We start from the raw sequence: 285,283 nt of genomic DNA on the forward strand, positions 1-285,283 counted from the left end.
ACAGGAACATTGTCCCTGTCCTAACCAGCTCACTTATCCTCTGACTTCATCCTTTTTTTCTCAAATGGCTTCTCCTTTTCTCTGGGAACTCTGTTTTGTACTAGGGCCTCATTTACTGATAGGTCATCAAGTATATAGAAGAATGGATGCTCGGGTGTTTTCCTGCTAAAAATAAACAGGGGCACCTGGGTGGCTCAGCGGTTGAGCGTCTGCCTTTGGCTCAGGTCATGATCCCGGGGTCCTGGGAATCCCACATTGGGCTTCCCATAGGGAGCCTGCTTCTCCCTTTGCCTATGTCTCTGTCTCTCTCTCTCTGTGTGTCTCTCATGAATAAGTAAGTAAAAATCTTAAAAAAAAAAAAAAGAAAGAAACGAAAACACTTAATTGGGCTTTTGCATGCCAGAGCCTTGGGTGCAAACAAAGTGAATGAGGGTTCCACATGAGAACTCCGAAGATACATGTGAAAGAATCCCCCTGACAAATTTCAGGCCCCATTTGGAGAGCGCACAGAAGGACTAGCCATCCAGCACTCTGAGCCTACCCCTGGACATCATAAATGACCATGGGGCGTCCGAGGCACGTAAAAGGATAGAGATTGCCCCCGGATGTCACGGCACAGAGAAGCCTCCTCCATGAGCAGCACCTACCTGCCCACAAATCGCTAGATATCAGTTTGTGCCCATGACTATGGTTGAGCTACCTAAAATATTCTTTCAGTGCTAGTCCAGCAGAGGGGGAGGGTCAGGTGGAGGGTGCAGCTCAGTGTGGCTATTCCTGCCGGCCTGACTTTCTGGTGTCCTAGGGTATTAGGCCACTCTCTCAGTCACTCTAGGACAGGTCACCAAGGGACTCCTTGGTTAGGGGACAGAGAGCTGGTATGCAGGCATGCCGTCATAGGCATCTCTCTATGACAGGTACAGGGAAAAGTACCAGTTTCGTGAGATGAGAAATAGGCCATCCTTGAGGAGACTCTTCTGGACCATGTACTGCAAAATTGGGTAATTTCCCCTTGTAAAACTCTTCTAGTGTTTTTTCCTGGGTTAAAAACTATGGGTTCTTCAAGGCAAGGTAAAATAAGGTGTGACCTTTGCAGAATGACCTCCAAGGCATAGTATTTTGGACCATATGCCAGGCACCCATCTGTAGCCTAGGAATCTCTGACATATCCTGCATAGGATGGCACCTTGGAGTTGAGGGGAACTGGATTTTTGGGTAATGGATCTTCTCTCTTTTTCAGTTCCCAAAGACTCTCCCGTGGGGTGCCTTTTAATGCACTGGAAACAATTTGGATCCCAAAACTTAGGAAAGGACTGAGCTCCTGTAACACTGCATGGCTTCAGTGGGATCTATCAGATCTCTTTGGCAGGAAATAGGGTAAATGAATCTAAGGTAGTTTCAGGGGATCCCTGGGTGCCTCAGTGGTTTGGTGCCTGCCTTCGGCCCAGGGAGTGATCCTGGAGTTCCCAGATCGAGTCCCATGTCAGGCTCTTTGCTTGGAATCTGCTTCTCCTTCTGCCTGTGTCCCTGCCTCTCTCTATCTGTCTCTCTCTCTCTCTCTCTCTCTCTCTCTCTCATGAATGAATAAAATCTGAAGAAAAAAAAAAGCCGTAGTTTCATTGCTTTCCACCAGAACCTTGACATGAGGGCCTATGGCAGAATGTGTTTGCCCAAACATGTCTTCTAATAAATTCCCTCCTAACAGATTGGATTGATAATTATCTAAGTTGACCTTAGAATAACCTCAGAATAAACTCAGGTTGCTGGAGGAAACACAGGCCCTCCCTAGCAAAGGGAGTGCTAACTCTCTCTCACACTGTTCCTTCTCCTAGTACATGTGGGGCTTCCCTCTCATTTCCTAGGTTAGTGACTATAATTGGAATTAGCTGTCTCTGCTTAGTCTCTCTGAGGACGGGGACTTTACGGAATATTCTCCCTTTGTTTTGGACAGATTCCCTGTCTTCCCTGGCCTGCCTGACACGGACTGCCTAATTCCACTTTGGTGGAAAAACAAATGAACACAAACGTGCATCTGCTCATCTGTTGGAGCTGACAGGCTTTAGGACTGGGAATGTTGTTTTTCTGCCTCTGGGCAGCACCCTGCCTCTTCTGCTTCCCCACCTCCTCTTCCTGTTTCTGTACAACCTTAGGTGTGGCCTGTGGACACTGCTCACTCCAGATTTCCCCACCATTTCTCCCGGTGGTACAAATGGACAGTGGGAAACAAACTGATTGACTTCTACAGGGAATCCAGGTAGAGTATAATTTACTATTTAAACTAATTTCAGCTTTTGGTTTAATTAAAATAAGAAGGTCTTTATCTTTTTAAAAGAATTTATTTATCTATTCATGAGCGAGAAAGAGAGAGAGAGGCAGAGGCAGACTCCCCTCTGAGCAGGGAGCCTGAAGCGGAACTCCATCCCAGGACCTTGGGATCTGACCCCGGAATCATGACCTGAGTGGAAAGCAGATACTCAACCAGTGAGCCACCCAGGTGCCCCTAAACATGTCTTTTTTTTAAAAAAAAATTATTATTATTTTTTAAACATGTCTTAAACATGTCTTAAAGGCATCAACATTAGATGTGAAACTTGTGTTCTACCAAGATTTACTGAGGGTCCAATAAGCTCATGATCCCTGTGGCAGTTGGTGAGCAAACAGATAACTTACAATGATGGTGAATTATCTGTCTCAAAGTTTTCATGGGTAATTGCTAAGACAGCTTTCAAAGTCTTTGGTGACCTGAAACTTAGAAGTTTTGCTCAGATGATAAATTGGGATTGAAATCATTGGAAGGTCTAGGTTTTCTCCAAACAGGATAAAGTACTAGAGCATTGATTACCAGATGTAGGCTTGTGCTTTTGACTTCTTACTGCAAAAATACCCACAAAACAAAAACAACAACAACAACAACAAAAAATAACCCCAAATATTTGAATCTGCTTGTAAACATACCTTGTGCTTAAGGGACTCATAAATTTTCCCTCTAAAGAGTTTTGGTGTAACCGTTCATATTTGGTTGCTACGTAGTTTGCACTAAGAGTTAAAATTCTGCTAAGTGTAATGAAGACTTTCAGAAAGAAGGGAAACAACTCTGCATGTAGAAAAGTAGGAGATACATAAGCAAGATGTAAGGAATGGGAAAATATTTTTGTTAAAGGTAAAAGAAGGCGATTTTGTCCTAAATAAGACAGGTTGTTTGAAAAGAAATGACTTGGACTGAACCTGAATGTGAAGGAAAGTTGTGGAAGGTTTATGAAGGGAAATTTTAGGGAAAATATTTGATATGTGGTCGGATGGACTAAGATTAAAATGAATGGATTCTAAAGGTACACCGGTAGAAGATTGAAATTATGCTTTCTCTCTGTTCAAAAGACAAAGTTTTCTTAAATTGTTGGTCTAGTCTTGATAAAAATGTTAAAAAAAAAGTTGTTTTTCTTTATCTATCCAGGAAATCCAGTTTCTATATTTTGTCTTTTCAGGTCTTTGATTACTTAGTTAAAGCTTCTCATTATTGAAAGACCTAAGTTTTGCTAACAATTGTCTGACCCTACATATTTGCCTTCGGAATCTTAAGGTCATTTCGGCCAAATAAATAATTAAGTTTTGGCTTTTTATAATGAACTATAATCCTACTTAGACCCGTTCTTTATAACTTTCTGACGTTTTTGTTTTAATATTTTATATATTTATTCATGAGACACACAAAGAGAGGCAGAGACATAGACAGAGGGATAAGCAGGCACCCCACAGGGAGCCCGATGTCATAGTTGGTTCTCAACCACTGATCACCCAGGTGCCCCATCTGAGGCTTTTAACAAACTTCTCCAAGATTTAAATGATAAATGAAGCAGTTTTGACCAATTAGGCTTGTTTATATGGTTATGTTAAGGTATGTGGGAAGCACCAACAAACAAATAATGATAAGCCCTAGGTTGTATTGTCTGGGTAAATGTAATAACTATTGTTGAGGGCAGCCCAGGTGGCTCAGTGGTTTAGCCCTGCCTTCAGCCCAGGGCCTGATCCTGGAGTCTTGGGATCGAGTCCCCCGTCGGGCTCCCTTCATGGAGCCTGCTTCTCCCTCTGCCTGTGTCTCTGCCTCTCTCTCTCTCTGTGTGTCTCTCATGAATTAAAAAAAAACAAACAATTTTTGAGATGATATGCAATTCCTAAAGTTTTAATTTGTTTTGGTAATAAGGTCATCACTTAATATTCTAAGAATTAAAATGTTATATGTCTCAAGAATAACTAAATTTCCTTGCCAGCTATATTGTCACCTCCCATCAGCTCTTTAGCTGTGCCCATTTTTAAATCTTTTCATCATTCATAGTTGTCCTTATTCTCTTATAAAATGAGTTTTGTCTTCAAGAAGATTCATAAAAAAGACTTTTAGGACAAATACAGATGTTTGATATCTTTAATTTTAAACTAAAATGGGTGAGAATTTCCAAAACCAACTAAACGCTGCATTTAAACTGAACAAGAATTAGTAACATGGGACCAAATGAACAAAGAAAATGATTACAGTTTTGGAACTCTTGTTTAAAACATTGCTGATCCTCTGATGTTTGGTCTTTCAGATAAAAAAAAAACCTCTCTCTGAAGAAACTATGACTTTTACAGAAATGTAATAGTGTAACATTTGTAAACCAACGGAAGCATTTAACTTTTCTCTCTACCTGAACCCTCTGAAATTCAAAAGGTCTCAGTAAGTATTCTTTCTTCCATGGCATTATAGTCATTTGCATAATTTCAATAAGAATCTATTCTCCTCCTAACAGGACACCATTGGAAACATTGGTTATTTTACCAAGGCTTTGACTAGAATGCCATATTTGAGAGAGACTTGGATAGATTCAGATCTGACCAAATAGCTCTAGGACTGAGGTTGACTTTATGAAATGTGGAGCCCTAAAGCACCTTGAAACTGTTGGCCTGATACCTCACATATAAAGCTCCCAGCAGGGACGCCTGGGTGGCTCTGCAGTTGAGTGTCTGCCATCTGCTCAGGGGTGTGATCCTGGGGTGCGGGGATTGAGTTTCACTCTGGGCTCCCTGCATGGAGCCTGCTTCTCTCTCTGCCTGTGTCTCTGCCTCTCTCTCTCTCTCTCTCTATCATAAATAAATAAAAATTAAAAAAAAATGGAGTTCCCAGCAGCCTCCACCATGTGAGTAAAGAATGTCACTTCCTGGCAGGTGCAGGAAACTCAGGATACTTTGGGGACCTGGTGAAGAGGAACCTACCCACATCTACAGGTATTGCAGGCATGTCTGATGGCAAGGACTTGGCTTGGCTTCCGGCCGTGAGTGGCTACTACAAGTTCCACCTAGAGATTCCTTATAAAAACTTTCAGCAAAGCAGATTTTAATTCTTTTTTAATTTTTATTTATTTATGATAGTCACAGAGAGAGAGAGGCAGAGACATAGGCAGAGGGAGAAGCAGGCTCCATGCACCGGGAGCCCGATGTGGGATTCGATCCTGGGTCTCCAGGATCGCGCCCTGGGCCAAAGGCAGGCGCCAAACCGCTGCGCCACGCAGGGATCCCAGCAAAGCAGATTTTAAAAGAGCTATATGGCCAGTTGCTATTCTTGCTGAGCTCATTTAAATAATTGAAACAAGGAGGTTAAAATTGGACTTGCTTTGCAAACAAATCAGTCTCAAGTTGGCTATCTCTAAAAAGTTGGGTTATTATAGGAGAAATTATGTTTCAGTAACCCACCTTTGTGGATGTTAAATCTTAGTTCAGATCGTCTTTAAAAGTGGTTTGCCAGGAGGGGCAAATAATAAATAAATAAAATCTTTAGGGGGAGGGCAAGATGGCGGAAGAGTAGTGTCCCCAAATCACCTGTCCCCACCAAATTACCTAGATAACCTTCAAATCATCCTGAAAATCTATGAATTCGGCCTGAGATTTAAAGAGAGAACAGCTGGAACGCTACAGTGAGAAGAGTTCACACTTCTATCAAGGTAGGAAGACGGGGAAAAAAGAAATAAAGAAACAAAAGGCCTCCAAGGGGGAGGGGCCCGCGAGGAGCCGGGCTAAGGCTGGGGCGAGTGTCCCCAGGACAGGAGAGCCCCGCCTGGAGAAGCAGGAGCTGCACCAATCTTCCCGGCTGGAAAGGGGCCCGCAGGTTGTTAGAGCAGGACCCCAGGAGGGCGGGGATGCCCTTGGGCTCCCTGGGACACTAACAGACACCTGCGCGCCCAGGAGAGTGCGCCGAGCTCCCTAAGGGCTGCAGCGCGCACGCATTGACCCGGGAGCAGCTCGGAAGGGCTCGGGAGGCGGCTCTGCGCGGAGGGGGCTGCGCTGCCCTGGGGGCAGCTTGGTGGGGCTCGGGCGGCGGCTCCGCGGAGGCAGCTGCGCCACGGGGGAGCACGAAACCAACAGCGCAGGTCCCCGAGCGCATGGCGCCGGGACACAGCCCAGGATCCGGCCTCCCCCCAGGGCAGGCAGAGGCCGGGAGGGCCCAGGACAGCAAGGACGCTCCTGCCGGGAGCTGAGCAGATCAGCGGCCCCGCCCCGGAGCATCCAGGCCCCTGCAGACGGAGAGCCCTGTAGTTACTGTGGGAGCTGACTCCAGGGCTCCAGAGCTGGCTGCTGCCACTGTGCTTGTTCCTCCTGGAGCCTCAAGGGGTAAACAACCCCCACTGAGCCCTGCACCAGGCAGGGGGCAGAGCAGCTCCCCCAAGTGCTAACACCTGAAAATCAGCACAACAGGGCCCTCCCCCAGAAGACCGGCTAGAAGGACAAGTTCCAGGGGAAATCAAGGGACTTAAAGTATACAGAAACAGAAGATACTCCCGTGTTTTTTGTGTTTTTTTTTTCTTTTTGATTTCTGATTGCTTCCCCCACCCTTTTTTTCCCTTTCTTTTTCTTTCTCTTTTTCTTCTCTTTTTTCCTTTTTTTCTTCCTTTTTCCCTTTTTCTTTTTCTCTTTTCTTTCCTTCTTTCTCTCCTCTCTTTTTCTCCTTTTCCCAATACAACTTGTTTTTGGCCACTCTGAACTGAGCAAAATGACTAGAAGGAAAACCTCACCTCAAAAAAAGATTCAGAAACAGTCCTCTCTCCCACAGAGTTACAAAATCTGGATTACAATTCAATGTCAGAAAGCCAATTCAGAAGCACTATTATACAGCTACTGGTGGCTCTAGAAAAAAGCATAAAGGACTCAAGAGACTTCATGACTGCAGAATTTAGATCCAATCAGGCAGAAATTAAAAATCAATTGAATGAGATGCAATCCAAACTAGAAGTCTTAATGACGAGGGTTAACGAGGTGGAAGAAAGAATGAGTGACATAGAAGACAAGTTAATGGCAAAGAGGGAAACTGAGGAAAAAAGAGACAAACAATTAAAAGACCATGAAGACATATTAAGTGAAATAAACGACAGCCTGAGGAAGAAAAACCTACGTTTAATTGGGGTTCCCGAGGGCGCTGAAAGGGACAGAGGGCCAGAATATGTATTTGAACAAATCCTAGCTGAAAACTTTCCAAATCTGGGAAGGGAAACAGGCATTCAGATCCAGGACATAGAGAGATCCCGCCCTAAAAACAATAAAAACCGTTCAACACCTCGACATTTAATAGTGAAGCTTGCAAATTCCAAAGATAAAGAGAAGATCCTTAAAGCAGCAAAAGACAAGAAGTCCCTGACTTTCATGGGGAGGAATATTAGGGTAACAGCAGACCTCTCCACAGAGACGTGGCAGGCCAGAAAAGGCTGGCAGGATATATTCAGGGTCCTAAATGAGAAGAACATGCAACCAAGAATACTTTATCCAGCAAGGCTCTCATTCAAAATGGAAGGAGAGATAAAGAACTTCCAAGACAGGCAGGAACTGAAAGAATATGTCACCACCAAACCAGCTCTGCAAGAACTTTTAAGGGGGACTCTTAAAATTCCCCTTTAAGAAGAAGTTCAGTGGAACAATCCACAAAAACAAGGACTGAATAGATATCATGATGACACTAAACTCATATCTGTCAGTAGTAACTCTGAACATGAACGGGCTTAATGACCCCATCAAAAGGCGCAGGGTTTCAGACTGGATAAAAAAGCAGGACCCATCTATTTGCTGTCTACAAGAGACTCATTTTAGACAGAAGGACACCTATAACCTGAAAATAAAAGGTTGGAGAACCATTTACCATTCAAATGGTCCTCAAAAGAAAGCAGGGGTAGCTATCCTTATATCAGATAAACTAAAATTTACCCCGAAGACTGTAGTGAGAGATGAAGAGGGACACTATATCATACTTAAAGGATCTATCCAACAAGAGGACTTAACAATCCTCAATATATATGCCCCGAATGTGGGAGCTGCCAAATATTTAAACCAATTAATAACCAAAGTGAAGAAATACTTAGATAATAATACACTTATACTTAGTGACTTCAATCTAGCTCTTTCTACCCTCGATAGGTCTTCTAAGCACAACATCTCCAAAGAAACGAGAGCTTTAAATGATACACTGGACCAGATGGATTTCACAGATATCTACAGAACTTTACATCCAAACTCAACTGAATATACATTCTTCTCAAGTGCACATGGAACTTTCTCCAGAATAGACCACATACTGGGTCACAAACCGTGTCTGAACCGATACCAAAAGATTGGGATCGTCCCCTGCATATTCTCAGACCATAATGCCCTGAAATTAGAACTAAATCACGACAAGAAGTTTGGAAGGACCTCAAACACGTGGAGGTTAAGGACCATCCTGATAAAAGATGAAAGGGTCAACCAGGAAATTAAGGAAGAATTAAAAAGATTCATGGAAACTAATGAGAATGAAGATACAACCGTTCAAAATCTTTGGGATGCAGCAAAAGCAGTCCTAAAGGGGAAATACATTGCAATACAAGCATCCATTCAAAAACTGGAAAGAACTCAAATACAAAAGCTAAACTTACACATAAAGGAGCTAGAGAAAAAACAGCAGATAGATCCTACACCCAGCAGAAGAAGAGAGTTAATTAAGATTCAAGCAGAACTCAACAAAATCAAGACCAGAAGTACTGTGGAACAGATCAACAAAACTAGGAGTTGGTTCTTTGAAAGAATTAATAAGATAGATAAACCATTAGCCAGCCTTATTAAAAAGAAGAGAGAGAAGACTCAAATTAATAAAATCATGAATGAGAAAGGAGAGATCACTACCAACACCAAGGAAATACAAACGATTTTAAAAACATATTATGAACAGCTATACACCAATAAATTAGGCAATCTAGAAGAAATGGACACATTCCTGGAAAGCCACAAACTACCAAAACTGGAACAGGAAGAAATAGAAAACCTGAACAGGCCAATAACCAGGGAGGAAATTGAAGCAGTCATCAAAAACCTCCCAAGACACAAGAGTCCAAGGCCAGATGGGTTCCCAGGGGAATTCTATCAAACGTTTAAAGAAGAAATCATACCTATTCTACTAAAGCTGTTTGGAAAGATAGAAAGGGATGGGATACTTCCAACCTCATTCTATGAGGCCAGCATCACCTTAATTCCAAAACCAGACAAAGACCCCACCAAAAAGGAGAATTACAGACCAATATCCCTGATGAACATGGATGCAAAAATTCTCAACAAGGTACTAGCCAATAAGATCCAACAGTACATTAAGAAAATTATTCAGCATGACCAAGTAGGATTTATCCCCGGGACACAAGGCTGGTTCAACACTCGTAAAACAATCAATGTGATTCATCGTATCAGCAAGAGAGAAACCAAGAACCATATGATCCTCTCATTAGATGCAGAGAAAGCATTTGACAAAATACAGCATCCATTCCTGATCAAAACTCTTCAGAGTGTAGGGATAGAGGGAACATTCCTCAACATCTTTTTTTTTTTATTTATGATAGTCACACACACAGAGAGAGAGAGGCAGAGACACAGGCAGAGGGAGAAGCAGGCTCCATGCACCGGGAGCCTGATGTGGGATTCGATCCAGGGTCTCCAGGATCGCGCCCTGGGCCAAAGGCAGGCGCCAAACCGCTGCGCCACCCAGGGATCCCATTTCTCAACATCTTAAAAGACATTGCTGCTTAAAAGCCCACAACAAATATCATTCTCAATGGAGAAGCACTGGGAGCCTTTTCCCTAAGATCAGGAACAAGACAGGGATGTCCACTCTCACCACTGCTATTCAACATAGTATTGGAAGTCCTAGCCTCAGCAATCAGACAACAAAAAGACATTAAAGGCATTCAAATTGGCAAAGAAGAAGTCAAACTCTCCCTCTTCACCAATGACATGATACTCTATATAGAAAACCCAAAAGCCTCCACCCCAAGATTGCTAGAACTCATACAGCAGTTTGATAGCGTGGCAGGATACAAAATCAATGCCCAGAAATCAATGGCATTTCTATACACTAACAATGAGACTGAAGAAAGAGAAATTAAGGAGTCAATCCCATTTACCCAAAAGCATAAGATACCTAGGAATAAACCTAACCAAAGAGGTAAAGGATCTAACCCTAAAAACTACAGAACACTTCTGAAAGAAATTGAGGAAAACACAAAGAGATGGAAAAATATTCCATGCTCATGGATTGGCAGAATTAATATTGTGAAAATGTCAGTGTTACCCAGGACAATTTACACGTTTAATGCAATCCTTATCAAAATACCATGGACTTTCTTCAGAGAGTTAGAACAAATTATTTTAAGATTTGTGTGGAATCAGAAAAGACCCCAAATAGCCAGGGGAATTTTAAAAAAGAAAACCATATCTGGGGGCATCACAATGCCAGATTTCAGGTTGTACTACAAAGCTGTGGTCATCAAGACAGTGTGGTACTGGCACAAAAACAGACACATAGATCAATGGAACAGAATAGAGAATCCAGAAGTGGACCCTGAACTTTATGGTCAACTAATATTCGACAAAGGAGGAAAGACGATCCACTGGAAGAAAGACAGTCTCTTCAATAAATGGTGCTGGGAAAATTGGACATCCACATGCAGAAGAATGAAACTAGACCATTCTCTTACACCATACACAAAGATAAACTCAAAATGTATGAAAGATCTAAATGTGAGACAAGATTCCATCAAAATCCTAGAGGAGAACACAGGCAACACCCTTTTTGAACTCGGCCACAGTAACTTCTTGCAAGATACATCCATGAAGGCAAAGGAAACAAAAGCAAAAATGAACTCTTGGGACTTCATCAAGATAAGAAGCTTTTGCACAAAAAAGGATACAGTCAACAAAACTAAAAGACAACCTACAGAATGGGAGAAGATATTTGCAAATGACAAATCAGATAAAGGGCTAGTTTCCAAGATCTATAAAGAACTTATTAAACTTAACACAAAAGAAACAAACAATCCAATCATGAAATGGGCAAAAGACATGAAGAGAAATCTCACAGAGGAAGACATAGACATGGACAACATGCACATGAGAAAATGCTCCACATCTCTTGCCATCAGGGAAATACAAATCAAAACCACAATGAGATACCACCTCACACCAGTGAGAATGGGGAAAATTAACAAGACAGGAAACCACAAATGTTGGAGAGGATGCGGAGAAAAGGGAACCCTCTTACACTGTTGGTGGGAATGTGAACTGGTGCAGCCACTCTGGAAAACTGTGTGGAGGTTCCTCAAAGAGTTAAAAATAGACCTGCCCTACGACCCAGCAATTGCACTGTTGGGGATTTACCCCAAAGATACAGATGCAATGAAACGCCGGGACACCTGCACCCCGATGTTTCTAGCAGCAATGTCCACAATAGCCAAACTGTGGAAGGAGCCTCAGTGTCCATCGAAAGATGAATGGATAAAGAAGATGTGGTTTATGTATACAATGGAATATTCCTCAGCCATTAGAAATGACAAATACCCACCATTTGCTTCAACGTGGATGGAACTGGAGGCCATTATGTTGAGTGAAGTAAGTCAATCGGAGAAGAACAAACAGTGTATGTTCTTATTCATTTGGGGAATATAAATAATAGTGTAAGGGAGTATAAGGGAAGGGAGAAGAAATGTGTGGGAAATATCAGAAAGGGAGACAGAACATAAAGACTCCTAACTCTGGGAAACGAACTAGGGGTGGTGGAAGAGGAGGAGGGCGGGGGGTGGGGGTGAATGGGTGACGGACACTGAGGGGGGCACTTGACGGGATGAGCACTGGGTGTTATTCTGTATATTGGTAAATTGAACACCAATAAAAAATTAATTTATTAAAAAAAGTGGTTTGCCTAAACTAGACAACTTGAGGTAAACTTCAGAGTAATTGACACAATAGCTTTGGCTGCCTCTTTGGTGGGACTCTGGGTTACCCTAAGACTACAACACAAAATAAGCAAAACAGTATGTTTACTCAGCAGAACTCTAAATGATACTTCCCAGGCACTAGCTGTACTTAACCAAAAATTAAGGGAAGGCAGAGAGGGACTTTCTGAAACCACCTTTGATTAGCCACTATTGATTATCTACAATTGCTACCTCCTCATTTAGGATTCAAGGAGTTTCCTCACGTGTGTTATTTTAATATTGCAGATAACTCTCACAAAGTGTCCCAATTGATAGGGGACATTCTGGAACAATTAAATAAGATCAAGATAGCCACTGATCCATTTAATGGAATTGGTAATTGAGGATCTTACCTAAGAGATGTGATCACAATCTGGAGCTTGACATTCATTTTATGCTTGTTCTTTTTCATGTGCTGATGCAAGTATCATCTGCTGCCCATCATTACCTCCTGCTCCCCCCCACCCCGGAGCGATACCTAAGCCCCCCCCATAGATTCTAAATTTTTTTTTTTATTTATTTATGATAGTCACACAGAGAGAGAGAGAGAGAGGCAGAGACATAGGCAGAGGGAGAAGCAGGCTCCACGCACCGGGAGCCCGACGTGGGATTCGATCCCGGGTCTCCAGGATCGCGCCCTGGGCCAGAGGCAGGCGCCAAACCGCTGCGCCACCCAGGGATCCCCCCCCCATAGATTCTAACTACCATACAGCATGCTACCTCATTTCAATGGGCAGCACCCAGAGTGGTCCTGTCTCATACCTTAATGGCAGTTAGGATTATTAAACCAGGGGGAGGAATGAGTAAGGAAAGGGTTAAGGTACAAGCAGGGAGAGATAGGGGGCCTCTGACTAGGCTCTGAAACTATTCCTGGCAGGCAGAAGCCCTAAGCCAGAGTGAACAGTAGATAAGGGAATGGAGCAGACCATCTGACCCCGGAAGGTTAGGGAGTAGGTTTCATTGGCGGTTACATTATAATCATAAATGGCAGTTACATTGTAAATGACCACACCTCAAGAAGGAAGTCTCTATGAGCATTATCAGTAGCCCTTGCTCAATACGAGGAAAGCCAGAAGCTTCCTGTCAAGTTTTCAATAAAAGACTGACCCTAAAAATCCTCGGTGGCAAGCCATTTGGGACCACTCTCACTCTAGAGAGCATTTTCTTTCTTTTCTGCTTTCACTTTCACTTAATAAACGTCCACTTGACTTCACCCTTTTGTGTCCACAAGATTCATTCTTGGGCTCCCTGAGGTAAGACCTCTGCAATTCTGCATTTTTTTCTATTGTAATGAAGCACGCCGTTATAAGATGATGAACTTAATCAATACGTGTTGTGTATGTTCTGACATGCTCCCCGGGCCTGCCGCTCCCCATCTCTCTCCCTCTCCTCGGGCCTCCCTAGTCCTTGAGACACAGCAATGTTGAAATTGGGCTAATTAATACCCCAACAACGGCCTCTCAATATTCAAGCAAAAGAAGAGTCAAAAGTCTTATCAGTTACAATGGAAGGCTACAAGTGATGATGCTTAATGGGGAAGGCAAGTTGAAAACTGACATAGGCCAAAAACCAAACTTCTTGTGCAAGTTAGCCAAGTTATGACTGCAATGGAAAGTTCTCGAAGGAAAGGAAAAGTGCTACTCCAATGAACACACAGATGACAAGAAAGCAAAGCAAACTTATTGCTGATGTGGAGAAAATTTAATGGTCTGGAAGGAGGAGCAACTCAGCCACAACATTCCCTGGAGCCAAAGCCTCACCCAGAGCAAGGTCCTGACTCTCCTTATTCTCTGAAGGCAGAGAGAGGTGTGGACACTACAGAGGACACATTCGAACCTCACAGAAGTTGGTTTGTGAGGTTTAAGACACAAAGCCAACTCCATACCTTATAAATTGCAAGGCGGTGTGGACTAAGTGAAACTGTTCTTCTTTCCCATTTGGTATGTATTTTTCTTTTTTTTTTTTTAATTTTTTTATTTAAAAAAAATAATTTTTTTAAATTTATTTATGATAGTTACACACACACACAGAGAGAGAGAGACAGAGAGAGACAGAGACACAGGCAGAGGGAGAAGCAGGCTCCATGCACTGGGAGCCGGACGTGGGATTCGATCACGGGTCTCCAGGATCGCGCCCTGGGCCAAAGGCAGGCACCAAACCGCTGCGCCACCCAGGATCCCGCGGTATGTTTTTTTCTCCAGTAGTTTGTCCCACTGTGTTGCTGCAAATTCCTTTGTGGATTCCAAAGGCCTCCCAGAGCTGTTTCTGTTTATGGGTAGCTGTGTAATTGTTGATTTTCATTAGTGGGATGGGGGCTGGGGTCTCCTCTACCGCCATCTTGGTGATCTCACTTCTCTGATCTAGGAGCTATCTCTAGTTCTAGGAGCTATTCTCTATCTTTTGTATCTGCACATAGAGGGTTAGATATGAAATAAAGCAGCATTTAAGGTTTATAATCTTTCTTGCTTTCTCTCCAAAGTGCCAGCATTACTGGAAACAATTCTACCGATGTATTTCTTTTGAACTGGACAATGAATAATTTTGTATATCCCGGAAAGATATAACACTAACTTGTATCTTCAGGTTTTTCCAACTCATTTGAATACAATTTCCTTCTTTTTCTGTTCTCAGTGTTAATAGAGGTGTAGTGGAGAGACAAACACACTGGCTGTTATCATGGAAAGAGATACATTAAAGAAAGAGATGCACAGATGCACAAGATGCCATCTGACACGGTGAGAGTATATCTATTAAGCCTTTGAGGGCTCTTGATGGTTTTGAATCTTCTATATCTCATTATTGTTCCATGAAATACTGAGTACTATGGCCTGCTTTCTGTCTTTCTTTTTTCTTTCTTTCTTTCTTTCTTTCTTTCTTTCTTTCTTTCTTTCTTAAAAGATTTTATTTATTTATTCATGAGAGACACGAAGAGAGAGGCAGAGACATAGGCAGAGGGAGAAGCAGGCTCCCCGCAGGGAGCCCTCTTTTTTTTTTTTTTTTTTTTTAGTGAAAAGTCTCAGCTTACATTTTTTTAAAAAAGACTTTTTTTTTTTTTTATGAGAGAGAGAGAGATAGCAGGAGCCAGGGTGAAGGGCAGAGGGAGAATGAGAAGCAGACACCATGATGAGCAGGGAACCCAGTGAGGGGCTGGATCTCAGGACCTTGAGATCACAACCTGAGCTGAAGACAGATACTTAACTGAGTACCCAGGCACTCCGCTGCTCACAATTTTATTTATTCACTCTTCTCATCATACTTGAAGTGGGAAACCTGCCTAAAGGCACCAAGATGTATTACTTAGACTTCTTGTCTCCATTGTCAGGTAATAAAACCTTGCCTCTGACCACAATACCTTCAGACCTGAGCACAAGCGACTATGTGGGTGTTCCTCCAACTCTTTCCCGAATGCCATGGACATGCTTTTGACCATCTGATGGCATCAGTCAAACTCACTAAGCTGTATCCATGAGTGCTTCAGCTGCTCCTCATCAGCTGCTTTCCAGTGGGTCATGTCTTATCTGTGACCAATTAATGCACATTTTTGCAGAGTCATAGAACTTGCAGTAATAAATCAGTTGGACCAAAGATTCAGCTACTATGGCATATGTAATATCCCCAAATGCTAGGGAATTTGGAGGGTCACTGAAGTGAGTTATTTTCTTTGGGAGCCTAATGTTTTCTAGCTTGGGGACTAAGTAATATTACTCTTCTATAATTAATCATCACAAGGATTTGTGTCATATCCTTATTTAAAAGTTAGAAAACGGATATTTACCTCAGAGAGTGAAGCAACAATTTTGACATGAATGGAAGTTCTAAGAAATGGCAGTGGGGATCCCTGGGTGGCGCAGCGGTTTGGCGCCTGCCTTTGGCCCAGGGCATGATCCTGGAGACCCGGGATCGAATCCCACGTCGGGCTCCCGGTGTATGGAGCCTGCTTCTCCCTCTGCCTATGTCTCTGCCTCTCTCTCTCTCACTGTGTGCCTATCATAAATAAATAAAACAAAAAAAATTAAAAAAAAAAAAAAAAAGAAATGGCAGTGCCAACCTGTGGATTCCTGTCTCTTTGGTCTCCGGAGTCAGGACAGACTCACCCTAAATAGATATTGCTTTTGAGGAAGTATAATTCATGCAGTGTCGTGCAACTTTATAAAAGTTTCCTCCTTTTTTAGGGCCTTTGAAGGATAGCAGTAGAGTAAGGAATTTTCTACAACCCCCATGTTACTGGTACACAATATTGTTATACAAGTTATATGCGAGTCTATAGTGAGTCTTCCCAGGTATTACATATAAATTGATGAACATGAAGGGTTAAGAATCAAATGTTGCATGACTCCTGAGGTGAGATCACTGCTGAGTGGAGAAGGAGAACAGTTAATACAGTGAAATAAGTGGATTTCAGGGTGGACATCAGAGATTGCATCTCTGAAGATGGAGCATCTGATTTGTTACTTCCACTACATCACAGTGAAGAGACCATCCTACCATCAAGTTCCTCACACAGAATACAATGACAACTCCCTTGTGTTTTCCCAGGCCGGGTGAGTGTACCTGTGATGCAAGCACAGTGGACCAGCCCTCAGAGAGCACCAAGCTGTCAAATGAAAGCGTGAAGTCCCCGCCCTCTTCTCAGGACACAGACTATGATGACATTAACATGTAAGGGATACTATATTTGGGAGTGGGGAGGGGGAGAAGATTTTGTACTTGTCCTTCTATCTCATAGAGATTCATGAAAAGCAAAGACATTTATATTATTTGCTTAAGTGCCCACACATTCTTTCTTTTTTGTCACTATAATTTTTTATTTGAGATAGTTTAAGACTCATGGGAGGTAGCAACAAATGTACAAAAGGAGCAAAAATGAACACTCAACCCAGATTCTCCAAATGATAATACCCTTTATAAAAATAGTCATTGTCAAAACCAGGAAGTTGACATTGACCCAGTACTATTAACTCGGATTACAAACTTTGTTTCAAGGCAATATTTGACAGCCTGGAAAATGTTGCTGACAAGCACAAGAAATCTGTCCTGCTTTATCTATCCACCCCTTCTCAACGCAATGTTTCCACATAGGGGGCCATGGCTAGTAGTACTCCATGAACCACTTTATTTGGTTGAACCAATGCCACATACTCCAGTGCCAGTCTCTGTTCAACTGGACTGTAGCAGATGATTAAGGTCAGGGCTATCAAGAGAAATCTTGCCACAATAGGCATATTTCATATCCGGGTGTCTAATATGGAAACCATTGGCTCTTTGTGGTGTTTGGCCACTTGAAATATGGCTAGTTCAAGTGAGGAGCTGATTTTCTACCTTACTTACTTGAAATTTAAGTTTAAATAGGCACACGTGGCTAGTGGCTATCATATTAGACAGTGTAAGTCTTGGCCCAAGGACACTCCCTGCTCCTAACCCCATCTTGATCCCAGACAGCCAAGGGAGACCAGAGCCCAGCTCTCCAATATGAAGAAGAAATCACCTAGTATAGGGGTTTCCTGTTCCATACCTGGATGAGGATCTCCCGTGGAAGAAAATAAGCCTGATATCCATCGTCTCCTTCCCCCCTAGTATTCTCACATGTCCATCACCGTGAGGAAGCAGGAGGTAGAAGAGGAGCATTAGTACTGCGTGGATTCTTACAGCACATACATAATCTCCAGTGATGTTCCAGAATTTCAATCGATCACAATAGGTCCCATTCTCTTGGCACCAGTGATGGGTGAAGGCTGAATATAAGCTAGGAATCTTCTCTTCTTCCTAAGTACTCAATAAGGTCACTTAGGCCCACAGCCTAATGCGAAACAAAACCTTCCAGGAAATACCAGGTGTAGAGAATCAACTGATTCTGCTTCCTGGACATGGAGAGAGCAATGTTGAGTGGGACACAGAGATAGAGTTAAATCCATTGTAATGAAGGGGGAGATGGAGTCAAGGGCTTGAGAGAAGATTCTCCTAAAGACAAAGCATGGGGTCTAGGGCTTTTAACATAAAGTCATGTGGAGAGATTGTCCTGCCACCAGACCTCCATGCTATATACATAACACAACTTTTGTTTTGTTTCCCAGACAGTATTTTGGTGTAAAATTAAGCGTTATTGGTGATGAGATACCTCCGGAAGTGCTTTCTAAAAATAAATTTTCAGAGAACCTAAGTCTGCTTCACACTGGTGTTGCACGTCAGTTTCGTAAGGACTTTTATTCCAAGTAAGTGGAGTGATTACTTGGGGAAAGGTGATGGTAGTAGTGGATTCTGTTCCTGGATATCACAGGGGCACATGAGAATCAGGGAGGTTGGGGTAATTTACATAGGAATCGGGGAGAATGAACGAGCTTATCCAGTCTTACCAACAAATTCAGAAATTTCTGAATGAGGCAGGTACCTCTTCTTTCAGGAAGGTGTCTTTTTTTTTTTTTAGATTTTATTTATTCATGAGAGAGAGAGAGAGAGAGCGAGAGCAGAGACACAGGCACAGGGAGAAGCAGACTCCGTGCAGGGAGCCCAGAATGGGACTCGGACCCGGCCCTCCAGGATCACTCCCTGGGCCAAAGGCAGAGCTAATACGCTGAGCCACACGGGCTGCCTTTTTTTTTTCCTTCAGGAAGGTGTCTTGATAAACTATACACAAACAGGCAGTAACTGATGCAAAGACCAATGTGTCATTGCTTGAGTTGGGAACCAATGCAAATAACCAACTAGGTGCTCTGGGAAACTGGCTGCTGATGAGGCTGAAGGATGGAATGAGGTCCCTGACATGGTGTGCTGGGGAGTGTTCAACACCAGCCTCCCCAGGGGAGAGGGGAGAGCCTTTACTTACAGTATTTGCCAATTTCCATGGGGTGACTACTTCCATTATGGTGTATTTCAAAGTACCAACATGATGTTCCTTAATACAGAGTTGGAAATAGTTGTGCAGTAGCCTGTTATTATATAGTATTTTCCCTACACAGATGACATAATTGTAGATAACTTTAAGAGAGCAGAGGTATAGAGGTGCCTGGCAGGCTCAGTCAGGGAAGCATGCAACTTTTGATCTTGGCACCCTGAGTTCAAGCCCTGGTTGAGTGTAGAGATTAAAAAGAAAAAATATATGTACTTTAAAAAAAAAAGCACTGAGTATAGTATGATGTAGTAAAATGATTACAAAGGAATGTTTCAGCATTTATTACCTTTGTCAGTGATATCGTCTATCTATCTATCATCTATCTAATTATTTAATTAAAAGATTTATTTTTATTTATTCATTGAGAGACATAGAGAGAGAGGCAGAGACATAGAAGAGAGAGAAGCAGGCCCAATGCAGGAAGCCTAATGTAGGACTCGATCCTGGGGCCCCAGGATCACGCTCTGAACCAAAGGACGAGGCTCAACAACTGAGCCACCCGGGCGTCCCAATATAGTCTATTTAAATGAAAATTGTATATGATTTAATTTTTACTAATAGCCATGTTTAACAACCTACCCACAAAATTCCTGGAAAATTTAACATTCAGATACCATGACCTGGGATGAACTGACTCCCACTCACCAGTGACTTCCTTTTTTTTTTTTAATTTTTTTTTAATTTTTTATTTACTTATGATAGTCACAGAGAGAGAGAGAGGCAGAGACACAGGCAGAGGGAGTAGCAGGCTCCATGCACCGGGAGCCCGACGTGGGATTCGATCCCGGGTCTCCAGGACCGCGCCCTAGGCCAAATGCAGGCGCCAAACCGCTGCGCCACCCAGGGATCCCTCACCAGTGACTTCCTCCTAAGTTCCACCCTCAGTCACCACTGGACCCCAGAGTGCACAAGCACCACAAGAAAACAGAAGGCTATGTATTTGCCCTCAGCTTGGCATGGGCCTAACATAATCCATGGCTGATTTTGTAGCCTCAGACAGCAGCAAGACTCCGGAGGGCAGGTCAAGGTTCTCTCACATGGCTTGCCCAAAACCCTTTGAGAAAAGAGCCACAGATTCTTTCTTTGAACTCCACCTCTCCAAATGTGTATTCTTTTTAGCCTTAGTCTATGTATCTATTTCTCTGTGAAAATTCCTCTCATGTTCAAGTGAATAGACATATCAAGGAATATGAGGAATCCAGGGATCAAGGATTACATACGTACAGCAAGAAATCAAGAGAATCTCAGCAAATGTAAATGAAACTAGACATTTCATGATGCAATGGCAGCAATCATGCAATAACTACTGTACCCACAGAAATCAGTGCCTTTGTTCCTCTTTCATCACCCCCCTTCTGTGTTTGGGGAATTTTTAAAGCTTCCAAGGTGCAGTCAGTTTGGTCACCACTACTCTGGGGGCATGTATTGCACCCTTGAGTCAATTGCTAATTCAGTACTTTTATTCCAACAGTCATAGGACACCAAGGAGTGAGTGAGTGAATGAGTGAGTGAGTTATTATTTATTTATTTATTTATTTATTTATTTATTTATTTATTTATTTATTTAACCAAATGACCCCAAAGGTTTATTTGACTAAATTCTATTTCATACATAAGCATGACAGCCTCCTCTATTAGACTTCAGCAGTTAAGAAAAAAACAAAACAAAACAAAACCAAAAAACCAAGCAGCCTCATCCAGAAAAGTGCAAATGCCAAGGGTGAGGTCATCTATAGTGTTACTGCAAGATAAATACACATTTTTTAAAGCCCGCTCTCCTTCTGGCCATATCAACTTTCAATTCCAACCACTAAATATAGATAAATTTTCCAAAAGTCATTTCTTATCTTCTCTAAGATTTTTAAAGCCATCATCATTCACCTCTGTTCGATTTTCCTGAATCACTTTAAGTAGGTCATCTGTAGAGTCTCCCTGAATGATGATTTCATCTTCTTGTGTTACTCAGGCACCACAGAATTTTTTATCTAAAAAAATTTTATCTAAAAATTTTATCTAAAAAATTTTATCTAAAAAATAAAAGATATTTAAATAAATAAAATCTAAAAACATTTTGTTAAACAGAAACAGTTTAACCAAATATTTTTAGATTTTATTTATTTAAATATCTGTTTCTGTTTAACAAAATGTTTTTAGATTTTATTTATTTAAATATCTTTTATTTTTTCAACATGCTGTTACAGGGGATCCCTGGGTGGCGCAGCAGTTTAGCGCCTGCCTTTGGCCCAGGGCGCGATCCTGGACCCGGGATCGAGTCCCACGTCGGGCTCCCGGTGCATGGAGCCTGCTTCTCTGCCTGTGTCTCTGCCCCTCTCTCTCTCTCTCTGTGTGACTATTATAAATAAATAAAAATTAAAAAAAAATTTAACATGCTGTTACATATCTTTTCCCTCCTGGGATGTTGGCAATCCTCACGTTTTGTGTCCCATGTCTTTTTTTTTTCTTTATTTGACACTTTCTACCTCTTCTCCTTCTCCTTCTCCTGAATTTCTTCTCTTCTCCTTCCCCACTGTGCCCTGACCCTCACTTATCCAGCTTCTTGTTTCCATGATTTTCTCCAGTAAGTTTTGGAAACTCATTTAGAACATTCTTCTCTAAGCACTGTGGACACTTAGCAACATTGGGCACATATATTCACAGGGCTCTGTTGGTAATGAACAGTCCCACAGTAAAGGACTCAGAATGGGTAACATGCCTCTAACCTGCCCATGGGTATAGCCCCCCAGATCTTCTTTACCGTCATGCCCACTGGATTCAGAAAAAATAGCAGTCATCTCACAAAAACCGAGATGGTTACAGAACCCCTGTCGTCTCCTCTCCTCCACTACTGCCAGGTGAAATAACAAATGCCCAATCAGAGCCATTTAAACAAAAGAAGTTAGGTATGAGCACTTTGGATACTAGTATAATAGGAGAAGAGGCAGAATGGTCAAGACACTTTTGCCTGGAGAGATCCTCTCTTAGTTCTACTCTCCGTATCCAAGTCATCTCTTTTTTGAGAGTCTAATAGAACTGTTGCTGAGGACATTCTGTGACGATGGAAATGTTCTGGGTGCCTGGGTGGCTTAGTGGTTAAGCGTCCACCTTCATGCCCAGGACATGATCCTGGAGTCCTGAGATCGAGTCGCACATCGGGCTCCCTGCATGGAGTCTGCTTCTCCCTTGGTCTCTGCCAATCTCTCTCTCTCTGTGTCGCTCATGAATAAATAAATAAAATCTTAAAAAAAAAAAAGTAGGGATCCCTGGGTCGCGCAGCGGTTTGGCGCTTGCCTTTGGCCCAGGCCGCGATCCTGGAGACCCGGGAACGAATCCCACGTCAGGCTCCCGGTGCATGGAACCTGCTTCTCCCTCTGCCTGTGTCTCTGCCTCTCTCTCTCTCTCACTGTGTGACTATCATAAATAAATAAAAATTAAAAAAAAAAAAGGAAATGTTCTAGCCTGTGTTAGCCAATATGGTAGCCATTTGCCACAAGTAGGTATTAAGTACTTGAAATGTGGATGGTATAGCTGAGAGCTCAATTTTAATTTAATATCATTGAATTTAATTTAATTGAACGTTTAAATGACCCTTTCTGGATCGTAGCCTTTGTGGCAAAACAGCTCTAGTTTGTAATCACACCCTCCTCATTTCTTTTGGTGAACTGATAATTTTTTTAAAGAGTTTATTAAGATTTCATTAAGATTTTAAATAATCTCCACACCTGGTGTGGGGCTCAAACTCATGACCCAGGATCAAGAGCCATATGCTCCATTGATTGTCAGGCACCCCTTGTGAAATGATTTCTAATATTTTTCTTATTTTTCACACTCCAGGGCCCAAGCTGCCATGAAATGGATAGCCCGGAAATTGCCACTGACAGAAGGATCAGGTAATTGTCTAATATAGAGATGAAGCCAGGCACGTGTGTATTGGGTTGATAGAAATGTCCTGTGGATTTACATGGAGAAGACAATTTGAAGTCCTTTGTGGTGATGACAATCAAAGCAATTTTCTTCAATCAAAAGCAATTTTTCTTATCTGTAACACCATCCTCGCTACAACTTAAATGGGAATATGAGTTGGCTGTAACCTCGGATACTGTATCTGGAATAGACTCCGTATTCCAAACACTCGATTACGGACATTAAACACATTGTCTTCTTATTCTCCATGGAAACTCTATGAGTGGATCATAGAGCCTCTATTTCAAAGACAAAGAAAGGAACCCAAGGGGTGAGAAATCTCCAGTCACTAGGTGAGGTGTGGCAGCATTGGTTTGTGTTTGGGTTCATTTCAAAGGGCCTGCTATCTTTTACCCTAATCCACGCTAAGACTTCAAAAACTGAACAATGTATGATCTTTTGTGACATTTATACTCTGAATGGCTTTGGGCTAGGAAACATTCCTATTGGTAAGCGTGTACTAGGGCTGGCCTAGCAAACTAGCCAGTCTAGGGGACTTAAACAACAGAAGGTAATTTTCTCATAGTTCTGGAGGCTAGAAGTCACAGCTCACCTGCTGACACATTCAGTCTCTGGTGAAGGTTGTCTTCCTGGCTTGTAAGTGGCCACCTTCTCTTGGGGTTCACATGGCCTTTCCTCTATGTATCAAGAAAGAGAGTGAGATAGAAAGATTGGTCTCTCTTCCTCTTCATGTAAAGGACACCAGGACACCAGTCCTATTGGATTAAGAGTTCTTTCTTATTACATCTGTTCACCATTAGAACTCTTTTATAGACTCCATTTTCAAAATCAGCACCTAGACCAGCCCAAAATTTATCACCATTGGTTGGAAAACTTTACCCAACATGACTGTCCTACATCCTGTCAATACTTGCTCCACCTCTCTGTGCTCATTGATGGAAACTTTCCCACAATATGTCGAAGCCATGTGAGGTTCAGGAAAACCAGGGCACTGAATTGGCTGTATCTTGATGCTCAGTCCAGCTCCTGAGGAACCAGGGACATGGTGACAGGGTAACCTCATCTGTACTCACATTAGTAGCTGACGTTGGGAACGTCAGCTTTGGTTTTCTAGAGGAACCAAAATTCAGAGCAGTTCTATAAGGTCAGGTAGCATTAGTCTCTCCATCTTACACAGGAGGAAAAAGACTCAGAGAGTTTAGGTGACTGTTTGAGACTTTTCATTGTTCCTGTACAAAATCCCAACTCTCTGTGAATAGAGATTCCATCCTTTATAATTCTTGATAAACCGTAAACCAATTTTGTCAGAGCATAGTATATCAGAGACTTCTATTGTCCAAGATACAGATATTTGTTCTACGCCAATCATCTTCTCCCAGAGCGTGGGAGGTGCGAATGGAATCCAGCAGCGCATGTGTAGAGGGTCTCCAAGCAGTGCTGGGAAGCCTTCCCAGTTGGTGGTAGAACCGCTCAGGGAACCAGGGGATAGTCTGGGGTGCCTCCAGTTGGATGGTGGTGAACACTACAGTCAACCGGTGTGCTTTTGTGTCTTCAGCTTTTAGGGACTTGCCTTCCTTCACCAGCATCAGATATCAGCTGCTCCTTGGGTCCACTGTAGAAATTTAGCTGCTGTGGTGCCTGGCTGAGGCAAATATCGCCCCCAACCAAAGCTGTCCATCTGGGCTTCCTTCTTAAATGTGGGAGTGCAGTTTCGGTAACAACAAAGAACATTCTCATGCCTTCCACTTCTGGATTCAAAGATCAAAGTGCCCTGTTCTTGCCACACTTCCTTCTCTCTGACATCTAGATTGCGAACAGGACATGTGCCATTGAACCTCCAGGGCTCCTTCAGATCAGGCCTTTTCTAAGAGTCTGCATTTGACACATGCAATGTTTCTTTTTCAGAAGATACTAGCTTAGGAGTGGAGACAGTAGTGCCCATCCAGGCTGCTCAACTGTCTGCTGGGGTTGAACCAGTATGTAAAAGTTATCAGTTCCTGGGGCCTGAAGGAAATGTGGATATTGAGTTGATTGATAAGTCTGCAAACAGATACAGGTAAGAATGGGAGACGCTAATTGTTTCAAAGAATTCTACTCTAAAGGAAGTAAATGCTGTGTGATATTTACTCGTATACACCTACATGATAGGAAACATGATCCATCCCTCAAGACATCTGAAATTTTGTCAGTGTTCTCTGTATTCTATGCAGTGAGTTGGTATTTTAATTTCAACATATGTAGAATACAGAGAAACTGGGGCCCAGAAAACCTAATGAAGTCCCCAGAGGTTCCTACAGTTGTGAAAATCACAGATGGGTCTTGAACCTGGCTCCACCCAAACACCACATCTCTCTGCACTTGTGTTCTTTCAATCAAAGTTCTGGGGTTAACCAGCATGACTATCACTCTGGCTCTTTTCAGCGCCCACTTTCCTGTGGCTGGCTTCTATCTGTGGCCAGCGGTAGGCCTTGGCTTCTTGGTGACAGCAGCAGTGACTGTGAAGATTGCTTTTGATTCTTGGAATCAACGCCTGGGCCTGGTGTTACAGCACCAGGAGCAGTGGATGGCGGCAGGGCCTTTGTTTGAGATCTCTGTGGAGCCTGAGGGGGTCATTGCTGAAATCCACCTCCCCCACATCATCTCCCTCCCAGGTAAAGAGGGACGAGGGGAGGCAGTGGGCCAGTGGGAACGTTATCTGATGGGCTTTGTGATTGTCCTACAGCAAATGAGGTCGATGTCTCTTGGTTCCAAGTCGCCCATTTTAAGGATGAAGGAATGGTCCTAGAACCGCCAAGCCGAGTGGAGCCTTTCTATGCCGTGTTGGAAAACCCCAGCTTCTCTCTGATGGGGATCCTGCTGAGATTCGCCAGTGGGACAGGTGTTTCTGTCCCCATCACGTCCTTGACATTGATCTATTATCACTTCCACCCTGAAGATATTAAATTTCACTTGTACCTCATCCCCAGTGACCCCTTGTTAACGAAGGTAAGGCTGGAGAAGATGTGAGAATTACATGGCAGTTTCTCACCTTGGACCTTCCAACTCTGTATTAAACAGAAAAGTGAAGGCACAGCTTTCACTGATAGAAGCATGAATCACCCTCCCTGAGGTCATCCTGTAGGTGCTGCCTCTTGAGCCATGTGCAAGGATCTGCAATAGGAATTCTGTTCTTCTGAAAATGGAGCTGCCTTCTCTGGGTTTTACAGAGAAGGAAAATACGAGATGAGACTTATGGGGACTGGCAGAGAGTAATGCAGAGATTTCACTGTAGAATTTCAAAGTAATAGGATCTAATTTAAATACCCTCCCCAAACATACACGATACATGCACACCCCTCTGAAGTCCTTTCCCTGTGCAGTAGTATCTCCCTCCAGCACATTTGTGATAGGCTCAGAGTCCCCCAACCATTCCTGGGTTAGTGCTGAAGCAGATACACCGGTCTTTGTCGCTGGAGAGCTACTGCTTTCCCACATAAAGTATCACTTCTGTCCCTGCACCTTTGATCGAGAGGTTCCAGGGGAAGGTTCATTTGATTCTCTAACAATTGGTTTATCCTCCTTCAGCCCCAAGAGAGACAGATGCTTGCCTGGTGGTCATTAGGGTTGTGAGTAACTGTGGGTATTTAAAATACAAGAGAAAATATTTTAATCTGGATGCTAGAGATGACCATTCCTGGGCTATGCAGGAAAGGAAAACTAGAAAAACCAAAACAAAGTCTTAAATGACTCTTTTTTCTATTTTGGACACACCCTAGTTCCCAGGCTGGCCATTTTCCTCCCTTGCCCCCAAATCTCATAGGATCACTTGCTCTACTTTATTGTTGAGTAGAAACAATGAGATGGAATGACCTCATTTTCCTATCATCACTTTGTAGATGTAATTCTGTACTGGCTTCACTACCCCCAACTCTGTCGTGGGCAGTGGGCAGAGATTAGCCTGCCCACTACTTCTTAGAGGCTAGGGTCTGAGACTCTCCTGGATCCCATTCCCTCTGGCCTTCCTGGGAAGATGCTTCACCAGGAAGGATCTGCCGTCAGTCACCTCCTCCATCAGTGTCTCCTACCCTGGCGTCCCATTCCATGAGCAACCCCAGATTGACCATAGCTACCATATTAGAGAAATGTTTTCCTTCACCTCTGAATGTCCATTTCTCTCTTCTGCTACTTGGCAAATGGGTCATCAGCTTTATGGGCCCCCCGGTCTGGACATTCCTCAGTGCTCACTCTGCCCTCAGATGCTTCTTGCTGGGTTACTGTATCTCTATTCCCTCAGATGATTCTGTTCAAAGTCTCCATTGGATGATTCTTCCGTGAAGTCTGGTAGCATGTGTGATGTTGGCCTCACCCATCCTTGGAAAGAGTCCTGTCTAGAAGTCCTTCATACCCTATTTCCCCAATCTCCATATTAACTGTTATGGTCCCTCTTCCATGGCTTCCACAAGACAGTTGCTCTGAAACCTCTCACCTCCTGGACTCACTGATGGTCTTAGTGACTCTTCTGGATCCTGTCACCAAATTCCATGGAAGAGGAAGATTCCTAAATCTGTATCGCTGTCCTGGACCCTCCAGAGCTTTGGGAACTGCCTGACTTAATGTGTCCACTTGAGTGTCCAGGAGAATACCTAGCCTCGTGTATTACTTCCTTTCTTCCCCCAAAACTGCCCTGCTCTTTCAACTCTCTTCCCATAGGGGATATCCAACCAAGTTCCACTAAGTCACTCAAACCCACATCTAGAGTTTGTCTTCAATCCCTGTGTTTCATTTTCTTTCCTCCTCCAGTGTATCCTCCATATCAATGACTTCTACAAAAGAAAAAAAATCAATGGGTTTTACTGTCGTAATATTGCATGAAATTTTATTGGAGCTTGCAATCTGTAGAGCAAGAGACAATAAGTGTGGAGGTGCGTGAGTTCAGCTCTCTGCTTTCAGGAGTCACTTTCATAATGTCACTGGAGCCAGTTTCCTTTCCTTATCACCACCAGCAGTGGTGGCCCCCTCCTTCACGGACTTCTGCTGGAAATAGGACTCAGGCCTTCAGACTTAACTCACTGATTCCGTTTTTGTCTATCTGACTTTTTATCTGCCAACAGAGAGATCTCGTACAAACATAAATATCCCAACACTTCTTGGCCAAGACTCTTCTCCAAATCCTTATTACACTTTGAACATAAACCAAGTCATCTCTCTGCCCGTAGTGTCATCTGGCCCAAGCTATAATCATTGTGTCTATTTATTTCTTTCCATTGGTCTCATGAATCTCTTTATTTACTTATTGTCTGTTTCTTTGTAAATTATAAATAACCTCTCAATCACAGGTTAGTTAAAAGCACAATGTAAGGCCTACTATAGACATTCATGAAATGTTGACAGAAGGAAAGAAATGTGGTCTGTCTTCCTCTATACAGAGGGGAAGAAAAGAGGGCAAACCTTTTCTTCATTTGAAAACCCAAGACAATTTGAAAATGCCACTTTTGCCCTGAGAATGTTCCCTGTTTACATCAGGAGCAGCACAATCCTATGTATTAGCCACTAGCCATGCTTGGCTGCTGAGTCCTTCAATTTAGAGATGCTACAAAATTCAATTATGCAATAAACCTTTTTTAAAGCCACTAAAATTTTGAAGACAGAGTATGAAGAAAAATGCACATGTTATTTAAATAGTATATTGATTACATGTTTAAAGTAATATATGTGGGGTTATATGAAACGTATCATAAATATATTACTAACAGTATTTTCATCAGCTTCCTTTTGCTTTTTTAAAAAATGTGGCTCTTTGAAAAGTTGAAATTACACTTGGGGCCTGTGTTATATCTGTCTCAACGTGGTGCTCCAGGAAAATCCATTGCTCCAGTCAACAAATATTTATTCTGTGCATCACCTATTCCAAGCAGTAATTTAGGGGCTGGGGATGCCTCAGTGGACAAAACAGACAAAAGCAGGACAACCAAAGATTATTTGGAAGATGGAAATGTTTGTGCTACAAGAAAAATATATGTGCCTATGACAAGTGCTATTAAAAAAAAAAGGCAGGTAAAGGGAATGACCTTCAATCCATAAAACAAACTAAGTACAGGTGTATGTCCCACTATCTGCAGAAATCTGCTCTTAATGATAACCGTCAATTTTTAAAAAAGATTTTATTTATTTATTCATGAGAGACACAGAGAAAAAGACGGAGACACAAGCAGAGCCAAAAGCAGGCTCCATGCAGGGAGCCCGACGTGGGACTCAATCTTAGGTCTCCAGGACCACACCCCGGGGTGAAGGCAGCACTAAACCGCTGAGCCACCGGGGCTGCCCATAACCGTGACTTAAAAAAAAAAAAAGATTTATTTATTTATTCATGAGAGGCACACACAGAGAGAGGCAGAGACATAGGCAGAGGGAGAAAGAAGCAGGCTCCTCACAGGGAGCCCAATGTAAGACCCGATCCCGGATCCCAGGATCATGCCCCAAGATGAAGGCAGATACTCAACTGCTGGACAAACAAGGAGTACCCCCTGCCCCACGTTTTTCTTTTTTCTTTTTTTTTTAGATTTATCTATTTATTCAAGAGAAACACACACACACACACAGAGGTAGAGACATAGGATAACCCGTCAATATTATAGTGATGTATTTGGTTATTTTAGTTCCAATCTCTTATTACCATAATTTCTTTTAAATGTGTCTACTCATTTAAAATACTTTTTAAAAAGATTTCTAGAAAGTAACCTCTACCCTAACCTGGGGCTCGATTTCAACACTCTGAGATGGAGTGACATGCTCTACTGACTGACCCTGCCAGGCACCCCTAAAATAATTCTTCATCAGAGATGGCATGGCACATTGCTGTCTTTCCCCCTTCCTTTTCTTTTATTCCTGTGGAGCTGTTACTCTTTACTAGAATGTGTGTAGTGACTCCTTGAGAGCCCATTGCCTCCCTCCCCTGCCTCTGCCCCACTGGAGTTTCATTCCCTTCCTGATACAATTTGAAAATTTTCTTCAGGTCCAATTCGTGTATCAGCATTGGACATCCTTCCCTTTAAACGGATATATGGATTTCTTTTTTTAAATTTTTTATTTATTTATGATAGTTATACAGAATGACAGAGAGAGGCAGAGACATAGGCAGAGGGAGAAGCAGGCTCCATGCACCGGGAGCCCGACATGGAATTTGATCCTGGGTCTCAGGATCGCGCCCTGGGCCAAAGGCAGGCGCTAAACAACTGCGCCACCCAGGGATCCCTATGGATTTCTTTTAACATGAATCAAATAGGCAGATAAATGTATTGCTCCCTAATTTTCACAGTACACACACCTTGTATACAGCACACAGATCGAGAAGTGGAACATCACCAGCTTCTCCTTCCCCTTCCTGCCTCCTCATCACTACCCACCAAGAGCATTTACTAACTGGACACTTACACTGTAATTGATTTTGATAGTGATCCTTGCTCGTTTATTCCGTAAAGTCTCTATTGAGCTGTCGCTGAGACTCTCAAATGCTGTTATTATTTTGTTGTTTCAGTTCTATTCTGTGTGTTTGGAGGCTCCTCGAATAGTTCCAAAGGCTCCTCTGCTCTGTTTCTGGGCCTCTCTGGTGATGTCACAGCTGTATTGGTGCACAGGTAGTAGAGCATTTCATGGGGGCAGCAGCCTTCTGATGCAGGAAAGTCGTCTATACCCTCATCCCTCATAGATCCAGCTGCAGACTGGGTGGTGCCCTGCCAGGGCAAACAGAAAGAATTGTCTTTGTCTGCAGCTTTGAGGAGCACTCAGACAAATCCTGCCGCATTATAGGAAGAATGATCAATCTATACAGAGATTTGTGATGAAAAGAATTGTCTTGGGAGGAGGCACCTGGACGGCTCAGTTGTTTAAGCTTATGACTTTTCATTTTGGCTTAGGTCATGATCTCAAGGTCACGAGATGGAGCCACCAAGTCAGGCTCTGCTGAATGTAGAGACTGCTTAAGATTCTCTCTCCATTTAACACCCACCCCCCCGAAAAAAAATATAAATCCCTTGGCTCTGAGATAACCACCAGTAAAATTTTATTAATACATCCCTCCATGGGGCACCTGTATGACTTAGTCAGAGGAGCTTGCAACTTTGAGTCTCAGGATTATGAGTTTGAACCACCTATTGGGTGTAGAGATTTCTTAAAAATAAAATCATAAGAGAACTATATCTCCTCATGCACAGAGGCATAAATCTTTACATCATTTGAATCATATCATACATGCTACTTAATACCACATATGGAGGACTTTGTGTGCCACTACCTTTGCTTTATTACTTTTAGCTTTGTCCTCTGATTTGCTTCTGCTTCTTCCTCAGGCAATAGATGATGAAGAAGCTAAGTTTCATGGTGTGCGTCTGCAGACCTCACCCCCAGTGGACCCCCTGAATTTTGGTTCCCGTTATATCGTGTCCAGTAATGCTCATCTGGAGATAATACCTGAGGTTGGTAGAATTGAATCTAACTCAGATTTACCTCAGGCTTCAAAATGTTATGTTCTTCGGAAAACAATGGAAGACTAATGCAGGGTCAGTAGCTCCGGTGATTATTCTCTGAACCACACCCTGATAAAAGCTTGGCTACCTTTCCTTTCAGGGATAATACTATTTCTGAAAATTGTAACCTTAAAAGCTGTTGACCATCCTCCCTCTTTTCACCCTCAACCAGCTATGAGGCTGTGTAGGAAACGATCATAATTCAGTGGCCAGTTCACTGTTGGCAAACAGGCCTTTCTACACCCCCCCCCCAATGCTGTAATTCAAGTGGTGTGTTTCCTCTAGGAGTTGAAATTATCCTACAGGAGTCCTGGAGAAATCCAGATATTCTCCAAAGTCTATGCTGGGAGGATGAAGGAACCAATCATACTTGAAATTACTGAAAAAAGACACAAGACTTTGGTCTGGCGCACTTTGGTGAGGCCAGGTAGGTGCCAATATGAGTCTAAAATTTGGGGGGGGGGAATCATGCACCTCTCTCCCCTTGGTTGTAGTGAAGTATGTCAGAGGAGAAGGTCTGTGTATGGTCCCAACTACAGTTTAGAGTCAGTGTTGCATTGAAAAAAGTTTTGGCAGTGGTCTTGTGTGCCTGGGATAGAGGTGGCTGTTGGAGTTGACAATTGGAACCTCTCATTGGAGATGTTGCACAGGAGATGCTAATCATAAGAATCAGAAGGTGCATAAAGTTGGTTTAATCCTATCTTTTGGGCAATTTTATACTTGTTGACATAAATGGAGACTAAGCAGCTGTTGAAGGAGGAAGGTCACAAAATTTCTCAGAACTTTAAACAACAGCAGGACTTTTATTTTATTTTTTTCACTTCTTTTTTTTAATAAGAAATTCATTTTTTATTGGTGTTCAATTTGCCAACATACAGGAAAACACCCAGTGCTCATCCCGTCCAGTGCCCCCCTCAGTGCCCGTCACCCATTCACCCCCATCCCCCGCCCTCCTCCCCTTCCACCACCCCTAGTTCATTTGCCAGAGTTAGGAGTCTTTATGTTCTGTCTCCCTTTCTGATATTTCCTACCCGTTTCTTCTCCCTTCCCTTCTATTCCCTTTCACTATTATTTATATTCCCCAAATGAATGAGAACATATAATGTTTGCCCTTCTCCGACTGACTTATTTCACTCAGCATATTACCCTCCAGTTCCAACCACGTTGAAGCAAATGGTGGGTATTTTTCACTTCTAATGGCTGAGTAATATTCCATTGTATACATAAACCACATACCATTCTATCTTCTATATCCATTCATCTTTCGATGGACACCGAGGCTCCTTCCACAGTTTGGCTATTGTGGACATTGCTGCTATAAACATCGGGGTGCAGGAGTCCCGGCGTTTAATTGCATCTGTATCTTTGCGGTAAATCCCCAACAATGCAATTGAACAGCACGACTTTTAGAAAGAAAACATAAGACCATGTTGAAGGCTTAATGATAAACACAGTTTAGTTATTTTCCCAAATGGTTGCTCCAGTCAGCAAATGTCCCACCGACTTACAAGTGTGTTCAACTTACAAGTTCTGAACTATCAAGAATTTCAGTGTTCTAGAGTTTAAAAAATATCCACACTTATTGATCAAATGTACTCACTCAATGATGGCATTTCGAGTCAAAAATACATTTACCTAGAGGATAATGACGAACAGTATGATCATTTTTACCGTACCTTTCGCATTTCCTCACATTAACTTCTAAATAGAAACAGAAATAGAAAGGAAAAATGAGTTCCCTCCCTGAATGCATTTCCTTAATAAGCAGCGAGTGATCTTCTACTTAATTGGGTGCCATTGGTATATGATGTTTCAATGGAATCTTCAAGTTAGGAAGTGGAGCTAAATTACTTTAGTGGGTTACATCAAAGACCAGAGAAACTACAGGGTTGCCTGAATGGCTCAGTCAGAAGAACGTGTGACTCTTGATCTCGGGGTTCTGAGTTTGAGCCCCATGTTGGCTGTAGAGATTACTAAATGAATAAAACAAGAACAAACCACTTACAAAAAAGAAAAAAACACCTAGATGAAGGTATATGGTTCATTTCATTCTCCAACTTCTCCTCCTTTCCTAGTGGATCTCCAGTTTCATTCTGCAGCAGCCCCTCCTCCTCTCTCAGGTGAGTGCAATGCTTCCACCAAAAGTCAAAAGGATGTGTCTGATTTCAGGAGGTGTTTGAGTGGTGTGATGTGGCTCAATGAGAGATCATACCTTCTCTTCATTTACAAAGACCCAGTGGTGTCCTAGACAAAGAAGGAGCCTGAGCCACTTCAGGAACAAACTCGTGAGGGGGTGTAATATGCAGACTCTGAGCATGCAACCAGTCTTATTGGGGAACACACATTGCATCTGATGAACTATAGGTGAAAGTAGTTTGATATGGCTGGACATGAAACTTTAGAGGGAGGGAGGCCCCATGAGACCAGAGAGGCAGGCAAGAAACAGACGTTGAAAGCATAAGGATGATGGTTGAAATCTTTTGGACATTAAGCTGAAGGCACGGGGACTTTTGCAGGGTAGGTAGCAATGCATTCACTTTTCTCAAGAGTGTGGATGAATGTTGGCAGTGAACGGACAGGAAGTGGGAACCGGGTTATGAGGCTGCTGTAAAAATCAAGAACAGGGATTAGCTGGGCATTGGTTAAGGTTCCTGGAGTTGGTAGGTAGCAGCGAAAGAAATGATTCAAAGTAAGGAGTCAAGGGGCACCTGGCTGCTGGCTCTGTTGGAAGAACTTGTGATTCCTGATCTTGAGGTTGTGAGTTCAAGCCCATGCTCGGAGTAGAGATTACTAAAAAAGTAAAATAATAAAGCCTTTTTAACATAAGTAAATAAAATAAGGAATAAAGATCAAGGGACTCCCTTCTGCCTTCCATGTTGTTGGCTTTGACTGTCAGGCTCCACGTAGTAAAAGTGACAGTCCTCCTATCTCAAAACAGATCATCCAGGAGGAGAAAGATAGCATCTCCTGATGCCCCTCAGTGAAGAGAAGACTCCTCCTCAGGTGTCACATTGGCTTGAAATGGCAATAGACCCATTTCCTGGCCAGCTAGTGGTGGTGTCAGGAGGTCCAGAGAGGCAGACTAGCTAAAGAAAATCAGGCCCCACACCTGGAGTCGCAGTTGGGTTCCAACCCAACCACAGATCTTGGTTAAGCATGAGCTAAGGATGATTTCACAAAGAAAATGAAAAGGATTTATGCAGGTTGTGAGTGTATGGCACCAGCAAAAGGTCTCTACCCTTCCTATTATGCAAGCTCTTGAGCAAGAGATATCTGTCACCCGGTGTCACAAGATAAAGCTGAGCCTGGTTTTCTCTCTCTAGAAGACCCTTCAGAAGCTGCTGCCAGCCCACACCTTTGCCAGCCAAATCTCCATTCTGGCCACCATGCACTGTGAAGCATGACGTCTCTTTTCCTCTTTTCCTTTTTGGCCTGGTGGCATCTTGTATTTCTTACAAGATCCTACTCCTTCAGATCTTCTTTTGATACTAACTCTTCTGTGAAGACTTTGCTTCAAAGTCTAGTCATCCTATCTTTTCTGACCCAAAGGCTTTGGTTGCATTTTTCCCTCATGAAATCAGGGTAATTAAAAGGATCATGATGACAAATGCAACTTACTGACTGCCTGTAGCATGCCAAATATTCAGGTATGTATATTTGTGCTTTATATACCCCATTTCTGTCTATCCCTGTGAATAATCTTTGACTTGCTCCCCCACAGAATCATGGAGGAGGTATGGAGCTAACATGGCAATGGCTGTTACTTCACACACCTCGCACTCATGGGGTTTCTATTCCAGCAGGTGGAAACAACAAAGCTGATTTCACTGTGCTTATCAAAATAACAGTGGTGGATGTGTTCCAAAGGAATTTTAGGGGGATTTAGGAAAGAATAATACACAGGCTCAGATCGAACATTGAATGAGTTAAAATGTTTCAGAGTGCATCCTAGAGAGGGGAAAGAAGGTGAAGTTTATGTCCAGTTAAGAAGATTGAGTATAAGTTGTTAACCATTGGGTAAGATGACCACAACCAATGCAGTGAGACTAGGTTAAGATGAGAATCTTTCTGAAAACAGAAAACTCATTATTCCAATCGAGGAATCATCGAATGTACAGTTACAATGACTTTTCAGTATAAGCACCAAGACTTCAGAGAAATCAGATCATTAAATTAAACTGTTTGGTTATAAGAGCAGATGACTGAACATTAACGATCTGTGCCATTGTGTTAAGAACGAAAGTTCTAATTGCGTAAGTTATAAGTAGGAAGCATTCATACTTTTAGCTTCTTAAGTGGCTTAGTAGGTTCAGCATCCAACTCTTGATTTTGGCTCAGGTCATGATCTCAGGGTCACGAAATGGAGCCCTTAGTTGGGCTCTAAGCAGGGCATGGAGCCTGCTTAAGGTTCTCTTTCTCCCTCTGCCCTCCTCCCCCTGCTGGAGCTCTCTCTCTCTCTCTCAAAAAAAAAAAAAAGGCTAAAGCAGTCATGGTTGTAGTGAATGAACTGAGAAACAAGAAAGTGATGTGATTTGGCCAAGGTCACACAGGTATTATATATGGAAACCAGCATGAACCCTGAGTCAGCGTGATGCAAAATACCTTCTTCTCTCCAGTGATCCTGGTTCCTTCTGTGTTGCATTTAGCCACTTACATCTCTTTCTATACACTTTTTAAGAAGACCCCTGAGGGTGCGGAGCTAGTCTAGACCACCTGCACCTCCGGTATCATGCATATCAATGTATGACCTTGAAGATTGTTAGAAGATGAGTAGATGAGTGTACAGCAAGATAGAGCCTCTCTAGGATTCCAATGAAAACTGGAAAGTGATGAAGGAGAGGCGCTCCAAGCTGGGAGGGAGGAGATGGGGTGGGATTGAAGTAGAGAAATCATTGAGTTTCCCTAAATTCATAGTCCCCTGAAAATGGACTGGGAATCCTGAAGATGTGCATTTAAGGTCTGTCCAGGCAACATGCAAAAGAGAATGAACACTATCTCCACAGAGAATTATGTCTCTAAGGCCATCTGGGTGGCCCAGTTAGTTAAGCATCTGGCTCCTGATCTCAGTTCTGGGTTTGATCTCAGGGTCATGTGTTCAAGCCCTGAGTTAGGCTTCACACTAGGCATGGAGCTTACTTCAGGGAAAAATGAAAAAGGAAATATGTCTTATGTCTTATGGAGTTTGTGAACTCCATAAGAGTGCTATCCCTTCCTGAGTCTGCAAATCTTCCTTCTGCCCAGGTAAGGCCTTTCTGAAGGAGCACCGCCGGCAGCTGCAAGCCAGGCTGGGAGACCTGAATGGAGTACTGGATGACCTTCAGGACAGTGAGGTCTTCACCGAGGAAGAGAAGGAGCTGGTGCAGCAGTGCCCTACACAGCAGCGGAGGAATGAGACCCTGCTGAGGATGGTGGAGAAGAAAGGGCACCAGGCCCTGGGGATCCTCTTCCAAAGCCTTCATAGAAGAGATCCTTACCTGATGTCCTACCTCAGCCAGCAGAGTTTACAACAGTGACTCAGGTAGATACTCACAAAGAGAGAATCCAGTGTTCTCCACTGAAAATGAACAAACAGGGGTGCTTGGGTAGTTCAGTGTATTAAGCATCTGACTCTTGATTTCAGGTCAGGTGTTGATCTCAGGGTCATGATGTTGAGCCCTGCACTGGGCTCAGTGCACAGCTTGGAGTCTGCTTGAGATCCTCTCCCTCTGCCCCTCCTCCCATTCACACACACACTCTCTCTCTCAAATGATTGAATAAATCTTTTTTAAAAAGGAAAGAAAATGGATAGACAAACATGTGATCATTTAGCTCAGTGTCCAAGACAAAAGGGGTCAAAGTTACACCTATCCATCACACAGATTTTATTGAGGACTGATCTGTAACTTGGCAATATCTATTACTGTATCCTAATATAATTTAAGATTTTTTATGTTATTTAAATCCCTTCAATTAACCTATAATATATTTTTGGTTTCAGAGGTTGAGTTCAGGATTAATCAGTCTTATATAACACCTAGCACTTATCTTGTCCCCTCCTTAATGTCCATCACCCAGTTACCCCATCCCCCACCCTTTCTCCCTTCCAGCAACCCTTAGTTTGTTTCCTATGATGGATAGAGAATTTGTTAAGTTTAAAATGGGTGTTGAGAGTGCACCTGGGTGGCTCAGTTGAGTAATACCTGAATCTTCGTTTCAGCTCAGGTCATGATCTCTGGGAGTGGGATGGAGCCCCACGTTGGGCTTGCCTCCTGGTGCAGAATCTGCTTGAGAATGTCTCTCATAGAGCATGCAATGCTTGACCCTGAGGTTATGATTTTGAGTCCCACGTTGAGCTCTGAACTTACTTTAAAAACAACAAAAAAGGTTTATTAAAAAAAGTGTGTCCTAAAAATTTCAGGTCATCATAAACAAATAGAGAATGAGATTATTATCAATGCCAGGAAAGAAAGAAAAAAAGGGAACAAGAAAACATTCTCGATCAAACTTAAAGTAAGAAAGGTTAAAGAAAGAATCCTAAAATAAGAAGGCAAAATAGAAATCACAAAATATATGGTAGAAAGAAATCACAATATAACAGTAGTGACACACACATTATATTGTTCGATTAATATACAGTCTGGACGTTTCCTAGTCTGATAGTCCTTGACAATCAGGTTGGGAAAAATAAAGGTTTTATTTTGTTTACCGCTATGAAGGAAAGCACATGGCTAAAAACATGTATTATTTTGAAATAAAAGGAAAATTCTATTTTATTTATTTTTATATTTAAAGATTTTATTTATTTATTTGAGAGAGAGAGAGAGAGAATGAGCAGTGGGAGGGAGAGGGAGAAGGACAAGTAGACTCCCCACTGAACAGGGAACCCATTGTGGGGCTCAATGCCAGAATTTAGGGATTATGACCTGAGCTGAAGGCAGATGATTATGTTCTACATGTCTTTCAAATAAACTTTAAAGTTGTCATAAACCAAATTGGCACTTGAGAAAATATGATGAAAATCTAAACACAGTATACAATAAAATGCTTTATACTTAAAATAACTTGTATATCAGCTTGCAGTTTTCATCTGTAAGCAAAGCATGGTGATAATCAACATATTATTATTACCGCTTAAAGAAATCAAAACTAAAGCTGCTGAGAGGGATCCCTGGGTGGTGCAGCGGTTTGGCGCCTGCCTTTGGCCCGGGGGGCGAACCTGGAGACCCGGGATCGAATCCCACGTCGGGCTCCCGGTGCATGGAGCCTGCTTCTCCCTCTGCCTGTGTCTCTGTCTCTCTCTCTCTCTCTCTGTGACTATTATAAATAAATAAAAATTAAAAAAAATAAATCTTTTGAGAGCAAAGTAAGATATGTGTTAAGGCACCTGGCTGGCTTAGTTTGTAGAGCCCTTGACTCTAGATCACATGGTTATTAGTTCGAGTTCCCAACTGGGAACAGAGATTCCTTAAATGTAATTTTAAACACGGGGGTGGGGGGGGGGCAAGATGGCGGAGGTGTAGGGTCCCCAAGTCACCTGTCCCCACCAACTTACCTGATTACTTTCAAATCATCCTGAACCCCTATGAATTCGACCTGAGATTTAAAGGAGAGAACAACTGGAACGCTACAGAGAGAAGAGTTTGTGCTTCTAACAAGGTAGGAAGATGGAAAAAAAATAAAGTAAAAAAGAATCCAGTGGGTGAGGGGCCCCCACTAGGAGCCGGGCTAAGGTGGGAGGAGGGGGGCAGCGGCGAGAGCCTCCAGGACAGGAATGCACAGTCCTGGAGAAGTAGGAACTTTAAAAATCCGCACCGGATTCTTCTCGGAGGGAAAGGCACTTAGCGGGGAACTCAGGCAGGAGGGGCAGAGGAGCCTCCAGGTTGCCGGGGTTACTAACAGAGGAAGTACGCCTGGGGGAGAGCACACCCGCACCACTGACCCAGCTCGGTAAAGGGCTGGAGCAATGCCCGGTGGGGCCTCGGGAGAAGCTCAGGCGGTGGCTCCAGGGGAGGGGGCTGCGTCCTGCTGCTTTGGGGAGGTGCGCCCCGGGAGCACAATTCTAGCAGCACAGGCCCTAGATCCCGGCGCCGTGGACCGCCCAGATCCTGCGTTCCCTCGGGACAGGCAGAGGTGGGGAGGACGCAGGACAGTGAGGACTCTCCTGCTGCCCAGTGCCCCTAAGCTATGCAGATCAGCGCCCCCCACCCCCGGGAGCATCCAGGGCAGTGCAGACTGGGAGACTGCGGTAGTTACTGCGGGAACTGACTCTAGAGCTGGAGAGCTGGCCGCGGCCAGTGTTGTTGTTGCTCCTGGTGTCACCCTGTGCCTGGGATGGAGTGGGGCTGCCAGGGAACAGGGGCCTCACAGGATAAACAGCTCCTACTGAGCCATGCACCTGGCAGGGGGCAGGGCAGCGCCCCCAGGTGCACACACGTGAGAACCAGCACAGCAGACCCTCCCCCAGAAGATCAGTTGGAAGGACAGGGGAAGAGCAAGTTCTTCACCGAGCAGCGCTGGAAAGCTCCAGGGGAAGTCGAGGGATTTACGGTATATAGAACCAGAGGATACCCCTCCTTGTTTTCTTGTTTTGTTTTTTCTTTTTTTTTCTTCCTTTTTCCAGTACAACTCATTTTTAGCCATTCTGCACTGAGCAAAATGACTAGAAAGAACTCACCACAAAAGAGGGAATCAGAAACAGTACTCTCTGCAGCAGAGAATTGGATTGTTGGAATTTGGATTACAATTCAATGTCAGAAAACCAATTCAGAAGCACAATTATAAAGATACTGGTGGCTCTGGAAAAGAAGCATAAAGGATTCAAGAGACTTCATGACTGCAGAATGTAGATCTAATTAGGCTGAAATTTAAAATCAATTACATAAGATGCAATCCAAACTGGAGGTCCTAACGACAAGGATTAATGAGGTAGAAGAAAGAGTGAGTGACATGAAAGACAAGTTGATGGCAAGGAAAGAAGCTGAGGAAAAAAAGAAAAAACAATTAAAAGACCATGAGGAAAGGTTAAGGGAAATCAATGACAGCCTCAGAAGGAAAAATCTACATTTAATTGGGGTTCCAGAGGGCGCCAAAAGGGACAGGACCAGAAAGCATATTTGAACAAATCATAGCTGAGAACTTCCCTAACTTGGGGAGGGGAACAGCCATTCAGATCCAGAGGATAGAGAGATCCCCCCCTAAAATCAATAAAAACCGTTCCACACCTCGATATTTAATAGTGAAACTTGCAAATTCCAAAGATAAAGAGGAAATCCTTAAAGCAGCAAGAGACAAAAGATCCCTGACTTACATGGGGAGAAATATTAGATTAACAGCAGACCTCTCCACAGAGACCTGGCAGGCCAGAAAGTGCTGGCAGGATATATTCAGGGTCCTAAATGAGAAGAACATGCAACCAAGAATACTCTATCCAGCAAGGCTCTCATTCAAAACAAGGAGAGATAAAGAGCGTCCAAGACAGGCAGAAACTGAAAGAATATGTCACCACCAAACCAGCTCTGCAAGAAATATTAAGGGGGACTCTGTAAAAGAAAGAGGAAGCCCAAAGAAATAAGTCAAAAAAACAAGGGACTGAATAGGTATTATGAAGACACTAAATTCATATCTTTCAATAGTTAACTCTGAACGTGAATGGGTTTAATGATCCCATCAAAAGACGCAGGGTTTCAGACTGGATAAAAAAGCAAGTCCCATCTATTTGCTGTCTACAAGAGACTCATTTTAGACCTAAGGACACCTACAGCCTGAAAATGAAAGGTTGGAGGACCATTTACTATTCAAATGGTTCTCAAAAGAAAGCAGGGGTAGCAGTCCTCATATCAGATAACTTAAAGTTTATCCCAAAGACTGTAGTAAGAGATGAAGAGGGACACTATATCATACTTAAAGGATCTATCCAACAAGAGGACCTATCAATCATGAATATTTATGCCCCTAATGTTGGAGCTGCCAAGTATATCAATCAAATAATAACCAAAGTAAAAACATACTTAGATAATAATACACTTATACTGGGAATCTTCAACATGGCACTTTCTGCAAATGACAGATCTTCTAAGCACAACATCTCCAAAGAAACAAGAGCTTTAAATGATTCACTGGACCAGATGGATTTCACATGCATTTACAGAACTTTACATCCAAACGCAAATGAATACACATTCTTCTCAAGTGCACATGCAACCACATACTGGGTCACAAATCAGGCCTTCTAAAGAGTTTTTTTAATTTTTTTTTTAATTTTTATTTTTTTCACAAATCAGGTCTTAACCGATAGCAAAAGACTGGGATTGTCCCCTGCGTATTTTCAGTCCATAATACATTGAAACTTGAACTCAATCACAAGAAGAAATTTGGAAGAAATTCAAACATGTGGAGGTTAAAGACCATCCTGCTAGAAGATGAAAGGGTCAACCAGGAAATTAGAGAAGAATTAAGAAGATTCATAGAAAGTAATGAGAATGAAGATACAACCGTTCCAAATCTTTGGGATACAGCAAGAGCAGTCCCGAGAGGGAAATACATCGCAATACAAGCATCCCTCAAAAAACTGGGAAAAACTCAAATACACAAGCTAACCTTGCACCTAAAGGAACTGGAGAAGGAACAGCAAATAAAACCTGCACCCAGCAGAAGAAGAGAGCTAATAAAGATTCAAGTAGAACTCAATGAAATAGAGACCAGAAGAACTGCAGAACAGATCAACAAAACCAGGAGTTGGTTCTTTGAAAGAATTAATAAGATAGATAAACCATTAGCCAGCCTTATTAAAAACAAAAGAGAAAAGACTCTAATTAATAAAATCACGAATGAAAAAGGAGAGATCACAACCAATATTAAGGAATGCAAACGATTTTAAAAACATATTATGAGCAGCTATACACCAATAAATTAGGCAATCTAGAAGAAATGGAAGCATTTCTGGAAAACCACAAAACTACCAAAACTGGAACAGGAAGAAATAGAAAACCTGAACAGGCCAATAACCAGGGAGGAAATTGAAGCAGTCATCAAAAACCTCCCAAGACACAAAAGTCCAGGGCCAGATGGCTTCCCAGGGGAAGTCTATCAAACGTTTAAAGAAGAAACAATACCTATTCTACTAAAGCTGTTCCGAAAGATAGAAAGGGATGGGATAATTCCAACCTCATTCTACGAGGCCAGCATCGCCTTAATTCCAAAACCAAAGACCTCACTAAAAAGGAGAATTATAGGGAGGAGGGGCAAGATGGCGGAAGAGTAGGGTCCCCAAATCACCTGTCCCCACCAAATTACCTAGATAACCTTCAAACCATCCTGAAAATCTACGAATTCGGCCTGAGATTTAAAGAGAGACCAGCTGGAATGCTACAGTGAGAGGAGTTCACGCTTCTATCAAGGTAGGAAGACGGGGGGAAAAAGAAATAAAGAAACAAAAGGCCTCCGAGGGGGAGGGGCCCCGGAGGAGCCGGGCTGAGGCCGGGGCGAGTGTCCCCAGGACAGGAGAGCCCCGTCCCGGAGGAGCAGGAGCTGCACCAACCTTCCCGGACGGGCGGAAAGGGGCTCGCAGGGAGTTGGAGCAGGACCCAGGAGGGCGGGGATGCCCTCGGGCTCCCGGGGACACTAACAGACACCTGCGAGCGCAGGAGAGTGCTCCGAGCTCCCTAAGGGCTGCAGCTCGCACCGGAGCAGTTCGGAGGGGCTCGGGAGCGGCTCCAGGGAGGGAGCTGCGGGGCGGGAGCGCAAATCCAACAACGCAGGCCCGGCACAGGGCGCCGGGACACAGCCCAGGATCCGGCCTCCCCGGGACAGGCAGAGGCCGGGAGGGCCCAGGACAGCAAGGACGCTCCAGCCCCGAACTGAGCAGATCAGCGGCCCCGCCCCGGAGCCTCCAGGCCCCGCAGATGGAAAGCCGAGAGCCCCGAGCCCCGTAGTTCCTGCGGAGGCTGAATCCAGGCTTCCAGAGTTGCCATAGCAACTGCAACTGTTCCTCCTGAGACCTCACGGGGTAAACAACCCCCGCTGAGCCCTGCAGCAGGCAGGGGCAGAGCAGCTCCCCCAAGTGCTAACACCTGAAAATCAGCGCAACAGGCCCCTCCCCCAGAAGACCAGCTGGACGGACCAGTTCCAGGGGAAGTCAAGGGACTTAAAGTCTACAGAAATACTCCCCCGTGTTTTTTTTTTCTTTTCTTTTTTCTTTTCTTTTTGATTTCTGATTGCTTCCCCCACCCCCTTTTTTTTCACCTTTCTTTCTTTTTCTTTCCCTTTTTCTTCTCTTCTTTCCTTTTTCTTTTCTTTTCTTTTTTTTTCTTTTCTCTTTTCTTTCCTTCTCTCTCTTTCTCTCCTTTTCCCAATACAACTTGTTTTTGGCCACTCCGCACTGAGCAAAATGACTAGAAGGAAAACCTCACCTCAAAAGAAAGAATCAGAAACAGCCCTCTCTCCCACAGAGCTACAAAATCTGGATTACAATTCAATGTCAGAAAGTCAATTCAGAAGCACTATTATACAGCTACTGGTGGCTCTAGAAAAAAGCATTAAGGACTCACGAGACTTCATGACTGCAGAATTTAGATCCAATCAGGCAGAAATTAAAAATCAACTGAATGAGATGCAATCCAAACTAGAAGTCCTAACGACGAGGGTTAACGAGGTGGAAGAACGAGTGAGTGACATAGAAGACAAGTTAATGGCAAAGAGGGAAACTGAGGAAAAAAGAGACAAACAATTAAAGGACCATGAAGACAGATTAAGGGAATTAAATGACACCCTAAGGAAGAAAAACCTACGTTTAATTGGGGTTCCCGAGGGCGCCGAAAGGGCCAGAGGGCTAGAATATATATTTGAACAAATCCTAGCTGAAAACTTTCCCAATCTGGGAAGGGAAACAGGCATTCAGATCCAGGAAATAGAGAGATCCCCCCCTAAAATCAATAAAAACCGTTCAACACCTCGACATCTAATAGTGAAGCTTGCAAATTCCAAAGATAAAGAGAAGATCCTTAAAGCAGCAAGAGACAAGAAGTCCCTGACTTTCATGGGGAGGAATATTAGGGTAACAGCAGACCTCTCCACAGAGACGTGGCAGGCCAGAAAGGGCTGGCAGGATATATTCAGGGTCCTAAATGAGAAGAACATGCAACCAAGAATACTTTATCCAGCAAGGCTCTCATTCAAAATGGAAGGAGAGATAAAGAGCTTCCAAGACAGGCAGGAACTGAAAGAATATGTGACCTCCAAACCAGCTCTGCAAGAAATTTTAAGGGGGACTCTTAAAATTCCCCTTTAAGAAGAAGTTCAGTGGAACAATCCACAAAAACAAGGACTAAATAGATATCATGATGACACTAAACTCATATCTGTCAATAGTAACTCTGAACGTGAACGGGCTTAATGACCCCATCAAAAGGCGCAGGGTTTCAGACTGGATAAAAAAGCAGGACCCATCTATTTGCTGTCTACAAGAGACTCATTTTAGACAGAAGGAAAACCTACAACCTGGAAATAAAAGGTTGGAGAACCATTTACCATTCAAATGGTTCTCAAAAGAAAGCAGGGGTAGCCATCCTTATATCAGATAAACTAAAATTCACTCCGAAGACAGTAGTGAGAGACGAAGAGGGACACTATATCATACTTAAAGGATGTATCCAACAAGAGGACTTAACAATCCTCAATATATATGCCCCGAATGTGGGAGCTGCCAAATACTTAAACGAATTATTAACCAAAGTAAAGAAATACTTAGATAATAATACACTTATACTTGGTGACTTCAATCTAGCTCTCTCTACCCTTGATAGGTCTTCTAAACACAACATCTCCAAAGAAACGAGAGCTTTAAATGATACACTGGACCAGATAGATTTCACAGATATCTACAGAACTTTACATCCAAACTCAACTGAATACACATTCTTCTCAAGTGCACATGGAACTTTTTCCAGAATAGACCACATACTGGGTCACAAATCGGGTCTGAACCGATACCAAAAGATTGGGATCGTCCCCTGCATATTCTCAGACCATAACGCCTTGAAATTAGAACTCAATCACAAGAAGAAGTTTGGAAGGACCTCAAACACGTGGAGGTTAAGGACCATCCTGCTAAAAGATAAAAGGGTCAACCAGGAAATTAAGGAAGAATTAAAAAGATTCATGGAAACTAATGAGAATGAAGATACAACTGTTCAAAATCTTTGGGATGCAGCAAAAGCAGTCCTGAGGGGGAAATACATCGCAATACAAGCATCCATTCAAAAACTGGAAAGAACTCAAATACAAAAGCTAACCTTACACATAAAGGAGCTAGAGAAGAAGCAGCAAATCGACCCGACGCCCAGCAGAAGAAGAGAGTTAATTAAAATTCGAGCAGAACTCAACGAAATTGAGACCAGAAGAACTGTGGAACAGATCAATAGAACCAGGAGTTGGTTCTTTGAAAGAATTAATAAGATAGATAAACCATTAGCCAACCTTATTAAAAAGAAGAGAGAGAAGACTCAAATTAATAAAATCATGAATGAGAAAGGAGAGATCACTACCAACACCAAGGAAATACAAACGATTTTAAAAACATATTATGAACAGCTCTATGCCAATAAATCAGGCAATCTAGAAGAAATGGACGCATTCCTGGAAAGCCACAAACTACCAAAACTGGAGCAGGAAGAAATAGAAAACCTGAACAGGCCAATAACCAGGGAGGAAATTGAAGAAGTCATCAAAAACCTCCCAAGACACAAGAGTCCAGGGCCAGATGGCTTCCCAGGGGAATTCTATCAAACGTTTAAAGAAGAAACCATACCTATTCTACTAAAGCTGTTTGGAAAGATAGAAAGAGATGGAGTACTTCCAAATTCATTCTATGAGGCCAGCATCACCTTAATTCCAAAACCAGACAAAGACCCCACCAAAAAGGAGAATTACAGACCAATATCCCTGATGAACATGGATGCAAAAATTCTCAACAAGATACTAGCCAATAGGATCCAACAACACATTAAGAAAATTATTCACCATGACCAAGTAGGATTTATCCCCGGGATGCAAGGCTGGTTCAACACTCGTAAAACAATCAATGTGATTCATCATATCAGCAAGAGAAAAACCAAGAACCATATGATCCTCTCATTAGATGCAGAGAAAGCATTTGACAAAATACAGCATCCATTCCTGATCAAAACTCTTCAGAGTGTAGGGATAGAGGGAACTTTCCTCGATATCTTAAAAGCCATCTACGAAAAGCCCACAGCAAATATCATTCTCAATGGGGAAGCACTGGGAGCCTTTCCCCTAAGATCAGGAACCAGACAGGGATGTCCACTCTCACCACTGCTATTCAACATAGTATTGGAAGTCCTAGCCTCAGCAATCAGACAACAAAAAGACATTAAAGGCATTCAAATTGGCAAAGAAGAAGTCAAACTCTCCCTCTTCGCCGATGACATGATACTCTACATAGAAAACCCAAAAGCCTCCACCCCAAGATTGCTAGAACTCATACAGCAATTTGGTAGCGTGGCAGGATACAAAATCAATGCCCAGAAATCAATGGCATTCCTATACACTAACAATGAGACTGAAGAAAGAGAAATTAAGGAGTCAATCCCATTTACAATTGCACCCAAAAGCATAAGATACCTAGGAATAAACCTAACCAAAGAGGTAAAGGATCTATACCCTAAAAACTATAGAACACTTCTGAAAGAAATTGAGGAAGACACAAAGAGATGGAAAAATATTCCATGCTCATGGATTGGCAGAATTAATATTGTGAAAATGTCAATGCTACCCAGGGCAATCTACACGTTCAATGCAATCCCTATCAAAATACCATGGACTTTTTTCAGAGACTTAGAACAAATTATTTTAAGATTTGTGTGGAATCAGAAAAGACCCCGAATAGCCAGGGGAATTTTAAAAAAGAAAACCATAGCTGGGGGCATCACAATGCCAGATTTCAGGTTGTACTACAAAGCTGTGGTCATCAAGACAGTGTGGTACTGGCACAAAAACAGACACATAGACCAATGGAACAGAATAGAGAATCCAGAAATGGACCCTGAACTTTATGGTCAACTAATATTCGACAAAGGAGGAAAGACGATCCACTGGAAGAAAGACAGTCTCTTCAATAAATGGTGCTGGGAAAATTGGTCATCCACATGCAGAAGAATGAAACTAGACCACTCTCTTGCACCATACACAAAGATAAACTCAAAATGGATGAAAGATTTAAATGTGAGACAAGACTCCATCAAAATCCTAGAGGAGAACACAGGCAACACCCTTTTTGAACTTGGCCACAGTAACTTCTTGCAAGATACATCCACGAAAACAAAAGAAACAAAAGCAAAAATGAACTATTGGGACTTCATCAAGATAAGAAGCTTTTGCACAGCAAAGGATACAGTCAACAAAACTCAAAGACAACCTACAGAATGGGAGAAGATATTTGCAAATAACATATCAGATAAAGGGCTAGTTTCCAAAATCTATAAAGAACTTATTAAACTCAACACCAAAGAAACAAACAATCCAATCATGAAATGGGCAAAAGACATGAAGAGAAATCTCACAGAGGAAGACATAGACATGGCCAACATGCACATGAGAAAATGCTCTGCATCACTTGCCATCAGGGAAATACAAATCAAAACCACAATGAGATACCACCTCACACCAGTGAGAATGGGGAAAATTAATAAGGCAGGAAACAACAAATGTTGGAGAGGATGTGGAGAAAAGGGAACCCTCTTACACTGTTGGTGGGAATGTGAACTGGTGCAGCCACTCTGGAAAACTGTGTGGAGGTTCCTCAAAGAATTAAAAATAGACCTGCCCTACGACCCAGCAATTGCACTGTTAGGGATTTACCCCGAAGATTCAGATGCAATGAAACGCCGGGACACCTGCACCCCGATGTTTCTAGCAGCCATGTCCACAATAGCCAAACTGTGGAAGGAGCCTCGGTGCCCATCGAAAGATGAATGGATAAAGAAGATGTGGTTTATGTATACAATGGAATATTACTCAGCCATTAGAAACAACAAATACCCACCATTTGCTTCAACGTGGATGGAACTGGAGGGTATTATGCTGAGTGAAGTAAGTCAATCAGAGAAGGACAAACAGTGTATGTTCTCACTCATTTGGGGAATATGAATAATAGTGAAGGGGAATATAAGGGAAGGGAGAAGAAATGTGTGGGAGATATCAGAAAGGGACACAGAACATAAAAACTTCTAACTCTGGGAAATGAACTAGGGGTGGTGGAAGGGGAGGAGGGCGGGGGTGGGGGTGAATGGGTGACGGGCACGGAAGGGGACACTTGACGGGATGAGCACTGGGTGTTATTCTGTATGTTGGTAAATTGAACACCAATAAAAATTAATTTATAAAAAAAAAGGAGAATTATAGACCAATATCCATGATGAACACAGATTCAAAAATTCTAAACAAGATACTAGCCAATAGGATCCAACAGTACATTAAGAAGATTATTCACCATGACCAAGTGGGATTTATCCCTGGGATGCAAGGCTGGTTCAACACTCGTAAAGCAATCAACGTGATAGACCGTATCGGCAAGAGAAAACATAAAAACGATATGATCCTCTCAATAGATGCAGAGAAAGCATTTGACAAAATACAGCATCCATTCCTGATCAAAACTCTTCAGAATGTAGGGATAGAGGCAACATTCCTCAGCATCTTAAAAGCCATCTACGAAAAGCCCACAGCAAATATCATTCTCAATGGGGAAACACTGAGAGCCTTTCCCCTAAGATCAGGAATGCAACAGGGATGTCCACTCTCACCACTGCTATTCAACATGGTACTAGAAGTCCTAGGCTCAGCATTCAGGAAACAAGAAGAAAAGGCATTGAAGTTGGCAAATAAGTCAAACTCTCCCTCTTTGCAGATGACATGATAGTGTACATAGAAAACCCAAAAGACTCCACCCCAAGATTGCTAGAACTCATACAGCAATTCGGCAGTGTGGCAGGATACAAAACCAATGCACAGAAACCAGTGGCATTTCTCTACACTAACAATGAGACTGAAGAAAGAGAAATTAAGGAGTCAATCCTATTTACAATTGCACCCAAAAGCATAAGATACCTAGGAATAAACCTAGCCAGAGGTAAAGGATCAATACCCTAAAAACTACAGAACACTTCTAAAAGAAATGGAGGAAGACACAAAGAGATGGAAAGATATTGCATGCTCATGGATTGGCAGAATTAATATTGTGAAAATGTCAATGCTACCCAGGGCAATTTACACATTTAATTAAATCCTTATCAAAATACCATGGACTTTCTTCAGAAAGTTGAAACAAATCATCGTAAGATTTGTGTGGATCAGAAAAGACCCCGAATAGCCAGGAGGAATATTGAAAAAGAAAACCAGAACCAGGGTTCCCTGGGTGGCGCAGCGGTTTGGCGCCTGCCTTTGGCCCGGGGCGCGATCCTGGCGACCCGGGATCGAGTCCCACGTCGGGCTCCCGATGCATGGAGCCTGCTTCTCCCTCTGCCTGTGTCTCTGCCTCTCTCTCTCTCGCTGTGACTATCATAATAAATAAATAAATAAATAAATAAATAAATAAATAAATAAATAAAATTAAAAGAAAAAAAAAAGAAAGAAAACCAGAACCAGGGGCATCACAATGCCAGATTTCAGGTTGTACTACAAAGCTGTGATCATCAAGACAGTGTGGTACTGGCACAAAAACAGAACATAGATCAAATAGAACAGAATAGAGAATCCAGAAATGGGCCCTCAACTCTATGGTCAACTAATATTTGACAAAGCAGGAAAGACTATCCACTGGAAAAAGGACAGTCTCTTCAATAAATGGTGCTGGGAAAATTGGACAGCCATGTGCAGAAGAATGAAACTAGACCATTGTCTTACACCAAAGATAAATTCAGAATGGATGAAAGATCTAAATGTGAGACCAGAATCCATCACATCCTAGAGGAGAACACAGGCAATACACTTTTTGAACTTGGCCACAGCAACTTCTTGCAAGATACATCTATGAAGGCAAGGGAAACAAAAGCAAAAATGAACTATTGGACTTCATCAAGATAACAACCTTCTGCACAGCAAAAAGTCAACAAAACTAAAAGACAACCTACAGAATGTGAGAAGATATTTGCAAATGACAAATCAGAGAAAGTGCTAGTAACCAAGACCTATAAAGAACTCACGAAATTCAGCAGCAAAGAAACACTCCAATCATGAAATGGGCAAAAGACATGAACAGAAATTTCACAGAGGAAGACATAGACACGGCCAACAAGCACATGATAAAATGCTCCACATCACTGGCCATCAGGGAAATACAAATCTAAACCACGATGAGATACCACCTCACACCAGTGAGAATGGTGGAAATTAACAAGACAGGAAACAACAAAGGTTGGAGAGGATGTGGAGAAAGGGGAGCCCTCTTTCAGTGTTGGTGGGAATGTGAACTGGTGCAGCCACTCTGGAAAACTGTGTGGAGGTTCCTCAAAGAGTTAAAAATAGATCTGCCCTACAACCCAGCAATTGCACTACTGTGGATTTACCGCAAAGATACAGATGCAGTGAAACGCCGGAACACCTGCACCCAATGTTTATAGCAGCAATGTCCACAATAGCCAAACTGTGGAAAGAGCCTCAGTGTCCATCGACAGATGAATGGATAAAGAAGACGTGGTCTATGTATACAATGGAGTATTACTCAGCCATTAGAAATGACGAATACCCACCATTTGCTTCAATGTGGATGGAACTGGAGGGTATTATGCTGAGTGAAATAAGTCAATCGGAGAAGGACCTACATTATATGGTCTCATTCATTTGGGGAATATAAAAAATAGTGAAAGGGACTGAAGGAGAAAGGAGAGAAAATGAGTGGGAAATATCAGGGAGGGAGACAGAACATGAGAGACTCCTAACTCTGGGAAATGAACAAGAGGTAGTGGGAGGGGTGGTGGAAGGGGGGTTGGGGTACTGGGTGATGGGCACTGAGGGGGACACTTGATGGGATGAGCACTGGGTGTTATGCTATATGTTGGCAAATTGAACTCCAATAAAAAATATACGAAAGAAAGAAAGAAGAAAGCCAGCAAGCCAGGCATCAATTAGGACAATGACAGCCAGATGCTAGCTAATGCTGAAATTTGGATTGCTTTTATTGCTATTTTACATATAAGAAAACTGAGGTTGTTTGACAAAGTTAGTCAAACTATGATATCAAAATATTACATATATTTTAATTTTTAAAAGATTTTTAAAAATTTATTTGACAGAGAGAGAGAGAGAACAATCAGGGGATGCTGCAGAGGGAGAGGGAGAAGCAGACTCCAGATGAGAAGGGATACAGATGCCAGTTCTCCATCACATGAGGATTAGATTATAAATAACAGGAGATGAGGCTTTTTGTAAAGAGGAAGTCCCTACTCCTCATCTGACCCAACCTCAGCCTTTTCTGCTGAGCCACCCAGGGATCCCCTGAATAAAATGTTTTTGTTTTTGTTTTTGTTTTTTTAAAAAAGGTAGTTTTATTACTTTCCACCAGGACCTTGACCTGAGGGCCTCTGGTAGAATGTGTTTGCCCAAACGGTGTCTGGCTAATAAATTCCCTCCTAACAGATTGGATTGATAAGTATCTTAAGTTGACCTTCTCAGAATAAACTCAGGTTGCTGGAGGAAACACAGGCCCTCCCTAGCAAAGGGGGTGCTAACTCTCTCACACACTGTTCCTTCTCCTAGTACATGTGGGGCTTCCCCCTCATTTCCCAGGTTAGTGGCTATAATTGGAACCAGCTGTCTCTGCTTAGTCTCTCTGAGGACGGGGACTTTACGGAATATTCCCAAGCAGCTGTCAAAGCTCCCTTTGATTTGGACAGATTCCCTGTCTTCCCTGGCCTGCCTGACACGGACTGCCTAATTCCACTTTGGTGGAAAAACAAATGAACACAAACGTGCATCTGCTCATCTGTTGGAGCTGACAGGCTTTAGGACCCAGAATGTTGTTTATCTGCCTCTCGGCAGCACCCTGCCTCTTCTGCTTCCCCACCTCCTCTTCCTGTTTCTGTACAAACTTTAGTGTGGCCTGTAGACACTGCTCACTCCAGATTTCCCCACCATTTCTCCCGGTGGTACAAATGGACAGTGGGAAACAAACTGATTGACTTCTACAGGGAATCCAGGTAGAGTATAATTTACTATTTAAACTAATTTCAGCTTTTGATTTAATTAAAATAAGAAGGTCTTTATCTTTTTAAAAGAATTTATTTATCTATTCATGAGCGAGAAAGAGAGAGAGAGGCAGAGGCAGACTCCCCTCTGAGCAGGGAGCCTGAAGCGGAACTCCATCCCAGGACCTTGGGATCTGACCCCGGAATCATGACCTGAGTGGAAAGCAGATACTCAACCAGTGAGCCACCCAGGTGCCCCTAAACATGTCTTTTTTTAAAAAAAAAATTATTATTATTTTTTAAACATGTCTTAAACATGTCTTAAAGGCATCAACATTAGATGTGAAACTTGTGTTCTACCAAGATTTACTGAGGGTCCAATAAGCTCATGATCCCTGTGGCAGTTGGTGAGCAAACAGATAACTTACAATGATGGTGAATTATCTGTCTCAAAGTTTTCATGGGTAATTGCTAAGACAGCTTTCAAAGTCTTTGGTGACCTGAAACTTAGAAGTTTTGCTCAGATGATAAATTGGGATTGAAATCATTGGAAGGTCTAGGTTTTCTCCAAACAGGATAAAGTACTAGAGCATTGATTACCAGATGTAGGCTTGTGCTTTTGACTTCTTACTGCAAAAATACCCACAAAACAAAAACAACAACAACAACAACAAAAAATAACCCAAATATTTGAATCTGCTTGTAAACATACCTTGTGCTTAAGGGACTCATAAATTTTCCCTCTAAAGAGTTTTGGTGTAACCGTTCATATTTGGTTGCTACTTAGTTTGCACTAAAAGTTAAAATTCTGCTAAGTGTAATGAAGACTTTCAGAAAGAAGGGAAACAACTCTGCATGTAGAAAAGTAGGAGATACATAAGCAAGATGTAAGGAATGGGAAAATATTTTTGTTAAAGGTAAAAGAAGGTGATTTTGTCCTAAATAAGACAGGTTGTTTGAAAAGAAATGACTTGGACCGAACCTGAATGTGAAGGAAAGTTGTGGAAGGTTTATGAAGGGAAATCTTAGGGAAAATATTTGATATGTGGTCAGGATGGACTAAGATTAAAATGAATGGATTCTAAAGGTACACCGGTAGAAGATTGAAATTATGCTTTCTCTCTGTTCAAAAGACAAAGTTTTCTTAAATCGTTGGTCTTGTCTTTATAAAATGTAAACAAAAAAAAAAAAGGTGCTTTTTCTTTATCCAGGAAAACCAGTTTCTATTTTTTGTCTTTTCAGGTCTTTGATTACTTAGTTAAAGCTTCTCAGTATTAAAAGAGCTAAGTTTTGCTAACAATTGTCTGACCCTACATATTTGCCTTCGGAATCTTAAGGTCATTTTGGTCAAATAAATAATTTCGTTTTGGCTTTTTATAATGAACTATAATCCTACTTATGCCCGTTCTTTATAACTTTCTGACGTTTTTGTTTTAAGATTTTATATATTTATTCATGAGACACACAAAGAGAGGCAGAGACATAGACAGAGGGATATGCAGGCACCCCACAGGGAGCCCTATGTCATAGTTGGTTCTCAACCACTGATCACCCAGGTGCCCCATCTGAGGCTTTTAACAAACTTCTCCAAGATTTATTTATTTATTTATTTTTGTTTTTGTTTTTTGTTTTTGTTTTTTTATTTTTTTTTATTTATTTATGATAGTCACACACAGAGAGAGAGAGGCAGAGACACAGGCAGAGGGAGAAGCAGGCTCCATGCACCGGGAGCATGACATGGGATTCGATCCCGGGTCTCCATGATCGCGCCCTGGGCCAAAGGCATTCGCTAAACCGCTGCGCCACCCAGGGATCCCTTTTTTTGTTTTGTTTTGTTTTGTTTTTAATTTTTTTTTAAATTTATGATAGTCACACACACACACAGAGAGGCAGAGACACAGGCAGAGGGAGAAGCAGGCTCCATGCACCGGGAGCCCGACGCAAACTTCTCCAAGATTTAAATGATAAACAAAGCAGTTTTGACCAATTAGGTTTATTTATTTGGTTATGCTAAGGTATTTGGGAAGCACCAACAAGCAAATAATGATAAGCCCTAGGTTATATTGTCTGGATAAATGTAATAACTATTGTTGAGGACAGCCTGGCTGGCTCAGCGGTTTAGCACCACCTTCAGCCCAAGGTCTGATCCTGGAGTCCCGGAATCCAACCCCCGTCGGGCTCCCTTCATAGAGCCTGCTTCTCCCTCTGCCTGTGTCTATGCCCCCCCCCTCTCATGAATAAGAAAAAAAAACTATTTTTGAGATGATATGCCATTCCTAAAATTTTAATTTGTTTTGGTAATAAGGTCATCACTTAATATTCTAAGAATTAAAATGTTATATGTCTCAAGAATAACTAAATTTCCTTGCCAGCTATATTGTCACCTCCCATCAGCTCTTTAGCTGTGCCCATTTTTAAATCTTTTCATCATTCATAGTTGTCCTTATTCTCTTATAAAATGAGTTTTGTCTTCAAGAAGATTCATAAAAAGGACTTTTAGGACAAATACAGATGTTTGATATCTTTAATTTTAAACTAAAATGGGTGAGAATTTCCAAAACCAACTAAACGCTGCATTTAAACTGAACAAGAATTAGTAACATGGGACCAAATGAACAAAGAAAATGATTACAGTTTTGGAACTCTTGTTTAAAACATTGCTGATCCTCTGATGTTTGGTCTTTCAGATAAAAAAAAAAAACCTCTCTCTGAAGAAAGTATGACTTTTACAGAAATGTAATAGTGTAACATTTGTAAACCAACGGAAGCATTTAACTTTTCTCTCTACCTGAACCCTCTGAAATTCAAAAGGTCTCAGTAAGTATTCTTTCTTCCATGGCATTATAGTCATTTGCATAATTTCAATAAGAATCTATTCTCCTCCTAACAGGACACCATTGGAAACATTGGTTATTTTACCAAGGCTTTGACTAGAATGCCATATTTGAGAGAGACTTGGATAGATTCAGAACTGACCAAATAGCTCTAAGGACCTGAGGTTGACTTTATGAAATGTGGAGCCCTAAAGCACCTTGAAACTGTTGGCCTGATACCTCACATATAAAGCTCCCAGCAGGGACGCCTGGGTGGCTCTGCAGTTGAGTGTCTGCCATCTGCTCAGGGGTGTGATCCTGGGGTGCGGGGATTGAGTCTCACTCTGGGCTCCCTGCATGGAGCCTGCTTCTCTCTCTGCCTGTGTCTCTGCCTCTCTCTCTCTCTCTCTCTCTCTCTCTCTATCATAAATAAATAAAAATTTTAAAAAATGGAGTTCCCAGCAGCCTCCACCATGTGAGTAAAGAATGTCACTTCCTGGCAGGTGCAGGAAACTCAGGATACTTTGGGGACCTGGTGAAGAGGAACCTACCCACATCTACAGGTATTGCAGGCATGTCTGATGGCAAGGACTTGGCTTGGCTTCCGGCCGTGAGTGGCTACTACAAGTTCCACCTAGAGATTCCTTATAAAAACTTTCAGCAAAGCAGATTTTAAAAGAGCTATATGGCCAGTTGCTATTCTTGCTGAGCTCATGTAAATAATTGAAACAAGTAGGTTAAAATTGGACTTGCTTCGCAAACAAATCAGTCTCAAGTTGGCTATCTCTAAAAAGTTGGGTTATTATAGGAGAAATTATGTTTCAGTAACCCACCTTTGTGGATGTTAAATCTTAGTTCAGATTGTCTTTAAAAGTGGTTTGCCTAAGCTAGACAACTTGAGGTAAACTTCAGAGTAATTGACACAATAGCTTTGGCTACCTCTTTGGTGGGACTCTGGGTTACCCTAAGACTACAACACAAAATAAGCAAAACAGTATGTTTACTCAGCAGGACTCTAAATGATACTTCCCAGGCACTAGCTGTTCTTAACCAAAAATTAAGGGAAGGCAGAGAGGGACTTTCTGAAACCACCTTTGATTAGCCACTATTGATTATCTACAATTGCTACCTCCTTATTTAGGATTCAAGGAGTTTCCTCACGTGTGTTATTTTAACATTGCAGATAACTCTCACAAGTGTCCCAATTGATAGGGGACATTCTGGAACAATTAAATAAGATCAAGATAGCCACTGATCCATTTAATGGAATTGGTAATTGAGGATCTTATCTAAGAGATGTGATCACAGTCTGGAGCTTGACATTCATTTTATGCTTGTTCTTTTTCATGTACTGATGCAAGTATCATCTGCTGCCCATCATGACCTCCTGCTCCCTCCCCACCCCGGAGCCATACCTCACCCCCCTGCCCCCCCCAATTGATTCTAACTACCATACAACATGCTACCTCATTTCAATGGGCAGCAGCCAGAGCGGTCCTGTCTCATACCCTAATGGCAGTTAAGATTACTAAACCAGAGGGAGGAATGAGTAAGGAAAGGGTAGAGGGTAGTACAGTCTGGGAGAGATAGGGGGCCTCTGACTAGGCTCTGAAACTATACCTGGCAGGCAGAAGCCCTAAGCCAGAGTGAACAATAGTTAAGGGAATGGAGCAGACCACCTGACCCTGGAAGGATAGGGAGTAGGTTTCTTTGGCGGTTACATTATAATCATAAATGACAGTTACATTGTAAATGACCACACCTCAAGAAGTAAGTCTCTATGAGCATTATCAGTAGCCCTTGCTCAATACGAGGAAAGCCAGAAGCTTCCTGTCAAGTTTTCAATAAAAGACTGACCCTAAAAATCCTCAGTGGCAAGCCATTTGGGACCACTCTCACTCTAGAGAGCATTTTCTTTCTTTTCTGCTTTCACTTTCACTTAATAAACGTCCACTTGACTTCACCCTTTTGTGTCCACAAGATTCATTCTTGGGCTCCTTGAGATAAGACCTCTGCAATTCTGCATTTTTTTCTATTGTAATGAAGCACGCCGTTATAAGATGATGAACTTAATCAATACGTGTTGTGTATGTTCTGACATGCTCCCCGGGCCTGCCGCTCCCCATCTCTCTCCCTCTCCTCGGGCCTCCCTAGTCCTTGAGACACAGCAATGTTGAAATTGGGCTAATTAATACCCCAACAACGGCCTCTCAATATTCAAGCAAAAGAAGAGTCAAAAGTCTTATCAGTTACAATGGAAGGCTACAAGTGATGATGCTTAATGGGGAAGGCAAGTTGAAAACTGACATAGGCCAAAAACCAAACTTCTTGTGCAAGTTAGCCAAGTTATGACTGCAATGGAAAGTTCTCGAAGGAAAGGAAAAGTGCTACTCCAATGAACACACAGATGACAAGAAAGCAAAGCAAACTTATTGCTGATGTGGAGAAAATTTAATGGTCTGGAAGGAGGAGCAACCCAGCCACAACATTCCCTGGAGCCAAAGCCTCACCCAGAGCAAGGTCCTGACTCTCCTTATTCTCTGAAGGCAGAGAGAGGTGTGGACACTACAGAGGACACATTCGAACCTCACAGAAGTTGGTTTGTGAGGTTTAAGACACAAAGCCATCTCCATACCTTATAAATTGCAAGGCGTTGTGGCTAAGTGCAACTGTTCTTCTTTCCCATTTGGTATCTTTTTTTCTCCAGGAGTTTGTCCCACTGTGTTGCTGCAAATTCCTTTGTGGATTCCAAAGGCCTCCCAGAGCTGTTTCTGTTTATGGGTAGCTGTGTAATTGTTGATTTTCATTAGTGGGATGGGGGCTGGGGTCTCCTCTACCGCCATCTTGGTGATCTCACTTCTCTGATCTAGGAGCTATCTCTAGTTCTAGGAGCTATTCTCTATCTTTTGTATCTGCACATAGAGGGTTAGACATGAAATAAAGCAGCATTTAAGGTTTATAATCTTTCTTGCTTTCTCTCCAAAGTGCCAGCATTACTGGAAACAATTCTACCGATGTATTTCTTTTGAACTGGACAAGAACAATTTTGTATATCCCGGACAGATATAACACTAACTTGTATCTTCAGGTTTTTCCAACTCATTTGAATACAATTTCCTTCTTTTTCTGTTCTCAGTATTAATAGAGGTGTAATGGAGAGACAAACACACTAGCTGTCAACATGGAAAGAGATACATTAAAGAAAGAGATGCACAGATGCACAAGATGCCATCTGACACGGTGAGAGTATATCTATTAAGCCTTTGAGGGCTCTTGATGGTTTTGGTTCTTCTGTATCTCATTATTGTTCCATGAAATACTGAGTACTATGGCCTGCTTTCTTTCTTTCTTTCTTTCTTTCTTTCTTTCTTTCTTTCTTTCTTTCTTTTTCTTTCTTTCTTTTTTAAAGATTTTATTTATTTATTCATGAGAGACACGAAGAGAGAGGCAGAGACATAAGCAGAGGGAGAAGCAGGCTCCCTGCAGGGAGCCCTCTTTTTTTTTTTTTTAGTGAAAAGTCTCAGCTTACATTTTTTTAAAAAATATTTTATTTATGAGAGAGAGAGAGATATAGCAGGAGCCAGGGTGAAGGGCAGAGGGAGAATGAGAAGCAGACACCATGATGAGCAGGGAACCCAGTGAGGGGCTGGATCTCAGGACTTTGAGATCACAACCTGAGCTGAAGGCAGATGCTTAACTGAGTACCCAGGCACTCCGCTGCTCACAATTTTATTTATTCACTCTTCTCATCATACTTGAAGAGGGAAACCTGCCTAAAGGCACCAAGATGTATTACTTAGACTTCTTGTCTCCATTGTCAGGTAATAAAATCTTGCCTCTGACCACAATACCTTCAGACCTGAGCACAAGCGACTATGTGGGTGTTCCTCCAACTCTTTCCCGAATGCCATGGCCATGCTTTTGACCATCTGATGGCATCAGTCAAACTCACTAAGCTGTATCCATGAGTGCTTCAGCTGCTCCTCATCAGCTGCTTTCCAGAGGGTCATGTCTTATCTGTGACCAATTAATGCACATTTTTGCAGAGTCATAGAACTTGCAGTGATAAATCAGTTGGACCAAAGATTCAGCTACTATGACATATGTAAAATCCCCAAATGCTAGGGAATTTGGAGGGTCACTGAAGTGAGTTATTTTCTTTGGGAGCCTAATGTTTTCTAGCTTGGGTACTAAGTAATATTACCCTTCTATAATTAATCATCACAAGGGTTTGTGTCATATCCTTATTTAAAAGTTAGAAAACGGATATTTACCTCAGAGAGTGAAGCAACAATTTTGACATGAGTGGAAGTTCTAAGAAATGGCAGTGCCAACCTGTGGATTCTTGTCTCTTTGGTCTCCGGAGTCAGGACAGACTCACCCTAAATAGATATTGCTTTTGAGGAAGTATAATTCATGCAGTGTCGTGCAACTTTATAAAAGTTTCCTCCTTTTTTAGGGCCTCTGAAGGATAGCAGTAGAGTAAGGAATTTTCTACAACCCCCATGTTACTGGTACACAATATTGTTATACAAGTTATATGCGAGTCTATAGTGAGTCTTCCCAGGTATTACATATAAATTGATGAACATGAAGGGTTAAGAATCAAATGTTGCATGACTCCTGAGGTGAGATCACTGTCTGCTGAGTGGAGAAGGAGAACAGTTAATACAGTGAAATAAGTGGATCCCAGGGTGGATATCAGAGATTCCATCTCTGAAGACCGTCCCACCATCAAGTTCCTCACACAGAATCCAATGACAACTCCCTTGTGTTTTCCCAGGCCGGGTGAGTGTACCTGTGATGCAAGCACAGTGGACCAGCCCTCAGAGAGCACCAAGCTGTCAAATGAAAGCCTGAAGTCCCCGCCCTTTTCTCAGGACAAAAGGTATGATGACATTAATATGTAAGGGATACTATATTTGGGAGTGGGGAGGGGGAGAAGATTTTGTACTTGTCCTTCTATCTCATAGAGATTCATGAAAAGCAAAGACATTTATATTATTTGCTTAAGCGCCCACACATTCTTTCTTTTTTGTCACTATAATTTTTTATTTGAGATAGTTTAAGACTCATGGGAGGTAGCAACAAATGTACAAAAGGAGCAAAAATGAACACTCAACCCAGATTCTCCAAATGATAATACCCTTTATAAAAATAGTCATTGTCAAAACCAGGAAGTTGACATTGACCCAGTACTGTTAACTCGGATTACAAACTTTGTTTCAAGGCAATATTTGACAGCCTGGAAAATGTTGCTGACAAGCACAAGAAATCTGTCCTGCTTTATCTATCCACCCCTTCTCAATGCATTGTTTCCACATAGGAGACCATGCGTAGTAGTACTCCATGAACCAGTTTATTTGTTTGAACCAATGCCACATACTCCAGTGCCAGTCTCTGTTCAATTGGACTGTAGCAGATGATTCAGGTCAGGTCTATCAAGAGAAAGCTTGCCATGATAGGCATATTTCATTTCCAGGGTGTCTAATATGGAAACCATTGGCTCTTTGTGGTGTTTGGCCTCTTGAAATATGGCTAGTTCAAGTGAGGAGCTGATTTTCTACTTTACTTACTTGTAATTTAAGTTTAAATAGGCACACGTGGCTAGTGGCTATCATATTAGACAGTGTAAGTCTTGGCCCAAGGACACTCCCTGCTCCTAACCCCATCTTGATCCCAGACAGCCAAAGGAGACCAGAGCCAAGCTCTCCAATATGAAGAAGAAATCACCTAGTATAGGGGTTTCCTGTTCCATACCTGGATGAGGATCTCCTGTGGAAGAAAATAAGCCTGATATCCATCGTCTCCTTCCCCCCTAGTATTCTCACATGTCCGTCACCGTGAGGAAGCAGGAGGTGGAAGAGGAGCATTAGTACTGCGTGGATTCTTACAGCACATACATAATCTCACTGCTGTCCTAGAATTTCAATCGATCACAATAGGGTCCCATTCTTTGGGCACCAATGATAGGTGAAGGCTGAATATAAGCTAGGAATCTTCTCTTCTTCCTAAGTACTCAATAAGGTCACTTAGGTCCACATCCTAATACGAAACAAAACCTTCCAGGAAATACTAGGTGTTGAGATACAACTGATTCTGCTTCCTGGACATGGAGAGAGCAACGCTGAGTGGGACACAGAGATAGAGTTAAATCCATTGTAATGAAGGGGGAGATGGAGTCAAGGGCTTCAGAGAAGATTCTCCTAAAGACAAAGCATGGGGTCTAGGGCTTTTAACATAAAGTCATGTGGAGAGACTGTCCTGCCTCCAGACCTCCATGCTGTATTCATAACACAACTTTTGTTTTGTTTTCCAGACTGTTAGAAAGAATACAATCAATCAGCTTTGGTGAGTGGACATATCCGGCAGTGCTTTCGACAGGAAGAGTTTTAGTGGACCTATGTCTGGGCCACACTGGTTTGCTACGTTGGTTACGTAAGGACGGGTCTTCCAAGTAAGAGGAATGATTACTTGGGGAAAGGTGATGGTAGTATTGGATTCTGTTCCTGGATATCACAGGGGCACATGAGAATCAGGGAAATTGGGGTAATTTACATAGGAATCAGGGGGAGAATAAATGAGCTTATCCAATCTTACCAACAAATTCAGAAATTTCTGAATGAGGCAGGTACCTCTTCTTTCAGGAAGGTGTCTTTTTTTTTTAAGATTTTATTTATTCATGAGAGAGAAAGAGAGAGAGAGAGAGAGGCAGACACACAAGCAGAGGGAGGAACAGACTCCATGTAGGGAGCGCAACATGGGACTCAGACCCAGGCCTCCTGGATCATGCCCTGGGTCAAAGGCAGCGCTGAACCGCTGAGCCATGCGGGCTGCTTTTTTTTTTTTTCCAGGAAGGTGTCTTGACAAGCTATACACCAACAGGCAATAACTGATGCAAAGATCACTGTGTCATTGGTTGAGCTGGGAACCAATGCAAATAACCAACTAGGTGCTCTTGGAAACTGGCTGCTGATGAGGCTGAAGGATGGAATGAGGTCCCTGACATGGTGTGCTGGAGAGTGTTCAACACCAGCCTCGCCAGGGGAGAGGGGAGAGCCTTTACTTACAGTATTTGCCAATTTCCATGGGGTGACTACTTCCATTATGGTGTATTTCAAAGTTCAAACATGATGTCCATTAATACAGAGTTGGAAATAGCTGTGCAGTAGCCTGTTATTACAGAGATTTTCACTACACAGATAACATAATTGTAGATAACTTCAAGAGGGCAGAGGTATCGCTGGCTCAGTCAGGGAAGCATGCAACTTTTGATCTTGGCACCCTGAGTTCAAGCCCTGGCTGAGTGTAGAGATTAAAAAGAAAATATATATATACTTAAAAAAAAGCACCGAGTGTAGTATGATGTGGTAAAATGATTACAAAGGAATGTTTCAGCATTTATTACCTTTGTCAGTGATATCGTCTATTTATTTATTTATTTAAAAGATTTTATTTATTTATTCATGAGAGACACAGAGAGAGAGGCAGAGACATAGACAGAGAGAGAAGCAGCTTCCATGCAGGAAGCCTAATGTAGGACTCGATCCTGGGACCCCAGGATCACGCCCTGAGCCAAAGGCAGAGGCTCAACAACTGAGCCACCCGGGTGTCCCAATATAGTCCATTTAAATGAAAATTGTATATGATTTAATTTTTACTAACAGCCATGTTTAACAACCTACCCACAAAATTCCTGGAAAATTTAACATTCAGATACCATGACCTGGGATGAATTGACTCCCACTCACCAGTGACTTCCTCCTAAGTTCCACCCTCAGTCACCCCTGGACCCCAATGTGCACAAGCACCACAAGAAAACAGAAGGCTATGTATTTGCCCTCAGCTTGGCATGGGCCTAACATAATCCATGGCTGATTTTGTAGCCTCAGACAGCAGCAAGACTCCGGAGGGCAGGTCAAGGTTCTCTCACATGGCTTGCCCAAAACCCTTTGAGAAAAGAGCCACAGATTCTTTCTTTGAACTCCACTTCTCCAAATGTGTATTCTTTTTAGCCTTTGTCTATGTATCAATTTCTCTGTGAAAATTCCTCTCATGTCAAGTGAATAGACATATCAAGGAATATAAGGAATCCAGGGATCAAGGATTACATACGTACAACAAGAAATCAAGAGAATCTCAGCAAACGTAAATGAAACTAGACATTTCATGATGCAATGGCAGCAATCATGCAATAACTACTGTACCCACAGAAATCAGTGCTTTTGTTCCTCTTTCATCACCCCCCTTCTGTGCATTGGGGGATTTTTAAAGCTTCCAAGGTACAGTCAGTTTGGTCACCACTACTCTGGGGGCATGTATTGCACCCTTGAGTCAATTGCTAATTCAGTACTTTTATTCCAACAGTCATCAGACACCAAGGAGTAGGTGAGTGAGTGAGTGAGTGAGTGAGTGAGTGAGTGAGTTATTTATTTATTTATTTATTTATTTATTTATTTATTTATCTATCCAAATGACCCCAAATGTTTATTTGACTAAATTCTATTTCATACATAAGCATGACAGCCTCCTCTATTAGACTCAGCAGTTAAGAAAAAAACAAAACAAAACAAAACCAAAAAACCAAGCAGCCTCATCCAGAAAAGTGCAAATGCCAAGGGTGAGGGTCATCTACAGTGTTACTGCAAGATAAATACACATTTTTTTAAAGCCCGCTCTCCTTCTGGCCATATCAACTTTCAATTCCAACCACTAAATATAGACAAGTTTTCCAAAAGTCATTTCTTATCTTCTCTAAGATTTTAAAGCCATCATCATCCACCTCTGTTCGATTTTCCTGAATGACTTTAAGTAGGTCATCTGTAGAGTCTCCCTGAATGATGATTTCATCTTCTTATGTTACTCAGCACCACAGGAAAATTTTTTATCTGAAAAATTCTGTTTCTGTTTAACAAAATGTTTTTAGATTTTATTTATTTAAATATCTTTTATTTTTTTTAACATGCTGTTACATATCTTTTCCCCCCTGGGAATGTTGGCAATCCTCACGTTTTGTGTCCCGTGTCATTTTTCTTTATTTGGCCCTTCCTACCTCTTCTCCTTCTCCTGAATTTCTTCTCTTCTCCTTCTCCACTGTGCCCTGACCCTCACTTATCCAGCTTCTTGTTTCCATGATTTTCTTCAGTAAGTTTTGGAAACTCATTTAGAACATTCTTCTCTAAGCACTGTGGACACTTAGCAACATTGGGCACATATATTCACAGGGCTCTGTTGGTAATGAACAGTCCCACAGTAAAGGACTCAGAGTGGGTAGCATGCCTCTAACCTGCCCATGGGTATAGCCCCCCAGATCTTCTTTACCGTCATGCCCACTGGATTCAGAAAAAATAGCAGTCATCTCACAAAAACCGAGATGGTGACAGAACCCCTGTCGTCTCCTCTCCTCCACTACTGCCAGGTGAAATAACAAATGCCCAATCAGAGCCATTTAAACAAAAGAAGTTAGGTATGAGCACTTTGGATACTAGTATAATAGGAGAAGAGGCAGAATGGTCAAGACACTTTTGCCTGGAGAGATCCTCTCTTAGTTCTACTCTCCATATCCAAGTCATCTCTTTTTTGAGAGTCTAATAGAACTGTTCCTGAGAACATTCTGTGACGATGGAAATGTTCTGGGCGCCTGGGTGGCTCAGTGGTTAAGCGTCCACCTTCATGCCCAGGACATGATCCTGGAGTCCTGAGATCGAGTTGCACATCGGGCTCCCTGCATGGAACCAGCTTCTCCCTCGGTCTCTGCCAATCTCTCTCTCTCTCTCTCTCACTCTGTGTCTCTCATGAATAAATAAGTAAAATAAAATTTTAAAAAAAAAGGAAATGTTCTAGCCTGTGTTAGCCAATATGGTAGTCATTTGCCACATGTAGGTATTAAGCACTTGAAATGTGGATAGTATAGCTGAGAGCTCAATTTTAATTTAATATCATTGAATTTAATTTATTTGAAAGTTTAAATGACCCTTTCTGGATCATAGCCTTTGTTTGGGCAAAAAAGCTCTAGTTTGTTATCACATCCTCCACATTTCCTTTGGAGAACTGATAATATTTTTAAAGAGTTTATTAAGATTTCATTAAGATTTTAAATAATCTCCACACCTGGTGTGGGGCTCAAACTCACGACCCAGCATCAAAAGCCATATGCTCCATTGATTGTCAGACACCCCTTGTGAAATGATTTCTAATATTTTTCTTATTTTTGACACTCAAGGGCCCAAACTGCCATGAAATGGATAGCCCAGAAATTGCCACTGACAGAAGGATCAGGTAATTGTCTAATATAGAGATGAAGCCAGGCACGTGTGTATTGGGCTGATAGAAGTGTCCTGTGGATTTACATGGAGAAGACAATTTGAAGTCCTTTGTGGTGATGACAATCAAAAGTAATTTTTCTTATCTGTAACACCATCCTCGCTACAACTTAAATGGGAATATGAAGTAGCTGTAACCTTGGATACTGTATCTGGAATAGACTCCGTATTCCAAACACTCGATTATGGACATTAAACACATTGTCTTCTTATTCTCCATGGAAACTCTATGAGTGGATCATAGAGCCTCTATTTCAAAGACAAAGAAAGGAACCCAAGGGGTGAGAAATCTCCAGTCACTAGGTGAGGTGTGGCAGCATTGGATTGTGTTTGGGTTCATTTAAAAGGGCCTGCTATCTTTTACCCTAATCCATGCTAAGACTTCAAAAACTGAACAATGTATGATCTTTTGTGACATTTATACTCTGAATGGCTTTGGGCTAGGAAACATTCCTATTGTAAGCGTGTACTAGGGCTGGCCTAGCAAAATAGCCAGTCTAAGGGACTTAAACAACAGAAGGTAATTTTCTCATAGTTCTGGAGCCTAGAAGTCACAGCTCACCTGCTGACACATTCAGTCTCTGGTGAAGGTTGTCTTCCTGGCTTGTAAGTGGCCACCTTCTCTTGGGGTTCACATGGCCTTTCCTCTATGTATCAAGAAAGAGAGTGAGATAGAAAGATTGGTCTCTCTTCCTCTTCATGTAAAGGACACCAGGACACCTGTCCTATTGGATTAAGAGTTCTTTCTTATTACATCTGTTCACCATTAGAACTCTTTTATAGACTCCATTTTCAAAATCAGCACCTAGACCAGCCCAAAATTTATCACCATTGGTTGGAAAACTTTACCCAACATGACTGTCCTACATCCTGTCAATACTTGCTCCACCTCTCTGTGCTCATTGATGGAAACTTTCCCACAATATGTCGAAGCCATGTGAGGTTCAGGAAAACCAGGGCACTGAATTGGCTGTATCTTGATGCTCAGTCCAGCTCCTGAGGAACCAGGGACATGGTGACAGGGTAACCTCATCTGTACTCACATTAGTAGCTGACGTTGGGAACGTCAGCTTTGGTTTTCTAGAGGAACCAAAATTCAGAGCAGTTCTATAAGGTCAGGTAGCATTAGTCTCTCCATCTTACACAGGAGGAAAAAAACTCAGAGTTTAGGTGACTGTTTGAGACTTTTCATTGTTCCTGTACAAAATCCCAACTCTCTGTGAATAGAGATTCCATCCTTTATAATTCTTGATAAACTGTAAACCAATTTTGTCAGAGCATAGTATATCAGAGACTTCTATTGTCCAAGATACAGATATTTGTTCTACGCCAATCATCTTCTCCCAGAGCGTGGGAGGTGCGAATGGAATCCAGCAGCGCATGTGTAGAGGGTCTCCAAGCAGTGCTGGGAAGCCTTCCCAGTTGGTGGTAGAACCGCTCAGGGAACCAGGGGATAGTCTGGGGTGCCTCCAGTTGGATGGTGGTGAACACTACAGTCAACCGGTGTGCTTTTGTGTCTTCAGCTTTTAGGGACTTGCCTTCCTTCACCAGCATCAGATATCAGCTGCTCCTTGGGTCCATGTAGAAATTTAGCTGCTGTGGTGCCTGGCTGAGGCAAATATCGCCCCCAACCAAAGCTGTCCATCTGGGCTTCCTTCTTAAATGTGGGAGTGCAGTTTCGGTAACAACAAAGAACATTCTCATGCCTTCCACTTCTGGATTCAAAGATCAAAGTGCCCTGTTCTTGCCACACTTCCTTCTCTCTGACATCTAGATTGCGAACAGGACATGTGCCATTGAACCTCCAGGGCTCCTTCAGATCAGGCCTTTTCTAAGAGTCTGCATTTGACACATGCAATGTTTCTTTTTCAGAAGATACTAGCTTAGGAGTGGAGACAGTAGTGCCCATCCAGGCTGCTCAACTGTCTGCTGGGGTTGAACCAGTATGTAAAAGTTATCAGTTCCTGGGGCCTGAAGGAAATGTGGATATTGAGTTGATTGATAAGTCTGCAAACAGATACAGGTAAGAATGGGAGACGCTAATTGTTTCAAAGAATTCTACTCTAAAGGAAGTAAATGCTGTGTGATATTTACTCGTATACACCTACATGATAGGAAACATGATCCATCCCTCAAGACATCTGAAATTTTGTCAGTGTTCTCTGTATTCTATGCAGTGAGTTGGTATTTTAATTTCAACATATGTAGAATACAGAGAAACTGGGGCCCAGAAAACCTAATGAAGTCCCCAGAGGTTCCTACAGTTGTGAAAATCACAGATGGGTCTTGAACCTGGCTCCACCCAAACACCACATCTCTCTGCACTTGTGTTCTTTCAATCAAAGTTCTGGGGTTAACCAGCATGACTATCACTCTGGCTCTTTTCAGCGCCCACTTTCCTGTGGCTGGCTTCTATCTGTGGCCAGCGGTAGGCCTTGGCTTCTTGGTGACAGCAGCAGTGACTGTGAAGATTGCTTTTGATTCTTGGAATCAACGCCTGGGCCTGGTGTTACAGCACCAGGAGCAGTGGATGGCGGCAGGGCCTTTGTTTGAGATCTCTGTGGAGCCTGAGGGGGTCATTGCTGAAATCCACCTCCCCCACATCATCTCCCTCCCAGGTAAAGAGGGACGAGGGGAGGCAGTGGGCCAGTGGGAACGTTATCTGATGGGCTTTGTGATTGTCCTACAGCAAATGAGGTCGATGTCTCTTGGTTCCAAGTCGCCCATTTTAAGGATGAAGGAATGGTCCTAGAACCGCCAAGCCGAGTGGAGCCTTTCTATGCCGTGTTGGAAAACCCCAGCTTCTCTCTGATGGGGATCCTGCTGAGATTCGCCAGTGGGACAGGTGTTTCTGTCCCCATCACGTCCTTGACATTGATCTATTATCACTTCCACCCTGAAGATATTAAATTTCACTTGTACCTCATCCCCAGTGACCCCTTGTTAACGAAGGTAAGGCTGGAGATGTGAGAATTACGTGGCAGTTTCTCACCTTGGACCTTCCAACTCTGTATTAAACAGAAAAGTGAAGGCACAGCTTTCACTGATAGAAGCATGAATCACCCTCCCTGAGGTCATCCTGTAGGTGCTGCCTCTTGAGCCATGTGCAAGGATCTGCAATAGGAATTCTGTTCTTCTGAAAATGGAGCTGCCTTCTCTGGGTTTTACAGAGAAGGAAAATACGAGATGAGACTTATGGGGACTGGCAGAGAGTAATGCAGAGATTTCACTGTAGAATTTCAAAGTAATAGGATCTAATTTAAATACCCTCCCCAAACATACACGATACATGCACACCCCTCTGAAGTCCTTTCCCTGTGCAGTAGTATCTCCCTCCAGCACATTTGTGATAGGCTCAGAGTCCCCCAACCATTCCTGGGTTAGTGCTGAAGCAGATACACCGGTCTTTGTCGCTGGAGAGCTACTGCTTTCCCACATAAAGTATCACTTCTGTCCCTGCACCTTTGATCGAGAGGTTCCAGGGGAAGGTTCATTTGATTCTCTAACAATTGGTTTATCCTCCTTCAGCCCCAAGAGAGACAGATGCTTGCCTGGTGGTCATTAGGGTTGTGAGTAACTGTGGGTATTTAAAATACAAGAGAAAATATTTTAATCTGGATGCTAGAGATGACCATTCCTGGGCTATGCAGGAAAGGAAAACTAGAAAAACCAAAACAAAGTCTTAAATGACTCTTTTTTCTATTTTGGACACACCCTAGTTCCCAGGCTGGCCATTTTCCTCCCTTGCCCCCAAATCTCATAGGATCACTTGCTCTACTTTATTGTTGAGTAGAAACAATGAGATGGAATGACCTCATTTTCCTATCATCACTTTGTAGATGTAATTCTGTACTGGCTTCACTACCCCCAGCCCTGTCGTGGGCAGTGGGCAGAGATTAGCCTGCCCACTACTTCTTAGAGGCTAGGGTCTGAGACTCTCCTGGATCCCATTCCCTCTGGCCTTCCTGGGAAGATGCTTCACCAGGAAGGATCTGCCGTCAGTCACCTCCTCCATCAGTGTCTCCTACCCTGGCGTCCCATTCCATGAGCAACCCCAGATTGACCATAGCTACCATATTAGAGAAATGTTTTCCTTCACCTCTGAATGTCCATTTCTCTCTTCTGCTACTTGGCAAATGGGTCATCAGCTTTATGGGCCCCCCGGTCTGGACATTCCTCAGTGCTCACTCTGCCCTCAGATGCTTCTTGCTGGGTTACTGTATCTCTATTCCCTCAGATGATTCTGTTCAAAGTCTCCATTGGATGATTCTTCCCTGAAGTCTGGTAGCATGTGTGATGTTGGCCTCACCCATCCTTGGAAAGAGTCCTGTCTAGAAGTCCTTCATACCCTATTTCCCCAATCTCCATATTAACTGTTATGGTCCCTCTTCCATGGCTTCCACAAGACAGTTGCTCTGAAACCTCTCACCTCCTGGACTCACTGATGGTCTTAGTGACTCTTCTGGATCCTGTCACCAAATTCCATGGAAGAGGAAGATTCCTAAATCTGTATCGCTGTCCTGGACCCTCCAGAGCTTTGGGAACTGCCTGACTTAATGTGTCCACTTGAGTGTCCAGGAGAATACCTAGCCTCGTGTATTACTTCCTTTCTTCCCCAAAACTGCCCTGCTCTTTCAACTCTCTTCCCATAGGGGATATCCAACCAAGTTCCACTAAGTCACTCAAACCCACATCTAGAGTTTATCTTCAATCCCTGTGTTTCATTTTCTTTCCTCCTCCAGTGTATCCTCCATATCAATGACTTCTACAAAAGAAAAAAAATCAATGGGTTTTACTGTCGTAATATTGCATGAAATTTTATTGGAGCTTGCAATCTGTAGAGCAAGAGACAATAAGTGTGGAGGTGCGTGAGTTCAGCTCTCTGCTTTCAGGAGTCACTTTCATAATGTCACTGGAGCCAGTTTCCTTTCCTTATCACCACCAGCAGTGGTGGCCCCCTCCTTCACGGACTTCTGCTGGAAATAGGACTCAGGCCTTCAGACTTAACTCACTGATTCCGTTTTTGTCTATCTGACTTTTTATCTGCCAACAGAGAGATCTCGTACAAACATAAATATCCCAACACTTCTTGGCCAAGACTCTTCTCCAAATCCTTATTACACTTTGAACATAAACCAAGTCATCTCTCTGCCCGTAGTGTCATCTGGCCCAAGCTATAATCATTGTGTCTATTTATTTCTTTCCATTGGTCTCATGAATCTCTTTATTTACTTATTGTCTGTTTCTTTGTAAATTATAAATAACCTCTCAATCACAGGTTAGTTAAAAGCACAATGTAAGGCCTACTATAGACATTCATGAAATGTTGACAGAAGGAATGAAATGTGGTCTGTCTTCCTCTATACAGAGGGAAAAAAAAAGATGGCAAACCTTTTCTTCATTTGAAAACACAAGACAACCTCAAAATGCCACTTTTGCCCTGAGAATGTTCCCTGTTTACATCAGGAGCAGCACAATCCTATGTATTAGCCACTGGCCATGCTTGGCTGTTGAGTGCACAAAACAGAGAAAAGCAGGACAACCAAAGAGTATTCGGAAGATGGAAATGTTTGTGCTACAAGAAAAATATATGTGCCTATGACAAGTGCTATTAAAAAAAAAAAAGGCAGGTAAAGGGAATGACCTTCAATCCATAAAACAAGCTAAGTACAGGAGTATGTCCCACTATCTCCAGAAATCTGCTCTTAATAATAACCGTCAATTTTTTAAAAAGATTTTATTTATTTATTCATGAGAGACACAAGGAGAAAGACAGAGACACAGGCAGAGCGAGAAGAAGGCCCCTTCCAGGGACCCTGACGTGGGACTCAATCCGGAGTCTCCAGGACTACACCCCGGATTGAAGGCAGCGCTAAACCGCTGAGCCACCCAGGCTGCCCATAACAGTCACTTAAAAAAAAAAAGGATTTATTTATTTATTTATTTATTTATTTATTTATGAGAGGCACACACAGAGAGAGGCAGAGAAATAGGCAGAGGGAGAAAGAAGCAGGTTCCTCACAGGGAGCCCAATGTAAGACCCGATCCCGGATCCCAGGATCGTGCCCTGAGCTGAAGGCAGAAGCTCAGCTGCTGGGCCAACAAGGAGTAACCCCCAACGGGTGTTTTTTTTTTTTTTTAAGATTTAGCTATTTATTCAAGAGAAACACACACACACACACACACACATACACTCAGAGGTAGAGACATAGGATAACCCGTCAATGTTATAGTGATGTATTTGGTCATTTTAGTTCCAATCTCTTATTACCATAATTTCTTTTAAATGTGTCTACTCATTTAAAATACTTTTTAAAAAGATTTCTAGAAAGTAACCTCTACCCTAACCTGGGGCTCGATTTCAACACTCTGAGATGGAGTGACATGCTCTACTGACTGAGCCAGCCAGGCACCCCTAAAATAATTCATCAGAGATGGCATGGCACATTGCTGTCTTTCCCCCTTCCTTTTCTTTTATCCCTGTGGAGCTGTTACTCTTTAGTAGTATGTCTGTAGTGACTCCTTGAGAGCCCTTTGCCTCCCTCCCCTGCCTCTGCCCCACCGGAGTTTCATTCCCTTCCTGATACAATTTGAAAATTTTCTTCCACTTGATCTTCCAGGTCCAATTCATGTATCAGCATTGGACATCCTTCCCTTCAAACGGATATACGGATTTCTTTTAACATGAATCAAATAGGTAGATAAATGTATTGGTCCCTAATTTTCACAGTACACACACCTTGTATACAGCACACAGATCGAGAAGTGGAACATCACCAGCTTCTCCTTCCCCTTCCTGCCTCCTTCTCATCACTACCCACCAAGAGCATTTACTAACTGGACACTTACACTGTAATTGATTTTGATAGTGATTCTTGCTCGTTAATTCCGTAAAGTCTCTATTGAGCTGTCGCTGAGACTCTCAAATGCTGTTATTATTTTGTTGTTTCAGTTCTATTCTGTGTCTTTGGAGGTTCGTCAAATAGTTCCAAAGGCTCCTCTGCTCTGTTTCTGGGCCTCTCTGGTGATGTCACAGCTGTATTGGTGCACAGGTAGTAGAGCATTTCATGGGGCAGCAGCCTTCTGATGCAGGAAAGTCGTCTATACCCTCATCCCTCATAGATCCAGCTGCAGACTGGGTGGTGCCCTGCCAGGGCAAACAGAAAGAATTGTCTTTGTCTGCAGCTTTGAGGAGCACTCAGACAAATCCTGCCGCATTATAGGAAGAATGATCAATCTATACAGAGATTTGTGATGAAAAGAATTGTCTTGGGAGGAGGCACCTGGACGGCTCAGTTGTTTAAGCTTATGACTTTTCATTTTGGCTTAGGTCATGATCTCAAGGTCACGAGATGGAGCCACCAAGTCAGGCTCTGCTGAATGTAGAGACTGCTTAAGATTCTCTCTCCATTTAACACTCCCTCCCCCTGAAAATAGAAATAAATCCCTTGGCTCTGAGATAACCACCAGTAAAATTTTATTAATACATCCCTCCATGGGGCACCTGTATGACTTAGTCAGAGGAGCTTGCAACTTTGAGTCTCAGGATTATGAGTTTGAACCACCCATTGGGTGTAGAGATTTCTTAAAAATAAAATCATAAGAGAACTATATCTCCTCATGCACAGAGGCATAAATCTTTACATCATTTGAATCATATCATACATGCTACTTAATACCACATATGGAGGACTTTGTGTGCCACTACCTTTGCTTTATTACTTTTAGCTTTGTCCTCTGATTTGCTTCTGCTTCTTCCTCAGGCAATAGATGATGAAGAAGCTAAGTTTCATGGTGTGCGTCTGCAGACCTCACCCCCAGTGGACCCCCTGAATTTTGGTTCCCGTTATATCGTGTCCAGTAATGCTCATCTGGAGATAATACCTGAGGTTGGTAGAATTGAATCTAACTCAGATTTACCTCAGGCTTCAAAATGTTATGTTCTTCGGAAAACAATGGAAGACTAATGCAGGGTCAGTAGCTCCGGTGATTATTCTCTGAACCACACCCTGATAAAAGCTTGGCTACCTTTCCTTTCAGGGATAATACTATTTCTGAAAATTGTAACCTTAAAAGCTGTTGACCATCCTCCCTCTTTTCACCCTCAACCAGCTATGAGGCTGTGTAGGAAACGATCATAATTCAGTGGCCAGTTCACTGTTGGCAAACAGGCCTTTCCACCACCCGCCCCCCACCCCCACCCCCTGATGCTGTAATTCAAGTGGTGTGTTTCCTCTAGGAGTTGAAATTATCCTACAGGAGTCCTGGAGAAATCCAGATATTCTCCAAAGTCTATGCTGGGAAGATGAAGGAACCAATCATATTTGAAATTACTGAAAAAAGACACAAGACTTTGGTCTGGCACACTTTGGTGAAGCCAGGTAGGTGAGAATATGAGCCTAAAATTTGGGGGGAGGAAAAAAATCATGCCTCTCTCTCCCCTTGGTTGTAGTGAAGTGTGTCAGAGAAGAAGGTCTATGTATGGTCCCAACTACAGTTTATAGTCAGTGTTGCATTGAAAAAAGTTTTGGCAGTGGTCTTGTGTGCCTGGGATAGAGGTGGCTGTTGGAGTTGAAAATTGGAACCTCTCCTACCTAGGAGATGTTGCACAGGAGATGCTAATCATAAGAATCAGAAGGTGCATAAAGTTGGTTTAATCCTATCTTTTGGGCAATTTTATACTTGTTGGCATAAATGGAGACTATGCAGCTGCTGAAAGAGGGAGGACACAAAATTTCTCAGAACTTTAACAACAGCAGGACTTTCAGAAAGAAAGCGTAAGACCATGTTGAAGGCTTAATGATAAACACAATTTAGTTATTTTCCCAAATAGTTGCTCCAGTCAGCAAATGTCCCACCGACTTACAAGTGTGTTCAACTTACAAGTTCTGAACTATCAACAATTTCAGTGTTCTAGAGTTTAAACAATATCGACACTTATTGATCAAATGTACTCACTCTATGATGGCATTTCATTTCAAAAATACATTTACCTAGAGGATAATGACGAACAGTATGATCATTTTTACCGTACCTTTCGCATTTCCTCACATTGACTTCTAAATAGAAATAGAAACAGAAATAGAAAGGAAAAATGAGTTCCCTCCCTGAATGCATTTCCTTAATAAGCAGCGAGTGATCTTCTACTTAATTGGGTGCCATTGGTATATGATGTTTCAATGGAATCTTCAAGTTAGGAAGTGGAGTTAAATTACTTTAGTGGATTACATCAAAGACCAGAGAAACTACAGGGTTGCCTGAATGGCTCAGTCAGAAGAACGTGTGACTCTTGATCTCGGGGTTGTGAGTTTGAGCCCCATGTTGGCTGTAGAGATTACTAAATGAATAAAACAAGAACAAACCACTTACAAAAAAGAAAAAAACACCTAGATGAAGGTATATGGTTCATTTCATTCTCCAACTTCTCCTCCTTTCCTAGTGGATCTCCAGTTTCATTCTGCAGCAGCCCCTCCTCCTCTCTCAGGTGAGTGCAATGCTTCCACCAAAAGTCAAAAGGATGTGTCTGATTTCAGGAGGTGTTTGAGTGGTGTGATGTGGCTCAATGAGAGATCATACCTTCTCTTCATTTACAAAGACCCAGTGGTGTCCTAGACAAAGAAGGAGCCTGAGCCACTTCAGGAACAAACTCATGAGGGGGTGTAATATGCAGACTCTGAGCATGCAACCAGTCTTATTGGGGAACACACATTGCATCTGATGAACTATAGGTGAAAGTAGTTTGATATGGCTGGACATGAAACTTTAGAGGGAGGGAGGCCCCATGAGACCAGAGAGGCAGGCAAGAAACAGATGTTGAAAGCATAAGGATGATGGTTGAAATCTTTTGGACATTAAGCTGAAGGCCAACGGGGGACTTTTGCAGGGTAGGTAGCAATGCATTCACTTTTCTCAAGAGTGTGGATGAATGTTGGCAATAAACGGACAGGAAGTGGGAACCGGGTTATGAGGCTGCTGTAAAAATCAAGAACAGGGATTAGCTGAGCATTGGTTAAGGTTCCTGGAGTTGGTAGGTAGCAGCGAAAGAAATGATTCAAAGTAAGGAGTCAAGGGGCACCTGGCTGCTGGCTCTGTTGGAAGAACTTGTGATTCCTGATCTTGAGGTTGTGAGTTCAAGCCCATGCTCGGAGTAGAGATTACTAAAAAAGTAAAATAATAAAGCCTTTTTAACATAAGTAAATAAAATAAGGAATAAAGATCAAGGGACTCCCTTCTGCCTTCCATGTTGTTGGCTTTGACTGTCAGGCTCCACGTAGTAAAAGTGACAGTCCTCCTATCTCAAAACAGATCATCCAGGAGGAGAAAGATAGCATCTCCTGATGCCCCTCAGTGAAGAGAAGACTCCTCCTCAGGTGTCACATTGGCTTGAAATGGCAATAGACCCATTTCCTGGCCAGCTAGTGGTGGTGTCAGGAGGTCCAGAGAGGCAGACTAGCTAAAGAAAATCAGGCCCCACACCTGGAGTCGCAGTTGGGTTCCAACCCAACCACAGATCTTGGTTAAGCATGAGCTAAGGATGATTTCACAAAGAAAATGAAAAGGATTTATGCAGGTTGTGAGTGTATGGCACCAGCAAAAGGTCTCTACCCTTCCTATTATGCAAGCTCTTGAGCAAGAGATATCTGTCACCCGGTGTCACAAGATAAAGCTGAGCCTGGTTTTCTCTCTCTAGAAGACCCTTCAGAAGCTGCTGCCAGCCCACACCTTTGCCAGCCAAATCTCCATTCTGGCCACCATGCACTGTGAAGCATGACGTCTCTTTTCCTCTTTTCCTTTTTGGCCTGGTGGCATCTTGTATTTCATACAAGATCCTACTCCTTCTGATCTTCTTTTGATACTAACTCTTCTGTGAAGAATTTGCTTTAAAGTCTAGTCTGGGATCCCTGGGAGGCTCTGTGGTTTGGCGCCTGCCTTTGGCCCAGGGTGTGATCCTGGAGACCCGGGATCGAATCCCACGTCAGGCTCCCGGTGCATGGAGCCTGCTTCTCCCTCTGCCTTTGTCTCTGCCTCTCTCTCTCTCTCTCTCTCTCTCTCTCTCTCTCTCTCTCTCTGTGACTATCATTAAAAAAAATAGTCTAGTCATCCAATCCTTTCTGACCCAAAGGCTTTGGTTGCATTTTTCCCTCATGAAATCAGGGTAATTAAAAGGATCATGATGGCAAATGCAACTTTGACTGCCTGTAGCATGCCAAATATTCAGGTATTTTATTTGTGCTTTATATACCCCATTTCTGTCTATCCCTGTGAATAATCTTTGACTTGCTCCCCCACAGAATCATGGAGGAGGTATGGAGCTAACATGGCAATGGCTGTTACTTCACACACCTCGCACTCATGGGGTTTCTATTCCAGCAGGTGGAAACAACAAAGCTGATTTCACTGTGCTTATCAAAATAACAGTGGTGGATGTGTTCCAAAGGAATTTTAGGGGGATTTAGGAAAGAATAATACACAGGCTCAGATCAAACATTGAGTGAGTTAAAATGTTTCAGAGTGCATCCTAGAGAGGGGAAAAAAGGTGAAGTTTATGTCCAGTTAAGAAGATTGAATATAAGTGGTTAAACAAATGGGTAAGATGACCACAACCAATGCAGTGAGACTAGGTTAAGATGAGAATCTTTCTGAAAACAGAAAACTCTATTCCAATTGAGGAGTCATCGAACGTACAGTTCCAATGACTTTTCAATATAAGCACCAAGACATCAGAGAAATCAGATCATTAAATTAAACTGTTTGGTTATAGGAGCAGATGACTGGACATTAACGATCTGTGCCATTGTGTTAAGAACGAAAGTTCTAATTGTATAAGGTATAAGTAGGAAGCATTCATACTTTTAGCTTCTTAAGTGGCTTAGTAGGTTAAGCATCCAACTCTTGATTTTGGCTCAGGTCATGATCTCAGGGTCATGAGACTGGGCACTGAGTTGGGTTCTAACCATGGCATGGAGCCTGCTTAAGGTTCTCTTTCTCCCTCTGCCCTCCTCCCCCTGCTGGAGCTCTCTCTCTCTCTCTCAAAAAAAAAAAAAGGCTAAAGCAGTCATGGTTGTAGTGAATGAACTGAGAAACAAGAAAGTGATGTGATTTGGCCAAGGTCACACAGGTATTATATACGGAAACCAGCATGAACCCTGAGTCAGCATGATGCAAAATACCTTCTTCTCTCCAGTGATCCTGGTTCCTTCTGTGTTGCATTTAGCCACTTATATCTCTTTCTATACACTTTTTAAGAAGACCCCCCCCTGAGGGTGCGGAGCTAGTCTAGACCACCTGCACCTCCGGTATCATGCATATCTATGTATGAACTTGAAGATTGTTAGAAGATGAATAGCAGCAAAATAGAGCCTCTCTAGGATTCCAGTGAAAACTGGAAAGTGATGAAGGAGAGGTGCTCCAAGCTGGGAGGGAGGGGATGGGGTTGGATTGAAGTAGAGAAATCATTGAGTTTCCCTAAATTCATAGTCCCCTGAAAATGACTGGGAATCCTGAAGATGTGCATTTAAGCTCTGTCTGGGCAACATGCAAAAGAGAATGAACATTATCTCCACAGAGAATTATGTCTCTAAGGGCCATCTGAGTGGCCCAGTCAGTTAAGCATCTGGCTCCTGATCTCAGTTCTGGGTTTGATCTCAGGGTCATGTGTTCAAGCCCTGAGTTAGGCTTCACACTGGGCATGGAGCTTTCTTCAGAAAAAAAAAAAAAGGAACTATGTCTTTAAGCTGGGCATAGGTCATGAACTCTATAAGAGTGCTATCCCTTCCTGAGTCTGCAAATCTTCCTTCTGCCCAGGTAAGGCCTTTCTGAACGAGCACCGCCGGCAGCTGCAAGCCAGGCTGGGAGACCTGAATGGAGTACTGGATGACCTTCAGGACAGTGAGGTCTTCACCGAGGAAGAGAAGGAGCTGGTGCAGCAGTGCCCTACACAGCAGCGGAGGAATGAGACCCTGCTGAGGATGGTGGAGAAGAAAGGGCACCAGGCCCTGGGGATTCTCTTCCAAAGCCTTCATAGAAGAGATCCTTACCTGATGTCCTACCTCAGCCAGCAGAGTTTACAACAGTGACTCAGGTGGATACTCAGGAAGAGAGAATCCAGTGTTCTCCACTGAAAATGAACAAACAGGGGTGCTTGGGTTGTTCAGTGGATTAAGCATCTGACTCTTGATTTCAGGTCAGGTGTTGATCTCAGGGTCATGATGTTGAGCCCTGCACTGGGCTCAGTGCACAGCTTGGAGTCTGCTTACGATCCTCTCCCTCTTCCCCTCCTACCATTCAGTCTGCCCCCTTCAAATAAAGAAATTGAATAAATCTGTTTTTTTAAAGGAAGGAAAAAGAAGGAAATGCATAAATGAACATGTGATCATTGAGTTCAGTGTCCAAGACAAAAGAGTTCCAAGTAACACCTACTCAACCAACACACAGGTTTTATTGAGGACTGATCTGTAACTTGGCAAATACCTATTACTGTATCCAAAATGTTTAAAATTTTCTTTTTTTAAATTTAAATCTAATTAATTATATGTAATGTATATTGGTTTCAGAAATAGAGTTCAGTGATTCATGTCTTTTTTTTAATTATTACTATTTTAAAAAATTTATTTGATAGTCACAGAGAGAGAGAGAGAGGCAGAGACACAGGCAGAGGGAGAAGCAGGCTCCATGCACCGGGAGTCCGACGTGGGATTCGATCCCGGGTCTCCAGGATCGCACCCTGGGCCAAAGGCAGGCGCCAAACCACTGCGCCACCCAGGGATCCCTCATCAGTCTTATATAATACCCAGTGCTCATTACATACCACTTCCTTAATGTCCATCACCCAGTTACCCCATCTGTCCACTCGTTTCCCTCCTGCAATGCTGTTTGCTTCCTATATTTAAGAGTCTCTTATGATTTGTCTCCCTCTCTAATTTCGTCTTGTTTCATTTTTTCCTCTCTTCCCCTATGATTCTGTTTTGTTTCTTAAATTCCACATGAGTTAGACCATACAATTGTCTTTCTCTGATTGAGTTATTTCACTTAGCATAATATCCTCTAATTCTACCCACATCATTGCATATAGCAAGATTTCATTTTTTGATGGCTGAGTAGTATTCCTTTGTGTACACAACTTCTTCATCCATTTATCTTTTAATGTACATGTGGGCTCTTTCCATAGTTTGGCTATTGTAGATGTTGCTGCTATAAACATTGGGATGCAGGTTCCCCTTTGGATCACCACATTTGTATCTTTGGGGCAAATACCTGGTAGTTCAATTGCTGGGTCATAAGGAAGCTGTATTTTCAGCTTTTTGAGGAAACTTCCTACTGTTTTCCAAAGTAGCTGTACCATTTTGCATTCCCACCAACAGTGTATGAGGGTTTCCATTTCTCCACATCCTCACCAACATGTGTTGTTTCTTGACTTGTTAAAATTAGCCATTCTGACGTGTGAGGTATTGTGGTTGTGATTTGTATCTCTCTGATGCCAAGTGGTGTTAAGCATTTTGTCATGTGCCTGTTGGCAATTTGTATGTCTTCTGAGAAATGTCTGTTCATGTCTTCTGCCCATTTTCTGACTGGATTATTTGTTCTTTAGGTGTTGATTTTGATATGTTCTTTATAGATTTTGGATACTAGCTCTTATCTGATACATTATTTGCCAATATCTTCTCTCATTCTGTAGGTTGTTTTTTGGTTTTGTTGAGTCTTTCCTTTGTTGTACCAAAGCTTTTTATCCTTATCAAGTCCCAATAGTTCATTTTTCCTTTTGTTTTTCTTAACTTTGGAGATGTATCTAGCAAGGCATTGCTGCAGCCAAGGTTACAGAGGTTGCTGCCCATGTTCTTCTCTAGGAAGTTTTTTTTTACATTTTAAAATTTAAATTCAATTTGCCAGCATATAGTATAACACCCAGTGCTTATTCCATCAAGTGCCTTCCTCGGTGCCCATCACCCAATTACCCCACCCCCCCCTCTAGGATTTTGATGGATTCCTGTCTCACATTTCATCCATTTTGAGTCTATCTTTGTGTATTGTGTGAGGAAATGGTTCAGTTTCATTTTTCTACATGTAGCTACCCAATTTTCCCAACACCAGTTGTTGAAGAGACTATGTTTTTTCCATTGGATATTCTCTCCTGCTTTGTTGAAGATTAGTTGACCATAGCATTGAGGGTCTATTTCTGGGTTCTCTATTTTGTTCCATTGATCTATGTGTCTGTTTTTGTACCAGTACCATATTGTCTTGATGATCACAGCTTTGTAATAGAGCTTAAAGTCCAGAATTGAGATGCCACCAGTTTGGGTTTTCTTTTTCAACATTCCTTTGGCTAGTCGAGGTCTTTTCTGGTTCCATACAAATTTTAGGATTTTTGTTCCAACTCTGTGAAATAAGTTGATGGTATTTTGAGAGTGATTGCATTGAATGTACATATTTTAAAGACATTTTAACAATATTTGTTCTTCTAATACATTACCATAGAATGTTTTTCCATTTATTTGTATCTTCCTTAATTTTTTCATCAATGTTCTATAGTTTTCTGAGTACAGATCCTTTGCCCCTTTGGTTAGGTTTATTCCTAGGTATCTTATGGTTTTTGGTCCAGTTGTCAATGGGATTGACCCTTAATTTCTCTTTCTTCTGCCTCATTGTTAGTGTATAGAAATGCAACTGATTTCTGTGCATTGATTTTATGTCTTGCCACTCTACTGAATTCCGGTATGAGTTCTAGCAATCTTGAGGTGGAGTCTTTTGGGTTTTCCATATAGAATATCATGTCATCTGCAAAGAGTGAAAGTTTCACTTCTTCTTAGCTGATTTGGATGCCTTTTATTTCTTTTTGTTGTGTGATTCCTGAGGCTAGGACTTCTTGTAGTAATGCTGAATAACAGTAGTGCATGTGGACATCCCTGTTGTGTTCCTGACTTTAGGGGAAAAGCTCTCAGTTTCTCCCCATTGAGAAGGATATTCACTGTGGGCTTTTCATATATGGCTTTTATGCTATTGGGGTATGTTCCCTCTATCCCTACACTGTGAAGAGTTTTAATCAATAAAGGGTGCTGTACTTTGTCAAATGCTTTTTCTGCATCTATTGAGAGGATCATATGATTCTTGTCATTTGTTTTATTAAATGTAGTTTATCACATTAACTGATTTGCAGATGGTTAACCACCCTTGCAGCCCATAAATTCCAAATGATCATTGTGCATAATCCTTTTAATATCCAGTTGGATCCTTAGTATTTTGGTGAGAATTTTTGCATCCATGTTTATCAGGGATTTTGGTCTGTAATTCTCCATTTTGGTGGGATCTTTGTCTGGTTTTGGAACTAAGGTAATGCTGCCTTCATAGAGATTGGAAGTTTTCCTTCCATTTCTATTTCTTGAAAGAGCTTCAGAAGAATAAACATTAATTCTTCTTTAAATGTTTGGTAGAAATCCTCTGGGAAGCCATCTGGCCCGGGATTCTTGTTTATTGAGAGTTTTTTTGTTTGTTTGTTTGTTTGTTTTTTTACTGCTTCAATTTACTTGCTGATTATAGGTCTGTTCAGATTTTCTATTTCTTCCTATTTCAGTTTTGGTATTTTATACATCTTTAAGAATAGATCCATTTTATCCAGATTGCCTAATTTTTGGCATATAGTTGCTCATAATATGTTCTTGTAATCGTTTGTATTTCTCCCATGGTGGTTGTGATCTCTCCTCTTTCATTCATGATTTTATTTATTTGGGTCTTTTTTCTTTTTGATAAGTCTGGCCAGGGGTTTATCAATCTTATTAACTCTTTCAAAGAGTCAGCTCTTAGTTTCATTGATCTGTTCTACTCTTCTTGTGGTTTCTATTTCATTGATTCCTGCTCTAAACTATATTTCTTTTCTCCTGCTCAGTTTAGGCTTTATTTGCTGTTCTTTCTTCAGCTCCTATAGGTGTAAGGTTAGGTTGTGCTTGAGACCTTTCTTGTTTCTTGGTAAAGGCTTGTGTTGCTATATACTTCCCTCTTAGGACCACCTTTGCATCCCAAAGGCTTTGAACTTTCATTTTCATTTATTTCCATGAATTTTTAAAAATTTTCTTTAATTTCCTAGTTGACCCATTCATTTGTTAGTAGGATGCTCTTTAGCCTCTGTGTATTTGAGTTCTTTCCAAATTTCCTCTTGTGATTGAGCTCCAATTTGAAAGCATCGTGGTCTGAAAATAATCAGAGAATGATCCCAGTCTTTTGTACCAGTTGAGATCCAGTATGTGATCTGTGACCCAGTATGTGATTTATTCTGGAGAATGTTCCATGTGCACTTGAGAAGAATGTGCATTCTGCTGCTTTAGGAGGAATGCTCTGAATATATCTGTGAAGCCCATCTGGTCCAATGTGTCATTCAAAGCCCTTGTTTCCTTGTTGATCTGCTTAGATTATCTGTCCAATGCCATGAGTGGGTGTTTAAATCCCCTACTATTATTGTATTACTATCAACGTGTTTCTTTAATTTTGTTATTAATTGGCTTATATAACTGGCTGCTTCCATGTTAGGGACATAAATCTTTACAATTGTGAGATCTTTTTTTTTAGGATTTTATTTATTTATTCATAGAGATGCAGGCAGAGGGAGAAGCAGGCTCCATGCAGGGAGCCCAATGCAAGACTTGATCCCGGGACTCCAGGATCATGCCCTAGGCCGAAGGCAGGCGCTAAACTGCTGGGCCACACAGGGATCCCCCTGATGCTCTAAAAATTTTTTAAAGATTTTATTTTTTGACAGAGAGAGCACAAGCAGGGGGAGCAGCAGGCAGAAGGAGAGGAAAAAGCAGGTTCCCCACCAAGCAGGGAGCCTGACATGGGGTTTGATCTAGGACCCTGAGATCAGGACCAGACCCAAAGGCAGACACTTAACCCACTGAGCTACCTAGGTACCCCTGCTTTCTGTTTCCATGGGATGTGATTTTTGTTTCTTTGCTCATAGGTCAAATTTGTATTGCGTTCACGTGGAACTCATTGCTCTTCATGTTGCGTATGTACACCTTCTTGACTCAGTCTCCCCTAAAAAAGCCCACAGACTTCATTTTCATACACATGACATTAGTCAATGTCTTCATTCACCATCATGTTCAGGTTGATTCCAAATGTCATGTCATCATTTGGAATGACTAATTTCCCAGACGATGTTGAGTGTAAGGCAATGTTGTACACATACAGAGTCTCTCAGGGTCTTCCCATCAGTATGACCTCTCTCCTGAGTGCCTTACAGACCATCACTATCAGTTCCAGTAATTCTAGATGGGTGTGGCTGAAATCTAAAATCTCTACATGCAGGGCACCTGGGTGGCTCAGTGGCTGAGCATTTGCCTTTGGCTAAGGTTGTGCTCCCGGGGTCCTAGGATGGAGTTCCACATCAGGCTCCCACAGGGAGCCTGCTTCTTCCTCTGCCTATGTCTCTGCCTCTCTCTCTGTGTTTCTCGTGAATAAAATCTTTTAAAAAAAAATCTCTACATGCAATTTCCCCTCTTTCTTTCTGGGTCATAACATGCTCATAGATATCCAAATCATTGGAAGCTTACAAGCCAATTCCAATTTTAGTACTGTTGGGTTTGGACATTATCAAGGATACTGTCAAACTAAGCAGAATAAACCTCACTATCCAATGGCATTAATAAGTGTCATGGTGATTTGAGATCTGCTGTTGTGGTCCTCATGGTGTGGTCCGGCATCTATATGGTGAATCTCTTGTGCAGACACCACAAGAGAGCCCAGCATGTTCACAGCCCCAGTCTCTCTTCCCAGCCACCTCCTGAAATCAAAGCCACCCACAGTGCACTTTTGCTGGTAAGTTGCTTTGTGTTCTTTTACTGTTCAGGCAACTGCCTTACCATCTATTTGGCTTCTGGACCTGAGGAAAACCCAAGACTGGAGAGAATTGCTGGAAGTGTTTCATCATGCTACCTAACCATCTGCCCTTTTGTGCTAATGGAAAGTAATAAAATTATTTCCAAATTTATTTCTGCCCTTTCAAAGGTAAGAATTACCTCTTCTCAAAGAGCATTCAGTGACTCACCTGATACCCCACCACTTCATTCCAATGCAGAGGAATCTACATTATCATTTATCTGAGGAAACAAATGCCATGACATCAGAAATGTTTTTAGTTTAATTTTGAATTGTTATTTTTTAAATGATTATACTTTGGGAAACCATTATCAATACTTAGCTAGTCTGATAAATTATTTCAAGGTATTGGATGAACCTGCAGAAGTGTACATGCAATATGTAGCCTTGTATTGATTATAAAATTATGCAAAGCAATGTAGGATGTATATTTATAGGAAAACGTACATATTGGCAAGACTGAAGGAAAACATAAAAATGAGACATATAATTCAGGATAGTGGTCACTTGTGTTACATTTTAAAGATCTGATTGGCTTTATTGAATGATTTGTGAATCTGGCTGCAATCTATCCAGCAAAAAAAAAAAAAAAAAAAAAAAAAGGAGCTCAAAAGGGCTACAGAAAGGAAACGGTTTCAAAGTGAGGAATGGCAGGTGATTATTAGCCATGGATGCATTGTTTTAGGCAAGGTTGTCCTTCTAAGGGAAATGGGGTCTGTTGGTGGACTGGTCACTTCCTTGTGATTACTGGCCAGGACACCCACGTTGGCTGGCTAAAGTTCATATTTCTGGGAGAAGCTCAAGCTAGAGTTAGGTTAGGTGTTAAGTCTTGGTGGGGTTTAGTCTAAGTGACTCCATTGGAGCCTACTGTCTCCTTTGTAATGCTCTATGGGCTATAGGAAGAGTACACCTAGGGCCTTGTCAGCATTTGTAATGTTTTAAATCCTAAACAGTTTTGGGATGTAGGTTATTGCTTGATTGTTTATATGTTTTTAAAAAGATTTTATTTATTCTTTGAGAGAGAGAGAGAACAAGCAGGGGGAACACCAGAGGGAGAGGGAGAAGCAGATTTCATGCAGAGCCGGGAGCACAACGCAGGGCTCAAACCCAGGACCCTGAGATCATGATCTGAGCTGAAGGCAGATGGTTAACTGACTGAGCCACCCAGGTGCCCTTATATGAATTTTTAACTTTGAAATATTTTGTGCTGGTTTTAAGAGAATCAAGTCATATTTCATTTATATTTTCTCCAGCTTCATTCAGGTATAATTGACAAAATTGTATATATTTAAAGTGTACAACATAATGATTGCTATACATGTATCTTGTGAAGTGATTGTTACATTGGGTTAATTAACAATTTATCTCACATTTTGTGTGCATGTGTGTGTGTGCGTGTGCGGTGAGAATGGGTAAGATCTACTCTTTGAACAACTTTCAAGTCTATAATACAGTATTATTAACTGTAGTTGCCATATTGTACATTACATCCCCAAAACTTATTCATCTTCTAACTGAAGGTTTTTACCCTTTGTCCTGAATTTCCCCAATTCCCCCATCACCAGCAATTAGTAATCACCATTCTACTCTGTTTCTGAATGGGACTTTTTTTCTCTTTTTGGTTCCACATGAAAGGGAGATCCTACAGTATTTGCCTTCCTCCGTCTGACTTATTTCACTTAGTATAAGCGCTTCCCTCTCCCTATCATCCATGTTGTCACAGGTGGCAGGATTTCCTCCTTTCTCGGGGCTGAATAATATTCTATTGCATGTATACCACTTTTCTTTGTCCATTCATCCACCTGCGGACACTGGATTGTTTTGGAAAAGAAGCAGTGTGTCTTAACCTGAGTCATTTGCCCACATGACAGCAAACCAAGACTTAATTGAGGTTTCAAAATCTCTCAAAAATGTCACCTTGAAACAGTCAATCTGAAATTCCATGATCACCACTGGCAAAGTCATCTGCATGATAAGACCCTTGCCATTCCTTCTTCCCTAAGGATGAGTTGGCCTAGAGCATTTTTCTTTACTTTCTTTTTAAAGATTTATTTATTTATTCAAGAGAGAAAGATTGAGAGAGCAGGGGGAGGGGCAGAGGGTAAGAGTGAATCTTAAGCAGGCTCCATGCCCAGCACGATGGGACTCGATCCCAGGACCTTGATATCATGACCTGAGCCAAAATCCAGAATCAGACGCTTCACCGGCTGAGCCACCCAGGTGCCCCTTTCTTTTCTTTTGCTAATAATTTTCTTACCCTGGTCTACCTCTGCCTATATAACCTTCCATTTTAATACCACTCCTCTGAGCCCCCTTAATACCACTCCTCTGTCCCTTTACTAGAAGAGATGCTGATTCATGAATATTTGAATAAAGCCCATTAGTTGAGTTTTGTTCTTGAACGAGGTAGCTTCCATGTCTTGGTTAATGTGAATAATGTGTCATGAACTTGGAGGTGCAGGTTGCAATTTGAGAGGCTGATTTCATTTCCTTCAGATATGTATGTAGAAGTGGGGTTGCTGGATATTATTTTTTTTAATAATAAATTTATTTTTTATTGGTGTTCAATTTACCAACATACAGAATAACACCCAACAGTGAGGTGGTGGGGAAAAGGAAACCCTCAAGCACAGTTAGAAAGAACAAAAGTCAGTAAGCCCCTATGAAGCCCGTATGGAGCTTCCTCAGAATATCCACCACAATGAGATACCACCTCACACCAGTGAGAATGGGGAAAATTAACAAGGCAGGAAACATCAGAAATGTGTGGGAAATATCAGAAAGGGAGACAGAGCATAAAGACTTCTAACTCTGGGAAATGTACTAGGGGTGGTGGAGGGGGAGGAGGGCGGGGGGTGGGGGTGAATGGGTGACGGGCACTGAGGAGGACACTTGATGGGATGAGCACTGGGTGTTATTCTGTATGTTGGTAAACTGAACACCAATAAAAATTAATTTATTAAAAAAATAAGAGAAAAAAAAAACAAGGCAGGAAACAACAAATGTTGGAGAGGATGCGGAGAAAAGGGAACCCTCCTGCCCTGTTGGTGGGAATGTGAACTGGTGCAGCCACTCTGGAAAGCTGTGTGGAGGTTCCTCAAAGAGTTAAAAATAGACCTGCCCTACGACCCAGCAATTGCACTGCTGGGGATTTACCCCAAAGATTCAGATGCAATGAAACGCCAGGACACCTGCACCCCGATGTTTCTAGCAGCAATGTCCACAGTAGCCAAACTGTGGAAGGAGCCTCGGTGTCCATCGAAAGATGAATGGATAAAGAAGATGTGGTTTATGTATACAATGGAATATTCCTCAGCCATCAGAAACCACAAATACCCACCATTTGCTTCAACGTGGATGGAACTGGAAGGTATTATGTTGAGTGAAGTAAGTCAATCGGAGAAGGACAAACATTGTATGTTCTCATTCATTTGGGGAATATAAATAATAGTGAAAGGGAATATAAGGGAAGGGAGAAGAAATGTGTGGGAAATATCAGAAAGGGAGACAGAGCATAAAGACTCCTAACTCTGGGAAACGAACTAGGGGTGGTGGCGGGGGGTGGGAGTGAATGGGTGACGGGCACTGAGGGGGGCACTTGACGGGATGAGCACTGGGTGTTATTCTGTATGTTGGTAAATTGAACACCAATAAAAATTAATTTATTAAAAAAAAGAAAGAAAATGCCATTCTAACAGTTGTAAAGTGACATTTTATTGTGGTTTTGATTTGCATTTCTTTGATTTAGTGAAAGGCCTTGACAGGCGGCTTTTCTTTTGATAATACAAATGCCTCACTTAAGCTTTGCTTGCCAAGGCCTTCACTTCCAAGACAAACACAGCCATCTCAATAAACACATTGCGGGGGGTGGGGTGGGTGTGGGGGGGGGAGGGGCTGGGTGGCTTAGTCAGTTAAGCGTCTGCCTTTGGCTCAGGTTCTGATCCTGGGGTCCTGGAATGGAGCCCCACATCGGGCTCTCTGCTCAGCAGTGAGTCTGCTTCTCTCTGATTCTCTCTCAGCCCCTTCCCCCTGCTCAGGCTCTCTCTCTCTCTCTCTCTCTCTGTCTGTCTCAAATAAATAAATAAAATCTTAAAAAAAAATACACTGCCAGCCACACAGTAGTTAAAGAGCCAGCCTGCCCCCCCACCCCTCTACTCCAGTTTCTAGGCTCTGTGCTTCAGGCTTCTCTGTTACAGAGATCTTGGGTGGTTTCAATATCTGTTTGGGCTGCTGTTCTTTTCTTTTCCCATGCTTTAAATTCCTGCTTTTATATTTACTCATTCATTCATTCATTCATTCATTTTAGTAATCTCCACACCCAATGTGGGGCTCAAACTCAGAACCCAGAGATCAAAAGTCACATACTCTTCCGATTGGGCCAGCCAGGTGTGCCTGCTTTTATGTGTTTTTTTTTTTTAAGATTTTACTTATTTATTCGTGATAGACACACAAAGAGAGAGAGAGAGGCAGAGACACAGGCAGAGGGAGAAGCAGGCTCCACACCGGGAGCCCAACGTGGGACTTGATCCCAGGACTCCAGGATTGCGCCCTGGGCCAAAGGCAGGCACCAAACCGCTGAGCCACCCAGGGATCCCTGCTTTTGTGTTTTAAACACAGAATAAAAAGTAAGCCTGCAAAAGCCTTATGCCCCCACTCTCTTTGCCAATTAAAGCAGAACTCCAGGCCTGTGCACTCTCTCTCTTTCTCCCTGCAATCAAACTATAAAAAAGATAAAGCTGCTTTGCTATGTTAAAATTAAAAACTTTTCTTCAATGGGAAACACCATAAGGATTGTGAAAAAATAAACTTCAAGGTGAATGGACATGGTTAACAGCATACCTAACTGATGTGCACATGAACTACTAAAAATTAATAACAAAAGGGCAGAAGACCTAACTGGAAAGAAGCCAAAAGGCTTGACTGGACACCTCGATTATGAGACATGTAGTCAATAAATATATGGTAGAGTCCCCACCTCATCAATAGTCAGGTTAAAAGAAATTAAGCTGAAAATGAAATCCCATTACAATACAAGTCAATTTGGCAAACACATGTAACTATAAAAAATATAAAATTGTGTGGTGCCTAGGTGGTTTAGTCGATTAAGCATCTGCCTTTGGCTCAGGTCATGATCCCGGGGTCTTGGGATTGAGCCCCAAGTCGGGCTCTCTGCTCAGTGGGGAGTCCGCTTCTCCCTTTCCCTCTTTCCTAAAAGAAATAAAATCCAGGTACTTTTAAGAGGAGGGAATGTGTGCTGTGTGGACAACCAGGACATATCCACAACCAAATTCCAGGTGGGAAGTGTGTGTCTGTCTCTATCCACCAAATGTAAATTTCATAACAAGAGAATAAGACCTGGTTTTATTCATTGCTGGAACCTCAAGCCACAGAACAGTAGGCACTCAAAAAATACTAGTAAATAAACAAAAGAAAGAATGAATCCTACTGACTACTCCCTAGAAAAAACAAAGCTCAGACTCAGTTTTTCTTTTTCCCATTCTTCCTTCCAACCTTGTATTTGGGGAGTGCATCATTTGGACTGATACTGCTTCTCAAGGCTCCCGCCTCCTGTGAACATGGGTGACAAGCACAGTTTTTTGTTGTTGTTGTTGTTTTTTAACATATTTGTTGCTGTGAGGAATAAGTGAGATGTGCACACCAGGCTTCAGCAGAACACTGGACACGTGTGGTGTTCAGTAAGCAACAGCACCAGTGAGGAGCGGTGACATGGGACTTTCCAGCCAATGACTGTCACACCCCTCTATGGACCTGCCCATATTGGGGACACAGAGGTGAGTAAGTGGTAGTTCCTCTGGGAGTGCACAGCCTGGTGTATGTGCCAGACATGCACACAATCGAAACACCAGGAAGTCACGCCCTGTCATGGACTTTTGATACATGACAGACTAACGGAGCAGAGCAAGGAATTTCCCTAGCCACGACACTAAAGCTGAAAGATGTGAGTGTGTCCAGGAAAGGAGGGTGAGAAGGGGAATTCTATTTTTTTAAAGATTTATTTATTTATCCATGAGAGACATAGACTGAGAGAGAGAGGCAGAGACAGAGGCAGAGGGAGAAGCAGGCTCCCTGCAGGGAGCCCAATGTGGGACTTGATCCCGGATCACGAAAGGCAGGAGCCCAACTGCTGAGCCACCCAGGCATCCTGAGAAGGGGAATTCTAGAGACAAAAAGCAGCATGTCCATGTTACCAGAATTAACAATAAGAAAACGAAAGGGCATGTCAAACTCATTTCTTATTTTGTAACCAAAACTGCCTCCCTGAAATTTGCCCAACACTGGTTCTTTCTCTCACTCTCCTACCCCCCCCTCCTCCTCCCTCTTCTTTTCCTTCCTCTCTCTCCCTCTCTCACTGCATAACATTCTCAATCTTATATCCTGAGGAAATGACCTAGGGTGATGTACATGTGCTGTATCTGATTGGGGTGTTGGTCACACAGGTGATTATACTGGTCAAAACTTGTTGTACTAGACATTGAACATTGGTGCATTTTTACTCTACACAGCTTTAAAAAACCAAAAGCAAGCAAGCAAGCAACAAACCATCAACAAAAAATAAAAAGTGAATGTAGAATGGAAGTCAGAAATCAAGAGTGATCCAAGCGGAAGAGGATCACACTCCCTTCCTTTCGGTGTCTATACCTCTATAAATGGATTCGTCAGTACCTGATTAGGCTAGATCAAGCTCAACAGTACAGAGCATCCATACCGGTGCCCCAGTAGTTTCTAATATTTACCCAGTGCCTATGTGAGAAGCATGATGCTCTACTCACTAACTTTGTGGACTGGAGCAAATTAGTTCACTTCTCTAAATCCAGTACAACATAGTAGAGGTAATAAAAACTACCCTGCCCGGGTTAAATGCGCTGATGTCATTAGTGCTAATGTTATCCCCATTCAATGGATTCTAAAACTGAGATACAAAGAGGCCAAGTAACTTGTCTAAGGTTACGGCTATAAACAGTAGAGCTTGGGTTAATACTAAGTCAACCCGATCGTAAAGTGCAGTCTTATTCACTGGATGAGATTGATTGAATACATCTATCACTCTCTCCCCTCCCATCCCTCCATCCCTGAATGCAGGAGCCCACTGTGCCCATCCTAGTCCCCATGACCTCTGTCCTCCCCCTGGACCTCAGTCCCCTAGGATCTTTCTAGGATGGATAGATTCCATGTCTTCAAGGACCCTCTGGAGGCTTGAAGATAAGAATTCACATTTACCAGGCTGATATCATGGGTATGGGTCTGGTGTCTAAAGATCTGAATTCTGGTTCAATCACACACCAAAACACAATCACACATCAAAACACCTTACATGGTTCCAATCTCCACAATCCTTACTTAGCTCATCTACACAATGGGATGTAACTAGGCGCTGTTTTCCCAGAACTGACTATCAAGACCCAGAACTGAGAAGGAAAAAAATCCAACATCAACCTCCCAGTGTAAGGTTGAAGAATCACCAGCAGTCCGGTCAGGTCTCCTGGTCCTGGCGTGGCCTCCCTAAGAGCACAAGTTCAGCAGAATCTCTGCCACAACATTCCCACCTCCCAATTTCAGGAGGACTGACCAGAAGAACACTGCCTTTTTGGAGAGAAATTCATGATGATCTGCTTGCCCCTCCCCTAAACCCTAATGAAGAGAAAGAACCCCAGACGCTCAACCTCTGAGCCACGCAGGTGTCCCTGGGCCGGTCTTTCTAGAGACTGGTGCAGGTCATGGAGCTGTCAGTACATAAAACCCGGAACACTGTGACAGCACCAGCCCAAGGTGAGCAGAGATGTTGCTGGCGATGTTAATTAACGGGTAACTGGAGTATAGCTTCAGGCGCTGCTCTAAGTGCTTCTCATACAAGAACCCATTTCTCCCTCAGTGCAACCTGCTGGGGGAACCAGGATTATTACCCATTTGATAGAAGATGAAAATAAGGCACAGAATGATTAGGTAAGTTTGCCAGTGTCACAAGGCGTGAGAGGCAGAGCTGGGACCTGAACCTAGACGGTCTGCCTTGAGAGCTGGGGTTAGAGGATATCCCAGAGCTCCCCCCGCCCTAGGCATGGGGGCAGGCTTATCTTTTTCCAAGACCTTCCCAGGGGGTTGAGGGGGACAGATATTCCCACATCCTCCACCACCAGCTATGCCTGTCCTCTCCATCCCCTCAGTGCTGAACCCACCTGGTGCATGTCCTTGCCCAGCCTCCTCCCTGGCCTCCCCACCTCCTGTGTCTTGTCTTCAGTGCATCTTCCATGGGGCCCTAGAGGAGTCTCTCTATCCCCCAGTGTTGTCCCTGCCCCTTTCCCACTCACGTTCCTCCCATGGCTCCCCAACTCTCCCAGGAGAAAACCCCGAGCTCGCAAACCTGGCCTTCGAAGCCTTTCACAGAACAGCCTCTGGAACTGAACAGTTGCCTTCCTCATTTCAGTTCCCTCTCGCCAGGTAGATCAACCACCTGGCAGCACCAGCATCTCCCTCCAGAGCCTGCTGGTCCCTCACACGCATGACACGTTCACTGCTCTTGGAGTCTTCCTGCAAACCCAGTCCACCTCCAAGGGTCCTCATCCATGGACAGCCTCATGGTTCACTCAGTACCTGCCCAGGTCCCCTGGGAGGTTCTCATTCCTCCCTTCCTCCTCCTCCTCACCGCCTCTCCCCCACTTGTCAGTCCCCAAACCCCATCCCTCAACCCCACTCCTCTTGCGTTTTCTTTCTGCCTTGTATCCTCCCCTGTCTCCCCATGGCCCCTGCCCCAGCTCAGATCTCTTCTCCCTCTGGATCTCACTCCAGCCTCCTTTCTGGCCTCCTTGCCTCCAGTCTCCCCACTCTAGTCCAACTCCCACACGGGACCCATTCTTCACCCAGGGCTGATCTTGTCCCGTCTCTCGCATCAGCCCCCCTCGCTATGCCCCTTGCACATTCTCCAGTGTAACTCTCCATGTATTTGCCTGTGGTCCTTACATTCCAATGGCAGCCTCTCCTGAGTAGGTCCTTAACTCTTCCACCAGTTAGCACTAGCACCTGTTGTTCCTCCATCCATATAGAAATAACCTTTCTCAGCCTCAGTCGGACTCCCACTCCTGCTTCAAGGCGCAGTTCAAACCTGCTCCAGGCGCACACACTCACCCGGACCCTCCTTACTCAGACACGCAGAGGTCACCCCCAAGCCTGCCCTAATCTCCCCCATACAAACGATGGCCTCTCCCACCCCATTCCATTCCTGTCACCCGACTCTCAATGGTCCCGCCCACCCCTACCTCCCGCCTCTCGACCCGGAGGACTAGCCTATCAGAGGCCCCGCCTTCTTTGCTCGCCTGAGCTCCTCCGTCCTGCCCTTCAAACTAGGGTTTCCAGAAGGCCTCCCCTCTTCCAATCATTTGGACCCCTTTATCCCGCCCTCCCCCGCAGCATTTACCCCCGGATCTCCGCGACAATGGTCCCGCCCGCCGAAACGGACCTGTCGTCCCCAGGCCCAATCCCCCCACCCCTCTGCTGGAAACTTGGTGCGTCCCGGAGTGGCAGAAGGGGACGGGAGTCGGGCGAGACCATTACCGACGGGGGGGCGGAAAGGGACTCCCTCTTCTCCTAGGGACGGACGGGACCGCTGGCTCCCTTGGTGCCTTTTCAGATCCGACCAGTGTCTCCCCAGACTCTGCCACCTCCCTGTCGCTGCCCCCGCCCAATTAGGGCTGCGATCTTCACCCTTCCCCCCTGGTGCCCCGCGGTTCCCGGGAGTCTCGGTTCACCGGGGATCTCCCGGCAGCGGCGCTTCCTGCCACCCCAATGCGCATGCGCCGCACTTTTCCGGTGGCCCGGCTTTTCTTTATCCTGATGTGGATCCCGGCTGACAAATAGTGGGAGACCCTCCCCCTGCAGCAACACCAAACGTCAACCTACATCTTCAGTCTTTCAAAAAGAAAACAGTTATATAATAACCAATTATTGATGCGCTTCGCGTGCACTAGACAGTATAAGCACATTATTTTCAATTCTGCAGCCGGCTTTGGGGAGTTGGTATTATCCCCATTTTCCACGCGAAGACACTAAGGTTCAGAGATGGGGAGCCTCAGCAAGTGCTAGGACAGCGCGGGACGGAAGCCAGTCGTGTATGACACCATCCATACTCGCTGCGATTGGAAGTTTAGGGACATATAATGGGGCGCCTGTGTGGCTCAGTTCGTTAAGCGCCCAACTCTTGATTTCAGCTCAGGTTATGATGTCAGAGTCGTGAGATCAAGTCCCGTGTAGGGCTGCTTAAGATTCTCTCTCTCCGTCTCCCCCTGCCATGCTCTCTCAAGGGACGGATGGTCGTGCAGGGGTGAATGTTTGGGTTGGGGAGGACTGTTTCATGTCCTTTGGCAAGTCACTGAATCTCTCCAACTTAATTTCCACAGCAGGAAAATGGGCACCATGCCCACCTCCTGGGATGTTGGGGGTGATCATAGAGGGCATCTCTTGGCTCTGTCACTGCCAGCACTGGCTGCATTCTCACGCTCCACCAAGATGCTCCCAATCAGGTCTAAGCCTGACCATTTTCATTCCGGGGCTTCTTGGGATTGAGAGAAGGTTTGGAAGTCTCCCACCCTGAGCAGACCCATTGGCCTGGATTGGGTCACACAGCCATTCTTAAACCATTCATGGCCACAGTGGCTGAGACTGGACTGACTGGACTGATTTGCCAAAATCCACGGATGTTGGCAAGTTGCCACCCTAGCATACTGGTCGATGTGGACACAAGGGAGGAGGACTGCTGAGCTGAAGCAGTGGCAGGGGGTGGGAGGGTGGATTTATTTTTGGCCCCTCCATTCCATCTGGCCCCAGGAGGTCTTGTTGATAGAATGGAAGAAGGAATGTCAGACCACTCAGTTTCTCTCCTGGTCTGGACTTCCCCCCTCCCCCCGCCCCAGAAGCCAGGAACTCAGTGCAGAAACCAAAATAATACTGTTTTATTCCAATCTTGAAGTACAATAGTCCAGAGCCTCTGACCCATCCCCCGAGACGCCCTTTCTCATTTAGTCTCTTCTGGAAATGACCAACCAGAAGGCCAAGGGGATCCAAATCTCCAGGTTTTGGGTACTCTCAAATCACTCCCTGTTGTTCCTTCTCTCCCCCTCTCCCATACCTTTCCTTTCCGTGTGTCTTTTTTTTTTCTCTGTCCTCCACCCCTGGCCTCCTTCTCCCCTGCCTCCCTCTGCTTTTCCCCTATTTCTGCCTCTCCTCTTACCCTCTCTTCTCCGCTTGTCCCCCTGTCAGTTTCTCTCCACCCCCACCCCCCCCTCATTTGTCCTCCTACATTCCCCTTTGCTTTTCTCCTTTGCCCCTGTGCTCTCTGGACTGACCATCTGCTCCTGCCTGGGCTCTCCCCATAGCCTGCTGTCTCCCCCCTCCCTCAGCCTTGTCCCATCCTTCCTTCTGCCCCGGTCTGACCCTGTCTGCCCCCGTCTCATCACACATTTCATCTCCTGAGGGAAGCCCTCAGAAGCCATCCTGGCCACCACCATCTTCCACACTGTGGCTCCAGGACCTCCGAGACCACTCTCAGCCTCCCCGTGGACCCAGAGAGGCAAACGGCCAAGGTGAGGTCTTTGGATGACACAGGAGGTGGCCAGAGGGACTGGGGTGGCCTCCTTGGCCTCAGCCCTATTATCTTTGGGATCGAAGAACGCCCTCCTGCCCTCGCAGCGGAGGGTGGCAGGCAGGGGCCTGAAGGGTCAGGGCTCTGGGGCTCTCCCCCAGCAGTCCCTGAGCAGGTCCATGTGGAACAAGGCTGCCCCGGTGAGGAGGCGCGCTGCGAAGAGGTGACGGCAGGGCAGACGTCGGGCGGCGTGGATGGAGCAGCTGCAGCGTGTCAGAGCCCTGTCCAGGAAGAAGTCCGAGGTGCCATCCTTAAGGGCAAACCCAGCCCCAGTCCAGTGGAAACCCCGGGTACCGTGCCGCCTGGCAAACGCCAGCTCCTCGGCCACCAGTTCTGCTAGCTCTGGCCCGCAGGCCGCCCGGAACTTGGCCAGGGGCTCCCAGTCCACCTCCTCCTCTGCCGAGGGGTAGCAAGGCCTCTTTGGTTCCCTCGGGCCATCTTCCTCACCTCCCTCCTGCGGGCCCTCCCCGGGGGCCAGGTACGCTCTCCTTGTCCCTGCCCATTCTGGGTCCCCCTCAAGTGCGGTCCCCACGGGGGTGCTGCATGTGACCCCATTCCCCAGCCCGAGACACCTCCCTCCGGTGTCCCCACACTCCACCTCCTGTCCTCCTCGGCTCTTGGGGCCTGCAGGTGGGGCTCCCTCTCCATTCTCCAGGCCTGCCATCCTTGTGTCCCCCAGCTGGACCAGCACTACATCCTCCAGGTCCCGTCTTCTTTTGACCCCCAACCGCACTCCTCTCTCTTCTCCCATCTCTGGCCCTCTCTGCCTCTCATCTCCCCACTGGGGCTCCATTTGGTCTCCATTCTCAGGGACCAGCTCCAAATGGCGCCCCCTCCAGTTCCTGACCTCCAGCCCCCTTCCCTTCTCGGCTTCCAACTGGGGCCCGTTCCACTCTCTGGCTTTCAGTCCACGCGCCTTCTCATCATGCAGCTGGGCCCCCTTCCAGGTGCTCCCCTCAAGACTCCGGGCCCTCTCAGAGTCAAGCTGGGTCCCCTTCCAGTCTGTGGTCTCCAGCACCCTGATCCTTTGATCTTCTAGCTGGGCGGTCCTCCAGGGATACCCTTCCAATCCTCTCAGCCCGTAGTCCTCCAACCGGGCGCCTCTCCGCACATAGTCTTCAGGTCCCCAATCCTTCTCATCCTCCCGCGGGCCCCCCCTCCAATCTCTGATCTCTGGCCCTCTCCACTGCTCGTTCTCCAACGGGGACCCTCTCCAGACACTCCCTTCTAGCCCTCTCACTTTCTGGTTCTCCACCTGGACGTCTCTCCAATCTTGGATCTGCAACCCTCTCCCCATCTCACTCTCTAACTGCGCCCCTCCCCGGTCTCTGGCCTCCAAACCTCGGGGCCACTCCTTCTCCAACTGGGCGCCTCTCCATATACTTCCTTCTTTGGGGGCTCCTCCCCAGTCCCCGCTCTGCAGGCCCTTCCCCCTCTCCTCCACGTGGGCTCCCCTCCCCGGCTCGCCCTCCGGCCATGGCCCCCCACTGTCCGCGCCCTCGGGCGCCGCCTCCCCTGCCGCATCGGCCCACTGCATGGCCACCAGATCGCGGAGGCACTGCGCCACGCTGCGCGAGGGGCTCAGGCGGCGCAGCAGGCGCCGGCGGTGGCCGCGCACCAGGGCGCACGCGTCCAGGTCCCGGGCCGCCTCGAAGGCTCGGAAGCGCACCCACATGTCGCGGCGCGGGGCCCAGTTGCGCTCAAAGTAGTCGACGAAGGCGGCCGGGCCGTGCGCGCGCAGCTCGGCCAGCGCATCGGAGTAGGCGGCGGGCGACGACGCGCCTGCCAGGCGGCACAGGCGCGGCCACAGGCCCGGGTCCTCGCGGCCGGCGCCGCCCAGCTCCTGCGCCTTGCTGAAGAGCGTCTCGAGGCCCTGCGCGCGGCAGATCTGCACGCGCGCGCCCGGCAGCAGCTGGCGCACGGCGGGCAGCTGCGCCGCCACCTCGGGCCCGGCGGTCAGGCAGCGCACGCGGCCCTTGACGTCGGGCGCACTCTGCAGCAGCGAGGCCAGGGCGAAGCGCAGCAGGCTCGGCGTGCCCGGGCGCGCCACGCAGCAGGCGGCCTGGCGCGCGCGGCCCGCTCCGTCCACGCACAGCACCGCCAGCAGGTCCAGCGCGCCCTGCAGCCCGGGCAGCCGGTCCACCAGGAGCATGCGCGGGAAGCGCCGCAGCAGCGCCCGCGTGCGCGACGTCAGGAAGAACACCGTCTCCACCACCGCCTGGTCCTCCACGAACACCAGCTTCACCTGCGGGCGGGGGGGGCGGGCAGGGAAACAGGTCGGGGGACGCCGGCGGCTCCGGGATCTCGGGTCCCCCGCACCCCCCACCGGGGGCAGTGGGAATCCATTCATTCCTGCGTGCGGCCATTTATTCTTCCGACCGGCAGGAGGCAGTGCCGGAGGGGGGGGGGGTGTGTGAAATGGTTGAAAACGCGACCTCTGGAGGCCGACTGCCCGGGTCTGAGAGCCTGCACCGCCGCCTAGTAGCTGTGCGATTTCTGCACCCGAGACAGCCTCTCTGAGCCTCAGGGTACCTGCCGGAACCGGGTTAGGTTAGGTTCCTCCTGCGCCCAGAGGCAGTCTACAGCCAGTCTTAGAAGTGTAGGCCTTGGAGCAGCCGCGTCACCTGCTGGGATCTTGACAGAAATGCATATTCTTAGGCCCCCCTGCCAAGTCAGAAGCTCTGGGGGCCCCACAGTGGGCGCTTTGACAAGCCCTCCAGGGGATTCCCACGCATGCTCGGTTTGAGAGCCCCGTCTAGCACTAAATCCATAGACTTAGAAACCCGGTCGTCTAGGTTTGAGTCCCGGCCCCACCACTTCCGAACCTGGTGACTTAACCTGAGCCTCAGTTTCGTCCTTACTCTCCTTGTTCCCCTAACTTCTCCTTCTGGGAACTGGAAATTTGTTTCTTCCTGCTTGGAGGGTCAGGTCCACATTAGGGCCTCGAGCCAGACTGCCTGGGCTGAGACCCTGGAGCCCCCACCCCCACCCCGGCTTCCTGGCGGTGCGGCTTCCCAAGACTTCCCTGACCTCCATCTCATTTGCAAAATGAACAGAGTATCTCTGTGAGGATGAAATGAATTAAAGCATTGTTGAATACTGCTCTGGCACAAAAATACATTAATATTCTACAATATTCGTTCAACCAAAAGTAAGTGCTCTCAAAGTGTTCATAATTACAGCAATTATCACCCCTGCTCAGAGATCATGTCCTCATAAAGGTCTGCTCTGACCATCCCTTCCAAGCAAATAACCCCAGCTCCCTCTAGCCGTGATTGGCCATAGCATTCAACCACCCTGAAGCATGTCACATCTTTACTTGCTGGTTTGCTTATTGCCTGTCCTAACAGGGAAGCGTCACAAGGTTAGAGATGTTGTGTTTTGCTTTCCTAATGTTTTGAATGGCGCCCACAGCAACAGCTCGATACATTCCGAATGAAGGCATGCGTAAGTGTGCAGCAATACCCTCTGGCCACGTCTCTAGAGTTCAGGGAAGAGTCTGGTTTTAAATCCTCGCTTTGTCTCTTACTAGCTGTGGGACCCTGCACTGAGTCTCACTTTGCTTGGCTGCAAAATTGAGGTAATGTCTATTGAATAAGGTCATGGAGAGGCTAAAATGAGATCATTTGTGTCCAAGGCTTGGTGCGTATCTAATCCCACTATTATTTCTGTCTGACTTGTCTTTCAGCAGCACTGAGGACTGGGACCCTGACCCTTTTCTGGAACACAAATCACTCTTGGCTCCTATCATCCTCAAAACTCCTGGCTGTCCTCCTTCCTCACAGGCATCTCCCGTGTGGTCTCCTTTGCCTGTCTCAGCCTTCCTCCACCCCTGCTCCACTTCTAAATGTTGCTGAGCTGCAGAGCACCCCCTGGCTCCTCTTCTCCTCCTTCCTGTCTCTAGACTCTGCCAAGGTGATCTCATCTGGTCACATGGCCTTCCTCATCTCTCAGCTGATAACTCCTAGTTCTGTATCTCCAGGCTCTAGGTCCATCTATTGAACTGCCTCTGCAGGAACATGGCCCATTGGACATCTCCAGTGTCCCTGGAGATTGGCAGCCCAAAGCCGCACTTGATTCTCACTGCCCCCCAACCAGCCCCATCTCTGTTTCATTTTTAAAACTTCTGATCAGCTCACTCCCTCCCCTGCTCGAAAACCTTTCCTTTCCCGGGACTTCACATCCCACTTCAAGTACCACCCAGAGTTCACACCATGCTGTGGGCTAGGTGATCAGGTCCTTGGACCTCATCTGTCCCTCTCTTTCTCCTTGGCCTCAGCCACTCTGGCATCATCATGCACGAAAGCCACTGAATGGGATGCCTGGGTGGCTCAGTGGTTAAGCGTCTGCCTTTGGGTCAGGTCGTGATGGGGTGGGGATCAAGTCCCGCACTGGGCTCCCCGTGGGGAGCCTGCTTCTCCCTCTGCCTATGTTTCTGCCTCTCTCTGTGTGTCTTTCATGAATAAATAAATAAAACCTTAAAAAAAAAGCCACTGAATGGGGCAGGCAGGCAGTAATCGGACTCCTTCTGCTGGTCCCTGTCAGTGCTGACCCACAGCTGCAGAACCAGGATCTGAATCAAGAAAGCACGGATCTCACCACAAACTGCGCTGCTATCGTCCAACCTCCTCCTATCAGATGGTTAAAAAGCACTGCATCAGGGCACCTGGGTGGCTCAGTCAGTTAACTGTCCGACTCTTGATTTTGGCTCAGCTCATGATCTCAGGGACATGAGATCAAGTCCCGTGTGGGTCTCTCCACTTAGAGAGTTTGCTGGAGATTTTCTCTCTCTCCCTTTGTCCCTTCCCTCACTTGCGCTCTTTCGAGCACTCTTTCTCTATAAAATGAATAAATAAATCTTTAAAAAATAAAAAAAAGCACTGCGTCATTCTCAGCTTTCAAGGAGAAAGAAAAAACTCTGATTTAAAAAAAAAAAGAGGTCTAGTAGAGTCCATAAAGAACAAGGAGATTGCTTTCCCAACCCAGAAATCCTTTTTTTTTTTCAACCCAGAAATCCTATATTCAGCATCTTAACTAGTATTAGAATTCACCAAATTTTATGAAAAAGCCTGGAAAACTTTCTGCTGGATTAGTTATTACCCCACTACGATTTTTTCAACCATCATGAATTTGTACATTTATAATTACTTTATGATTGATTTATCTCTGCAAATGTTTCAGTCCAGAAGGGCTCTGTAGCCTTAGCCACATGTAGCTATTTACATTTAAATTAATACTTGACAACCTATAAAAATTCGGTTCATCGGTCCCATGAGTCCTAGGCTAGTGGTTGCTCTCCTGAATGCTGCACATACAGGACATTTGCACCATCACAGAAGGGTCTGTCAACGTGAGTGTAGAAATTAGTGCAAAGGTAAAAGTTGTCATAACAGTTGTTAAAAAGGAGTGACATGTTCCTATAGTCTTGAGATCATGTCTGTTTCTTCTGGGGAGTCAGGAGTAAGAAAAGAAAATACAGTGAAATGTATTTGCCTTGAGATTTTTCCAGAGAAGGCAAGCAAGCACTCGATGAGTTAGAAGCTGGCTCCCATTCTTCAAGGGATCTTTGATTTCTGAACTCAGGTTTTCTTTCTAAAGAGGCTATGGAAGCTTTTCCTGCACAGACTGTGCGATTCAAATCCAGGTGCTTCCTCTTACCAGCTGTGTGAGTTTACACACTGGTTGTGTGCATTGGGAAAGTGTCTGAACTTCTCTGTGCATCAGCCTTTCACATCTGCAAAGGTGGAGTCCACCATCTCCCTGACTTTACAAAATCACTATGAGGATTAAATGGGCTGATTCACACAAAGCCCTCAAAGTGGTACAAGGTCAGGATTTATTGTCAGCCGTTATTATCATTACCTGAGTGTGGAGGGCATGCTAAGGGGGCTAAGGTTGGGGTGGGGCCCTCCAAATGAGTGACAGCCATTGCCGAGAGGGCACCATCATTTTCCTTAAAGATATTCCAGGTGTGTAGAGAAGAATGAATTCTACCCACCTGGGGGTCCAAACTGCATATTCCAAAGGAAGTTCTGGCTCTTGCCCAGATGCTGGGACATAGGAATGCCTGATAAGAGTGTCTGGGGCCTTGGGCCACTCGAGACAGTCTATGCTAACAAGGTGATCTATGGTGGGGGTCACACAGTATCAGCTTGACCTCCAGAGGGGCTGGAGACTTAGGTCAGCCACTCAGGCAGTCAGACATGTCCATGTGACCAAACCCCAGTGAAATTGCTGCACACCAAGGCTCAGATGAGTTTGCTTGGTTGGCAAGACTCTGTGCCGTTAACACATGGTTGCTGGCAGAACTAAACTGTGTCCGCACAACTCCACTCGGAGGACAGCTGGAAGCTCGAGCCTGGTCTCTTTTGGACTCCACGCCATACGCCTCTTCCCTTTGCTGATTTTATTCTGTCCTGCTGCTGTAAAAAGCCACAGCTGAGGGTATAACAGCTTTGCTGAGTTCTGTGAGCCCTGAAACTGAGGCCAGTCCGAGGGCCCCCAGCTATACCAGGGGAGTGAGTTGGCCAAAGCCGTGGAGCTAACAGATAGTGGGGTGGGATCAGAGCCTCGATTACTCAGAATGGTTGGGGGGGAAAGCAAGGAGCAGAGGGAGATGTGTAGGTGACGCTGAGGGGTGGCATTTGCTGAAAGTGGGGGATACGTAAATGAATGAACTGTTCTACCAAATATTTACCGAACAAGTCTGCTGTGTGTGCCAAGTGCCGGTTCAGGAATTGAGGGTGGCCCAAAGGGCTTCTTAGAGTAGGAAGAAGCAGCCTGCAAACCCAAGATGAATAAATGTACACATGATTCCAGGCTCTTGGAGAGCTCAGGAGAACACAGACCAAACAGGAAGTGGTTTTTCCTTGCCAAGGCCATTAACTCTTTCAATTCCCACAACAATCCTGCAAACAGGGACTCTTATGACTATTCCCATTTCTCAGATGGCAAAACTGAGGCACAGATGGGTTCTGTCACTTACCCAGGGTCCCACAGGTAGTAAGCAACAGAGCTGGAATTTGAACCCAAGGCCACTTGAGCCTAGAGTCCGCACTCCCGACCACTATACCCTCTTGGCCTTCATGAGAGTGATCCCACAGGCCTGATTCTAAGGGCATGTGGTAGGCAGCTATGAGGACTAATGTGAGGGTAGGTATTACCTCAGACACATAGATTGGGAGCACTGGGATGCATCACCCACAGAGTGGATTCCACAAATGTGAATATCAGAAACAGCACCGCTAAATACTTTTCATCCACACCTCCTCCTACGTGTGAGCACAATCTTGTTTTCACATGATCAGAAAAGTACTATCCTCCAGACTGTCTGGAAAAAGAACTTGAGGGAATAAGAATAGTAGCTAAACATACAGGGCTTCCTACTTAACTATATTTTACACACACACACACACACACACACACACACACTACACACACACACAGACTTAATCCTCATACAACAACCCTGACAATCCTATGAGGTAGTACCTCTTCTTATCCCCATTCTACAGATGAACAAACTAAGGCTTGCAGAAGGAAGTAACTTTGTTGCATGCCCAGCCAGAATGTATCTAAAGCTTTTAGCACCTAACAAAACAAATAAAATCAGTTTCTAGTTGTTACTATAGCACCCAGAAAATAGCTGCTCTAAGGTACAAAAGCTGTAGGGCACAGAGGATATTCCCCTGGGGAGCCATGAAGAGAGAAGGGTTAAGACAAGTGGGGGGGGCAAGGAACTACGGATCAGGGAAACATGAGCCCAGATTCAGACTGGGCTCTGGAGGACCGTGGGTGGGACAGCGCTCTATCCGTCCTCTCTATGGTTGCCCTTGACCATGTGCCAATTAATCGTGGCTCTCCTGTCTCGAGCCCTTGGCAGGAGTCCACCCGTCCATTGCTTTGCAGTTGGGCAGGGTCATGTACTTGCTTTGACTAACAAAACATGAGTGGAAGTAACCTGCCGTGGTGTGTCACCTGGGTGTGGAAGCCCCAACGGTCCTTCCTGACAGATACACTAACCATGTAGGGAGGATTCTGATGAGGAGCATGTCTCCCAACAACCCGTGGCGGGCATGCAGTGTGAGCAGAAAATAAACTTTGGTGCCACTGAGGTTTGAGAGCTGGTCACTGGGACAGCGAATCCTGGGCCCTCCTGACTGACACAGTCTTAGATTCTCTATTGTTCACCCCCTAATTGTTCTTTTCTAGAGAGAAACAGGGGAGCATAGTGCATTGGGACTATTCTCTATTTTTCACCTCCTCTTTTTAAATGAACTATTTGACAGGCACCTGGATGGCTCAGTGGTTAAGTGTCTGCCCTTGGCTAGGGCTGTGATCCTGGGGTCCTGGGATTCCCACATCGGGCTTCCAGGAGGGAGCCTGCTTCTCCCTCTGCCTATGTCTCTGCGTTTCTCTCTGTGTCTCTCATAAATAAATAAATAAATAAATAAATAAATAAATACTTTAAAATAAATAAATAAATAAATATAATAAAGTGAACTATTTGAGAGGCGCCTGGGTGGCTCAGTTGGTTGAGCCTCCAGCTCTTGATTTCGGCTCAAATCATGATCTCCGGGTTGTGAGATGGAGCCCACATGGGGCTCCGCACTGAGTATGGAGGCTGCTTGAGATTCTCTCCCTCTCTCTCTGCCCTTCCCCCTGATCACACTTTCTCTGTCTCTTAAAAAAAATAATAAGTAAAATAAAATGATCTGTTTGTACAAAACTCCGTAGGGTCTGAAAGTCTAATCATAGAAGCCATACAGCCACGGTCTTCTTCCTATCATCTTCCAACCACCCAGTCCCATTTGCTACTCCTACGCCCATCCACCTCCTCGGTACTTCCTAGAGTTTCTTTATGTGAACACAAGCAAGCAAGCCCACCTAGATGGTCTCATTTTCTTCCTTTTATACACAAAACAGCATGTTACGCACTGTTTTGCTCCTTGCTTTTGGTGGTTGCCATTGTTAACCTAAAAATGTGCCCCAGAGATCTGTTCAGATCAGTTGCTAGAGTTGTTAGCATTCTTGTCTAAAAGTTGTGGGGTATTCCAGGGATAGATGTTCCAGGATTCTGGAACCATTACCCTACTGGTGGGGTTTTGGTTGCATCCAATCTCTTGCTTCCATAAACCACAATGATTAACCTTGTAAGTCATTCTTCACTTGTGCAACTATGTCTGCACAACAGATTCCTGGCAATGGGAGAGGGGCCAAAGTGGTCATTTTCATGGATCTTGCCCAATTGTCCTCCACAGTGACTATATCAGTTTATCTTTTAGTATTCCTAAAAGTGGCACACTTTTATGGATGTGGATCAACGTTGCCCTTTCTCAGAAGGCAAAGCATACTTATGACAGGAGTTACAACGTTTCTGTGCAAGGTCCATCTCTGCCCAGAAAGCCAGTTGGCTTGCTGATTACCCTACCTCAGTCCATCATTGCTGCCTCAGAGCAGATTATAAAAGGTCTTAACATCTCCCTGGTTGAAGTGGCTACTCAGTCTTGCCCACAAACTGTGGCAGTGGCTTTTGGGTACACTAGCTCTTATGGGACCCTCTCCCAAGACCAAGCAGGCCATCTCCACTCAGGGGGACCTAGGCATTTGGCTTTTTAAAGCAACCCCTCCAAAACAGGAACAAAACCAAATCCAAAACCACAACCACAACCAAAAAAACCCAAAACAAAATAAAAAACAAAGTCATCCCTCCTACAGGAGACTGCTGGGAAGCAGAGAGCATAATAATCTGATTGTTGCTTAGCCTGGTCTTGGAACCAAAGAATTATTATCTTAGCAGATTAATAAATAATACAGAACTCATTCACTATCTCTCATAATTGAAAAGAGCGACGCAAAATTGCCATGTAAAGGTGACAGGTTGATCATAGTCTTCTAACTTTATCTTCCCTGAACTTCATAGGAAAGGATTTCTTTTTTAAAGACAGGAGCAATAGAAAAGGAGACAACAGGAACCAAACTTGGGAAGCTGGCAAGCAGATGGACAAGACACTCCCCATTTCCCGCAAAACAAAAGCCAAACCCTAAGCCCCATGATTCCTGCGCCAGCAACTGCAAAATGCCAAGGACCAACAGTAGCATCTTCAAAAGGAATTGGCAGAGTGCTAGGCGGCAGGAGGAGGTTAAATTAGACAAGTCGATGGTTGTCTAAGAAGCAAGCAGACCTCCCCAAGTTTCCTCTCACTCCCTGGTGGCTGGAGGTTTATTCTGTGAAAAGCCTAGAACGGCAAGGGCCACCGGCCTCGGGGACCGTGGGTACAGCTGATGAGGGACTGGGTGTCTGTGCATCCTGCTGCCCCGAAGCTAGCTCCTCAACCCTCTTCCCCCATGTGGTTCCTGGAAGCTGGCAGCCTGGCCTTTACCCCTGCCAGGCAAGATGTTACAGGCTTTTCTCAGGGGGATTTGACCAGCCTCATAGGAAGAATGAAAGAAGCTGACATGTGACCAGTCCCAACATCTAAAGCAAGATGTGAGAAAGTATGTCTAATATGCTACTTTGCTGGGGGTAGGGAGAGAGCCAGTAGAAATAAAATTAAAGACACAAACTTATCTGTATACATACAGGGCAGTGCTGTTCAATGGGAAGCCACTAGCCCACATAGGGCTGTTTAAATGGCAATTAATTAAATTAAATAAAAAACTCAGTTCCTCCATCATACTAGCCACATTGCAAAGTGCTCGATGGGCACACGAGCCCAGGGGCTAGTTTCCTGGACAGCACAGACACAGATCATTACTATCATCATAGAAAGGTCCCCTGGATCACCCTGAGCCGTAGAATAGAAAGATACATAAGATGTATGAAGAACTGCTGCTCTGGTGGCCTCTGAGGGGGGAACTTGGGGGACAGGAGGTGACAAGGCAACTTTTCACCACCAAATCTAGTACCTTTTGAATTTAGAAGGATTTGAATGTGTTACATATTCAAAAAGTCAATAGTTAAATGTTAAAAAAAAAAAAAGAAAAGGAATAAACCTTTCACAGGTCTGTTTCTTGGTGTTCCAGAACTTCTTCCTCATTTCCTTTGACAGTATTAAGGTAGACTAAAACACAGACCCAGGAGCCAGCCTTGGTTTAGCCTGGATTCTATGGCAGCCTCCAACCTGGAAGTTAAAAGGACAACCCCTCGGCATTGAAGGTTTTCATTTGTCAGTGAGCTGCTTCTCACAGGGGTAACCCTACATGCATATTTCCAGGAAAGATAGCCAAGGCTGTTTATAATAGCTCAGCGAAAACCAGTGGCATGTACCCCCATTGTACAGAGCAACAAACTGCTTTGGGTGGGACCCTCAAGCCTCTGGAGGCCAGAACTATGAGAAGGGTCCCAAGCCTCATTTCCAAACTGGGGAATAGCGAGCAGTGAAGAGCATGGCCCTGGATCCAGACTGTGTAGGTCTGAGGTCCAGCTCCATTATTAAGTAGCTGTGTGATCTTGGGCCAATGACTTGGCCTCTCTGTGCTTCAGGCTTCAGTTTCCTTGTCTAGAAAATTGCGGGGGTGGGTGGTGGGTAGAATGGTGAAATCCTTCCTCCACATGCTCTTGTGAGATTTAAAGGAATTATAATATGCAAAGCATACAAGGTAGTGCTTGGCACATCGTCAGTGCTTGATAAATGTTAACTGAGATTATCATCGATATTATGTGTGGATAGAGCACTGGGTTTGGGTTGGTGGCTTGAGTCACGGCTGATTCCTGAGCAGGAGATGGAGGTGAGGGGAGTGCTCTGGGTCTAATTCTGGAGAGTGGGTTCACACTGCGTCACTACTCTGAGTTGGGACCTCTTCCATGCATGAGAGAAAAGCACAGCTGGTGTGGGGGGGGCACCTAATTTCCCTCCTTCCTCCTTCCCTCCCTCCTTTCCTTCTTGTCCACCCCACCCCAGCTCTGAAGTTGGATCAAAGCAGCACAAAGATCCCTCTTGGAGGAATAGCAGAAATGCTCCAGCCTCCAGTTTTCCACTGGCTATTCCTTCTGCCTGGAACTCCGGCCCCTCTGAAGAAGGATGGGGGGTCCCCTGCCTCCATTCTGTCTCCTCTGCTTCACCAGCATTTTCTTAGAGATGTCTTCCTTGACCACTCAAAATACAACAGCACCCTTACAACTAACTGTCCCTCTCCACATCTGCACCCATACTCCCTGACACTCCTCACTCTATCACCTTAGGTAACAAAGGCGACCCTCCCTCCTGAGTCTTGATCTGGGTGGCGGGGATGGGCTGTTTTAATTTTGTGAACATTCCTCCATCCATGTACTTCTTCTCATCTGTGCATTTTCTATGTGTGTGGTTTGGTTTTCTTTCAATGGCACTTTCTGTGGCCTCTTCTTCCTACCCCCAACCCTACTGACATAGTATCACAGTGTGTCTGTCTATTGTGGCTTTCTCCCATTACAACTGCAAGGTAATTCTAGCAGGTTCCTCTGCAAAGGTAGCCAACAGCCAGAAGTGGCTGCTTAAATTTCAGTGAGCTAAAATGAAATAAAATTTAAAATTCTGTTCCTCGGTCCTACTGGCCACATTGCAAATGCTCAATAGCCACGTGTGGCCAGGGGCTACCGGATCCTACAGGTGCAGAATCCCTGGTCGGGGCAGAAAGCTCTTTTGGTTCCTGAGGGCAGGGAGCACGTGTGTCTGGCAGGCTGCTGCCTCCCCCAAAGCTGCTACGAACACTTAGTGAATGACCAAATGACCGCACGGGGGAATGGATGGAAGGAGTGAATGGATGGGGGGTGATGAATGAATGAATGAATGAATGACCCGCAAGGCTGGAGTGTGGCTGTCCCCCACCCCTGCCTGCCTCTCCCAAGACCCCACCTTGGCCTCGGGGTCGGTGCGGAAGAGCCCCTCGAGCACGTGCAGGGCGTCCAGGACGCCGTGGTCGCGGCCCTTGCAGTAGGAGAGTAGGCGGTGCACGTCGGCTGGAGCCACAAACTGCTTGGAGATCTTGTTGGTGGTGCGCACGGGCAGGCAGGCGTTGGCCAGCAGGTGCCCCGGGCGGAAGTAGTAGGCGAACTCCAGCGGGCAGGCCGGGTGCGAGTGGGTCAGCTGGCACTCTGTCACCACGAGGCGGTCCCGCAGTGGGCTCAGCTTGACGATGATGAAGGCCGGGCAGCCAGGCTGGGGGGGCCTGCGGGAGGAATGACCACCGCCGCCGTCACATCACCCTCTGCCCTCGTCCTCCTCCTCTCTCTCTCCTTTTTAATTATCGTTTTCTAAAATTAAGAACTGCTGCAAACATCGAGAAGAAGAGAGGGCCTTCCGAATCTGCCAGTGGTGTGACCTTGGGCAAGTCACTTCAGGTCTCTGTGCCTCAGTTTCCTCCTATTTTGAAAGGGAAATAATCATCATCATGCCTTTCTCGTGGGGCTATTGTGAGGATTGAAAGAGTTGATGTATGGGAAACACTTAACTTCTGTCTGCAACGTGGCGGGCACTAGTGTTACCATACCTCTGTACCTACTGCCCCATTTCTATCAAAAGTGAATGAATATTTTATTTCCCTCAAAGAACTGTAAGAAATACAATACTTCAGAGACTTCTGTATCCACTTCTCATTTAGCAATGGCAAATTGAACACCTCTGTGAACCCTGTCCCGACAAAGTCCTCTCCCTCCTGGGTCCCCCAAAGTAGCCACTTCCCAAACTGGGTATCTTGCATTCCTGCATATATTTTCAGTACCCATCAACAGTGGGTGGTAGGTTTCTAGGTTTTAAAACTTTGTATAAAAAATAAAATAAAATAAAACTTTGTATACATGGAAAGGTGCTCAAACTCCTCAGTTATCTACCGAATGCAAATGCAAACCCCCAGCAAATGCGTCTACCACTGCCAGAATGACCCAATAAACACGGAGCACAGACCAAGAGGTAGAGCAAGCGCAACACTTAACTTCTCATCGATGGGAGTGTTAAATGTAAGTCACTTGTGGAAAACTGTGTGACAGTATCAGCTATCGCTGATCATGTGCCTCCCCGTGACCCAGTATTTCCACTCAAGACAAATGCCTGAAGATGGGTGCCAAAAGAATGTACTAGAATGCTCCAGCAGCACCATTCATATTAGCCAAGTATTTGAAACAGCCCAATATCCAACGGTAGAGTAGGAAAGTAAGTGATATATCCTTACACACAATCCTAACCAATAGTAAGAATGGACAAGCCACTGCTATCCCCAGCATTGTCAACAGATCTCACAGATCAGCTGTGTGAAAGCCCAGCACAAAAGATGATAAATCACCGTGTATCAGGTTTAGCAAAAGTTCAATAAGAAGCAAAGGTAGCCGCTGCTGTCAGAAGACTGGATCGTAGTTACCCTCTGGTGGTTAACTCTACGGGGAGTGCTTCTTAGTACCTGGCACGTGTATTTCCTTGGTCTCGGTGTTGGTTACTTGTGCATTTTATTTTGGGGAAATTCACTGAATTACATACACACGATGCGTGTGCTTTTTTTTAAATGTGTGTTATGCTTTTAAAAAGTTTACTTAGGAAAACTTTTCTTTCTAGCGTATGGTAGGCAGACCAACAGCCTGATCACATCCTAGTTGCTGGAGCTGCACAAACATTACTGTGCATTGCAAAAGGGACTTTGCAGGTGTGTAAATTAAGGGTCTTGAGATGGGGAGATGATGATGGTTTACCCAGGCAGGCTCAGTGTACTCACAAGGGTCCTTATAAGCGGAAGACAGAAACAAGCAGCCAGAGAGGCAAGTCAAAGTCAAGAGAGAGAGAGAGAGAGAGAGAGAGAGAGAGAGAGATGCTTCTCTGCTGGATGAGGAACAGCAAGCTGGGGGGAGGCCGCAAGCTGAGGAATTGGGTACCTCTAGAAGCTGGAAGAAGGAGGGAAACAGATTTTCTTCTAGAGCTTCCAGAAGGAGCCAGCCCTGCAGACACCTTGATTTTAGCCCAGGGAGACCCATGCTGGACTTGTGACCCTCGGAGCTGCAAGATCACACATTTGCATTGTTTTAAGCTGTCCTGTTTGAGATAATTTGTTATGGCAGCAATGGGAAGCTAACCCCACTCTCTATATACTTTTGCAACTTGCTTTCTCACTCATTAGTTTTTCAACATTGGTTCAGCCCTTTTCCTGCCTGTTATTCCACTCCCAACTCTGCCAACTGTATGTTGCATTTTTTTTAAAGATTTTATTTTTAAGTTATCTCTATAGCTAATGTGGGGCTCGAACTCACCACCCCGAGATCAAGAGTCGCATGTTCAACCGACTGAGCCAGCCAGGCACCCCTCTGCCAACTGCATGGTGTGTCCAGCTCTCCCTTCTTACAAATAATGCTCCAATGATAGCCAACTCTTAACCGTTTGTGTGTGAGCAAGAGCCTGTCTAGGACAATGGCCCTCAAACAGCAGGCATGACCCATTAGCTGAAATCACTCAGGGAGCTATAAGGAGCATCATAAAAAATGAAAGAGAATGTGGGGGTGGGAAATGGGGTGTATTTCCCTGATGATAATACTTAAATTGACAGCTGCTTCTGAAAGGAGGTTCCATGTTTCCCCATAAGGGATGATACTGGCATTTTTGGTAGGAGGTTTATGTTTATAGAGCAGGGATTGGCATACTTTTTCTGCAAAAAGACAGACAGTAAATATACCCTGTTGCTATATTGTACAAACAGCCATACATCCTATGTCAATGCATGGGTCTGGCTGTGTTTCAATAAAACTTTATTTACAAAAAACAGCTGCAGGGTGGATTTCACCCAAGGTCCTCACAACTTGTCAACCCTTGTAACATAGACTGTCCAGGGCGTGGCAAGTAGTTAAGAAGCCTGACTCCCAGGCAGTAAATGCCAGTAGCATCCTCTAAAATGCTCCCAAATTGTTTCCAAATGGCCCCCTGGAAGGGTAATCCTTTTCAGAACACACCCCAAGAATCTCTAGTATAAATACTTAAGAACTGCCTTTGTTAAACCAGAAGGAGATCCCTGACACATTCCTTTTCTGCTCCATACAGAAAGAGGTAAAGTAAAACCAGGAGCCTGCCAGATTTTGAAAGTCTACATAAAAAGCTCAAGACCTTTGGCCTTATTGGAAGTGACAAAAATAACACAAAATTAGAAAAATTGTAAGTATACAAATCGTTATAAATAAAATACAAAGGTGGAGCCCTCACAGTGGTGTTAGGTAACTAAAAGACATTCCCGATATGCGACCCATTTTTGATCTACCAAAAAGGCCCATTCACGGGGCTCTTATCTGACACATTTCCCCCTGGATAACTCACAGGCTTTTGTGAAACTCTCTGGTCTGGCTTCTTTTGGCCTGAGTGGTTCAGTCCCTAGAACAAGCCCCCACTCAGGGAAGGTCACAGCTCCGTGAAGTGGTGCATCTTGCCAGAGAACTGCACATCCCCTCTGGGGTCCCAGGATCTAATATAACTGTCTACTGTGGCCTCAACACGCAATTTTTGCAATTTCTCTACAGCTAGCTGGGGAGGATAATGCCACCCACCTCTACGTGTGAACTCCACGTGGGCAGGGATCACTGTCTGTTTTGCTTACTGCTATATCCCCAGCACCGAGAACAGCCTCTGGTCCCTGGGAGGCGCTCAGTATTTACTATGAAAAGACAATTCCACTGCACATACGAACCCCCAGCACCCAGGCACTCCGCTCCTTACATCAAGCCACCCAGCACCAAGTCTTGTCTATCATGCCTTCTGAACTCCTCAGACCATCCACTTTTTCCCCATTCCCACTGCCACCAACTCTACTTAGTTTTTTCTTTCTTCGTGAAACATCCTTCTCCCTTCTTTTCACCTAGTTAGCTCCTATTCCTCCTTCACAACTCAGAACCAGCGCCACCTCCTCCAGGAAGCCTTCGCTGACCATCCCCAGGCTTGGGCAGATTTCACCACACACTGGGGTGATGATCTGAGTGATGCCCATCCGTAACGCATGCTCTTCACCGAATGGGGTGCTTTTCCACTGAAACCCTGGCATCTAAAACACATTCACCCAGCACACAGCGGGTGCTTGAAACAAAGCGGATGGACACAGCATGGCACCTAGGACCACATTCAACTCTCATACTGATAATCCATGATGGAAATATAGATGAGGGGGAGGGGAGGGAAGAGAAAGGCAACAAAAGTATGGGCTTTGTGGTCAAACTGTGTGGGGTGTGGGTCCCGATCCTAGTTTCCCCCTCTGGGCAGCTGGGCAATCTTGGGAAATTCCTTTAACCTCTGTGCTTGTTTTCTCATATGGAAATTGGGGCTAAGAAGAATACTACCTCACAGGTTTATTGAGAGGAGTACAGAAGAGGATTACGTTATGCAAAGTACTTTAGACAAGGGGCTGGTACATAGATAGCACTTGATTAAAAAAACCAGCCCATTTTCTTCAATTTTTTTCCTTCTAAAAGTACCACCACTTTGAGCTGTTTTGCACTCCATGTGCCATTTCTTCTTGATCTTTCAGGTTCCCAAGCTCTTTGTATTTTCAAAGGCTGGTGTGTGTATTCTAGAGTGGGAAGCGCTGAGAGAGGCTGTGGGGGGTGGGCACAGAGCAGAAGGCTGGGGAGGGGGGAGAGGGGAGAGGTGAGGTGGCGATTTGGGAGAGGTTGCCAGGCAACGTCTGAGATAGGGGGACAGAGTGGCCAGGGGGAAAGCCGTGATGTGCATTCTCAGGGCCCCTCAGCCCTAGCTCCTCGCTGGCCTCCTGCCTGTCTCCTCTAGTCTGTCCCTGACACTGCCACAGGAGGGATCATCCTACAGCCAGAGCTGCCCCTGCTCTCAGCCCTCCCAGGGCTCCCCCAAGATAAATCCCGGCCCCTGGACTCAGCCCTGCAAGTCGAGACTTTGATACCATTCTGCCCACATCTGCAGTCTTTTCTCACACACTAGACACCCCCTAGAACCCTGGCCTGTGGGCTGTCCTTGGGTTATGACCCTGGAGAGGTGCTGTCTGAACAGCTGGGGGGACAGACGGGCTGGGAAATGATGGGCCCCCCAGTCATCATCTCTGAACCAGCTTGCCAACCACCCTCACTCCTGGCGTCCCCATCCAGACACTGTCCCACTGTCTCCCCAGTCAGGGCACCAGCCTGTCAATCTCCAGTCCTGCCCCCTCCTGTCTCCTGGCTCCCTCTGAGAATTGCAGAGCACTGGAGATAGTGCCGGGACATAGTAAGTGCCATGTGTTTAAGTCAAATACATACATATGTAAATGTATAAACACAGAGATTCCCTCCAGTCTCTGTTTACTGGTCACCTTTTCCAGGAAGACTTCCAGAAGCACTCTGTAAGGTCTCAGATGGAGCTGCACTGACCACTTCTCTTTTGTCCTCTTCCCTCTCACCATCTAACTTCTTCTCCTTCACAACTGTGAGCCCTTATTTCCAATTTCCTTTTTATTTTTTTCTCCTCCATTAGGTTCTCCGCTGCTCAAGAGCAGAGGCCAGCTCTGGGTTCCAAATGCCTAGCAAAGAGCATGCACACAGTAGGTGTTCAATAAGTTACTTTGAATTGGCTTCTTTTAACAAAGAGATTCCAGATTAGGCCTAAGTGGCTCACAAGCTCTAATGTTCTAGATTTCTCTGTGATGATGTGTGTTTGGTGTTGCTCTGCTTCCTGACCTCTGAGTCTCTGTTTCTAGGTAAGCAGTGAGTAAACCACCAAGAACAGTAATCTCTCAATAAATGTTTAAATAATTATGGTGAGAATTGCTGTTCCAAAGTGCTCACTGTGCTGGATGCTCTTCTGGTGACTTGCATGTTATCAGCTCATTGAATCCTCACAAAACCTAGGAGATGGATCAGTACCATCCCTTCCTCTGTTTTCCAAGTCAGGAAACTGAGACGCAGAAAGGTGATGTCACTTGCTCAGTGTCACTGGCTAATCACAGGAGGCGAGGCTGCTGGCGCCCAAGTCTGTGCTCTTGACTTCTAGAACATGTGTTCTTTACCCAACTGCCCAATGTTCCAGGCACTGGGGGGGAAGTGCCTTCTCATCCTTGGGCTCATGGTAACCTTCCAACAACTCTGCAATAACCCCACTTCAGAGAGGAGAAACCCGACTCAGAGATGGGATATCTGTGGCCCAAAGACACCCACCCTGGACGTGGTGGAGCTGGTCTCAGGCAGCCGGAAGGGAGAGCCTGAGGGAAGTGACAGGACTAAGGGTGAGGTAACAGAGAGTGGTGGGGTCTGGGGCACACCTGAGTGCCAATGCCTGGTCTAACTGCAGTGGCCGTCTGCCACGCAAGAATGTGGGCTCAGCCTCTTCCCGTGTTTCAAGAAAAGCTGGAGACCAAATATTTTATGGGGAGTGCTCTGGTTTAAAACTGGGGTTGATTAAAACATCGTTGGCCAGCTGGCTATATCTCCTAGCTCTCTCATGGATTTTTCAATTGCCCCTTGTAGCATTCCACTTGGAGGGAACTTATTTGTGAGCTTGTTCATACAACGTCAGCCTTCCTGTCCAGTCTGAAAGTTCCGGGAGGGCAGGGGATTGGTCTATCCTGTTCAACACCCTTTCTCCCCAGCAAAGTTATCTCTAGCCCTCGTGTAGGACCTGGCCCTGTATTTACCAAATTAATGGATGGATCTCTCTCTGTGTTCTGTGGCTTTCTCTGCAGCTCAGTCTGTCTCTCATCTCTTTGTATGTGTCCCAAACCTGGCTCTCAACCATTTTTCTGATTCTGGCTGGTGTCTCTGGCTCCATGTCTCCATGTTTCTGGAATTTTCTGTCTTGGGTGAGGGGAGGGGCCTTTCTTCAATGTATGCATTTCACTCTGGCTCTCTATTAAGTCCCTACTAAAGTCTTGTTGGAGCCTGCCCTGCTACTTACTATGTATGCCCTTCCAGCTCACTGGCTGTCCCCTTTCTCTGGGACTTCCTGCAAGGTGTACTTAGCTGCTTTAGTGGGCATCTCTCCGTCCCCTTCTCTTGTCTCTTGATGCAGGGGCTCTCTGCCTCTCTACCCCCTCGCTTCCCCTCCCCCCAGGACCCAGCAGGGCTCGGCACCGCTCACGCACCCCACGGTGGGCCGGCTGGGCGCGCGCACGTCCTTGCACACGAGCCGCACGTAGCTGTACTTGAGCACGTCGATGAGCGTGTAGAGTGGGGGCGCGCTGGCCCAGCGGCAGCGCGCCAGGTGCATGGAGCTCTTGACGAAGAAGAGCGCCAGCCGCTGCTGGCACCACGCATCAAAGAAGCGGCTGAACTCGGCCCATGAGAAGAAGGCACGCTCCCGCAGCTCCTGCTCCTCTTGCCCCGCTGTGCTGGGTGGGGACTCCATCCTGGGGCGCCTGAGTGGAAGAGGGGAATGTAGATATCAGACCCATCTCCACCAGGGGTATCCCGCTTCTTTCATTACCCGCCTGCCTCTTTGGTGCTGGTCCCTCTTTCCAGGCGGGGCCCAGGACGGGATGCACCCCCATTAGTATGTGGATATGAATTTGCATTCCATCTTTGGCTTTCTCCCATGCCTGCAGTATTCCTGGGAGTGTTGGAGCCTGTCATCCTGATCCCTAATTTCAGCTCTGGCCCCCTCCTTTATAGATGTGCCCCTCGGTACAGTTGGGGTTATTCTCCCAAAATATAACCCTTAAGTTCAATGGTGGATCTCTCGAATCTCTTCCCAACTTCCAGCTAAGACCTCCTCTCCACCTCCAGATGTATCTTCCACACTTGGCTGTAACCTCTTGTTGCTCCCATTCATGTGACACCCCGCCCCCCGTGTCTACATTTGGCTCTAACCCACACCCATCTGTGCCCTCTTCTAAAGATGTTCCATCTCTGGATCTGCTCCCACATCCAGGCACTGACCTCTCATCCCCAGTTTTATTCTTCACGCACCTGTGCCTCCCTCCTCCCTGCATGAGTCTCTGACAACCAGGTATTGCCCCAGATGTGACCCCATCAGTCGTCACATACAGCTGCAGCCCCTGCCTCCAAGATGTCCTCCCCACATCCAGTATGTACTTTTAGCCCACAGGTGTGTGCTCCATTCACTTGTGGCCAATTCTCAGAAGTGTCACCAAAATTTGGTCTGTGCCCCCCTCCTGCCCAGACGCGCCCCCCAGTCCAGCTGTAGCTCCCACCTCCCATCTGCAGCTATCTACTCCCCAGAAGTGCGTGCTGGTCCTAGACATGGAAGCCCTCGTCCTCAGATGGGCTTCATCACCCCGGATGCTCCCCCACGTCCAGCTGCGCCTCCCGCCTTCGTGCAACCCCTCCCAGCCCGCTCCCGCCTCCCCAAGCCCTCCCAGCCCCTCCTGTGGCGGGCCCTCCCATCTCCGCTGTCCCACCCAGCTGTGCCTCTCCCCTCCCCCAGATGTGCACCCTTCCCGCCCCTCCCCACTCACCTACCCGCCCCGGCGCGGCGTCCACCTCCCACAATGCTCCGCGCCGAGGCCAGGCCCGGCCCTTGCTCCCGGGATGCCCCGCGCGGTCTCCCGCCTCTCTTCCCGCCGTGCCTCGCGCAGCGTCTTCCCCTGTAGCTCCCTCTTTCCCCGCCAGTCACTTCTCGGACCCGCAGCTACACCTGCCCACCCGGAGCGAGGGAAGGCTCGGGCCGTTTCCCATCGTGCTCTGCGGGAGGGCTCACCCTGCTTCACCCCTTTCCTAGTAGCCTCCCACCCGGGAGACTACAACTCCCACCGTCCTTCGGGAGGCAGCGGCGGCGCGGACGACGCCCGGGCCCCGCCCCTCGCACGGCCCCGCCCCCGCCCGCCAAAGTCTGCGCGCGAATTCCGTGGCGCGAATTGAGGACTGCAGTCGAGCGCCGAGCGGTTCTGGGTGTGACGCGCAGGACAGTGGCGCGCGGGGCCGGCGCGAGGCAGGTGTGGCCGCCGACGCGGGACTGGGAGATCTGGGGGCGGCGCTCGTGTCGTATGCTCCGGGCCCACGGCTCCGCCGAGTCGGTCGGCTGCCGGGGAGCGGGCGTGGGGCGACGCTCAGGCGGCCGAGAGCGCGGCGAGAGGGAGAGTGCCGGCGGCAGGTCGCTGCGGGGGACGGGGGGCGGCCGCCGGCGGGAGAGGCCCAAGGGGAGGCTAGACGGGGGCCCGAGTCTGTAGGACCCGACAGGGTTTGAGGAGAGGCCTGGGGGGCGGGGCCACCACGGGGGGCGTGGTCACGGAAGCCGGGGGGGGGCATGGGGAGAAAGACGTGGTGGGCGGGGCTACCGGGAAGGGGGTTGGGGGAGATGTGTGTTAGTGGGCGGGGCCAGGTGCTGGGGGGCGGGGCCAGAGGAGAGGTTCAGAGTAGGGTCGGCTTTAGACGGTGTTGGGGAAGGATCCCGCTGGACGGAGGTGGGTCAGAGAGAAGTCAGTGGTCTTGTCCAGGTCTAGGTCAAAGCCTTAGGAAAGGTCGGGACCTTTCTGTATGAGAGTTCTGGCTTTGTGGGTCCCTGATGAGGGGGCAGAGCGGAGGTAGGGTTGGACACACAGCCGGGAAGCCGAGGCCTGGGGAGGGAGGGGGTCCTGGAGAGAGTAACCCAAAGGTCTAGGTTTATTATTGCCCTAAAGGGTGGAGGGAGGGCCAGAGGAGCTTGGGGAGCCGAGAGAGAAGGTTATTGATGTCCTTAGGTGAGGGGAAGGCTGGTAAGGCAAGGCAGGGCGGGGTGCTCTTGGCTCAGAGAAGAGATGAGCATTTGGAAAGAGGGGGTTGGCATCTGAAAGCGGAGGGGAATCACTGAGGAGAGACAGCAGGAAATGGGATTAAGGACGCATCACTTCTTTGGCCTCCATCTCCTTGTCGTCCGATTAGGTCTAATAGGTCTCTGACCTATTAGCCTGAGGGAGGCATGAGGCAAAGGCCCGTGGAGTCTAAGTAAGACCTCCTAAATTTCATCTTACTTTAGAATTCGCTGGGAGCTTGCTGGGCCTGTAGCTTGCGCCCCCTCTATTCCCAGAGTTTCTGATTCAGGAGGTCTGGGAGTGGGCTGGAATAATCCCAGGTGGTTCTTAGAACTGGCGCTCTGTGTTTCTGGTATCCACCATTGGCGGGCTGTGTGGCCTTGAAGGAATCACTTTCTTTCTCCTGTTTCAACTTCCTCTTTGTCTTTTGGGGGATGCTGAGCTGTTCTGAGCTTCAGAGGATGAGAGAGAGTAGCATGTTTAGGGGAATGGGTCTAAAATACTTTGCAAGGTGGAAGGTGGTGAGGGGAACAGACAGGTCAGGAAATGTGAACTTTAATTAACGAGAAGAAAAAGACTTGAGCCTTTTGGCTGGTCATCCTCAAACTGACTTTTTTATATCATGCTTCCTGTCACGTGGCCTGCAGTTTTGAAAGATCCTGCTTATGAACCCTAAATTCTTTAGTAATGATGTTTTTGTTACTCCGGCTTTTTAAAAAGATTTATTTATTTGAGAGGGAGGAGGGGCAGAGGGAAAGAGAGAGAGTCCCAAGCAGGGTCCATGCTCAGTGTGGAGCTGACATGGGTCTCAATCTCACAATCCTGAGATCATGACCTGAGCTGAAACCCAACTCAAGTTGGATTGGGAGCTCAACTGACTGCCTGTTACCCAGATTTTTAAATAAAGACATGCAGATGGGCCAGTGCATTCAGTACCTGGCACAATTTTAGATCCTGTGGCCATATCACTAAACAAAATGGACAAAATCCTTACCTTTCTGGAACTCAACATTTTAGCCCTGCACTGCTTAATAGAGTAGCAGCCAGCCACATATAGAGATTTAAACTCATTAGAAACAGATGAAAACCTCAGCTCCTCAGTAGCACTAGCTGCCTTCAAATGCTTGCACATATAGGTAGAGTGATCTTTTTTGGACTCTGCAGGTATAAAATGTCCCTATCATGTAGCAAATTGTGTTAGAAGCACTACTCCAGAGAGTGGGACAAATTCTAATTTATAAGGTCCAGTTGTGCTAACTGCTGGGAAGGAAAGGAGTGAGGGGTTAGTACAGCAGGCTAGGGGTGGCGGTAGCCAGACCGGCGCTTGCTTGCTCACTGGTAGCAGTGGGATGCTGAGAGGCGGTTGACTGGGTGGTGTTTGGGAGGCAATGCCTGCTAGTGGGATTCATAAGTTTGGGGTGTGAGAAAAGAGGTGAATCAACAATGTAAGGGTTGGTTTTTGTTTTTGTTTTTGAAGATTTTATTTATTCATGAGAGACACAGAGAGGGAGAGAGGCAGAGACACAGGCAGAGGGAGAAGCAGGCTCTATGCTGGGAGCCTGACGTAGGACTTGATCCCAGGTCTCCAGGATCAGACCCTGGGCTGAAGGTGGCACTAAACCACTGAACCACCCAGGCTGCCCCCCCCCTTTTTTTAATTAAAATTTACATATAGTGAGTTTATTCTTTATGGTGTTTAAGTCTGTCGATGATGAAATGTGTAGAATTATGTAAAGATCACCACAATCAAGATACTGTACAAAAAGCAATTCTTGTGCTCCATTGTATAGGCAACCCCCCCTCAACCATTGGTCCTTCTCCCTCCCTGCAGTGTATCCCTGCATTCCTTTTTATTGCCATGTGAGTGTAAACAAGCTTTATTTAGTACATCCTACAGTGGGCTACAGTTCAACAAACAAAAGCATATGATGTGCCATATTTTGTTCATCCATTCCCTGTGGAAGAACATTAGGATTGTTTTCGGTGACTGTAAGTAGATCTGCTGCTGTAAACATTCGATTACAGGGTTTTGTGTGAACATAGGAGTTCTCTGGGTAAATAATTTGGAGTAGGGTTGCTGGGTCATATGGGAAGCATATTTGCTTCACCATTTGAGGAGCTGCCAGGCTTCTCCAAAAGTGACTGTACCATGTTGAATTCCCACCAGAAATTCCCACTGTTCTACATCCTCATTAGCACTTGATATTGTCAGGTGTTTTGTTGTATTTTTAACGGTTAAATACGCATGTAGTAGACTCTAGGGTTTCTGACTTCAGGTTTTCTGACTGAAAAGCTACCAACGCAGAGATAGGAGAAGGAATGTGTGGGTATATGTCCCCTGGAGTTTGGTTTTGGGCCCATTGAGTTGGAGAGGTTGGTTGGACATCTAGATGCCAGTGCAGAAAACCAGAATGTGCCCCTTGAATTTAGAGACTAATAATAGCTGTAGTTAGACATTTTGGGGTTCTGATCATAGAGTACGTTGAAGCCCTCTGAGTCCTTGTTAACAAGACAGAGAGGAGGCCTAAGGACTGGGCCTGGGGCACTGCAACAGAAAGCTAGTTGCCATCTAAGTTAGTCTTCTGTTGCTACTGTACCAAATTACCCCCTTTGCCACTTAAAAGTTCTGTGATTCTTTGTGTGTGTCTTGTCATTGGCGAGATGGGGATAAAAATTGAAAATATTTGATCGGGTTGTTGGGAGGTTTTGGGTAACATGATTGTTTTACACTGGTTATCTCAACCACCCCAAGTTCTAAGGACCACCCACCACCCCTTCAATCCCAATACAGGGGGACTCCTGCCATTCTCAACCTCAAGAATAGGTAGCCGTTAAAGATAGGGACTTTGGAGCCGGACTCTGATCCTGGCTTTCAACCCATTAGGCTGTGTGGCCTTGAGCAAATTACTTGACCTCTCTGCTCCCTTTGCTTCATTTATAAAATCAGGATAATAACGAATTGTAATAGATCTTGTATGAATTAATTCATATAAAGCACTTGGAAAAAAAATAAATAAAGCACTTGGAATGGTGCCCGGTCCCTAGTAAGCTCCCCAGTTAATAAAGTTGATTTTTTCTTTTTAACAGAAAAAATATTAAGGGGAAAAAACTCAGGTTTTACATAGATACAGTTGAAATTTCAAAAGGATGGAGAATGTCTAAAGTTTGGGAGATAATTTTTGGAGAAGATGGGAATGAACAGGCACAGCCCCATGGCTCCAGAGCTCCCAGTCTGATTGGAAAGATGAGCTGTGATATAATCAGGAGAACAGAGGGTCAACACGATATGTGTGACAAGAGAAGTACCAGTTAGCCAGCACAGGAGGTCAGGAGATGGAGGGTCTCTTATTAGCAGGTGCCCCAGGGAGGCATCTGGACATTCATCCAGTTCTCAGAGTTGGGCATAGGAGGGACTGGCTGCTGGAAGGAGGGGAGGGCATTCCTCAGAGGGACCCTGGAGGAAGGGGATAGGAGGCGGATAATAAAATCTGAACAGTTATGTGGGGCCTTTATTTACTGGTGTTTTTTTTTTTAACTGAATAGGTAATAAATATGCAGATCTAAAATAAAATCAGGATAGAAGGATGCAGTGACAGGCCTGGTTCACATTTCTACTCCCAGTCACCTTGAGAGCCCCCCGGCCGCTTCTATTGGCTTCTTGATTATCCTTCCAGAGTTTCTATTTGGCAAACAAAAGCAGGCCTAAAGAATAGATGTGTTCCTATTTTCTCCTGTCTTACGGAATCAGTAGCACATTACGTACACTGTTCTCTGTCCTTTTTATGTACTATCACTGTTTAAAATGTTACTGAAGGTACCTAGAACATCTTTCTATATTAGTACATGAGAGTGTCTTCATACTTTTTTTCTTTTACTTTTTATTTTGAAAAAATTGTATAGCCTTACGGGAAGTTGTAAAAATAGCTCATCTGTCTCCCTGTAATGGTGACATCTTATATAACCATGGTCCAGTATCAAAACCAGGAAGTTGGCGTTGGACAGTACCATGAACTAGACCACAGAGCTGGTTTGGCTGTGTGTGTGCACATGTATGCCTGTGCTCATGTGTGCACATATGTACAGTGTAAACCCTTGTAAGGATCGATGTAACCACCACCACGGTCAGAATATGGAACTCACTGTGCTGCCCCTATATAGCTGCCCCCCACCCACCTTTTGTCCATAAGCTCTGACAACCCCTGATCTCTATCCTAGGTTTTGTCATTTGTTACGTAAATGAAATCATACAGTACATAACTTTCTGGAATCGATGTTCTCTGCGGGATGTTTTGCCCCTCGTTTCTGTTAACAATGTACCTTAAAAACTGCTCAGCAGCTGATTCATGTGCACCAGTGGGTATTATTTAATGGGCTGCCATGTTTCAGGGTCATTTTAGGATATGATATAATCACCTAAAAACAGTTTTCTACTGATTTTTTTAAGGCTTTTTTTTTTTTTTTTTTTTTTTTACTTAGCACGAGCAGGGAGGAGGGGCAGAGGGAAAGGGAGAAGCAGACTCCCCACCAAGCAGACAGCCCAACATGGGATTGATCCCAGAACCCTGGGATCATGACCTGAGCTGAAGGCAGATGCTTAACCGACTGAGCCACCCAGGTGGCCCCATTTTTTGCTGATCTTGAAACTTAATTCCTCCCCCAAAACCCCTAACAAAACTGAAAAAAAAATCCAAACAAACAGAAACAAAAATAAACAACCAAATCTGTAGGTTTCAGTCTCCTTTATGTTAAATGAAAAGCAGCCTGGCTCCACACGATCAAGGAGGCATCTCATCTTGGTCTGACTTGGAACTTTTTTTCACTAATAAATCTCACCAGCAAATCAGTTTGTCTATAAAAACAAGATTTTCTTATCAGTGGGGAAACTCATGTTTCTGATTTTGTGGGTTTTTTTTTTTTTTCTTAAAGAAGGAGGGTTACATGTTTTGGTCTCTGCACAACTGGTAGCCCCACCAAGGATCTGGATTTCTGTTTCAGGAACAGCTGGCTGGAGAAGAGGAGGAGAAGGAGGAGGGAGCATTCTGATCCATCATGCAGCGGAGTATCATGTAAGGATGCTCATCCTATACTCTGAATTCTCTGCTTATCTTTCTATTCCTTCGCTTTTTCCTGGAAGAACACAGGTTAGCCTCCAAATTGGAGTTTCCCAGCGAGCAGGACAGAATATGAGATGTGGGATCTGGGGACGGGTAGCTTGTTAACCAGAATTTTTTAGCTGCGGGGTTCAGAAACACCGACTCCGCAGCATCAGGGGTTTGTAGTCGGTGGTTTGGCCCCCCCAGGGAACAGCTGGCAGTGTCCAGAGACATTTTTAGTTGTCATCCCTGGGGACGGGGGGGTTTGTTTTTAGCATCTACTGGATAGGAGACGGCATGGTAGCTGTTTAACACCTATAGTGCACAGGACAGCCCCCCACAATGAAGAACGGTCTGGACATCCATGATGTCCAGGGTGGGAAACCCTGTCATAATGCAAGCTGGCTTCAGGAAAATGAGATGGGGAATTGCGTGGCCTGTGTAGTTGAAGCCTTCCGAATTAATGGCCTCAGGCTTAGTTGGATTCAGTTGCCAGAACTCGTTCACTGGAAGTTGAGGGGATGTCCCAGTAGGAAACTGGTGAGGCTGCTCCTGAAAGAAGGGGATGGATTCTAGGTTGACCCAGACCTGGATAGCATCACAGGCTGCATTTCTCTCACATGAAGACGAGTCTGGGCATCGTGGGTCCTGGGTGGATAGCACCTCTGACAGCTTTCTGCCTGTGGCTTGTCTTGGCTTAGCTTGATCAGTTGATTGCTGACCGTAAATTAGGCGTCAACTTTGGAATGGGTTTAGATGTACAGAAGAGTTGCTCAGGTGGTAGAAACCATTTCCACATACCTCATTCCACAAAGGCACCCAGTTTCCACCGTTGACATCTTGTGGCCTGTTGGTCCCAGTAAGGGACCAGCGTTGGTACATTATTGGTACCTACACTCCACCCTTTATTTCGATCTCATTGGTGTATCTACTAATGCCCTTCTCTATTCCAGGATCTGGTTCAGAGTATCATGTTGCATTTAGTTGTCATGCCTCCTCGGTTCCCTCTGGTGTCACTTCAGGTGACAGTTTCTCAGACTTTGTCATGATACATGTAGACGGTCCCTCAATTTGTCTGATGTTGTTCTCATAACTAGGCTGGGGTCATGGGCAGCGAAGTAAGGTAAACTCTTGTCACCTCATAGTTGGGGTAAACAATGTGCCTGGGACATCGCTGGTGATGCTGACTGTACTCACTTGGTCAGGAGAGTGTGGGCAAGGCCTCTCCACCATCACGTTTTCAATGTCCCTCCTCACTACTCACTTCTCTGGAAGCCAGCTATTCAGTCCAGCCAGTCCAGGTGGACAAAGGAGGCCTTGCTTTATTTATCTTTTCCAGAGCACTTCATACCTCCCAATGTCTTATATTTAGTTACTTAACATTTGCCTCTTAGGGAGTGTCAGCCCCTTGGGGGTGGGGACTTGGTATGTTTATCTCCACCAAAAATGCTTAGTTGATTCTTTATGTTGTTATCATTCCCATTTTCCCCTCCTTCTGTGTTCCTCCAGGTCATTTTTCTACCCCAAGAAGGAGGGCAAAATGAAAAAGCCAGAGAAGGAGACCTCTAACAGCATCAGAGAGACAGAGCCACCTCCAAAGTACGTAACGGGGCTAGGTGAATTTGTTCCTTTGTAAGTCAGGGCTCTCTTGGCTGTGAGTGTTTCGGACCCAGCTCAGAACGTCTGGGGGTTCTAAAGGGAATTTTTTGACTTCAATAACTGGGAAGTCCAAAGGTGGGTCCTGCTTCAGGCACAGCTGGATTCAGGGCCTCAGTGTTGTCCAAGCAGGTTGGTAAGTCCCAAGTTCCAGGAGTGATACTGGGCAAGCAGTCAGGAGCAAGTCATATGCTTGACCATACCTCTTCCATCCTATTGGTGAGAACCCCTCACATAGCTGCAGGGAGGCTGAGAATGATAGTCTGTAGCTGAGAGCCCGTGGCCTAGCTAAATCTCAGGGGCTTGTATGACTGAAAAAGAGAGGATGTCCAAATGGATGTCAGAGGCCATTCTCTGCTCTCAGTCGGAACTCCCATCTGCTCCTTAGCATTGCTTGTCCATCACAAAGAAGGTGCACATACAGGAGGCCTCCAGAAATGTGAATGCAGTGGATAGATGGATGATTAAAACTATATGCCAAGGAGGCGCCTAGAAAAAGCTCATGGAATGCTTGAAAGAAAAGGAAGGGAATGGAACATAGTGAAGGAGCTGGAGCATTTGGGAAAGGATTCCCTCTCTGCCTGCTGGAACACCCCCATTTTCCCACCTTCCAGGGTGGCACTGAAGGAGCGGAATGGAGAGGTGCCTGAAAGCGATTCTCCAGTGAAGAGGCCAGGGCGGAAGGTGGCCCGGGTCCTGGGCAGTGAAGGGGAGGAGGAGGACGAAGCCCTCACGCCATCCAAAGGCCAGGTAGGTCCCCACCAGTCTATCTATTCATTATTTCTGGAAGAAGCCGTAATTCCCATTAGCCTCTTGTCACCTGCTCAGGAGTGCTCATGCTCCAGGAGGTGGAGGAGTTTAGCAGCTGTTCCCTGGAGCAAATGGACAGTCTGCTGTACACGGTTCCATCTCTGTCCTGTGCCCAGGGCAGGCTCCTTGCCTCGTGCTTCGGCCACCTCACCTATAACCTGCAGCTCTTGAGAGCACCTACTTCATGGGGTAGCTGTGAACAGGAAAGGACTCAGTTCGTGTATGGGTCTAAGAATAACACATCATCCAAATTACAGGCTCAAAGATGCATGCAGTTTCTCCTATTGTCAGAAGGCTTTCCGTCTTTTCCAGAGACATTGGCTTCCTTCCTCCTTCCTTCCCCTGTTAAAAGTCACCGAATAGGCAGCCAATTGGTGACCTTAATTCCATCTGCAGCCTTAATTGCCCTTTGCCACATACCTGAATATATTCACAGGTTCCAGGGACTGGGAGGGGCCACTTTAGGAGCTTGGACTTTGCACTCTGGCTGCTAGGGATCTGTGGAATGGTTGCGAGCAGGAGAGGGACAGGGGTAGCTTTGGGTCCCAGGCAGCCTTCACAACATCCTTGTGGGGCCTGTGTCTATCAGGATCCAAATAGAGAAAAACCGCAAGAGTGATTTGAACAGAGAGAGTTTAATACAAAGAATTATCAACTAGGTATGCAGTTTTCAACTGGGTCACTACAGGGGTGAAAAGAGTAGGGAAAAAAAAAAAAGAGAGAGTAGGGTGCAGCCACCATCCCTGGAGCTGTGGAGCTGATAGACCTTCAGATGCTGGCTGGTGGGGGCCAGGGTCTCTGAGCTTACAGGTGGTGCCCTGAGCACCTGGTCAGATCTGTGAAGCAGGGGCCCTGGGTAAGGGTGCTGGCATCCACGGGGCATCACATCACAGGCCCTGTGAGTGTTATTGGAAATGCAGTAAATTGAATCCGGCTGGAGTAGGCCTCTCTGGTGTCCTGTTAGGGCATTGCCTGACAGAGCCTTCTGTCGGAGTGGGAAAGGGGTTTTTGGAGTCCCAGCATCATGAGGGAGAGTGGACGGGGTAGCCTTGGAGCTGAAGGGCAATCACTTAATAAGTGGCAGAAGGCCTAGTAGGGTGAGTTAGGGATTGAAACCCAGATACAAATAACGGGCTTACACAAGGTAGGAATTTCTCCCTCTAATGAGCGCGAAAAGTCCAGGATTAGTATGTCAGTTTCTCAGGCTGTTTCTGTACTATTGCTTTTATCCCTAGATGCCCTTGTCCAAGTGAATATCCATATTCAGCCAGTGAGAAGAGCAAGACACTCACGGGAAGTGTACATCATTTTCCCTTATTGCGCTGCGTAGTAGTGAGGCTCCTGGCCACACTTAGTTAGCTTCAAAGAATGCCAGGAAGTGTAGTTCTCAGGTTTCTGGGCACACCTAGCTATAGGGGAGGCTGGGATTTGTGGTTTCTTTTTCTTTTTTTTTTTTTTTCTTTTTAAGATTTTATTCATTCATGAGAGACACAGAGAGAGGCAGTGACATAAGCAGGGGGAGAAGCAGGCTCCCTGTGGGGAGCCCGATGGGGGATTTGATCCCAGAACCCCAGGATCACGATGTGAGCCACAGGCAGACGCTCAACCACTGAGCCACCCCGGAAATGTGGTTTCCAGTTGGGCCATTGTATGCCTAGCTAAAAATCAAAGGTTATGTTACCTTAGAAACAGAGAGTTGTTATTGTCATCCATGATAAGGAGAGTTTGGCGCCATGAAACCCCACAGGAGGGTAAGGCCCAGGTAAGAGAGGAGAAGGCCTAAATGGACAAAGAATTCACTACCCCTAACTATTTGGAAAACGACAAGGAGGTGGCCACTTCTTCCTCCCCTCACTCTAAAATTTCTCTTTTCTTGCTTTCCAGAAACCTGCCCCAGGCTCTCCACAAGTCTCCCCTCCCAGCCCTGTCACATATCCCGAGAGCAGCCCTTCCCTCTCCAGTACCTCTCCTGTGGACATCTCAGCAGGGATCCCAAAGCGGCGCACAGGTGAGGACACACAGGCCCCTGCCCTTTCCCTTACCTGTCTTTGTCCGCAGGAGGATTTGTGCACCAGGCGGCCATCCTTGTGACAGCTCTGATCTTAGCATTGTGGTTTAGAGCATGGGTTCACCATCTACTGGCTGTGTGACCTTGAGTAAATGACTTACCTTCTCTGAGCTTTGATTGCTTCATCTGTACAACAGAGACAACAATAATTACAGCATTTATCATACAGAGATTAAGAGCAAATAGGAAGAAAGTGCTTGGAACTCAGCCCAGCCCAGAGTGAGTGCTCAGGAAACACTGGTCATTGGAACCGTGGGTACATGCCTCAAGGAGACAGTGCAACTCACTGTGGGAGCACAGTGAAGAGAGAGACTTGTAGAAGAGAGATTCACCCAGCTGAGCCCATGAAGGACAAGGAATAGTGAGCAGGGAAGAGGGTTAATGGCAGAAGGAAGTAGGCATTGAGAAGGCCCTTCTCAATGATAATGTGCTGGTGTGTAGCTCACAGGGTTGGGACACCAAGCAGGGACACTGGAGATGGTCTGCAGAAAGCTGGCCTGAGGAATGGTACCTCTGTCCCCTGGTAGATCAAGAAGGTTTTGTTTGGGGTGAGGAGGCACAAGTAAGAAACCTTCACATAATGTTGGGTGACAGAGATGGCAGATGGGGACCAAGGGACTGAATTTTCAGTGTTAACATCATTTTCGTTAAATTTAAGAGTAAAAGCTGGTGCCAGATTGAGTTACAGAAGATTTTCAGGCACGTTTAGAATAACTTGAGTGTGTAACTCTTCTTCAACTGTAAATTCTGTGAAATCCAAACACAGATCTACTATTTCTGATGAAAACGTAGCACCCAGTTGTTGAGATGTGCTAAAGTACATCAGACTTTGAAGACTCAACGTGGAAAAGAGAATGTTCATTTTTTTTTAATATTGAAAACACAACATGTTAGAGTTAGTATATTTGGATATATTGGGTTACATAAACTGTATTATTAAAATGAAGTTCATATGGGTTATTTTTCCTTTTTTGAATTAACTACTGGAAAGTTTAAGACCATGTATGTGGCTCACTATATATTTCCATCAAGCAGCACTGATGGTATAAGAGCTAGCACACCTGGGGATGCCTGGCCGGCTCAGTTGGAAGAGTTTATAACTCTTGATCTCAGGGTCATGAGTTCGAGCCCCATTTTAGGTAGGGAGATGACTTAAAAATAAGATCTTGAAAAAAAACTCAGCACAGCTGAAATTAATAGACTGCATGTTAATTACACTTACATAAAAAATTTCAAAAATTCTTTAAAAAAAAAAAAAAAAGAAAAAGAGTAGCAGTGGTCATAGGGCTCAGAACTATTGGAGCTTAGACCTGAGCCAAGACGGAGTGAATAACCCCCAGCTGAGTCTTAGAAGATGAAGTAGTGTTGACTGGGCTGAGGGGGAGCAGCCTTTCCTGCTGTAGCCATGAGTGCCCTGCAGAGCCGCAGTGGAGGAACAGCGTGATACTTGGGATCGCATGCACTGGCGTGTTTCTGGAGGATCAAATGCAATTTGGGGAGCAGGGCGAGTTTGAGGACGGTGTGCAGTGAGAGGAGAGTGGGGGTGGCTCCCGCAGGGCCCCTGGCATGCTAGGCCAGGACCCTGGATTTTGTCCTAGGAGTGCTGGGGTGCCACAGGAGGGCTGCGGGAGGTGGGGGTGTCATGAAATAGCTTAGTAGCCCAAGGCATGCTGGAAACTCAGGGCTGACCTTCAGATTGACCCTTAGGGTGGGCCAGGGAGGATGGAATTCTTTTTAGAGGATAGGACATCTGAACTTTTTCCTAGTGGACCACCGAACAGCAAGTGTGAGGGCCCAGAGGTCTGTTTAGGAACTGCAGGAGTTCCAGGTAATGGAGAATGAAGGATTATGTGGCATGGGAAGAGTTAGAAGGTCAACTGGAGAGAGATGGGGGTAACATGGCAGCAGATATCAGAAGGCTTGCTTCTGGAATGGGGGTGAGGAAATGTGGATGGCTTTGTGAGCAATTAGGGCATTGCCAGCCACAGCTGGTAGTGTAGATCCGTCTGCAACCGTGCAAAGGAGCCACCAGGTCCAGGAGGCCAAGGAGAAGGTGACTAGAGACAATTAAAAGGCAGGTGCCTCTCGGTTCCTCACCATGCCTGGGCATCTTGCTTAGAGTCCTCTAGAAGCCATTTCTGAAGCTCTGAAACAATAGTTCAAGAAGTGAGGCATTTCTTTGGGAAGTGCAGAGAACACGGACAGTGAGTGATTCAGGGAAGGAGACATAGCAGAAGATGGAGCAGTTCAGAGCGGCTCTGCATTTATGTACCATTTCTCATCAATCATGAACAAGGGCCTGTTCTCGGAGCCTGTTGCTCCCCTGATGTTCGGTGGCCCCGGAAGAGCCACCCAGGATACACACTGATGGCAAATCCTAGGGGTACAGATGTGGCCCCAAGGGCAGCTACTACGTCAGCTCTGGGTACTGGGCCAAGCGCATCATAGCATCACTAGCTCTCGCAGATTGTTTCCATTCTGCACACACAGGAGAGGGAGGCACAGAGAGATTCAGTAACCTCCTCAGGTTCACACAGCCAGGAAGCAGCAGAGCTTGAAGGATGAGACCTCCTGGGGCGGAAGGGGAGGGTCCCGGAGCCTTCTCAGGGGCCCCCATTACCAATGGGCCTGAGCTCCCTGGACCGGGGGCAGGCGGTCCCACAAAGTCAGCCACACTGAGAGCCCTTTGCCTCCTCAGCTCGGAAGCAGCTTCCTAAGCGGACAATACAGGATGTCCTGGAAGAGCAGAGCAAGGATGAGGACAGAGAGGCCAAGAAGAAGAAGGAGGAAGAAGGTAAGGCACCAGAAGGAAGGAGGGAGGGAGTGCACAGTGCACGTGGCGGGGAATCTGGAGGGGTGGGGCCTCTCCCAGAGGCCAGACTGTTAGGATCTCCGATCTCCATGTCCCTGAATCTAGGTGTGGCCATCAGAACCCTGTACACCAACAGGCATTTGTTACAAGAGCATTTTGAAATGCATTTGTTTGGACCACTATAATTTAGTATTGATTCATAGGCAGTTTCCCATTTTTATTGTTTTTCTATCTGTTTTGATGGAAAATGTTTTCCTCTCCACTTCTTTTTCCTTAGAAATGTTATCGGAAGGCAGAGTTCCCCAACCTATCACAGCATCCTTAGAACGTCTTAGTAAATTGTTGCTGGCTCCCCCCCTCCCTGGGCCACCACCTTAGCAGTTCCATTTATTAAATAGTTATGTCCAGACAACTGTTGATGGTTCACGAACCTGGGTGTTTGAGAAAACAGTGCACATCCATTGAAAGGAAAAGCGCTATTTTTTGTTTCATTTTGAAATACTCATGATTAGCCACTAGCTAGGATGTGTCCTGGCCTCTGCACGATTGCCCAAACATTGCAGTCCCTTGTTTCCCGTTCTCTGTTGGCTGGCATTTGTGCAGTGCGGAGCTTTGTTTTGTTAAGATTTTATTTATTTATTCATGAGAGGCAGAGAGACAGAGGCAGAGAGAGAAGCAGGCTCCATGCTGGGAGCCTGACATGGGACTCGATCCCGGGTCTCCAGGATCACACCCTGGGCTGAAGGCGGCGCTAAACCACTGAGCCATCTGGGCTTCCCCAGTGCGGAGCTTTTTTTTTTTTTTTTTAAGATTTTATTTATTTATTCATAGGGACACAGCTAGAGAGAGAGAGGCAGAGACACAGGCAGAGGGAGAAGCAGGCACCACACAGGGAGCCCGATGTGGGACTCGATCCTGGGTCTCTAGAATCACACCCTGGGCTGCAGGTGGTGCCAAACCGCTGCACCACTGGGGCTGCCCCAGTGCGGGAGCTTTGATCACAGCAACCAGTGAAAGCCCGGCTCTGCAGAAAGGTTAGCATCAGAAATTGCGAGGCCCGTGGTCTGAGGATACTGAAATCTGAAATACCTCAAGCTAGTAGTTCCTGTAGCATCCAGCAGGTGTTACCAGTTTCCCCTGCAACTGGGAACTATCGCGCGGCACCTGTGGGAACCACTGCCAGGATCCGATCCATTGCCGCCTTTGCTACTGTCAGTGTTTGTTGAATAAAAGGTCCTCATTAGGCTCAACTTCCCAAGGGCATATGTGACTTTCTATCAGTGATGTTTAGTCTGTTTGCAATCTTACTGTAAATGGTGCACTTTTTAGCCGGTATCTGCGTCTGGGGCCTTGGAAGGGCGAGTAGCTTCTTGAACCTAAGGCATGTTTTTCTCAGGGTCACTTCCGCAGTTTCATTATTTAATTACTCTAGAGGTGTGATTTTTTTTTTTTCCAGTTTAAAACATTTTTCATTTTACCTCTATAAGTTAATCATGTGCGTTTGGAACTCTTTCCAGTTGCACCTTGCAGTGAATAGTTCTAGAAGTTGATAAGAAGACACTGTCCGTTTCCAGCTGCTCAGGCGAATGAACGTGGGGTTTGGATTCTGTTGGAGACCCCGCTGTGCTTGGGGCTGACCAGGAGCGGGCTTACACCTCCTGGCGCTTTATAGACATGCCTGATTGGCACAGGAGCAAATGAGAGCAGAATGTCTCAGGAGTTGAAATGTATCTGGGGGTCAGAGTGTTTTTTTTCCATCTGACTTTTCTGTCATCTAAAGCAGAGACCCCACCAGAAAGCCTCTCAGAGCCTGAAGTGACCCAAGAGAAGGAGGCAGAAGGGGAGGACCAACCTGTGACATCCCCTGAGCACCGAGAGACCTCCCGTGAGTTTCCAGTCCCCCTGCAGCCCCAACTCTCTGGTTTGGCCTTCCGAGGCCAGTTAATTTTAAATAAGACTCAAGTGTGTTGTTTAAATGTGAATTCTGGGGGCTCCTGGGTGGCTCAGTCAGTTAAGTGTCTGCCTTCAGCTCAGATCATGATCTCATGGTGCTGGGATGGAGCCCCCAGTTGGGCTTCCTGCTCAGTGGAGAGTCTGCTTCCCCCTCTGCCTCTCCTCCTTCTTTGTCCTTCCTCGTTCTCTCTCTTTCAAATAAATAAATGAAATCTTTTTCAAAAAGTGAATTCTAGGGGAATCAGAGGTTTTATTATCATCGTTGCTTTTATGGTTAAAATCCTCCCCTCACCCCTCCCCAGTGCACTTGGGAAAAGAAGAAAGAGCCAGTCATCCTCAAAATATTTGTATCTTTGAGAAATCATAGGCACTAAACGTTACTGAGGGTAGTTATGAAGTAAGGCAGCCCGGCTGAGCTGGGGGGTTTTGAGGTTATAGTTACCCTCACAAGCCCTGCAGCCGGGTGTCTGTGAAACTCCTGTGTGAGAAACAGCACCACAGGTGAGGGGACGTTTTGAGGATGCACATCGTATCTGATTTTCTGCAACTGCAGGAGATGTGGAAACATTTTCTTCTGATCCTGCTGAGATGTCTTTTTTTTTTTTTTTGCCGCTGTCCGTGAAGTCTCCAGGCTCAGACCAAACGCTAGAAAGAATTCTGTTAGTACTGACAAAAAAGCATCAGACCCAAGAGGCTCGTAAAGACAAAGGGCCGAACTGATGGCCTTTTCCATCTATGGCATCAGAACAACCTTGGGTGACAAATGAAGCCTTGGATTGAAAGTTGGCATCACCAACTGATATCTCTTGCTTTGGCAGCAGAGCCCCCGGTGGATAGCACGTTGGAGCCTGCGGTGTCTGGGAAGCAGGAGGCTCAGAAGGAGGACTCAGCTAAGCTGCCCACCAGAGCCCCCAAGACGGTCAGCAGCTTCTTTGGTGAGTGTCTCCCACCCCTGAGCTGCCAGCGCGATCCAAGGGGGCAGGTGAGCCTTTCTCCAGAGCGTGCCCCACCCCATGGAGGGTCTGACCCCTGACTCCTGGCCCCATGATTGGGTGGTGGGGGCTCTCAGGAGGAGGGCATACAGGTTCCTGACTTCATTCCCAGCCCCGCGGAAACCGGCAACCAAGAAAGAAGGGAAAGAAGAGGACCCTGGCACTCCAAGGCAGGAGGAGACCAAGGGGTGAGTCTGTATCAGCTGTCAAGTAGAGAGGACCGAGCATTAAGAGGAGGCGTGCAGGAAGTCCAGATTCTCTTGGTTGGATTCCTCTAACCACGAGACCAGTGATCACTAGAAATTTTTAACTTTAACCATTGGTGATTATGATTGATTATTCTAATGACGTGTTTTGGGGATTTTTTTTTTCTTTAAGGTTGTGTTTTATTTATTCATGAGAGACACAGAGAGAGAGGCAGAGACACAGGCAGAGGGAGAAGCAGGCTCCCTGTGGGGAACCTGATGTGGGACTCCATCCCAGGACCCCAGGATCACGCTGCTACACGTCTTTCTTCACCGTCCCGACAACGCGGGGTGGTAGGGACTCTGGGTGGCTCCGTCGAACAGATGAGGAATGAAAACTCATTCAGAGAGAGGAAGCTGCTTTCTCGGGGTGACAGCTGCTCAGGGATGTGAACTCAGATGAATCTGACTGCAGGGTCTGGGCTGCGGTGGTGGCTCCAGCAGGGTCAGTGTGAGGCATTTCTGGAGGCATTTATGGTGGGGAGGTTTAGAATGCCGTCTCTGAAGCCATGCTGCTAACTAGCTGTGTGGCTGAGTGGGAGCTACTCAGGCACTTACCCGGGAAACAGGGTTAGAAGAGTCCCTAGTGTAGCTGATTACTAACAGGTGGGTGCTGTGAACACAGTGCCTGGCACTTGAAACATCTAGGGACCACACCCTTCTGCCATTCCTACTGGTTCCATCCAGAGAGAATAAGGTTGGGTGGGAGGCCCAAAGGGATCCCTTGCCTCTTAGAATGGCCCCAAAGGATTGCCTTGGTGGCTCAGTTGTTGAGCATCTGCCTTTGGCTCAGGTCGTGATCCCGGGGTCCTGGGATTGAGTCCCACATTGGGCTCCCCATAGGGAGCCTGCTTCTCCCTCTGCCTATGTCTCTGCCTCTCTCTGTGTGTCTCTACCTCAGGGCCTTTGCACTTGCTGTTCTCCCTGCCTGGAGTGTTCTTCTCTATGATACGCATTCTGCTCGCTCCTCACGTTATTCTGCCCAATGTCTCCTTCCCCATCCTTTCCTCAGAAGTAGCACCTTCCATCCTGCCTTCCTCTACTTGGTTTTATTTTGTTTTTGGAAATAGTTTTTAATATCAAAATGATTTGTTTCTGTGTTTTTTGGGTCCCCCCCCCCGACTTCCCAGCTAGAATGTGAGCTCTAGGCTCACAGACTTAGTTTTCATTCATTTCTGTGCCCTCATGCCTAGAGCTTGGCTAGGTGCTCAGAAAACATTAATTGGAGGAACGGCTTCTCTTTGACTCAGGTGTCTAATCTCCCTGTTGCCTCTACAGACCCCTGGACCCTCCCAGCTACAATCCTGCCAAGAACAACTACCATCCCATTGATGATGCATGCTGGAAGCCAGGCCAGAAGTGAGGCTTCCCCGCCCCCAACTACCCCTCCTCTATTCCCTGTCCTCGGGTGTGTCTCACCAGAGGCCTCCACTGGAGGAAGCTGTCAGATCTCTTACGTCCACATTCTGGGGACACAGTGTTGAAGGTGTGGGGACTCAGGTGGACCTACAGATGGATGACGTGGGCTGTACACACTGCCCCATGTCTCTCTTCCTTCCCCAGGGTCCCTTACCTGGCTGTGGCCCGGACATTTGAGAAGATTGAGGAAGTTTCTGCTCGGTAATTGGGCAGGCCCACCTGGGCAGGTGGGGGTGGGGTGGGGTAGTGGCTTGTGCTCCTGCTCGGTCCCTTCCCGTCTGTTCTTTCCCCTTTGCCCTCCGGGCTGCATCCCCGGCCCCTGGGGTGGCTGCAGGGCCTCTTGGGTCCCAAGCTGCAGAGACCCACACCATGCTTCAGTCTCTCTATGGGTCAAAACGAGCCAAGAGGGTGAGCCCAGATTCCTGGGGTGGGAAAACTGCCTTCTCCCGATAGCAGGAACTTAATCTCCCCTCAATGGTGAGAAGTGACCACAACCTCGCCAATTTTCTCACTCTTAGTGTAAGGATGTCCGGGTCAGGTTACAGCGAGAACCCCACTCCCAGTGAATGCTGGCCAGGCTGCTGGCACTCAGGGCTGCTGGGATCTGGCCTCCCCTCCCGCCTGGCCCCAGCAATCATCCCCCGTGTGTTCAGCCAGTGCTGGGGGGCACCCACTTCATTCCACCTCATCCCGCGGCCCGCCTGCAGCATCACCATTGTTTCCAGAAGATCGCTCCCTGTGGGTTGAAGTAGGTCTCAGTCCTTTTAACTATTCCGTAGGATTCCTTCATTTTTGTCCATCACACATCGTTTTTTTTTTTACCTCTCAGACGTGAAAGAAACCTCCTCTGGGGCATAAACCCCAAGATGTAATCCAGAGGGCCCAGGAAGGGCCCAGAGTGCCAGGCCTACGGGCCGCAGCAGCAGGAGGGCTGGATTAGCCAAAGCCCAGCCCAGGGGACAGTGGGTGCAGACAGGTCTGGGAGTAGGCCCAGTTCTGCTGCTTTCCTGGCTGTGTGATTGTTGGCAGGTGGCCTGACCTCTCTGAGCTTTGATCTCGTTACTAGTAAAGTGAAGATCATCCGTCTCCAGCTTGCTCTGAGAGCTGTGGGAGAAAGAGTAGCATAGGCATTCAGTGTCCAGAGATGCTGTCAGAAATCACTGCATTCAGGAGAACCGCAGGCGACTGTCCAAACCCCAACCCACAGTTGGACGGTTCTCTATTTTTTTTTTTTTTTGCTTTATTTGAAATAGTTTTAAACTTAGAGGAAAATTGCAGAAATAGCACAGCGAGTCCCCATGTGCCCTTGGCCAGCTGTCTCTAGTGTTAACATCTCCTGCCAGCACAGGATAGTTGCTGTGACCAGGACGTTAACGTCAGTGCACGCTATTGAGTGACACATACAGACTTTGTGTTTTTGCCGGTTGCCCCCTTGGCGTTGTCTTTGCTGGCCAGGGCCCGACCCAGACCCTAACCCCTACCCTTGGCACGGAGTCACCCTGTCTCCTCATCTCCTTCATCCTGATTGGTTTCTCTTAGTCGGCCTTTCTCACTGTGTGGCAGTTTTGAAGAGTCCCGTGATGTCGTAGAAGGTCTCAGTTTAGGTTTGTCTGATACTTCCTCAAGAATTGTTTCAGGTGACCCGTCCCCTGTCAGGAGGGATGCTGTGTCACTGCGTCCCACTGGGGCCGGGGCGGGGGGGGGGGACACCTGCCACTGCCATTGGACTCCTAGTTAAATGGCTTCAGGGCATCTACCGGGCGCCTCCGCCATACATTTGCTGTCTTCCCCTTCGCAATTAGCAGGCGTCTCATGGGGCTCCACTCCGAGCCTGTGCAGGGATTGTATTACATGCCACTGACTTTAGCATCCCCAGGAGTGTCCTCAGGCTGCCAGAACAAATATCCAGCCATAGGCTTGGTGACTAGAAACACAGAAATGCATCCTCTCACCTTTCAGGAGGCCAGAGGTCCGAAGTCAAGGGGTGGGCAGGGCTAGTTCCTCCTGGAGCCTCCCGGGAAAACCTGACCTGTGCCTTCCCCGGCTGATGGTGGCTGCAGGCAGTCCTTGGCCTATGGCCACGTCATTCCAGTCTCTGCCTCAGTTCCACATGGTCTTTTTGTCTGGGTGTCTTTTTCTGTGTTTTATAAGGGTACTTTTACTAGATTGAGGGCCCACCCCACCCTGGATGGCCTCATCTTGCTCCTTACCTCAGTTACACCTGCTAAGACCCTCTTTCCAAATAAGGCCCCATTCTGAGGTTCCAGGCAACCTCAGTTTTGGGGGCATGCTGTTTGTCAGCCTGTCTGCCCCTGTGGTGCTTTGTGTTTCTCTCTCTCTCTCTCTCTCTCTCTCTCTCACCCTCTCACCTCTTCCATGCCTTAATTGAGCTTCTTCTGTAAGAGAGACTTAGCTTCTCTTTCTAGTGAGGCCTTGACAGCAAACGCAGACGTTTGCACAGATCCTCTGAGCCACGCAGAATCGCAGAATCGTGGTTTACTTTGCGAGCTAGCACAGCGTGGTGATGGGGAGTGTGGGCCCTTGAGCAGACGGCCTCTGCTCACGTCTCAGCCTGATTCTCACTGGTTGTGACCTTGGGCGAGTTATGTGATCTCTCTGGGCCTCAGTTGCTTCCTCTGTAAAGTGAGAGTGATATCACTATCTCCTGGGGGAGCCATGAGCGTTCAGGAAGAGGAAACACACAAAGCAGAGCGCTCAGATGCGGTACCCCCCCTTCCCCCCACCACAGCATCTAGAACATGCTCCACGTGCAGCAGTTGTTGTTCTGTGGATGGTCATCCGTAAGCGTGGAGCAGGCTCACTGTCCCACCAGCAGCCTGTGTTTGTGCCTACAGCTCAGGCCTCCACCTGGGCCTGGACTTGAGCTCCCCTTCTCCTTTCTTGAGACCCTTTCCACCTGCCCCCACCTTTGACCCCGGAAATGCCAGGAAGTCACACCCCTGTCCCCCCACCCCCACCCCCAGGCTCCGGATGGTGGAGACGCTGAGCAACTTGCTGCGCTCTGTGGTGGCCCTGTCACCTCCGGACCTCCTCCCTATCCTCTACCTCAGCCTCAACCGTCTTGGGCCGCCCCAGCAGGGTCTGGAACTTGGTGTCGGTGATGGTGTTCTCCTCAAGGCGGTGGCCCAGGCCACAGGTAAGCAGGGGGTGTGGTGGCAGCTCCTGCGTGAGGAGGCTCTGAGGGAGAAAGTACAGAGGTGGAGAGGATGTGAGAGATGGCAGAGGGGCACTGAAGGTGGGAGCATGGGTGCTGGTTCAGGTGAGGGAGGCCTGTGCCTTGGGTGGGAGGAGGGGCTGGGGAGATAGGCGTGCGGAGGGAGCAGGACCAGGGAGCTGGGACTGAGGGTCGGGGCCCAGAGAGGCCAAAGAGCCTGGAGGGCAAGGGGAGATGGCGGGGAGACCACAAGTGGGGCCTCTGGGGCTTGGTGTTCATGGTGGGAGGCTGGGTGGGTCCTGGGCTGGGTGTGGACAGAGTGAGCTTGAGACAGACATGGCCCCATGCGTCCCCCTCACCACTGGTTCCCTCCACCCCAAGGGCGGCAGCTGGACTCTGTTAAGGCTGAGGCAGCTGAGAAGGGTGACGTGGGGCTGGTGGCCGAAAACAGCCGCAGTACCCAGAGGCTCATGCTGCCCCCACCTGCTCTCACCGCTGCCGGGGTCTTCGCCAAGTTCCGAGACATTGCCCGGCTTGCTGGCAGTGCCGTGAGTGGGGCACAATGGCACCCCTGCGCCCCAAACCTCCTGCCCTCCCTGCCCTTCCCCTTGGGGACCTGGAGCCATGCATGTAGCAAGGGGAACTTCTGATCACACTTTTTGGGGTTGGGAGGCTTTAGGCCTGCTGGTGGGGTGCAGAGCTTTCCTTCCTGCTTGCAGGATGGTGCAGGGGCATCTCCTCTTGAGATTCCAGCACCTGCTCTGCTGCTGCCTCATGACAGGACACGGGACAGTAAATACTTGCTGGATAGGGGGAGGGAGGGAGGCAGGCTGGAGCTGGCGGAGAAGTGGGAATGAGCTGACAGCAGGGGCAGGCATTCCAGGGGGCCAGCCCGGAGGAGGTGTGCTCCCCTTCCTTCGCCCCAGGTACCAACTGCTCGACACTCCCTTCAGTCCACAGCCAAGAAGATAGATGTCATCAAAGGCCTCTTCGTCGCCTGCCGCCACTCAGAAGCCCGATTCATTGCCAGGTAGGCGTGGGTCTGGGAGACTGGGAGAGGTGACGGGAGGGAGGGACGGACGGGCAGTGGGATTCCCGCTGGTGCCCTCAGCAGGGGGAATGGGAATACTGGGTCCCTTTCCCAGGCAGCTCGTCTCCTGTGTCCTGCGGCTCGTGGGTAAGAGGTGCCCTGATGGATTAGTGACGTCCACCTTGGCCTCCGTGAGAGCCGAGCGGACGGGAGCCACACAGTTGCCCTGAGGGTGAAAACAGTCATGGGCAGCTCCCACCATGGAGTGTTTCTCGGGCGCCCGGTACTGCGTGTGGTAGCCTGGCGCTGCCAGGCCCCATTACCCTCAGCCAGGTCTCCTGAAGGGGAGATGGCACACTCTCTGGCCCCTCTGGGGAGGCTGTGTCCCGCTGTCCGGTCCACTCCCCTGGCTCGCCCTCTCCGAGCCTCACTGCTTCCCCAGAGGGCAGCTGAGATGAGAAGCAAAGACTTCGCCAGGCACCCACTTCTGCCCCAGGGAAGGCCAGCGGCCATGGCTCTTAGGGCCTGGCCTCAATTTCCTCATCTGTTCAGTGGGGCCATGTGATTCCTCAGGTGTCTTCCAGGCCCAACAGTTGTTCTGGTTTTGAGGAGAGGGTTACAGAGAGTCAAGGTGGGGGAGATGGGAGGAGGTGGGGGCAGAGGGTAGAGGGCAAGATGGAAGGGTGGTGGCAAGCCCGTGCCACCTCTCCTGCTGTCTCCCCAGAGCCCTGAGTGGACGGCTGCGCCTCGGGCTGGCAGAGCAGTCGGTGCTGGCCGCCCTCTCCCAGGCCGTGAGCCTCACGCCCCCAGGCCAAGGTGAGGCCCTGCACTGGAGTTAACCCGCCTGCCCTCTTTTCCTGAAGTCCACGCCCCGGCTCCTCTCCAGGCTCCTTCCCTGGCAGCCTTGTTTCCAACACGCCACCTCTGTGCCCCCGGGGTCACCGAGGGGTCAGGCCCATCCCAAAGCCTCTGCTGGTGGGTCTGGTCCTAGAATTCCCCCTGGCCGTTGTGGATGCTGGGAAGGGCCGGACGGCAGAAGCCCGAAAGACATGGCTGGAGGAGCAAGGCATGATCCTGAAGCAGACGTTCTGGTGAGAACGGGCCATGGGCAGGGTGAATGGACTGGGAGGGGCGGAAGACCCTGAGGGGCAGTGGGCTCAGTGCCGAGGGTTACTGGTGATGTGGGAGGTGCCAGCAGCTGGTAGGCACTAGTGACAGAGCAGGGTGGAAATCCAGACAAGATTAGTGCTGGACACGAGGTGGGGGACAGCAATTATGAAGGTGGGGAACAGCAAAGGATCGGGGACAGTGAGCAGTGAAGAGATGCGGGCCTCAGGTGAGAGCAGCTTGCAGCTCTCCTGGACACCTGGGAGTTCCAGGAGGACCACGCATGCACAAAGGCCCTAAGAGAAGCAGAGCAGGGCTGGTGACTGACCAGAGTGATGGGTCAAGTCATCCATGGGGTGATAGCGAGGGCTGTAGAGAGGACCGTGTGGGGGGACCTGGCCAGCGGCCCACCCAGGGCTGGCCGTAGCAAGGTGGTGACCGCCCAGAGAGAGTGTCAGTGGCGGGAGGGCCCACGAACATTTCTGCCAAGATCCTTGGGGCGCCCACTTGGGCACGTGGCAGGGGAGAACCCTCAGACCCCTGAGCCAGGACATCATCTCCACTCTGCCCACGGGGAGGATCTACAAACTGTTGCTTCCTGACCCACTCCCAGCCAGCTAAGTCAGAATCTCGAGAGGTGAGACCTGGCCTTGGAGAAAGTCCTTTATCTATCCCTGAGTGGTTTAAATGTGTAGGTCAGGTAAAGGGCCACTGGCCTCGTGATGACAGGCAGGGGTGATAGCAGGCCCAGACCAAGAGAGACAGTGGCACTGAGGGGGAGATCGTGACAGAGATAGCCAGACTCTTGGGGGGTGAAGGGGCAGAGGAGTCAGGAGCAGACCTGAGGACAAGGTGACAGTGACAGAGGCACATCTGCAACCAGAGCATAGGGTTTCCAGGCCGCCAGAGTTCTGGAAAGACACCTGCAAGTTTATTCTTGCCCCCACGCCAGCGAGGTGCCCGACCTGGACCGGATCATCCCTGTACTGCTGGAGCATGGCCTGGAGCACCTCCCCGAGCACTGCAGGTTGAGCCCAGGTACAAGCCCCTTAGGGGGGACTCTAGCCGCACCCTGGGCAGGATTGGGTCTGGCCCACAGAGCTGGAGCTCAGCCCTCCTGTAAGCTCCGCTCCCTCCTCCTGGCCTTAGCTTCTTTCATCCTTCTAAGAACCTGCAGATTCCTCCTCTTGCTACCACATTTGGGTTCTGTTCCCTGTGCTGAAACCCATCCCTTTTCTGTTTCAAGTCCCTGTCTATATTAGGTAGGGTGGGGGTGAATGCTGTGATAGAGATACCCCAAAAGGCAGTGTGTCTAGGCAGGCAGAGTCTTCCTCTGACTCATAAGAGTCCAGAGGAAGGCAGGTTATCAGGCAGGATACATGGCTGGGCTCCAGGGACACCCTCCCACACACACACTGGGGGACTCAGGTTCCTCTGTCCTGTTGTTCTATCATCCTGAAGTTTTCACCTTAATGTGCATGACCAGAGGTGGCTTACGTTTCTAGATCACAAGAGAGAGAGGGAGAAGGGTGTGACCAGACTTTGTGCACACCCCTACCCATGCATCTTCATTGTGTGGCCTTACCTAGCTGCAAGGGAGGCTGGGAGCAGGCAAGCTGCCCTCCTGATCCGGGAAGGCATGTTCTCTTCTTACGCAGAAAGGAGAATGGGTCTTGGGGCACAGCTAACTGTCTCTGCCATATTCCCTCTCTGATGTGTTAATGGTGCCTACCTCAGTTTACCCTAATTCTCGCTCCCCCCCCCCCCACCAGGGGTTCCACTGAAACCAATGCTGGCGCACCCCACCCGGGGTGTCAGCGAGGTCCTAAAACGTTTTGAAGAGGCAGCTTTCACCTGCGAGTACAAATACGATGGGCAGAGGGCACAGGTATGAAGGTGGACACATCCCTTCAGCAGAAGAATATGTGCCAGAGAGCAGGGCCCTGGGGTGGGGCAGACCCAAACTCAAAGCACCTCCTGTCATAGACTGCTCGTCTGACCTTATGTATCTGGGTTTAATATCCAACTCCGTTTAACGACAATGTTAACATAGCTCACCTAACTTACCTGAAAGTCAGTTTTATTTGATGAAATTATCGAAATTCCTGACCCAAGGCAGTGGGAGTTCACTTTGCCTGTGCCCTTCTGGTGGGGGTGTTCACTGTAACAGCCATTATGGGAAGCACCTACTTAATCTTCAGTGAGATTATGTAAGCGTGTGTCCCACACCCCGGTGCCAAGGACATCCTTGGTTGGGTCTGTAGGGATGCTCCTTTGTGGCTCTGCCGTCCTGGCAGGGAGTTGGGACTGTTATGTTCATCACCGGGATGGAGGAGCAAGTGTAGTGGATGTCCACCCTTTGGTGGTTTGAAGCAGTTAAAAGCAGGAGATTTAGTGTCATAGAAGGATCTTCAAAATATAACGCTGAGAAAAAATAAAAGAATTTATGGTAGTAACAGCGATTTTAAATATGTATGTTTTCATATATTTTTTAAGTCCTATATGTCATATCCAACACATACTCAACTGTTGGGATGACATACGTGTAAGGTGGCATATTTGTCCATTCTGCTTAAGGGCTGTGACCAGACTATATTAAAATAAATTAACAATAAAATCAGAATGCTTTTTACAGCTTAACATCCAGGTAAATCCGCTTAGAGCGAGACACTTGAGCATCCAAGGTGGTGACGGGGTGGTGGTGAAAGGGAGGATGAGGAAGGTGATGGCAGGGGCTTCCACAGACTGGGGGAGGCGCTGCATGGATGGAGGAGGTGATTTACTCAGGTCTCTGCACCAGTTCCTTCTCCAGACCTTCTGGAATCTTCTGCCGGTGAAAGTGGGGTCAGAAGAAAAAGGAGGGACCAGTGGGGGTGGGCTGGGTTTTGAGTCCCTCTCTGCTCTCTCTGCCGCAGATCCACGTTCTAGAAGGTGGGGAGGTGAAGATCTTCAGCAGGAATCAGGAAGACAATACCGGAAAGTACCCAGACATCATCAGCCGCATCCCCAAGGTAGGTGTCTGCTTCCCCTGGTGGGGGGTGGGTAGGGGAGGCTGCAGTTATGGGGCAGAGAACTGCGGCCTGTCCAGGCCAGCTGGGCACAGCACGGTTGTCAGAAGGAGATTGGAGTGCATTTGGCTGCAGATAATGTAACACCCATCTCCCAGAGGCTTGAGCAGATGCCCTTTTTTTTTTCTCAAGGGAATCTGGGTAGGTAGGCTAGCCTGGCTCAGCTGTACACCCAAGTTCTCCAGAAGCCATTTATTTCTGTCTCTGTCCTCTGTTGTCCTTGGCTGGTCGGCTTTTCATCCCAACACTTGTCCCCTGATCATCCCCAGATAGGTGCCACCATTCAGATGGAAAGACGGTTAAGGGGGTTCTGACTTCCTACCGTCCAGGTACCTCCCACCACCCCGGGCCGACTCTGGTTTGGGGTCACCGTTCAGCCTTGGGCCCCGTGGCGCAGCAAAGGCTGAAAAAGCCAGAATGTCACACTGACAAGGAGAGGCAGTGGGGACGTAGGTGCAGGGAGCCAGCCTGCAGATCAGCCCTTCCATTGGAATAGGGACGGCTTCTTTGCTCTTGGGCGTCTTGGGCCTGCTCTGGGAGTCCTTGGTCAAACAGCCCTTCTTGCCTGATCCTAGTTAATTAGGAAGTTGGCACTTTCCCAGAGCAGCATTAGCATTAGCTGAGCTTTCCCAGAGCATAGGCATTAGCTGAGCTCTTGTTAGCTGCCAGGTGCTAGTGTTTCCAATCAGTTTTACTAGATGTAATTTCTCTGTAGAGTTCTGATTTTAGTGTACATGGTTTGGTGAGTTTTGGTAAGTTTATATACACTTGTGTAAACATAAAACATTTTGGTGTATCCCCTAAATTGTTCCCTTGTGTCCCATGCCAAGCGGTACCCCCATAAGCTCCCAGAGGCAATGAGCATCGATACACCATTTTGTCTCTACAAGTGGTGTGGCCTATTCCAGGGCTTCTTGTGAGCGGTATCCTACAGTTTGGGGTCTTTTGCCTCTGTCCACTTTTGTTTATTCATTTAGCACTTATTTACTGGGCACCTGCTCTGTGCTGAGCCCTGCACAGGAGGCTGGGGACATAGCATGGACAGGCTACACCCAGCTCAGGCCTGGCAGGGCCAGCAGATCTTCATCAGAACATCCCACTGCTGGCTCTCTAGTTATACAGGGACACGGGGGCTCTGAAGGAAAGACCACCATTCTGTGAGCCTCTGTATCTGTAAGAAATTTGACCTAGGCCCGGTGTCAGCAAGGCAAGCCACCACCACATATTGCCCCAGGATATAGAATGAATGGTGCCACCTAGAATTGTGCAACAGCATTCTTTTGAGGGAAAAGAAGTCCTCCCAATGGAGGTGAAGGATAATGACAGATGTTCTAGAGTGATTAGGAAGTTCAAAGGCTCTGTGGTTGGAGGGGCATAGCCCATCCACAAAAGAGAGGCTAGCGTACTGGGGTGCAGAGTCTGAGGGGACCAGGTGAGGTGAGGGTGGGCCAGGGGCCGACTGAGGAGAGCCCCACAGCTTTGGGAAGCCAGGTATGGCTTTTAGCAGGGATGCACTGATCAGATTTGAGGTTTGCTGAGGGCACCCTAACTGCTGTGAGGAGAGCAGTTTATATGTGGAGGCCATACAGGAATAGAGAGGACTGCTAGGATGATGTGACCTGGGCTGGACTGGGCTCAATGAGGTGGTATTCTGTAGGTGACTTAGAGATTTCAGAGGGGAAGTGGACAAGTTCACGGGGAACTGACAAAGGTCACTGGGTTTCCAGCTTATGGGACCAAGTAGTAAGTCTCAGAAAAGTTCATTTCCCCCCACTTACAGGGAATGAGAAGAGGGTCTGTGTACATATGTGCATCTTTGAATTGACATCAGTTTTTTTGTGAATCTTGAGAAGGAAGAGCTGTAGAAGGAAAAGGACCTGTTTCTCTGGGCCTCATCCCCTACCTCTCAGCAGCCCTGGGTCTCCTTCTTCACTTTTCAGATTAAACTCCCGTCAGTCACGTCCTTCATTTTGGACACAGAAGCTGTGGCATGGGACCGGGAAAAGAAGCAGATCCAGCCATTCCAAGTGCTCACCACCCGCAAACGCAAGGTAGTCTCAGTCTCCCTCCACTACCTGCCGTGGTCACACAGTTTCTCCTCTTCCTCCTAGCCCTGCCCCACCCCAGAAGGACAGAGTATTCCTTGGGTTGTGGTTCTTGCTGCCTTACAATGTGGCTGCCACAGCTCCAGCCATTGCATTCTCATTCCAGCATACCAAGTACAAAGGAGGAAAGAGCCTTTTCTCCTGTCTCTGTTTTTTTATCTTATTTTATTTCATTTTATTTTTATTTTTATTTTTAATTAATTAATTAATGAGAGACAGAGAGAGAGGCAGAGACACAGGCTCCATACAGGGAGCCCGACGTGGAACTCAATCCCGGGTCTCCAAGATCATGCCCTGGGCTGAAGGCAGCGCTAAACCGCTGAGCCACCAGGGCTGCCCCTGTCTCTGTTTTATTATGAAAGATCTGTGCCAGGATCCCCCCACACACACACAACCTGTGCCCCACCAAACTTCTTTACCTTCATTGGTCATTAGCTGCAAGGGAGGTTGGGAGAGCAAATATTTGACAAAGGGATTGAGTTTGTTGGGATTAGCTGAGAGCCATCAGGTTGCAGAGCCAGGAGCCAGTAGCATTGTCACTCTCACGGGTGTGTGGGCTATTGCCTGGAGAGAAGGGGAGAGTGGTAGAGACAGGTGTCTGCCTGGGGCATGATGGGAGGCAAACCGACCGTGCCCCTGTCATCATTCCCCACCCCTGCTCCCCGTTCTGCCCCAACCCAGGAGGTGGATGCAGCAGAGATCCAGGTGCAGGTGTGTCTATATGCCTTCGACCTCATTTACCTCAATGGAGAGGTGAGTTCTGGCTGCATGTCTGGGGTAGCCGGGGGAGGTGGGGGCTGTGAATGAGCCTAGGAGCCCACCTTCTGAGTGGCCACACTTGGGCAGCGATTCTCAGGGACCCTGGAGAGTCTCCAGGACACTCTCGGGAAAGTCTGTGAGGTCCTGCCTGCCCTTCCCACCTCCGCAGCCATATGAGGCAGATTCTCTTCCTGTATGGCAGCCAGAGCAACACATTGCCGCTCTCTGAATGCAGACACACACGTGAGCGTCCAGCTCCATTAAAAGCCAGACATTATAGAAGCTGTAAAAGTATAAACTAATGCTCCCTCTTCTCACTTTTTCTAACATAGGCACATTTCATAAATGACATATTATTGGGTTAATGTGTTGGAGTTATTATTTTTAAATGAATTGATAAACGTCAAGATTTCTCAGTTCTCACATAGCAAATGTTAACATGTGATATGATAGCTAATACTACGTCACTACTATGGTAAATATCCAGAGATGTAAGCCACGTACATAGAAGCTCTCTGGAGCGAGTCCTCAGCAGATTTCACGGGTGGGAGGGGGTCCTGAGACTGCAAAGTTTGAGAACTGCTCCAGGGCATGGGTTAAGGATCTGGAGCCAAGCCACCTGCTTTGATATCCCAGCTCTCCCTTCCTGGTTGTGTGGCCGCAGATAAGTGACTCAGCCTCTCAGAGTCTCAGTTTCCGTGTCCATGATAAAGAGCTGATAGTAGCACCCGCTGTACTTGTTATGGGGCAGATGAAGCGATGGGACCCAGGCATGAGCACAGTGGCTGGCACATACGAGTGTTTATCCTCTAGAATGAGTTGCCAACCCCGGTGTCATCTTAGATAACTAACCTTTAACCATCTGGCAGCTGAATGGCCACTGCTTGCACTTGACTAATGAAATCAGGGTGATTTCCAATGGGCTGTGCGTGCCCATCAGGAGCATGGATGGAACATGAAAGGGTGTGGTTAATTCAATCAAAGCTAATAAGATCGCAGAGAGTAGATTAACTTCCAGAAGGTGGGTAAGTCTGTTTCATAGTATAAGGCAAGCAGCACTTTCCCATGAATAGATTTGCTCTAACTCGGGGCTCAGTAGAGCAGGGCCTGCAGGCCGAATCTGTCTCGGCCTTTCTCGTCTGTAAGGGAGGCTTTATTGGAACGCAGCCGCATGCCCATACACTTCTGCCCTACAGCCCACAGCTGAGCGGTTGTCACAAAGCCCCAGTAGCCCACAGAGCTCAGAGTATTGACTCTGGTTCTTCGTGCAACAAGGTTGCTGACCCCTGGATTAAAGTGGAAAGCATCCTCTCAGAAACACGTTTATCTCCTATCCGTGTGGTCATCAGCGCCTTTCACCTTTATTCAACCCGTGTTGTAAATGGAACTGTAGCCACAATAACGAGTCCATTCCAGCTCCATAAGGACTGTGGCCCCTGTCTTATGCACCTGAGGTCACAGGACAGGACTGACCGGTCTCCAGCCCCCTACCTGCCCTTTTTTTTTTTTTTAAGATTTTATTTATTTATTTGAGACAGAAAGAGGGTACAAGCGTGGGGAGAAAGAGAAAGCAGGCACTCTGCTGAGCAGGGAGCCCCATGTGGAGCTTGATCCCAGGACCCTGAGCTCATGATCTGAGCTGACACTGAACCAACTAACCACCCCTCCCCTTGCTGCCTTTGACTTGCCCTTGAAATGGGTCCTCGATGTTTTCAAAATCCCCGTGTGGGCCTGGTTCATCCCTGTCGGGGGCCTTCCTATCTTGTGGGAGCCCAGGCTTCTCTTTACCTCCACAGTGACACCCTCTCTCTTTTCCCGCCCTACTCAGTCCCTGGTACGTGAGCCTCTCTCCCGACGCCGGCAGCTGCTCCGGGAGAACTTTGTGGAGACAGAGGGCGAGTTTGTGTTTGCCACCTCCCTGGACACCAAAGACACGGACCAAATTGCCGAGTTCTTGGAGCAGTCTGTGAAAGGTAGGGGGTCCTGGGGCCAGCTGCTATGTGTACTCCCTCTTGGCTGCCCCGCCCCGAGTGATTTCACTTAAAGCTGCTGGCTCCGGCTGGATGGCTGTCATGAGCCGGGCTTCACAGAGGTCACTCTTTGTGTCTCCCTCAGACTCCTGTGAGGGGCTGATGGTGAAAACTCTGGACATCGATGCCACCTATGAGATCGCCAAGAGATCCCACAACTGGCTCAAGGTGCCCTTCCAAAATCTGGCCGTCTTTCCATCTGGTTCCTAGTCCTCACTCCACCCTGTTTAAGTGCGGGAGCCTTTTCTTGGTCCCTGATGCCTCCCTGTCCAGCCAGCCACAGACCACCCCTCCACAAATCCTTGCTGCTGGACTCACCAAGAATCAGTTAGAACTGCCCCGGCCTGAGCGCCATGGAAGTTAGATGAGGTTTCTATTCTAAGTTCATAGCCCCTCTCTGTTGGGTGGGGCCAACGGGAAGGGAGGGAGTCAGCCAGGACATAAATGAGATGACATTGGGGGCGATGAGCATTGTGGAGAAAGCAAGTCAAGTCAGGGGCCAGTGAGGATCTTGCAGTGCTCTGGTCATCGGGAAAGGCCTTTCCAGAGTTGACTCTTGCATTGAGGCACAGATGACAGGAGAGAGTCAGGCACATGGAGATCTGGGACAGAGTGTCTAGGAGAAGGGTGGGAGCAAAATGGTAAGGGCCCTGAGGTAGGAATGAAGCTCCGTGTGTGCAGGGAGCAAGGTGATTAGGGTGTGAGTCGAGGTCAGGGTGGAGGGCAGGCCTTGGATGACAGAGCCCCTTGGGGGTCGTTAAATACCCTGGGTTTTCCTCTGAGGGTTTTGAGAAGCCAGTGGAGGTTTGAGACAGGAAGTCCTGTGGTCTGGTTGTCATTTGGCATGAGACATCTGGCTGGCTGAGGATGGTGGATAGTTGGGGAGGGTGCTGGGCAGACTGGGAACCCTTGGGCAGGAGGCTAGCCTGGAGAGGGGCGAGAGGACTGCAGCAGGAGATGAGCCGGAGTGGAGCCAGAGGGATTTACCGGGTGTGTTTGAGGGGCCTGTGGTCTGTCCCTCTGAGACTGTCAGCAGCTGGGAGGGTATGAGCGTTCCTGTCTTAGGACATTTTCCCTGCTACATACCCCAGGCTGAACTCCTGCCTGGCACTTTCTGGAACAAGTGATAAGTGTTTTCCATGTGAAGGAGTAAGTGGAATGTACATCTATCCCAAGGGAAGGGGGGACCCCCAGGGTCTCCATCTGACTTGTCCCCTCAGCCTCGCCAGCTCCTTCCCCTTCGCTCGTCTCTTTCCTATTTGTTTTGGAAGTCTAGGAGCTCCTCCCACATCCCACCTCAGCCTGGTGACGGTCCTCGGTCTCTATGAGAGCACTCTCCTTTGGCTCACCCCAACGACCCCTGCTCCGGCATCAAGGAGCCTCCAGCAGTGAGGTCCATCTCAGCGCCCCCTCACCTCTGGCCTTCCCTCCCTAGCTGAAGAAGGACTACCTCGATGGTGTGGGCGACACCCTGGACCTCGTGGTGATTGGCGCCTACCTGGGCCGTGGCAAACGGGCTGGCCGCTATGGGGGCTTCCTACTGGCTGCCTACGACGAGGAGAGTGAGGAGCTCCAGGCCATATGCAAGGTGCTGTGAGGCAGGAGTAGATTCGACTCCACCTTGGGGGGAGGGGTACCTGAACCAAGAGGCTCTCGTGTTCTTCCTATGAAGGATTAAGTTTTTTTCTAGTTTTTATTTGCTTTTTCTGATCCTATAAGTAACTCTTGCCTTACATAGAAGTATGTGCTATTATAAAAAGATGTAAAGAAGTTGTGCCAGTTAAGAATTGAGTTCTGCTACAGATGATGACATAAAGGGATTTATTTTTCTCTCATATAATGAGAAGTCTGGAGAGGAGCAGGCAGCTCTCTGATGACATTAGGGGCCTAGGCTTCTGTCCCCGCACAGGGGTTTTGTCATGTGCTTCTGACCTCATCTTCATAATGTGGCTGCAGGACCTCCAGCCATCACAGCCATGCACGCTCCAAACAGCAGGAAAGAGGAAGGCCCCAAGCAGAGGGATGTGCCCCCTACATTAGCCTCAGCCAACAAACAGCTTCTGTGGCATGGGTTGGAATTTTGCTCCACAGCCCACCTCCCTCCACAGGGGAGCTTAGGAAATGGAGTGGGTTTTGTTTTTGTTTAAAGCTACGCACATTGGTGATCCAACAAATGTGAGGCTTTTGCCACAGAAACAGAATAAACTGTTACCCATAATTCCAGTGCCCAGAGGTAACCACTCATAAAATTTGAGGGAATGTCTTATGTATACTTTTACAAAGCTGTGATCTTTGTATATGAGGGATTTTTTCCCCCTATAAATAATATGTTTTTTTAAGATTTTATTTTTTCATGAGAGACACAGAGAGAGAGGCAGAGACATAGGCAGAGGGAGAAACAGGCTCCATGCAGGGAGCCCGACATGGGACTTGATCCCAGGACCCTGGGATCATGACCTGAGCCAAAGGCAGATGCTCAACCACTTAGCCACCCAGGTGTCCCCTAAATCCCATGTTTTAAATACTGTCAGATACATATAAGTAACATGGTGATAAAAAACGTTAGTGTTTGCCCTCATCTTCAGGACTTTTAGAAGCACATGAATGTGTTAAACTTAAAAATAAAACAGTCTGTTATTTTACCAGCAAAAATGGGTTTGTTCAGAAATAGCATAGAGTTGCATTTTGGGACATACAAGCCTTGGCGAAACCGTAGGCTCCTCCTGCAAAGGAAAATAGTGGTATTTTATGGGAAGAAGGAGGAAGTGAGAGGAGTTGTTTTGAATGAAACTCTTGGGGGAAAAAAGCAGCTCAGAGGGATGAGGGTTTCTCAGGGGCTGAGTTGCTGGGTTGGTCCTGTTCTCAGATCAAAGTCTTGTCTCTCCCCCCGGGGGGGGGGGGCTGTCATGGATGGTTCTTTCCTGTTGATGGATTCTTCTGTTGGAGCCTATCACTGAATGTTGGTTTGGGCTCCGTAAGCGACAATCCCTCCTGTAACCGACAGTTAGGGGGACCCTCTCTACTGGCCTCTGCCTCTGTTTTAGCGAGGTTGCCCAGAATTTTTCACAGTTGTTTGTGGAAGATGTGCTCTGTTTCCTGAACCAGCTCCCTGTGCTCGTGGCCTGCTGTGTTCTTGAGAGTAAATCAGCACTGCACACGATGCTTAGCCCAGGTGACCCGTGACAGACGAGGTCTTAACAATTCGCAGAGATCATAGGGCACCGGTCCGGGATCATTTCACACTATTTACCCAGAACGGTTTTCTGTGAAACAGCTTCTGCCCGAGAAGATATTTAAGGCTCTCCATTCAGAAAGGGCTTTCCGGTTGATGTTTATATCCGTGGTTTGAAGATATGCATCTTACTACGTTTGCTGGTAGCGAGGTTTTTTTAGGCTTGACAATTTGGGTGGGTGAAGGAAAATCTCTGGCATGTGGAGTTTGGAGAGGACATCCTGTTCCAGAGTAGGTGGGACTCGGGGAACCCAAGGGAGCGACACCTGGGCCAGGGGGATGGAGCGGAAAGAACAAGGGCTTCTACGTCAAGCACAGGGCAGCAGGTAGGCCAGGGGATGCCCCTGGGAGAGATGTTACCCCACCCGGGGTCTGCGCCCAGCAACCCTCCCCCTGCCCAGCCCTTCCTCTATGGTTTCTGTGGCCAGGGTAGGATGGGGGCCTCTGGTATGCACAAATCTGAGTCCTCAGTGGCAGGAGCAGGGGTTGGGGGAGAGGGGGGACGCAAGTGGGGAATACTCAGCCCCTGGTTGCACCTCTGACCTGCCCCTCCCTGTCCTCCCCGCAGCTCGGAACTGGCTTCAGTGACGAGGAACTGGAGGAGCACTACCAGAGGCTCCAGGTGAGCAGCCTGCCTCTCCACCTCTCATGGCACACTCTGTGGTGGTGGAGCTGGCTCCAGAGCCCCCCGTGTCCAGAGTTCAAGTCTCAGCTCTGCCGGCTGCTACAGCGCCCAGGACTTGGGTCAGGGAGCCTGCCTCCTGCCTCCGCTGCTGGGGGATGCGTCTCAGGGGAGCACTATCGCAGGGGTCCCTGAGTTGGCCTTGAGTGAATCCCCTAGTAATTGGGAGTGTTGCATGGTCACGGGTATTTGGGGGTACGACTCCCTTCCCTGTGTGCTGGTACTTCTATCTCTGTGACATTCTTTGGTTCTCTCTCTCTCCAGGTCTCTGTCTCATTTCTTCCTTTCACCATTGCCCTCATCCCCACCCAAGCTCTTACCTTAAGACATGTCTGTGTTGCCATCTATCCCCTTCCCCATTTTTTTCCCTCTCTCCTCCCTCCCTGATGCCCCAACCCCCCAGCCTTGACTTTGAGACCTAAGACCCTCTCTCTTCTTCATGTCCACTGCTGTTCCCCGATGCTGTTCTCTGCAGGCCCTGGTGCTGCCCACCCCACGCTCCTATGTCCGGGTCGACGGTGCCGTGGCCCCCGATCACTGGCTGGACCCCAGCGCCGTGTGGGAGGTGAAGTGTGCGGATCTGTCCTTGTCGCCCATCTACCCTGCTGCCCGGGGCCTGGTGAGTAGGCCGGGCAGGGGTAGAGGAAGGGGGAACACCTCAGGCTCCAGGCAGCAGGAGGGACGCAGGGTCGACCTTCCAGATGGGAAATGAGGAGCAGGGGCTCGTGAGGATGACGCCTGTGCTCCGGGCTGATAGTAACTAGGAAAGCTTGAGCTTGCTTTTTATTTGGCTGTCAGATAACAGGGTCAGAGTCTCAATTAAAAAAAAAAAAGAAAAGAGAAATTCCCCAGGTACAAAAAGTAAACAGTCAAATTGTTTCCTTTAATACCCTAATCTCACATTTGGCTCTTCACTGATTTTTTTTTTTTAATTTTTTTTTTTTTTTTTTTTTTTTTATGATAGTCACAGAGAGAGAGAGAGAGGCAGAGACACAGGCAGAGGGAGAAGCAGGCTCCATGCACCGGGAGCCCGATGTGGGATTCGATCCCGGGTCTCCAGGATCGCGCCCTGGGCCAAAGGCAGGCGCCAAACCGCTGCGCCCCCGAGGGATCCCTCTTCACTGATTTTTGAAAACACAGTTCCTCTGAGTAACAGTTTGGGACACTTCCTGCTGAGCAGTGATGCGGGCTGTGGCTCGTCTTTTTGAACCATAATTTGTTTTCATGCTACCACGTTTTAAAATTCCCTGGGCTGGGATGCCTGGCTGGCTCAGCAGTTTGGCGCCTGCCTTAGGCCCGGGGTGTGATCCTGGAGTCCCTGGATCGAGTGCCACATCAGCCTCCCTGCATGGAGCCTGCTTCTCCCTCTGCCTGTGTCTGCCCCCACCCCTCATGAATAAATAAATAAAATCTTAAAAAAATAAAATAAAATTCCCTGGGCTGATCACTCTCACCAGTGGTTCAGCCCTCAATGCCAGCCAAAGGGTCAGCAGACAGTTGGGTACACTGCCCCTTGGCCGGTGCTAGGGCAGCTCTCTGCCTTCTCCAGAAGAAATGTGCTTTCTTTGTGATTTCCTACAATCTTTCAAAATCTAGGTAGCATGCACTTTTCTGATTAGAAGTGGACTTCCTTTAAAGGCAGAACTCATATATTCATTTTTTTAAAGATTTATTTATTTTAGAGAGAAAAAGAATGAGTACAAAGTGAGAAGGGGCAGAGGGAGAGGGAGAAGCAGACTTGAGTCCTGCACAGGGCTCAGCCTCACAACCCTGAGATCATGGCCTGAGCCAAAACCAAGAGTCAGCTGCTCAACTGCTAGAGCCACCCAGGCGCCCCAGAACTCATATTTTAATTTATTTTTTATTTTAAAATTTTTAAAAAAATTTTATTTATTTCTGAGGGACACAGAGGGACAGAGACATAGGCAGAGGGAGAAGCAGACTCCTTGCAGGGAGCCCGATGTGGGACTCAATCCCAGAACCCCAGGATCATGACCTGAGCCAAAGGCAGACGCTCAACCACTGAGCTCCCCAGTACCCCAGAACTCATATTTTTAAATTGAATTTCTGTCTTGAAATGTCTCAGACTCCACATTAGGCAGTTAGGGTTCCCTGGAGACAAGTGGCAGGAGCAGCGTTTATGGAGCTTCTGTATGAAGCGGGTGCTGTGCTCACAGGTACGGCACTTGAGTGCACCTTTCCATCCTCACAAAGCACTGAGCCTCCCTAGCTGAGGCAATAGAGCCTGGGAGCTGAGGTCACTCGCCCGGGGTCATGCAGTTTCTGAGTTGGGAGATGGGATTTGAACCCTGCCATCTGGTTCTCAAGTCTGCAGTCTGCCTCTGCTGTCCTGCTGCTTGGCCCTGAGAATAGTAACAGAACAACAGCCTAGACCACACTATGGTACCAGCATTTCTTAAGCACTTATAATGCTCCAGGTATGGTCCTAAGATAGGGCTTTATATCGTATTTAATCTTTATAATCCATTGCTTGGCCCCATTGTATGGGTCAGGAAACTGGAGGGCAGGAGCAGGGAGGAGACCCTGGATGGGGAACTGCTGCCCTGAGTGGCCTGTCGGCTAGACCCCAGGAGGGTCTCCATCATCTCCCCCTCCCCCAGGTGGATAGTGAGAAGGGGATCTCCCTTCGCTTTCCTCGGTTTGTCCGCGTCCGTGAAGACAAGAAGCCAGAGGAGGCCACCACCAGTGGCCAGGTGAGGCCTTAGCTTCTTGGTGGTGGATTCTGGAATGAGGGGTGGGAGGCAGACCTGGGGCTTCTAACCGCCCACCCCCACCCACTCTCCTCAGGTGGCCTGCCTGTACATGAAGCAGAGTCAGATTCAGAACCAGCAGGGCGCGGACTTAGACTCTGACTCAGATTTCTACTAGGCTCCCACCCTCCCAGGGGCTGGGTGGTGCAGGGTGGGTGTCCTGTTGGTCAGCAGATCCGGTGTTGGGGTCGTGTGGGTTTTGAGTGTCAGGTGTGTGTGCGTGTGTGAGGGAATGGTTTAAGCTGGGGGTAGGGGGTTTTTGGATCATTTTTTTCAATAAATAATTATTGAACACCCACTGTAGTGTTGGAGTCTGTGCTGGGCTCTGGGGTGACAGCTCCGGTAGCTCCCGCGTGGAGTGTGTGGTCAGCAGCGTGCTAGGAACTGTCTGACTCAGCACCTTCCCGTAGATTCTCCACAGGTTTGCAGGTGTTCTGCATCCGTGCTGAGCGGCAGGATAGCCACCAGCCACGTGCAGCCGCTGAGCGCTGGAAACATGGCCGTGTTTCATTTCATTTCATTTTCTTTAATTTTCCTGTAAGCAGCCACATGCGGTTGGTTGGTGGCTGTTGTATGGGCCAGTGGCAGCCGAGACTTGAATGTTAACTCAGGTAACCTGCTTCGCAGACACTGGGGTGGGGGTGGGGGGGCGCACAGAACAGGGAGATGGGCACCCAGGCCTGAAGCGGGGGTGCCAGTGCCAGGGTTCTGACCCAGCAGCCTGGCTCCGGGCCCTGTCCTCCTGCGAGACAGTGCAGTGAGTGTGTAAGACCCCCAGCTCTGCCAGCCATGGACTGGGGACCGCGGATTCTGGAGCCTCACCCGTGAGGGCAGCCAGCCACTGGCCGGACCTGGTTTGCTCATCTGTAGATCCTCAGCCCCTTCACAGTGCCTGCCATGTAGTCGGTGCTGTTTTTCCTGATCAAAAAGGGGACCTGGTTGGGCAGCCCTGCCTTCCCACCTGCCTGGACTGGGAATCGATGGTTGGAGCTGGGGCCGCCACCTTGTGACCATGAGGCATAGCCAGCAGATCCAGGGAAAGTAGCCCTTAGATGGTGGCCCCGGGGGCCAGCTGCTGCCCAGCAGGCTTCTGGTCGTGGGGGTGGAGCAGAGGCGAGGGAATAGTTATTGGGTGCAACCAAATCCCAGTGTGGCTGCACTGTGAAAATGGCCTTTGCTCATCAACGGCTAAAAAAGTTCCTAACCGATACAGCTGTACCAAAGAGGACCGACAAGGTAACGTGCAGCCATACTTACAAACTCCGTGTTTAAGGTGAAATAACGTGTGTGTTACATGCTGTGTGTCTGGGGTTGCCCATGTCCGTCTGGCTTTGTGTACAGCCCATGGTCCCTTCAGGCATGGAACCCAGTCTTCCTGAGGAAAGTGGGGCCAGGGACACGCTCCTCCTCCCCTCACCCCTGCAGACCCCTGTGAACACACCATCCCCAGCAGCTGTGGCTGCCACAGCCCTCCACCGGGGCTGGGCAGGGATGTCCTCACTCACCAAAGACCCTCACAACAGTCCCACCAGATAGGAATTTTTATTACCCCATTTGACAGATGGGGGACACTGAGGCACATAGATGCAAATAACTTTCCTTACATCCACTGTCTACTAGATGGAGGGCCAGGATTTGGTCCAGACGGTCCGCAGGAGGCCCTGTGCTGGCAGCGCTGCCCATGGGGAGCCTCACATGCCCCCTCGGGGATGTGGAACATTCCAGTTCCACACCCCACTGGAAGGTGTGGGAATGACAAGATCCTGCTGATGGCTGGCGATGCAGGTGGTGAGGGAGGGGATGAGCTCAGGGTGGACAGGCGGGCAGCTGGAACATCTTCCCCTGGTTGAAATGCTGCTTCTAGAACTTGTCCAGATCCCAGGGCAGACAGTGCTCGGAGCAGAGTCCCGGAAAGTGTGTGCAGAGGAGGGGCAGCAGGGAAGGTGGGCAGCTGGCTTGTTCGTGATTGCACGTGAATCAAATATATAATTTCAGTTTGTCACATCTGACAATGCTCGTTTTAATCACTTGATTAAGGTGATGTCTGCTTGGTGCCCCCATGTAAAGTGACCCCTCTGCAGTCAGTATATCGTAAGAGGATATTTTGTGCGACGCAAATAAATGTTATCCAACCTGGCACAGTTCTGTCTGTGTGGACTCCTGCTTTCCCGTGTTCCCATATAACCTGTTGATATTTATTTGGATTCTCAAATTGCCAGGGGAGCTTCTTCAGGGTGACCTCTGGGATCCTTCTCCGTGACCCCACAATTCTGTCCTTGCTTTACTGCGCAAGACGTTTTAGGCTCATCTTAGACTTGCTTGTCATGCTCCAGACGTGGGAGCAGCCCTCTCCCCCAGGACTTGTTCCTTTCAATGGAGAATGGTATTTTAAAAGCCAAGCCCTGGATGCCAGGGATGTCACAGCTTCTGTGTCCTCTTAGCTCGATGACCTACGTACCAGTGTCCCTGCATACCCTGTGATGTCTGTGTTTACTGTCACAGCCCTCTGTCTGTCCTGAAACCCACCAGTACAAACCAGTGCCTCCGATTCCCATCCAACACCAGACTCCTCCTTTTCCCCATCTGCATCCATGAGAAACTGATTGCCCTTTATTCCTCGTAGATTCCCTGTGTGTAACTCCTCTCTCTTCCTTGCTGCCATCCTGCTCAGCGGGGGCACCCTTCTCACCCTGACCTGTTGTCCACATCCTACACCTTGCCTGCCCCTGTGAGTGGACATCCTCGGGACCTGCGTGTAGACACCTCCTCACTCTGCTCGTGCTCGTGCTCCCACGTGGCATGTCAGGCTCCCCTCCCATGGCTCATCCTTACTGCCCCAGGCCCAGACGCTCAGCCCTGCTGCCCCTCTGGGCACCCCCCTCACTCCCACATCCTATTCGAACTCTGGCTCCCTATCCTGATCCCCTCCCAACCCCCAAGATAAGGACCTTCATGGCCTCCTTGGGCTGTGACATCACCACGACTTCTCGCTTGCCAGCCCCCTCACTGGCCAGCACAGGTGCCTACCTTGCTCTCTCCCCACCCCACCCCAGATTATTTACGAAGGGAGGAAGAGGTGAGCAGAGGAAGCACAGATATCACCCTCTTAATCGCTATGTGTGCCCACTTCCTCAAGTCAGGCTGTTACTCAGGTTCTTCCGTCCTGCTCGCTGGCACATGCTGACGGCAGCGCCCTGAGGCCAGGGGCAAGGTCCTCTACATGTGCACAGACCCGAAGGCCAGCAGAGGCCCCTCTCGGAGTGAGTACCCAGCAGGCTTGCTGGAACATGAATGAATGGATGCCCTCCGCTCTAATCCCCAGGTTTGAAACTCTTCAGTTCTATTCTGGGGATAATAGGTCAGAGCCTGAAACCGGCTCCCCCTCCACCCCACTCCAGCCAGATGGGGAGGCAGGGACAGCTCTGATCCCTCCCCAACCCCAGGAGAGATTTCTGATTCAGCTGTCACAGCTCTCGGACACTGGGACCGAGGGAGAAGCCAAGAGAGGCAGCAAGACTTGGCAAAGGAGCACCAGAGAAGATAAGGAGGCTGCACACCAAGGGGGACAGGAAGGAGGGGGAGCCTACTTGAGCCTGCTGCCTGGCGCCCCTGCCCTGCCCCTCCATGCAGTTTCCCATGGGGCCCGCCTGCATCTTCCTGAGGAAAGGCATCGCTGAGAAACAGCGGGTGAGGTGGCAGACAGTGGGGAAGGGTACGGACAGGGCAAAGGGGGCCAGGGTGTGGGGAGAGAAGGGGCATGACAGGTGCAAGGGGCCGGGATAAGGGGCACAGCCTCAGGGGGACTCCTGACCAAGAAGGTAGAACTCCGGGAGCTCAGTGGGCCAATGAGGTGAGTGAAGGTGAACTCTGGACTCGGCAGCAAAAGAGAGAAGGGGAGGAGACCTGCAAATAAAAGGGGAACTGGGATGTCCCTGTCCATCACCTCTCATTTCTCTGGACACCTGTAACCATGACGGTGATGACACAGCTGCTTCTTACTGAGGCACTGCTACGCACCCAGCCCTACGCAAAGGGCTTTGCTTTCCTGCTGTCATTTCATCCTCAGGACCACATTCACGGTTGGCCACACTTGCGTTCCCACTTTACAGATGTGGAAATGGAGGCTCTGAGTCACAAAGCCCCTTGCCTTCTATAGTTACTGAGTGGCAGTGTCCCATCAAGTCTATTTGATTCCAGGGGGCTTACTTTTCATTGTTGGGCTTTAGGATGAAAGAGAGAGAGAGAGAGAGAGAGAGAGAGAGAGAGAGAGAGAGAGAGAGAGAGAGATATAGAGAGATGGGCCTGAGGGGGGAGGGCATCATGAGAAAGAAGCTCAGGGGAAGGCTCCAGGAACAAGGGGGAGGCCAGAGGCTGGTGGAGTCCACAGGTGGTGTGCCTTATACCCAGCCTGACCCTTCAGGTGTGTCTGAGAGCAGTGGTGGCATCAGGGATTGGAAATGCTTAGCTGGTTGAAGAATTGGTCATGCTGGCAGTGAGCATCCTGCCCAGATGCCACCGAACACTGGCCCCCACGCAAACAGCTTCTAACCCTTGGGAGAAAGAATGGGGGGCGGTGGGAAAGGAATCAAGAGGGTGTAGTGGAAAGAATTTTGGCTCAAAATTCAAATCTCAGCCCTCGCTGCACCTGACCTGCTGCATGACCTCCAGGGAGTGATTTAATATCTCCCTGCCTTGGGAGCGTCTCTGCCACTTAGAGCTGTGTCCCTTAACCTTAACCTCTCTGTTCCTCAGCTTCCTCTTAAGATGGGAATGCTGGGGATCCCTGGGTGGCGCAGTGGTTTAGCGCCTGCCTTTGGCCCAGGGCGCGATCCTGGAGACCTGGGATCGAATCCCACGTCGGGCTCCCGGTGCATGGAGCCTGCTTCTCCCTCTGCCTGTGACTTTGCCTCTCTCTCTCTCTCTCTCTCTGTGTGTGTGTGTGTGTGTGTGTGTGACTATCATAAATTAAAAAAAAAAAAAAAGATGGGAATGCTATGTGGTCCTACCCCCTGGGGTGGATCTGAGGTTTCAGTGAAGTGACTGTGGGCACCAGGCACAGGGTTGGCACTCTGAGCTCATTAGCTGTGATTCTGAGCCTTACTCTTGTTCTGAAGAAAGGAGGGGATGGGATGCCAAGACATAGAAGACCCCTTGCTAGCACAATGGGATGGATGTCTGTTCAGGAAAGGCAGAGGGACAGAGATCAAGATCCCGGGATAGGAGAGAGGAAATGGGAAGTGATGAGGAAGAGGGTGGGAAGCACACAGTCAGGGGTGGGAATCGGGAGGCTGGAGAAGAAAGAGGAGGGGAATTAGAGGAGAACTGGGAACAAGGAGGGGTCAGGGAGGGGTTGCCCAGAGGAGGGAGGGATGTGTTTGGAGAAGTAGATATGGGATCCCTGACCCTCTCAAATTCCCTCTCTCTACATTCCTTTCCAGGAAAGACCCCTGGGACAAGATGAGATCGAAGGTAACCCCTGCCCCAAATGCCATCTCATTGTCATCCGCCACTAGGCTGCTCTCCTGTGCATCTCAGTGTAGACCCTTCCCACGAAAGCTTCACACACCTCTCTCTTCCTATTCAACCATGATTTTGTAGAACTCTCTCACACAGTCGCTTGGGAGCCTCCCAAAGTGTTTAGAAGGCACACCCATCCCCAAGCGTCTCAGAGACCCAGGAGTGACAGATGCAAGAGTTTTAAGATGAATCCAAGACTGTTGGTTTTTCTTTTGGAGGTTTTGAAGGTCCCCATAATGTCACCCCAGAATCTGGAGGACCGCAGTGCCATCACTCTGCGGTCTCACGGATCATTCCTCTTGCACATTTCAATCTTGCTCATTGCAATCTCTGTCCATGTTTCATACACCACTCCTTTTTTAAAATTTTGGTTTTCAAAGATATCTTCTCCTTTGGAGTCTCTAGTCAGTACCTCCCTGATGGTTTCAAGGGATGGCCAGTCTTCCCCATTGACTGTTTCGAGTCCCCTCAAAGTTCTTCTCTCTTAACTTTCAGAGCTCCGGGAAGCATTTCTTGAGTTTGACAAGGACAGAGATGGGTTCATCTCCTGTAAGGATTTAGGGAATCTCATGAGGACGATGGGTTACATGCCCACGGAGATGGAGTTGACTGAACTGGGCCAGCAAATCCGCATGAACTGTGAGGCTGGGCCTGGGAGGACTGCTGGGAGTGGGTGGGGTGGAAGCAGGAGGGATGTGGAGGCTGAGCCACAGGGAAGGAAGAGGGTAGGCAGCACTAGGAGTCTGGAAGCAAACAGTTCAGCCTGGACTCGGGGAGGCAGCGTTTGAAGTGGATAAAAGGGTGACTCTTGGAGGCAGATCTGGGTCCAAGTCCCACTTCTATCATGTACTGATTGTCGTGCTTTTGAAAAGTGGAGTCAACTTCCACTCCTGAGTCTCAGTTTTCCCATCTGTCACTCCTTGTGGGATTGGGATGAAGGAGCTGATGCAGGTCAAGGCTTAGCCTCCAGTAAACGGTTATCGATGTAAGTTAATACCATGACCACTGAGACGCAAAGGTAGAGGGCAAGCTTGGAACCGATCTGCCTCTGGAAACAAATTTGGGATGGGTTCCAGAGCTCATTTTGAGAAGGAAGCTGGGACAAAATCACTCTGGGGTTTTGCTCTAAGGCGTGCCACAGAGTAAACAAGGTTGAACCCAAAGACAGGATTGTGTTTCTATCTGGAAGAGGTTTGGCTCCCACTCAATTCATGCTCCCCCTTCTACAGACCAACAGATGAGCAGAGATCTGAACCAATTAAGAGATTTTTCCCAAGGTCACAGGGACAGCTGGTTACTTTCACCCCATCCACCCGGGTTCGGATTAGAGGGACCCTGGGCTCCGGGTTGGCTGAGAGGGAAATTTCTCAGATGGCAGAGAGATCAGAGCAGGTCTGCCTCTTAAACCAACCTGGAAGGGTCCAGAGAGGTAGTGGAGGGTTGGTTACATGGACTCTTACTAAACCTGCCTCTTCTGTCCTCAGTGGGTGGCCGTGTAGACTTTGAGGACTTTGTAGAGCTGATGACCCCCAAACTCCTTGAGGAAACAGCGGGGATGATCGGTGTCCAGGAGATGAGAGACGCCTTCAAGGAAGTGAGTTAAGATTTTCATGGTGTTGGGGGTACTTGAAAGAAACACCAGGAGTCTATGATTGGTCTTCCAACATGGACAGAACCTACCCAAACCAAATATTTTGGAAACTAGAATGGGATTTATAGGGAAGGAAAATCACATCTTCCAAACATTTGCAATGCACGAGGCCCTCTGCAAATACTTTCTAGTTTAATGATCATAAAGAACAATAGGGATAAGCCGCCCCTTATCCCCAGTCATGTAAATGAGGACGTCGAGGCTCAGGGAATTTACAAATCTCACCTGAGATCCTGCCATGCCCAGAACACATGGTTAGACCTCTAATCTCTGTGCCTGTAACGGGAAGAAGGAATCCAATAATTTGAGATTCCAGAGGGGAATGCAAAGAGATAATCCGGTTTAACCCACTGTAGAGATACTTAAGAATCTCTTAAGTCTCAGCCCCAGGGAGGGTGAGGGGCTTGCTGAGATTTGCTTTCATCCCCTAATAAAATGCTTTCCTCAGGGGACGCCTGGGTGGTTCAGTGGGTTAGGCATCCAACTCTTGGTTTTGGCACAGGTCATGATCTCAGGGTCATGGATTGAGCCCCACGTCAGGCTCCACACTCAGCACAGAGTCTGATTGACCTTCTCCCTGTGCCACTCCCCCCACTCACCCTGTCTCTCTCTCTCAAATAGATAAATAAAATCTTTAAAAATAAAATCAAATAAAATTATTACCTCAGAGCTTTCGGTGCAGGAGGCAAAAATAAAGAGTAGCATAGCCTTTGGAAGGCAAAACTTTGGAGCCGTGGAAACATGGGTCTGAATCCCAGGAAGATGTCCTCCCACAAGCTGTGTGATTTTCCTGTCCCAGCTTCACATAAATATGACCTAGAGCTGCATCACCCAACAGTACTTCCTGTGATCTCAGAAATGTTCTGTCCAAAATGGTAGCCATTGGCCACCTGTGGCTGTCAAGCCCTAGACATACTAGCAGGTATGACTGAGGAACTCGTTTTTTTCATTTTATCTAATTTTGATTTGTTTCAGTTCAATTGTTTATTTAATTGGACATTCAATAGAATATACACTCCATTTGCTTAAATTTAAAAACAAATAACACAATTCAGTTACTGAGAAACATTTCTCCTGGAAAACCTTGAGTATGTGGATCTACCTTTCCACCTACAAATTTTACAAAAGCTACATGCAGATCAAGTATTTCTGATACTATTTGGTGTTTGAATGGAGAGGTACTATCAGATTTTTAAAAATATTTTATTTATTTATTCATGAGAGACACAGAGAGAGGGGCAGAGACATAGGCAGAGGGAGAAGCAGGCTCTCCTCTGTGGGGAGCCCAATTTGGGATTGAATCTCAGGACCCCAGGATCATGACCTGAGCCAAAGGCAGATGCTCAACCACTGAGCAGCGTAGGTGCCCTATCAGTTGTAAAATACACCTGGATTAAGAGTATCCTTAGTTTAAGCATACGTGTGTACTGATTATGTTAAATAATCACACTAAGTATATACTAAGTACTTACCATGGTAGTATTTAAACGTCTTATGAAATCCAGTGTGCATTAAAAAAATATAGCTCATTTATAATTTCTAAAGATCTGAAGTAATCTCCTCACCCAATGTGGGGCTCAAACTCCTGAGATCAAGAGTCAGGTGCTCTACCAACCGAGCTGGCCAGGTGCCCTGCTCATTAATAATTGTTAAATTGATTACATTCTGAAATGATAATATTTTGGATATATTGGGTTAAGTAAAATTGATTATTAGAAGTTATCTTGTTCTCTTTAACCTTTTATTTAAAAACATGGCTGAACTAGGGGTGGTGGAAGGGGAGGTGGGCGGGGGGTGGGGGTGACTGGGTGACGGGGACTGATGTGGGCACTTGACGGGATGAGCACTGGGTGTTATTCTATATGTTGGCAAATTGAACACCAATGAAAAATAAATTTATAAAAATAAAAAAAATAATAAAAATAAAAACATGGCTGACTAAAAAATTTAAAATCAGCCATGGGGTACATGCTATATTTCTATTGGATGGCACTGCTCTGGGGAAATATTATTCCAGGCTGGGGAAGCAGCAGGTATGGATGCTGGAAGGCAGAAAGCGCATTTGGGGAAGAGCAAGAAGCCCTGAGTTCTTGGAGCATCCTGAGCTGGAGAGAGAGTAGCATGCAAACAACAAGGGCTCAGAGTTGGCAGAGGGAGGACCCAACCTCATAGGAGTTTGTGTGTTGAGGAACGTGTCAGGATTTCATTGAGGGGGATAGGAAGCCACTGGAGTATTTTCAGCAGAGTGGGTGACAGTACCTGATTTCTGTGGTTTTTTTTTTTTTAAGATTTTATTTATTTGAGACAGAGAGCATAAGCAGGGGTGAGGGCAGAGGGAGAAGGAGAAGCAGACTCCCTGCTGAGCAAGAAGCCCAATGCGAGGCTCAATCCCAGGACCCTGGGATCATGACCTGAGCTGAAGGCAGACGCTTAACTGACTGAGCCACCCAGACACCCCTGATTTCTGTTTTAAATGAACATGAACACAAGGCCCTGATATGTGGACAACGCATGATGGGAGTCAAAGGACCAATTGGGGGGCTGTCATGATAGTCCAGAAAAGAGATGATTGTGGCTTTGGCCAGGTTAGTGTCAGCTTAGCTAGAGAAGGATAGTTAGCTACCCCACCTGCTTGGGGCATAGAACGCAGAGACTTTCTAATAGATTGGTTAAGGGTATGCAGCGTGGAGGTTTGAAAATAGTTTATTAATTCAGCCAGTATTTATCTGGTGCGTCATACTGTGTGGAAGGCACTGTTTGCAGCCCGAGCATGGGGCCGTGAACAAGGTAGTGCAGATGACCCACCTTCAGAGAGGAGACACGCCAGTGCACGATGTGTGAAAGCGCTGACCCACAGTAAGTGGTCAGTAACACTGCTCTTGGGATTGTCGTGATCATTGTTGATATCACTCCTCTGCTCCAATCAGTTTGACACCAATGGAGACGGGGAGATCACCCTCGGGGAGCTGCAGCAGGCCATGCAGAGGCTCCTGGGAGAGAAGCTCACGCCCCGCGAGATCTCAGAGGTTGTGCAGGAGGCTGATGTGAATGGAGACGGTACCGTCGACTTTGAAGGTGACATTGTGTGGGGATAGCCACTGCCCATATGACTCTCCCTTTCTACCTGGGTCATTTCAAAGGCTCCGTGTCCCTCACCTCTTCTTAGGACACTATCTAGGAGCTTATCCCTACACATCTCCCACAGGGCTCACTCTCACATCTCCAGTCCCTGTCCCTTCCCAGTTCATTAGGTGCCCTTGTCAGAGAACAGAGGGTCCCATCTGGAGAGTGGACTGCTTAGTAGCTGGGGCTTTGGGGTCAGAGTCTCGAGGCTCAAATTCAGGATCGTCTCTTACTGACTATGCAGCCTTATCCTGGCTGCTTTCTCATGTTTTTTTTTTAAGATTTTTTATTTATTCATGAGAATACACAGAGAGGAGAGAGAGAGGCAGAGACACAGGCAGAGGGAGAAGCAGGCTTCATGCAGGGAGCCTGACGTGGGACTCGATCCCAGGTCTCTAGGATCAGCCCTGGGCTGCAGGCGGCACTAAACCGCTGAGCCACCAGGGCTGCCCTGTTTTCTCATGTTAAGTGTCAGTGTTCATGTCTGCAAAATGGGACAATATGACATCTTCCTCCCAAAGTTTTAGAGAAAATCCAGAGAACTCATGTACTAAGTGGCAATCCTGACATTGCTCGCATTGGTGTTCCTGCCTGGATCACCCTTGCCTCTTCCTGCTGGGTAAGTCTTAGTTATGCCCCTGGAAGCTGCCCCCTACCTCTCCTCTTGGGCAGGGGCATTCCTCTTCTGCACCCGCACATGCCTCCACTGTAACAAGGAGAGTGACACCACCAGAGCTTATAACCATGATTTGCCTGTTTCCTGCTGAGGCCACAGACTGAACCTCTCATCACCAAACCCCCAGTCCTGGTGCAGAGCTTGTCACGTGTGTGTTGAGTGATCAGATGAATGGAAACCATTGCAATCCTGTGTGGATCGGAGTAGAGATGATCTTTGTAGGAGACAGAACAGGGCATGACAGGCTCTAATTGTGACTCTCTGGTTCAGAAACCCCATCATCCAACTGCTGCCTATAGACAAAAGCGCAATTCTTTTTTTAAGATTGTATTTATTTATTTGAGAAAGAGACAGAGACAGAGAGAGATAGAGATAGAGAGAGAACATGAGCAGGGGGAGTGGCAGAGGGAGAGGAAGAAGCAGATTCCCCACTGAGCAGGGAGCTTGATGTGGGACTTGATCCCAGGACCCTGGTATCATGACCTGAGCTGAAGGCAGATACTTAACTGACCGAGCCCCCCAGGCACCCTGACAAAAGATAAATTCTTAGTCCAATATTCAAGTGCATCCATGGTCTGACCTCCACCAACTCCTTACTTCAACAAACACTCTGAGTTGCTGGGCTCTGGGACACACTGCTCTGTGTCCTCGAAATCCTGTTCCTTTTCCTTTCTCCCTGGCTTCCCTTCCAGTTCCCATACTTTCCCGTCAGGGAATTCTCAGGTCTTATCCATCCCTTAGGAATGGGAACAGTGCAACCTTTGCGAAGAAGCTTCCCTTCATCTTCAGCTGGGTGTATTAGCTCCAGCTCTGTAGTCCTACCGATGTTTTTCTGTTCCTCTCCCTTCAAAGTAATCGCTGCAGACTTCATGGCACTGAGCTGTGTTCACCAACTAGGGTGTTGAATCCTGGATGGCAAGTGAGGGATGTTCTCTGAACCATCTTTTCTGTAATTCCCAATAGGGAAACTTGGTAGATATTTATTGCATTACCACAGCTTAGTAAATGTTTGCTGGATGCCTGCTGGATCTCACCAGGCTCAGGTGTGCCAGGGGTATCCCTGGAAATCTGGAAGAGATAGGAGGCAGATGCCCAGGCAGGGAAAGGACAGAATGACCTCAAGACCTTGGTGGGGCCCCAAAGTTCATCTGGCGTGGAGTCACAGCAAAGTCAGGTGCACCCTGCTTTATTCCCAAGGTTTACCACTCACCATCCACATGACCTCAGGCCCGTTGGTCAACTGCATTGGCCTCTGCTTATCTGTAAAATGGTATTTCCTCCTCCAGAATTGGTTGAGAAGATGAAATCAGATAATCATAGTTATTTAACACCTGATGTGTCTTAAAGCATTATCTTGTTTAACCATCTGAAAGATTACATATGGCATATGGCAGTCCTGTGATTTCCATTTTGGAGATGAAGAAATTGAGATACAGAGGGTCATTGAGAACTTACCCGAAGATCACCCATGGTTCCTGACACACCGTAAGGGCTTTAAAATGAATGCTGGCTGCTCTTACAAATACACACCTCACCAGAGACCTTCCTTTGCAGAGTTTGTGAAGATGATGTCTCGCTGAGGAGGTTCTGGAAGTCCCGGTCACCCCACCCCCAGCCAACATGGATCAAGCACTTGCCTTGGACCAAATCCCCTCGGGCCCTTCCAGGAAGAGTGGTGGCTGGCCACCTTGAAGAGCATGAATTGAGGCTAACCCAAAAATGATCACTTTGCCCAGATGGCGGGGTGGGGTCAGGGGTACCTCTCTAGAATGAGATTAAGAAGGAAGAATCTACGAATGAAAATGATATTGGGACTAGGGTCAGTGCTGCTCCCCCATTTCCAAAGATTAATGACGTCTTTTGACTTCCCATAATCTCCAAAGCCTATGACCTGCCAGAGTCTCTTCCTCAGTGTCCTCGTGGGTCTGACTCCCAAAAAATCCAGCCCATAGTCCGCCCTTCGCCCTTCCTGCTTCAGCTGCTTCCGATCACCTCAGTTTCTCTCTGTTGGAAGAGGGGGGAAAGGCCAATCTTGGGGCTACAGAGTTCCTGATAAGACTGGACTTGGAAAAGGTTAATTAAAGAGGCTTCCAAAGTGAGCTTAGCCCGTTTGGTTGATTTCCTGGAAGCAAGGTCTGTTTTTTCCCTCCCACCTCCTACTTCCTTTTCCTTATGTGAGATACTGAATTAAATCATAAATCTGGATTACCAAGGTTTAGAGCAAGCTGATCCCCAGGGAATTAATCCCCCATAAAATGTCATCATGCAAAGAGAAGGGGGACGGGGAATTCTCAAATTCTCAGCTTAGCTGGGTGGCATGGAAACCATTCCTGGGAACCCCAGCACCCCCCTCCACCCTGCCCCACAATGGTCTGCCCTGGGTGCTCCGGTTAGATTGCCTCTGTTAGGTGGGAAGTTGTGCCAGCCCTCACACCCTGACACTGACCTGCACCCTGAAACCAGAGGATCTGTTCCTTTTTACTTCCACCTGCAAGCAGGACACAAAGTCCCCAAAGTACAGGATTCATATCACACCTTCCACCAGGTTTTCCTCATGTTTGAAACCCACCAAGTAGAAGTATACAATGGGTCATCTGGTTCAATAGCCTCGTTTCATAAAATTAAATTTTAGATTTGAAGAGTGGAACCAGAATAATGTGTTTTCTAACCTCTCACTGTGACCAGTTACTTTGTGCCCTTCTGTGTATCCTTCCTTCCTTCCATCCTGCCTTCCTTCCCTTCTGCACTTCATTTATTCAGCAGGAATGTATGAAGTGCTTGCTGTGAGTGCAAGGCACTCTTCCAAGCATGGGACTATCTCGGTGAATGAAATACACCGATCCTGGCCCCCACCTCCACCCCAGGAGCTCACCACATTATAAAGGGAGGAGACAGATGTGGAACAAAATACATGAGTAAATATAATCCTAGTTAGTATGGTAGAAGATGGTAAGAAATATGGAGAAAAATGGAGCAGAAAGTGGTTTAAGGTGTCTGGGAATAGGAGGAATCCACATTCTATGTAGGGGGAACGAGGGTCTACTCAGTACCAGGGTCTTGTCTAGGGGAAAAGCACTTCCAACACAGTGTAGGGTGAATGCCAAGGCCCTGAGGCAGGAATATAGCTGGCCTGTTGGAGAGGAATGGTGAGAGGCCATGTTGGCTGGAGAGGGGTAGGTGATAATGTATCAGAGTGGATGGGAGGTTAAACCATGTATGTTCTTAGAGGCCAGTCTGAGGACCTTGGAGGATTTTGAGCAGAGGAGTGACATAAACCAGATCACCCTTTAAAATCACCTCCTGTGCCAGCTCCATCCCATTCCATCCATACACCTGTTCATCTGCCCATCCCACTCACCCACTTATTCAACGTGGCATTTGCTGAGTCCCTGCTGTATGGCGGGCATTGTTCCAGGTGATGGAAATAGAGCAATGAAAAGGTACTTGACCTCAAGGAGCTTGTATTCTGGAGCCACACAATCCAATGGGATCTTCCGTGACAATGGAATGTCCTAGAACTGCATTGTCTGTTATGGTAGCCCCTGCCACATGTGGCTATTGAGTTTTAAATGTGGTAAGTGAGGCTGAGAAATTGAATTTTATTTTTTATTTTACTAAGTTAACATTCTATCAACAATGATTTTATGAATGATGTAAGTTATATTTAAATATAAGTCACCCTGTGTGGCTATAGACAGCACATGTTCATGCTATACATCTGGGATTATTCTAGGTCCTGGAGACAGGCCAGCAATAAGGTCTTTGCTTTCATATTTCCAGTGGGAGGTGAGAAGAAAAAAAAATAATCACATAAGAGCAGCTCAGGTTGGCATGAAACTGCAGAAGATAAAGTGAGATGGTTAGCTACTCAGAGAACTAGGGGAGAGGCAAGGGTAGTTTGATTAGCTAGAATGGCCCAAAGGGCATTTCTTGTTTTTTCTGTTAGTGATCTCTACTCCCAACGTGGGGCTTGAACTCATTCCCTGAGATCAAGGCTGCTTACTCTACTGACTGAGCCAGCCTGGTGCCCCCAGAAAGCATGTCTGTTAATGATGGGCTGTCTCAGGTTGGGTTCCCCTCATGCCTCCTCTGTTGAAGTGTACAGGAAGTTTATCAAGAAGAGTGCTTAGGATTGATACCTGGAGAAGGAAGTGGGATGCAAGTTCATGTGTCTCAGCCCAAACTGCACAAGCTCCTGACTTAGCTCTTCTGACTTGTCTCCCAGGGGTTGAAATGGCTGCACCTTTACACCTGCCCTCATTCAGATCTTGCATATGGGCTGCCCTGGAAAGGGCACAACTTTGAGCAAGGGAGGCCACTCTGTAGCTGCAGATATTCCTGATTTGGGGCTGACCACTGAAGGCTGCCTGCAGATGGCACAGCCGGAGCTGGGGAAGCCCTCTGCAGAATTGGGATCTGGGGGCATGTCTCCATCTTCATTACCGGGTGACTCGGCAGACATTGTGAAGTGAGCAGGGAGGCTCAGAAAGGCAAGGGGAAGGGGATGCCATGCAAGTAGTACACAGAGGCTGGCGTCAGTGTGGTGGCTTCAGGAACAGGGTGGTGGCTAGAACGTACTGAGTGAGGAGACAGAGGTAGAACGTGTGTGAGGGAAGGCTGGAGACGAGGGGGGCACCTGTGGGATCTGGGGGCAGGAGAGCCAGGTTTCCTGTGGTGTGTTTGTGATTAAGGGAAGATCGAACATCTGGTTGTTCTTGAGCTACAGTGGAAAAGCTCTACCATGAGATCTTCCGGCTTCTCAAATGTCTATGCAACATCGTTTTAGACAATCAGACTGGTTGAGGCTGAATGGTTAAATCTATTCCTGATGTCTGCATGCAGTGTGGGACAGTGATAGCAGTTGCTCAGTGTTTTATGAAAGAGGAGGAGGGGGAGGAGCAGGGAGGAGAAGAGGGACAACAACAGAATGAGGATGCACCTGGGCTCACAGGGAAACAGATTCTGTAATCAATTAATGATGTCTGCCACAGGCATGGGGAGAGAATAGTCAATGTAATCTTGTAATGAATTTTCTTCTTTTTTAAAAAAAAAATTTTAAGTCTTTATTTCAATTCCATTCAGTTAATATGTACTGTATTATTAGTTTCAGGGGTAGAATTTAGTGATTCATCAGTTGCATGTAATACCTAGTGCTCATTACATCAAATGCCATGAATTTCCTACCCTCTGTTTAACTTACTAATTTATTTATTAATGATTTAACAAGTATCTACAAATGCTCCACCCAAATCTACAGTTTCCCAGAAAGAGATAGCAGGTTGCAGTTCCTTCCAAGGGACCCTGGGCTAAGAATCTGACCTCCGCCTGTGAGACTCACCACCCAGTCACCAAGGCTTCCTTCACCATACATTCTGGTCCCTCACCTTATCTCATTCCAGAGAGCACAAAGAGCAGCCCTAGGGGTTAACTGTGGGCTCCTTTATTGGTGGTTATGCCACATACTCCCTCTGTTCTTCACAAAGGACCAAGTGATTAAGCAAAATGGCAGACAAGGTACTTCTAAAAGCAATTACACTTGAAAGACTTGATGAAAATGATGAAGCAGGTTCTAGACTTAGTATGTCCGTCTTCCTCTGAAGATGTTTCTCCTCCCCTTGAAAATAGAATCAAAAGCCAGTATTCAGGTAATAGGTATGCAGTGACTCAAGATGTAACGTGGTTACAAAGTTCTATATTGGTTTTCAAGTCTGAGTCCAAAGGGAGGCAGCTGAGCCAAGGGCAGTTGGATATCCCTGCCCCTCACCTGGCTCATGGGGGTGGGAAGCCACTGAACCATGACCACTGTAATCTCGCTGTAATAGGCTTGGTGGAATAGAGACTTGCAGAAGATAGTTGTGCACTGGTGGACAGAAATCAGAGGCAGAACACTAAAAATGTTCTTAATTCTAGCCACAGCCTGGGGATGACTTGTGGGTATTTTGGTTTTGGTTTTATTTAGAGAGAGAGAGCATGCTCACGTGTGAGATCATGACCTGAGATCATGACGTCAAGGGATGTTTAACCAACTGAGCTATCCAAGCACACCAGCTTGTGGGTGTTTTTTAATATCCACCTTGTTGAGATGGTACCCAGAGCCCCACAGCCCTATTGATGTCTCGTCTGTTCCAGGAAGATGATTTTCATGACTAATCCAAAATTCAGGAGGAGTCACTAATTTTGGTGTCACCCATAAGCCATATGCATTGTTAAGGGCAAACATTGCTAGAAACACCAAAGTTGTCCGCACATCTGATGAAAGGGCTTCTGTTTGTGTTTAAATCCCAGAACCACTGAGTGATTAGGTCAGTGGACCCATGCAGGGGGTCTGGAGAGCTTCCACAGGCCTTAGAATACTAAAGCCAGAGGAAAGGACTGGAAGGGAGAATGAAGCTATGGAGATAGCTGTGGAGATAGCTGAGGACTTATGTGTGGAGGTGGGGGAGGGACCCTCATGATGAGGAGCAGAAGGGAACCCTACCTTTTTGTCCACTGGCTACTCGGTGACAGGGATAGTAGATCAATAACCTGGCACCATGGCCTCCGGGGACCAGACAAGTCCTGGTAATCTCCTTTCAAGCTCATTTTTTCTTCTCACACTCCAGTTTGAGAAATTCCATTTTCCTATCTTGCACACTCAAGGCCTCCTTGGACCTAAAACTTGGCATGATATCTTTCTGGGTCTGAAAGAGTCCACCTCCTTCTCATTTGGGAAGCTATTCCAGTCTCCACCCACCCACCCAACCTCCACTTCACCTCATCTCTGGGACATGGAGCTCACCTTGCTGGGAATCTCAGCTAATCATGCTGGAAGGAACAGACGTCACTTTCACACAGTATTGCCCTGGGTGTGTTATGCATCTTACCTTTGCATCAGCAATACACCCAGGTGTGGTCCCGGTCGTAGTTGTAAGAGGTTGCACACCACGTAAGGTTCTCTTTTGTTCCTTTGCCGATACAGTTATAATAATTCTTGTTTTTATAGCTGAATGGGAAGTGGCAGGGAAAGCCAGGAACCAAGGAGGAAATTCCTAGGAAGAAGAAGGGGATATGATAGTAGTTACCCCTGTGTCTTTACATTGTGATGAAGGCTTAGGCTTCAGAGCCCATCCTAAAATCAAAATTGGGTCCACATTGCCTGTGAGAGTTTTGTTTGGGCTTGCTCAGAAGCTACCATTAGAGGAGAGAAATGCTGACCTAATCCTAAATGTCAGATTTTCTTCCTGGGGAAGCTAAATTAGTTCCACTAATAGTAGAAGAAGGACTATGGGCTGTGTGAAAGCACAGGGGGTCCTGGCGGTGGGAGAAAGAAGGACATTATGTCACCAAGGGAACCAGGGAGTGGAGTGGGAAGCACTGAGAGGACATATTACAGGGAGTCTTATCCACAGATCCTGGATGCGTGAATTTACCACTTGCTAAAATTTATTTGGAACCTGAGTCAGTACTGGTGGGGTTTTTGTGGTCATATGTGGACACACAGAGCCCATGTTCCTAACTGAAGCCCAGCAAGGCTGCATGCACCCTGCCTTCGCTGTGCAGCTTTCCTGCTGTTGACAAGTATTTAAAATGCCCAAGTGTAGTGCTGAAGAGCTGTCCAGAGTCCCTGAAGTGCAGGCAGGCTGGGATGTGCCCTATGGGGAAATATTATATTTACAGAAAAACGTTCTGTTTTCCTTCCTTGAGGGCTTCTTCCTTATCATCCACCAAATCTACGTTTGTTCTCCTTTGTTAACAAAATTATCCAAAACATGCAATAGGGGCAAAAGATTTCCACGTGACCTTTTCATGTCCTTCTAGAGCATTGTCTAAACAGTCCCTAAGGGTCACCTGATTGTCTAGCTCAGGGCCCTGAGATTTGGATTTCATATAATTTTTGTCACAAAATATGATTCTTCTTTGGACTTTTTAAAATCACTGAGTGGGGCACTTGATGAGCTGAGCACTGGGTGATATGCTATATGTGGCAAATTGAACTCCAATAAAAAAAAACAATTCTTAGATTGGGGTCCAAAAGAAGTGGTCCAGGTGTGGCCCATAGGCAGGATGTGGTTTGCAGACCCCTACTCTAGGGAAATAGAACTTGGTCTGACTTACTATCTGCTGTTGGCTAGAACAAGTTCCCCAACTCTGGAGCTTGTAGAAAACTGATACATCGTAACTAATTTTTGTTCAATAGAAATGCCAATAATTTCTGTCTGGTAGACAAGATAACAACAACAAAGGTTTGGGCAGCCCCGGTGGCACAGCGGTTTGGCGCTGCCTGCAGCCCGGGGTGTGGTCCTGGAGACCTGGGATCGAGTCCCACGTCGGGCTCCCTGCATGGAGCCTGCTTCTCTCTCTGCCTCTCTGTGTGTGTGTGTGTGTCTCTATGAATAAATAAAATCTTTAAAACAACAACAACAAAGGTTTGATTGCCCTTTAGATGTTAACAGATTTTGTGGCTAATTTAATAATCTTGCTTGTACTCAACATTCTTCTCTTCACTGACTTTGTGTATTTCTTATAAATTCCCCTGAATTGGCTTCACTATCCTTCTAGTTACCTTATTAATAGATTTTTTTTCTTTAAGTAAGCTCCATGCCCACCCAGTATGGGGGCAGTGCGGTGCTTGATCTCACGACCCTAAGATTAAGACCTGAGATGAGATCAAGAGTTGGATGCTTAACTGAATGAGCCACCCAGGCACCCCAGATTTTTTTAAACCTTAGTATGTGCTTACTCTGTGTTTGTACAAGCAAGTGTTAGGTGTTTCACATTTTGAAAATCTTATATTGACCTCTTTCTTTTGGATCTCAAGCAGCCCATATTTTGCCCATCACACTGTTGCATTGTTTATGTTATTTGCTCATCAGATCCATGAAGGCAGGACTCTGCCTTACTCATCACCATATGCCCACTGCCCAGCACAGTGTCTGGCACACAGTAGGGCTGGATTAGGTGTTTGCTGAGTAAATGAATGAAGGAATCCATCCATGTCCACCCAGTCCCCTTCCCCAGATTACTAGTATCAGCACAGAGGCTCCACTTCCCATCCTCATCCATGTTCTCTGTGGTTGGGCACCAGAGCTTGTTGTTTTCATCCTCCATGCATTCAAAGATTGTGCTATTTCTGAAGATGGAGGGGAAGATGCAGGGCTTGCTGAAAGAATTTCCCCCATACTCTGAAAATAATTATGGAAAGGTCACAGGGACAAGAAGAGACAACAAAAAGAGCTTCCATTTATCACACATGAACTTAGGCACCATAACACTGAACGCGCCCAATCAAGTTCTCGTGATGCTATTATGTCCACTTTGCATGTAAGTGAGAACCCAAATCATTCATGACCACACAGTTTACTGTCTCCCTGAACAAAGGCTTTTGTGTTCCACAGGCTTTATCAACAGAATTATCGTGAGATTTAAGGATAAGGTTGATAGTGTTAAGGACCCAAGTAATGGATGTCTAGTGGAAAGATAAAATCAAGGTTTTATATGGGATTAAGATTTTTTGAGTGCTAAGGGAAGAACATAATTAAGACTTTGTATGGGAATAAGTATGCCCATGGATAGGTGCCTTGCTTGAATCTTCATCTCGATGGAGGCAACACTACTTAGTGGGGAAGCATGGGCATTAGAGCCATATGAACTTGAATTCAAATCCTAACTCTGACATCACCTAGGAGAGTGACCTTGGGCAAGACTTAATTTTACTGGGACCATTTGCTGAATAGAGAAAAAAAAGCATCTCATAGAACTTCCACGGAAAGATTCAATGAGAGATTATATATAGAGGTCCTGGATTATAGTCTAATACAGAGAGAGCTCTAGAATGAATGGAGGTCATTATGAAGTGAAGAGTATGCATAGAATTAAGATGAAATGTACGTAGGGTCTAGCACTGGGTGAATCTGCTTATTGGCAACCGCAATACTTGAAAGCCAGTGTCAGGACTACACCCCATGGTTTTGGTTCTTGGGACAACCAGATTTTTGGTGCTGATGTTGGAGACTCAGGGGAACATGGCCTCAGGTCATTCCTGCCTCCTGTAGTTATCCTAATGTACTCTTTAAGAAGACACTTCATTTCTAGAAGTATTGCTCCCATTGCTCTACCCCGTGTCACCATGATCACCTCAGGAGAATTGTTGCTGTCCCCCCACTCCCCACCAAACACTCCATCCCTGCTCCAGTGCCTCACCGTTGGTTTCACAGTATTTCCACTGCTGATTCTCATCAAAGCTGGAGGTGACTGAGCACCACAGCCTTCTGAGGAAGCTGCCCTCCGTGATGCAGCTGTTATGGGACTTTCCTCGAAAGATGAAGGGGAAGATGCATCGTGGGTAATCTGTACGGAAAGGAGCCCATGAGTGGTTTGACTTTCTCCAGCCATTGATGGGACATTTAATCATTCATTCATTCATCCATCCATCCATCCATCCATCCATCCATCCATCCATTAGCCACCAAAGTGCAGAACAAGTATCAAGTCTGGAAGAGATTTTATTCATTCATTTCATCAAGTATTTCATAAAGAAAGCCTCCTCCTGTACTTTCAACCTCAAAGCTTCCCCAACAGAGTCCCCAATCTCAACTCTGGCACCCCCACCTGCTGAACAAACATACTTCACCATGTCTTAAAAGTGAATCTCTTAGGGTCAGCAAAAGACCTGTAGGAATCAGGTCACAACAAAGAATTTTGATGGTTTATGATCAACAGATGAAGTCAAGACCTTGACATAAAAGGAATGTTGCCATTACTGAAAAAAATGTCAAATATCAAAGAAGTCAAATACAGTAAAATTATCATCTAGGTGCTTGTGCCTTCTTGCAACTTTCATAGATAGATTGAATTTCCCACCACAAATGTTAATACAGCAAATATAATTTCAGACATTATGTTTACAGTGGGTGGATTTATTTTAAGTGAGAAAATCAGGGTCATTTGGAGATGATGGAGGGGTTTAATAGACGAAGGGACAAGGGAAGGCTTCCTTGAGCAGGTTGTATTTGAGAAGAGGCTCTCACAATGTGGAGAAGCCAGCCATGCAAAAATTGGGGGGAACTGAAGTACAGGCAGAGAGAATAATAGTGTGAAGACTTCAAATACAGGAAGGAGTTCAGAACATTCAAGAAACATGACAACCAGTGTAGCTGGAGCTCAGCAGTCAAGGAAGAGAATGGGAGATGATGAGGACAGAAAGGGCAAGGTCCTGTAGAGCTTTGCAGACCAAGGTGAGAGGATCTTCCCCTCCTTCTTTTGCTTTCTCTTCCTCCCCCTCGTCCTTCTTCCCTTTCTCCTTCCTATTGAGTAGTAGGAGTTCTTTTTGATATTTCAGATATTAACCCCTTATCAGATATATGATTTGCAAATATTTTCTCCCATTCCATGGTTGCCTTTTCATTTTATTGATGAAAATAAATATGCTATATTTTTCTTTTGCTATACAGCAGCTTTGTAGTTTGATGTAGTTCCACTTGTTTATTTTTGCTTTTGTTGCCTTTGATTTTGGGGTCAGATAAAAAAAATCATTGCCAAACCTGCTTATGGTTTCACGTTTTATTTTCAAGTCTTCAATCATTTCAAGTTGACTTTGTGTACAGCGTAAAATATGGATTTTGTTTCATTCTTTTGCATGTGGCTGTCCAGTTTTCCCAACACCACTTATTGAAGACACTGTCCTTTCCCCCGTTGCATGTTCTTGGCTCCTTCGTCATAAATTAATTGACCATATATGCATGGGCTTATTTCTGGGCTCTCAAGTCTGTTCCATTGATCCGTGTGTCCCTTTTTATGCCAATACCATACTGTTTTTACTACTATAGCTTTGCAATATAGTCTGAAATCAGGAAATGTGGTGCCTCCTCCTTTGCATTGGCCTTTCTGGGGGTCAGGATATTTTTCTAAGTGTGCAGGTAAGCCACAGAGGTATTCAGGTCCCACTTGAGCAGGGGAGTAGCATTACCTGACTTCACATTCCAAAAAGACTTCTTTGACTGAGGTGTGGGGAATTGGCTGGAGGAAGGTGGGGGGGGGGTTGGTTTGAGGAGACCTGTTAGCAAATTTTGGCAAGCAGAGGTGATGATGATTCAGAGAAGGATGGAGGCAGTGAAGCAGCTTCTTTCCAGAAGCTAAAACTAGGATCTATTTTGACAGAAAAATTAAGTCTGGTTTATGGATTACACATGGGATGGGAGGTAAGGGATTAGGGATGATTCTGTTTTTCTGATTTACACAGCGGTGGCGCCTTGTCCTTATTTGAAGAAACCTACAAATGAGCAGGAAAGCCTCTGCACAGAGTATATATTTCTAGTGATATGAATATCATAAGCTAAGATGTCTAGTGATTGCCATGGATACCTGTTTCGGATTCCACTATTCCACTCATGAGGTGAAGCATCCTGCAAGGCATTACTTGGGAATGCCCCTGGAAAACCACTTCCCCACCACTGTGGGGCAAGGCTAAGATGTTAAAGCTGTTCACAGGTAGTGAGTAACCCACCAGTATGGGTCCAAAGAACATTACTTGCCTCAGGATCCAGAGCTGAGAGAGGAGATGCAAAAGGCAAACCTTCATCTGTACAAGAGCCTTCGGTGATATGGCTGAAAGAGGTTTAATTAAATGCAGGTTGTTGAATATCTTGGCCTTGACTGTGTCTAGTATATGACTTTTGGCAAAGTTTTGTCCCCTTTTGTATATCTTATGCTTGTTCCGGGACCTCTTTTCCAGAATTTTTTTAATTATTTTTATTATTTTATTTTATTATTTTTATTTTTTTTTTAGATTTTATTTATTTGTTCATGAGAGACACACACAGAGAGAGGCAGAGATAGGCAGAGGGAGAAGCAGGCTCCATGCGGGGAGCCCGACGTGGGACTCAATCCCTGGTCTCCAGGATCAGGCCCTGGGCTGAAGGCAGCGCTAAACCACTGAGCCACCTGGGCTGCCCCCCCCCCCAGAGTTTTTTTAAAATCTGTTCCTAATTTTCAGATTCAGTTTCAACCAGTTGATCTTGATTTGCATCTTTTGAACTAGAGGAATATTTTCAACCAGGGGTAGCATTGCTTCCAGGTTTGGTTTCGTTTTTTCAATGGAACAGGGCTTCTTTGTAGTCATTTTTGGCTCTTATAATCAAAGAGATTTTGCCTGGAGGTACAAGCCTCTGGCCACTTTTTAATATCTTTTAGGTGAGTTATGATCATGCATGCTTATTGCTTTATTATCAATTTGTCTCATTTTATTTCTGTCTTATATTGCAGTTATGGAATTATGTTGATTTATCTTGAAATTATGAATTTAGGATAGGTAATGTTCTTTATACATTTTATTTCAGGATAGAAAAAGGAATGTTTTATTTACTATCAAAGGGAGCATTTGATCTAAGAGAGTCAAGAACAGTGGTATGAGGGAGAAGTAAATCCTGCATGTTCAAAAGCCAGCTACTACTAGGAACAATTAAAATGTCCAACAATAAAATATTAGTTAAAACAAACAAAACACCTTTTATCCTGTGCACAAAAGATCAAAATCATACAATTACAAAGATGTCATGGGTTTTGAGAATAAACAGAATCTTTCAAATCTCCTCTCTATTATACTTTGTTTCTGTCTTTCCTTATTAATTTAAAAAATCAAGAAAGAGACAAAGAATACAGTGGTTCAGAGAGCACCATTTTCAACACTATCATTGTTAACATTATTACCCTGTACTAGCATCCAGTGTTTTGCCTTCCGGAAGGATTTTTTTTCTAAAGATTTTATTTATTTATTCATGAGAGACACACACACACAGAGAGAGAGAGAGAGAGAGAGAGAGAGAGGCGGAGACACAGGCAGAGAGCGAAGCAGGCTCCATGCAGGAAGCCCCATGTGGGACTCAATTCCCTGTCTCCAGGATCACAACCTGGGCTGAAGGCGGCGCTAAACCGCTGAGCCACCCGGGCTGCCCCGGGAGCATTTTTTATGCACACACACGTATATCATAACTCATCTTCAAAAATATGATTATATTATACAAATCCACATATTCTTTTTTGCAATCCATCATTTGAAGAGGACTGCTGAGGGGACAGTGTGGCGCCACTCACCGTCTGCCATGCAGAATTTCCACTGCCCATTATAAACAGCTCTGGTTGCACACCAAGGAGAGAAGCTATTGGTTTTGATGCAAGAGAAGTAAGAAGACCCCTTGTAGACGAAGGGAAATACACATGAATCTTTCTGATCTAGAAGACAGAGAGACAAAATATTGTGACAGGGCTTTGTCACAATGAGTGAGCCAAGGATGAGTCTTGGTTTTATTCCCTGGGGGGGGTTTGAAGGCAACACGTGGAGCTTTAGCATCCAAATTTCTCATGACGTATAAGGGCATGTCCAGTTTATACTGAGACCCAAAGTACAGGGAAGGAGTCTCATAAACCATAAAAACAACCAGGATGAAGTTTTCCTCCAGACCATCGGAGTACCATCAATGTTACACAAAATGCATTTGGTAAAGGTCACAAGATCACATTAGTTAATGGAAGAGACACACAGTCAAATAATTCTGAAAAATGATTTTGTTTTTCAATGCTCTTTTCAATCTTTCTGATTACACAAAAGAGAAAGCTTCACTTTAATGCTAGTATTTCTCTACCATGTCTCTAATTCTTAATAATCTCCCTTTTTAACAACAAACAACAACAACCAAAAAAAGAGGGCACGATTCAGGCTCAAAGCCTTTTTGGGACAATAGCATCTAGTAGAATATAATAATGGGATTTTGTTTTCATACTATTTATTTTTGTTTGCAATTTCTATTTATGGCAAGTAGTAGCATTTTTACAGATTACAGAGCTGATGTTAACTATTCTTTAAAATCGGATGTTAAAGTGAAGAAAAGTGATCACGTTTAAAGAAGAAGGCTAAGTAAATGATAGTGCTGGTGGTATGAAGATGTGGCAAATATTGAGGGCGTGGTACCTGGATGAGTAAAATTGGAAAAATGCAACCCTTGGCCTTTGTATTCCTCGGTAAGAAGACAGGGACTTTGTCTTTGACACAGTGCATCCTCAGAAACTAGAATAGTGACTTGCTCATAGTAGATGCTTAAGAAAGAACTGAAAGAATGAAGAAATAATTTCAGAAAATACCACATGAAAAAAAGCTAAATGAGTTTCTTTAATGAAGAATTCATCAGAAGGGTCAATACTCAAATGAGAATTGAATTAGCAAGAGGTGTTTGGAGTATATTGAATAATCCTTCCTCCTCACTCCCTGATACCTCTGGAGACTAATGGTCCCTGAAACACATCTTATGAAATTCTCTTCTAGCTCAAATTTTTCACATCATGCAGAAGGAAGTGAGGAACCATGTAAGATAAAGCATCATTTCAACTTAATACTTTTTTTTCTTTTTTAGCAGAACTAGAATGAGAACTAGAATTTTTTATCTACTGGTTGAGGATCACAGCTTTTCTCTCTGCCTTCATCCTGTCATTCCCTCTTTTCCTCTCTTCCTTCCTCCCTCAAAGATATAATGAAGGCTTACTATGACTAAGACATTCTGATAGGTTATTTATGTGCATGCATATACGTGTGTGTCCTCATGGTCCAAACCTAGGCAAAGCTTCCATGGATTCACTAAACCTATCTTCTTTTTCTTTCTGGGCTCCTAGCTAGAACCCATTTTTTTGGCCTCTTTTATAGTTAGGTGGGACCACATGACTCGTTACAACTCATGGAATGTGGGTGGAAATGATGTCCACCATTTCCTTGCTCAGAAAAGTCCCAAGCAAACCTCTATGCTCCTTTCTTCCTCTGCCAGCTGGACACACAGCAGTGGTTCTTGATGGAGAAGGGGACATTAGATAATGTTTGGAGACATTTTGGTTGTTACAGTTAGAAGAGGAGGGAGCTAGTACCTGTACCACTGGTATCTACTGGGCAGAGGCCAGAGATTTTTCTAAACATCTTACCACACACAGATTCCAGAACAAAGTCATCTGGCCCCAGATGTCAATAGTGCCCAGGTTGAGAAAGTTAGGTAAAAGGACCCTGCAGAGAACAATGAAGCCCTAGGGGATGTTGGAGCCACAATACAAAAGCATCCTATATCTCTGAATCACAATGAAAGAGGCATCCCACCAAACAGCCACACTGAAGTGCTAGATGAGTTTGACAAGAACTCTGTTGAATTGAACCACTGACATTTGCGGATAGTTAATCTGTTACCAATACAGACGAATAAGACATCCTCTCTATCTTCAGTCTTGTAGCCCCGTCTCTTCAGATCAGATTCTTACCCTGTATAATCTGACAGAGGCCATCATAAGGGTGAGTGAGGGATGTGCTAAGAGAGGGTGGAAAAGGCAGACCTCCATTTTTGAGCTTCGCCAATGGGTTGATGAAAGTAGAGGTCCTTAGGTCACAGTGCATTGTCCACCTCTGGCTCTCAGAACTTTTAAATCTTGGTTTTGTAAAGTTGAGACCAGTTAATATCTGGAAAGTGCTTAGAAGAGGACCTGGGACATGACTGCTACACCATCATTACCATCACAGTCATCATTGTCATCAGTGATTCTCAGTCATGGATACCACCAGTATGTATGATGCTGGTGGTGAGGGGAGGGCAGGCAGATGCCCCCTGGACACAGGATTAAGATTATCCTTGGGAGTTCTTAGTAAGGATCAACACATAATAGATACTATTAGCCATCTGCAAAGTAATCCAGCAGATGGTCTAATCTTCTTAAATGGGTTAAAATCCTCCATAATCTGGGCCCTGCTGAACCTCTCTGTTCTCACTGCCTGATTAACATTTCCTCGACCTTCCTCCACGTTCTTTCTTGTCTTTGGCATTTGGCTCATGCCCTTCATCCTGCTCTTTTCTTTATTCCTAGCTTTATTCCCTGTTACTCATCTATATAACTTGGTTCAATGTGGATCAACACTCTTCTCCACTCTCCCTGCTGAGCAGGGAGCCTGCTTCTCCCTCTCCCTCTGCCCCTCCCTGCTGCTCCCTCTCCCTCTGCTCCTTCCCCTGCTCATGTTCTCTTGCTTGTTTGCTCACTCTCTCAAATAAATAAATAAAATATTTTTTTAAAAAAGAATATAGTTACCTGTTTATGTGTCTATCACTCTCATTTGCTGTAAGCTCTCTGAGTATAAGGCATGAATTTCATTTATTGCTAGCTATGTTTCTGGCCCATTGCACCCTGCCTGGCATTTGGGAATCATTTGATAAATGTGTATGGAATAAATTAGTTCATAAATATGTGCAGAGAAGACTTAGGGATGCCAAGTTTAGCCACCGGAATATGGGTGTGGTCTCAGGAAGGTATGACCAGAATGAGACAATAACTGGGAAAGCTGGCATTGTTCCCTGTCTAAATAAACCATGAGTTTTTAGCCTTTGGGGGATTCTCTATTCTTATGAGAAGCTAGACCTTCTCTCTAGGAAAGTACTCATACCTCCCTGTGGCAGAGACTGCTGTGTGTTCAAAACCAGCTTCATCTTCCTTCCTACTGCTAAAAACTACATTTCCCAGACTCCCTTGTAGCTAAGTATCCTGTGAGTTCTGGCCAGTGGAAATGGGAGAAAGTGACAGATATCACTTCCTGGCCAAACAAACCTCTCCTCCAAGATCATCAGACTCTGGATCCTTGTCTATCAGCTTCAAGCATAGAATCCACAGGGCATCCTGAAGCCCTAGGGGATGGTGAAGACCCACGGTGGAAGGTGATGGATCCCTGCTGACCAGATGCACCCTCATTGGACTTTATAGAAATAAAATGCTTTGTGTTAAGCTGCTGAAAGTTTGTAATTTGTCTGTTTCAATATCTATTCTCAATACTCTGATAAATACACACCTTCTTTTATACTAATCCAGGGCTTCGTGAACTCATGCTTCCCCAGTGAACTCAGGTTAGGAATCTCTGGAATAAAGAATGTTATCAGTGAAAAAGGACTTTGTGGAATAAAAGGGCATGAAAACAGGAATGTTTCTTGAGGGTTCATCAGGCAGAAAAGGAGTTTAGTTGTAGAGAATAGTTTCAACATAGCTTGAATGAACTACATATAATCAAGGTCTCTCTTTGTTCTGCTTCTGTGCTTACCACAAGATCTTTGGGTGGTTGATTTAGATTCCTAGATATATGAAGAGTATAGCCTCACACTCACTAGAATGGCTACTTTAAAAAAAAAGCAGAAAACAACAAGTGTTGGCAAAGATGTAGAGAAATTGGAACTCTTGCACTGTTGATGGGAATATAAAGTGGTGCGCTGCTTTGGAAAATAGTATGGCAGTTCCTCAAAAAATTAAACATAAAATTACCATACGACTCAACAATTCCCCCTCTGGGTATATCTCTACAAGAATTGAAAGTGGATTCTCAAAGAAGTATTTGTTACACCCTATGTTTATAGCAGCATTATTCACAATAACCAAAAGGCAGGAACAATCCAAGTTCATCAGTGGATGAATGGATAAACAAAATGTGGTACGTACATGTGTGTATCACACACACAGTGGAATATTATTCAGCCCTAAAAGGGAAATCTGACAGCTGCTACAACATGGATGAATCTTGAGAACATTATGCTAAGTGACATAAGCCCATCAGAAAAAGACAAGTACTGTTTGGTTCCACTTTCATGAGGTATCTAGAGCAGTCAAATTCATAGATATAGAAAGCAGAATGATGGTTGTCAGGGGTTGGAGGGAAGGAGAAATCCAAGTTGTTTAATGGGTACAGACTTCTTTTAGTTTTGCAAGCTGAAAAGAGTGCTGGCTATTGGTTATACAACAACATGAATGTACTTCTACTGAATTGTACACTTCAAAATGGTTAAGATGGTACATTTTATCTTCTGGGCATTTTACCACAATTTAAGAAAAATTGTGGAGGGTCTAAGTTGGAGTCTGATGACACAATCTGTTGGAATTATAGAGGCCTCCCCCTTTTTTTGAGAGAGAGAGAGAGAGAGAGAGAGAGAGAGAGATTGAGCACGTGAGTGGTGGGAGAGGGGCAAAGAGAGAGGGAGAGAATGGCTCAGAGCCCAACTTGGGGCTCGATCTCATGGACCTGAGTCAAAATCCAGAGTCAGACGTGTAACTGATTGAGCCACCCAGACACCCCTAGAGCCCCCCTTTTAATGAACATAACTGCACATCCCTACCATGTTCCTGAGCATCATGAAAGGTGCTTGTGTCAATTACAGCAGCCACCTGCTTATCCATGGTCTGACTTTCCATGTTTTCAGCTATCCATAGTCAAGACAGTCCAAAAGCAGATGATTCTCTATCTCCTCCCTACTTGAATCCAGGAATCTTTACTTTTGCCCTTTCATTCTTTCTGGTTTCCAAATCCTCCCCAAATTTTTCCAGTATACTCACTTCCACTTGTCTCATAGAAGTAGAGGAGGAAAGTTGTCCATCCCAACAGATAACTGGACCATGGGTTCATCTCAACTGGCCTCTTCTTTCTGCATTGAAGGAGGACAAAAACATTTTTAAAAAGATTTTATTTATTTATTTATTTATTTATTTATTTATTTATTTGAGAGAGAGTGTGTGTGTACACACAAGCAGGAAGGAGGGGCAGAAGGAGAGGGAGAAACAGATTCCCTGCTGAGCAGGGAACCTGATTTGCGGCTCTACCCCAGTACCCCAAGATCATGACCTGAGCCAAAGGCAGATGCCCAATGCCCCAGGAAGACAAAAATTTTGCTCCTGTGGGTCCCTTCTTCTTTCACTAACTCCTAGGTTTGGTGTCATGCATGCTGTTTTACTTTCTATCCCCAGAGGGCAGTGAAGAATAATTTACTCTTACAGGGAAGAAAAAATACATACACTGTCATTATGGAGTGGACAGTGTAACGGGAAGGAGAGAGGTAGGAATTTGTTGAGCACTTACTGCATTTCAGGCTACACATTCAACACACATTATGCTACTTGGTTCTCACAAATGAAATGATAGCTATTTTAATCGCATTTCACAGATGAGGAAGCTGAGGTTCAGAGAAGCTAAGTGATCTGAGTTGATTACACAACGAAAAAATGACAGAATTCTAACCCACATAAGTGGCTCCAAGGGCTCTACTCATCATGGGGATCTTAAGCATAGCCTTAAACCCTCCTCATGGATAACACCCATCTCTGGGTGGATATTAAAGTACTTTAATAGGGCAGCCCGGGTGGCTCGGCGGTTTAGCGCTGCCTTTGGCCCAGGGTGTGATCCTGGAGAACTGGGATCGAGTCCCACATCGGGCTTCCTGCATGGAGCCTGCTTCTCTCTCTGCCTGTGTCTCTGCTTCTCTCTCTCTCTCTCTCTCTCATGAATAAATAAATAAAATCTTTAAAAATAAAAAATAAAGTACTTTAATAATCAGCATTTACCATCCTCACTAGCCATAATTTCTACTAGCTCTATTTGCCTCTGTACCATTTCCTTAATGACACATAGATGTGCCATTCTCTGTAGAAACAACAACCCAGGATTGGAATTGGTGGTCTGGTTTTGTCTTGAGGCTCAGCTACTATCACCACTTCTATTGCTGGCTACCAGTTTTTGAGCACCTACCATATGCCACTTTCTAACAACCTGATGAGCAGGCATGATCAGCTATGTTTTACAGAAGATTGAGACCAAGATTTGGGAGATTAAGTAACTTATCCAAGCACCGCAGGTGGTAAGTGACAGATCTTGGGTTCAACTGCAGTCCTGTTTACATCGGTGTCAGAGTTCTCAAGCTCCATAAACCACTTCCCCTCCATGGGCCTGTGTTCCCTCACCTGCAGAGTGTAGGTTAATAACTCCTGCCTCTGGGGGAGCCCATGAGGGTCCAGGCAGATCCTGATGTGAAAGTGTCTTTCCATTGTAAATTGTTACTTGTGTTTATGATTAATTAAGGCAAAGATCAGGGCAGCTCAGGGGAGACATCAGATGGCACCAATTCTTAGCAACAAATCTAGATGGTGGATTGGGGTAAAAAATATCCCAAGGCCATTGATTTGGGTCTTCAAACAGGTAGGTGACGCCATTGAGCACTTGGGTCTGAGAACACATCCTTTCACTTGGCTTTCCTGCTACCTATTGGAGCATTTTCTGATTTTTTGTTGTTGTTGTTATTTTTAACCACAGCACCATGCCCCAAACTTGCTTTGCCTGAGTGATGTCTCATTAGCTGCCTACCTGCTCATGACTAACTCTGACTGGTGGTTCAGACACTGTAGTTGGATGATGTACCTTTGATTGTGGAGGATTAGCAGGTCCTGGTTGAAATTCTAACTCTACCATTTACCACCTGGGTAACCTTTGGAAATTGCTTAAATTCTCCAAGCCTTAGTTTTATCATCTAAAAAAAATGGGGATACTGGGGCGCCTGGGTGGCTGTCAGTTAAGCATCTGCCTTTGGCTCAGGTCACAAACCATAGGGTCCCTGGATTGAGCCCCATGTCGGGCTCCTGGCTCAGGGGGAAGTCTACCCCTTTCCCTGCTCCTGCTCTCTCACTGTCTCTCTCAAATAGATAAATAAAATCTTTTTTAAAAATGGGGTTACTAATCTTACCTATCATTTAGGGTTGTTAATGGTGATTACATGAAATCAGTAAAAAATAACAGGTAATACTCATTGAGTGTTATACACTATTCTAAATTCATTATGATCTTGGTAGTAACACAAAGCAGGGGACACTAGTATTATTTCCATTGCATATTTGGGGAAGTTGAGGCCCAGAAAGCTAAAGTATCTTGCTTAGGATCACAAACCTCATAAGTGATGGGGGTCCTACCTGAACTCTGACAACCTAATTCCAGAAACTGGGATCTTAGCTGCTGTGTGACACTGTCTTCAGGCTTACCATGGGATCTAATATGTGCTAAGCACCCCAAAAATGGCAGCCAAAATCACTGTTCGTACCAGACCTCTCCAGGCAAACTTTACTTCTGAGTGTCAAGGTTGTATTTTCAACTGCCTTCCCAGTATAGCCATCTATACTTGAGATGCCCCTCAAATGCCTCCAATTCCAAGATTCAGCTCCTGATATAAAACCCCAAATACACACACACACACACACACACACACACACACACACACCACGACTTGATTTAATTGTACCATGTTCTCTATGGTCTGAATGTTTGTGACTCCCCCAAGTTCATATGTTGGAATACCAATTCCCAAAGTTTTGCCAGTAGAAGGTAGGAGTGATGAGGTCATGAGGGTGAAGCCTCATGAGTGAGATTAATACTCTTATAAAAGATCCCCCTTGGGGATCCCTGGGTGGCGCAGTGGTTGGGTGCCTGCCTTTGTCCAGGGCGCGATTCTGGAGACCCGGGATCAAGTCCTACTTCGGGCTCCCGGTGCATGGAGCCTGCTTCTCCCTCTGCCTGTGTCTCTGCCTCTCTCTCTCTCTCTCTCTCTCTCTCTCTCAGTGTGACTATCATAAATAAATTTAAAAAAAAAGATCCTCCTTGTGGCACCTGGGTTGTTCAGTGGTTGAACATCTGCTTTTGGCTTAGGTAGTGATCCAGGGGCCCTGGGCGAGTCTCACATTTGGCTCGCCACAGGGAACCTGCTACTCCCTCCCCAGAGTAAAGCTTTCTCCTCCCTCATGTCCCATCAGTCATCAAATCCCGTGGCTTCTACTTCCTGAATGGCTCTTGAACTCAACATCTTCTGTCTCTCCTGGTCCTGCAAAGTCAGGCTTTCCTCTTCCCTCCCCCAAATGGTTGTCGTTCCCTCATGGATCCTGGACTCTAGGCTCTTCCCTGTCCTGTCTGCAGGGCTGCTGATGGGGCCTCCCTTGGGGCTTGCTTTTTTTCTTTTTTTTAAGATTTTATTTATTTATTTGATATAGAAAACCAGAGAGCACAAACGGGGGGAGCAGCAGAGGGAGCAGGAGAAGCATGCTCCCTGCCAAGCAGTGTGCCCAACTCAGGTCTTGATCCTGGGACCCTGGGATCATAACCTGAGCCAAAGGCAGACACTTAATGACTGAGCCACCCTTGGTGCTTGCTTTTAAGCATTCATTCAGGAACAGATATTTACTGATATTTACTGAACCTGTGATATGTGGGCTGCAGGGCTAGGGGATGAGAGACAGCAGCGTGTGAGACAGGCCCGGCCCCTGCCTTCCTGGGGTTGGCCATCTTCAAAGGAGCCAGACCAGAAGGGAATAAACCAGAGACAAACATGTAACTCTTGCTCATGATCATGGCAAAGATGAAGGCCAGAGGCTTCGGTAAGGAATAACTGGGGCAAGGTGACTTCTGGTTAGGAGGCCAAGAGAGGCTCTTCTGAGAAAATGACATAGAAACAGACCTGCAGGAAGAGCGGGATATAGACATGAGGGGAGTCGGGGTCATGGTGGCTCATCTGGGCAGAAGAGGCAGGATGTGAGAAAGAGTTAGGTATATTTAAGGAACAACTGAACCTGCTGTGTCTGGGGCTGGAGCAGGGAGGAGTGAGGCCTGAGAGATGCTTGGTGAGGTAGATGGGGCTAGACCCTGCAGAGCCTTCTTTAGATTCTAAATGAAAATGGAAGCCACTGGAGAGATTAAAGAGGGGGCAAGGGGCATCCATCAATTCACAATTCTCCATCACTTCTATAATACAACCCACCGTCCATACCTGGCCTTCCCCTAAAAGCTTATTCCTTATTGCTCTTGTTCTCCCTTGATCCACCCCATTTACACTAGGCCTTTCACTGCTTCCAGCACAGACCAAGCTTCCTTACACCTCAGGGCCTTTGCACTTTCTCTTTTCTCCACCTGGATGCTTCCCCCCAGGTATCTGCATGACTTGCTTCTTTGTACCATAAAGGATGTTGTACAAATACAAGGAGTTGATACGGACTGATGCTCTGGAATGTTAATGAGCCTACTTGGATCAAGACATGGATATTAATAGAAAATATTTGGAGGTGGTTCAAGACAATGATTGAACTGTAAAGTGATCTTTAAGATCCAGATCTTTAAGAACCAGACACCCACGTCTGGAACATTCAGGTTAGGACCTAGTTATTCCTTGCTCACTGGCACATTCAAATGCTGTGGAGGACCCTTTGTTCTGGGCCATGGGGTAGTTGGGGCTGGCATCTTGCCATTGTCACCATATTATTAGCTGGTGGGATCTCTGAGAAGTGAGAATGAGCAACTAAGGGCAACTATGAGATTCTCCATTTAAATTTTTTTACCACAGCTGTGTATGACTTTCACAATTAAAAACAATAATTTTGCATATGCAATCCATATGCATATATAATATGTAAATATTACAGATGTGTTTGTATACACAAATATTCACACATTCATCCATCTTTCCTTCCATCCTTTCATCCATCCATCCATTCCTCTTTCCATCCATCATCCATCCATCCATTCTTCTACCATTCATTTTTTTATTCATCTATCTAATAAGTATTCCAGAACCCTACCATCTATATAGAACTGTGGCAACTACCAAGAGGAACTGGACGTGATTTCTGACCTCAACAGAAATGAGACATGGGCACCAATATCTATCACCCAACATGGAACAGCCACACCAGGTAGTATAAAGGTGCTGAGAGTGTCCCCAGGAGGCAGCCTAACCCACCGCCTCAGCTTGCTCTTTCTCTTGAGTCAAAAATGTTACAGTGGAGCCATGAGAAGACAATGACACCCAACCAACCAGGATTCAAAGACCCCCTCTCCCATTTATCTATTGGGTGACCTTAGGAAGATCATTTGACCTCTCTGATCTCTGGTTTTCAAGTTCTCATCTGTGGAGATTACAATCCAACTATGGAAGCTATTGTGGGAATTATAGGAGCTCATGGGTGTAAAATCATGGGACTTTTAGTGTGGCTTCAAAATACTGAGTCCTTCTGCTCCTTGGCAGCAGATGATGATTCCATGTGTGAAACAAAACCTCAGTGTGAGACCCTGTCACACACACACACACGCACGCACACGCACACGCACATGCACACAGATGCATACACACATGCACTTCTTCTATTATGCATTCAGGCAGCCTTTGGAGGGAGCAGGGTCAAAACTTCAGGAAGATGTCTGAATCTCCACTTTCTCCTTCAAGAAACAGGGAGAGTGAGACTTACCTTAGAGGGATAGTGCAAAGATTCATGCAACCATGTAGATAGTAGTTGACTACCAGGAACTTAATGGGCAATTTGTCCAGGCTAGTTCTCTTTTCTTCCATCTCTTTTCCCCAAACTTGGGGTACAGGCAGCCTTCCGTAGCTTTACATAGCTCAGACAGTCTGGCTTCACCCACCCCTTCAAGTTTCTTAACAGAGAAAGGAATCTGCCCCCACGGCCCCCTTCCCCACTTTCTCTGGCCTTCCTTTCCCAGAGCTCCAGAGCACTGTCCAGCATGGCGGCCACCAGCCACTTGTGGGCTCTTGAGCACTTGAAATGTGGCGAGTTTTCATTGCCCCATGTTGTAAGCATAAAAAACTTACTGAGCTCTGAAGAAGAAGTATGAAAAGGAAGAGAATATAAATATCTCATTAAATTTTTTGGTGTTGATCAGACATTAAATGATAATATTTGGGATATCATGGTTCAAAAAAATATATTGTTATTTTACTTTAAAAAAAATGTGGCTACTGCAAAACTTACAGTGATATTTATAGCTCATGTTATTCTTCCTCCAGAGGACAGGGCTGCTCTAAACCCTCCTTGCTGTGGGGGCCCCCAAGTCCCACTTCTCACACCCCTCCCGAGTTTCTAGGTTGAGGTGTACCTTTGAGAGAGTCCTTCTTGGCCCTAGCTGTCTCCACGAGCCCTCTTAAGGTTCTGCTCCCCAAATCTCTGGATTATTTGGGGACAGGCCCGACCGCTTTGGCCCCAACCTGTCTGTAGGAAGACACTGCAGCTTCCCAAAGGAAGGTTTTCTGTAAGTGGTTACAATCAGGGCAGTTTGGATGGGATAGCCCCATGAATAATGATGCCCCAAGATGAGTTTATGCATATCCATGAGGCCCATAAAATTCAATCATGTGTTATGTTAATGGGATCTTGCAGAGGCTGGGGTCATGAGCAGAATATTAATAAACAGAGGAGAAAGTGCTCCTGGATATGCAGCTACAAGGAAGTGGACAGGTTTTAGGTGAATAATGCAAGAGCAAGAGCCCTAGAATTTTCTAGTGAGAAGGGAAGTATGGGAGAATCGAAACCAGCAGCTCTCTGAAATATATTATCTCATTTTTCCTCATTTTAAAATTCCATTCTACCATTCTGAAAATTTTGTAAGTCTACTGCCCTGCCTTAGTATCTTTTAGGATTGACACCATAGGGATCCCTGGGTGGCGCAGCGGTTTGGCGCCTGCCTTTGGCCCGGGGCGCGATCCTGGAGACCCGGGATCGAATCCCACATCGGGCTCCCGGTGCATGGAGCCTGCTTCTCCCTCCACCTGTGTCTCTGCTTCTCTCTCTCTCTCTGTGACTATCATAAGTAAATAAAAATTAAAAAAAAAAAGGATTGACACCATAGAGATTTACCAAATATTACCGTTGATCACAGGTAGGACCTGTTGGTTTTAAGGATGAGGAAATGGAGGCACAAATGTGCTCGGGGACTTACCAAAACCATACAGCAAATAGGTGGGGAAAGTGGGACTTGGAGCAGCTGAGTCTGGAGTCTCATTTTATTGTCACTTTGGTGCCAGGTTCTCATTTCACAGGTTTGGGGGTTTTCCAAATAAGAGGCTTATGGTCTTCGTTTTCTGACATGGCAGCCTTCTTTCCATATCCTAGTTCCTGTCTCGGTCTCTGCCTTTCCTTCTTTCTCTGTATTGTGGAGATCCACTCTCTCTCAGCCTCTCCTGTACCAGCTTTCTCCCCCCTCTCCCTTTTGCTCTCTGCCCTGTCTCCTTTTCCCTCCTCTTTATCTCTCTCAGTCTCTGGTTTGCACTACCAATCTCTGTGTGTCATTCTAACTAGAATGTCTCACTCTATATATGCATACATTTATTTTTTTAAGATTTATTTATTTATTCATGAGGGAGAGAGAGAGGGGCAGAGACACAGGCAGAGGGAGAAGCAGGCTCTTTGCAGGAGCCTGATGCAGCACTTGATCCGGGATCCTAGGATCACGCCCTGAGCTGAAGGCAGCCGCCCAACTGCTGAGCCACCCAGGCATCCCATATGCATACATTTATATGCATGTATATATACATGTGTGTGTTCCCTCCCTCTTTCTTTTTCTTAGTCCATCAGCTTGCCTCTGTTTTGCTCTCAACTACTCCTTATTTGAATATAGGAATATAAGGGGCACCTGGGTGGCTCAGTTGGTTAAGTGTCTGTCTTCGGCTCAGGTCATGATATCAGGGTCCTGGGATCAAGTACCACATCAGGCTCCCTGCTCAGCAAGGAGTCTGCTTCTCCCTCTCCCTCTGCTGCTTCCCCTCCTTGTGCTCTCTCTCTCTCAAACAAATAAATAAAATCTTCAAATTAATAAAATAAAATAGGAATGCATATTGGAATCACTGGAAAGCTTTTAAGAATAAAGACTCCCAGACTCCAGCCTAGACCTACTGGCATTTGTAATTTTTTTAAAAACAGCTTTATTGAGGTATAATTGGACATGTTTACTATCTGATTATGAGTTTGGAGATATGCATATACCTGTGAAACCACCACCACAATCAAAGTAATAACATGTCTATCACCTCCAAAAGCTCCCTCTGGTCCCTTTGTGTCTGTTTTGTTTGCAAGAACACTCAACATGAGATCTCCCCTCTTAACAAACTTTAAGTGCACAATACAGCATTATTAGCTATAGGCACTCTGTTCTACAGCACATCTCCAGAGCATATTCATCTTGCATTGGTGAAACTTTATACACATTGAACAACAGCTTTAGAGGCCTCGTCTTTTCATTGGAACCACTGGTCTCCAGGGAGCCCTAAGCCTTCTTGGGGTATCTTCCAACACCACATTCTCACACACAACACAGAGCGAGTTGCAATCCTCTTTGCTAGGACCCCAACAGGGCTCTATATTTCAAAACAGCGTTTCTTTTTTTAAAGATTGTATTTATTTATGAGAGAGAGAGAGAGAGAGAGAAAGAAAGAGGGGGGGGAGGGAGAAGCAGGCTCCATGCAGGGAGCCCGATGTGGGACTCGATCCCGGGTCTCCAGGCTCATCTTCTGGGCCGGAGGTGGCACTAAACCGCTGAGCTACCCGGGCTGCCTTCAAAACACCTTTTCTGATACCACCCACTCTTGCTTAGAGTGGTACCTTCATGAGGACAAGGCTGGCTCTCTTTTCCTCAAGCTTCCTATGTATCGAGAGATGACACAGCTTGACACTAGGAATGATGTGCTTGACACCCTGGTAGGGGCAACAGTGGATGCCACTGGCACATCTAAGGCAAGACAGAGCATAAATGGGGCCCAGGGGAGGTGGAGGCAGAGAGCCTTCCCTGAAAAGTTTCCCGTGTCCTTCCGTAGTGAAGAATTTTCCTAAATCCCTCCGCTTGTGAGGTACAGAGGAAAAGACAGTGGACTGGCACTTAGCCAGCTGTTCATCCACTATAACTCATGTAATTCCCCCCACAAGTCCTGTTAGGCAGATGCTATTATCACTGTCTTAGAGAAGAGGAAATGAGGGACCGGGCTCACACAGCTAGTAGCAGACAGAGCTGTGAGCCTGGAAGCCCGACTTCAGGTCCAGGAGTGAGAGCACGGATGCGCTGAGGTTCAAGGTGAGGGCAGGGGGTAAGTGTTTGCACTGTCTAGGACTGACTTGACATTAATACCTAGCATACTCAAGGAATTCATGCAAATTGCAAGAAAAAGGCAAAGAACCGAGTAGAAGCGCAGGAAATGAATAGGACATAAATGCTGAGTGGTTTATTGTAGCAAGAGAAGAAATGCTCAGTTGCATTAGTGTTCAGATGAATGCAAATTTAAGTAGAAGTGAGGAATCATCTGGTATAGGTTAGACCTAAAGTTGGATTTTGATCTTGTTATTTGGCTAAAATCTGTTTCAATTCTGACCTTGGCCTTTGGCCAGCCAGTCCAGTTGCCTCAACAGGTATCTTTCTTGGAAATCCCTGAATGCTTATTTGATCAATGACTTTTTTTTTCTTTTCATTTTTCCAAAGACGTACAGATGGCCAACTTGATCAACGATTTTTGTGATCATGTTGGCTATTTTCATTGTTAATATACACAGCATGCATTTTAATTTGCAAAACATGGTAATGTTAACAAGGCATGGTTTCAGATTCATTTTTAATGTTAATATTTACCTTCAAATATGAGTATGCATTCTAGACATATTCTAGACATCTTATGTACTTTATATGTAGACATTATGTCAGTGAGACAATATGTCAATTTGTTATGCAAAAGCAAAACATGACCCTACTCATGTTATTGTTAAAAAATAGCTTTTGGAAAGCCATTAATTTTATGAAAAAATTAGTTATTAAAAATTTTCAAACAGGCATAGAGAATAAAAAAATTATTGATATGAAGATTAAGAAAGTTAATTTTCAGAAGAACATTATACTCCTTTAGGGTACAATATTGGGATGATTTAAAGTATCATAAATAAAGCAGAATAGTAGAGATTAAGTGTTTATGTGTATCTACATCTAATAATTGCTTGGTATTCCACATTCATACTCTTAAACAAAATCTTTAAGAGTCACATTTTTTCCCTGAAGACCACATGTCTTCCAAAAAATCCTGTTTCAGAAGCCTTCCAATAGTACAAGCATAAATTAAAAGCAAAATGATAATTTTGCCACTCCTATTGTTAACTGTGTAAAACAATCTTTCTTTCTAAATATAATAAAAACATTAATTTTTAAAAATGAGATACCCTAATACATTTTGTTCTCTCCAATCAAATCTCAAAACACCGGTTATACAAAATATTTTTAAAAAACATTCTTTCAGGTCTATGGAAGCTAAGAATTTGTTTTATTTTATTTTTAAGATTGTATTTATTTATTCATGAGAGACACACAGAGAAAGGCAGAGACATAGGCAGAGGGAGACTCAATCTTAAGACCCTGGGATCATGACCTGAACCAAAGGCAGACGCTTTCACCACTGAGCCACCTAGGTACCCTCTAAGCTAAGAACTTACACAAGTATTTAAATGATTGCTGTACATGGTCAATAAATTTTGGTAGTTGAAGATTTTTGAGATTTGCTCAAGCAAATCCTAGTTAACAATGTTCTAGAAAACACAGGATTCAGAAGGGCCTGGACGGCTCAGTCAAAAGAGTGTGCAACTCTTAATCTCAGGGTTATGAGTTTAAGTCCTACGTTGGGTGCAGAGATTTATTAAATAAATAAATTAATTAAATTAAAACTTCAGAAAATATGTGATTAAAAAAGTTTTCCCTGAATTATATTCAGGCTGTGCAAAAGTTTAGTGAGACTATGAAAGTGTGTCGATTCTTAGCCCATTCACCAATGCTCAGACATATAGAAATCACAGAAATTAAAACTTGCCAACAAGATGTGCTCATGAGAAACTGTCTCCATTCATTAAGTGATTCTTGGATCTCACATGGGTAATCACAAAACAAATGTGACCGAGTAAATATTTGGAGTGGGAGGTTTGGTGACGTGACTTGCAGTTGTGATTGACACGGAACAGAGATGAAGGCAAACACAAGTGGTTTAGGATTTGCAAGTATGTGACATCTTAATATCTGTGGTTTTGTATTCATAAAGTGCCAACCCTCAGAACAAATGATAGTGCGCCAAAGACCAACTATTATGTTGCAGAACATATTCCAGAACTGCCTTACCACGTGTCGGTGAAAGATGTTCAAACAAGAAGGGGAAGTGGCTACTGCTTGTTCACATGCTATCTGAACAACAAAGATGGTGAATACAGCATCTCCTGGCCCTCTGGATCATGAAGGGAAAACTGCCTACGACTGACACCATCTTACAGACGATGGTCTGTGTACAGCAGAGGTAAAGGCATGACGAAGCATTGTGCTCTGAGATTGGAAGTATTCCTTGGCAAGATATATGTATGGTTTCAAGTCCCGGGAAGAGGAGAAAGTGGTTCACATGAAATGAATGCTGAGATGTTGATAAGAATCGCCAAATGCCAACTTCATTGTCCTATGTGGACATCTATCAGTCCAAGATTTAGGGACAATCTTTCTTAAGTGACCATAGAAAGCAGTACATGAAGACAAGAATGTTAGAGATAAGTAAAGACAGAGATCATTTCTAATTAGAATTGGAATTCAAAACTCTTGAGTAAGCTTTGGTTTCATCTAAAAATAAAATCTAGGGTGGCTAAAATAAAATCTAGGCTCCTGGGTGGCTATGTCAGTTAAGTGTCCAACTCTTTATTTTATTTTATTTTATTTATTTATTCATGAGAGACACAGAGAGAGGCAGAGACACAGGCAGAGGGAGAAGCAGGCTCCTTGCGGGGAGCCCAATGTGGGACTCCATCCCAGGACCCCAGGATCATGCCCTGAGCCAAAGACAGATGCTTGACCACTAGGCCACCAAGGTGCCTCAAATGTCCAAGTCTTGAACTCAGCTTAAGTCTTGATCCCAGGGTCGTGAGTTCAAGTCCCATGCTGGATTCCACACTGGGCATGGAGCCTACTTAAAATAAGTAAATAAATAAAATATTTAGAAAAAATAAGAATAAAATATATTGTCCCAGAGCAGAAGTCCCACAGTTGAGAGCCTCCAATTTGATGGGTGTTGACATTTTGATGGTTGTAATTTGGGGTCAAGGCTTTCCTTATTGTTTGTTCCAAAGGAAATTCTCATCTTACTAATAATATAAAGGAGACATGATAGACATACTTTTAACTTAAAGTATATCAGTGAAGACTACAAGAGACTTCAGAATTCAGTCTTACTTCTCAGAGTTGTGAGATGTAGGGAACCATAATGTGACATTGCTTATTCCTCAGAACTGCAAAGCCACCTGCAGCCCACTGGGTGGACTGCCATGTGTCTCTGGAGAGCAGAGGCCCAAACCAGAGATCCACAGAGCCTGCACATGGATGCTTGTATCTGGAAGCAAATCTGCATCTCCAACCAGCCTCCCTGGACTTTCAAAGACCCAAAAGCACCAAGACATAGATAAACCTATACTCTCATGGATCCTTGATGATCATGGAAACAACCTGAAATTCCTTTCTGTGACTTACCTAATCCTTGCATAGTTCTTTTTCTGCATTTCTTCTGATGTGAGGCAGGTGGCCTAGCTTTGGAGCAGAGAGAGGAAAAGAGGAGAAGGGAAGGAGAGGACGTGGAGGACAAGGGTAGAGGGAGGAGGGATAGAAAAAGCAGGGGAAGGATAAGGGAGTGAGAAGGAGAAGTGGCATTACAAGAAGGAAGGGGAGGAGAGAAAGGAGGAGTCTAGGGGAAAAGGAGGAGGAAGGAGGAGACATGGAAGAGACAGGGGTGTTGGCTATAAAATCCCTGAGGATGAGCTGGTCAACCAGCAGTCCCTGAGGGGAGGAGCATGGCCCTGCATGTGGAGTTTCTATTGCTCTGGGTCTGTTGGCTTCACAGTGTGATTGGTCCTGAATATGAAGGTGAGTAGCAGTGACAGTGTCGGGGGTGGACATTTAAAAACCGAGTCTTGCACATCTCCTAACATATGTAATCAGACTTGAGATGCCATGGAGAGGGTAAGAGCCATCCGAATTTCACGTACCCTGAGAAAGAAAAATGTACTCTCTCTATTTTTCAAGTATTTCTAAGAGACATGAGCCACTGCTAGGCTTTAAAAACGCAAAAAAAAAAAAAAAAAAAAAAAGAAGAAGAAGAAGAAGAAGGTTTGACTAATAAAAATGAAAGAATAAGAATGCAGTTTGGAAAATCCTGTTGAAAGAGTCGTGTTACCTGATAACTGTGTCTCTCCCTTCTCACCCTACTATATTTTAAATGCCTTGTTCGAGTCTTTGAAAATGGAACTGAATTTTGGCAAGTCTGTTTTATTCCTTAACCAAAATCGAAGGGCCTTCAACGACTGTAAATGACAACACAAGAAGGGAGTTCATCACAGAGGCATTTCTTACATATTTGATGGGGATCGCACATAGCTGTGAAAACAATTTTTTTGCAAAAATTTTGCAAAGCGATGGTGACCACTGCTTTCTTATCTGTTAGAATATTTGTTTTATGCTTATGTAAAAATAACGCTTTTGTCTCAGACGTTGATTCTTTCATGAGATATCACTTGTACGAACATAGAAAAGAAAATATAAATGCAAGAAGCTGGTTAAGGTGTTCCTAAAATTTTTCCACTTTTAGTGCCTGGCCTCCTGAATTACTGATGTCGTATTTTCCCATGTGACACTATCTCAATGGTGCCCAGAGTCTTGGTGAATGAAGACTCCCCAGTGGGAGGCATGTTAGCTGGTCTTTGCATTTACTTGGTGCTAAGTGCACTTCTGAGTCTTTGCAGATGTTATTTATTCACGCTGTCCATCTCCACACACAAGTGTCTGCTTCCCAGAGGTTAAGATGGCCCCATTGTTGTCTCTGGGGGTTTCTTTTGAGCCACTGACATGCTTACCACAAGTGCTGATGTTGGCCTTTGGCTACTGTCATAGTACAGGCATTAACTACCGAGTCCCCACAGCAACCCAGCCTACAGGCAATAAAATAGCCATCAAGAATAAGGGACATCCTCATCCTGGAGACAGAACTGAGAAGCATTGCATTTTAGCATTTTAGAAGCCATGAGATGGGAGGTTTGGATCCCGCCAGGCCCATGTGATGCAGAGATTATGTGGCAGGAGTACCTCCAATCATGAGTCCACTGGCTGGTGGGAAGACAGACAGGAGACAGATGAGCCATGCGAGCTCAACCACCGACATGCTTCGAGTGACACTAGAGATGCGACTGATCTGGCAAGGCTTCACAGAGGGCCCGGTTGAATGATCTCGTTTCAGGACTAGACATTTGCTGTGTACGAAATGTAATTTCTCCACGGTTACAACCTATAGGGACACACTGAAGGATTACATGACAGTGGCCTCCCTTGCAAGGAGGACCATCCAGGCAGGCAGCCCCTGACATGCAGCGTGAACCCAAAGTTCTGGAGTTGTCACCTGCTGCCTGTGACCATTTCTGGGGGGATGAACTGCCCGTTGGCGGATAGCTAAATTTCAACAAAGGTTTGTGCTAAAATATGAATCTTGCACTGCAAGAGCCTTTATTATTTTATGGAGTGGGGGTGGGGGAGTGAGGGGACTCAGTGGTCCCTACTAGTGGAGAGCTGATCACACCTCCCAGCCATGGATCACCGCTATCCCACCTCCCTCCAGCAGGGGCTCCAAAGTCCAGCCCCCTCTTGGCCTCTCTGGCTCCAACCCAAGCTCCATCTGTGACCTCAGGCAAAGCTCTGAGTTCCCATACCCAGCACAGGAGAAGAATGATTCTTGCTGCCCCCACCCCCAGAGATGCTGGGAGGATGCCAGCCAGCATGGGTGAGGTTGTCATGTCATTATCACAGCTACCACCTGCAGGTATTAGAGAAGCAGGATACATGCTTGGATTTAGCAGCTAATGGTCACAGAGTGAGTCTGATTATTTGAGATACCTCAGCTGAAGTGGAATCATCCAATATCTGTTTCTCTGCATCCGGCTTATTTCACTTAGCCTGATGTCCTCCAGGCCCATCCATATTGTCGCCTACGGCAGGAGTTCCTTCTCTTTTAATGCAATTTAATTGTATTTATTTAATGAATTTATTTCTCTTCAATAAATTTCCAGGGCATGTATATGCCACATTCTCCTTATCCATTCATGCGTGGATGGACATTTATGATGTTCCCACATCTTGGCTATTGAGATTAATACAGCAGTGAGCATGAGAGTACAGATACCTCTTCAAGATCCTAATTTCAATCCTTTTGGATAAATACCCAGAAGTGGGATTACTGGATCACATGGTAGTTCTATTTTTAATTTTTTGAGCAAACTCTGTACTGTTTTCCACAGCAGCTGCACTGTTTTACATTCCGAGCACGAGTGCTCTGTAATTCTTTGCTGTTATGGTTAGTTTAGGTTTTCTTTTTAAAGCATTTAACCCATTGTGTTATGGAAACATTCTCACATACTCAAAAGAATTGCCCATGCCTCGCCCCTGTGGATGGCAGACACAATTTCTGGTGTTAAGCTAAGTACTTGATATGCATAATACACGTTTCTCATGACAATCCCATTAGGTAGGTACCATTATTGCCCTCGTTTTGTAGAAGAGAATTGGAGGCACAGAGGGGTTAAGTCATGGACCAAAAGTCACACAGCAGCCTAGGGACAAGTGAGTTAAAGATTCTGAGAAAGCTTATTTCTTGAGCCACATCTCTGTACTGTCAATTTATATTCTGAATGTGTCCTCCAACTGGAATCCTTCATACTTGTAAGTGTGAAAAAAGTAAGTCATTTCTAAATGCCTTCTTTATGTCGTATTTCCTACTCCCAGAAAAAAAAATTCATATTTTGTACAGGTTGCCAGTTCAACATTTACAGGCCAAAACACACCCATTGAGATCCTGTCTCTCTTCCAATCTCAGAGAAGAGCAGTTGAAGATCTGCGAACAATGGGCAGTTTATTATGTGATGCCTTAGCACTTTCTGTGAGATTTCTTGTAATTTCAATACTTGTGAGATACCAGAGTCTCCTAAACGTGAATCCTGGAGCCAATTTTAGTGAATATAAGTTCTCTATTGTTTGTGAAAATCGACTGCAAACTTGAATGAGTTTTCCATCTCATCAAGGAGAAAATAATAATAATTATTATAAGAAGAGAAATTATTATCATTGCAATAAAATAGTTACCATGAGATACATGCTTGCCATGTGCCACCTATGGTGCAGAGCCCTGATGTATGATTTCATTTATTCCTCACAACAAACCTGTAACACGGAACTGCAAAAACTTTTTTTTTTATTCATTTGAGACACAGAGAGAGAGAGTACAAGCAGTGGAAAAGGCAGAGGAAGAGGAAGAAGCAGACTCCCCGCTGAACTGGGAGCCCAAAGTGGGCCTCGATCCCAGGATCCCAGGATCATGACCAGAACCAAAGGCAGATGCTTAACCATCTGAGCCACCCAGATGCCCCAAGACCCTTTTTTATCGGATGCTAAAAGCAATTTGATCTTATTTTAAAAGCGAAAGACAAATAAGTAAATGTTTCCTTCAGATTGTGCCTTTCAGATAGTACTAAAAAGAAACAGAATAAAGCAAAAACAAAACAGAAAAGAATGCTGAAGTTATAGAACACAGTTTCCCTACTATATTGTAGCTTATTTTGTAGGAAGTTATGGAAAAAGTAAGTCATTTGTTTTTGTCTACTGATTTTTGCTTTGTTTTGTTTTAGAGATCATTTTTATTGTTCCTGATCATTAACGCTATTTGGAAAATACAGGGGTGTGTGTGTGTGTGTGCGTGTGTGTGTGTGTGTGTGTGTGTGTGTGTGTGTTTTAAGATTTTGTTTTCAAGTAATATCGACCCTCAACATGGGGCTCAAAACTCCAACCCTGAGATCAAGAGTCGCACGTTTCATTGACTGAGCCAGCCAGGAGCTCCGGAAAGTGCAGTTAAAGCAAAAGGAAAAACAAAAAATCACCCACAATTATACCACTGAAAATAAGCACCACTGAAGTTTTGATGCATCCCCTTCAAAATATTATCCTTACTGGACTACAATTTAGTAAAATATTTTATTTTATTTTATTTTATTTTATTTTATTTTATTTTATTTTAAAAGCTAAACCTAGTGAAATAAATATTTGCTAAAAATTGTAATGTCTTTGGGGGCACCTGACTGGCTCAGTCCATAGAGTATGCAACTCTTGATCTTCGGGTTTTAAGTTCAAGTCCCATGATGGGTATAGAGATTACTTTTTAAAAAATAAAATAAGGCGGCCGGGGGGCTCAGTGGTTTAGCGCCGCCTTCAGCCCAAAGCGTGATCCTGGAGCCCTGGGATCGAATCCCACGTCAGGCTCCCTGCATGGAGCCTGCTTCTCCCTCTGCTTGTGTCTGTCCCTCTGTGTGTGTGTGTGTGTGTGTCTCATGAATAAGTAAATAAAATCTTAAAAAATAAAATAAAAATAGGGGTACCTAAGTGGCTTAGTCAGTTAAGCATCTGTCTGCCTTCTGCTCAGGTCATGATCCCGAGGCCTGGGATGGAATCCCATATTGGGGTCCCTGGTCAGTGGGGAGTCTGCTTCTCCCTCTCCCCCTTCCTGCCACTCTGCCTACTTGTGCTCTTTCTCTCTGTCAAGTAAATAAATAAAATCTTTAAAAATGAAATAAAATAAAATTGTGTCTTTCAGATGATGATCTACCAGCTGCAGGTAAGTTGATAAAAATTCTTTTATTAGAATTTCTTTTTAAATTTGGCCATAAAATGTAAAGTTGTTAAGTAATATGCTTCTTTTCCTAGCAAGAAATTATATTTTTCATGAGAAACTACTATTTTATGTCCTTGTATATAACATAAAGTACAATCTATGTTAAAAGTAGTTAAGGAAAAAGAAGAAAGCAATTATAATATTACTTATATCAATTTTACTGTTAATATTTCCGAGTGACCAAATGTATCATCCCATACAACTTCATAATGTGATTTTCTTTTTTGCAAAAACAGAGTCTTATAGAACATAATGAAATAAGAAAAAGCTTTTTGTCATCTAAAGAGGAAGTGCAAATGTTTTCATACTTATAGGACCATCTTTGTTAATGACTGCAGTATTATAAAACTATATATTTTAGGGGCTCCTGGGCTGCTCAGTAGGTTAAGCATCTGGCTTTTGATTTCAACTTAGGTTAGGATCTCAGCCTTGTGGGATCAAGCTCAACATCAGTTTCTGGGCTCAGTGTGGAGTCTGCTTGTCCCTCTCCCCCTGCTTCTTCCCCCACTCCCACCCTCTCTCTCAAATAAGTAAATAAATACAATATTTTTCTAAAAAACTATATATTTGGGATGCCTGAGTGGCTCAGTGGTTGAGTGACTACTTGTGGCTCAGGCTTGATCCTGGGGTCCTGGGATTGAGTCCCGCATCAGGCTCCCCACAAGGAGCCTGCTTCTTCCTCTGCCTATGTCTCTGCCTCTCTCTCTGTGTCTCTCATGAATAAATAAATAACCTTTTAAAAAAGGAATTAATCCATAAACCAGAGAAAATAAGATATGCAATTATTGTATGATTGCATACTTTAAAACTCCCAGGAAAACTAATAAAGTTTACTAGCTTCAATAAGAGAATCTGGCTTAGTGGTTGGATATAAGATAGATATACAGTAGTTAATTGTTTTTCTCTATACTGGCAAGAACCCACTAGAGATGATAGTTAAATCAACAAGAAATGTTCAGGACTTAAATGAGTAAATGATAAAATCATATTGAAGAACATAAAGCAAGTTTTAAATAATAGATCATGCCATGTTCTTGGTTGGAAGACATAAGAATAGCAAGATAAATGTCAGCTTCAAATTTTCTTTTTCAGAAACTATAACTCACCTCCCAGAAATCAAAGGTAAGTTGATTAGAAACTTTTGATATTAAATAAATTTTCTTTTAATTGTGTAAAAATGGGGAGATGAGTGGGATTTTTCTTGATAAAATTATTTTTCTCTTTTCATAAAATTTGATAGGGCAGCCTGGGTGGCTCAGCAGTTTAGTGCCTGCCTTCAGCCCAGGGCATGATCCTGGAGACCCAGGATCAAGTCCCACATCGGGCTCCCTGCATGGAGCCTGCTTCTCCCTCTGCCTATGTCTCTGCCTCTGTCTCTCTCTGTGTCTCTCATGAATAAATAAATAAAATCTGTAAAAAAATTTATAAAAGTAAATGAGAAATTTAGAGAGAAGAAATATGAGAAATAGAGTTACCCTGATCTTTACTGGCACTTCACTGGCACTACTTTTTTAATTTCAGCCAATATAACAGAAAATACCTGATTTTAAAATTCACATAGGAAAAATGTCTAATAGTAATTAGGAATATTACAAACAAAAGTGTTCTGGAGAAACACCTTGTATTATCAGATATTTAAACAAATAACAATAGTAATACAAATAGCATGGTATCAGCCAAAAATGCATCAAATAATAAGTAATTTTGTCTGATGCTTGCTGGCTTCAGACCCTGCTCATTTTACTCTGCATCATCTATTTTAAAGCAAGACAGGAACAATCTGTTTTAAAGGTTAACATTTGGGATCCTTGGGTGGCTTAGCAGTTTAGTGCCTGCCTTTGGCCCAGGACGTGATACTGGGGTCCCGGGATCAAGTCCCACATCGGGCTCTCTGCATGGAGCCTGCTTCTCCCTCTGCCTGTGTCTCTGCCTCTTTCTTGCTCTCTCTCTCTATCATAAATAAATAAAAATAAATATTAATAAAATAAAAATAAAGGTAAACATTTTCAAATTGTGCAAAAGTATTTGAAATTTCATGGTGATGAAAATCCAGGTAAAAGAGCACATTGGTAGGAAAGATGAATTGCCATTGTCTTCTGAGAAAACAATACCCAGCAATGTTAACAGTTCATGTGTGCTTTAACCTAATAATCATGCTTTTGGGATTTCATTCTATAGAAATAAATGGTTTAGTACATAAGGATTTACATGCATGGAAAGTTTGCTTCAGCTTTATATACAGAAGGAAAATAATCTGAATAAGGGAAATATTGAATAAATTTAGCAAAACGCATATCACAGAATATGAATTTGCATTAGAAAGGAGTGAGAGCTCCAAAGGTTAAAAGCATACATTGGATAAATTTTCTGGCCTAAGTGGGTAGATGAGATGTCATTCACTGAGTAAGAATATAAGTGAAAGAGAAAGATGATGAATTCAAAAATTCAAAACTAGAGAAAGTTCTGAATGCTATTTTAAATGAAGGCCAGGAGGGCAAAAAAAAAGGAGAAAAAAAAAGATATGTTGGAAAGGATTTTTGTGATATGCTAAGTTAGAAACAAGTTATCGATATAAAGTATGATTCATTTCTTCATTTCAGGAGGTAGCAAAAAATCTGTGCATGTATGCCCCTACATGTATAAAATATACGGTTATATGTATATTGTATGGATATATGAATATGTATATATAACGTCCAGGTGTGCATGGAGAAAACTGTGGATAGATACAAACCAAGCTATATACAGTGTGTGTGTGTGTGTGTGTGTGTGTGTGTGTGTGTGTGTGTGTAAGAAGATAAAGAAAAGAAATGAAGGGGAAATTGCTTAAGAAGTCTCACATTTATGTTTCTAAGCTTAGGATAGGTTTCTGGAACTGGGGCCAAATGCTAAGCAAAATATCAAGAGTGCTTATACCATGCAAAAAAGTGCGACATAGAGAAGGGTTGAAAATAAGAAATCTGGGGGATCCCTGGGTGGCGCAGCGGTTTGGCGCTTGCCTTTGGCCCAGGGCGCGATCCTGGAGACCTGGGATCGAATCCCACGTCAGGCTCCCGTTGCATGGAGCCTGCTTCTCCCTCTGCCTGTGTCTCTGCCTCTCTCTCTATCTCTCTGTGACTATCATAAATAAACAAATAAATAAAAAAATTTAAAAAAAAAAAAAAAGAAAATAAGAAATCTTTATTAGTAGAGGTCCAACAGCTCTGCAGTCATGTGACCCAATAATGTTGAACAGAACCCCAGACCCTGGCTCTCATTTCTGGGCAACCAGGTGGGGGCAAAAGTAACTTTGTAACATCTCAACTAACACTCCCAGAGAAGGACCAAACATTTTTGTTTTCTCTAGATGGCAAGTGTTTCTTTCCATTCTACTACAGAAATGAAGTGTTCTATGACTGCATGAAGTTAAAGACAAAACACAAGTGGTGCTCCCTAAATGAGACTTACCAAGGATATTGGAAATATTGCTCTGAAGAAGGTGAGTGTCTTGCCTTGAACACCTCAGGGTGATTGATTGATGATCTTTGTCACCAGGGCTGTGTAGCTCAATGAGACCTGCCTACAAGAGGGCTCTAAAAAGGAAATCCACAGTCAATTAAATTGTGAAAATGAGGTTTGTGCAGGTCTCGGACAGTACTAAAATCACATTGCTCCAAAGACGTATTATGAGAGCTTCAACCACGTGACCTTGAAAAGAAAACATTTAGCTAAACCTCAATTCCACCCCAATACTGCTGAGTAGATAGGGCTGAGTGGGATGGTGGGTGCGTGTGTGTGCATGCACACATGTGTGCATGAGAGAGGAGGGCAAAGAGGAGGTACAAAATAGATTTCCTATTCTGATTGTCTCTCTTCTCTGTAGACTTTGCAAAATGTGTGTTTCCCTTCTGGTACAGACACATGATCTACCGGGACTGTACTGAAGATGGGGACGCGTTTGGGAAAAAATGGTGTTCGCTGACCCAGCATTATAACAAGGACAAGATTTGGAAATATTGTGACTGAGGGTGAGGTTTTCTGGGAGGGGCATGTAAAGATCTAATTGTTCTCATGGGAAATTCAGTTTCTTTTGTGAAGTAATCTCCAGTTTCTTTTATGGAAGGAGAAAGTAGGACCCTCTTTATAAGGTTTTATTTTCTGAGATATGAGTTGAAGGTGATTTGGCTGTAAATAACTTTGGGTTTTGGCCATTGATTATGGATGATGAGGTTTTGATATGGAAACCTATATTCTAGCCTCAGCACTTATACTTGCTAACCGGGTAAAATTAGGCCCTTAAAAAAAATTCTATGGACTTTGGGTGATAATAAGGTGTCAGTATAGGTCCTTTGATTATATCCACTGTCCCACTCTGTTAGGGGGCAGTGTTGGTTTGAGCGGGAGGCTCAACCTGTGTGGTACCTGTGTGGGTGTGGGGGGATTTAGGAACTCTCTGTGTCTTCTGCTCAATTTTGCTATAACCTAAAACTGCTCTAAAAAAGTAAAGTCTATTAAAAATGCATTACCTTAATATAGAATTTTTTTAAAAACAAACAAAAAGATTGATAACCGAGTTAGGAAAATAGGTGTTGACAAGATGAAGTGACAAAATGAGGCTCAAAGCAGTTTAGGGGGGAACCGCATGGACCCAGGTGACAAGATGAAGAGAGTTGGTGCCATGGTACAGCATGTGCCAGTTTACCCCAAGGGGTGGGACATAGTTTTCTGGAACCATCCACATCTCCTTGGTTACAGTTTATTGAACACTTGGGACAGACACTATGCTGTGTGCTTTATTCACATCATTATTAATCTTACCACGACCTAAGAGGTAAATATGAATGTCACCATTTTCAGAAACTATGAGTCAAGTGGGTTAACTAATTTACCAGGTCCCATGGCCATGACTTTGAGTATATAAAAAGGTGATAAGATAAAAAAATAAAACATAATGTATCATGTGACCCAGGAATTCCACCCCTGGGGATGGATATTCCCAAACGAATTTAAAGTAGGGACTTGAACAAATATTTCTATGCTGATATTCCTTTCAGCATTAGTCCAGTGGCCAATAAGGGGAAGCAACCAAGTGTCCATCAACAGATGAGCGGATGAACAAAATGTGGTGTATCTTGATGGTGGAATATTATTCAGCCATAAAAAAGTAATGAAGTTGATACATTTCACAACATGGATGAATCCTGAAAACATTATACTAAGTGAAATAAGCCAGATACAAAGAAACAAATGCTGTGTGGTTCCATTTATATGAAATAAATAGAAGAGGCAAACTCATAGAGACAGGAAGTAGGTAAGATGTTACCAAGGTCTGGGAGGAGGGAGGAACTGGGGAGTCACTGCATAATGGGTACCGGTTCTATTTGGGGTGATATAAAGCTTTGGAAATAGATTAGTAATCATGGTTGCACAACACTGTGCATAGAAGTAATGCCACTGAATTTAACAATAGTTAAAGTAGCAAATTTTATTGTGTGTATATATCTCTCCATGATTTTTAAAAATTAATAGTGTAAAAAAAGATACTAAGATTTATAAAATTTAATTCTATCCTGGGATGCAGAAAATAGACCTGTCAGAAGATGGTGTATCTCAACCATGGGCAGGTGCTCATACATTTATTACTCATCCTCTCCCAAAGCAAGAGTCTCCTTTACTCGTTTTCCATGAACTTGCCTGAATATTAACACTATATGGCTTCTCGTTGGCTGCACCAAAGCAAACATTGTATATCTTGAAAGATTCCCTTATTCCTCCCAGACCGTTCTTTCATATGACTTCTTGTTCCTATTGGCAGTCTTCTGACAACTGCAAATACACACAAAATGCCCCACCTAGGAGTAGCCTTTGCCCTGAAATAATTAATGGCCTCCGAGCTGACTTTCTGATTTCCATGAAATGGCCCTTTGCAATGACTGTCATTTCACTTAGGGCCACTCACCTGTGGTTGAAGATCCATAGAATCTTCCTTTCCCCCTTCCATCCTGCCCCTAGCACAAACAAGAGATCTCAGGAGAGAAAAGCTTATTTTATTTATTATGAACCTATTATATGCTAGTCAGTGTAACTATTAGATTCCATACAAAGTTTCCCCAAATCCTCATAACCAGCTTGCAAATTTGCCTTACTTTATTCTTCCCTTTATGGAAGAAGAAATCAAGGCTTAACGGAAATCAAATTAAATAACTTGCCCAAAGCCCTAGAGCTCACAGTAGGAAGGATGGTGAGGGTCCACTGTGTCTTTACCCTTTGTCTTCCCCGCCTCTTCCAGGGCATCTGGAAGCAGTGCTCCTGTTCCCTTCATCTGCTTTGTCATTCTTCATCGTTGTCCCTCATAAGGAAAATAGATGTGCTTAAATTTAAAAAACAACAACAGTTCTAGATTAATTTTCAGATCCTTGCCTGTTCAGATACTTCTTTATAATAAGTCTGCTTTTTGCAGACTTTTTAGGAGACATTTAGGAGATAAGCTCATGAATTTTTTTCTTTTATCTATTCCTATGTAAGCATACAGGATCCTAAGAAAATATTAAAATCTTTTCATAGCTGCAATTTGCCTCTAGTGGTCAAACGAATCACCCAGATATTCCTTATTTAGTGTGCCATGAAAGGCAGCCAGTTGCTTTTTCAACAATTTCCTGGATTGGCCAATGCAAATCTACATTAAACCTAGATCCATTATCCCCAGCTGCATTTAGGCTTTAAAAAGCCCGAAACAGATAATTGTATCAAAAGCCCACATAACTCTTGGGATATGTAAAATATTTAAAAACCTTCACCCTCAAATTCATCCATACCGAGTTAGAAAACATCTTTAGGAGAGTTTTTTTAAGCTGTGGGGTCACTGTTATCGATTCAGTGGGGCTTAAATTAAAAATGCTGGGGTGCCTGGGTGGCTCAGTCGGTTAAGCGTCTGCCTTCATCTCAGGTCATGATCCCAGGGTCCTGGGATAGAGTGCCACATCTGGGATCCCTGCTTAGCAGGAACCTGCTCCCCTGCTTGTGCTCTCTCATGCTCTTTCTCTCAAATAAATAAATAAAATCTTTTTAAATTAATTAATTAATTTAAAATGCTGCAGAATTGGAGGGGAAGTCACAGAGTATAGCATGTGTATGCAATGTACTATTTCTAATATTTTATGCTGATTTTATATATAGATGCCTATACACACATAGTACGTGGATAGGTCACGGGAATGTGATGTGCAGCATGGTGACTATAGTTAATGGTGTTGTAGCGCATTTTTTGAAGGTTGCTAGAAGAGTGAATCTTCAAAGTTCTCATCACAAGAAAAAAAATTTTTTTGTCATTTTCTATGGTAACAGATGGTGACCAGACTATGGTGATCATTTTGCAATGAAAAAATGTCAAATCCTTACATTTCACACCTGAAACTAATGCAGTGGTGCAAGTCAATATAATTCAATAAAAAATACACATACATATGTGCCAAGTCATATTTTCAAATGTATTCTTAGATCACGGCGCCCCCTAAAAATTTTGGAAGCACTGTCTTTGTGAACCCAGAAGACTCATTGTAATCTTTTTTTTTATAATTTTTTTAATTTATTTACGATAGTCACAGAGAGACAGAGAGAGAGGCAGAGACACAGGCAGATGGAGAAGCAGGCTCCATGCACCGGGAGCCCGACGTGGGATTCGATCCCGGGTCTCCAGGATCGCGCCCTGGGCCAAAGGCAGGCGCCAAACCGCTGCGCCACCCAGGGATCCTGACTCATTGTAATCTTTTATGAGAAATAGGAAATCTAAAAAAGAATGTTTTTGACTTATCTTTCTAGTCTTTGAATACTGGCAGAAAGGATTGTCTTTGAAATGGGCTTACTGGTCTCAGGAGAGCTGTGGGACAGGCTGTGACCAAGCCCAGGTGGTAGCAATTAATCCTTAAACTGTAAAGGGTCTTGGTTACTATACCAGGCACCAGGGATTACTAATCAGATCCTAGGGAAGGGTTGAGCAGAGAGACATCCAGTGGTGACAAATGGATCACAGGTTTTTCAGAAAGAAAATCAACTGAACGCTTGCTGTTCATTACATGGAAGAGCCAAAGAGCCAGCCTTCTACCAAATTTCCAGGCATGAATCAGTTCACAGAGTTGACCCCCCTTGAACAATTAGGAGGCTGGACAACCGTGAAGCCGTACACTGCTGTAATGCCACAGGTATACGCTTTCAGCCTTCTTGGTAGACTTCCCTAATGGGGCACAGTGTTTAGTGTCCAGGACCGAGGGAAATATATAAACCTTCCAGGGTCTCCTGAGTACTGGTTTTGAGTGAAGATTAATTTTCAAGGACTCGGACCACCACTGGGATCCAGTAATTCGAGTGGAAGTTTCCAGGAACATGAGACAGAGTCCTCACTTAAGTTCACTTTGCTCTTGGCTCAGTACAATACCAAACACACACCTTGCAATTATTTCCCCAGGTCCTGAGAGTTATATGGTTTGAATAGATTTTTCAGAAAGGTTTACTATTATTCACATTGGTTCCCTCACCTTTGGACTATCAAACATTACATCAGTGGTCATTGTTGCTAGTCTTTCATTAGAAGGTACACACAGAGAAATGCTCTATCCTCTATCCCTTGGGAATTGCAGAGACGAGTGGCACCAAAGAAAGATTTGAAAGATTGTTGTTACAATCCTATTCATTTCTCTAAAAGGAGCAGCAAAGGTATCCCTGGGTGGCCCGGCGGTTTAGCGCCTGCCTTTGGCCCAGGGCGCGATCCTGGAGACCCTGGATCGAATCCCACGTTGGGCTTCCGGTGCATGGAGCCTGCTTCTCCCTCTGCCTATGTCTCTGCCTCTCTCTCTCTCTTTCTCTCTCTCTCTCTCTCTCTCTCTCTCTCTCACTGTGTGTGTGTGACTATAATAAATAAATAAATAAATAAATAAATAAATAAATAAATAAATAAATAAATAAAATAAAAGGAGCAGCAAAAAAAGGCTGCTAAGAGTGCCCATGATGTATTACCATGTCAGTCAAGTGGTGACTCCTTTGGCAGCTGTTCTTCTAAATTCATCTCATCATCAGATACCCTGGTCATGGGTAAACAGCTGCTTAAAGAATGCTATTACGTGGTTCCATCTAACTGCAGAAGAAGCTGGCAAATATAGGGTAGTCAGCCAGCCATATAACCAGCTCCAATTGTGCTACCATGATGACGGCAAAACAAACTTCTGTAAGCAGCTCCCCATCATGACTCCTGGAACACATTCCACTTCCTTGGATTGAAAGAGCATCTTGTGGTAGGATCATTCTACAGAACTGACTTCCTCCTTGGGGCACCTACTATTTCCTGTGCAGTACCATAGAGATGTTCTCGGTTCTGCAGAGGCACATATTTAAAGCTATGTGCAGGGCAGCCCGGGTGGCTCAGCGGTTTAGCGCCAGCTTTGGGCGAGGGCCTGATCCTGGGGACCCGGGATCAAGGCCCACATCGGGCTCCCTGCATGGAGCCTACTTTTCTCTCTGCCTGTGTCTTTGCCTCTGTCTCTCTCTCTCTCTCAATGTGTCTCATGAATACATAAAATCTTTCTAAAAAATAAAATAAAGCTATGTGCAAAATGTGCAGGGCATCGTTACATGCTCTGAAGCCATCGGCAGTTTGAACAACACAAATGTAGTTATGAATGTTGAACCACATCAAAATTGGAATCTGGGAAAAGTACCCTTTAGAAAATTTCCATTTATTCTATTCCATTTGTCTACATCTGTCTTTATGTCAGTATCACACTGTTTTGATGACTGAAGCTTTTGAAATCAAAAAGTGTGAGGGATCCCTGGGTGGTGCAGCAGTTTTGCACTTGCCTTTGGCCCAGGGCGCAATCCTGGAGACCCGGGATCGAGTCCAACATTGGGCTCCCGGTGCATGGAGCCTGCTTCTCCCTCTGCCTATGTCTCTGCCTCTCTCTCTCTCTCTGTGACTATCATAAATAAATTAAAAAATTTAAAGAAAAAAGAAAGTGTGAGGCCTCTAACTTTGTCTCTTTTTTTTTTCAAGAATATTTTGGCTATTCAGGGTCCCTTGAGATTCCATATGAATTTGAGGATAGCTCTTTTGTATTTCTGTAAAATACAGATATCTATATCTATCATTGAAATTTTGGTAGGTATTGAATTGAATCTGTAAATCATTTGGGGGATATATTGACATCTTGACAACATCAATCTTCAATCCATGAGCATAGAATATAATTTCATTTACTAGTCATTGTCTTGAATTTCTTCCAGCAACATTTTATGGTTTTCGGTGTTCAGAACTTTCACCTTCTTGGTTAGCTTTATTCCTAAGTATTTTATTCTTCTTGATGCTATTGTAGATGGATTTGTTTTCCTAATTTTTTTCAGATTATTCATTGTTAACATAGAGAAATGTAACTGAATTTTGTGTGGGTTTTTTTTTTAAGATTCTATTTATTTATTCATGAGAGACACAGAGAGAGAGGCAGAGACATAGACAGAGGGAGAAGGAGGCTCCTCACAGGGAGCCCAATCCCTGTGGGACTCAATCCCAGGGTTCCAGGATCAGCAGACACTCAACTGCTGAGCCTCCCAGGCATCCAGGCATCCCTGTAATTGAATTTTGTGTGAATTTCATATCCTGCTACTTTGCTGCATTTATTTATTGGTTCCAACCAGTGTGTGTGTGTGTGTGTGTGTGTGTGTGTGTGTGTGTGTGTGCTTTAGGGTTTTCTACATATAGGATCATGTTGTCTGTGAATGGAGATAATTTTACTTCTTCCTTTCCAATTCGGATGTCTTTTGCTTTTTTTTTCTTACCTAGGCCTTCCAGTACTATGTTGAATATAAGAAGTGATGAGAATGGGGCGCCTGGGTGGCTCAGCGGTTGAGCCTCTGCCTTTGGCTCAGGCCATGATCCTGGAATCCGGGATCGAGTCCCACATCAGGCTCCCTGCATGGGGCCTGCTTCTCCCTCTGCCTGTGTCTCTGCCTTTCTCTCTATGTGTCTCTCATGAATAAATAAATAAAATCTTAATAAAAAAAAAAAAGAAGTGGTGAGAATGGGATCCTTGCTTTCTTCCTGATCTTAAAGGAGAGTTTTCAGGCATTCATGTTTTTATGTGACATTGGCTGTGATGGTCGGGAAATAACCCTAAGTTAAATTCTTTCCTATTAAATTTTAGGTTTAACTGTCATTGTTCAGAATGAATACAGATTCTGAGATCCTAGAACCACTGTTCATTTGAGGCCCAGGCGCCCATGGTGGGTGGATCCTTTTACTGTGTAGATTCTGATCTTCTTTTATTTTTACATAGTTTTCTTTGATTATATCACAAATTTTATTTTTCTTCCTTTGTCTTGTTATTCTTTTTCAGGGATGTGCATTAATTACACATGTGGTGTAAGTTACTTTACTTCAATCACAGCCTCTATACTCTGTACTATATACTCCTTGTATATTTTTATCTTGTTTTTATCTTGTTTTATCTTGTTTTCATCCTCCTGGATATCAAAGTGCCTTTCTTAAATGCCCCTTCTCCAGTTCTCCAGTCTGCACTTAGATCTACTGTCCCTTGGCCACATTTTAATTTAGTTTTCACTTTGGACACTTACAAATTTTTCTCTTCATTTCCGGCTTCAGCTCAGTATTGTTCCATTTGTTCCCCTATTTTTTAAAGCTCACTTTAGTACTTTCTGAATTTCTGATTCAAGATGCTTTTCCTATCTCTACTTAATGTGAGTATATTTCACTCCCCCTGGTGCATTTCTGGGATGTGTGAGCGCACCTGCGTAAGCAAAGACCGCTACTTTGTAGCAATTTACACACAGGGGAGTGTGGTGTGGGGGTGTGTGTGTGGGGGGGTGATAGTTTATTTTTGTTTTTTTAATTTTTGGGGGGGGGTGATAATTTATATAGATTCGTAGCTCAGGGGCGCCCTCTGCCGTCCTTGTAGTGAGAGGCAGTTTCTTTCCCGGATGGTTTTCACGGGAGAGGAGGGGTGCTGAACGTCTGGAAGGTTTGTGGGTTCTTCTATTTTGAGGTTCCGTTTTATTTATAGTGTCCTGAAGTGTGCCCTTCCTTTTCCCTCATCACTAACCAGCCCCCAAGGGATTTCTCCCTTCTCTTTTACCCTCGTCTCCTACAGGAAGCATCCACATCAGCCGCCTCAGGTCTCTGTACTTCTAAGCTCCCTTCCTCCTGACATTCTTTCTCTGATCCACCAGGACTCTCCAGTACTTTCTCACTTGGGGCAGAATTTCCCCTTCTGGGAGAGGACTGCAGCCATCGCTTTGCCTTTTCCAGAATATCATATAGTCAGAACCATAGAGTACTGGCGTTTTAGAAATGGTTTCTTTCACTTGGTGATATGCGTTAAAGATTCCCCAATGGTTTTTATGTGGCTCATGATAGTTCATTTCATTTTATCACTGAATAATATCCCATCGTCTGGATGTACCCGTTTATTTATCCACTGACCTACTGAAGGACATCCTGGTTGCTCCCAAATTTTGGCAGTTATGAACAAAGCTGCTGTAAACCTCTGTGAGCAGGTTTTTGCATAGACATGAGTTTTTGTTTTTGTTTTTTAAGTAAGCTCCCAACTTGGGGCTTGAACTCACAACCCTGAGATCAAGACCTAAGCTGAGATCGAGTCAGGCACTTAACTGACTGAGCCGTCCAGGCAGTCCTGGACATGAGTTTTCAACTCATTTGGGTCATACTGGGTCATATGATAAGAGTGTGTTTAGTTCTGTAGGAACCTGCCAGACCCCTAAAGTGGCCACACCATTTTGCTTTCCCACCAACGATAAATGAGAGTTTCTTTTGCTTCACCAGGCTCGCCAGCATTGGTGGCGTTGGTGTTTGGATTTTAACCATCTTAATAGGGGTGTTGTGATATCTCATTGTTTTAATTTGCAATTCCCTTGTGACACACGATATTGATCATTTTTCCATAAGCTTAGTGATCATCTGCATATCTTCTTTAGTGAAATATCTGTTCAGATATTTGCTCATTTTTGAAATTGGATTGTTTGTTTTCTTATTGCTGAGTTGTAAGAATTCTTTGGATATTCTTGATATCAGTCCATTAGCAGATACATGTTTTGCAAACATGGTGTTCCAGCACCATCTGTTGAAAACACTGTTTTTTTTCTCCATTAAATTGCGTTTGCTTCTTTGTCACACAGATTAGTTGACTCTATATATGTGAGTCTTTTTCTGGACTCTATCCTGTTCCACTGATCTACTTGTTTATTATTTCATTAATATTGCAATGTCTAGATTACTGTCTCAAACCAATTAGCTTTGTAGTAAGTCCTCCAGTTGTACCTTTTGACCAGCATTTCCCCTTTTTTCACTGCCCTTCTTGTCTGTTTCTGTGACTTCAACTTTTTTAGATTCCACATATAAATGTGATCATACATTTATTTTTCTAATGTGTCCTTGTTTTGCTTAGCATAATGTCCTCTGGGTTAATTCATGTTGTCACAAACGGCAGGACTTCCCTTTTAAATGATAATTAATGGTCCATTATACATATGCACATTATATATACATTTTCTTTATCCATTCATCCATCAGTGGACACAAAGCAACTTAGGGTGCTTCCATAATTGGGCTATTGTGAACAATGCTGAAAGAGTGCAAATATCTCTTCAGGGTGGTGACTTTATTTCCTTTGCATACATATCAAGAAGTAGGATTGCTGGATCATATAGTTGTTATATTTTTAGTTGTTTTTTTTTTTTAAGAAGCTCCATGCTGTTTTCCACAACAGCCATCCCAATAGGCAAAGGATCCAAATAGATGTCTTTCCAAAGAAGATATATGACTTACCAATGGACATATGAAAAGGTATTCAACATCACTAATCATGGAAATTCAAATAAAAACTACTGGATGTCGTCTTTTACCTGTTGGTATGGCTGTCGTCAAAATGTCAAAAAGGTATTGGTGCAGATGTGAAGAGAAGCAAACCCTACTTACGTTCTTCTTGAAGAATCCACTAGGGGTCATGCTTGAGCCCATCAGTATTGAAGCTCCGAGTATAAACTTAAGTTCTGACTCAGTGGACACCATCATCCACGATTTTCTGAAAAGACCCTAAAGAGATTATGCTACATAGTGGCTTAGAGCACTTTGGAATCAGACAACAAGGAATTTGAACCCCATTCCACATTTTTCCAGCTGTGAGACTTTAGCCAAGCCACAACTTTTTTGAGCCTTGGTTTTTCCACCCACAAATTGGGTTCACACTCTTGCTTACCCGATAAAGGTTTTGTCTGAGTTGTATAATGATCATTTTAAAATAAAAACTGTGTGAGGTATCTGCATGGCTTGGTATTTGAGCATCTGCCTTTGGCCCAGGGCGTGATCCTGGGGTCCTGGGATCAAGTCTCTCGTCGGGCTCCATGAAGGGAGCCTGCTTCTCCCTCTGCCTCTCTCTATGTGTCTCTCTCATGAATAAATAAATAAAATCTTTTAAAAGATAAAATAGGTAAAATAAAACCTGTGTTATTATTGGTTGTAGTAATAATTGAAGTGGTAACAGCCATGATCAAAGCAAAGTAGGCTTATATGGCACTTACTCTGTGCAAGGGATTGTTTAAATTGCCTTGCACGTATGAACTGATGTAATACAACACTCCTATGAATTGGAATGCAATTGTCTTCTCCACCTTACACAACAGGAAAGCATCTGAGTAGCATAGCTAGGAAGTGGAACAGCCAGGAGTTCAAGCAATCAAGCAGCTGGATCAAGCAGCTAGACATTCACCAATAATGTCTCTAACATGAAGGGTTACTAACGATGATGGTTTTGCTCTGGGGCAGAGATGGGAATCAAACCCAGATTCACGTGACTTGACGATTCACAGTATTTTCCACCCAATCAAATGACTTCTGTCCAAAATAAATACCTACACACCTTTTCCTGCAGTGTTCCACACATGTGGAAACACAAGGACGTTTAGGTGTGCTGAAATTTCACTTGGCCCCCACTCACGAAGCATTGCTTGCCTTAAGCAATGTGCCAGAGATGTTCACTAGACGTCATTGTCAAAATTTCCTGCAATCGGCTCTCTGCTCCTTAAAATCAGAAATCTTAGTTTCTCATCAAACACTTAGTTGCTGTGGCTAGCCAGGGAAAAGATTGTGAGGATTCTTCTCATCTACTGTCCACCTGGCATGAACATGAGAAACTACCTTCCAAGGGTGACAACCACCCTGTCATGGTTGTGTAGCTTGTGCCACATTCTGACCTCACTGCTTTACCCACATTATTTCCTAGAACCCTCACACCAGACCCCAGAGGGAGGCACACTCTAGTCATTCAGCAATGGCTACTGAGCATGGGCTATTTGTCAGGCACTCTTTTGTTTTACTGAAGATCAAGTATTGAACTGGAGAAATCATACCTCCAAAGTCTACAATCTAGAGGGGAGAAAGGTAATAAAGAAGCAAATGCACATTCATAGAACTGGATATGCATATTGACATGGGTGTGAATGCCAGAAATAGGACCACGGAGAGAGAATCGCTGTGTAAAATATTGTATCAGGGTAAGAGGGAGAGACCGAGAATTGTGGGAGCCTCTGCATTACAGAGAGAGACTGAGAATGGCCTTTCTAGAACAGCTGACACTGAATCATGGAGATCTGAAGAAACAGAAGGAGTCCCACCCCTTATCTTCTGGGAATGGTGTTTCTGCAGACACACAGTCAGTGCCTGAGATTGCATTGTATTTGGGAAGCTAGAGAAATAGCAGGGAGGCTGCTTGGTTTGGGGGAGAGATGGGCAAAGCTCAAGGTCAGATGGAACAGGGGCTTTGGCGTTTTTCCTAAGTGTCATGGAAGCTATAGGGGATTTTCATCACAGCAGCGACATGACCTTGCTCTAGCTACTATGTGGAGAGAATGGAGAGGGTGCAGAGGTGCAAAGCAGCAAGACTGGTCAGGTACCTGTGTGATGTGCTGGGGGAACCATGGTGCTTGGATTAGAGAGAGAGAGCATTGGCAGAAGCAGGAAGTGGCTGGTCCTAGGACGATCTTAGTGATAAAGTCCGTAGGCCTGGCTGGCTACAGGGTGGCAGATAGGAATAAAGGATGACTCCAGTGTGACCCATGCATCCAGGTGAATGGCTGTGTCATTCACTGAGATGGGACAGCAGGATGAGCAGGTTTGGTGAGAAAAATAAGAGTACTTGGATGATCACAATTTTATGGATGAGAAAAACAGGATTGAAATCATTTCCACCAGTTGCTCGGAATCTCACAGCAAGAGAGGTGGACACTAAATTAAACCTCAAGCATTTCGACTCTTAACAAAATGCACATCCTCTTTCTCTTCAGTACTTCTCTGCCTGCCACCAAATCCCCTCATCTCTGGTTCTCTCCTGAAACTTGATTCCATGAGAGCTAATGACTAAAGGTAAGTTACCAGTTGTCTACATATGGACATGGCTCAACTCTTCCAAGAGTTGAGAAACTTTTGTTTGTTATGTTGACTTTCAATTCATGCCTGTTATCTCAGATTCCCATGGTTCAGACTAGCTGAGGCGAATGATCTCATTTTGCAGAGATAAATCAGGGTGTTATGGGCTAAATTGTGTCTCTATCCCTGCAAATGTATTCATTGGTGCCCTAACACCCAATGTGGCAGTATTTGGGGATAGGACCCATAAGGAGGTAATAAAGGTTAAGTGAGGTTGTAAATCTAGGACCTTAATCCAGTAGGCCTGGTGTTCTTCTTTTTTTTTTTTTTTAAGATTTATTTATTTATTTATTTATTTATTTATTTATTTATTTATTTATGATAGAGAGAGAGAGAGAGAGAGAGAGAAGCAGAGACACAGGAGGAAGGAGAAGCAGGCTCCACGCCGGGAGCCTGACGTGGGACTCAATCCCGGGACTCCAGGATCGCGCCCTGGGCCAAAGGCAGGCGCTAAACCGCTGAGCCACCCAGGGATCCCCAGGCCTGGTGTTCTTATGAGAAGAGCCACCAGAGATCTTTTTCTCTATATATAAGCACAGCAGAAAGGCCATGTGAGGACGCAGGGAGACGCTGGGCATTTACAAGTCACAAAGAGAGCCTTCACCCAGAAATTAAATCTGCCTGCATTTTGATCATGGACGTCTAGCCTCCAGAACTCTGAGAAAAGACATTTCCATTGCCCAAGCCACCCAGTCTCGGGTATTTTGTTATGGCAGCCCTTACAAATTAATACACAGGGTTTCAGAAAGATTTACGTATCTTATCTACCCAACTCTCAAAAACAACAATGTCTGGTGAAGGGTGAATGCCTGCTACTCATTGTGTGCTGTGTCACTCTGAAACATGCACCTAATGTCCCCAACTAATAAGTGGGAGACCCAGGATTTAAAAGTTAGTCTATCTGACATTAATGCCCGTATATTTTCCACAGGGTCTAGAGCCAGCATTACCAGAAGAACTAAATCCAAACCCAAGGCCATTTTTGCAGAAGATAAAATAGCCCCACATAATCCCCTCTCTGCTAGAGTCATTAGTGATTTCTTTCTGGGTTTCCCTGTGATTCACATGAAAGCTCTAGAATCTAAGTCCAGCTCTGCCCCTTAGTAGGTTTAGGACCTTTGGTTTGGGGACTTTTCCCCCCTTTTTTCTTTTTCCTCATCTCAATCTTACTAGCATTGTTGCCTAGATACCAACCCTGGTTCTGAAAAATATTTTATCACAGCTGGTTGAGTGCCTTGGGGGCATAATAATGATTCAGTTGAGCAAGAAAGGAATAATGGGTCCCCTCTGATGTCCATGTCGGCCCTTCCAGAGGGTAGGGTGTTCTGGGTCCTGCTCAGAGTGTCCTGGACATGCCTTTAGGGGGTGGGTCCAGGTGAATCTACAGAAGGTGCCTCACAAACACTGCACATATTTATTACCACCTCTGTGACCTCATGAATATTCAGGAATATAACTTTCCATGATCTTTGGGAGAAGTCTCATTAGAATTGAGAGCATTTTTCTAAATTTACCAATGGGGCAGTGGCTCAGTCAGTTGAATGGCTGACTCTTGATTTCTACCCTCTGCCCCACCCCTCCTCAAATAAATAAATCTTAAAAAAAAAAAGAAATACTTTAAAAACAAATAAATAAAATTTACCCCCAAAAAAGAGAGAAATAAATCAAAGTCAAAGATGGTCTCTTCCCTAACAACAAAAGCTCCAGTATTGGCCACAAACGTTAGCTGATTTAAATAAAAGGTATGGAGAACTGGTCTCACATTCCCACTGATTTTGTTTGTAGCATCCTGGACAGTCATTGTTATGGCCTGGAAACAATGGTGTAAGATGAGTAACTAGAATTAACTCAGAGAAAGAAAGAAAGAAGAAAGAAAGAAAGAAAGAAAGAAAGAAAGAAAGAAAGAAAGAAAGAAAGAAGAAGAAGAAGAAGAAGAAGAAGAAGAAGAAGAAGAAGAAGAAAGAAGAAAAAGGAAGGAAGGAAGGAAGGAAGGAAGGAAGGAAGGAAGGAAGGAAGGAAGGAAGGAGAAAGAAAGGAAGGAAGGAAGGAAGGAAGGAAGGAAGGAAGGAAGGAAGGAAAGAAAAGAATATTCACTGGGTTCTCCAATGGGATGCATGTGGCCCCAGCATTTCAGAGATCCAGTGTGCAGGTTCAGAAAGCAAAAGTAACTTCCCAGGGTCACTCAGCTGGCTGCATGGAGTGAACCTGTGCTCTGCCACTTCTGCCTCAGTTTCCCCATGTGTCAAGCCAGAGACACGATTCCCACAACATGAAGCTGTGTGAGACCTCTCCCAGCCTCATCCCTGCCGTGTTGCTTACAGGGGACTGACAGGTGACCTCCTTATATGCAGAGGCCAGAGGCTGTGTCAAGATCCATCCATTTTAGCAAAATAGCAAAACACAAAGAGCAAAAACCTATGTGTCAGATAGGAGAAACCCAGCTTCTCCTGGCTCTGTGCTTTTATCAAAGTTCCCCCACTACCCTCAAATTCCATTTTCTCATCTCTACTTGGAAAAGGCAGATGTGTTTCTAACCAGTAGCCAGTCCTCATATGTCTGCAAATGGGCCGTAAGTGAAGTAACTCTGGGAAGACCTTAGCTCAGAAGGACATGGAAGTGTGAGGTTAGCCCTGGGGGTTCACCAGGACTCCAGGTCCCCCCCTTTACAGGTACCCACTCCTCCACTCCTTGTCTCTCTTACAAAGTGGACAGACCTCTTCCACTCTCCCCAGTTCCCTCCAGAGATGGTGACTGGAAAAGGCATGCAAACATCCACCAAGCCCATACAATGGAATTGGAGTTAAGATCTGTCCTCCACGTGGGGTGCCTAGGTGACTCAGTCGGTTAAGCGTCTCTTTAAAAAAAAAAAAAAGATTTTATGTATTTGTTCATTAGAGACACAGAGAGAGAGCCAGAGACCTAGACAGAAGGAGAAGCAGGCTCCATGCGAGGAGCCTGATGTGGGACTCGATCCCAGGACCCCAGGATCATGATCATGATCTGACCCAAAGGCAGACGCTCAACCACTGAGCCACCCAGTTACTCCAAACGTCCAACTCTTAATTTCAGCTCATGTCATGATCTCAGGGTCGTGAGATGGAGCCCCACATTGGGCTCCTCTCTCAGCGCAGAGGTGTCTTGAGATACTCCCTCTTCCTCTGCTCCTCCCCCACTCGCAAGCACTTCCTCTCTAAAATAAATAAATAAATAAATAAATAAATAAACATAAATAAATAAATAAAATCTTTTAAAAAAAAAGCTATTAAGGGAGTAAACAGTACTCAATGGATATGGAAGGATCAAGCAAGCTATAGAGCAGGGGTGCCCAAACTTCAGCGAGCATCAGGTCACCTGGAGTGCTGGCTACTGCTCAGGGGGGCTGGTCCTGGCCCCAGGGTTCCAGCAGGTCTGGTGTGGGGGCTAAGGACTTGCATTTCTGACTCTTGTGCAGGTGAGTTCCTAAACCATGTTCCTGATTCTTCTATGCACCCCATGATTTAGGACACAGAGAACCTGCCGTGGGGTCAGTCCGGGTGCCAGGTGCTGCGAGAGCAGCTCTCATGGGAGGAGCAGGAGCAGAGGGTATAAATCAGAGGCAAGTATCTGCTCAGACGCAGGCCATCTGCAGGTCACTGGAGGTGATGAAAAGTCTAGCGAGCTGGCTGTCCCTGGCTGTCTGTATGAGTGGGCTGAAAGCAGGTGGGTGAAGGAGGGGAGAGGGGGGTCACGGCAGGAAGGGGAGACACAGGATGCAGCAGGGCAGGATCCAGATTCAACCCACTGTCTCTGAGGTCTTTGACACACAGCATAACAGCTGGTGCAAGACAGAGGATGTGGAGGCTCCGCTTATATCAAGAGTCTGAAATTGTCAGACTCCTAGAAACGCCGTGCAGAGGGGTGGACGGCAAGGCTGGTGAGAAGGGAGCTGGGGGCTTGGTGTTCTGTGTGTGCAAAGCTTCAGTCATGCAGGATGAGGACAGTCTTCCTGCAGTCAGAGTACTGTATCCTGCCCTTAAACGTGTGCCAAGAAGGTAGATCTCATGTAGAGTGTTCTTGCCACAATCGAAAGAAGAAAGAAGAAAGAAAGAAAGAAAAGAAAGAAAGAAAGAAAGAAAGAAAGAAAGAAAGAAAGAAAGAGAAAGAAAAAGAAAAGAAAAGAAAAGAAAAGAAGAAGAAGGAGGAAGGAAGAAAGAAGAAGGAAGAAGGAAGGAAGGAAGGAAGGAAGGAAGGAAGGAAGAAAAAGAAAGAAAAGAAAAGAGGACACTTGGTTTTTTAATTGTTTTAATTGTTTTATTTGTTTTTTTTTTTTTAATTCATAAGAGACACACAGAGAGAGAGGCAGAGACATAGGCAGAGGGAGAAGCAGGCTTCTCACAGGGAACCTGTTGCAGGACTGGATCCTACGACCCAGGATCACAACCTGAGCCAAAGGCAGATGCTCAACCACGAGCCACCCAGGCATCCCGAAAGAGGACACTTATTATGTATTGTCTTGTAAAGTTCTCTTTTGTGATTTCCCTTTTATAACTTGAAGTTTGAACCGTCTAAATTGCCTCCGTAGAAAACAAATAAAGTCAATAGAGAGCAAGTGATCTTTATCTCAGTCATGGCTGTGGTAAGGTAGGCAAATCTCCTAGAAGAGCCCCTGCCCTGCATGCGCACAGGAGGGGTACACGGTGCTTTCCCACTCTCTGGAGCCAGGGAGCCGGTACATGGCGTGGGGTGCCACGGGCTGTCCAAACAGAAGGCGCTGGAACCTGCTCCAGGGTTTGGGCTTCGGTTGGCGGGTTCTGGGGGCTGGGTGAGAAAAAGCCAGAGTTGGCTCCGTTGAATGCTGCCAGGGAGCAGGAGGTGATTCTGGGCCTGGGTATCCACAAACCCTCTCCGTGGAGAAAGCAGGCCAGAGCGAGGAAGAATTGGTGGCAGAGCAGCAGCCACTCATGTCAGCCCAGGGGAAGGCGTGGCTGGTAACCTGGGGCACGGCGACCTGGACTCTACCTGTGCTTACACAAGATTCCAAGGCCATCATCGGTCTTGCTGTCTCACTGTGTCACGATCTCACAGGACACCTGTCTGATGAGATGACTCTGTGAGTTGCTTGTGTCCAGCTGGAGAGTGGCATTGCGCAGCAGCAGGGGCCAGGCTCCGGGGTTTTGGGGGGCTGCTTTGTTTTCCCTCTGTCAACACACGGAGGGCGCTCAGTAGGTCTTCAGTATCAGTGCTGGTGTTTCTCCAGCATCATGAGGTGGGGGAGGACCAGAGGACCAGGTGGGAGGAGTCAAAACCATTTATCGAATGGTAAAAATGGTAATGTTAGGCTGGAAGTGTGATGCGAGAATGACCTGAAGCACAGTGACAGAAGGTCTGTAAGGATTTGGTCACGTTCAGCCCTACCCGTAGATGAGAATGGCCAAGGACCGCTTCTGGGGACACCAAGGTCTGAAAGAAATAGCCTGTTCCCTGGAACCAGGCCAGGGTAGACGTGAGCCCGGGCTGCATCCATTTCTGACTGTGGACGATGTTTTGGGTGAAAATCTCTCTCTGCTCTTTCACCTGTAAAATGAGAAGCCCGCAAGGATTACAGACACCAGAGAGGAGAGGTGGGTTGATATTAGGCACCGCCATGGCAGAGCCCAAGAGCGCTGTGACGGACAAAGCAGAAAAGTCACCCCACGGCAGCTGGCATTTGTAACGAAATGTCAGCACCCATGGTTTTATCCTGAAGTATCCTAACTTGCCACCAGAACCGAGAGGGGGCTCAGTTGTGTGGCAGCTCCTCTAAGGGTTCTGGGGACAGAAACAGCGCCCCCCCCCCCCACAGAGACAGGATCATTTTAGAGGCTCGGTTTCTGGAGCCTTCAGTACCTGGACTATTTAGTTTTGTGGCTTTGAAAGTGATTCCCTTCTCTACAGCTCCACTTCTGTATCTACAAATTGGAGGTCATTATTAATATATAACCCATAAATATAACCTATAATAATCCCAACCTTACAGGGGCAGTGCAAGCATCAGTGTCAATGAGATAATTGGCATAAGGCGCTAAATACAAAGGTGGGCACCTAGAAAACCACCTCCAATGGCCATTTATTTAACCATGCCTTCAAAATCGTTGACGTCTTGTTGGCTTCTCTCTGGAGACCGAGGCCGTGATCCCTTAACATGGATGCCAGACGCACCACAGAGTAGCTCCCGAGTTAGAGTGTCATCCAAATCTACAAATTAGCATTGTTGTATCAGGGATAAAGTGAGGATTATGGATTAAGTCTTAATGGCCTTAATCATGGATTAAGTCACTTGCACAGGTAAAGTGACAATTCCTAGATAGTAGCAATAACATTTTCAGAACAGCCTCTGAAGTCAGACTTCTTGACTCTCGACCTGGTTCTCACCAGTTGGTGGTCACATGACCCTGTTCCTGTTTTCTCATCTGTAAACTGTTGGGAGAATGGGAAGAACGGGAGAGCTCTAAATTAGAACGTCTCCTAGGGCTGTTTTGGAGGTCAACTGAGAACAGTAACTATAATATAGCAACAGCAGATTAGACCTTAACCAATGTTTTTGGGTAACGAGCTTTCGTATTTCCCTTCTAGTCTTTAACAAGATCTAACCTGGTTTTTATGGTCTAACCTCACTCCCCAGAATGGGCTCAGGGATGATATAAGAGCAAAGTTTTCCAAGAAGCAAAACGCAACAGAACAAAATCACCCCCGAGGTTACACTGAACAAACAGATTGTTTTCCTGAAACGTTGACATGTGGGCAAAACCAAGAACATTCCCTCCAAACTTCAGACTTGTGGGATTTCAACCAACGGGTGAAAGTTGAGCAAACTAGATTTACTCCAACTTAGTACAAGAAAAACCTTGGGAATAGTCGGAGCTCATACCTGAGTTAATGGGCTTTTCTGGGTAGATGTGAGATAGCCCACCCCGTGGGAAGTGACCACAAAGTCATCCAGGATGTGATAGCGTACGTTTTTCTGCGACAGAAGGGCAGTTGGTTACATGTGCTTCAAGATATTTTAATAGTCATTAGTCTAGGAATGGAGTATTTTAGTAGGTGGTCTAAATTTTACCCTTTTTTTTTCTCTTTCAGAATTGATTTCCCATTTAAACCCTCCGGTTCTAGGTAAGGAGACACCTCTTTATATGTTAGCATCTCAAATGTCAGCCACAGCCACGAAACAATATCATGTTCTTGAAGCTCCTTACACTTCCCGCCATTTTGCTCTTTCTTTTGTTATTCTTCTGGCACCTTCCCTGGTCATGACAGCCAAATCACGTATTCATAAAATACACCCATTTTAAGTGTACCATGCAATGATTTTTAGTAAATTTATAAAGGAGTATAAACATCACCACAATCCAGTTCTAGAACATGTTCATCACCCCCAAGAAGATCCCTTGTATCCATTTGCCATCACCGCACATTCTTGTCTCCAGGCACAAGCAACCACTAGTCTACTTTCTTTCTCTATAGATTGGTCTTCTGGGCATTTCATATAAATGGAATCATACACGTGATCTTTTATACCTGCTTTTAAGTTAGAAAGTTAATCATGGAACTCATATGTGCTCACCATAGATAACGTTGCCTCAGTGTCTCAGTTCTTGGAAGAATCGGATCATTTCTGCACATGGACAACTGGTACTCAGTTTTAACCTACACACTCATGAAATTGGGGATTTTGAGAGAAATGGAGATGTGGGAACATTTTATGGGGTAATCAAGCCAGTGAAAGGGAAACTTCTTTTTTTAAAGATTTTATTTTTTTATTCATGAGAGACACACAGAGAGGCAGAGACACAGGCAGGGGCAGAAGCAGGCTTTATGCAGGGAGCCGGAAGTGAAACTCGATGCTGGGACTCCAGGATCACGCCCTGAGCTGAAGGCAGGCGCTAAACCACTGAGCCACCCAGGGATCCCCAAAAGGAAAATTTTAGTCCTAAATGTTAGTTGGTTTCTTAACTACTTCAATCACCAATCACTTGTTTGGGGATTGAACCAACATAGCCTAAAGTATATACTGGAAAATGTGGTCGATTAGCCCTCTTGACTTTGGGGTCAGAAGGAAGCTATTTTCAGAGCAGTCAGCAGGCAGCAGGGTCTCTACGTGTGGGGATCACATGCTGAGGACCAAAGCTGACCTTAGCAGGAGCCTTGTGACAGTGCCCAGTTCACTGGACTGATGTGGGGATATCATTAAATGCATTAGTGCTTGTAAATTATTTATAATATGTCCAACAGAGAGTAAATTATATTATATAATATATAATAATAAATAATTTAATAAACATAACTAATGCTAAGTCATGCAAATTGTTAATTTAAAATATTAAATAATAAATATCAAAATGACAAATAATATAGTCAAATAACAAAATGCTAACATACTTAATAAATAACATTATTAAATAATAAATATAAATAATGTATATCAATAAATAACAAATAATTGCTAAATAATATAAATAAATTTATCTTGTGTCAAAATTATTTCAGGCTTGTGAAGGGCCAACCAACACTTACTCGTTAAGTGTCTATTATGTGCCGGTCCCTATCTGTTGATATCATGGATCTAGTTTTGAACCAGATACATAGCGTCATTTCTGACAAATGAGAAAGATTCTGAACAAGTCATTGTGCATTAAATAATTATAAGAAGTGGGAACTTGTGCAAAAGTGCAATACAAGTGGATCTAACACAGTCTGGATGTTCCAGAAATTTCCAAGAAGATTCACTTCTAGGCTGAACCTAAGAGGAGGGTGAACAGGCAAAGAGTGTGAGATTTTCCTGCCAAGCAGGGAAAATTGTGTCAGTAAATCCCCAAGGTGAGAAATATGGTGGCACACTCAGGATGCCTAACAAGGCGTGAGGAGAAAGAACACAGGAAAGGTGATCCACCGTGAGGCTTGAAGTCCAACATCAAGCAGAATATCATAAGCCATTTCGATGCTACTTCTCATCCTGAGAGTGGTGGTTTATGAATAGGTTCAGGGGAGGGGCAGGCTGGTCTTTGGGAATAAACATTTCTCTGCAGTGTGGAGAATGGATGGGACAAACAGGATGGAGGCATCCAGAAATAAGTTATTGTCATAGGCAAGGCAAGTCATGATGCTAGGTAGTGATCAAAGTGCAGAGAGGAGTGGATAGATTTGAGAGATACTCAGGACCCAACTCTGGCAGCTAAGAGACTTACTTTTCTAGGACAGAGGGAGAAATGAGAGTATGAGAAAGACTCCAGAATTTTGGCTTACAAGATGAAGTGTGGGCCCTCTGGTCACGTACATTTAGTGCCACACACAGGGAATGCAATTGGTGAGACCAAACACATGTGGACATGGAGCAGTGAGTGGGCAAGCATGGTGCCATAATTGGGACTGGTGTTAGAAAGTCAATTCCCTTTGCAAGCTTGCCCCACACCTGGCATGTTTCCTCTTTTCCAGAGTTTGTTAACAGTACCTGTGTCTTTCCATTTATGTTTGGTGACACCATCTACTACAACTGCATCTCTGTCCACAGCGATTATGATTGGTGTTCACTCGACAAGAAATTCCGAGGGAGATGGCGGTACTGCACCGGGGAAGGTGGGCATGGTTAGGATGGGCTGTCTTGGATGCCTAAGGATCCAAGAAGTGACTGACTACTACAGTAGCTAAGTGACTTTGGCATTGGATAAATGTGACTCTGAAACCCCTCTGTTCTACATGTGTTGACCTCTTTGAAAATAGTTGGGTGTGGTAGACAAAACATACGTTGTGAGTTTAGCGATGGTTGATCCTAAAACTTGCCGTGTCCACATTTCCCATTCTGCTCCTTCCTTTCTCTGCAGATCCCCCCAAGTGTACCTTCCCCTTCTTCTTCAGAAGCAAACTCTTTCACAAATGTACCAAAGAGGGCTATATTTTGAATTGGAGTTGGTGCTCATTGACAAAAAACTATAACCAAGACAGAAAATGGAAGAAATGCTCTCCTCATAAGTAAGTTGGCTGGGGAAGGAGGGTGTGTGTGTGTGTGTGTGTGTGTGTGTGTGTGTGTGTGTTGAGGAGAGGTCTGTTAAAGAGGGATACCTTCTATGTTAATGGAAAAGGAAGCTTGAAGTCTGCATTACCCAGTGATGGGTCAGATTGCGAGGGTCAGCAAATGTTTCCTCTAAAGGGCCCATTCGTAAGAATTTTAGGCTTCACGGATCTTATAGTCTCTTATATTCTCAACTCTGCCCAGTAGCACAAAAGTAGCCACAGGCTATAAAAAAAAATGAGCATGGCTGTGTTCCAATAAAACTTTATTTATGGACTCTGAAGTTTGAATCTCATATAATTTTTAAGTGTCACAAAGTATCAATCACCTTCTGATTTTCATTTTCAATTAACCACTTAAAAATTAGAAAACCAGGTCAGCCTGGGTGGCTCAGAGGTTTAGTGCCACCTTCAGCCCAGAGCCTGATCCTGGAAACCCAGGATGGAATCCCACGTCAGGCTATCTGCATGGAGCCTGCCTTTCCCTCTGCCTCTATCTGCCGCGCTCTCTCTGTCTCCCTCTCTGTGTCTCTCATGCATAAATAAATACATAAAAATCTTAAAAGAAAATAAGAAAAACAGTAGTTCCTGGGTCATAAAAATAGATGGCAGGTTGGATTTGGCCTCTGGGCTCTAGTTTGCTGGCCCGTGGATTGAATGATCTGTCCTTGACCCCATGAAATGAAGAAATGAGGTTAGTTTCCTCTGAAAAGAAGATATGGGAAGGAGAAGAAGGACATTACCCCTGCTGTCGCATTCACATCCCCTCTTTGCTTCCTATTCTCTTCCACAGAAGGAAATCCAACTAGTGGCTCAGGATGTGTTCTTCGGCATTTATTCTATGCAATTACACAAAGATAACAATTTTAAGGTCTTTTAAAACATGAATGAATGATACTATCCCTTTTGTCCTATGACTTGATCTTCATTTAAATATACACATCAGGAAGATTTTTCCACGTGAATGCATAAATCTACCTCAGTTTTCTTCACACTTTCACCAAATATCAAAATATGGATATACTATTATCCTATTAAAGTATATTTGCTTGTCTTTAATGGGTGCCTTCTACATTAATTTTTAAGCGTGTGAGGGTTGACTTTTTAAAAATTATTATTACTGGGGATCCCTGGGAGGCCCCGTGGTTTAGCGCCTGCCTTCAGCCCAGGGCATGATCTTGGAGTCCGGGATCAAGTCCCGTATCGGGCTCCCTGCATAGAGCCTGCTTCTCCCTCTGCCTGTGTCTCTGCCTCTCTCTCTCTCTCTCTCTCTCTCTGTGTGTGTGTGTGTGTGTGTCTCATAAATAAATAAATAAATAAATAAATAAATAAATAAATCTTTTAAAAAATAAATAAAAATAAAATTTTTTATTATTGTTAGAATAGCTGAGTGGAACCACTGGGTCAAAGGATATGTACATCTCAAGTGTGCATTACATTTTAGGTTATTCCAAATTATCCTCCATCAACATTATTAGACTGCTCATTTCTAACTTTCTTAACACTGAAAAATATCAATTTAATAAATATGTTCAAATAACGGACCAGATAACTTGTGTTAAATAATCAAGGGTTAAAATGATCAATAATGACATTGATTTTGAGAGTGAAAGAGAAAGGCTTTAAACCCTCCTACAGGCACCAATCTGCAAAGCGCCTCTGTCATGTTCCACTTACTCACACTGTTTAGTTCTTAGGGGTAGATCAGATCTCCCATCAGAGATGAACTCAATCCTCCTGTCTTGGAGTGTGACAGACTGTGATACTATTCTAACCTCTGTTTTTCTTCCACAGTCTTTAAATAAGTCTTGGTGTCTTGAAGGAACAGAAGTTATAGGATTCATCAGCTGCCTCTCAGAATATATTGTCTCCCTAATTATTGCGGCAATAAAGATGTGATGCCTCTTCCATGTGGATGACTCCTTTGGTTGGAAAAAGGCACAGCCAATGCTCAATGGTAATCAACACAATGCTGGCTGTGGTGGGGTGGGGAACCAGTAGGACATTTGTGGGGAAGAGCAGGCATTCAAATCAAGATCCTGGTGAATTGCTAGTTGTATAATATTTGGTAAGTTAAGCAAATTCTCAGAGAGACTCGATCTTCCCCTCGTGCAGTTTTTAAACTAAAGTATAATATACACATTTAGTTTTTTGAGGTAAAATTTATGACATAGAATTACCCACTGTAATGTGAACAACTCCGTGATATTTAGTACACGATATCATGCAAGCACCACCTCTATCTAGATCCAAAACATTTTCATTACCCCAGAAGGAAACCCTGTACCCATTAAGCAGACAGTCCCCCTCCCCGCCCCTCCAGCCCCTGGCCACCACTCATTTTCTGTCTGTGCTATGGATTGGCCCATTATGGATGTTTCATACACATGGAATCAGATGATATGTGACCTTTTGTGTCTGGCTTCTTTCACTTAGAATAATGTTTTTGAGGTTCATCCACTTTGTAGCATGTATCATTGTATCAATACTTCATTTATTTTTTATGGCCAAGTAATATTCCATTCTATGGATATACCACACTTCGTTTATCCATTGACATGTATATTTTATAAATTGCAAAGGTCATGTCTGTGGAGACTGGTGAATTTTCACAGACTATACAGTCCATGTAACTGACCATCATACTAAGAAACAGATCATTTCCAGCCCTGCTTCCTGCCAACTTCCAGGCTCTAACCACCAAGTAGAACCACCAGCCTAGTTTCTGACCATGTAGATGAGTTTTATCTCTTTTTGTATTTCATACAGATCAAATCATACCCACATATCATGTACACGGGATTTATCCCTGCTGTTTTATTAAAAAAAAAAGATTTTATTTATTTATTCATGAGAGACACAGAGAGAGAGGCAGAGAGACACAGGCAGAGGGAAAAGCAGGCTCCACGCAGGGAGCCTGATGCGGGACTCGATCCCGGGACTCCAGGATCGTGCCCCAGGCCGAAGGCAGGTGCCAAACCACTGAGCCACCCAGGGATCCCTATCCCTGCTGTTATATGTGGATGGAGATCCTTTTTCATTGGTGAATCAGTTTCCACTGTGTGAAGGCACTTCAAATTATTCATCCATGTTACTCTTGACAATCATCAGGGTGGTCTTCATCTGGGAACGTTATGGGCAGCACAACTGTGAACATCCTATTGCATATCTTTGGTGAGCATATATTAAGATTAAGAATTGCTGAGTCAGGGCAGCCCGGGTGGCTCAGCGGTTTAGCACCACCTTCGGCCCAGGGCGTGATCCTGGAGACCTGGGATCAAGTCCCACGTCAGACTCCCTGCATGGAGCCTGCTTCTCCCTCTGCCTGTGTCTCTGCCTCTCTCTCCTCTCTCTCTCTCTCTCTCTCTCTCTCTCATGAATAAATAAATAAAATCTTTAAAAAGAAAGAAAGAAAGAAAAATTACTGAGTCAGGGGCACCCCTGAGTCAGGGGTGGCTCAGTCAGTTGGGCATCTGCCTTCCACTCAGTCATGAACCCAGGGTCCTGACCTCACGTCCAGCTCACTGCTCCTCAGAGAACCTGCTTCTCCCTCTCCCTCTACCATTCCCTTCATTTGTCCTCTCTCTCTCTCGTCAAATAAATAGATAAAATCTTGGGACACCTGGGTGGCTCAGTGGTTGAGCATCTGCCTTCTGCTCAGGTCATGATCCTGGGGTCCTGGGATCAAGTTCTGCATCAGGCTCCCTGCAGGGAGCCTGCTTCTCCCTCTGCCTGTGTCTCTGCCTCTCTCTGTATCTCTCATGAATAAATAAATTAAAATCTTTAAAAATAAATAATAGGTAAAATCTTAAAAAAAAAAAAAGAATTGCTGAGTCAGAAGGTATAAGTATGTTTGACGTTCCTAGTTACTGGCAAACCATCAGACCATGGAAGTAGGTAGAAGACTCAGTATTTAGCATATTAACCTTACGTCTGGGCACCGACTAACAACCTGAAGAGAGTCTGGGCAGAGGTGAAGGAAGACTTTTCTTTGCTGAATTCTTGAGAGGTCAAATGGAGGTGCCTGAGCCTCGTTCTCTACCATAAGGCAAAAGCCCACATGCAGTGGACAGTGGACAGTTCTTCCGTCTGTCCTCTGGGAGCATCCCCCACCGTTCCCATGGTTTGGTTAATTTGAGCCAATAAAAGTTTCCCTTTTTGCATATGTTAATTCTATTAAGTTACAACCCCCCCCAAAAAAAAAAATCCCATTCCCAGGTTTCTCAGTCCAAGAATGAAGAGATTTTTGAGAAGGCAGCTTCACCCCTGTAGCTGATTCACCAACTATGGTCCCAACTATAGACCTAGAAACAGCGCCTGGCCCTTGAGGCCCCAGCCACAACTGTTTGGTGTGGGGTCTGTCACGAGCACCCCAGAGATGCTAAGGGATGAGGTGGGGATGGGGGGGTGGGGGTATCTTGCACACAGACACACAGACCTTGGTCCCACAGTGGACCCTGCAGGGGCCCGTGAACCAGCTCCAGCCCCTGGAAAACACTGATTCAGACACTCGCCCACAGACAAGGGCGCCTTTGTGCAAGTCCAAGATCCCAGCAGAGAAGTGTCAGGACATTGCTGGAGCCAAACAGTACAAGCTTGGGTGGACTCGAGAGGAAGAATCCAACTTTACCTGTGTCACCCTTCCCCCATGGCAGCACAGCTGAGCAGCTAAGAGACACCTTGGCCTTGATCCACCCCACCCAGGGGAAAGCAAGAGTGAGCTCCTGCCTCATCAGCTGGGCCGGATGCCACCCAGATGCTCATCACTCTTACCCCACCCAGAATACAGGCACACCTCATTTTCTTGTGCTTCACAAGTATTGTGTTTCTTACAAATTGAGGGGTTTGTGCAACCCTGCATGGAACAAGGCTCTTGGCGCCATTTTTTTAAGTAAGCTCTAGGACCAACTTGGGGCTTGAACTCAAGACCTTGAGATGAAGAGTCACTCATTCTACCAACTGGGCCATCCAGGTGCCCCAGTTGGTGCCATTTTTTCCAACAGCATTTGCTTACTTCATGTCTCTGTGTTACATTTTGGTAATTCTTACCATATTTCAAACTTTGTCATTATTATTATGTTTGTTATGGTGACGTGTGGTCAGTGATCTTTGATGTTACTATTGTAATTGTTTTTGAGGCACCACGAACCTCATCCACGTGATGACAAACTTAATTGACAAATGCCAATCTGCACCTCTTCCCTAGTTCTTGAGATATGACAATGTTGAAACCAGGCTAATGAATACCCCAACAGTGGCTTCTCAGTGTTCAAGTGAAAGGAAGAGTCACAGATCTCTGTTTAAATCAAAAGCTAGAAACGGGGGAGCCTGGGTGGCTCAGTTGGTTAAGCGTCTGCCTTTGGCTCAGGTCATGATTTCATGGTCCTGGGATCAAGTCCTGCATCAGGCTCCCTGCTCAGCTGGGAGTCTGCTTCTCCCTCTGCCCCCTCCCTGTGCATACTCTCTCTCTCGTGTGCTCTCTCTCTCTCTCAAATAAATAAAATCTAAAAAAAGAAAGAAGAAAGAGAAAGAAAGGAGAAAGAAGAAAGAAAGAAGAAAGGAAGAAAGAAAGAAAGAAAGAAAGAAAGAAAGAAAGAAAGAAAGAAAGAAAGACTAGAAATGATGACACTTATGAAGAAGACATGTTGAAAGCTAACACAGGCCAGAAGCCAGGCCTCTTGCTCCAGTTAGCCAAGTTATGAATGCAATGGAAAGTTCTCAAAGGAAATGAAAAATGCTACTCCAGAGAACACACAGATGATAAGAAAGCAAAACAACCTTATTGCTGATGTGGAGAAAGTTTAATGGTCTGGAAGGAAGAGCAAACCAGCCGCAACGTTCCCTTGAGCCAAAGCCTCACCCAGAGTAGCATCCTGACTCTCCTCAATTCTCTGAAGGCAGAGAGATGTGTGGACGCTGCAGATGATACGTTTGAAGCTCACAGAGGTTGTTGTGAGGTTTAAGGAAAGAAGTCTTCTCTGTAACATAAAAGCACAAGGGGAAGCAGCAAGTACTGATATGGAAGCTGCAGCAAGAGATCCAGAAAGTCTAGCTAAGGTAATTTTTTTTAATTTTTATTTATTTATGATAGGCACACAGTGAGAGAGAGAGAGGCAGAGACACAGGCAGAGGGAGAAGCAGGCTCCATGCACCGGGAGCCCGACGTGGGATTCGATCCCGGGTCTCCAGGATCGCGCCCTGGGCCAAAGGCAGGCGCCAAACCACTGTGCCACCCAGGGATCCCCTAGCTAAGGTAATTAAAGAAGGTGTCTGCACTCAACAACAAATGTTCAGTGCAGACGAAAGAATCTTCTAGTAGTGCCTGGGTGGCTCAGTCGGTTAAGCATCTGCCTTTGGCTCAGCTCATGATCCTGGGGTCCTGGGATCAAGCCCTGTGTCAGGCTCCCTGCTCAGCAGGGAGTCTACTTCTCCCTCTCCCTCTGCTCCTCCCCCCACGCTCGTGCTCTCACTCTCTCAAATAAATAAATAAAAATCTTTGAAAAAGAAATTTAAAAATAAAGAACCTTCTATTGGAAGAACACGCCATCCAGGACTTTCCTAGCCAGAGAGGAGAAGCCAGTGCAAACAGGCTTACAACTTACTGAAAGCTGAGATGGTGGTTAGCATTTCTTAGCAATAATATATACATGGATTTTTTTTTTAGACATAATGCTACTGCACACTTCACAGACCACAGTATAGTGTGAACAGAATATTTACATGCACTGGGAAACAAAAAAAAATTCATTTGACTTGCTTTGTTGCAGTACTCGCTTCACTGCGGTTGCCTGGCACTTGGTTGGGAAGCATACACGGGCACACCTTGGAGATATTGGGGTCCGGTGCCAGGCCACGTATTCCCTCTCTTCCTCAGAAAAAATAATGTTAAAAAATTAAGGTTTTCTCTGTGAAAGATCTTGTTCAAAGGACGAAAAGATGAATTACAGATGGGGAAGTATATTTGTAAATAACACATCTGGCAAATGACTTGTTCCAGAAGAGATCAGAATATATAAAGAGCTCTCCAAACTCAGCAGTAAGAAAACGATTTAAAAAAAAAAAAAAGTTTTTTAATGAACAAAACATTCGAACAAACACTTCACTAAAGAGACTATAAGGATGGCAAATAAATACAAGATATTGAGCATCATTAGCCCTAGGGGAAATATAAATTAAAGCCACACTAGGACACCAGGTGTGGGTGGCTCATAAACAACAGAAATTTATTTCTTACAGTGCAGGAGGCTGGAGGTCTGAGATCAGGGCGCCAGCATGATGGGGTGAGGGCTTTCTTCTGAGGGGCAGACTTCTTGTCTCTGAACAGGGCAGAAGGGGGGGAGCGAGCTCTCTCAAGCTTTTATAAGGGCCCAGTCGTAATCCACTCACCCTCCCAACCTAATCTCCTCCCAAAGACCCCACCTGCTAATACCATCAATGTGGACCTTAGGTTTTCGACATAAGAATTTGAAAGGGGTGCCTGGGTGGCTCAGGTCACAATCTTGGGGGTCCTGGGATCGAGCCCCACATGGGGCTCCCTGCTCAGTCTGCTTCTCTCTCTTCTGCTGCTCCTCCTGCTTGTGATCTCTCTCTCTCTCTCTCTCTCTCTCTCTCTCTCTCTCTCTCTGTCAAATGGATAAATAAAATCTTAAAAAAAAAAAAAAGATTTGAATGGGCCACAAACCTCAAGCCACAGCACTAGAGTAAATGCAAAATTGATTGTAAGCCACTCTGGGAAGCAGGCAGCCTCTTACCCAGTTTCCTGCTCCTATAAGTTCAGTGTCACAGCAACATTTTGTGTCTGCCTCCCTTTATTCCTCATTATGCTCGCGAGATTTGAGCTCGAGTAACAATCATTTCATTGGACGAATGAACCAAAACTCATTTTAAATCCATTTTATTCCTGATGGGCATTTGGGAAGTTGCTGGCTTGGGTTCTATCATCCTTAATGCACCTTGGACAGTATCTTTCTGCAGTCTCTTGGGGAACACTTCTGTGGCGACTGTGGACTGGAATTGCCTAATCCTAAAACGTGTGTGCATTAGGATTTAATGACTTCAGGCAACTGCTTTCCAAAGAGACTGTTTCCAGTTTAAATTCCCATCAGTCATGGTTCCAAATCCTTGCCAAATTAATATTCTCTAGCTGTTCGATTTTAGCTTTAAATTAAAGTAATGGAAACAAATATGTTACTTCTGTCCTTTTCCTGCTTTTCTCCCATTGAACCTGGAGTTTCCCATCCCGCCCAAGGTCGATGCTGGGAAGCAACGGTGTGTGGGTGCCCCCTGGAGGCCTCAGGGCATCACAACAGGTATGTGCACACCCCGTTTCTCTGTCCTCCCAGGGTAGCCCTGAATGAACCCCATCTTTTTTAAAGGTTTTATTTATATTCATGAGAGACACAGAAAGGCAGAGACATATAGGCAGAGGGAGGAGCAGGGGAGCCCGATGCGGGACTCAATCTGAGGACCCCGGGGTCATGCCCTCAGCTAAAGCCAGACACTCAACCACTGAGCCACCAGGTGCCCCTGAACCCCATCTTTGATATGACCTGTGTCTCTAGGCATGTTGTTTACTGTACCAATACTAAATCTACACTAGTTTAGAGTTATTTCCTGGTAGGTATTTTATTTAGAGGGATTTCAGGGAGTTAAAAAAAATTGGTTTTAATTTAAAAATTTTTTTTTCCTCAAGACAAAATCACTGGTGGATAGATACTGTGTTCATTTACTATAAGAACAACCACCATTAAAAACCTTTCTTTCTTTTTGTGGCACTTGATTATTTTTTAGATGTATTTTACCAAAAGGGACAGTCAGATACAGCAATTCTGAATTTTTTTTTAGTAAAATAAAGCGTGGTGTGGCCTTAATAATGACAGCAATGTTCACCTCCCCAAGTCTATCTACTCCTCAGCAGAGATTTGACTGAGAACAGATACCAAGCTTTGCACAGTAGACTCCCCATGCTGTCCTACCCCCAGACACATTGCTTAACTGGCCAGGGCAATGAGAACTTTAAAAACCCCTAGGCAGGGGATCCCTGGGTGGCTCAGCAGTTTAGTGCCTGCCTTCGGCCCAGGGCGTGATCCTGGAGTCCCGGGATCGAGTCCTGCGTCGGGCTCCCTGCATGGAGCCTGCCTCTCCCTCTGCCTGTGTCTCTGCCTCTTTCTCTCTCTCTCTCTCTGTTTTCATATCATGAATATACAAATTAAAAAATCTTAATAAAAAAAAAACAAAAACCCCTAGGCAGCCCTAATGGGTGGCAAAGTTTGAGAACCATGATTTAGACCAGTGGTTCTTGAGGTATAGTACCCAGCCCAGCAGCGGGAGCATCACTTGGGAACTGAGAAATCCAGAGTCTCAGGCCCCGCCCTGATGTCCCGAAGCCCAAACCAGGGATCTGGACCAAAAGTAGGAATCTAGGTATCTAACCCAAGAGACCTCCCTGAGATGAGCACCCTGCAGGGATCTGAGAGTCTCTGGCAGACCTGGAGCTGGAGGGAGCTAGGTACTGTGGTGGGTTGGATGGAGGCCTCCCGTGAGCAGGTGCGGGTTAATCCAGGTGAGGTGTCTCATGGCCCACCTTCCCTCTGGCCAGGCCAAGGAGCCAGCACACCTGGGTCTCAGGTGATGATCGTGTCTGACTCAAACAGTGCTCCATCCTCTGTGCCACTCAGAGATTCAGTGTGTCGCCCCTAGGAAATGGGTTACTTCTTCTATTTTCTCCAAGAAATGGAGCTCCATAGACATTGAGACTAGAAGGCCACCTGGGTGGCTTAGTAGTTGAGCGTCTGCCTTTGGCTTAGGGCGTGATCCCGGGGTCCTATCATCGAGTCCCGTATTGGGGTCCCCACAGGGAGCCTGCTTCTCCCTCTGCCCGTGTCTCTGCCTCTCTCTGTGTGTGTCTCTCATGAATAAATAAAATCTTTAAAAAAAAAAAAGAAAAGAAAAGAAAGAAAGAAAAAGAATCAAGACTAGAAACTGTGACCATTCCTCCAGATGCCTGGAAAATGGCTATACTCTGCATCTTTCCCACACTTTGTTCCTCCGGGACAATGGGACATCGTGTGTCCCTGGGGCTGAGTCTACCCCAAGCTGTTCCCTGGAAATCTCAAAATGGGCTTCCTCTCCATCTGCTGATTCAGATAGCCCACCTGTCCCTTCTGGCGAATGGCCTCTCATTTCCAGTCTCACAGGGTTTCTGTTTGACTTTTGTCTTCCCTCTCTCCACTCCCCCCCACAAGGTAAACATCCTTATTTTATTTATTTATTTATTTATTTATTTATTTATTTATTTATTTGATGAGCGGCAAAGTAGTTTATTGAGCGATAGGAAAGTGATAATACAGAGCTCCCGAAGAGGGAGGGGACCCAAGAGCGTTACCCAGTAAACACACTCCTACCTGCACCATCTCCATCTCAGCCCCGAGCACCCAGAACAGAATTAAGCTTCTTAGACTCGGACCCATTTGTGGAAAGTCCTAACAATGAACTCTTTTCATATATCCAGAGCTCTTTTCCTACATACCCTGCAGCTGATTCCGAAAGCTTCACCTTCTCCAGAGTAAAACACACGGTAGCTTCTTACCTCTACTGCTGACGCCATGGATACCAATGGACCCGCAAGAATCACCATGAAAGCCACTAAAAATGGAGCACTCTGGATCACAGGGATCACCACGGGTCCCAACAGATCGACAGTGTTGACTGGCCACGTGATTGAATGATCGACAGTGCCATAATTTTTTAAATTTTTTTAATTTCTTATTTCTTTGCATCCCTGGGTGGCTCATGCCTGCCTTCCCAGGGCGTGATCCTGGAGTCCTGGGATCAAGTCCCACATCGGGCTCCCTGCATGGAGCCTGCTTCTCCCTCTGCCTGTGTCTCTGCCTGTGTCTCTGCCTCTGTATGTGTGTGTGTGTGTGTGTGTGTGTGATGAAAAAATGAATAAAATCTTAAAAAAAATTTTTTTTAATTTCTTGCTATGGGTTGGAAAACAGAAATTCTTGCTCTGGTGCTACCTTGGGGGATACAGATAGAGGGAAGTCCCAAGACCTGCCTTTGAGAAGTTACCACCGCCACCCCCAACCCTTCCTGAGCTGAGCTGGCAACTCTAGATGCCTCCCTAGCGTGGGGATGGTCCTGGACACAACCCGGCCAAAGTTTCCTGAGAGATAACGAAGGTTCTTTGAACTCAGAGAAGGCAGGGTGCTGGGGCTGGTTAGGTAAAAGGCGAAATGTAATTGAAAAGGTGAGAAGGGAGGGACCTGTGCTATTTAATCCACTCCCTTTCTGTGCAGCCAGGCAGGGCAAATGTCTCCAGTGTCACAAAATCCATCCATTTGCCATTCGGTGATGGCCATTTGGTGCCTGGAGGTCACCAGGGTCACCAGCCTCCCTCCCCATGCCCCAGGTGTGAGTCTGAATCTCATCTAAACCCCTACCCTCCACCTCCAAGAAGCCCTCAGGGACTCTCGCTATCTCAGCTCCCTCTCCTGGGAAAATTGAAAATTAGATTTTTCCTTGCCATCCCCCACATTGTCCAGGGATGACGAGGGTGGGGTTTCGGTGGTTTGTGTGTACATCTGGGCCCTTCAGATAAGGGTTCTCACTACAACCTGGCCCTGTCTCCACATCCTCCCCGCCCCCTCCCATGCACACTCCCCTCCAGAGCCTGTCACATGAGTGTCCCTCCCCCCAAATCTGATCTAATTCTCTCTGCTCTGCTGAGGCTGGCCTGGCTTAAGAGGATTGGAGCATTTGGTAAATGGGACCAGGACAGGGTCAGAGAACCAGCTGTGGGGAGACCCAAGGGCCAGGAAGCCACGGGGGGTAGCAGAAGAGGGAGGGGGCAGACAAAGGGGCAGAGAATAGGGGTAAAGGGTTCCCTGGCGTGTTGGGAGGGGTGGTTGAAAATATCACCATCAAAAAAATATCTTTAAAAAAATCAAACTAGCTGGCTCTGCCGGAGAATAAAGCGTTTACAAGATGACCATGAACTTTATTTTCAAAGTATCAACCCCAAAACAAGGTCCAGGTGAGTTTTTAGAATTGATAAGGTCAATTATCTAAAAAGTCAGGCATACTGGAGATAAAATACTAGAAATAAACCTACAGAAAGATGTACCTAAGACCTCTGTGGTTGAATAAGAATATTTATTTGGTGGAGAGTGTTCAGAAACAACCAAATAAGCGATATGCTTAGATTGGAGTGCTCCGTGGTGTTGTAAAGATGTAAGTTCCTCCCCAAAACCATTTACAGATTTCATGCAATTTCAATTAAATTCCCAACGCGGTTGCTCGAGGCCTTTAGAAAGCTCAGAGCATCCACGAAACCAACAGATGCCTGGAGCAGAGGTTCCATGCGACACCTGGGAATCCGAAGAAATGCCCACGTGCGCACTAAGTAGCCCGGTGGGGATACTCGTAGCAGCGCGACGACGTGCGGTGGCCAGTGAACACAAAAGCCACCTCGGCAGGTAGATCAACAGGGGTATGTTCCTGCCGCAGAGGAGTAATCCGGGGTGCAGTCGGACGCAGTGCTGTCCCCACCCACATGGAGGTGGGTTCACAGAGAGCGGACACCCTAGTCCCTTTTGTCCCTTGGGAAGCTGCAGGACATTTTGGGAACAGATTCCCCTATGAATTCAGTAACAGTGTCTGAGTCACTGTCATCGGCAGGGTCATCTCCCTCTTAGTATCCAGACATCAGGGGGAAAGGAGGTCCCTCCAAGGGGTCTCGGGGCAAGAGGAGCTCTGTGAAATCGGGGGCCAGCATGGGGTCAGGCGGGAAATCCGAGGCAGAAGAGCCCTGAGGCCTAGCCGGGTCCAGGGCTGGGACAGGGGCCTGGGCAGCGGGGACGTGCCCCTGGGAGCCCTGCCCAGGGACCTGCCTGGTGGGCCCGAGGCTGGAGACACTGGGCTCTGCTGCCTGAGCAGTCAACGCGGGGCTGTGCACAGGGGAGCTGGAGATGCCTGGGTCCCCTGGGAAAGCAGGGCCAGCAGGGACAGGAACCCGGGCCCAGGTGGGGACAGGGGCTAGGACAAATTCAGGGGTGGGGGGGCCTCGGCCCATGGGCACAGCGCGGCCTCCCCGACCTCGTCCATTAGGCAGTCCCTGCAGCCTCGAGTGCTTGGCTCTGCGGTTCTTGAACCACACCTGGAGGGAGGGACAGAGGGGACAAGGAGGAGCTTTAGAAGGGCTTGCCTCTGGCCCAGGTGCGGGGCTGCTCCTGGGAGAACAGTGGGCCCCCTACCCTCCCTATGGCCTAAGCCCAGTTCCAGGCCCCTGGGGTGCCGGGTGCAGGAGGCCGCAGGGGAGGGTGCAGAGGCAGGAGCGGCAGGGCTTGGACACCGCGGAGCCCAGGGGCCAGGAAGGGGCCTCCCCCAGAGGGTCCCCCACCTTCAGAGGCCCTGAGTTCTGGTGCCTGGTGACCCAGCAGGGTTTCAGACTGGGCAGGATGGTGTTGGCTGGTTTGTACAGCACCGGGGTTGGGGTGACCTCGGGGTCCAGCCCTGGGTCTACACGGGGGGCCCCTTGCTAGCTGTGGGAGCCAGGGCAGCACTGGGACCTCTGGCCTCAGTATGCTCAGCTGGAGCCTGGGAGGGCGGGGAGGTGGCCCAGGAGCCCAGCCCCCAGGAAGTGCCACCTTCCCCGTGGATCTTGGGAAGACTGAGGCCATGGGGGGGCGGGGGACCAGGGGTCATACCTGCACTTGGTGCTCCTCCAGATGGAGCCTGGCCGCCAGGTCCAAGCGTTCCTGGTAGCTAGGGTACTGGTTCGTCATGAAATGTTTCTCCAGCTCCTGCAGCTGTTCCTTGAGGTACACGGTGCGATCCCTCCGGGTCTTCCGGAGGTTTGGGGTCACCCCGGGGCCTGGTGGAAGGAGAAACAGGGTCAGGTGAGTCACAGACACGGCCCCCAGCTGGCCCAAGACCCTTCCCCGGCCTGGGCCAGTCCCTTGTGAGCCCATGGGAGGCTCAGGACCGAGGGTGGGGGGCACAGCTGTGGACACGGGGTGGCATGTGGACCAGACGCCCCGGACTCAGGTCCTGGCTCTCCACCTTCTGGCTAACTCCCTGTACCTGCCTGGTAATCCCACGTCCCAGGTCCACCAAGTCCCCACAGCGCAGGGTGGGATGCCACCTCCCCCGCCCGGACAGGGGCCCCCTCTGAACGCCCAGAAGGCCTGCCCAGCCCCAGCCCCAGCCCCAGCCCCAGCCCCCGCCCCCCCCCAACCCGCCCCCGGCCCAGGCGCACCCGAGGGAGAGCCTGGCTCCTGCATCGTCTCCGCAGCTCTGCTGTCTGCTCGTGAGGCGCTGCCCCAGGACCCGGGCTTAAATCCCACCCCCAAGCTGTGCCCACCCAGACACACCCAAGGGTCCCGGGACCCTCCCTCTCTCACCCACCCTCAGCCCCGCCCCCGGAGGAGTCACAGTGAGTGATTAATCCTTTCCCCCTTGAGCTGGGGGTGGGGTGGGGGTGGGGGGCTGGGACCTGGGGGCAGGACAGCCTTGGCCCCGCCTTCAGGGGGCTCTAGCCCCCGGGAACCCCACGGTGCGCATCGCGCATCGTGCGGTGGGGGGGCGGGTCCCCATCCCAGGAAAGGGCCCCTGGGGTCACCCCATCCCTTCCCAGTCCTGGGACCCCCAGTCCCTCACTTCCAGGTCCAGCCTCCATCCTCTCCCGCCTGGTAGGTCCAGGGGCCTCTCCCCTTGCCCCCAACACCGCTCTCACCTTCTGGTCCCTTCTCTACGTGGCCCCCACGTCCACGCTGGCCCCCAGGGTGCCTTGAGGTCCCTGAGTTCCTGTGGGATGAAGGCCGACGGGGGTGCAGGGGGACGGCCGCCCCTGGCTCTTGGTGAATGAATGAGGGGGGGCTGCTCTGTGCGTGGGTAGCAGGAGCCTGGGCCCCCGGGAACCAGCCCCTGGAGCTACCCGCACCCACATGTAGACCTCAGACGGGGCTCCTCGCGGCGCAGGGCCCTCCCGGGACTCCCGGCTTCCAAGGCCCAGGCCCCGGTGACCGCCTTTATTTTCACCAACGCTGGCGAACAGCAGAGGTGATGGAACAGCACAAGGCAAAGCAAAGGGGACTTGGTGTTCGAGGTTTGTCTTGCTCCTTGAACTGCCTGGGGCCTCAGGTGGCTCTACCATGACTGGCATTCGTGCTCTTTCCTTGCTGCTCTTTTTCTTTTTCTTTTTTTTTTTCAATTCAAGTAGTTAACATATAACATGCTCCTTTCTGGCAAGATTTTGCCTTATTTTATCTTTTTTTTTCCTCCTTTTATGGGCAGGTGGGAACAGGAGAGTCGCCAAGTCAATGGCTCTGCTGTCAACAAGGGAGCATCTAGCAATTTCCTTGGCCCAGAAGATGTGACTGGAGGCCACCTTCTCTGTCATTTTTAAAAGAAATGAGATGTAATATTTTGTTGGTAGATTGGCACAGATTGAGAAGAGGGGTCATGCCTGGATTGGTGGATGGGGGATGAGGAATCTGGCCTTCTCCTGCTTTTGTAATGTAGGGTGGTTTGGTGGGGTTTTTAAAAAGATTTTATTTATTTATTTGACAGAGAGCACGAGCAGGAGGAGCATCAGAAGGAGAGGGAGAAGCAGGCTCCCCGCTGAGCAGGGAGCCCGACATGGGGCTCGATCCCAGGACCCGAGGATCATGACCTGAGTGAAAGGTAGACGCTTAACAGACTGAGCCACCCAGGCGCCCTGGCAGGGAGGTTTTTGAGACAAATTTGATCCTATCTGTCAATGCCCTTGAGCAGAAGACCATATCAGACCTCAGCAGAGGACACAGCAGGTGCACGTGCTCTGTCCAGACCCTGGGTGACTCCGTGCTGTATGGCCGGACCCTTGGGGATCAGAGCACAGTTGACAAGGTTAACGGGGCAGGGAGCCGGAAATTACACAGAAGATGGAGTTCAAAATTAAACAAAGCATATGAGCATTGTTTTTGTAGGTCTAGCTCATAATGTTGATCCTCTACTTAGGGTTCCTTAGTGGAAAGCACCACACCAAACAGGCAGGACACCTCATAAAAGCTCTGGGAACACAGTTTTGACCAGGAAAATAATGCCCCTGCCCTCCTAGATTTCACTGTCTAGCAACTCATTTGTCCAACAGAGGCATGAATGGATGGACAAGCCCCCCTATGCTATGAAAATAGACAATTCAAATATAGGAAAGTCAAGGCAGCACCATTCAGAATAGCAAAAAGGTGGAGATAAACCAAAGTGTGCATCCACTGATGAAGGCATACAATGCCGTATAGTCACACAGTGGAATGTTATTTAGCTCTAACCATACAAGGAGGGGAGAACTGACACATGCTGCAACACGGGTGAACCTTGCAAACCTTGCGTGACGTGAAAGAAGCCAGACATAAGAGGCCACACAGGTATAATTCCATTTCCACGAAATGTGCACAATAGAGAAATCCAGGGGTACAGAAGGTACATTGGTGGTTCGCCAGGAGCTGGGGGAGGGGGAAATGGGGACTACCTTGAATGGTTACATATGTAGATATGTATCAATTAAAAAATACATTAATGAAATGCTGATTATATTGCCCACCGGACTGATGATCAGAGTGACAGCTTACATCTGGAGCTGATGGGGTGGAGGGTGGGGAATTCGGCTTTCGGTCACCATTGATGGAGTCCAAAGAATTTTTGGAGATTTTGGAGTTGGTGCCAGTAAGGATCTAATAAAGAAAGGATCAAATGAGCACAGTACCCTCTGACTCGGTGGTTCTATCATTAGAGGTTTATCCTGGGGGATCCCTGAGTGGCGCAGCGGTTTGGCGCCTGCCTTTGGCCCAGGGCGCGATCCTGGAGACCCGGGATCGAATCCCACGTTGGGCTCCCTGCATGGAGACTGCTTCTCCCTCTGACTGTGTCTCTGCCTCTCTCTCTCTCTCTCTTTCTCTCTCTCTCTCTGTATGACTATCATAAATAAATAATAAAAAAAATTTAGAGGTTTTTCCTGGGAGAATGCTTGCCCACTGTAAACAAGTGCCAGTGCAGCTCCCTGAGATTTCAAGTAATTGAGTTCATCACAGGAGTCCATGTTCACCAACAGGAGGGTGATTAAGTACTTCTGGGCCATCTCAGATTGCAGAAAGCTAATTAACAGTGAACAGGAATCAGGGGTAGAGCTTTGAGTCACAGAATAATATCTTGATGATTTGTTTTTGTTTTTAAGATTTTATTTATTTATTTATTCACGAGAGACACACACACAGAGAGAGAGAGAGAGAGGCAGAGACACAGGCAGAGGGAGACACAGGCAGAGGGAGCCTGATGTGGGACTCGATCCCGGGTCTCCAGGATCAGGCCCTGGGCCGAAGGCTGTGCTAAACCGCTGAGCCACCCGGGCTGCCCAGTTGATGATTTGTAATGTATTTTTTGTTTTGTTTGAGTGGCGGAGGTCTGTCTTCTTTTTGCAAAATAAACATGTCCTGCACACAGCATTCCAGTTGGGTTTTTGGTTTTGGTTTTTACTGTGTCTGTCACCTTGACTAGAATTAGAAAGGCACAAAGTTAATGACTTTAATTTAACGCATTAAATGACTGACCGAGCCTGCAGTTGCTGATACCCAATAACGTCTCAGGCACTTTGTTCATTTCTGAGAATGTATGCATTTAATAAGCACACTCAAAAGATGACTATGCATTTACATATATAATATATTTAACAACGGCAACAAAACATCCAGCAAAAATCAATTACCCAGGGATTATGGAGAACGTCAGATGCTCTCATTTTCTCTCTTTTCTACTTGTTACTATTATTAATTAATTTGTTTAATTTGCAAGCAGGAAAACAAGGGCAATTTCTGGCTTTGGATGCTGCATGGGGCACATCGGTGCTTGGCCCTCCGTTTTTCTGACCTGATTCCTTCCAGGGCTGGATGGAAACCAGCTAGGAGAGCGGGAGTTCCTCACTGGGCTTCCCAGATTCAGATGGATGGGAAGTTGTCAGTGGCCCAGAACCTGCCCGCACAGAGACGGAGGTGGGAAGGGTGTTGGTGGAATGTGTGCTAAGATGGAAGGATTAACCAATTGATTTTTTTAATTCAATCAGAACAGAAACCATGGCTCCCTCCCCATCTGTCAATTCCTTATCTCCTCTGCCACCCTTCCCAGGCTAACCCTGGTTTTGATCCTCTGTGTGGCTGACTCATCTCCACCTCCTGCCCCCGAGATGCTCTCAGACAGCCACACACCTCTCTGCTCCCCGTGCAACGGAGAGGCGTCACTCCCTGAGGGGGAGGGGGCCCAAGGGGGGGGGTCAAAGAAGAACAAGAGGAGCTTTGAAGACAACATTGGAGGGATGGAGGTGGGGAATTTGGTCTCTGCCTTCTAGAAGATTCTGGCCTAACTTTCTGTGACCGCCATTCCTGCCCATGTCTCTGGGCTTTGCTCTTCTCTCCTTCTTTCATTTTTTTAATATTTTTTTAATTTTTTATTTATTTATGATAGTCACACACACACAGAGAGAGAGAGAGAGAGAGGCAGAGACACAGGCAGAGGGAGAAGCAGGCTCCATGCACCCGGAGCCGATGTGGGATTCGATCCCAGGTCTCCAGGATCGTACCCTGGGCCAAAGGCAGGCGCCAAACCGCTGCGCCACCCAGGGATCCCCTCCTTCTTTCATTTTTGAAATACACGCCATCCTCACTGGTCACACATTCTGTGTTTACGAATCTGCCTCCTTACTAAGATGTCTTTGTCACCCCAAAACGCATACCCCCCACATTTTCCTGGTCATTCACAGACACATGCAGAGCAGTGAAAAATTTGAGTCATTGACTTCCTGTTGCTTCCAGCTGCCTTTTCGTTTCAGCTCTTCTACTGTTAACTAGTGTCCTTTTGAGGAATATTTAGTGCCACATTTTTTTTTTTTGGTATTTTTGTGCTTTTAAAAATTGTGCTAAAAATATATATAAAACGCGATTTTTATCATTTTAACCATTCATAAGTATACAATTCAGTGTCATTAAATGCAATCACAATATTGCATAACCATCACCACTGCCCATACTTAAAACTTTTTTGTCCTCCCTGGACAGAAACGAGAACCTCTCCCTTCTGCCCTCCTTCAGCCCCTGATAATGTTCAATCCATTTTCCATCTCTATGAATTTGACTAAGTACCTCACATAAGTAGAATCATGTGTTATTTGTCCTTCTATGTCTGGCTTATTCACTAAACATAATGTCTTCATTTCTTAAACAATTTTAAGGTTTTTTTTTTAAGATTCCATTCATTTTTTCATGAGAGACACACAGAGAGAGGCAGACATAGGCAGAGGGAGAAGCAGGCTCCCTGCGGGAAGCCCAATATGGGACTCGATCCCAGGACCCCAGGATCTCTGCCTGAGCCAAAGGCAGACACTCAACCACTGAGTCACCCAGACACCCCAAAGGTTCTATTTTTAAGTAATTTCTACCCACAACGTGGAGCTCAAACTCATGACCCCGAGATCAAGAGTCTTACTCTCTTCAGCCAACCAGGCATCCCAGAATAATATCTTCAATATTCCTCCATGCTGTAGTGTGTATAAACATGCCCTTCCTTTTCATGGCTGTATAATATTCCTTTGTGTGGCTACACCACATTGTGTTTCTCCATTTATCTGCTGATGGATACTGGGTTGTTTCTGGCTATTGTGAATAGTGCTGCAGCCAACATGAATATACACGTATCTGTTTGAGCGTATAATATATCTAGGGGTAGAATTGCTGGGTCATAGGGCATTTTTGTGCTCGCTATTGGTGATTGCACTGTTTAAAATGCACAGCACCAAAGTGCTGTCCAGTATTCCGAGGTGCAAGACGGCTGGGATGTGCTCAGGGAGAAAATTGGTGCATTAGATGAGCTTCCTTCAGGCAGATGTGAGTGCTGTTGGCCATGAGCTCTACATGAAGGAGTCAGTAATAAATATTAAATAACAGGTCTTTAAACAGAATACATTAAACAAGGTGATATACCCATCAGTTCATGAAAATGTGACCAGAGGGTCGTAGGAAAATATGAGCAGGATCAAATTTGCTAATTTGGTGTTCGAGGTGACTTCATAGGACATAACTACTCAAAGGATCACAGCAGAGCATGTTAAAAGTCAACTTGTGGGACACCTGGGTGGCTCAGTCCATTAAGCATCTGCCTTGGGCAACCCCGGTGGCCCAGCGGTTTAGTACCGCCTTTGGCCCGGGGCATGATCCTGGAGACCCGGGATTGAGTCCCACATCAGGCTCCCTGCATGGAGCCTGCTTCTCCCTCTGCCTGTGTCTCTGTTTCTCTCTCTCTCTCTCTCTCTCTCTCTCTCTCTCTCTCTGTGTGTGTGTGTGTGTGTGTGTCTCATGAATAAATAAATACAATCTTTAAAAAAAAAAAAAGCATCTGCCTTTGGCTCAGATTATGATCTCAGGGTCCGGGATCAAGCCCTGTGTCGGGGTCCCTGCTCAATGGCGAGTCTGCTTCTCCCTCTCTGCCCGCCACCCGCCACTCATACCCTCTCTCTCTCTTTCTCTCCCTCTCTCAAATAAATAAATAAAATCTTTAAAAGATAAAAAAAAAGTCAACTCAAAGTGTGCTAGGGTCGCTCAGGTGGTTAGGTGCCTGACTCTTGATCTCAGCGTCCTGGGTTCAAGACCCACACTGGGCTCCACACTGGGTATGGAACCTACTTAAAAAAAATAAATTAAAAATCAACTCGAATCTGAGCTTTACAGGAAAGGGCTATGATAAGGTCCAGGATCTAATCAGGTGAGGGAGGAGTTCCAAGAATTCCAGCCAAGTACCAAGTACACAGAAAGAACCTAGTGAAATGCTGGTTCCCTGACCAGACAGCCACCTGCCTCCCAAAGTTCTTCTTGATGTCTCACCCTGCCCTGTTCAGAAGGTTCTAGAAAGAATGTGGTTCATGAGTTCCTTGTCAGGGACGGGAGGAGGGTGTCTCTACAGAATGGTGTCATTGGGAAGAGGCCCAGAACTTTCATCCGATGCTAAAGGAACTGACCGTCCTAGTGACTACCTGTTCCTCTGCTCTGGAAACCCTTCCCTAGTCTAACCACTGTCCATGTTGCTGTATATGAAAGAAGGTGGGGGCAGCCAACATCCATCCCCTAAAAACACACATGCCAAGAATTGATAATTCTGGAGGAGAAAAGGGAGTCTCTGTGGAGAGAAGAGATCTGAAAATGTAGGCAGAAGCGTTAGGTTCTATGGTGACCATGGAGGTGAGAGCTAAAGGTGGGAAACACTTTCCAGGCATGGGGTACAAGACATCTTGTCTTCCAAGTGTCCCCCTCTCCCCGTCTCCTCCAGGCATCTCAGTGTGAGAGCTCCTCTCAGACCTCCTCGTGGGGTTTCAGATCAGCAGAAGTAGTTTTCATTCTGTTCTGACAGTCTGCCCATCTCCCTCCCCCAACAGCCTGTCACGTGTCTCCCCCCTCATCCCTCCCCCAAATCTGATCTAATTCTCTCTCTGCTCTGCTGAGGCCGGCCCAGCCTAAGAGGATTGGAGCATTTGCTAAATGGGACTAGGACAGGGTCAGAGAACCGGCTAGAGGGGAGACCCAGGAGCCAGGACAACCACAGGGGGGCGGCAGAGAAGATAAGGAGGTTGAGGAGCAGAGAAGGGGTGGGGGAACAGAATGGGGCGCCACCTGGGTGTTTAGGAAACTATATACAAATGGTTAGGAGGGGCCCAACGTTGTTGATTTTCAAAATTCATCATGAACCTATGTCCTAATTTTCTATCCACTCTCCCCTCTCTGCCCCTTTGGAAGTAACAGGAGGTTCTGGAGACCAGGAAAGGAGGTATGGGTGTGGGAGTCTGGGGGCATTGGACTAGGGCCCTCAGAAATGACCTGGGAATGTTCTGGAAAGGTCTGATCTGTCAGGAATCTATGCAGGAATCTGAGGTCTGCTTCTGGCATGAAGCAGCATGCAGCTTTGGGGTGTTCAAGTAAAGCATTAAAAAAATTTTAGCATAGAATTTTTTAAAAATATTTTATTTATTTATTCATGAGAGACACAGAGAGAGAGTCAGAGACACAGGCAGAGGGAGAAGCAGGCTCCATGCAGGGAGCCCAATGTGACAACTCGATCCCAGGACCCTGAGATCATGACCTGAGCGAAGGCAGACACATAACTGACAGAGCCACCCAGGTACCCCTTAACATAAAACTTTAAATACATTTTTTTTGTATTTACTTTTTCAAAATACATTTTAAATAAATATAAAAATATTTTAAAATATGTTTTAAATTCCTCAATTTTAATGTCTGATACAGTAAATTGCGATTGACATAACCAATATCAATAGAGCTCTCTGGATCCTCATTAGCTTTCAAGAGCCAGAGAGGACCCCAGGGTGTGTCCATCCTGGTGAAAGCACCCCCGTTCAGACCCAGGGCACAGTTTTGATGGCAAATCAGCCAAGGCCCAAATACTGTCTCTATTCATCGTTAGTTGTGTGTCTCTGGGCCAAGCACTCCTTTCTCTGAGTCTGTTGTTCTCCGAGGAAGACTAGAGTTGATAATCTCACCTCCAGAGCTGACGACGTGCCCAGTATGCACACCACAATGGAGGGTCCTGTTGTTACAATGAAATACACTCCCGAGCTTGGTCAAAATCCCCTCTGCAAAATATGGGGCATAACTCGCCCTATTTCCCTGGCTTCAGGGGTCTCTGAGATATGGGACTTACAGGGCTAAGCCAGGACAGTCACAAGAAAACCGGATTGGTTGGTCACCTCACCCCTATGTCCTTTAAGAGACCCATCTTTTGGGAACCCTATCAGTCACTACAGGGCTCATGTCCCTAGGACCTGAATTGCTTTTGGGGCCCAAGGTGTATTCTATATATGCGTGTACATACACACACACACATAATGTATATATAATAACGTATAATGTCATATGATATATAGTGATATATAATATATAATTATGATGCATATGACACACATATGCACATCCATCTATCTACATCTCTTTTATGTGTGAAGAAGAGTACTTTTTTTTTTTTTTGAGACAGAGAGCACACAAACAGGGAGAAGGGGCAGAAGGAGCGGGAGAAGCAGACTCCCCGCTGAACAGGGAGTCCCACATGGGACTGGATCCCAGGACCCTGAGATTATGATCTGAGCCAAAGGCAGACATTTAACCGACCGAACTACCCAGGCCCCCAAGAAGAGTACATCTTGACAAACGTTTACAAAGTGAGCACACTCAGTTATCAATACCTAGATCAAGAAATGGGACACAACCAGTGGAGCCTGGGTGCCTCAGTTGGTTAAGCGTCCACTCTTGATGTCAACTCAAGTCATGGTGTCAGGGTCATGAGATCAAGCCCTGCAATAGGCTCACAATCTGCAGGGAGTCTGCTTGAGATTCTCTCTCTCGTTCCGCCCCTTTTCCCCTCTAAAACAAATAAATCTTTAAAAATGAGAGAGAGATAGGGGCACAACTAGCCCTCCAGAAATTCTTCTTGTGTCTCCCCCATCTGCTCCCCCTTCCTTCACCAATGGCAACCATTATCTTGACTTCTAACCCCATAGATTTTGGGTGCCAGATGTAATTTGTATAAATGGGACCATCTCTGTCTGTTGTATGCTCTCTTCGTGCTTGGCTTCTTTTGCTCAGCTTTGAGTTGTGAGACTCATTTGTGTTTTACATGTCTCATTATGCCTTTCTTTTCATTGTGGAAAAGTAGTTCAAAGGGTGGCTCAGGGACCCCTGGGGGTCGCTGAGACCCTATGGGGGGGTGCTCACCAAATCAAAACTACTTTCATAATAATGGTAAGGTAAAATCAGTCTTTTCAACCATTCCCTGGCTAGCCCACAGTGGGCTTTTCCAGGAGCTTCAAAATGTACCTCAACAGAGCAAATGAACGCAGTAGCAGCTGTGGAGACCCGGCTGTCTGTCTACTGTTTGATCTGACACTAAAGAGATTTGCAAGACTGTAAACAGTGCACCTCTTCTCATGAACTTCTTTCATCTCCAAAAATATAGTTATTTTTTCATTTAGAAGTATGTTGTTTTATGTTAACATATCACAGGTTTATTTCAAATGAACTGAATACATTAAATATGGTTTTTATGTTTTACTCCTCAGTTTTAATTTTTAATGCAGTAAATGTAGTGGATACAACCCATGTAAAAGTGCTCTTTGGATCTTGGATGACTTTTAAGTATGTAAAGGAGTCATGAGACCAGCAAGTTTGGACCTGTCTCTGGGCAGGACTGTTCTGCTCTGGATGGGTCTTTGAATAGCTTCCAGTTTGGGGCTATTGCAAAGATGTGCTCTGAATGCTCTTCTCATCTTCTCCATGAAATAAGTACCTGTTCCTGTTGGGTATGGACCAAGGGATGAAAAGGCTGAGTTATATAAGAGGCATACATTCAACTTTGAAGGATATGGCCAAATGGCTTCCTAGAGCGCCTACAAGCTACAAGCTTACAAGCTCATCAGCCATGTGTCAGTCAACACTTTAAATTGTCAGTCTTTCATTTTAGCCATCTGGTGGGACACAGAGGTATCACTGTGAGGTTTTAATATTCATTTGCCTGGTGATTGATGAAACCATGCCCTGTGTTCGTGCATTGATGGGCCATTTACTATCCTCGCTTCTGAAATGCCTGTATAAATCTTCTGCAACCTGGGTAAATTTCAAAGTAATATGATGTTTCATAATCCCAAAGGGTGGGCTGAGGGAGACCACTCTCCCTGCCCTGGGATCTCACCTGTGGGACCCGAGGCTGGCCCCCGGGGCTCCTGATGTTCAGCAGCCACTGGGCCCAGGCTCCCATTTGAGCAGGTGCTCTGACAGGTGAAGCCTGAAGGCTCATACCCACTTTGTGGGTGGTCAAGGAGATAATCTTATTTACGGTGGGGAGGAAGGAGCCTGCCCCCCAGTCAGATAGCTGACAAGCTAAGGACCTCCAGTCGCAACTGCTCAGACACTGCAGGCTTTAAACCCAGACTCACGTGGCACCACATTAGTCCTGGCAAGACTCTCCCAGCTCATTGGGGCTCACCCTTGCTCTGCAGCCCTGACAGTTCCCCTGTCCAGTGAGGACAAAAAGCTGGAGTGGATGCCACCTTGCCCAATATGGGATGTGAAGAAAACCTGGATTTGGGGGGACAGTTGGATCCTGAGCTAATGTGATTCCTATAACATCATGTATCCTAAACACTGCTGGGTACTCCAAAGTCTGACCTCACTGACTCCTGCAACAATCACAGGTCTTTGGCTCTTTCCCTAAAACCACACCCCACCTCTGCCCTGTGGGATGAGTGTCTCGGCCCCTCCGCCATTCACTCAGTCCTTCATCCACCCCTTTATTGAGCACCTACTGTGTGCTGGGACTGTCCTAGACAGACAAAGTCCCAGCTCTCCCCAAGCTTATGTCCTGTGAGAGGGGCAGAGGAGAGACAAGAGGGTGGTAAGAGTTTTGCAGAAAACAAAGCAGACCGAGTGTGCTAGGGAGCTATAGGATGCAGGGGGAGGGTCCCTCACAGTCGAACTTACTCCCTCCTCGTGCAGTTCAGGACCTGGACGGTCCTTGAAAAACACCAAGATTCTTTCCTTTTCTACATCGCTCTCGGCCATTCAGTCCCTAAACAAATGAATCTTGATTTCATCTTCATAGCTCTCCTCTCTCTCTCTCTCTCTGTCTCCCAGCCCTTCGATCTCCAGCAGTATCTGTCACCCTTGGCTGCCCCAGGACCCTGTCTCGGGCTGGGCATCATGACCTCCCGTCTACTATGGGCTCCTTCCCTGAGCTTGGCTAGTTTACAGACAGGAGGAGACGGGCGGGACAAGAAAAGGACTGAGTGGTTAGAGGCCAGATCGCACAGAGCTCAGCACAGGATGGGTTTGATCTTCCTATCCAGAGCAGAGGCTTCCCGCACGTGCGGGGAGTAGAGGTGGGGTGGGGGCAGGGCTTCGCGAGGGGCGGGGCTTCTGCTGTGGCCCTCCTGCGGGGGAAACCCTGCCTTGGCTCTCAGCGGTCCAGGTGGCATGAACAGGTTTACCCAAGAGGAGTGATATTTCCCTCAACCTCTTTTTTTTGTTTTGTTTGTTTTAATTGAGGCAAAATTTACATTGAGACAATGCACCCATTTTAAATGATTAGTTTGATGGGGTTTTGACAAATTGGTGCTGTCATGTAATCACTGCCCTTTCCAGATCTACAATATTGCACTGCCTGCCAAGTTTCCCTTATGTCACTCTGCAATCAGTAACCCCTCTCCACTCCAGGTCTTATCATCTTGACCCTTTTGGTGGGCACGTTGTGGCCTGCCATTGTGGTTTTAATTTGTGTTTCCCGGATGACAAATAATGTTGAGTATTTTTGTGTGTGCGCACTCATCGTCCATCAGGATATCTTTTATGAAGTGTCTCTTCCTGTTGTTTTATCATTGAGTTGAAGCAGCATTATGTATTCTGGATGTAAGGTCTTTGCCAGCTCTACGTTTTGCAAATGCTTTTTTTCTAACAGACTGCAGCTAGCATTTTCTCGTACTTAATGATGTTTCTTGAAGAGTGGAATCTTCCAGTTTTGATAAAATCTAACTTATCAATTTTCTATTTCATGATGATTGCTTTCTGTGTCTTGTTTAAGAGACTCTTTTGCCCTCAGGTCAAGAAAAATATTTCTGTGTTGTTGGGTTTTGTTTTTGTTTTTTTCCCACCTCTAAGAATGTTATACTTCAGTTTTTCACATTCAAGACTGATCTATCTCAAGTTAATTTTTGCGTATTGTGATTGAGGTTCTTTATTTTTTCTTAGTAGATATTCCATTGTTCAAACATGACTTGTTGAAAAGATTTCCCTGTTGACTTGCTTTGGCATTTTTGCCAAAAATCAATTGACTATAAAGTTTTGGCCAATTTCTAAACTGTCTGTTCTGTCCCATTGATTGGTTTGTCCACATGCAATATCACGCTCTCTTGATTACTATGGAATTACAGTAAGTCCTGAAGTCAGGTAGTATAAGTTTCTAGCTTTTTTTCCAAGATTGCTTTGGTATTCTAGATTCTTAAAATTTTCTTTTTTTAAATTTTTTTAAAATTTATTTACGATAGTCATACAGAGAGAGAAAGAGGCAGAGACACAGGCAGAGGGAGAAGCAGGCTCCATGCACGGGGAGCCTGACGTGGGATTCGATCCCGGGTCTCCAGGATCGCGCCCTGGGCCAAAGGCAGGCGCCAAACCGCTGCGCCACCCAGGGATCCCTTAAAATTTTCTTTTTTAAAAAAGATTTTATTTATTTATTCATGAGAGACACAGAGAGAGAGGCAGAGACATAGGCAGAGGGAGAACCAGGCTACCTGTGGGAAGCCTGATGTGGGCCCCGGGATCACGACCTGAGCCAAAGGCAGACGCTCAACCACTGAGCCACCCAGGTGCCCCCATATTGACATATCTTAACAATGTAGAGTCAACCAATCAATGGTTTATTTCTCTCTTGACTTGGGTCTCCTTTAACTTCTCCCAGCAGTATTTTGATGTTTGCAGTGTAACAATTATCTGAAAGGATTTAGGGATGGATTGCATGTGGGAGGTGAGGAAAAAACGGAATGGGCAAGGCTAAATGGCAAAAATCTCCTCCTGCTTCATTAGTGTAGATAAGAAAGAAAGCAACTTCCCCCCCAGGGTATCCAGTTCAGAAGAAGGGCCTAGATTTGGACTCAGCTGCCTCCAGGTTCATGTGCATGACCTTCTGAGACCCACCTCTCCACACCCGCCCACCCTGGGGGGCTCTGGCCCCAATGGCACATTGGTGCATAGTCCCAGGAGGAGGTGATTAGGGAAGTTGGCACTTTTCTCCCTTGGAACTGTAAGGACCCTCTCTCCCTCTCCTGCTGGGCCTCCTTTTCCTTCCCTGTTCTTTTTTTCCTTTTTCTTTTTTTTTCCTTTTTTTTTTTCCTTCTCTGTTCTGATGGGCCAGGGTGGACTCTGAACAACACTGGATTCTCCCAAGAGTAGCCTCCTGTCTGGTCACTGAGGGTCAGATAGCCCCTCCCTCTCTCCCTGTCACCCCTGGCTCTTCAAGCTAATGAGACCTGCCCTGATTCCCCAGCCAGGCTGCTGGCCTTAATCACCCCCAGCAGGAGGTTTGTGGGGGTGGAGAAAAAAAGAAACCCTTATGGTGAGACACAATGACCCAGCCACCCGTCAGGATTACCACCATCTCAGGCATGCCTGTGTGCGCAGGTGTGTGCATTTGTGTGCACACTTGGGTGCATGGCGAAGTAGAACAGACCCAGGTAGAGACAAAGAGAATCAGAAGTGCAGAATAAGAGAGGTTACCAAGATAGGGAGAAAGCAGAAATGGAGGGAAAATCGGGAGAAAAAGACCAAGAATCAAAGAATAAACGGACGGGTGGGAGAAAAAAAGAAAGAAACAATAACAGAGCTTGGAACTTGGGAGGTTGGATAAAGAAGCACAGAGGTCCAGAGGGTAGGATGGAGTTGCGGAGACAGGTGGACAGACAGGGACAGAGACAGAGAGATATAGGTGCACAAACCAAAACAGAGACAGAGTCATAGAGAGAGAAAGGGAATGAATGAGAGGTCAGCGACCAAAAGACCAAGACAGAAATGCAAGTAAATCAGTCAAGACTGGAACAGAAGGACACAGAGATGGGGAATGGGGGGGGGGGGGGCACACATGCAAAGGGGCAGGAATGGCATAACTTGAGACCCAAGGAAGAGAGAAACTGAAGCACAGAGATCCCAAAGACCAGTAGTGGCAGGGGTGGGGGGCAAGAGTGAGTTGGAGAAGCTAATGTCTAGTAGAGACAGAAAAGTCAGAGGCCAGAGTGATAGAGACTGAGGCAACAGAGAAAAGGGGAAACTGAGGTACAAACCATGAACAGGGGCACCCTGACTGGCTCAGTGGTTGAGTACCTGTCTGCCTTTGCCTCAGGTCGTGATCCCAGGGTCCTGGGATGGAGTCCTGCATCAAACTCCTTGTGGGGGGCCTGCTTCTCCCTCTGCCTGTGTCTCTGCCTCTGTGTGTCTCTCATGAATAAATAAAATTTTAAAAAAAAGAAAGAAGAAAGAAAGAAAGAAAGAAAGAAAGAAAGAAAGAAAGAAAGAAAGAAAGAAAGAAAAAGAAAGAGAAAGAAAGAAAGAAAGAAAGAAAGAAAGAAAGAAAGAAAGAAAGAAAAGAAAGAAACCAGGAACAATTGGGCCATACAGGTTTGAATTAATTGGCAGACAGAATGTTGGGGAGAAAAAGAGTGACCCAGAAGGAAGGCAGAAAGCCCCGCACCCCTAATTTTTCAAATGATTTTTCAGCAACACCCAGCATTTCTCTCCTTCCTCTTTAATGGGACACCAAAGCTGGAGGGACATCAGTTAGACCACAGGAAGAACTTCCCTGAAGAGTGGGGTCCGGGTCACAGGCGGGAGCTGGGGCTTCCCATCCCCATGAACCTTAATTGCCAAGATGTCAGTGGGGAGGAAGAGGGGAGGAGATTAGGCAGACGGACGGGTGCCCCTCCCCCTCCCAGCCAATGTCACCTCCTGGCGTCCAGTCAAGTCCCCCACCAGGATTACCCTCTGAGATCCAGGCCACCGCAAATGACATCACTCCCAGCCCGGGCTTAAAATCTCCCCATGTGAGGGGACCCGTTTCCTTCAGCCTCTGCCACCTGACGACTCTGATTCCAACCAGGTCCTGGGCCACCAGGAGAGCCCGACCCCGTTTATTTGGAAGGTCAGTGTCTGTAGGAGGGGCAGAGGGGATGGAGGCAGAGGGAGTGAGAGAGGGAAAACTGGGGACAGAAGTTGGGTTCCTTTTACCCTAGACTGTGTTTTCAGTGGCTGGCCCCACAGGAGCTGGTGGGACGCGTGTGTGATGTTTGCTGCGGGGTCATATAGGGTATGAAGGTCCCATCCTGGTATTTGGAGGTGCAGGGTGGCTGGGAGCAGGGCATGGGGGGATGGAGTCAAGCGGCTTGTTGGTGAGGTGACACAGCCAGGCTCTCCCAGAGCCTGGGGCTGGGGGCTTCTCACCCCTGCTCCAAAGCTACTACCCAACAGTCTCCCTATTATGTTCTCTTTCAAATTCAAATGCCTGAAACTTTCTCTTCATTTGTGCCTTTATTCACTGACCAGCGCCAGTGCCTGGCATGTGGTTGGGGTGCCTGTTTATTTGTTGAGTAGCTGTGAAATGACAGAAATAGAATCCAAGAACCGCTCTCCTGCAGCAGGAGGGAGGAAGGGTGGACTCTCAGGTGGCCCAACGGGGGGGGGGGGGGTCAGGAATGCAGTGATTCTCGGCTCACAGGCTGGTAGAGTGATTATGTGGAGGCCTCCCCATCCTAGAGACTCCTACTTTCCTGCACCCCATCTTGGTCAGGAGCATGTATAGCTCAGCTCCTTGTCCTACTGGATGGCGGAGCTACTGGGGGCGGCAGAGACTCCACAAAGGAGGACCTTGAATGTAGCTGAGCTGGGGGTGTCTTGCCAGGGCTGATGTGAGGTCCTCTGAGTCTGGGCTTAAAGCCTGCCTTTTACTCACCACGTGGCCTTGAGCCATTCGTGTGACCTTCCTGGGTCTCAGTTTCCCCATTCCCTAAGTGGTGACAGTAACAAGTTGCCATGATGAGTTGCCATGATGATGTGACACAAGGAACCCATGTCATAGGCCTGGACTGCAATGAGCCCGGGAGAGGGAGCTGACTTTATCTTGCTTTGGGGGATCAAGGGCAGATTTAGAGGTCGAGAGCAGGGGACTCTACTGAAACTTGGCTTCTTCCTCTGTGAAGTAAGGATCGTAATAGGACCTGCCTTGGAGGAAGTTTGATTGGGATTATTGTTCCCTGAAATCTTGTGACCAAGACCCTCAGTGAAGTGTCTAAGCAGTGGAGAATCCCAATAGGAGGTCCTTCTGGTTGTCACCTGCCTCACTGTGAGGGGGGTGTTACCTTCCTCTGCAAACCTCAGCCTCGGTTTCCCCATCTGTAGAATGGGATCATCTCCTCGCCCACCCATAACGTGAATGTGAGCCTTCAGGCCTCACTTGCCAGAGCATCTGCTCAGATGGGAGCCTGGATTCAGTGACTGCTTGGGGAGCCCCAAGCGCCAGCCTCAGGTCCCACAGTCTTGTCCCCGGGGTGGGGAGCGTGGTCTCTCTCAGCATCATTGCCTTGAGCTTTACCGGGCGGGACGATGATAGGGTTCCAGGTTTATTGTAGGTTCTCAACACGGCAGGTATTGTAGTTGTTGCTGTCTATGCTCCTTGGGATGGGACACAGAAAGCCTGTGTAGATTGAGGAAATTCTGAGGTCGCAATACCACTGGCAGGTGTCTCATCTTGTTGTCACAGAGAAATTTCAATGAGTGTCCGACACTATTTGTTATTATTCTTGTCCACAAAACACTTGTTGGTTGTAGGAGAAGGGCGCAAACCCTCCATCCTGGGGAGGGGGTGGTCACTGTCATTACCAGATGCTAGATCTTGGGCGAGCACCTTCCTCACCCTGGGCTCCAATTCCCTGTCTGTAGGGTGGACCATCCCAGGGCGAGGATGCTGGGTTTCCAGGAAGGCCAACCATGTAGCCTGGCCAACCTGGCACATAGACGATGGGGAAGACAATGAGCTCGGTTGCTCTTGCTCCAGGCCCTGCCCCTGGTCCCTAGCTGGGCAGTTTCACAACTGTTTCCGTGCTCTCCAGAAGCTCGCTCCAATGAAGCATCATGACCCCCTTGGAGAAGAGGGAGGGGACAGAGGGAAGAACAGGTGGGATGCCGGGAGAACAGCCTTTGCGAGCCTCCAACCCAGGGTTGGAATCCCGGGTCCCCCCTGTCAGCCTGTGTGTACGACCCTGGCAAGTCATCATGCCTGAGCCTGAAAATATTCCCATCTGTGAAATGGGAGTGTAATGGTAATGCAGAGTCTGCCTCCCAAGGCCATGCTGAGGATGTTAGGGTGTCCTACATAGAGAAGGCTTGTGCGTGAGTTAGCTCTAGCTGTGTAACGAGTTACACTGAAACTTAGCAGCTTAAAACAACAAACATTTATGGTCTACAGTTCCTGAGGGACAGGGATCTGGGGCGCTTCCACTGGATGATTCTGGCTCAGGTCTCTTCATGTTCTTGTAGTCCGATGTCGAGGAGGGCTGAGTCCTTGGCAGCCTTGCCTGACACTTTGGAACTGACCTTCCCCTGGGGCTTGGTCTTATGGCTGTTGGTGGGATGCCTCAATTCCTGGCCACCTGGACTCCCCCCCCCAAGCCCCCCACAGGCTTGCCTGTGCATCCTCATGGTACCGACTGGCTTCCCCCAGGGCAGCGCCAGGCTTGGAGGTCACCTTGTCATTTCTGCAGTACCGAACTGGCGGTCCATGGCAGTCCTGCTCTGTGAGAGGGGACAACACCAGGGGGTGAATAGCAGGGTGAAGATTATTGGGGACATCCTAGAATGCCCATCAATACTTCGAATTTAAAGCATTTTTTAAAATATTTTATTTATTTATTTATTTGTGAAAGAGAGAGAGCTAGCACAGAGGGAGAGGGAGAAGCAGGCTCTCCGCTGAGCAGAGCGCTCTATCTGAGGACCCTAAGATCATGACCTGAGCTGAAGGCTCAGTTGCTTAACCAACTGAGCCACCCAGGAGTCCCCTTAAAGCGGTTTATGCTTTTATTATAACCATCAGCACTGAACTTCCCCTTGACTTTCCTTTCCAGGCTCTACATCATCTGGTTCACTCCCCAACTCCTGGGTCACCTCCTTACTGACAGGTCTTTCCTGACCCTTCATCTAGATGAAGGTCTTACCCCCTTGGCCCAAGCCCTGTCACTACCCCAATACCCCATTTCATTTTCCCAGAAGTTCAATCCCATCAGAACAGAGAAGCCATGTGCCTCATTCCTTGCCATATCCCTACCTCCTACAACATGGTGGAATCTCAAAAATATTTCCTGGATGGGCAGTACAACCCCAAATGATGATAAATAGGAAGAACGCCATCCCCCAAGTGGGATGAGAAGGACAGGCTAGTGGGAACGAGAAGGGGGTAGATGCTAAAGCAAAGTTCTTCTGTTTTTTACTTTTACTTATTTCTGAAATATTGGTATGTGTGAGAGAAACAGAGACAGAGACACAGAAAGACAGAGAGACAGAAAGAAGGAGAGAGAAATCCAGTTTAGGGCAGTTTGGCTTAGCGATTTAGTGCCGCCTTCAGCCTGGGTGTGATCCTGGAGACCCAGGATCAAGTCCCATGTCAGGCTCCCTGCATGGGGCCTGCTTTCCCTCTGCCTGTGTCTCTGTCTCTCTGTCTCTCCCTGTGTGTGTCTCTCATGAATAAATAAAATCTTGAAAGAAAGAAAGAAAGAAAGAAAGAAAGAAAGAAAGAAAGAAAGAAAGAAAGAAAGAAATTCAGTTTAGCATATGGGATGGCTCCCCAGGGAATTTGTTTGAGGTGAAACCTGTAGGAGGAGAAGAGGTTAGCTGTGATGGGGACCAGACAAGAGGTATTCCTGGTCCAGAGGACAGCTTATGCACACACCCAGAGAGGCTGCCCTCATCTTTGTGAAGGGGCACTAGGGAGCCATGGAAAGGGTTTCATGTTTTTTTGCTGGCTTTTTTGTTTTGCTTAGATTTTATTGTTGCTTATGTTTTTGAAAAGCTTATATGTCCTTATGGTTACAAAGCAATCCAAACTGTAAAAACAAAGCATGAATATAGTACCCCCCCTCCAGAGGCCCTCACTTCTAGCAATATCTTGTGTCCTTCCTGGCAATTTTCTGTGCATACATATGCTTATATATATAGTAAATATTATATATAATTGCCGCCTTGTTTTAAAAATCACAAATAGTAGGCTGCTACACACACTACTCAGCACTGTACCTTTTCCTTCGAATATATTTAATATATGTTGCATATGTATATATCATATAATATATATTAAGTATCTACTTTGGTAATGTAGGATATCTAACACACACACACATGCACGCTCCTTTTGTCAAAGTGTAATTTTAACAAAATTGAACAATCTGATTCTCAGATGCATACAGAATACACCCCAGATCCAAGATTTGTTGAAGTTATTAAATGAGGAGATCAGCTGTTTCAAAGGGGAAGTCAAGAAACAGAGGCTAATACAGTTATTCAGGGAATGAGCTAAAAACACAAAGAAAACTGGACAGCAGGGCAGCAAATCCTCTGTACCCCTGAGGTTGTCCTTTCTGCCCGAGACAAATCATTCACAACCAAACTTCTGCAAGTTGCCATTTACCTTATCAGAGTCCAGACCCTGCTCAATAAGGAATAGGAACCCGAACAGAGATCCAGTCCCTTAAAAAAATGAAATAACCCTTGGGTTAGGAGGGGTTCTGTTAAACATGCTCCCAAGGTGATCTAGAAATGACACACCATAGCTACTTTTTTTTTTTAAGATTTTATTTATTTGAGAGAGAGAGAGCATGAGCAGTGGGGCGGCAGAGGGAGAAGCAGACTCTTCTCCAAGCAGGGAGCCTGATGCAGGACTCCATCCCAGGATCCTGAGATCACGACCTGAGCCAAAGACAGATGCTTAACCGACTGAGCCACCCAGGTGCCCCCACGCTGTCACCTCTTATTGCCAAATTTAGGATCATTTCTTTTAACTGACTAGAGAGCTCTAAAACTCAGCTCACAGCAGTCTTATATTTTTTAGTGATTTCATGGCATTCCCTTGAATAAAGGTGCCGTAAGCTACTTGCATAATTTACTCAATACATCCTCTTTGGTGGACATAGAGGCTGCTTCCACATTTTGGTGATTATACACGTGTGCATTAGAAATCCTGGTGTGGAGCCTGTGCAAGCTTCCAAAAGACAAGGGGCACCCCCCACCCCACCCTGCTATGCGGCACCCATGGTGTCAGGTGCTAGTTTAAGGAGCTGATACACATCATGCATTTACCCTCCCAACTACCTAAAGATGTAAATGCTATCTGCATTCCCATTTTCCCTTGAGGGGACTGAGGAGCTCTGAAGGCAAATTGCCCCAGGGGCTGACTGGGAGAACTACAATGGCATCTCATCGCACTCTGGTAAATGCTTCCAGTTTGTTCCATTGATGCTCACCGTCTCCCCATCAGACACAGGAGCACCTGTTTCTTCACACCCAGGCTGGCACTGGGGCTAACAGATCTCTGTTATCTTTTTGCCCACCTGGCGGGTCACACGTGGTGGTGGAAGATCATCCTTCACTTGTTTGCGTGCCACTCTGCCTACCCAGTTTGTCGGGGACTTTTCCAATGTGTATGGGGAAAACCCCATCTCTAGAAACCTCCCCATTCCAAGCAGGCCGGGACAGCTGGTCCCTTTGCTGTCCGTGATTCTGTGCCAGGCTGGACATCTTTTCTGGGGTCGTAGGAAGACAAGCTGCTGGAGAGGGAGTGGCAGGATCTAAGGTTGTAAAGGACAGCGTGGGCATAAGGGCTTCCACTTAGGATGCGCATTACCGCTTCAGCTGGTTTTACAGATGGGGTCTTGGGGAAAAGCTTTACCCACCTTAAGAGGAAGGCCATTTTATAGGTGTGGAAACTGAGGCACAGAGAGATTAGGTGCCCAAGGTCCCACACCTAAGAAGAGTCTGAAGCAGGACTTGGACCTGAGCCTGCTGGTAACCATGTAGTAACTGGGGAGTATCTGAGCGCCCCCTCCTCTCTTGCAGGCCCGCAGACCTGGGCCGCAGTCTCCCCAAAGATCATGATGGCGTATATGAACCCGGGGCCCCACTACTCGGTCAACGCCTTGGCCCTCAGCGGTCCCAGCGTGGATCTGATGCACCAAGCTGTGTCCTATCCAAGTGAGTACGGTCCTTCTCCCGGCCACCTCAGTTCTTGGTCGCCGCCCCTGGGGTCCCTTGTCCTTGGGAAGAAGATAGGAACTTACTGGGGTGACATCAGAGCCACAGACCAGCCATATGTAGACATTTGCATGTGCCAAAAACTTCTAAGCTTTTCTACACCATCTGGGTGTTCATAGCAATTTGGGATATGGTTCCCTCTTTTACATACTTTATATTCTAGGAGTAGTTGAATACTCTCAGTGGCATGTTTCTTTTCTTTTCTTTCTTTTCTTTTCTTTTCTTTCTTTTCTTTAAAATATTTATTTGAGAGAGTGCGTGCACAAGGCGGAGAGGGGCAGAGGGAGAAGCAGGCTCACCACTGTGCAGGGAGCCCGATTCAGGGCTCCATCCCAGAACCCCGGGACCATGACCCAAGCTGAAGGCAGATGCTCAACCGTTGAGCCATCCAGGCACCCCTCAATGGCATGTTTCAACTGAAAATGTCTTGGTACATAAAAACTTTTAGAAAGGAGATAAAAGTCAAACTCATACACTTTCTAACAGGGCTAACGCCTGTTCTCAAGCTGAAGCATGAGCCCCAAAATGACAGGCAAAGAGGAGTCCCATTTCCCAGGGGGGCAGAGTAAGGTCTACAAGGTCAGGGAATAGGTACAAACTGCTTTTGGGGAGATGAACCCCCAGAAAGGGCTTCCCGGCATCCTATGGAACCTTAGGGCCTCCCGCAAGTGGACAAAGAGAACGGGAGGGCCAGGTCACCCAACAGTCCCGTCACCCTGTCCCCATCTTAGGTGCCCCAAGAAAGCAGCGGCGGGAGCGGACCACCTTCACCCGGAGCCAGCTGGAGGAGCTAGAGGCTCTGTTCGCCAAGACTCAATACCCGGATGTGTATGCTCGAGAGGAGGTGGCTCTGAAGATCAACCTACCTGAGTCCAGGGTTCAGGTGCGGTGTTCTGGTCCCTGGGCCCCTTGCAGCCCTTCCTGGGACCCAGAGTGAAGGAACAGGGGGCGGGAGGTAATCATAGAGTAACAGCCAAAGTCATGTATAGCCCTAATAACTCCTTACCCTCATCACTGTCCCTTACACTTCCCTCCACCCTCTTTGCCAGCCACACCTGCTGGTTCCCCTAACACACCTCCCAAGCACACCCTGGCCCCAGGCCCTTTGTACTCCCTGTTCCTTCTACCTAGAAGGTTTATTCCCCATCACTTTGCTCAAGTCTTTGCTTATCAACAAATCAGGTCACTGTGTTCTTCAATGAGACCTAGATGGACCTTCGCATTTAAACTTACAATGTCCCCCGACACCCCACTTTAGTGCCCCCTCCTCCAGCTCAGTTGGTTCTTCCACAGTACCGATCTTCTAAAATATGATGCAATGTACTTACTGTATATTTATAATCTGTCACCCACAACAAGAATATCAGCTCCACGGATGTAACCCCAAAGTAGTAGTTCATGCATGTTTATTAATTTTTTTTAAGATTTTATTTATTTATTCATGAGACACAGAGAGAGAGAGAGAGAGGCAGAGACACAGGTAGAGGGAGAAGCAGGCTCCATGCAGGGAGCCCTATGCGGGACTCAATCCCGGGACTCCAGGATCACGCCCTGGGCCCGAGGCAGGCGCTAAACCGCTGAGCCACCCAGGGATCCCCATTGCATGTTTATTCATTGATTGAAGGGATGGGTGGATAAGTGTACATATGTGCGTTTGTATGATAGTATGTGTGTGTGCACAATTATATACACAACTGCATGTGCGCTTATATGTATGTACATATGATTGTGTGTGTGTGTAATTGCAGATGTGAATGACGGGACAGACAGATGGATGAATGGATGGATGGATGGACAGATAGAGCACCCCATAACTGACGGCAGGGTAGGGGCATGTGACTGTGGCGTGTCTCACTAATAAACACCATCATTCCAGGGAACCATGGAGGATACTCCGGGGCTCCCTCCCCACTCACCACCCCATCTCCCCTCTTCCCCCCAGGTTTGGTTCAAGAACCGCAGAGCTAAATGCCGACAGCAGCGCCAGCAGCAGAAACAGCAGCCTCAGCCCCCCGGCGCACAGACCAAGGCTCGTCCTGCCAAGAGGAAGGCAGGCATGTCGCCAAGATCCTCCTCGGACGTCTGTCCAGACCCCCTAGGCATCTCAGACTCCTACAGCCCCCCTCTACCCGGCCCCTCAGGCTCTCCTACCACGGCCGTGGCCACCGTGTCCATCTGGAGTCCAGCCTCAGAGTCCCCTTTGCCTGAGGCCCAGCGGGCGGGGCTGGTGGCCTCGGGGCCACCCCTGACCTCCACACCCTACGCCATGACCTACGCCCCTGCCTCTGCTTTCTGCTCCTCCCCTTCGGCCTACGGGTCTCCGAGCTCCTATTTCAGTGGCCTGGATCCCTATCTTTCCCCCATGGTGCCCCAGTTGGGGGGCCCAGCCCTCAGCCCCCTTTCAGGCCCCTCCGTGGGCCCCTCCCTGGCCCAGTCCCCCACCTCCCTGTCAGGCCAGAGCTATGGCACCTATAGCCCCGTGGACAGCTTGGAGTTTAAGGACCCCACAGGGACCTGGAAGTTCACCTACAACCCCATGGATCCTCTGGACTACAAGGATCAGAGTGCCTGGAAGTTTCAGATCTTGTAGAAGATCCTCTTCTGTATGTCTCTCTGCATCTCATCTCAACCCGGCATCCCCGGGAAAGCAGTGGGGCTGGCCCTTCCTCCAAAAGTTGTGGCCTCTCTGGCCTCGTGTGTGGAGTAGCCCACCACAGTCCATCCCCCTCTCCCCGGGACAGTCTCCTCACTCTCCGGGGCAGTTCAATAGATCTTAGTAACCCTCCACCCAGCCCCGCCTCACCATGGATGCTGGCTGCCATTTTAACCATGAGCCCTGGACTCCAGAAACTGGTGCTAAGAATGTGCTCTGAGATGAAATTAAACCAAATTCAAGTAGTCAGTTTAGGGGTCCTGGTCAGGTCAGAATCGAGATGCCCTGGAACAGACAGGTAGGGAGACTCAATGTCATACCTTCCATTTGGGACACTTCCTTAGCATGTGGCTAGAGATCCTTCTAGAAAATCCAAAGATAGTTTTAAGAAGCCCCACCATGGCAGCTTAGGTCAGTTGTACAGTTCAATTAAAAAATCCATTTGGCGATTTTACAGATTTCCCAAATATCAGGTTTACATGGTAGGTTTAGGGGGCTCTTTGATATATATTTTTTTCTTTTTAGTTTCTTCTTAAAGACATTTCGTCAGGTATGCATTCTTTTGGACTTTGAGAGTGGCCATGTTTGGTTTTGTTTTAGGATTTTCTAAAGGTGGATTTCACCCCAGCGCTGGAGGAACTATGGTAGTTGCCACTGGGGCCAACCATGGTAGTTGGCTCCAACATAGCTGTGGGTATATCAAAAAAAAGAAGAACAGGAGGTGGCAGGCTTCTCATTTCTAAATATGCAAGAGACGAGGTTGGCGGGATAAGTGGATTTGGAAGAAGCCCCACATTTCAAAAATACAGTCCCTCTCTTAGATTTTGTTTCCTGTTACCATTGCAGGATGGGACCAGAGAGCGCAGCCTGATGTAGTGGCACCATATTACTTTCTGTGCGTTGACCCCCAGTGACAGAGACAAGCACTGAGAGACTTTTAAGATGGAGTCAGGCATTTTGCCACTCTTGGTAGTTTGATGCTTTGGCCTTGCTTGAATTTTTTTTTTTTTTTTGTCTTTGGCCCTGGGAGGCAGTAGCCACGAGCCTTTCACTGGTGGGCTTCACAAGGTAGAAGGAAGTAGAGCAGGAAGGTGGTGGTGTGCTGGTACGTGGTAACCATTGGCTCCCTAAAGAAGAGGAAAAACCTTGATTTGTAGTGTTTGCCAATTTCTGTGGTGTAAATTATCCCACTATGGCTGATTTCAAGGCACCAAGTCTGTGGTCATGGCCTCGGAGCTGGATGCATGCCATCTGTGCTCATGGGCTGGTAGGAGCTGATTCCAGGTCCCCGGTGTAGGAAGGGATGTCAGGAGGCAGGCACAGTGTGGAGAGAGGCTGGGAGGCCTCAGATGGATTTTTCTGGGTCCAGGCCAGAAGAGGTCCATATGGCCTAGACCCCCCAAGACCCTCTGAAGGGGCACACGGCGATCACTGGAATCCACAAGGATGGCTTACTCAGCACACCACATGACCATGTCTCATGGGCCTGAGTCATACTGGCCTCTGGGACATTAGACCCAGGAGTGAGTGGCTCAGAGTCCAGTGTGGGACACAAAGGATAAACAGAGGAGGACAGTGCAGGTGGGGGTGGAAGATAGACGATCCAAGCAGAATCCGCAGGGGAGGGACAGGGAGGAGGTGACATTGTGTAAAAGTTGGGACCAGATGCACTGCCATTGATTCATTTTGCAGAGACTCCCAGAGTCTGTGCTGGAGGCGGGGGTCTCGGGAGTACATAAGAATTTCTCTCTGCCCCATGGAGCTCCCAGAGCTCTGGTTCACAGAGGAGGGTGTGTCTTGTGAACACGAACAATTCACAGGCACTCTGATAAGGGGGTCCGGGAGGGCGTGAAGGATGGACGTTATGTTCTGGAGGAGGGTGGAAGGTGTAGAGCCTGGGGGGCCACAGTCACAGACCCACAGGGCTCAGATGTCAGGAGATCCCTCTCCCTAGGGCTGGACAGAGCAAGGGGGTGCATCTGTTCGGGAGGTCCTGGCTTCCTTTCCCAGGGCCAACCTCCTGAGCTTTGGGGATGTCAAAGGTTCTACTTCTTTGAGACAAAAAACCAGGACAAGAGACAAGGGAGAGAAGGAAGCGGCCAGGAGCCCCCTTCACTCTGTGTTCCCTCCCCCACTCCTTGGGACTCCAGTCCCCTTCCTTCCAGGACAACCACCCCCATCCCAAGCGAAAATAATTAAAATGTTGAATCTCACTCAAAATCTGGGTGATTTTTTTGTCCTTAATTTCTGACCAGGGACAGACCGAGGAAAGTGGAAAAAGGGATTGCCCTGTTCCTTTCCTCTCTCTTCCCCGACCTCTGTCTCTGGGGACATGGGTCCCTCCACGTGCTTTCCTGTCTGGTCGCCGTCTTTTCCTTGGTTATCTCCCTAAGCCAATTAAGTAGGGACATGGGCTCCAGAAGCCACCTTCCACCTGCTGTGACCTTGCTGGGTCCCCCAGCTCCCCCCTGCAGGGTGGTGGGGGTGGTGGGTGGGAGGAGTGACCACACTTCCTGCCTCAGTGGCCCATGTGAGGACACAGAAAGGAATGAAATCCTGATGCATTCTACAACATGGATAGACCCTGAAGGCGTTATGCTAAATGTTTATCTTAATCTAATTTTTTTCTGAACTTGTGCTGTTCATGTCCATGGCAGCTTTATTCATAACGGTCCCAAACTGGAAACTATCCAAATGTCTGTCAACAGGTGACAGGCTGAGGTGCATCCAGACAATGGATGGGTGGATCCTCAGCAATAAGAAGGCATGAACTTCAGGTACACAGGACAACACAGGTAAATAGCACAATAACGAGTGAATATAGGCAGTCTCAAAGCAGTACATACGGTTTGATTCCACCTACATGAAATTCTAGAAAAGGTGACCTTATAGTGGCAGAAAGTAAATCATAGTTGCCAGGAGCTGGGGGTCAGCAGCTGGGATTCACTGCAAAAGGACAAAAGGGAACCTTTTTGGGGTGCTGAGAGTATTCTATTTTTTAAACTGTATTTATATTTTTTTTAGTAATCTTTACACTCAGAGTGGGGCTCGAACTCACAACGCTGAGATCGAGAGTCACATGCTTCTCCAACTGAGCCAGCCAGGCACCCCAAGTATATTCTATATCTTGATTACGGTGGTAAGTCCATGGCTACGTGTGATGGTCCAAACTCCTCAAACTGTACTGTTACAGTGGATAGATTTTATGGTATATAAATTGAGTCTCAATAAATTGGAAGGAAAAAGAAAAATCCACTGAGCACGTACTATTTGCCAGACATTGGAGAAAGTCAGCCCAAAAATTCTTTTTTCAAAACAATCCACCAGAGAGGCGCTATTGATATCAGATAGATGTTGTTATTATCCTCATTTCACAGATGAGAAAACAGAGGCTGTGGGAGATTAGGTGACCTGTCCAAGATCCCACAACTGGGAAGAGATCATTGGGGTTTTTTGTTTCTTTTAAATATTTTATGTATTTATTCGTGAGAGACACAGAGAGAGAAAGACAGAGACAGGTAGAGAGAGGCTCCCTCCCCTGCAGGGAACCTGATGCGGGACTCGATCCCAGGACCCTGGGATCACAAGCTGAGCCAAAGGCAGACACTCAACCACCGAACCACCCTGGCATCTCAAAATCATTGAATTTTATCTTCATCTTGCTGGACCCTCTGGACCCTGCTGATATGTCTCCCCTCTGATTTTGGTCCTCCTTCCTTTCTCCTTCCTCTGTCTCAAGCTCAGATGTATGTCTCTCCCTACACCCCCATATGTCTGCACCCTACCCAACCAGCCCACCCCTCCTGCTCTCTGAGCCCCTCCCTGGTTGTTTCTTCTGTCCCTGAACAGGACTAATTTAGCAAATGCCCCAATCTTCTTATGATGGTCCAGCCTCAGCAGAATGGCCAGGAATTAGCAGGGATTAGGTTCAGATGCATGACCCTGGGGGGAAGGGGCTCTCTGCAGGCAAATGAGTTTTAACTAAGTGATGCCTTCCTTCCTCCACAGCAGATCATGCCTAGGACACACAGTAATAATAAAACCATAACCAAACTCTTTGCTGGGAGCTTATGACATGCCAGGAACTGTTAGACACATTCCTTGTATTTCTCCCTCCACCCCCCCAAACCTTCATTACAGCCTCATGTGGTGGGCACCATCCCCTAATTGCCCTATTTTAGGGATCAGGAGGGGCTAAGGAACCTTCCCAAGGCAAATGGGAACCACTCCTAGCTTTCCAGTTGCTTCTCAGGGTAAAGATGGAGCAGATGCTGGGAGGCGAGGATGGGAAGGCTGGGGCCATGCAACGTGCCAGTGTGACCCAGGGTTGGTGCTTTCAGCCCCTCAGAGTATGGAGGGGATGGGAGGCGGCAAGAGGGGGTGACAACAGAGAGAGACATGTGCTCTGGGAGGGGAGCACAGAAAGTGCAGCAGAGGGGATTAGGTAGGGAAAGAAAAGCCAAGACAGATGCCAGGAGGGGACTTTGTGCAAGGTGTGCTTTCATCCTTAAGCAGCAGATAGAATTCTCCAGAGCAGCATATGGGCCTGGATTTTGTAGGAAGGTTAATTACATGTTTAATTTATTTAACAGATATATCGTTGTTCCTGGTTTAAGATCTCTTCTCGGGTCAATTTCAGAAAGTTGTATTTCTTTTGTCTTTAAGATTTTTTTTTTGTTTATTCATCAGAGACAGAGAGGGAGAGGCAGAGACCTAGGCAGAGGGAGAAGCAGGCTCCCTACGGGGAGCCTGATGTGGTACTTGATCCCAGGACCCAGGATCACGCCCTGAGCCAAAGGCAGACGCTCAACCACTGAGCCACCAAGTGCCCAGAAAGTTGTATTTCTCAAGGAAATTTTATACTCCATTGTCCGATTTGTTGGCATACATTTGCTTCGTGATCTCCTAATTCCCACTTGGTTTGTCCATAGCCTTAAATGATATATCAGATCCAGATAAGACGAAAGCCAAAACGTCATCTCAAGATGTTAGAAAAGAGGGAAGAAATAGAGATGAGACCAGAAACTAATCAAATAAAAAGTGTAAAATTTTTAAAAAACACAGACATGAACAGTTTTGTGAAATGCTATGAAAATCGGTAGCTCCCAAAACACAAACAAGAGGAAAAGACATTACTAACATCAAGAAAGAACACGACGGAGGGCATTACAAAAAAATGCTGCATTAACGTATCAATGATCATAGGAGGACATTGCGAACAATCGTATGCCCAGAAATTTGGAGATTTGGATGACAAACTCCCAGCTAGACAGACCTTACCAGAGCAAGCATGAGCAAGAAGTAAAAATCCAAATAAAAATCCAAATAAGAGGAATAATCCAGGGGCACCCAGCTGGCTCAGTCATTGTCCAGCTAAGGTTATTTTTCCCTCCAGTAAAGCATTAACGTTAAGACAGTTGGGAGTTTCCTGGAGGAAGGTCATGCTCTCAATGGCTGCAGGTTTGAAGGACATTTCATTTTACCTGCATTTCCTTTTGCCTGTGTTATCTTTTCTTGTTTTTTTTTTTATTTTGATTTTATTTATTTATTAGACAGAGAGAGAGAGGCAGAGACACAGGCAAAGGGAGAAGCAGGCTCCATGCAGGGAGGCTGACATAGGACTCGATCCAGGGACTCCAGGATCACACTCTGGGTCAAAGGCAGGCGCTAAACCACTGAGCCACCTGGGGATCCCCTTGCCTGTGTTTTCCATGTCACTATGGAGCGGGGGCATTGGTGATGTCAGGGCTCCAGGAAATGGAGTCTATATGTCCTATCAATAACCTGACTTCCAGAGACCCATTAAGAATGCTTTCTTCTTGTAAATCACTAAGATATTTGTAAACTGTTGGAGACTCCTGTCTTGGACTGTGATCTCTATAAGAAGTTTGGTGGTTTTTTGGGGGGTGGGGGTGGGGGTGGGAGGGTGCCTGGGTGGCTCAGTTGGTTAAGTGTCTGCCTTCAGTTCAGGTCATGATCCCAGGGTACTGGAGTCCTGCGTCCGGCTCCCTACTTAGTGGAAAGTCTCCTTCTCCCTCTCCTCCCTGCTCATTGTCTCTGTCCCTCTCTCTCTCTCTCTCTCTCTCAAATAAATAAATAAAATCTTTTAAAAACACATTTGTTTTTCCTTTCCCTTAGTTTTTGGGCAGCCAAGAGTGCCTGAGGAATATCACACAGATCCCACCTGGAAGTCGGGGGTGGGGTTGCGGGGTGTCAGCCTGAGCTTTGCCCTCAGCTTTGCCTCTTGTTCCCTCTCACTCCCAGCTGTGGGCAAACCTGTGCCCGTGTCCTCTTGCCAAGCGTCCATACCTCCTGGCCTCTCTGTTTTGTTCACCAAGTCTGGTTCAAGAAACCTCTATTCTCAGAACCAGTGGGGGATATAGCTAGGTAGAAGGGGGAAATGATGGAAAGATGTGTGGACAGATGGATGGACAGGAGGACACAGAATCTTAAAAACTGTATTGGAATTTGGAAGCTGGGTCATTTGGGGGCAGGAGGGAAGATTCTGGAAGACACGAAAGTACAGAGAATTTATGCAGAAGGGGCCACGAGGGATGGAGGATTTTGTCCTGTCCACCCAACCCGGAGGGCAGAGGGAGATCTGAAGGCTGGGGATGCGGCCAGCTGAGACCCCAGTTAATGATTATTAAGCACTTAGAATAGTGCCTGGCATAGAAGAAAAATGCATTTGAGGAATGCCTGGGTGGCTCAGTGGCTGAGCATCTGCCTTTGGCTCAGGTCATGACCCCCGGGTCCTGGGATTGAGTCCTACATCAGGTTCCCTGGAGGGAGCCTGCCTCTCCCTGTGTGTCTCATGAATAAATAAATAAAATCTGAAAAAAAAAAAAAGAAGAAAAAAATGTGTTTGAATTTCTCTCTCTTTTATATATATTTTCCGTTTGCCTTTGTTGCTCATATCCGCCTATCCTATCTTACCTCAGAGCTCCTCCAAGGCCGGACAGGATCCTGCCCGGGCTCACCTCTCCATCCTCCCCTTTCTGCCTGGCTGGCCTCTTCTTGCCCCTAAAAGAAGCTAAGCTCTAGGACCAAGGCCAGGGGTAGGGACCTAAGTGAGTGAGGGAGGCAAGCACCTTACAGAGGTGGTTCTCAAAGTACAGTCCCTGATTCATCCCTAATTCAGACCAGATGCATCAGCCATCATTTGGGAACTTGCCTGAAATGCTAATTTGGGGACCTGCCCCCAGACCATTGAATCTGAAGCTGAGGGGGGTGGGATCCGGGGGAGGCACGGTAGTCTGGGTTTTAACAAGCCCTCTAGGGGATTCTGATGCGCACAGATTTTGAAAATCACTTTGGGGAGGTGCTAGGGAGGGAAGCTGGTTCTCCAGACAGTTACACCGTGTGATCTGTGCTACAGGGTAGAGCCCAGGCAGACAACCGGTGGCTTTGCCCTGGGGAACAAAGCTATGGGGCCCAAGGTGGGTTCTCCCAGCTGCCGTGACAGGTTCTCTCCGGAGCAGATGTCAGCAGACCCTGAGATAATCCCATTGCACAGATGGGGAAAACCAAGCCTGCCTGGGGAGGATGCGTTTGCCAATAATGGGATCGAGCCCCCCATCAGACTGTGTGCTCAGCACGGAGTCTGCTTAAGATTGTCTCCCTCTGCCCACTTCCCCATCTTGGTCTTTGTCTAAAATAGAATAAGTAAAATATTTTTTAAAAAATTGTGATAAAATCTACAAAACCCAAAATGTATTCTTTTTCCCATTTTTAAACGCACTAGTCAGTGGTGTTAAGTACATCCACCATGTTGTACAACCAGCACCACCATCCATCTCCTGGGCTTTTTCCATCATCCTGAACCGAAACTGTGTTCCCATTAAACACTGACTCCCCACACCCCCCCCATCTCACCACCCACGGTAACCTGGAATCTATTTTATGTCTCTCAGCTTATGGGTGTACAACTATCTGCTTGAGTCCCCGATATCAATTCTTTTGCACATAAAAATCACTTTCTTTGAAACTTCTCCCCAAATAAAACACAAGCCCATGTTGCATATTGGTCCTTCCAAACACCGTCTTACGGAGATGCTCCTTGGTGACCTGGGTGTGTGCCCCACTCCCTACAGTGAGATGATAAATCCACATTTGCTCAACTCCCAGTGTCCTCCTGATGGTGCTCAGCTGAAGAATATTGACAGCTATCACCAAGTCTGTCCCAAAAAACAACCTACACTCCAAAAGCATGAGAAAGTCAGACTCCCCATCCCCTTGTTATGGGACAGAGGACCAATTCTGAACTCAGGTTCGGCTGCTTGCTACCCAGAAAGCCAATCTCAAGACACAAGCATTGGTGGGAAAGGAAAGGTTGCCTTATTATTATTGAAGATTTTATTTATTTATTTGAGAGAGAGAGAGAGAGAGAGAGAGCACATGAGCAGGGCTCCCAGGAGCACCTCCCCACTAAGCAGGGAGCCCAATGTGGAGCTCGACCTCAGGACCCTGGGATCATGACCTGAGCTGAAGGCAGACGCTTAACCAACTGAGCCACCCAGGCACCCCAAAAGGTTGCCTTATTAAGGAAGCTGGCAATGGGGAAGATGGTAAACTAAAGTCTCAAAGAATCTTCCCTTCCATTCAGGAGGAGCCGGAGGGCTTAAAGGGGAAGGCAGGGAAACTGTGCAGGAGAAGCAGGTACTAGGCTTCCAGATTCCCCCAGCAATTGGTCAATGATCAAGGCCCCCAGGTGTCTCCCACTAAAGGCTAGTCCAGCAGCCCAACAAGCTGCATGCAGAGCCTTCCTTGCACCAGGAACCCATCATTGAGGAGAGCGGTGCCTCCCCTTCTGGAAAGCCTGGTCCATTGTATCTCAAAGCCAGGGGTCTGCAGGATCTCAAGGAGAAGTAGGGGACTTGGGACTTGGACTTGGAAAAAATATGGGGTTTAGGTCAGCAAGCAAGAAGCTTGAAGCAAGTTACCCCTAAAGACAGGTCGGAGTGCTCTTACAGGTCCACCTGCTGACTCAGGTGAGAATCTTCTTCTCAATCTGTGCCAATCTCCTCAACAGAACAGTGCATCTCATTTCTTTTAGAAATGAAAGAGAAGGTGGCCTCCGGTCACATCTTCTGGACCAAGGAAATTGCTAGATGCTCCCTTGTTGACAGCAGAGCCATTGACTTGGCAACTCTACTGTTCCCACCTGCCCATAAAAGGAGGAAAAAGAATAAATTAAGGCAAAATCTTGCCAGAAAGGAAGGAGCATGTTATATGTTAACTACTTGAATTTAAAAAAAGAAAGAGAAAGAAAGAAAGAAGAAAGAAAGAAAGAAAGAAAGAAAGAAAGAAAGAAAGAAAGAAAGAAAGAAAGAAAGAAAGAAAGAAAGAAAGAAAGAAAGAAAGAAAAAGAGCAGCAAGGAAGGAGCGCAAATGTCCGGTCATGGTAGAGCCACCTGAGGCCCCAGGCAGTTCAAGGAGCAAGACAAACCTCGAACACCAAGTCCCCTTTGCTTTGCCTCGTGCTGTTCCATCACCTCTGCTGTTCGCCAGCGTTGGTGAAAATAAAGGCGGTCCCCGGGGCCTGGGCCTTGGAAGCCGGGAGTCCCGGGAGGGCCCTGCGCCGCGAGGAGCCCCGTCTGAGGTCTACATGTGGGTGCGGGTAGCTCCAGGGGCTGGTTCCCGGGGGCCCAGGCTCCTGCGACCCACGCACAGAGCAGCCCCCCCTCACTCATTCACCAAGAGCCAGGGGTGGCCGTCCCCCTGCACCCCCGTCGGCCTTCATCCCACAGGAACTCAGGGACCTCAAGGCACCCTGGGGGCCAGCGTGGACGTGGGGGCCACGTAGAGAAGGGACCAGAAGGTGAGAGCGGTGTTGGGGGCAAGGGGAGAGGCCCCTGGACCTACCAGGCGGGAGAGGATGGAGGCTGGACCTGGAAGTGAGGGACTGGGGGTCCCAGGACTGGGAAGGGATGGGGTGACCCCAGGGGCCCTTTCCTGGGATGGGGACCCGCCCCCCCACCGCACGATGTGCACCGTGGGGTTCCCCGGGGCTAGAGCCCCCTGAGGGCGGGGCCAAGGCTGTCCTGCCCCCAGGTCCCAGCCCCCCACCCCCACCCCACCCCCAGCTCAAGGGGGAAAGGATTAATCACTCACTGTGACTCCTCCGGGGGCGGGGCTGAGGGTGGGTGAGAGAGGGAGGGTCCCGGGACCCTTGGGTGTGTCTGGGTGGGCACAGCTTGGGGGTGGGATTTAAGCCCGGGTCCTGGGGCAGCGCCTCACGAGCAGACAGCAGAGCTGCGGAGACGATGCAGGAGCCAGGCTCTCCCTCGGGTGCGCCTGGGCCGGGGGCGGGTTGGCGGGCTAGGGCTGGGGCTGGGCAGGCCTTCTGGGCGTTCAGAGGGGGCATCCCACCCTGCGTTGTGGGGACTTGGTGGAGCTGGGATGTGGGATTAAATTATTGGGCTTGGGGTCGGCTGAGCAGAGGGCCTGGTGCACAGTCGCCCCCTTCAAGTGTCAGGGTGGCTTCTGCCCCTGAAGGGAGAGGCTGGGGGGCCAGATGAGGTGGGAGCCCGCTGGAGACCCCAGCCTGGCTGGGCCCCTGGAGCCCACCGTGCCTGCCTTCCTGGGCCGCTGGGCCCTGGGGGAACAAGGCAGGAGCTGTTACCAGGCCCATTCCAAGGATGTGCACACTGAGGCCCAGGCAGGGGGAGGGCTTTGGCAGGCTGGGGACTGTGTCTGTGGCTCATCTGACCCTGTTTCCTTTGGTCAGGCCCCCCATCAACCCAAAGGGTCCCAAAGTCCCGGAAGAAGCGCACCGTGTACCTCAAAGAACAGCTGCAGGAACTGAAGAGACATTTCATGACGAACCAGTACCCTAGCTACCAGGAACGCTTGGACCTGGCGGCCAGGCTCCGTCTGGAGGAGCACCAAGTGCAGGTATGACTCCAGGTCCCCCGGCACCCCCTCCATGTCCCCAGTCTTCCCAAGATCCACGGGGAAGGTGGCACTCACTGGGGGCTGGGCTCCTGGGCCACCTCCCCGCCCTCCCAGGCTCCAGCTGAGCAGACTGAGGCCAGAGGTCCCAGTGCTGCCCACAGCTAGCAAGGGGCCCCCCGTGTAGACCCAGGGCTGGACCCCGAGGTCACCCCAACCCCGGTGCTGTACAAACCAGCCAACACCATCCTGCCCAGTCTGAAACCCTGCTGGGTCACCAGGCACCAGAACTCAGGGCTTCTGAAGGTGGGGGACCCTCTGGGGGAGGCCCCTTCCTGGCCCCTGGGCTCCGCGGTGTCCAAGCCCTGCCCCTCCTGCCTCTGCACCCTCCCCTGCGGCCTCCTGCACCCGGCACCCCAGGGGCCTGGAACTGGGCCTGGGCCATAGGGAGGGTAGGAGGCCCACTGTTCTCCCAGGAGCAGCCCCGCACCTGGGCCAGAGGCAAGCCCTTCTAAAGCTCTCCTTGTCCCCTCTGTCCCTCCCTCCAGGTGTGGTTCAAGAACTGCAGGGCCAAGCACTCGAGGCTGCAGGGACTGCCTAATGGACGAGGTCGGGGAGGCCGCGCTGTGCCCATGGGCCGAGGAGCTGTCGCCCCTGATTCCATCCCTGCCCCTGTCCTTCTTCCATTCCCTATTCCTGCCCCTGAACCTGCTCCTGCCCTCATCCCTGACCCCGCCCCAGTCCTTGTCCCTGGGCACCCCATGTTCCCAGGGGGCCCAGGCCACTGTGGCCAGAGTCGCCACAGCCCCATGGGGGTCTTCCCTGCAGCAGAGCCCAGCATCTACAGCCTCCTCCGCACCTGGTGCGACCCAGAGCAGGGCTCCCAGGGGTATGTCCCCGCTGCCCAGGCCCCTGTCTCAGCCCCGGCCCTGGTCAGGCCTCAGGGCTCCTCTGCCTCGGACTTCCTGCCTGACCCCATGCTGGCCCCCGATTTCACAGAGCTCCTCTCGCCCCAAGACCCCTTGGAGGGACCCTCTTTCCCCTCGATGTCCGGATATCAAGAGGGAGATGACCCTGCTGATGACAGTGACTTGGACCTTAAGAGATTACTGGACTTATAAGGGAAACTTCCCCACAGTCCTGCGGTTCCTGTGGCGTCAGAGGGGACTGGGGTCTGATGGGCCTGCAGTTGGTCCTATGTGGGTGAGGGCAGCGGTCAAGGTCAGGTAATCTGCAGCGGGAACACACCGTTCATCCCTTCTTGGGGAGGTGGCATCTCATGTCCGCTGTGTGGCCACCACATGTCATGCTGCTGTGAGTGTCCCCCGCAGCATTATTTAGGGCGCACATGAGCACTTACGTGGGATCCCAGGGCGCTGCCTCTTTGCTTCACAGATGCTCCGAGAGCTTTCTATGCGCCTTGACCCACATGGTTCGCCCAGCGCTCTAGTTGGCGCCCTCGGGAACACTTGGGGTGTGAGACCTTTTAATGCTTGCCAGTCAGTCTGCTGACTTGAGACTTGAGGTTTCACTGTGGTTTTAATATTCATTACTGATCAAGAATGTATGCCCTCTCACACGTTAGTCAATTATTAGGAATAGTCACGGTGTGTCTTTTTTTAACCCGTTTTTTTTTTTTAAGTTTTACACCCAATGTGGGGCTTGAACTCAGGACCCAGAGATCCTAAGATCAAGAGTCCTAAGCTTTACCCACAGAGCCAGCCAGGCGTCCCATTTTTCTTTCTTTAATCCATTTATCCTTATATCTTTCTTGATAATGTATTGTAAATAGTTTTCGTATTTGTATTTTTTTCATAAATAAAATTTCTGCTATTTTACTGTATTTCAGTGCTTCTCATTATCTGTTGTTAGGGACTATTTTCTTGATTCCTTACTATCACTGGCACACTGATATGCTGTAAAGCAAACTAAAATTATTAATAAAAATGAAAAATGAAGGGTCCCTCGGTGACTCAGTGGTTGGGCATCTGCCGTCAGCTCGGGTCATGATCCCGGGGGTCCTGGGATGGAGTCCCACGTGGGGCTCCCCACAAGGAGCCTGCTTCTCCCTCTGCCTGTCTCTGCCTCTCTGTATCTCTCATGAATAAAAATCTTTTTAAAAAAGTAAAATCTTTATAGTTTTATGTTTAGTAGGTCTCTAATACATCTAGAATTGATTCTGTATGGTGTGAGGTATAGGGGTTCAGGGATTTTTTCCCTTCCCCTCTGGGATTTCCACCTGTCAGTTGATGAAGACACTGGTGATTTGTCATAAGTCAAGGGTTCTTTCATGCATGTGTCAGTATCTACAAAGTCTATATTTGGGGTCCATGGTCTTTATATCTTTATCAATTTCATACTCCCTTTTGTTCCCATTGTCCGCAGTTTCTCAGCCATCCTGGCCCCTGGGCCTCCCCACAGCCAGTTTTCTGACCTGTCCTGTTCCTACTTAGCAAATGCTTCAATCCTCTTAGGCCAGGCCAGCCTCAGCAAAATATAGGGAGAATTAGCAGGGATTTGGAGGGACATGTGACAGACTGGGGGGGGAAGGGTCACAACTGACAGGATATAATGAAACCCCACCTGCTTATCAGAGCCCATGGTAGGAATGTACACAGAAAAACACACAAGGCCCCAGAAGGAGACTGAAGGGTGGGGAGACATAGGGGTAGAGGGGAGGGGGGCAGAAAGAAGGAGAAACTGAGGGACTGGAGTTTCTTGCTCTCAAAACCAGAACATGCAGCCCCCCTCCCCCACCATGGGTCACTTCCCATGTGACAGCAGCTGTCCTATATGCTCTAATATTCTTACAAAAAGGTCCTTTAAGGCAGGCAGCTTAATCCCTTGCCTACAGAAGGTCACACCAAGTATCAGAGCGTTCGAGCACCTTTCCAAGAAGACAGCAAGCACCCGAGCTGAGCAAGCAAGCACCAGGCTGGAGAGGGTAGCTCTCAACCTTCTGCACTAGCAAATTGTGCCAAGCCCGTCTGCTTCTTGGACTATTTGGAATAGGACATGCGGACAGCTGGACATCCATGAGACTTTGGGTAACAACCACACCTCTCCACGTGCATGGGTGTGAGTCGTATGGAATGTGCCATTTATACGCTCAGCACAGAGCCTTACAGGAAGAGCCTAGGAAATGGGGGGGTCTTATTCTTCCGTCACCAGACAGGCCCCCAACCCCACAGCTCTTCTCTCCCCCCCACTTCCCCGCCCTGCATACACCCATGTTTTCCCTGCCCTCTTTCTCTGGTCTCCCCTCCCCCGCAGCCGGTTTCCTTGGCCTTGACCTGACTTACCACCTGCCTCCACCTTGTTGGGCCAGGTCAGCATCTGCAGAATCTCAGCCAGGTCAGAGGAGAGCTGAAGGGGACACAGGACATATTGGCAGATGATGGTTAAAAAAAAAAAAAAAAAAAACCTTCTCAGGCACCTGCTCACATCTTCTCGCGCCTCCTTGATGGCTGTGAGACATTGGTCACACCAGTGGATGTCCTCAAGGGGCATCTAGGACCTGCTTCCCCACAGAAGATCCCAGAGATGCAAAATACTCTGGGACAGAGATGCAAATCTCTCCCCGGCTGTCCCCGGCAATGACTGGGCAGTGGACGCAACACCCCGTAGGTGCTCACAGACATACTTGGTGGCATTCACATTTTTAATTAAAATAAGTATATCTGTCTCCAAATTCATCAGGTTGTATACACTTAATATATTCAGGGTTTTTTTTTTGTATGTCCATAGTGAAACGTTTCATGGTCATGTTTTCCTTGCTGTCACAGATACTTACTGGTTTTAAAGTGCTTCAGCCGATTGCACTGAGTTGCTTATTAGGCTTTTTTTTTTTCTTCCTTAAAGTGTTTTACTTTTGAAAAAAAAAATTTGTTAACCCTCATCTTCTTGTTCTCTTAGCAGTGCCCTCAGCCCCACAACTAGATCCCTTCTCTGGGAAGAGGGATGGGATGGAAATGTATGTTTTTTATTATATCTATTCCCTTTTGTATATTTGAAATTTCTTGCCATAGAAGTAGGGTTTTTTAAGCTTTAAAAAAAAAGAGGGATGCCTGAGTTGAGCATCTGCCTTTGGCTTAGGGTGTGATCCCAGGGTCCTGGGATTGAGTCCCCGCATTGGGCTCCCTGCAAGGAGCCTGCTTCTCCGTCTACCTATATCTCTGCCTTTCTCTGTGTGTCCTCCATGAATAAATAAAATCTTTTTTAAAAAATTAAAAATTTTTAAAATTTTTATATCTTCAAAAAAACCCATATCTTCAATAAATAGTTGAAATAGGAAACACTCTATGGAATACACACACGCAAACCACTGGAACTAATAAATGAATTTTGCAAGTTCCCAGGACACAATAAACAAAAATGGATTGTATTTCTGTACAGTACCAGTGAAAAATTGGAAAAGAGTGTTTTTAAATAATACTATTTATAATAGCAATGAAAAAAACATAAAAGTAGGGACACTGAGCGGCTCAGTCGATTGAGCATCCAACTCTTGATTTCAGGTCAAGTCATGATCTCAGGATCATGAGATCGAGCCCCCCAGATGGCTCCTTGGAGGCACCTGGGCAGCTCAGTCAGTTAAGCATCTGCCTTTGGCTTGGATCATGATCCCAGGGTCCTGGGATGGAGCCCTGTGTTGGGCTCCCTGCTCAGTAAGGAGCCTGCAACACGGAAAAAAAAAAAAAAAGTAAGGAGCCTGCTTCTCCCTCTCCCTGTGCTCCTCCCCCTGCTTGTACTCACTCAATCTCTCTCTCTCTCTCTAATAGATAAATAAAATCTTTAAAAAAAAAAAAGATGGCTTTTAAAATAAACACAATGCCAGCCGGTGCCCCCCACACCTCTGCCTTCCAATCCTTCCTTTGCTTTAGAGATCTTGGTTGATTTCCATAACTGGCCATGGGGGCCACTTCTTTTTTCCCTTCTCACGATTTAAATTCTGCTCTCATGTTTTAAATTCACCAAGAA

The 285,283-nt window shown here is 46.1% G+C and overlaps 8 protein-coding genes and 1 long non-coding RNA gene across 20 annotated transcripts; 7 read left to right on the forward strand and 2 right to left on the reverse strand.

Annotated features, from left to right (window-relative positions):
• The first annotated feature begins 14,329 nt into the window (after window positions 1-14,329).
• LOC129500960 (uncharacterized) lies at window positions 14,330-16,890 on the forward strand. Its single transcript, XR_008662621.1, has 3 exons — window positions 14,330-14,461; window positions 14,910-15,013; window positions 16,815-16,890. It is a non-coding gene; the product is annotated as an uncharacterized LOC129500960 (long non-coding RNA).
• Window positions 16,891-22,634: 5,744 nt separating this feature from the next.
• LOC129500109 (caspase recruitment domain-containing protein 8-like) lies at window positions 22,635-37,586 on the forward strand. Its single transcript, XM_055310237.1, has 9 exons — window positions 22,635-22,654; window positions 22,996-23,051; window positions 24,991-25,141; window positions 25,507-25,736; window positions 25,808-26,070; window positions 31,410-31,535; window positions 31,872-32,013; window positions 33,662-33,706; window positions 36,828-37,586. The coding sequence occupies exons 1-9, from the start codon at window positions 22,635-22,637 to the stop codon at window positions 37,097-37,099; spliced, it is 1,305 nt and encodes a 434-aa protein (XP_055166212.1). The 3' UTR covers window positions 37,100-37,586.
• Window positions 37,587-52,667: 15,081 nt separating this feature from the next.
• Window positions 52,668-79,235, forward strand: LOC129500450 (caspase recruitment domain-containing protein 8-like). 7 transcript variants are annotated; one of them, XM_055310904.1, is made up of 14 exons: window positions 52,668-52,774; window positions 55,450-55,579; window positions 56,079-56,138; window positions 58,712-58,815; window positions 60,359-60,463; window positions 61,895-62,032; window positions 65,798-65,853; window positions 67,770-67,920; window positions 68,286-68,515; window positions 68,587-68,849; window positions 73,661-73,786; window positions 74,137-74,278; window positions 75,337-75,381; window positions 78,702-79,235. In XM_055310904.1, the coding sequence occupies exons 4-14, from the start codon at window positions 58,757-58,759 to the stop codon at window positions 78,971-78,973; spliced, it is 1,587 nt and encodes a 528-aa protein (XP_055166879.1). In that variant the 5' UTR covers window positions 52,668-52,774; window positions 55,450-55,579; window positions 56,079-56,138; window positions 58,712-58,756; the 3' UTR covers window positions 78,974-79,235. The 7 variants fall into 7 exon arrangements, with proteins under 7 accessions (XP_055166879.1, XP_055166881.1, XP_055166878.1 ...); XM_055310906.1 differs by lacking the exon at window positions 56,079-56,138; XM_055310903.1 differs by lacking the exon at window positions 55,450-55,579.
• A 16,876-nt stretch (window positions 79,236-96,111) lies between these two features.
• On the reverse strand, window positions 96,112-117,815 carry ZSWIM9 (zinc finger SWIM-type containing 9). Of its 2 annotated transcripts, none has more exons than XM_055312036.1 (4): window positions 117,754-117,815; window positions 116,422-116,694; window positions 109,242-109,554; window positions 96,112-98,653 (listed from the first exon to the last, which is right to left on the reverse strand). In XM_055312036.1, the coding sequence occupies exons 2-4, from the start codon at window positions 116,682-116,684 to the stop codon at window positions 96,485-96,487; spliced, it is 2,745 nt and encodes a 914-aa protein (XP_055168011.1). In that variant the 5' UTR covers window positions 116,685-116,694; window positions 117,754-117,815; the 3' UTR covers window positions 96,112-96,484. The 2 variants fall into 2 exon arrangements, with proteins under 2 accessions (XP_055168011.1, XP_055168010.1); XM_055312035.1 differs by having other exon boundaries at window positions 117,758-117,779.
• An 84-nt stretch (window positions 117,816-117,899) lies between these two features.
• LIG1 (DNA ligase 1) lies at window positions 117,900-156,330 on the forward strand. 4 transcript variants are annotated; one of them, XM_055310808.1, is made up of 28 exons: window positions 117,900-118,230; window positions 124,021-124,091; window positions 125,628-125,717; window positions 126,389-126,524; window positions 128,469-128,592; window positions 131,351-131,446; window positions 133,245-133,349; window positions 134,236-134,352; window positions 134,522-134,597; window positions 135,933-136,013; window positions 136,218-136,274; window positions 139,058-139,230; window positions 139,630-139,796; window positions 140,202-140,278; window positions 141,003-141,094; window positions 141,270-141,369; window positions 142,338-142,423; window positions 143,158-143,273; window positions 144,301-144,396; window positions 146,394-146,504; window positions 147,240-147,311; window positions 149,146-149,290; window positions 149,433-149,515; window positions 150,783-150,935; window positions 153,148-153,201; window positions 153,737-153,880; window positions 155,883-155,975; window positions 156,070-156,330. In XM_055310808.1, exons 2-28 carry the CDS (start codon window positions 124,075-124,077, stop codon window positions 156,148-156,150), a joined length of 2,742 nt encoding a protein of 913 aa, XP_055166783.1. In that variant the 5' UTR covers window positions 117,900-118,230; window positions 124,021-124,074; the 3' UTR covers window positions 156,151-156,330. The 4 variants fall into 4 exon arrangements, with proteins under 4 accessions (XP_055166783.1, XP_055166785.1, XP_055166784.1 ...); XM_055310810.1 differs by having other exon boundaries at window positions 133,248-133,349; XM_055310809.1 differs by having other exon boundaries at window positions 117,901-118,230; window positions 134,239-134,352.
• A 375-nt stretch (window positions 156,331-156,705) lies between these two features.
• Window positions 156,706-169,085, forward strand: CABP5 (calcium binding protein 5). Of its 2 annotated transcripts, XM_055310813.1 has the most exons (7): window positions 156,706-159,292; window positions 159,494-159,719; window positions 161,471-161,501; window positions 162,045-162,188; window positions 163,034-163,143; window positions 166,128-166,275; window positions 168,554-169,085. In XM_055310813.1, the coding sequence occupies exons 2-7, from the start codon at window positions 159,657-159,659 to the stop codon at window positions 168,577-168,579; spliced, it is 522 nt and encodes a 173-aa protein (XP_055166788.1). In that variant the 5' UTR covers window positions 156,706-159,292; window positions 159,494-159,656; the 3' UTR covers window positions 168,580-169,085. The 2 variants fall into 2 exon arrangements, with proteins under 2 accessions (XP_055166788.1, XP_055166787.1); XM_055310812.1 differs by having other exon boundaries at window positions 156,706-159,719.
• Window positions 169,086-173,869: 4,784 nt separating this feature from the next.
• Window positions 173,870-186,425, reverse strand: ELSPBP1 (epididymal sperm binding protein 1). The gene is made up of 5 exons (XM_055309665.1): window positions 186,356-186,425; window positions 181,067-181,204; window positions 177,179-177,325; window positions 176,002-176,160; window positions 173,870-174,027 (listed from the first exon to the last, which is right to left on the reverse strand). Exons 1-5 carry the CDS (start codon window positions 186,423-186,425, stop codon window positions 173,870-173,872), a joined length of 672 nt encoding a protein of 223 aa, XP_055165640.1.
• An 18,957-nt stretch (window positions 186,426-205,382) lies between these two features.
• BSPH1 (binder of sperm protein homolog 1) lies at window positions 205,383-208,359 on the forward strand. Its single transcript, XM_055310238.1, has 3 exons — window positions 205,383-205,476; window positions 207,701-207,832; window positions 208,217-208,359. Exons 1-3 carry the CDS (start codon window positions 205,383-205,385, stop codon window positions 208,357-208,359), a joined length of 369 nt encoding a protein of 122 aa, XP_055166213.1.
• A 58,238-nt stretch (window positions 208,360-266,597) lies between these two features.
• On the forward strand, window positions 266,598-269,347 carry LOC129500914 (cone-rod homeobox protein). The gene is made up of 3 exons (XM_055311814.1): window positions 266,598-266,697; window positions 267,489-267,640; window positions 268,700-269,347. Exons 1-3 carry the CDS (start codon window positions 266,598-266,600, stop codon window positions 269,345-269,347), a joined length of 900 nt encoding a protein of 299 aa, XP_055167789.1.
• Window positions 269,348-285,283: the final 15,936 nt, after the last annotated feature.

The sequence above is a fragment of the Nyctereutes procyonoides genome, unplaced genomic scaffold (assembly GCF_905146905.1).
Source record: "Nyctereutes procyonoides isolate TBG_1078 unplaced genomic scaffold, NYPRO_anot_genome, whole genome shotgun sequence".
In the NCBI taxonomy this organism is placed as follows: Eukaryota; Metazoa; Chordata; class Mammalia; order Carnivora; family Canidae; genus Nyctereutes; species Nyctereutes procyonoides.

What these genes read in the sequence shown, in the direction of transcription:
- LOC129500109 (XM_055310237.1), top strand. Translation starts at nt 22,635, where the DNA reads ATGGTAGCCATTTGCCACAA. An exon ending in ATGGTAGCCATTTGCCACAA is followed by an intron (nt 22,655 to 22,995) that starts GTAGGTATTAAG and finishes TTCACACTCCAG; the next exon opens with GGCCCAAGCTGCCATGAAAT. An exon ending in GCGCACTTTGGTGAGGCCAG is followed by an intron (nt 32,014 to 33,661) that starts GTAGGTGCCAAT and finishes CTCCTTTCCTAG; the next exon opens with TGGATCTCCAGTTTCATTCT.
- LOC129500450 (XM_055310904.1), top strand. Translation starts at nt 58,757, where the DNA reads ATGGAAAGAGATACATTAAAGAAAGAGATGCACAGATGCACAAGATGC. An exon ending in GCCACTGACAGAAGGATCAG is followed by an intron (nt 65,854 to 67,769) that starts GTAATTGTCTAA and finishes TTTCTTTTTCAG; the next exon opens with AAGATACTAGCTTAGGAGTG. An exon ending in AGCCCCTCCTCCTCTCTCAG is followed by an intron (nt 75,382 to 78,701) that starts GTGAGTGCAATG and finishes CCTTCTGCCCAG; the next exon opens with GTAAGGCCTTTCTGAACGAG.
- ZSWIM9 (XM_055312036.1), bottom strand. Translation starts at nt 116,684, where the DNA reads ATGGAGTCCCCACCCAGCACAGCGGGGCAAGAGGAGCAGGAGCTGCGG. An exon ending in CCCAGCCGGCCCACCGTGGG is followed by an intron (nt 109,555 to 116,421) that starts GTGCGTGAGCGG and finishes TTCCTCCCGCAG; the next exon opens with GCCCCCCCAGCCTGGCTGCC. An exon ending in GCACCGACCCCGAGGCCAAG is followed by an intron (nt 98,654 to 109,241) that starts GTGGGGTCTTGG and finishes CCCCGCCCGCAG; the next exon opens with GTGAAGCTGGTGTTCGTGGA.
- LIG1 (XM_055310808.1), top strand. An exon ending in GCACTGCAGGTTGAGCCCAG is followed by an intron (nt 142,424 to 143,157) that starts GTACAAGCCCCT and finishes CCCCCCCACCAG; the next exon opens with GGGTTCCACTGAAACCAATG. An exon ending in TCACCACCCGCAAACGCAAG is followed by an intron (nt 146,505 to 147,239) that starts GTAGTCTCAGTC and finishes GCCCCAACCCAG; the next exon opens with GAGGTGGATGCAGCAGAGAT.
- CABP5 (XM_055310812.1), top strand. Translation starts at nt 159,657, where the DNA reads ATGCAGTTTCCCATGGGGCCCGCCTGCATCTTCCTGAGGAAAGGCATC. An exon ending in GCATCGCTGAGAAACAGCGG is followed by an intron (nt 159,720 to 161,470) that starts GTGAGGTGGCAG and finishes ATTCCTTTCCAG; the next exon opens with GAAAGACCCCTGGGACAAGA. An exon ending in CGGTACCGTCGACTTTGAAG is followed by an intron (nt 166,276 to 168,553) that starts GTGACATTGTGT and finishes CTTCCTTTGCAG; the next exon opens with AGTTTGTGAAGATGATGTCT.
- ELSPBP1 (XM_055309665.1), bottom strand. Translation starts at nt 186,425, where the DNA reads ATGAACCCATGGTCCAGTTATCTGTTGGGATGGACAACTTTCCTCCTC. An exon ending in CTTCTATGAGACAAGTGGAA is followed by an intron (nt 181,205 to 186,355) that starts GTGAGTATACTG and finishes TCTGTCTTCTAG; the next exon opens with ATCAGAAAGATTCATGTGTA. An exon ending in GAGCCTCTGTGCTGATACTA is followed by an intron (nt 174,028 to 176,001) that starts GTAATCTGGGGA and finishes TCTTCTTCCTAG; the next exon opens with GAATTTCCTCCTTGGTTCCT.
- BSPH1 (XM_055310238.1), top strand. Translation starts at nt 205,383, where the DNA reads ATGTTCTTGGTTGGAAGACATAAGAATAGCAAGATAAATGTCAGCTTC. An exon ending in TCACCTCCCAGAAATCAAAG is followed by an intron (nt 205,477 to 207,700) that starts GTAAGTTGATTA and finishes TGTTTTCTCTAG; the next exon opens with ATGGCAAGTGTTTCTTTCCA. An exon ending in GAAATATTGCTCTGAAGAAG is followed by an intron (nt 207,833 to 208,216) that starts GTGAGTGTCTTG and finishes TCTTCTCTGTAG; the next exon opens with ACTTTGCAAAATGTGTGTTT.
- LOC129500914 (XM_055311814.1), top strand. Translation starts at nt 266,598, where the DNA reads ATGATGGCGTATATGAACCCGGGGCCCCACTACTCGGTCAACGCCTTG. An exon ending in CCAAGCTGTGTCCTATCCAA is followed by an intron (nt 266,698 to 267,488) that starts GTGAGTACGGTC and finishes TCCCCATCTTAG; the next exon opens with GTGCCCCAAGAAAGCAGCGG. An exon ending in TACCTGAGTCCAGGGTTCAG is followed by an intron (nt 267,641 to 268,699) that starts GTGCGGTGTTCT and finishes TCTTCCCCCCAG; the next exon opens with GTTTGGTTCAAGAACCGCAG.